Genomic DNA, 265,064 nt, shown 5'->3' on the forward strand with positions numbered 1-265,064 from the left:
AGTATTTGTACAAAGAAATGACACTCAGCTCTGTGGTCAGGAAGAAGCTTCCTGAACTGACCACCAAAATTAGGAAATCCGAAGGGCACGTTTCATTCAAGCCCTTCAGCTTCCTATTCATCCTTTTATAGTGGGAAAGGACAATTAGGAAGTCAATAGGACAGGCACTAAGAAAGTACCAAGTGTGGAGAGAGGCAAGGAGAGCCCAGGCTGGTCAGAGTCTATCGGCTGTGTCAGTTTCTCTCTCCTCTCTTATTTTCTATCCTTCCCCCTTCTCCCTCCCCCTCCCCCCCAAAAACCCCTTGTCCTAGTCTCCCCTTTCCTGCTTTCTTTCCTCATTCTGTTTTTTCACTTAATTTCCTCTTTCTCTCTCTCTCCTTCCCTGACACCACCCTCTCTCTGCCCCCTGTTTCTTCATTCATTTCCCATGTCTGTCCGTTCTCCCTCTTCTCTAGGTCCCTCTTCCATTCTTTCCTGGTAGCGTGTCTCTCCTGCTTCCCAGAACCCGTCTGCCTTCTTCACTTTCCCGCTCAATGCCCTCCCTGGTCTCTGGCCCCCATTTTGCCTCTGGACTCTTCCTGGGGTCCATCCAGACCCGCCCTGCCCGCCCAGCCCGCCCCAGCGCCTCCCAACCGGTGAAAAGATAGTCACAGCCAAGGGGGCTGCAACCCGCTTCGGTCCCTCCCCCACCGCCTGGCCAGGGGCAGCCCCGAGCATAAACAGCCCCGTTAGATGCTGAGCCCCAGTCAGAGAGCGCCCGTCTGGCCGGCCCTAGACGTGCCACCCGCTGAGCTTCTATCTCCTCGACTGGAGGGGCTGAACTGCACAGGGGACAGCACCGGGCAGGGCACAGCCCAATTCTGAGCATCGTCCACCTGAGCTGCTCCAAGACCGACACACGTACCTACACTCACAAGCAGAACAACTGGGCTGCTGTGCCCTCTGCTCTCCTCACTAGCCAACAAAATCAGAAAAAAAGCACTATGTTGACCACACGCAAAGCTGCCTTCCTCTTCCTGCACATCTTCCTCCAGTCCTGGCCAGGCTTTGGAGCCCAGGCTGCACCTCAAGGTAAGTAGGCTCAGGAACAGTCCCTGGGCTGGGGCTGGGCTGAGAGCTTGCCACTGAACTAGGAGTGGGTTGTGACTGACAGGCAGATAGATATAAGATCAAGTCACTCTATTCTAAAGCTTGCCACGCTACCATGTAATTGAGCCCTGGAAAGTAACTCTTATTCCTCTTAATTCCTGATTCTCCATCTCTTCTATCTCCCTTAAGTAAAAGTTTAAAAAGATGATACTAGCAGCAACAATCATGTAATCAAAATTATGTCTAAGAAGCAACAATCACAAAATCAAAATTATGTGTAAGATCCGTAAGGTCCTGTCCATCTCTAAAATTCTATCTCAAAATGTGACTATGAAATAATCACACATTCCTGCAATGGGAAGGTGTTCGTTTCATGGTAAGGGGTAGGGAGCAGGGGTAGGAATACTAAATTGGGGGTGGGGACAGTATGAAAACACCTGGCATTTTCCTCAAAAGTTTTATTTAAAAAGTTTGTAGATCTTCTGAGATATGGCATGCCCCTGAGAAATGCTCTCCACGATAGCCATACCCATTAATCCCTCCAAAGCGTCCTCTCCTCTCTTATTTGTCTGCTGCCAGCTTCTGTCTCCTCCCCTGGGTGAGCAAAGTGAACCCTGAAGCTTGTCTGGGATTTGAAAGCTGCTGAAGAATAGGTCCTCTTTTCCCTTTGTGGGGAGATAACAATATTCAGTGGCAACTCTGAAAAGTCAGACCTCAAACCCTTTTGTTATATAAGTATGAAGTAGGTGAAGAGCTCTTTAAGAAAATTAATATAAGGCTCAATAAGATAGAATTACTTAAGTAGGAAGAGCTAATAGGAAGTGTTATGTCCTATCCAGCCATGGCCTTCATTTGTTTGAAGTTGGTGCCAGGCTTAGATCATTACTGTACTGAGAAAATAAAACAGAAGGGGAAAAAAAGACAACATAAATTTTAAGGGAAAGCTTCTTTATTCATCAGCAGGTCTCAGAATATCCATATTTCCAAAACGAAGTCAGTAGCATCTATATTCAGAGTTCTTTAGCCCTCCAATAACCAGGACATTCCTGTAGTCATCTATTTAAATGCAAGTTTTCAGCATATTGCTCTGCTCCATTCCAGCCTAGGCAACCAGAAGTTGTGGTTTAAGGGTGCACTGGACCTCTGCCTTAGTGTTTGGAAAACCTATTTGAAATGTTCCGTAGCTTGGATTCTTCGAGACCTGAGCTTCTGAGTGAGGAAGCTTTCCTCCTTACATAACTCAAAAGAGATTTTATTACTGCAGAAGTCATTTGGCAGGTCACAAGTGATATTTTGAGACACGTTTATATTTTTCTTGTTTGAAAGTTTATGAATTCTCTATCCGAATAGGCACTGTTTAGGCGGCCCTTACTCCTTTTGACAAAACAAGGGAAAGATTATTTTATGGAGACTTAAATAAAGCCTATAAAACTTGAAATGAAAAATTGGTAATTATCTGCTTAATTTGATCAGTGTAGACTCTCAAGTGCCAAACAGATTTGTTTATCTGAAGTTTCCTATTTACAGTTGAATAAATTTATCAGGTTCCTTCCAGCTCTGAAAATGATGAAAATGTGAAACTAGAAAGTTCCTTTTCCCTCTGAGCTTTCTAGAAATACGCAACGTAATTCACAACGTTGAATTCACTTGGGAGCAGAGATTTTGCCTCTAACCCAGAAGGTAGTGCTTACCTTGAGGACTAACCTCAGCAATGGAATAAATGTACAGGGGTTCATTTCCTCTTCAAAACACTAGGGGTGCTCAGCAGTGATTAATCACCACCATGCCCCCATAAGAGAAGAAAATTCAGTGGTGCACATGAAGGGAACTGACGTTTTTGCCCAAGGTAAGTCACAGAAGGGACCTTGGCGAAAAGCAAGAACATAAATCAAATGTGTTTAGTTTTGAGGGTGATCCTTGAACTTTAAGATTACAGAGACTCTTTTTGGAAAATGGAACCTCCTGTAGTGAAGTTTTAAACAGTATTGCCTTGTTCTCCCTCGACTCTACAGGTGGAAGTTTCAAAATTCCATTCCTCCCCAGGTTTAAAGATTCCATTCCCTTTTTCTGAAACCCATTAGGTAGCAGCCTTCGTGTTCTGGCCAAAATTCCCTCACACCACACAGAGAACAAATTCGAGGCACCTGGGTCTGGATGTGAATTGCCACTCATGCACTAAACAGTATGTGTTTCCTTACTCTGTCAAAGCACTGTTGGTTTTCAGTGCATATCCTATCAACCCATTTGAAATCTGATGTTTTCTTGGTCTCCTAAAAAAATAATTGGGCTGAGATTCTCAAGAGAGTAGGTTTTTTAAAGGGACCAAGAGAAGTTGTCCAATGCTACTTCTGCAACTTATGCTGTTTCCTCCTGCTACGTGGTCCATGCACATACTTGGCTCAATAACACACCTCAGTCGTTGAAAGTAAGTGCTATCGTCTGGTTCCATTTAAGGTCAGGCACACTCGGAATTGGAGACAACTAATGGCTCACCTTTGGTGTGCAATCTATCTGTAGAGTCTCTACTGCCTCACTAGATGGATGGGCTGTTTTCTCCAGTACTTTAAGGATCATAGATTTTTGAGCTAGAAGGGACCTTAAAAGCCATTTAATCCAACTCTCTCATTTAATAAAGAAACTGAGGACTAGTGACGTGAAGGCATTTGTTCAGGATTCAAACCCAGGTCCTCTGGCTCCAAGCCTAGAACCCTTTCCACTACTCTGCCTCCCAGGTCCCTAAGGTTCCTTCCTTTTCAACTCTGAGCTCAAGCTTGGGCGAGATTTGTGGTCTCATCAGGATTGGTAGTCCCTTCACCAATACAGATCTCAACCCCCCTCCGCACCTTGGTTAAACAGTCCTCACGAGTAGCTGTCCTCTCCCCAAGTTGGCGCTGGGTAGTGGTGAGTCCCTCCAAACTTAGCCCTAGGACTGAATTCCAGGCTTTTCCCCTCCTTCCAAAGCCTTTGCCCCGAGCCACCTCCACTCCAAGGCGGCATTAAAGTGAGGCTTTAGTGAAGGGTCGGTCACTGTGGACATAAAATTAACTCCTTCATACCCAGTATATGTAAATGACCCCACAGCAGCAGTAGCATTCTTTGGGCCAGGGCAAGAATGATCGGTAAAGGTTATGTTCTACCCATAGTTGCTCTTTTCTCCCTCTTCACTTCTTTGTCTGTAGTCCCTAAGCAGGGGCCAGTGTTCTGTGTTTCTCAGGTCAGTCCTGTCTCCCCTCTTTGCTATTGCTGCTGCTACTGGTCCATACTTCCATAATGCCTCTCAGGGCGCTGTTGCTGAGACACCACTGTGGGCAGGAAGGACCTGTGAAAGTTTTCCAGGGGGGGATTACCCGACTGGTCTAATGCATTACATTACCATACCGTTATTTTATAAAACAACGCTAGCGATTCAGCCTTGTAATAGGACTCATTATTTACTCTGGGCAAGTGAGCAAAGAGCTAATTGTTACAGGGTCACCCAGTATCTGGCCCCAAAGCACAGTAGTGAAAGGTTGGGTTTCATTCTGCAGGAACGTTCCTGCTCACGGGTTAACGCACTGTTTAATTTTCCCCTGTTGCTTTTTTACAGTCTTCGATCTCCTTTCGTCTACAAACCAAAAACTGGTTACAAGTTTCCTGAAACCAATCCTAATGGATCCCACCCTGAATGAGTTCTATGTGATTGCAACCTTTAAGCTTCAGACAAAAAGTTCTGCCACCATATTTGGCCTTTACTCTTCATCAGATAATAGCAAGTATTTTGAATTTACAGTGATGGGACGATTAAACAAAGGTAAGCATGAGGGGAGGCTGAAGGGGGGGGAGGGGAATCACTCCTTAAAAAAATATTCCTTTTCCCAGGAGGAAGATTATATTGCTTACGATTTTCTTCTCACCCCAGGTTCATTTAATCTCTTCATTGAGGCCAATTTTTCCTAATGCACATTTGTAGGACATGGCTTCACAGAACTAGAACTGGAAGGGGCCTTAGAAGTCACCTACTTAAACCCCCTCATTTCCCAATGAGGCAACCAAGTCTAGGAAGGTTAGGGACTTGCTTAAGGTCAATCACAGAAGTAGCAAACAGCAAAGGCAGGGTTTGAACTCTGATCTTCTGACAGCTAGGGGGAGCAGTGGATAAAATGCCAGCTCGAGTTCAAATTCAACCTCAGACACTTATAGCTGTGTGACCCTAGGTAAGTCACTTAATTCTGTTTGCCTAAGTTTCCTTATCTGTAAAATGAGCTAAAGAAGGGAATGACATCCCAAATGGGGTCACAAAGAGTCAGGCACAACTGAAAAACAACTTCTGACTCCAAATCCTCTTTTCTATGTTGCCTCCCTCTCCTTGGCGAGAGGTGAAAAGGAGGAGGAAGGCAGAAATGTTTCCCATTATACAGAGATGCCATGTGACTATCACATTCGCTTGTTGCCCTGGGGGCTCAATCCCAAAGGACAGAGCTATAGAGACCGATAGTGGGTTATAGACAAAGCCACCCAGAAGAGAGATTTTGTGCTCCTCTAAAAGTGAGTGGTTTAACAGTCCCTCTTCTCCCAGGAGCTGAGTAGTTCCAGTAACCTGGAAACAGCATTTCTCCCTCCACCCCACCATGGACACACACAGACACACACATGCACACGCGCACACACACACACACACACACACACACACACACTTCCCACTTTCCACCTCCACACTAAGGGAACTTCTTCCTTTCTCCTCCTCCTCATCCATATAGATGAGCGACAAGCACCTTCCTGGGCTTGAAGAAGAAAGCAAATCTCAAACCAAGGATTTGTGCTGATTATCTCAAGACCCACTTGCTTGATAAAGTAAACGCACCCAATCAGGCAACATTTTTCTCAGTTTGTTTTTTGGCTGTCAAAGACAGATGCTCCAAGCACTCCTGAATGGCTCCCAAAGAAACTAGGAACCTGATTTCCTTTTTCTTCTTCCTACTTCACCCCCTAGGACTACACATGTTTCTGATTACTAGGGAATGTGACAGATATGTGTATGCTCTGCCTTACACACATAAATAAAGACAAAATTTGTCTGGTTGACCTTGATGAGATTTGACACTTTATTTTGATTTACCTTTATAGTATAGATATTGCCGGTGTTATAGACTCTTTTATAGTCATGGCTGAATGATTTATTCCTTAAGCTTGGGAAAGTAAAATAATTAAGTAACCATCAGAGGACCTTATGGTGATTACCATGTTTGAGGTGAAAAAGGAAGTGGATCTGGGTTAATTTCTTTCAGTGATTTAATTCCAAGATCCTGTCTCTCCCTTTTTCTTTCTACACACACCTCATGACTCCAGTACTTCAAGGATTTTTGGTTCCATTGGTGTGCGCACACACACACATACACACAAACACACACACACCCCCTTTCATGCATAGTACACCAGGATGATTTTTCCATCTTCTTTATTCATCCCTTCTCTCTTCTTCTAAATCCCACTTTTGGTAAAATAGTGTTAAGGACAATAGGGGAGGGAAGATAGGAAACTTGGGGACATGGTCATAATTAGTGGTCAGGAACCATCCCAATTCCTTTTTTCTCTATCTTAAGTAGCAAGTAGAAGATAATTTAGTTCATTCTGCTGCCTCAGACCAACATACAAGAGTTAGGACTCCAGTCAAGTGCGGGGAGCCCTGGTAGAGTAACTCCATTCTCAGTGCCAGACCATTTGGCCTAGAGGAGAGGAAAGAATGCTGGATTTGAAATCAGGAGACCTGAGTTCAATTTCTGGCTCTGTGGCCTTAAGCCAATCACATTACTCATCTAGGCCTCAGTTTCCTCATCTGTAAGAAGAGTGGATTAAATAAGATGAGCTCTCAGGCCATTTCCAGCTTTACAGCTATGATCCTGTGCAGGCAGGAAGGAATTTTTCTTCTCATTATATACATATAGCCTAAAGGGACAATGGGAAAAGTGGAATCTCAGGAGCAGAAATCACAGGTCCTGAGTTCAAATCTCAGCTCAGCTATTTACTCCATGTGTGACCTTGAACAGGTTGCTTCACCTTTTTGGAGAGGCCTCAGCTTTCTCATTTGTAATCAAGCAGTTGAACTGGATCGTTACTCTTGTCCTTTCCAGTCTGCCTGTGGTCGGCAGACTTTGATAGGTTTCTGTGCTAGAGGGAAGGTGAGGTTTTGCTCACTGGTCCCACATCCTGTCCCTCCTCCCGTTGCCCCATTACAGGCCACCCACAAATACAAAAGTGGCAGGTTTACCTTCTATACCATTCCAAACTGAATTGTTATACTCCATGGAACTGAATTGGAATTTTCTTAAGAAAAAAAGTCATTGTAAATCTGATTTATGTGGAACTGGGAAGGTGCATACTTCATCCCCTAAACTCATATGAAGCCTTCACATTACCCCCTTGAGATTTTCAGTCACATGGATAGAGAAAAGTCCTGAATGGCCACCACTGGCCCTCTATGCCTCAGCACAGTCCCCAGTGTTTCCCTCCCTCACTACCTCCCTCCTTCTCTTCCCTTTTTCTTCCTTCCTCTGTGGTTCTCATTCCAAAGCTCTAAAGAGAATGACTTCTGTTATGATTCTAAGTAGAAAACTAGCACGTCTTTTCTTGGTCCTTTCCGCTGAAAATCAAGTGACTATTAGTATAAACATTCTGCCCATGCCATCAGATTAATCCATGGAGTAGAGAGAGTCAGAAGCGTTGTGACAGCTATGAAATGAGTTACATCTGAGGAATGTTAGAGATTTAACTGAGTGAAATGAAACAGGATATGATTAGGAAACTCTTAAATGGGAGACCTGGACCAGGCTATCTAAACACAATCTTAGCCTGATGCTTTTTTTTGTCAAAATAAAAGCATACTACAGGCCTGTGGAAATTGTCAACCAAGTCTAAGAGCCCAGAAGTAAATAGATGTGGCATAAGAGATGCATTAAATATTTTGTAATATTTTGGGGGAGGTTCCATGAGCTATTTATGTTAACATGTTTACCGAAAGGATCTGGGCCTGACACGACAGGTGCAATAATACCAATTACTAATCCTTAACCAATTACTGAAAGTTAGCATTGAGTGTATTAGAGGGGAGGCATATGCTGTAGTCCTGCTATTCGCTCCCTTGGTCAAATTACACCAAGAATACTCTGCCCAGTTCTGAGCACATTTTAAACATGTTATCTTATTTTTATGGATGCCATTTATTTTTACATTACATTCGTTTCTGCATATGCCCCTTCCCTACCCAGTAAGCTAGCCCTTGTAACAAAGATTTTTTTAAAAAAAGATGTAAAAGTAGTTCAATAAAAGTAACTAATATAGGCACCGGGTCTGACAGTCCTGTAATGTTCCACACCTGTCATTCTCCATGTGTATGATGAAAGGAATTAGGTCAATATAAATTTCCCAACTCTTCTTTAGGGCCAAATTTGATCACTTTAATTATATAGCATTTGGTTTTATCTTTATTCTTCCATCTACATTGTTCTAGTCATGATGTATATTGTTTTCCTGGTTCTATAGATTTTACTCTGCATCAGTTCACATATCTTCCTATACTTTTCTGAATTCTTCATAATTCTTGTTTCTTATGTCCCAGTAATATTCCATTCCATTCCCATTTCCCAGTTGATGGGCACCAACTTTGCTCTCAGTTCTTTCTGAGCACTGCATTTTAAGAGAGACTGACAAAATTGAAGGCATCTAAAAGAAAGTAACTCCTATGGCAAAATGTCTGGGTAGGCATACAAACTATGATTTCAGTGGTATAGGGAATTCCCAGGTGAGGGAGCTCCCAGTGCCAATGCAAGTCAGCACTTTCTCTGCAATTTATAGTGTTAGAATTACCTAGAGAACTAAGAGACAGATTAAGTGACTTGTCCAGGTTCGCATTTTTTTTTGTTTGTTGTCCTCAATCAAAGAGGACCAAAATGACATCATGATGTTGGGGGTCAATGTACAATATGTCCAAACGTGGCTGATCACATCAACACAAGCTCAGAAGGCTCTACCACAGGTTGGGCACAAATAGTCCATATGAACATTTGAGAAGGAGATGTCTCTCAATTTGCACATTTCATGTTTCTTTTGTACTATTGCAATTCTACTTTGCTCATAGAGCACAGTGCCTTCTTTAAATGCAGGCACACCATGCTGAACAGTCTTGTGCCAGTGTCTTCCATGTCTCACAACGGATACCAAAATTCTTCAGAGAGATCTAAGGTGCATCTCAACTCTCCCAGGCTTACATAGCCAGTATGTGTTAGGAGTAGGACTTGAATCCAGATTCTCCTGCCTTCAAGGCTGTCTTTCTCTTTATTACACAATAGTTCCTCTGTCTGGAAATGATGTAATTTGAGGAACAGTTTGTGGAAGTAGGAATATTTAGCCTAGAGAAGAGACTTGGATGGAACCTAGTACAATAACTGTCAAATATTTAAAAGGCTTTCATGTGAAAGACACTTAGTCAATGTGATTTCATGGGAAAAAAAATAGGAGCAATAGGTGATAGTCAAAGGAGAGCAGATATTGGTTCAATCTAGTAAAAGACTTATTAACTATTCAAGTTTTCCCAAAATGGTATGAGATCACTAATATCTCTGTACTGAGAGTGTCTAAGCAGAAGCTATATGACCACATATGTGGCAAGGATGTGGGAGAAGGGAGTCCTAGATAGATTGGGAGGTTTCTCTAGATCAAAAGTATGTCATGAACCCTTTTGGAAGTCTGAAGAAGCTTATGGACCCCTTCTTGGAATCATGTTTTTGAATACATAAAATAAAATACTTACATATGTATATTTGTATATGTATTTGCAAAAGAAGTAGATTATATCGAAATAGAGTTTATCAAACTATTAAAAGCTCTACATTCACTGATCCCCTGAAATCTATCCACAGTGCTCTGGGGAGTTCATGGCCCCTAGGTTAAAAACCACTGATGTAGATAATCTACCTCTGAAGTCTGCAGAACCTTTAATATTCTACCCTTCTGTGATTTAGTTCACTCTGCTTTTGCTTAATGAGCTTTGTACATGCTCTAGAAAACTCCATTTCCAATTCTAACTCTGCATTCATCCCTCATTATAATCTTCACCTAGACTGTAGGCCCTAAAAAACAAAGTGATAATGATAAGCCTCATTTTCATGTTGTGTAAAATGCATTAATTAGTCATCACAAACATAAAGTATCATACTTATCTGAAATACTACTTCCCATATTTCCTTTGCATATGTTTTATTTTGATTATGCATATTTATATTACATAGCACTTACATCTGTTCAAACTACTCTAAGTGATATCTTTTTAATGCACAGGATTTTTATAATTTAACATAGCTGGAAGATTAACACAATTTTCAGGAATATAAATTTGGTCATTTTCCACTTATGTTTGTTTGCAAGGCATAAAAATTGCCAAGGCAGAGCATGGGGGATGTAGCAAATTCAAACAAGAAAATCCATTGCAAGGGGTAAGAAAAGCACCTTTTAAAAACATATTGTTGTTGAGTTATTTCAGTCATGGCTGACTCTCTATGACCCCATTTGGGATTTTCTTGGCAGAAATACTGAAATATAGGTTGCCATTTCCTTCTCCAGCTTATTTGACCGATGAGGAAACTGAGGCAAAGAGGATTAAGTGACTTGCCACTAAAGTGTCTAAGGGCACATTCAAACTCAAGTCCTCTTGATTCTAGGACTGGCACTTTATCCACTGTGCCGCCCAGGTGCCCTATTTAAAACACACATTGGTCCTCAATGAGGAAAAACACAAGTGTACAGTGATGATAAATGTGAAGATGATAATGCTCACGCCATTGCGGAGGAACATGAGTCAGATGTCAAGCAGAACACCAAATGCCTGCCTGAGGGTGCTATCTAAAGACCAGAGCTTTCTGAATTCCTTTTGTCCAGGGGCTCTCTTTTGCCTTTCTTCATACCCTCAAATACTTGGCACAGTGCCTAGAACATAGATTCAGTTGTGTCCAACTCTTCATGACCTCATGGACCATAGCACACCAGGAACATAGTAGGCACTCAAAAAATGCTGGGTTGATTGATTGACTGTCCAAACAGATAAAACATTATTCTCTTATAATGCAGCCAGTTCCCTGGAGCTGGTCTATACTGTTCTCTTACTTTGACATTCTATGTCTTTTCATTAATTTCTTAGAGGGACTCTTGGTACACCCTTCGTAATATATTCATTTATAGATTTTCTAACTCTTATCCTGATCATCTGCATACATGTCTTAACCCCACCCCCAATCGATTATAAACTCGAGGGTAGCCACTGTATAATTTTTCACTGTCATATCCCCAGTGCTTAGCACAGTGTCCTGCATATAGTAAGTGCTTCATAAATGTTTGTTCAGTTGAACTGTTGTCATAAAATTAGCCCTAGGATTCACAGCTATGTACAGATACTAAGCTTTTAGGGGCTGAAAGTTATTAAATAAGTAAACCAATAGAAACTTTTAAAATTATGTTTTATTTATATTTATATATAATAATTATAAGAGTGGAGGAGGGCATGCTCTCATCCACGTAAGTCCTTACTTTAAATTGGCACTAGGAGGTTTTCTGGAGTATCTATTCAGAGAGCTCTATCTGGGTAAACCACCAGATAACTTTCCAAGCTGTGAACTGTCAGCCCAGGTAACTGAAATGGCCCAAGCAGTACCTATCCACAACCAGGTTCTGACTGTCTTTGCACATGTGTGGATGGGATCTGATTCTGGAGCTTTCCTTTTAATGCAGCCTGGGTTTTTGCTTAGAGATACAAATGATTATAATAATATATTAATCTCTCATGGCTCAGCCCCCATCCCACTGAGATTCTAATCTCCTTTCCAAGTTTAAGTGACCTGAAAAAATTATATAAGAGGTCACTCCTATATAAATAACAGTCTATTTTTACAAAAGGAGAATTAAAACTAAGTATAGAGTTTGGAGTCCAGAGAAGCAGGGCCACTCCTTGGCAGAATCTGAAATTTCCCAGATTCCTGATAATGAAATTAACAATGTTAGCTTTAACATGATGGAATGGTGGACAACCACAACTCCCAGTGAGGTCTGAAATCTTACCTCCACCCTCACAGACTTCTGATCCTGGTGTTTCTATGCCCAAACTAATGCCTTTTTAGGGAAACAACTCTCAATACCCTAGTCTCAAAGTCTTATGGAGAAAGAGGGAAAAAAATCACCCTACAGCCATCTTGCTCCTGGCTGGTAAATCAAGGAAGAACTTTCATCTCTAGTTCATTGCTTCCCTAGGCTGATCACCAGATGTTTTCACAGTCTCAACACCGGAGATTCCAAGGTTGGGTGCAGCCTCTAGCTTCTCCCAAGGATTGCTGCAAGGTTGGGAAGCAAGATGCCCCCAAAAAGCCAAAAAAGGGACCATAACTCAAAGCCAAAAAAAGTACTCCATGCTTAAAACCCTCTCTCTTCTCCCTCCCTCCCACAAGCTCAGGACTCCCCAGGATTTTTTTACTCACAGTTCAACATCAGAATAACCTTAGGCAATTACTTTTAGGTTTAAATATCCCAGGGAATTCAGCTCCACATTTCTTTTTTTCTCTAGAACCTAGCAATGGTAGAAAAATGCAAAGAAAAAGCAAGATCTGGCCAAGTAGTGGTATTTAAAAACAGTAGTGACGATGACAGCTAATATTTATTTTGTGTTTTAAGGATTGCAAAGCACGTTTCATATATTCTCTCATTTGATAAATCAGAGCTGATACATGAATCCTCTAGTTTACAGTTTCATAGACTACAATTATGGCTATATAATCACTGGATGATAAATTTAGAGCTGGACAAGCTATTATAGGTCATCTGGTACAACTCTGTCATTTTACATGTGAGGAAACTGAGGTCCAGAGTAGTCAAGCAACTTACCCAAGGGCACATGGGTAGTAAGTGGCAGAGCCAGAATTAAAACTCAGGCTGCCTGACTCCAAATTCAGCATTCTTTCCAATGTACTATTTCCTGGCATCCAGTATTAAGAAGATATTTCTGTGGTATCCTTATGATACAGATAAAAGTATATTATAATGTGTAATTAAAATTTATTACTATAATAATAACCACAATTTATATAGCACTTAAGGTTTATAAAGTGCTTTTCCATACATTATTTTATCTGATCCTTATTCTTATGAACCTGCAAATTACATCTTCCTACTGGCTGAGTGTGAGCAGCTGTAAATTGTTGCACAAATTGGTCGGTAAGGAATCAAAACAAAGGAAGTGAGAGCTGACTAACCCACAGCTGAAGAAACACGCTTGTACCCAGTACCTGTTTTGCAAATCGTGGCGTCCCTTGAGTGAAGACCGGGGTTTGGGGTGGGGTGGAACAAGGAAAAGGGTTCCAGGTCTTCTGTGGATAGCATTCATTTGGTTCCACTACTTCCAAAGGGGTAGAAACCATTCTGGTCCACCCTCTGTTGATTTCTCCAGTTGTTTTACCCCTCTGTTCCCCCTCTCAAAGGGCTGATCCGTCTGTTATTAGGTCTAGTGTCCCAGAAGAGCAGTCAGCAATGAATAATAAGGCTTCAGATTAGGGAATCCCATTTCCTGTTCAGACTTCCTTCAGGAGCCCATGGATATCTGTTGGGATGAGGTGGGACCAAGTGGAAAATCAGAAAGGGAGAGAAGGGAAGAGGGAGAAGAATTTCTTATTCTTCCCTTCCCCCCAACCCCCCACCACTGTGGTTGATGACTCTGGAGAGCCATCTTTCATAATGAAGAATTTTTAAAAAGAGAGAGTTCAGCAAAACTAACCAACATATCAACTGAATCTAACAATAGGCGTCATGTTCCACACCAGAGTCCTGCAGCTCTGCAAAGAAGTGAAGATGTATTCTCATATCCCTTCTTTGGGGCCATGCTCGGTCATTATAATAACACAGTGTTTGGTTTTGATGTGCTGTTATTCTTTCTGCTTGGATTGTTGGAGTGGTTATGTATTTAGTTTCCTAGTTCTGCTTACTTTACTTCGCATTAATTCATAGTAAGTCTTCTGGAGTGAGGGGTTCAAAATGGTTAACTAGGTGAGTTTCTTAACTGATGAATTTGTGTTACTTGAAAGGCACTGATTGGATAGGCCTAGACATTGTTTTGTATGGACTTAAACAAAGGAACAATTTTCCTCTTAAAGTAAGTCTTGATCTATCTTGTTGTAAAGATCATTCGACTTAGTGTCAGAAGACAAGAATTTAAATCTTGGTTCTACCATTGTATGTATGTATGATCTCGGGCAAATCATGTAATCTCCTTGAGCTTCTGTTTCTTCATCTATAAAATCGAGATAATAATGTCTACCCTAATGGCCTTATAGTATTGTTGTAAGAATCAAATGAAAATGATGGTTGTGAATTGCTATTAATAGTATAGTAAAGTCAGCTATTAATATCACTCAAAGAGAGATAATATCTTAGAGTTTCATATAGCTAAAAGGGACCTCAGAGTTACACAGTATGAAATCTACCAAAGCTTGAATTCTATTTACACTAATGCTTGTCCAGTCTCTGCTTATAGATCTCTAGAGGTGGGAAACTCATTACATCCCAAGGCAGCCCATTTGTCTTAGCCATGAACAGGTTGTACCCTTTTAATAGAATGTAAGTTTCTCAAGGGCAAGTTCTATCAGAAATTTTTTTAAAGGAATGGGTGTATATCCTTGACCAAAAGGCAAGATCAAGCATGAGGGAGGAAATGAGCCATTTTACTAAGAATGTTTATCACAAAAATGGCATCTTACCCCAGGATAGGAACAGGTCATGACAACTACCCCCACTGAGAGTGTTTGAAGGTGGAATGGCTATGTGGCCTAGTCAAGGAGAGTATGTAGTTATGAATTGTCTCATCGTTGGCCAGGTTATGAACCTGGGTTCTTTGACACTGAAACTTGTAGGGGTATTGTACAAATTAACTGACGTAAACTAGTATTAATAAAGGCTGTATTGAGTCTGGAAGGAGATCTCCAGTGGCTCCTGTTGCCTCTAGGATGAAATATAAATTTTTCTGTATGGCATTTAAAGCCTTTCACAACCTGGGCCTACTCTGCCTTTCCAGACTTTTTATATGTTACTCTCCTCCTCCCAGACATACTGGCTTATTTCCCATTCCGAGCCCTCCCAGGATAGCACCAGGGCTTCTGCTGAAGGAGTGAAGGGCCAGGTGGACCCTTCCCTCTGGTTGTTTTCTCAAGAACTACCACAGGGACAAAATTTTGGCAGCTTCTAGCTGTCTTCTAGGCCTGCTTGCCTAAGGAGGGTAGAGTGACCCTTTGAAGGACTTTCTTGGTGTCAGTGCATTTGATTTAACTGTCTGATGCTGAGCTCATGTTACCCATATTATATAAAAACTCAGCACATTTCCTTTGGAATTTTTGGAATGGACTTCTGCAAAGAATGTGAATATGAGTGACCTCCTGAAGTCGGTTGCAGTGTAAGAGTATGCCAGAGACCATGCCCAGTAATTGCATAAAGAGAAATGACATTTGGAAAAAAATATCCTATTATATTGGCAACTTTTTTTAGCCCAACTATGCATATGAATTTGTAACAGAATTCGTTTCTCAACATAATATTTTAATATGAAATATCAATGTTAATAGAAATAATTTTTTGAATTTAAAAAAATTACATAGCAAAAAATAAAAAAGATTCCAGCAGGGCTGTAGCTTCTGTCCTGGTCACAGTCCATCAGGCCAGATAGGATCTGGGTTCTTATCACAGTCAAATTGCCTCTGTGAACATAGATACTATTCTTCAACTGCATTGTCTGGCTTCAGCGTAAAGCCATACTGAGCAATGTATCTGACAGTCCTGAGAATGGAAAGTGACCTTGCTTGAGTCTCCCTGGATGACTGGGTTGTACAGTACCAGCCAATGGATGCCTGTTATTCCTTGGAAGAAAGCATTGCAGCTTATACATAGTTTAAGTACTCAGCAATGTGGCCACACAGGAGCTTCCTGGTACAGACTCAAGTAGGCATGTGCTGATTATTTTTATTACCACCATATGTCATGGGATCTTGGTGGTGTTTTCTCTCTCTGGGCCACATAATGTGTCCTCAAGTCCACGTTAGCTAGGCCCCATACCTGAAGACCAGGCAGCTTGCTTGCTCTTGAGGCTCTGAGGACTGAAACTGCTTTATTTAAACTTTGTTTCTACCCCAGCACTTAACACAGTTCTTTATACACAGCAGACACTTAAAGCCTTGTTGAATGAACTTTTTGAGAAAAATAAAAAGTGAACAAATATGGCAAATGTCAAAGAATAATTCAATTCGAACTTTTATTAAGGGTCTGCTACGTGTAATCTATAGACAGCAAGGCAGCTTAATGGATAGAGTACTGTACTTAAAGTCAGGAAGGCCTAAGTTCAAATCTCTGCCTCTGAAACTTACTAACTGTGTGACCCTGGGCAAGTCACTTAACTTCTGTCTGCCTCAGTTTCCTCATCTATAAAATTGGAATGATAGCATTTACTTCCCAGCACTGTTGTGAGGACAAAACTCAATAATAAATATGTAACATTTTGCAAACTTTGAAGTGCTGAATCACTGTTAGCTATGATTATTGTGCTAGGTGCTGGGAGGTAGAAAGAAAGGGAGGGAAGAAAGCAGGCAGGCATGCTTTGTACTCAAGTTGTTCACAGCCTTTTTGATGGAAAGAATCATGTATATAAACAATTATCATACAAGTTAAGATGGGGCAAATGTACGGGTGAATTTAAAACAAGAAGAATAAGAGATTTGAGGATGGAAGCTTCACCTGCAGCCGAGAGAAAATCGGAGAAGGCTTTGCGGAGGAGACAGCGTCTAAATTGGGTTTTGACAGCTGGATATGTGGCGTTAGTCCATACCCAGTTTGGGAAAAATCATGCTGCAATTGCACTGAAGTGGGAGGAAGAAAGACATGACCAGCAAACAGGAGCTCAGTATGACTGACACATGGACTGAATGAAGAGTAAAGGGGGAAAGAAAGTTACAAAAGCAGATTGAAGCAAGATTATAGAAAGCATTGAATGCCAGAGTAAGGACTTAATAGTCCATTCTTTAAGTTATAGGATCATAGATTGAAGGGACCTTAGAAGTCAACTTGTCCTGCCCCTTAATTTTACAAAGATGGAAACTGAGGCCCAGAGAAGGCAAAATGATTTATCCAAGGTCACCTAGTGAGTGGCAAAGCTTGGGGATACAAACCCAGATTCTCAAAGATTTTTGAGTGGTAGACTGACCTGATCAGTTTTGTGCATTAGACAGATTACTTTGGGAATGGTACTAAAGGTAGGATGGACAGAGGAGAGACTGGAGGCACAGAGACAAGTCAGCAGATTACTTCTGTTGTCCAGAAGATAAAGAACATGGTCTGAGCTGGGATGGTGACAGCGTGAATAGAGAACAGGAATGGGAGGAATTGTGGAGGTAGAATCCACAAGACTTGGCAGCTGGTTCAACATGAAAGGTGAGGGGAAAGGAAGGACACCAAGATGACGCCAAAGTTTGGAGCCTGGGTGACTGAGGAGATAGTGGCACCATTGATAGAAACAAGGTAGTTTGGAACCAGGCAGGTTTGGGGAGTGGGAATAAAACTTCCAATTGTGTACCTGCTGAATTTGGGGCACCACTGGGCACCTCAGGGACAGCTGCCCAGGAGGCATTTGGAAAAACAGAACTGGAGCTTTGGCAAAAATTTTGAGATAAAATTCTGTAGTGAAAACTGTCAGTCTTGTGTGAACTGATACAAAGTGAAGTAAGCAGAACCAGGAAAACAATATGTCCAACGGCTACAACAATCTAACTGGAAAGACCAAAAAAAAAAAAAGGCCAAAACTAAAAGCTGAAGAGTTAGAATGACCAGGTTTGCTCTGAAGAACGCATGAGAAAAGGTACTTCTCTTCTTTATGGAGATGGTGGGCAATGGGTGTGGAACACAGAATGTTAGATTTCGCTGAAATGTTGGTTTTGCTGAACTACCTTTTTTCCCTCTTTCCTTTTTATCTTTTGTTATAAAGGATGACTAACCAAGTATGGGCAGGAGGAGTAGCCAGAAGAAAACAAAAAAAGTACAGAAAGGCTCACAAACAAACAGAGCAGTTTTGTTACTACTTTGTAAAATTTGATATATGTCTATTCCTTTAAAAATAAACTGTATGCAATGAAAGTTCTATTTCTTATACAATCTTCTTTTCTGTTCTTTGCATATTGAAATGTAATTTATGGTTGTTAATTTCCCAATAAAAATAAGAAAATGTAATTGTTTTTTAAAAAGGAAGTGAAAGTGATGTTAAAGACAAGATCTATCATGAAAAAAATTTAGAAAGTTCTATCAGTAGGTGGAATTTGGCTTAAACTGTATCATGAAAGAGCAAAAAAACATGAAATGGGTTATAAAATGATATTATGGAAAATCAACAGGTACTTACAAAATACTTCCTACATGCCTAGATCTGTATTCAGCGGATTGGAAGGTATAAAGAAATAGAAGACTTAGCCCCTTCCCAATTTACAGCCTCATTAGATTGGAGGTGGGGCAAGGAGTAGTGAATTTATTTTATTTTGAAATTGTTTTATTAGGAACTTAACTATATCTTAATTTTGATATGCAAAGGACAAAAAAAGGGATTGTATATGAAACCATGAATTTCTGTTACGTACAGTTTTTAAGTTCATAATAAATTTGACATGTAGTAACAAAGTTGCCCTGTTTGTGTCTTCTTTTGGACTTTGTTTTCCTCTACACTTTTTTCATGTTTCACATACAATTTTATTGATATTATTTGTTTCTATATTGTCTTAATTTCCAGATTTTTGATGTTTTATTGACAGTCTTTCCTTACTTTTTGGGGGGAATCATTTCTTTCACTACCCACACTACCTCCTGCATAGAAAACTTCCTTTGTAATAAATAAGTATAATCAAGCAAAAAACAAAACAAAACAAAATACTACAAGGTCTGAAAATGCATGCCTCATTCTCCACCTCAGTTCCATCATTTCTCTGCCAAGAGGTGGAGGCATTCTTCTGCCTTCTAAAATCATACAATTTCATTAGACTTAACAGGTTGTTGGCTTGTGGATGGGCTTTTTGGTTGAATATAGGAGGATAACCAATGTCCCTGTGATCCCTCCGTCTCTGACTGATGCAGGAGCATTACCCTGGATACTCTCTCTTACTTCTCTTCGCCATCATTAACTTCTGCTTTGTTCCAGCCATCCTCCGTTACCTAAAAGCTGATGGGAAGATACACCTGGTGGTCTTCAACAACATCCAGCTGGCTGATGGCAAGCGCCACAGGATGCTCCTTCGACTGAGCAAGTTTCAGCGAGGGTCCAGCTCTGTGGAGCTCTACTTGGATTGTAACCAGGTGGACATCATCCAAGATCTCCCCAGGGTATTCTCGGGGCTCTTTCACAGTTCTGAGCCTGTTGAACTAAGGACATTCCAGCGGAAAGCACAGGTAAGTAGAGCAGCCTTTGTTCCTTCAAAGGTGGATTCATGAGCTGACACCACACCACAGTAATTTGTCCATGGATTTCATGTATCACCAACCAAACACAAAGAGCTAAAAAAAAAAACCTTAGTAAATGTAGTGACAGTTGAGATTCTAACTTCTAACAGGGAGGAAGCTCCCAAGATCTACTTTACAGTATCTTTTCCAATTGACTACATAACCTTTGTATTATACATAGTACTGAATTTGGATCCAGGGGATCTGGATTCAAATTTGACTCTGCCATTTACTACCTGTGTGATTGTGATCAAATCACCTTTTCTCTCTGGGCCTCAGTTTCTTCACATAACCATAACCATATAAGAGGAAATTGTCTGCAAACAGTTCTATGTATAAATTCTGAGAGAGAGAAAGAAAGAGAGAGAAAGAGAGAGAAAGAGAGAGAGAGAGAGAGAAGAGAGAGAGAGAGAGAGAGAGAGAGAGGTAACAATCTCTCACTTTTTTTATCTTTCAACTTTGCTTTGGCTAATTTTTACTTTGCATTAAATATGGGTAGAAATAAAGGCTTTATATAGATCTTGCATGGTTACAGAGATACACAGAAGACCTCTGAGGTGCTGTGCAGTCCTACAGCTGTGTTCCTGTGATTCTTTGACCTGTGGGCTGTCCATTTACAAAGACAACAAAAAATTCCAATTCTGCCACTTATAGTGACATGTGTAACTGGGTGGATTTTGCACAGTGACTAACTGTCTAGCTGTCTATCTCTCTTGGACAAAAATCACTTAACCTCTTTGTGCCTCAGTTTAATTATCTGTAAAAATTAGTTGGTAAGACTAGATGATCTTCTCCTATAATCTTATGACCCAGCATAAAAATTATTACTCTTACTCTGCAGTCAAATATATTCTTGAGCAATAGAAGACAATTTTCAGGGAAAACTCCAAGAAAGTTTAAATGCAGAGACTCTGAATAGACAATGTCTACCTGTATGAAGAAGCTCAGGAACATGGGGACTGTAGGAAATTAATCTTCATTCAAAATCCTAGGATGAGTCAAACCATTTAACCTAGATGTCAATAACTATATCATTGAGGAAATCTGAGGTCAATGTCCACCTGTCTAAAGATGTCAACATTCCTTGAAGTCAGGAGTTAGGAATGGAAAGGGAGACCCTCATGAATATTCTTCCTAGAAAACTGAATTTCTACAGGATTTCTTTACTCAACTGCCTTCTGAAGGAGGTGTCCTCCAAACCACCAGAGCATCCTTGTCTCTTAGCAGAAGCACAATAATGCCTCTGTCTGTTATTCTATAAACCTCCTCCATTAAACATGTAGGCAGCATAAAAGAATAAAACTAGTATAACCCTTGAGACTCTCACAGCATGAAAGACCCACGTACAGTTTGGACGATTCTTTACATCTCTGGCTCATAAACCCACCCAGAAAACTCAGGGAAAATTCATGCATGGTACTTCCCCACATCCCCAGTCAAACTGAGCTCAGTTCTCCATTTGCAAATTGATGGTTCACAATATTAAAGAAGGAAAGCTTTATCGAAAGACCAAAGAAAACAAAATGGGAAGGAAAAAAATCTTTGAGAAATGAAAGGAAATAGCCTGTTAAATAACTCTCTCCCAAAAATCTATTTCAAATTCTTAGTCACTTTCAGTCCCCAATATGCAGGTTTCTTTAGCTCAGTGGTTCCCAGGAGTTCTTACGCAGTGCTGCCTAGGTTGTTACTTTTGCATTTCCCCGTAGTCCCCAGCAGGGCAGCTAGGTGGTGCCATAGTGCACAGAGTGAAGGGCCTGGAGGAAGAAAGAGGAGTTCAAATCTAACACTTACTAGCAGTGTGACCCTGGCCAAGTTACTTAGCCTTGTATGTCTCAGTTTCCTCATCTGTAAAATGAGCTGGAGAAGGAAATGGCAAACCACTCCAGTATCTTTGCCAAGAAAAGGCCAAAAATGGGGTCATGGAGAGTTAGAAACAACTGAATGGCAGTAACATAGTCCCCAACAGGTATATATATACCCAACATAGTATCTAAAACTGGAAGGGGCCTTGGTGGTCATCTAGGCCAATCTCCCTCATTTTGCAGGTGAAGAAACTGAGGCCAGAGAGGCTAGGTGATGATCAAGTTCACATAGGAAGTGAATATAGCCAAGTCAGGATTTGAACCCAGATCCTATGACTCCAAATGTTTGCATTGCACAATCTTCCTCTCAATCAAAGCTCCTCCTACGTAGTTATTTAGTTCTGATTGTTCTAATGATTCAAGTTTCTATAGTTCTTAATTGTTTAACAAAGTGATTTTGGCATTCTTTGCTACAAGCAAAAGCTCCCTAGGTGGGAATAGGAAGATAGAGTTGAAAATGAAGGAGATGTCATCTCAGCTGATCCTTACCAAAGCCGCATTAGGTAGCTGCTATTATCAGCTTCATTTTACAGTTGAGGAAACTGAGTCAGAGTGATTAAGCAACATGTTCAGGAGCGCATGTAACTAGTCAATGAATCCAGGTCCTCTAGACTCTGACTCCACTGCTCCTTCCACTGCACCACGTTCCCTTCCCTAGGAGGAAGCTCCTCTTATTTCCCTGCAAAGATTCTGGGCATGGGCCCTCACTCACACTGTCCAAATCCTTAAAGCCTCCTCTTTCACTGGATGGGAAACCCCAGGCATTTTCCCTGGTGTGCCCATCTTTACAGCCACGGTGGCATGTTCTCTGAAACACTTCTCCTGCCCACGAGATGAGGCTCTAATCACGGCCTGTGGTCACTGGGCTACCACATCATGACCGAGTATGGCTTCTCTTTGAATTATGCCAGAAATCAATGACATGATTGTTTCCTCTGCCAGGATACCTTGGAAGAACTGAAACTGGTTGTGAGAGGCTCACTGTTCCAGGTGGCCAGCCTCCAAGAATGCTTCCTCCATCAAAGTGACCACGTGCCCTCCACAAGCTCAGGTATGCCCCCTCCCCAGTCTGTGGAGTCACCCCAGGCATGGGTGGGAAGGTGCACTAGAGATGCTCCAGTCCAGTCACAGCCTCACAAGGCAAGCTATTCCAACTGCTCATTCTCTCTAACCACTACATAGCCAATCAGTTGACAAACCTTGCATTTCTGCCTCTAAACATCTCTTGAATCTGTCCTCTTCTCTTCACTCCCAATGCCACCAGCGAAATTCAGGCCCTTATCACCTCTCATCTATGTTATTTCTATGCCTTCAAACCCAAATCACTCTGGCTCTAACCGATTGGACAATAATAGGCCCCAGCCCAAGCCTTACTTGCTCTTTGTTTGCAAGTTTTGTTGGCTCAGAGTGAGTGTAAATAGCAACTGTTTCTGTTCTGGCCAGAAACCCTGAAGGTCTTCCCCTCCCAGATCGATTCTTTTATGAAGGCAAGCTTGGCCATCTTTTGCCTTGATTTTTACCTAGCCTTAAATCACTGAATGGGTGTTGCCTCAGATGAACCTAGACCTGGGAAAGACCTTACCTTAAAAAGACCAAGGTCTCCTACCGCTTCCAGTGCCATCTCCAGTCATCCTGATCTATATCTTGCCACTGGACCCAGGTGGATGCAAAGGAGAAAGTGAGGCTAGTGACTTTACATAGCCCTCCCTCACTTAAAACCAATTCACTTGCAATTCAAGTCATCATCCTCCTGATGTCATTGTCCTCTTCAAGGAGGAAGGATGGAGGGACAGCTAGGTGGAGCAATGGATAGAGCATGGGCCCTGGAGTCAGGAGGACCTGAGTTCAAATCTAGCTTCAGACCAAACACTTGATACTTACTAGCTGTGTGACCCTGGGCAAGTCACTTAACCTCAATTGCCTAAAAAAAAAAAAAGGAAGGATGGATGGACAACAACAAACAAATAATAAAAACAACAACCTCTTAATTGGATCCCCTGCCTCAAGGCTCTCACATCCTTCACACTTAACTTACCTCAATCCTATGTCTCTGATCATGTAACTCATCTATTCATTGAGTTCCACTGGCTTCTTACTGCCTCCAAGTACAAAATATAAACTCCTCTGTTTGGCTTCATTGCCCCAAACTAACTTTACAGGATCATTGGGTATGGCTACCCCTCCTTCCCTCTTCAATTGAGCCCAACTGGCCTTCTCTCTTTATCTCATACACAATACTCCCATCTCCCACCTCTGCGTCTTTGCCATAGGGCACTGCTCCAAACTACCTTGCAGTGAACTCCTTTATATTTATTCACTTTATGTTTACGCCATGTATGTTTGAAATTGCTGCCAGAAGTAGCTAGGTGTCACAGGGGTAGAGCGCTGGGCTTAATGACCAGAAGACCTGAATTCAAACCCTGCCTCAGACATTCACTGGCTGTGTGACTCTAGGCAAGTTACTTTGCCTCAAACAGTTTCCCCAAGTACAGCAGGAATGATAATAGCCTCTCGGGACTGTTGTGAGGATCATGTTTATATGTATGTATCATATTATATGTGAGATAATATCTATGTGGGACTTAGCACAGTCTGGAACATAGTAGGCACTTAATAAATGCTTATTTCCTTCCTTTTAAAAATACTTTAAAATTAGATTTTTAAAAATTAACAGAATTCTATTTTCTCTCCCTCACACTCTCCACCCCATTAAGAAAAAGACAAACAAATCCTTGTAGTGAAAAATGGATAGTTATGCAAAATAAATTCATTAATTGGTCTTATCTGAAAAATGGGTCTCATTCTGTACCCTCAGTCCAGGATGCATAAAGCGTGCTTCATCATTGGTTTACTGGTGCTGTGGATGGTCATTTCATTAGTCAGAATTCTTACAGCTTTCAAAGTTGTTTGTTTTTATAATGATATTATTGTATAAATAGTTCTGGTTCTGCTCATTTTGTTCTTCATCAATTCATACAAACCTTCAAAACTGTTTATTTTTATAATATTGATGCTATTTACAGTATAAATTGTTTTCATTCTGCTCACTTCACTCTGTCAGTTCACACCAATCTTTCCATGGCTATTTGTAAACCTCTTTTTTCACATTAGTTATGCCTTGATAATATTCTGTTACATTCACATACCACAATCTGTTTAGCATCCCTTTAATTTCTGTTCTTTGTAATAGTATCCCCAGCACCTAGCATTGTGCCTGGCACATAGTAGGTGCTTAAATAAATGCTTATTGATTGATTGACTACATCCCTGAAATGATATCTAGAGATTTGGTTGTGGGAGCCCAGTGGGATTAATGTAGGTGACTCCATTTTTACTGGGACCGAGGTTGAGTGGAATAGTCCAAAAGACTGAATTAGAATTATGAATATTGTTGATTTATTTCTGTAACTTGGATGAATTTTGTATAACTCATTTTTTCTCATCTGTTTACCTTATTATAATTGATATCATCATCCTCTTCATTATGATTATTTAAGCAAGTCAGAAAATTGGCATAGATTTAATCCAGAGGCCTTGTGTGTTTTAACCTTTGGCCTTTTGCCATTTCTCTGGGGAGCTCTCTGGTCTAGATCAAGCCTATGGGCATCAAAAGACCATGTACAAAGGACCGTTCGTAACCTAGCTTGCTGGTTTTTCACCTTGGTATTCCAACAGGAGACATAAATTGGCAAGTGTTGGGCCAGATGACGCAACTCAACAAAATACTGGGAGAAGTAAAAGACCTCCTGAGACAGCAGGTACAGTATAAGCCATTGAACATGACACGTTCCCAATAGTATTAGCAAATACCTTCTGTATTTGTCATAGATGGTGGAGACACATTACTGCCCACAGGCCAGAAGATGTCCCCTTAAAGCTCCATCATCATAAGGTTCTATGGCAACTAAGTGGTGTGTTGGACAAAGCACTGGCCTGGAAGTCAAGGATGCCTGTGTTCCAATTCTGCCTCAGACACTCACTGGCTGTGTGACCTTGGGGAAATCATTTAACCTCTCTGTACCTCAGTTTTCTCATCTGTGAAATGGAGTCAGACTCAGTGGCTTCTAAGGTCTCTTCCATCTCTAATTCTATAACCTTTTGAAATGGTTCTTGAACTTGAGGAACAAGGCACCTGACAGGAAGACAAATCTCACAGGCAACAGCTTAGCCAATGCCAAGAGTCTTTACCACCGCTCCCCTGAGATTCTTCAGTCGCTGGACTGCAGGTCTCATAATGCTTTTCAATCATCTTTCTATTTCTAAAGGTCAAAGAAACCTCTTTTTTGCGAAACACCATCGCTGAGTGTCAGGCATGTGGTAAGTGCTTTTCTTGTAATTGACTAATTTAATGAGATAAATAAGATGCATCCTAGGAGCCAATTAGTGAAAATGCTTTTTGAATTTGTTGTTGTTCAAGACTTGGAGGAGTCTTCATTGATCTGAAGCTCCAGGGCTTGGCACACAGTCCAGGGGAAGAGTTAATTGAGAGGAAAATTCTCTTTTGTGAGTAGAATAAAATTCTCATTATCCAAAAGAATGAGAAGTAAGGATTTTACTTGAAAAATAGTGTAGATGGGGCAGCTAGGTGGCACAGTGGATAGAGTACCAACCCTGGAGCCAGGAGGACCTGAGTTCAAACTTACTAGATGTGTGACCCTGGGCAAGTCACTTAACCCCAATTACCTCAAACCCTCTCTGCCCTCAAAAAACAGTGTGGAGTAATGGAGAAAGGGCTAGCCTTAGAGTCATGGAAGACGAGTTCAAATCCTGCCTCTGATACACGTTAGCTGTTTGACTTTGGCCAAGTCACTTACCTTCTCAGTTTCCTAGACAACAATCCAGGGAAACAGAAATTTCAGAAGAGTTTCTCTCACATGAAGAGAATTTCCCCATATTGATGAAATCACAGATCAAAACAAAAAAGGATCATGCTTACTAGAATTCTTCAACATACCTGTGATCCCATGGGAATATTCCCTTCACCAGTGCAGATGGCAACCCATATATGCCTTATCATCTTCAGTGAGTCATCCATTTTCTCCTATAGATGTGCTAGAAGCTTTCATCTAGGTCATTTTGCCTTTCTTGGGTACCAGTAATGAATCTGGTTATCCTTTCTCTTATTGTATATAACCAGCCCTCCTCCTTTTCAAGTCATGTATTTCTTGAATAATATCCCCTAAACCAGAGAGGCAGCTTGGTATAGTGGATAAAGAGATGGCCTCAGAGTCAGGAAAACTTGGGTTCAACTCTGACTTTTGACACTTACTGGCTGTGTGATCCTGGGCAAGTCACTTAACCTCTAAATGCCCCCAGACAACTCTCTAAGACTGTGTGCCTTTTAATATACTTTGGGATGGAAAGTCCTCTGGAAAAGCCAAATTTGTTTTTATATTTCACTAAATATCCACATATGGCACATTGCAGCATCTGTGACATCCCGAAGTTCTTTTGCAGATACTCTAACACCAAGAAAAGGTGTAGAGTGTTAATTTGCATTGGTAGAAACATTCTTCTCAGAGTCCTCTACAGCAGAGGTGTCACACATGTAGCCGGGAGCAGCATTGCCACCCACAACACTCCTGAGTACAGCCAACTCAGATTAAAATGTAATCGGAAAATATTTAATGAAATAAACCAAAATACAATAGAAATAGATAATGTTAACATGTGGTTTTCTGAGTCAATATATGGCGCTCAGGGATACTTATATATGGTTTAGAGGCCCCCTACCTGAGTTTGACTCCAATGCCTAGGCTACACCAATGAAATCAGAGGACCAGTCCCAAATCCCATCTCACTTCTTGTGCCAAAGTCATCACTGGAAGTATGTTGCAAATTACTTGTGCCTCTTAGGTACCTCTTCATTGCCCCTTGGGTCAGCCACAACGTGAATTCTTTGGAGGCTGCAGTTTTCCTAGATTGACAGCCATCACTGGAATGCAGGTTGGCTGGGTCAGGGAACGGCTCTGGATGTTTTTTAACTTTTTTTTTCAGGCCCCCTCAGTGCCCAGGCTCCAACTCCAAACACCCTTCCAACTCCAGCAGCCCTGGTTCGCAGGTGTGACTCGAACCCCTGTTTCCGAGGAGTCAGGTGTACCAACACCAGAGATGGATTTCAGTGTGGTCCCTGTCCAGAGGGATATACAGGAAACGGGATTACCTGCTCTGATATTGATGAGGTAAAGAATAGACTGATAAAGAATGGAAAAGCAATCCCTTTACTGTTGTCTCATTATCTCTCCCACACATCCTTATAAATTCAAGTCAACAAACATTTATTAAATGCCTACTATTTGCCCAGGTACTATGCTAAGTGCTGGAGATACAAAGAAAACCAAAAAACAGTCCCTGATAATGACAAGTTTATGGTAAAAGAAGGTATATTGACAGAGGAAGAGGTTAATAAGGCCCTTCATGAGGCTGCATGAAAGCCACTTCCATCCCCAGAGATGGAGGGAGCTCTACAAACTATTAGGGGTACTGGGTGGTAGAATAAAGGGAAGATTAAAAGCAGTGGGAAATTTTGTATTATTTTGTATGAATAAGAAAGGCGCAGCGTTGTTCGTGGATAGAGAGAGCCAGCCTTGGAGTCAATATAGAAATATAACACATGTGTATATATATTACATATGTATATATGCATATGTACATGTATACGTGTGTGTGTGTGTGTGTGTGTATATATATATATATATATATATAGATAGATATATATATATATATATATAGAGAGAGAGAGAGAGAGAGAGAGAGAGAGAGACTATGGAGGTGTTCATGCAGGCTTGGCATCCCTGCTTTCCATCACAGGTACTAATACATTCTATATTTGCTTTCTCATTTAGCAGTCATTTCTCCTTTTTTTCACAGTCCTATTCAATTCCCCTCACTCCCCACTCCCATTTATATGAAGGAGGGAGGAGGAACAGGGGATACTATTATAAGGATCCTTTCAAGAGACTCCAGGTGTTATCTTCACAGTCCCTGTTGGGAGAGGAGGCAATACCACACACCTCCACAACTCACAACGTGGAGGCAGTGAGCCCAGACCCTAGCCAGGCTATGGGTCCCGCAGGGAACAACTAGATTGTATAGCCCTCAAAAACACCCAACACAGGAGGCAGCTAGGTGGCACAGTGGATAGAGCTCTGGCCTTGGAGTCAAGAGGACCTGAGTTCAAATCTGGCCTCAGACACATGATACTTACTAGCTGTATGACCCCAGCAAGTCACTTCACCTCAATTACCTCACAAAAAGAGCAAAAAAAAAAGAAAGACAAAAACAACCAACACAAGGGTGGGATAGTTTTATGAGTGACAGCTATGGCCTAGACAAACCCTCAGAAGGAGAATATTGCAGGAGTACTTGGCACAGGTTGTCACTTTTCCTGACTTTCAGCATCTTCTACTGAAAGTGTCTGGTCCTCTACAAGTATCTGGGCATGGCACAGTTTGGGACTTGAAAGTCAGTATTAGCCTGCCAGATAGAGTTCAAATCCTGCCTCAGACACTTACTAGCTAGGTGACCCTGGCCAAGTCACTTAACCTCTGTCTACCTTAGTTTCCTCATCAACAAAATGGGGATAATTATAGTACCTACTTCCCAGAGTTGTTATAAAGATCAAATAGGAAAATATATGTAAAGCACTTTGTAAATCTTAAAGTGCTAGTTATTATTATTATTATTATTATTATTATTATTATTATTATTAGAAGGTTGCAGAGAGACCATGAGGGCAGATAAGGCTTAAGGATGGCCAATCTCACTCCAACTGAAAATATAACAAATGTTTCCCTGGGCTGAGTAATATAAAGTTTGAGATAAAAAAAAATTTCACCTCTCCCATCGCTCCCCACCTCCAAAAATTAAGATCTTAAGATAATATCTAATAATCCTTCATTTTAATAAACATCTACACATAATTTTATAGAACTATCAAAAGTGAATTTTTTTTCCTTTAATCTTTGAGCTGGAATTTTACTCTTTTGAAAAGGCAAGAAGTGCTTAGGTTTTTTACATTAATTGAACCAGTAATAAAAAGTAGCAGAAATACCCTTCTACACACTCTGTCCCATGTGCCCACTGACTTACTATGTAACTCAAGACACTTTAACCAGATGGAGGGACCAGGTCTGACTTTGGGAGTTTTTGTCTCCATTCTGTCTCCAGGATGTATTTTCATCTTTGTGCTTCTTAAGTCAGAGGAGTTGGCTAGTTTTCTCACCTTGTGGTGAGGTTGAGAACAAGCATTTGGCTTGTTCCCAGTCACCTTGACCATCCCAGACAGTACAAATTCCTCAGCTCAAGGACATTTATTTTGAAACTATTTCTTGTCCACACCCCCCCCGTAGAGTTGTCAACAAGCTTTTTTTTGTTGCTTTCTCAACCTTAAGGCATTGCATAAATGGAAGTTGTTACTGTTATCATAATTATCATAACACCACCTTCACACCTTGCGTGAAGGAATGGGATACCACAGAGCTGAGGTGTTAAGTACACCCCTAAGTCTAGGACACCTCCCCACCAACCTAATACCCTCCCATCTTTCAAGGGCCAGTGCAAAATCATCCTTTCAGGAATGCCTTTCCTGATCCCTCTCCCAACTGAGGTGATTCCTCTGTCCTACAGACTTTCATAGAACCTTGTTCACATTTCTCTTTGGCACCCGTTTCTTTTTACAGTTATTTCCTTTTCTCTCTGACTAGATTGGCAGCTCCTTGAGGGTGGGAACGATATCTTTAATCTTTGTTTCTCCCCCAGCACCTGGCAGAAGATCTTATGGTCTTCAATGATAGTCTAACGGAGTTTAATGAAGGTTTGCTGAATGAATCTTGAATTGATTAATTTCTTGCTATCCTTTCCCAGCAAACCTTCCTTCCTTCCTCCTTTCCTTCTTTCCTTCCTTCTTTCCTTCCTTCCTTCCTTCCTTCTTTCCCTTCCTTCCTTCCTTCCTTCCTTCTTTCCCTTCCTTCCTTCCTTCCTTCCTTCCTTCCTTCCTTTCTTCTTTCCCTTGCTTCCTTCCTTCCTTCCTTCCTTTGACAAGCATTTATTACTCCATGCAAGGCATGGTACCTAGGTGTTGGAGTAGAGATAAGGATAACTAGGATGTGGCTGTTCATTCAGAAAGAGTTCCAGCTTTCAATGAGAGTACCCCATTTGACTAAATGTTTTGTATCTTTTCTTTCTTACTAGTGCACCTTCCACCCATGCTTCCGAGGAGTACGCTGCGTGAATCTGACTCCAGGTTTCAGATGTGATTCCTGCCCAGTTGGCTTCACAGGACCAGTGGTGCAGGGAGTGGGGGTCACCTTTGCCAAGACACATAAGCAGGTGAGCTATGACTCCAAAGATGGCCTTCTTTTCTTTTGTATTCCTCTCCTCCTCACTTAGTAAAACTTGGAATGAATCCTGATCTTTCATGTCTCTTTCAAAAACTAGTCATTTGGCCTGCCTGGGTGATTATCACATGTTGAAGATAAATGATGCACACCAGGCCACATCTGTATTGTTTTTTCACTCCTCTCTGATTCATGGATTTCTAGGAGGAAGGGAGGGAGGGAGCAGCTGTTCAGTGACAGCAACCTGGTGGTGCTGAGTTTGAGAAATGACTTGAGGCTCACTGGGTTTACACCAGTAGAACATCTTGATATTCAGATCCATCCCTTGGGCATCAAAGGGTAAAAGAATGTAAGCAACAGAAGAACTTTAAAAGGGAAGATAAACGTGTATTTATGTTCTGTTTACTACAGCTAGGGAGGATGTAAAAAAGTAAAAGAATAGCCCCATCCTCTTCAATAGCATTTACAAGCCACAAACTGCAGTAAAATCCTAGAGCATTCTATGACATTCTCCACTTGTTTCCAAATATACTAGAATATCCAGGTCATTATTAAACTGACTGACTCTGAAACTTTGGGAGGGATGTTTTCAGCATTTTTGAGATGGTTGATCTTCTTTGGATGGGTTTTTACTACCTTGGGGAAATCATTAGGTATGAAGCGGAGCAGGAGACATCATTATTTCTGAGTTATCCCATTCCTCATTTCCAGCGGGGGCTGTTTGTTAGACCAGAGAAGAGAAGGGAGTATTGGGAGAGAGAGACAGAAGGTAATAAGGCTGAATTACAGTCATCAGATGGATGCATGAGTGCTGGGGAGAAACTTATCTTTGCCTCCATTGAAGACAAAACAAAATAAAATGGGCTTAAATTGCTGTAGGATGTATCTGAGTCTAGCCATCAGAAAAAACTTCCTGCTTATAAAGGTTGCAGAACAGGGGACTGAATTACCAAGGGACATTAGGGAGTCTTCTCTGGATATTTTAAACCATGGACAGCTGTCCACTGGAGATTTGAGGCTAGTCCTGCTGAAAGGTGGGGGTGGCCCAGATGGCCTTCCCATCCGTAATTCTGGAATGCTTCACATCACACAAAGCTATCGAGACAACTAAGAGTGGTTTGTGTGTTTTCTTTTGCAATTAAGAGCCCTCTTTTATGTTTCTGCACTAGATCTGCTCTGATATTGATGAGTGTAGAAATGGAGCCTGTGTCCCCAATTCTATTTGTATTAACACTGTGGTAAGTATTTTCTGCAACCGTTTCTAAAGCACAATAGTTTTGTTGGGGGAGGGAAGGAAAAAAAAGGAATTTATGTGATAACTTTATTATATATTTAAAAGGAATAGCAAGTTGTACATAATAGATTTGCAGTTTCATGGGCAATCTTCTTTTTTATTATACTATGTTATGGAAATGTTTGCTTTATTCCATAAATTTTTTAAAAGCACAATAATTTGCCAAGCTGATTGTGTGTGTATAGGCTGTAACCACAAAACCCAGCTATAACACATGGATGTAATCATATATGTGACCCACAAATGAAAACAGAAGTTTATACAGGGAATTGACAAGCCACCCACGTCCTCTCACGTCCCGTCGAGTTTTATCAATGTGCTTTTGAATACAAGCATGTGAAGGAATTATCTTTAAGATACTTATTCTTTAAAGATGGTCATATTTAAAAGGCATTTCCTGTTGCTATCGCAGGTCCAGAGTGCTTAGAGCGCAGTGCTTTTGAAGGGACCCAATGTGTCTTCACAGCTGCACGTCTAACTCCTCTGGGATGTGCTTCAGAATCCCTGCATGCTACGGAGAATGGCTTGGCATGCCAGGGTACTTTCTGAAATGCATTTAGCTGCTATGATTTAATCATTTCAGTCCTTACCAGCACATTTCTGAAAATTCCTATCAGCTGTTTCTAAGCGAGTGAGGTCAGCAAGCCAGACAGCCGGCTAGGGATGGAGGGGCCATTGTCTAACTGCCATGTGGTCCCCAGGCGAACTATTCAAACACTCACTTCCCCAGCTTCTTTGCATGTGAAGTCAGCCTAAGGAAACACGGTTCTTGGAAAAGCAATAAAAATAAATGGGAAACAGTTGGCAAAAATGGAGAGTTAATGGGAGCATCATGGCCCATGGGACCTACCTCCATCCTGACATGTTGTTTATAAGGAGATGAAATAAAGCGACTGTTTTCTAACAGTTTTCTTTCCCAGCCTGCCCTTATCACATGTTTACTGCACTGTCAGAAAGGCAGGAGGTAGCATGGTATAGTGGAAAGACCACTGGACTTGGAGTCCCCAGAGACCTGAGTTTGAATCCTGCCTCAGGCCTTGCATGTGACCGTGAGTAAGTCACTCTGAGCCTCATCCGTATTGTATGATGGGGATAATTCTCATCTCATGGGGCTATTGTGAAGATCATTTTAGAGGACTGTAGAAAGCCTTTGGTGAATCTTAAGGTGCATTATCACATTCAGCCCTTCTTTTATTTTAAGTAAAACCACAGCCCAACTCACAGAGAATCTCTCCTCAGAGCTGCAGATGTTTTTCTCAATGCCTGGACCGATGTCTAGTAGACAAAGGAATGCCTACATTTTTACTGTAGTGCCCCTAGAGGGAAGCCGTCTAATTCCACTGGAAAGCTCAGCCCCTTCTAACAGTTCAGTCCAGCTATTTCTCAACTGAGGAAACCGAGAGCAGGAGAGTAAGGTGACTTGTCCGAAGTGCCACAGGAGATAAATAGCAGTTGATATTTGAGCACCTAATTCTCCACCCAGTGTTCTTTCCACAGAGACCACATAATTGTTTCTTCTCCTTATGCCCTACCTACTATGGGATAGAAAGGAAAGTAGATGGAGAAAAAAAACATTCAAGCAGCTTCAGACAGTTCGCTATCGTGCCTCTCTCTCCCGTCCTCCTGGCCTATGGTACCTTACAGTTGGATGGTATCTTCACAGGCATTGTCTCAGGAAGCAGACTGCTGGTCCGAGGAGCCTGCACAAAACAGCAAGGATGGAGCTTCATCTCAATAGAAACGCAATTGACTCAGTCCTCCTATTATGAAAACCAAATGAGAATATAGTTAAAACAACTTTTCAATTTATAGAAATGATACTAGAGATGATAGTCATCATTATAATAAAACACACAAAACAATACCAGTAATGGTGATAATACACCCCTTGTCCAAGGCATTATTTCATCTTAGATAGTCAGAATCCAGGGCAGCTAGGTGGTGCGGCAGATTGATCGCCAGCTCTAGCCTCAGAAGGCTCTGAGTTTAAATCTGGCCTGGGATACTTACTGGCTGTGTCACCCTGGACAGGTCACTTACCCCCTTTTGCTTCCCTGAAAAACAAACAGTGGATCCAGGGAGATAGAAATTCCTTTGTAGCATGTAAACTACCTGAGGGCAGGGACTGTTTCATTTATTTTTTACATATCCCAGGCACCTGGCACAATACTTGGGATATAGTAGGTGCCTAATAAATGCTTACTGATTGATCATTCTGTTGGTTTCTTTACAGGGCTCTTATCAGTGTGGCCCATGTAAGTCTGGGTTCACTGGAGATCAGATCAGGGGATGCAAAACCGAACGAAACTGCAGGAACCCAGAACGGAATCCGTGCAGTGTGAATGCCCAGTGTATTGAGGAGAGGCAGGGAGGTGTGACCTGTGTGGTGAGTTATCACTTTGCTTTGCAACTTCTGAGATTGTTCCTTTACCCAGCTCCCTCTAAGTGCAAGTACTCAAGAAGAAAACATTAATCAAAGTGTGCAAAACATGAAACTACCATTGCTATGAAAAATAAATGATAGCTCTTAAAACCAAGTCTTTAAGAAACGACCCGTTTGAGAAGGCTGGGTGACAGAAATAGCAGCTGAGATAATAAATTATGGAAATGAGTGAATAAATCAGTAAAAATAAAAATGTTCCTCAGCTGTCCTCAGACTTCAGACCTTCTGCTCCTTTTAGATGGGAGGGGATCTGCCTAGGATTCTGCTATTAGACAATCAAGCATGTAACCAGCTGATCAACGTGCATGTTTAAGCCCCTTTCATGTGCTGGGCACTAGGGATACCAAGTCAGCAATGTAACAACAATGTAACAACTCCTGCCCTCAAAGAGCTTACATTCTAATGGGAGAAGCATATAAGAATATATAATGTAAATGCAAGGTAATTCTGGGAGAGAGGCATCAGCAGCTGGGGTCGGGGTCGGGGTTGGGGGTTAGGGCAGCGGCTCAGGGAAGGTCCCCCAGCAGGAAGGATTTAAGCAGAGCCTTCATTCTAAGAGACAGAGGGGAGGAGGGACGGCTTCCCAGGCACAGGAAACAGAGCATAGAGAAGGGCTAGGAAATGGGAGATAGAATCACCTAAAATGACGCGTTGGAGCTAGATTGCGAGGGGCTTCAAAGACCAAACAGCGGAGTTTGTATTTTTTCACAGAGGCAATAGAGAAACTACAGGGGTTTCTCGAGCGGGTGAGTGACATGGTCAGAACTGTGCTTCGGGAATATTCGTTAGGCATCTCTGTGGAGGATGGATGGCAGGCGTGAGCCTAGGGGTAGGGAGGGAGGCTGCCTAGCAGGTTGTTGCAAGCATCCAGGGGAGAGGTGCTGAGGGCCCGAGCTAAAGCCAAGATGAGTGGAGGTTTGGAGAAGGAAGCCAGAGATGTTCTATTTGTAGAATCAACGAAGACTTAGCAACTGATTGGTTACTGGAGCAGGGGGAGCTTGAGGAGACCTTGGGTGGTCTGGGAAGGTGGCCTGATTCACCTGAGGGGCAAGTCAATCTTTTTTTTCTTTATTGGCTCTTTCTCAGAAGAGGTATGCCAATACGTAAAGTCTGTCAGGAGTCTGATTTACCTGGAGTCTGGAAGATCTGAGTTCAAATTCTGCCTCAGATAGTAGCTGCGTGTCCCTGGGCAAGTCACTTAACCAATGTCTGCCTCAGTTTCCTCAACTGCAAAATGAGGATAACTTATCTCCTCAGGTGTTGTGAAGATCAAATGAGATAATGTTTGTAAATTGCTTAGGACGGTGCTAGGAACATAGTAGATGTTCAGCAAACACTTGTTCCCTCCCTCTTCAATTTCAGCTCCTTATCTAGGCTGACTCCGAAAGGTAAAGGCTATCCCCTCTCCCTCCCCTCCTCAACAGACACATTCACTGAGAGTCTTCTGGGATTCTCTGAGTGATTCCCAATATCAAGGGAGAAGTCTTTTTGTTCCTCTATGAATTTTTTTTGAATACCTGGTAATCATCCCAAACTGCTAAGTAGGGATACTGTGTGGGCAACATCAAAGACCTGGTGCTTGCTAGACTAGCGGGTATTTGCGGAATCGCAGCACCACCTTATGGCTGACCCTTAGAAATGCACCTATCTCCAGCATCTTGGGTAAAAACCAGACTCCTTATGCCAGAGCCAGCCAGGATCACAGATTTAGAGCCAGAAGGGATCCTTAGAGGTCATCTCGTCTAATCCTCTTACTTTACAGTTGAGAAACTGAGCTTCATGAGAGGTGAAGTGATTACTCTTCCAAAGTCACAATCAAATTGTAAGTGGTATAGTCAGGATTCGAACCCAGGTCCCCGACTACAAATTGAGTGCAATTTCCATCGTCTCATGCCTTAGAAATATTCCCTTTCCCCCATGCCGCCCCCTCCCATCCTCCTCCTACATGACTTGTAGCTGAAGTCTCCTGGAATGACAGTATTCCAAACTGACAAGCCTACCCAGCAGAAGGGAAAAGACTGAAAATAACCCAGGGAGTGACATGGAGGCAGGCTCCTTCTTGCTCTCCAAATCCCATGCTTTCAAGGACTTTCAGGTCTGTAAGAGCCAAATCAGCAGACCTCTTAAATGGCTCACCTTCAAGCATCACCTGCCTCCCCCACATATCCTTCCCAAGAGATGTGGGGATTTATTTTCACCAGGAGGCTAGCAAAGGCACTTAGTGTGGAAACCTTTAAAGTAACTAATCCAGAGGTCTTGTGAAAAGACCAGGTCACTGGGGGAGTCAGTGCATTAGGGGGGAAAAAATGTCCCTAATTCACTGTGCTGCTTTCTCTCTAAAGAAGAACCGCGGGGTAGCAGCCTGCCTCTGTAGCTAAATCATTTTCCTGTGCCCTACTTGAGGATGCACTGGGATGGTGGGTGGTGGGACTTTTAATGTGTTTTTGAATTTGTAATGAGAGGCAGCAGCAGATGGTAAAGGATTAATAAGCTTCATGTGACTACTAAAATAATTTAATCTGCCAAAAAATGGATCATTAAAAATGTATTTGTTCCTAGAGGGCTCTTTCTTCATTAAAGTAAATCAGCCACCATGAGGCACCGTTGAGAGTTCAGTGCCCTCTATGGGGAACGCTCCAGGCTGGAGCTGAGCACAGATCAGGGGAAAGGGGGAAGAGTGTCACTCTTAGAATAGAATATCTCAAAGTCCTCTAGTTTCAAACAGCCATCTCTAGGGACTGAAAAGGAACAGTCCCTGGCAAGTAGAGTCTATGGTCTCAAATTGACTTCTCTGGATTTGAATAAGAACCATAAAAATTAACACCAAACTCCAGTTGTTTCCTTTTCACTCTATTTCCATTTCATTGGGCTCTTTATTTTGCCTCTGACCTCCAACTCTCTCCTTTGACCCCTATCTTTCTACAATTCTTTTTTTTCCTCGTAGCTTCACTATTTTCTTCCCACTTTTCCTTGTCTTCTGCCTCCTCCCTTCCCCAGGATCTCAAACCTTCATTCTTCTCCATTGCTTGACTGCCCTTTCCGCCCTTCAGAGACCTCTTCCTGTAGCCTTGCTTAACCTCTTGGACTCTCCTGAGCTTGGTTGCCAAAGTTGATGGTCTTCTCTCTCTTCCCTTGCTGTCATTTTTTGGTTGTGCTTAGGTAGAATGTTAGGAGGCTAGGGGAGGAAGCCTCTGAATAGACCTATTGTGCTAACGCAGGACGTTGGCTCCTAACTCGTTATGATACTGTAGTCTATCACAAGTTTGAGGAACGAAGTGAATTCAGAGCAACTACCTTTCCAGTCTCCTTGACCTTTTTACTCCCTTGTCTGATACTCTTTGATCCAGACAAACTGGCCTTCTCTCTGTTCCTCACACAGATATTCCACCCCCTGTCTCTTGCCTTTGCATTGGCCTCCCCCAGTTCTCCCTCCTTACCTCTTAGAATCTGTCTCCTCAAGACACAGTTCAAAACATCATCTTCTGGTTGAAGCCTTTTCAGACCCTGCCTTCACCCCAAGTGCTATTGCTCTCCCTCCCAGAATATCTTGTATACTTGTACTTATTGATTTTATTTTTTCTCTGTGTGTGTGTGTGTGTGTATATATATATATATATACATATATGTGTATATATATATACACACATATATACACATACATACATATATATATATATATTTATATTTCTACATACCCATGCATGTATATGTGAATATGTATACATATTTGTGGTGGTGTTGAATTGTTTTCCTGTCATGTCCAACTCTTCATGACCCCATTTGGGCTTTTCTTGGCAAAGATACTGGAGTGGTTTACCATTTCCTTCTCCAGCTCATTTTACAGATGAAGAAACTGAGATTAAGTAACTTGCCCAGGGTCACAGAGTTGGTAAGTGCTGAAGCCAGATATGAAGTCAGGAAGATGGAGTCTTCCTGATTCCAGGCCTGGCACTCTATCCACTGTGCTATCTAGATAATCTATAAACACATATATTCTTATTGTCTTTCTCCGTAGAATGTAAGTTTCTTGTAAGAATTGTTTCATTCTTGATACTTATATCCTCAGCACCTAGCCCAGTATCGAGTATATAGTGGGTGCTTAATAAATGCTTGTGGTTTGCTTGCTTGATACTAAAAACAAGAGACTGAGTCAGTGCTCAGTCCTCAGAAGGTTTTTCCTCTGGCAAAAATCAATTTAGATGATTGTTACATTCTAAGGAGTGACTGTGATTTAAGCTCCACAGGTATGCTGTCAGAAGAGCAGTCAGGAATGGGATGAGAAGCCCCCACAGTAAAGCTGTTTGGATACCTGGGGCTTTGGGGTTGGGTTAAGCAGGAGTTCAAGTGTTTGCCAACTGACAGCAAGCATCACTGCCTGACTTCCGTAATGGAATTTCTCTTCATAGTGTGGTGTTGGTTGGGCTGGTGATGGATTCATCTGTGGAAAGGACGTTGACATTGATAGTTACCCCGACGAGGAACTGCCATGCTCTGGAAGGAATTGCAAAAAGGTAAGTAGGGTAGGAGGAAAACATACCTGTGGCTTTCATACAACCACAACCACAACCACAACCACATCCTGGTTAGGAAGGGCCTCAGAGAACCTTCCCTTCCCTTACACACTCCCAGATAATTCCATCTCGAATGCAGCAAATGTGCCTTTAACAACAAGGTAGGTCAATCTTCTCTTACAGACAGATGTCAAACAGAGCTTAACGAGGGTAGTACATCTGGTGTTTGCTTCAAGGTGCTGAAAGCATGTGAATTCCTACAGCAAGCAGAAATTGCTAAATTTAGCACATAGCAATCTTTTTTTTTTTACTGGGACCATGATTTTTATCAGCGTAGATATGTTGTATGTATGACACTTCCACAACCCAAAGCAAGCTCCTTCCCAATGATGCCCCACCCTGCTTACTCTCTTGGAGGTGGCTTCCCCAGCAGTGGTCTCTGAATATCCTCCAGTCTCTCCAGAAATGGGGTCTTGGATCCTAAGGTCCAAGTTTTCCTGCCCTCCCTCTTTTTTTTTTTTTGGCTATATTTGTCTATAAAAGGCAAATTTCAATTTGAATTCAAACTTCAATTTTCAATGCCTCAGACGTGATTTGTCCCAAGTAGCAGACCCACTGACAGCCTTGATCTTAGGTGTAATTTTAGGCCATGTTTCCTCACTTAGGATAACTGCAAATACGTGCCAAACTCTGGTCAAGAAGATGCAGATGGAGATGGCATCGGAGATGCTTGTGATGAAGATGCTGATGGGGATGGAATCAACAATGAACAGGTGAGGGTTTTCTTCCAAGGGAATGTGCATTTGCAAGTGCCCAGTACCAATGCAGGGAAATTGCAGTTTTGTGGCAGTATTTTGGAGCATTCATACATAGAACTGCAACTCTTGCATTAGAGTGAGCGCAATGTAAAAATACCATCTGTGAGATTCATAAAGCCCTGATACACATAACAAGGCCAAGAGGATTTGCATTTGGTTTGGGTTTTTTTGTTGGGTTTTTTTGTTTTGTTTTTTAGGATAACTGTGTCCTGACTTACAACGTTGACCAGAGAAACATCGACCAAGATATCTTTGGAGATGCTTGTGATAATTGTAGAAACATCATAAATAACGACCAGAAAGACACTGATGGGGATGGAAAAGGAGATGCCTGTGATGATGACATGGATGGAGATGGTTAATTATTCTTATCTATTCCTTGATTTTAACCTTATATATCTTACTGCTCTTAAAGCCCCTACTGGTAGCTAAGTGGCACAGGGGATAGAGCTCTGGCCCTGGAAACAGGAAATCCTGAGTTCATATCCCGGCTCAGATGCTTATAACCTGTGTGACCCTGGATAAATCCCTTAACCTCGCCTCAGTTTCCTCATCTGTAAAAATGAGGGTAATAATCTCTCAGGACTGTTGTGAGGATAAAATGAGGTGATAGTTGTAAAGCAATTTATCAACCTTTAAGCACTTTATAAATGTTAGCAATTATCATCATGCCTCAGTAGGGAAGGAAGAACATATGTCAATCAATAACAACAGTCATTTATTAAGAGCCTATCTTAGGGATATAAAGACAAAAAAAATCCCTACCCTCAAGGAGCTTACAATCTAAACAGGGGAAATAACACATTTGTGTGTGTGTATATATATGTGTATATATTTATGAATGTGTTGCTTTATAAATATGTATATATGTATATATGTATAGGCATATACAAAATAGAGACAAACTGGTATTGTCGATGGTGCGGGGTTGGTATTCAGTAATGTCCAACTCTTCATGACCCCATTTGTGGTTTTCTTGGCAAAAATACTGTAGTGGTTTGCCATTTCCTTCTTCAGCACATTTTACAGATGAGGAAACTAAGGCAAACAGGGTTTAAGTGACTTTCCCAAGGTCACACAGCTAATACGTATCTGAAGCCAGATTTGAACTCAAGAAGATGAGTCTTGGGGCAGCTAGGTGGCTCAGTGGATAGAGCACTGGTCCTGAAGTCAGGAGGACCTCAGTTCAAATCCGGCCTCAGATCAAACACTTGACACTTATTAGCTGTATGACCCTGGGCAAGTCACTTAACCCCAATTGCCTAAAAAAAAAAATTTTAAAAAAAGAAGATGAGTCTTCCTGACTCCAGGCCCAGCATTCCATCCACTGAGCCCCCTAGCTGCCCAGAGACAAAGTAGATACAAGATAATTTGTGGATGGGAGGGAAGGCGCTAAGATCTGGTGGGATTAGGAAACTTTTCATGTAGAAGATGGCTCTTGAGATGAGCCTTGAATAAAACCAGGGAGGTGGCCTCAATGGTCTTTAATGTCCCTTCCACATCTAATTTAATCCTATGACTCTATCCTGCTTTTAAAGAAGGAAAGTTCATATTATATCCTTCTATTTAACACCCTTCACTGTGTTTATACCCTTGAGACACTGTAAGAAATGTTCTAAGCAATGGTCCAACAGATAGTATTGACCTTACTGACTGATGTACAAAAGTAGGTAGTGTAGGTATTTATCTCAAGAAGCTAGAGAAAGAGGCTTAGCATCAAGTTCCTTGGGCAAAAATGGGATCATAAGGTTAATGTGATGTCTTTGGGTTTAAACTACCTCAGAAGACAATTAGGCATCTTTCAAGTGGCTTAGAGATAGAGAAGCAATAGAGCACATTGGGAAGAGCCCTTGGTTTGGAATCGAAGACCTGGAATTACAGTCCCCAATCCACCACCTACCATCTCTCCTCCCTTAGACAAGTCACTGCACTTTCCTTGACCCTGGCTTTCATCATTTGTAATATGAGAATCATAACACCTCTGCCACCCAACACCTAAGGTTGTTGGAGAGAAGAGTGTTTTGTAAATTGTAAGATACCAATGAAGGATAAATCATATTAATATTATGGAGAGGAAACAACAGGACCCTCTCATCTGTGGACATTCTTCCATGCAGTCCATCACCATGAGAAGTAGAGGAGGCAGTCTGCCCCTGAATAATTTTCTTGTTACAAGCCTAAAATGTGAATCATCTAAGTAAAGGTGGTTACATAAAATATAGCCTGCTCTTTCTTCCCAAAGAGTGCCGCATCACAAGCATCACTAAAAGAGGTTGTTCAAAGCCCAGGATACTTTAGATCCCTCAAGCAGCCCTAGGAGACCTCATAAGAACCCTTATACACACCTCGAGCCCTAGTTCTCACTACGTGCCCTCAGCCTCCAAGAGACAGCCTAGAGTGACCTCAAACCCTTCTCATACTTTGGATACCTTGGACCTTAGAATTGGGAGAGACCTTAGATATAACCTCGTTAAATGGTCCCACTTGATAGATGAGAAAACTGAGGTTCATCAAGGTAAAGTGACTTGTCTAAAAATCACACAACTCCTTGTTTGAACATACTTGCAGGTAAATTCTCGCAGTCACACATCTGATTAGACCAGGGCCAGGTCTCTCCTGACTCTTGGGCTAAAGTACTTTCCCATGCACTGTGATGTCTCCCATGAGTTCCTCCACTCTGGGGCTCACTCACCTGACTATCAGAGCAACCCTATCTGGTTGCATCACTCAAATCATTGATTAGATGGATAATAAAAATATCAGAGCAACCCTATCTGGTTGCATCACTCAAATCATTGATTAGATGGATAATAAAAAGAGTAATTAATATTTCTATAACCCTTAGGGGTAAGTGATGCAAAGAGACTGTCATCAACCATTTAACTGTGATTTGAGGTGGTTAAGTGAGGGTAAGGCTGCAGGCCTTGGATTTAGGAAGACCTGAGTTCAAATCCTGTCTCAGACACTCTTACTAGCTGTGCGATCCTAGGCCACTTTGCTTAACCCTCTGCATGCACTGGTTTCTTCATCTGTAAAGCAATTGCTGGCCTCCTGGCCTCTAAGGTCACCTGATGCTCTAAATCTAGGATGCTCTCAGAATTTCTTTTTCTAAATTTCTTCCAAACCCCAAACTGCTGTAGAATAGTAGTTTACTCTGAATCTCTCAATAGAATTATAGAACGTCTAAGCTAAAAAGGACCTTAGAGGTATCTAACCTAATCCCCACATTTTATAGGGAAGGAAACTGAGGCTCAGCTTACTGTAGATTGTAGAGCTGGTCAGTAGTAGAGCTGGACCTCTCACCTGGTCCTTCTGACTCCAAATCTAGCATTCCTTCCACTTCTCTTTTCTTTTTTTTTAAAAAATATATACATTTTTTTCCCCGCTAGGCAATGGGGTTAAGTGACTTGCCCAGAGTCACACAGCTACTAAGTATTATGTGTTTGAGGCTGGATTTGAACTCAGGTCCTCCTTCTACTTCTCCCTGCTGTCTCTGACTACACTTGTTTCTCTGACACCGGGATATAACTTGGGTCATATATGCAATTTTCAGTGTGATATCTAAATGTCATCATGTTATACACACTCCTGTAGCAGTTTAGAAAATACCAAAAAGCGCTATGGAACAGTGGGCAGAGAACCTGGATTTGAATCCTAACTTTGCCCCTTTCTATTGGTGACTTTTGGCAAGTCACTTCATTTCTTCTGGCCTCAGTTTCTCCAGCTGTAAAATAAGGAGGTTGGAGTAGGTCACCCCTAAGGTTTCTTCCTGCACTGGCCATGATCCTATGAAACCCTGAGGTAATTTCAGCTGATACAAAGAGACTTTCTTTTCCCTAGGAATTAAGAATATTTTGGACAACTGTCAAAAAATTCCCAACCGAGACCAAAGTGACAAAGATAACGATGGTGTCGGGGATGCCTGTGACAGCTGTCCTGATGTCAGCAACCCTAACCAGGTCGGTAGGATGCCAGTGCTTGAGTGTGAGCAGTTCTAGGGAATCTAAGGCTCTATGTGTAACTTCTCTGTACAGAGATTCATCTAAGACCAGAATCAAAGAAAACACCCAAGCACACCTTTGGCACATCTCCCTTCATCTATTTTCTGCAGGCTCTGAGCAATGAAACATACGTGTTTTCAAAGGGGGAAAAATAGGACCAGATAATCTCTGCAGCCCTCTGGGAATTGGTCCTCATTACTCTGTCCCTGACAGGTAGGCTGGCAATGGCCTGCTCATTCAGGGAAGTGACTTTCATGCTGATCAACCAGAATCCCTTTGGATAGCATGAAAATGAGATGTGGAATTTCACCCCCAGGCTCCTTTCCTCCTCCAGCAGAGCCCACACTTGAACCTTTCTGATTAAACGCCATCGCTTGCTTGTTAAATTTCTTTTTCTACTCCCCCTCTTTGACTAGATAATTTGGGACGGTGCGGCATTTTATTTTTAAAGCTTGGAGAAGAGGGAGCCATAGGCGAACACTGACTCATCACCTTGGTTCCCTTCCAAATATAAAAGCGATTCAAAATCCATTGGCCCTGTCTTCCCTTGCCACTGCTAGGTGCCGGCCCCTGTGCCAGAGCTGGTGGCTGGCTCCGAAGCACCCCCAGCCACCACCCAGCTACTTCTCAGCCCTTTTATAATTAGCTCATCTGGTGTGTGGGTAGCCCAGCCACATAGCTTGATATTTTATAAGGTTTTTTTAAAATCCAACAATGTGCCTACGCCAATATGGTGTTGTCCTTTTGCAGTTTTATGGAGTATCGATTCCGGATATATCATTCCCCAGACTTATTGTTAAGCCAGGCTTGGATTTGGGGGAACATTCTTGATGGAACTGCCCTGTGCTAACAGTGTTTTGTTTTATCTGCAGTCCGATGTGGATAATGACCTGGTCGGGGACTCCTGTGACACCAATCAGGACAGGTACAGTACCCCTCCCAGCTATAAGAACAGCTTAGAAAGGAAAGGAAAAAGAAAGCAAAAGGCAGGAAGAACATGTCAGTTTTCCAAGCTTTCTGCCACCAGCCAGCTTTGAGATCCTTCCTGATGGTAGGGAGCTGGCAATGAGTCTCTGGGCCCAGCCCAAAGTCAGGAAAAGTACGTATCTCATAAGCAGCCCTAAAAATTCTCAGGCAAGCTTGGTCCCTGTCATGATGCACCATAGACCAGGTGAATAGAAGAAATGCCAGTGCAAGAAATTTAGAGACTGTTCTCTTTGTTCAAGGGAAATCTCAGTGTACCATAAACAGTGCAGAATGTGTCTGAGTTGATGTTTCATTAACTTCAGGATTTCATTAAATGGACTTGGTTAGGAGGTACTATTTTTTGGCTGGGGGAAGAAAGAGGAGAGGGGAAAGAGAGAAACAGGGAGGGAGAAAGAAAGGGAGAAGGAGGTAGGGAGAGGGAGGCAGGGATGAAAGGAAGCAAACAGAGAGGGAGGGGGGAGGGAGAGAGAAAGAGAGGCAGGAAGGGAGGTGAAGGGAAGGGGGGCGGTGCAAAGAATGAGGCAGACAGAGAAAAATGAAGACAGAAATATCACCATCTCTTCCCTAGAGGAACCTAAAATCATTTACTAGTCCTAGCCTTCCTACCTCCTTGGGAAATCTTTAAGAAGCCAAGAAAGGAACAAGAGAGGGAGTGAATTTCCTACATTCCCTGCTAGGCCATAATACCACTCTGCATTTGTGTGTCATTCTTCATTTCCATTTGGGTCTACAGAGTAAAGAGGAGTGATGAGTGAGAGACTCATAAATAGAGCCTCCCTGTCTCCATTCATGGGCCCACACAGGAGGCTCAGGCTGATTAGGGTCAGGGTCATTGCTCAGAAAACCTTCTATCAAGATTTTCATTTTTAGAGCAGCTTGCGCTATAATTGTAGAAGGAATACACTTTGTCAAACATAAAGAAATAAAGTAAGTTATTGTTGTTACTATCTGCTGCAAGAATACCAAGTCCTGCATTTTCTGAATTCCTAAAGCATCTTTTTGCACTAGCTTCTGAGTATTGCAAATGTGACTCATACAGTTAATACTTTAATTCCAACAAACCCCCAAACCTGCAGAAAATAAAATCCCTTATTTTTGTATAAAACCATTCAAAGATATAGAAAGGTTGCTGATGGAAACTGCCCAACCTAATGGTTTTTAAAACAACTCCAGGACAGACAATTCCATCATTTAGGCTTGTTTGGAACGGTTTTCCCTTCTCCAGATCCATGTATCTCCTCCTCACTCACTAAGTGGATCTGGCAGTGAGCAGCTTCATCTTGGGTTTAGTGACGCCCTGCCGCCTTCCCCTCCCCTGCCTCCTCCCTCTGCCACTGGAGGACCAAGGTAGGAATGTGGGAACAAAATGGGCATTAGCTGTCTCAGATCAGGCCCACTTGGGAAAACTCCCTAGAAAACAAGAGCAATGTTATGATTTCTTGAATGAAAGAGGAAGCCCAGACTTACCTTGCAGTAGATCTGAACCCTGGGAATTCTTGGAAAGAAGAAATTCTTTAGACCAGGGCTAACCTCTATCTGCCTCCTCAGAATTAAAGTGGCCTTGGAGGGTATAGGGTCATCATTCACCTTGTCATTTTCTCCCCTACAGCATTAACCTCTGAATTCCTATTTGATACATAGCTAGTGTGTGTGTGTGTGTGTGTGTGTGTGTGTGTGTGTATACACACACATATACATATATGTATATGTGCATACATATATATATATATTATATATACATATATAAATCACTTTAGGGTTTGCAAAGTGCTTTAATTATGTTATCTCATTTAATCCTCAAGACAACCCTGGAAGGTAGGGACTATTATTATCAACATATTTTATAGATGAGAAAATTAAGGTAGATAGAGGTTAAGTGACTTGCCCAGGGTCCTATAGCTAGTAAGTATCTGAGGCTAGATTTGAACTTGGGTCTTCCTGACTGCAAGTCCAGCACTCTGTCCATTATGCTAAGGATCTTGTCTTCTCTCAATCCAGCATGAAATCATGGGATTTTTAGGGGGGACAGTAGAATTGAAGTACAGGCACATAGAAGCTGATCTCTAGAGCTGACAAGGGCCTTAGAGGTTGTCTAGCTGAAAGCCCTTATTTTGTAGATGGAGGAAATTTAGGTTGAAAGAATTGAATTGATATGCCCAAGGTCACAAAGGTAGTAGATGTCAGAGGCAGCATCTGAATCCAAGTTATCCGACTCCAGAGCCAGTGAGTGTTTTTTCCACTGTCTCCTAGCACATCTAGTCTGATGGACTCATTTTTCTGTGGAAACTGAGGCTCACAGATGGCCAATGACTTATCCAAAGTCACAACAGATGGTCAATAGCAGAGCTTCCTTCCCAGGGTATCTGACTCTGAATCCAGCGTTTTCTTGACCATACACACATTCAACAGATGCTACTAATCAATGTCTGGCAACAAAAACAACATAAATGACACCTAACGAAACAGCTGTGGCTTTGGAGCCAGAAGTCACAGGGTTAAATCCCACTTCTGCCACTTAACTATATGTGTGACCTTGTATAAGTCACATAATCTCTCTGAGCCTCAGTTTTTTTCATTGGTAAAATTAGATGGTTGTACTATACAGCCTTTAAGGTCCCTTCCGGCTCTAAATTTATACTCCTAGGATCCCTTTTCAAGGCAAGAAGGGGAGGTTCTAAGCAGGAAATAACAGTGATTTGTATCCTAGTTTTTGTCTTAATAGGTGAAAAAGGCAAATGCCAAAGAGAAAACTTCAATATAAGCTCTTTGGTATCACTTAACTAGTTTTCAGCCCTGACAACTGGCGCTCGACCCTCCCTGAGACAACATTCTCAAGATAACATGTTCAAAACAAGTCAGGAGATTGAGGCTCAGTGGCCAAAAAGGTCTACTCCATTGCCCCCTCCCTGTCATCTCTCTTCAGCGATGGAGACGGGCACCAGGACAGCACTGACAACTGCCCCACCGTCATTAACAGCTCCCAGCTGGACACAGATAAGGACGGGCTGGGAGACGAATGTGATGATGATGATGACAATGATGGAATCCCAGACCTCATCCCTCCAGGCCCTGACAACTGCAGACTGGTCCCCAACCCAACCCAGGAAGATGTCAATCGTAAGGCAACAGAACCCAGGGCCACTATGACATAGGGAAATACACGGACACGGTCACACATCAGCACACCAATACTTAGTTCTTCAAAATGGAGTTTCATTGATACCTTTTGTTTTTACATCAAAATAATTTCTAGACATACACCAACCCACCCCACCCAGTGAGTCTTGGATTCCAACAGAGAAAAAAATATTCAAGCCATACCAACCACATTTGACAGCATAAGCAGCATCTTTCACCTATAATCCCAGACCTATCCTAAGAGGGGGGGTAGGGCAGGACATTTCCTCCTTTCTTCTCCAGGGCCAAGATTGGTCATTACAATTACACAGCATTCATTTTAGCCTTATTTGCATTTACATTTCTGTGGTCACTGTACATATTGTCCAAGTTCCACTTACTTGTTGTATCAGGTTCTTTCTGATATTTATCAATTTTTCCCCTATTTCTATGAATTTCTCATATTCATTGTTTCTTTTGGAGCAAAGAAATTCCATTGCAGCCTCTTTGTCCGCTCCTCTGTCAATAGTCTCCTCCTTCATGTTTTTTCCTATTGTAAAAGATAGCACACTCACTCTTCCAAGGGTCCCCACGCCAAAGCGGTCATGGTTTTTTCATCTTAGATATGTGACTTTCATAACTAAGTTTATTTCTCTGTATTGCTGTGATCTGCATTTGAATCTCTGTTATTTGAGCCACAGAGGTCAGTAAAAAGGGGAGAGAAGAGTCCAGACCTGTAAGTATATATACGTGTGGACAAAAAAAAATTGGATAGAATATTGCATACAGTGTCCACAAAGGGAGAAGAGCTGCTGCTTTTGTTATCACCTAGGCCTTGATGGAGGGAGGTGAGGGTAGAAGGGAAGATGAGGCAGTGTTGACAGTAAGGTCCTTGAGGAGATCAGAGGTGACAGCCTTAGAGGGAGTCCACTGCCAGCTCTGCCACCTTCCCTACTGGGAAGTCCCCAAACCCAAGCTAAGGAAGGACTGAGGACAGGAAATATGTCCCCAGGAAACTTTGAGATGTACCAGCTAAGGTTGCAAACTATATTTGTGTTCCCTTTTTCATTCAGGGTCTCATATTATATCCAGTTTCAGTAAATCCCTGAAGCAAGGATGGGACATGAATGTTTAGCTGGATTTCCCAGCGATCCCCAGCTCTGTTGCAAGAGCTGGAACAGTGGGGTGGTGGGATAGAGACACCTGCCACCTGAAAGACTTATCCTTGGCCTGGAAGTTGAAAGCAGGTCAGCTATTGGGATGCTGTATAATGAGATTAGAACTTAGGGAAGGGCTTTCTGTCCTTATTGTCTAACTTCATCTTTATCTTTATCTAGAAGAGATGAGTGGGGACCAGTGTCACCAAACCTTTCTCCTATTTCCCTGATGCATCCAGGTGACGGTGTAGGGGATATCTGTGAAACAGACTTTGACCAAGACCAGGTCATTGATCGGATTGATGTGTGCCCTGAGAATGCTGAGGTCACCCTGACAGATTTCAGAGCCTACCAGACTGTTGTCCTAGACCCTGAAGGTGATGCCCAGATTGATCCTAATTGGGTGGTTCTGAACCAGGTGAGTTTGTGCTTTGTTTTATTGGGAGGATAGGATCACATATGCCGTGCTTGTCTTTGCCCTTTAGGAGTATTTAGTACTCGGATTTTACCTATGTTTCTTTGGTAGGAAGTGACCCACTCCCATTATTATTAATGTTACTGCATTTATGATTCTCTCCCTCCTGCCCCTCTTCCAAAAAAAGATGGGGAGTATTTAAGGGGGCAAGATCTTCCCAATGAATGAATAAATAAGATGAAACACAGAGGGGTTTAGTAGCATGCCCAGAGTCACACGACAGTTTTTCATTTTTCTACCTGCAGGGAGTTAGGTAAGACCAGGAAGTCAGGAAGTCAAATATGGCCTCAGACACTTACTTGTTGTATGAACCTAGGCAAATCACTTAACTTCTGTCTGCCTCAGATTATTGTTGTTGTTCGGTCAGTTTCAGTCATGTCCAATTCTTTGTGACCCCATGTGGGGTTTTCTTGGCAAAGATACTGGAGTAGTTTGCCATTTTCTTCTCCAGCTCATTTTATAGATGAGGAAACTGAGACAAACAGGGTGAAGTGACTTGCCCAGGATCACACAGCTAGTAAGTATCTAACGTCAGACTTGAACTCAGGAAGAGGAGTGTTTCTGACTCGAGGCCCAGAGCTGTGGACTCCACTGTACCACCTAGCTGCCTCAGTTTCCTCACTTGTAAAATGGAGATAAAAATATCACCTACCTTCTAGGGTTGTTGTGAGGATTAAATGAGTTAATATCTGTAAAGCATTTTGCAAACCTTAAAGTTCTATATAATTTATTACTATTATTATTATTCCAAAATTAGACATTTATCCTTTCAAGCTTAGGTGCCCACTTTATTAATCCCGCTCAACTTTTAGATGTCTGGGACCCTGTCCAGTGGCAAGGCCTCAGACACTGAGCCTGGCCCAGGAGTCAAATGCACATTGTACAGTATCTTCTGGGTGTGTATTATCTCCAGCCACCTTGAGATGAGGCAAAAAAAAAAAAGGTCCTGAATGTGAATTCAGCCAGGCCCAACAGGACCTGACCATTAGGTTCTTGCTGACTTTTTTAGAAAGTAGTAGAGCAAGGATTACAAACAGGGCCTCCTGATTCTCAGCCCCTTTTCTGTTTGTTTAATTTTACTAACTACGACATGGGAAATATAAAAAGTCCTAGATTTGAGACAGAGGGACTAGGTTCAAATCCCAACTCTCCCACTTAACATATGTGTGTGTGTGTGTGTGTGTGTGCATGTATACATCTATACACACACACACACACACACATATATATATATATATATACATATATATATAAATATTCATTTGTAATCTGTCCCTGTCAATATCCCGTCCCTCCCCAACCCCTGCCATTAAACAAAAAACTAAACAAACAAAAACTAAACCAAAAAAACCTAAAACCTCACCATAAACACATATTGTTCATCAAGATTGACCTTGCCAAAAAATGCATGTCTCTCTCTGCATTTTAAGTTCCTAAACTCTCTGGCAGGAGTTAAGTGGTTTATTATTGCATTGACTAGAATTCTAAAGTTTTTCAATGTTGTCTTTCTCTACGATATTGTTGTGATTACATAAATTCTTCTCCTAGTTCTCTGAATTAGTTTATAGAGATTTTCCCAGTGTCCTCTGAAACCATCCTTCCCATCATTTCTTATAGCACAGTAATAAACTTTTACATTCATATACTATGAATATGCCATTCATATACCAACATTCATATAATAATGGCATATAACATATGTAATGTAGATGAATGGTATATGAATGGTAGATGGTAGATAGTATACCTTATACCATATATATAGTATACCTGTAGCACCTACCATTCATATACCCAACTTATTTAATTATTAAATAATTTAGATAATTTATTATTATCTGATCATTTATTTATTTATGTGGGCAGATAATATAATTTAATCCAGTTTGGCTGGAACATAGAGTGTATGAATGGGAGTCATAAAAAAGCAGCTAATACATGGCAGAGCTGGACACCACAGCTTCCAAAAGCCATAAAAGAAAGAGGTTAAGCACAGTATGACTAAGAGATATGGCCACCTCAACATTTTCTAGGGAGTGAAAAGAGCCTGCCACAGAAGCACTTAGCCTTAGTCACAGAATTCAGCTAATCACTTCTGTCTCCTTTTTATTTGTCACGAAAACTACCAGCCCTCGAATGTATTTAATTGCCTAGTGACTCAATTATTCCCTTTTGCTACAAATAGTTCTACTGTAGCATTGCTCTAAGTCCCTGGAGCTATCTCACCTTCCAGACACTGGCCAGAGGACCAGAGGTTTATACCCCAAGGGCCCTGAGAAGTCATCTTCTCCAACCCTTTGATTTTACAGGTGAGGAAGCTCATGCCCAGGAAGGACAGGTGGTAATCTGGGCCCATCTCTGAATAGGAGGAGGAGAGAATGGCATGGATTTCACCAGAAAAACTATGGAGCACTCTGAACAATCCCAAACTGCTCAGAAATAAAATACAAACCCCTCCACCTAGCACTCACAAACTACCTCTCCAAGCTGCTTTTTTTGTGACTCCCATTCATACACTCTATGTTCCAGCCACACTGGCTTCTAGCTCTTCTCTCCAAACTGTCTTCCATTTCCCATCTCCCATCATGTCTTCGCATGGGCTGCCCGCCCCCCCCCCCCAATGCCTGGAAGAGGCTCCCTTCTCACCTCTGCTATAGCTTCCTTCAAGGTTTAGCTCAGGTGCCATAGCCTACGGGATGCTCCCTGCTGCGCTCTGTGTCTGTCTTTCTGTCTCTCTCTTTCTGTGTCTCTCTGTCTCTGTCTCTCTGTCTATCTCTGTGTCTCTTTCTCCCCCCCTTCTCTGTCTTTGTCTCTCTGTCTCTGTCTCTGTCTCGCTCTCTCCTTCTCTGTCTGTCTGTCTCTCTGCCCCTCCCTCTCCTTGTCTCTCTGTCTCCGTCCAATTTACCTTGTCTGTGTTGTAAACTGCCTCCTTCCATGAACACGCATACACTTAGAACACATATGAGCTGCTTGAAGGCTGACATTCTTTCGTTTTGTCTTTGCAGCACAGTGGTTAGAGAACTGACCTCAGAGTCAGAAAGACCTAGGTTCAGACCTCACCTCTGTCCCATACTGGCTGTGAGACCCTGGCAAGTCATTTAACCTCTCCTTGCGCCACACAATTGTCTAAGATTATTAGTTGCAAAGCAATTACAGATATATATTTTCTCATTCCTACCTACACTGATGGAATGATAGGTTTGGATCACCCTAAAAGGTGCATGTTTGTATTTTTTAGATAAAATTTTTATTTTTTCTAATTATCAAGCATTTTTTATCCCAATCTCCCCCCATGCTGGAAAAAATATATATAAAAACAAAACCTTTGAAACAAATATGCATAGTCAAGCAAAACAAATTCCCCATATTAACTATGGCCAAAAACATATCTCCTTCTGCATATTAATCCATCATCTACCTCTTTATCAGGGGGTGGGCAGCACTCTTTATCATCAGTCCTGTGCAATCCTTAATGTTTGCTGTATGAAATTTTTACATGTCATTATCCTTTCTCTGTGAGCTAAGGCAGAGTCCTCAATGAGATCATTAAAATAGTTTTATGGATGAACCCAGCGGCATATAGTATTTTAAATGTCAACATGCCAATACAACAACATGGCATTTGGAGTTATGGACTTCCATGAGCTTATCCCACCAATTCTAGAATTGCTTTCAACTAGCTGAATCTTCCTTTGCAGGGCATGGAAATTGTGCAGACAATGAACAGTGATCCTGGCCTGGCAGTTGGTAAGTCCAGAAGGGCAGTGGCCACCAGGGGTAGTAAAGTTCCATTAAGTAATACTCAGATTCTAGTAATGTCCTCTAATGACATTTGAGTAGACATATGTATTTTCCCTCTCCTCTCAATTCTTTTCTAATAAAACAGTTTCTTCTTTCCTCAGGGTACACAGCTTTCAATGGCGTTGACTTTGAAGGCACCTTCCATGTGAATACCCAGACAGATGATGACTATGCTGGCTTTATCTTTGGTTACCAAGATAGCTCCAGTTTCTACGTGGTCATGTGGAAGCAGACCGAACAGACCTATTGGCAAGCCACGCCATTCCGGGCTGTTGCAGAGCCTGGCATTCAGCTCAAGGTATAAGTCCCCACCTACCCTCCTTCCCAGGATGGAAATCTGGGCCTGGGCCTCCTGCCCCCTCACCAGACACACAGCTCAGACACACACACTCAGTACATTCCCCTCTTTTCATAGTTACTTGTATACATGCCTTTCCTCTCCTACTAGATTAAGAGCACCTTAAGAAAAAAAGGATTGTACAGACAGTTCTGCCTTTATGTAAATTAGCATTGCAAATTTGACTTGACATAAATAATTCTGAAAGAAATCCACATTCTGAAAAAAACACCTATGTTAACTTTACTGTACAGTATTGTGTCTCTCTCAGCTCCTGCCCTCTTGGCCTCCCATCCCCCCCACCCCCCCCAAAAAAAACCTGAAAAAAAAACCTCCAAGTAAAAGCAGGAGAACATGGATGTGGAGAGATGACTGCCTCCACAAGGAAACTGGGGGCTTGGCTTGAGACCTTCCCCATGGAGAGAGGAAACCTTTGCTCCACTACACTCATGTCTGTCCTTCATCCATCTGCAGTCCCCAAGTGTCACCTGTCCTCTCTGGGTCTGTGTCCAGCCTCCAGGTGTCTGCCCTCAGCCCATTCTTCTCCATTCTGACCAGGCCCCCACACGGCTAGCCCCAGCCCCAGCATGTCCTTGCATTGTGTGCCAGCCCCCTTCCTGCTGCTCTCTCCTTCCCTTCCCTGGGCAAATTCATATTACATAAAAATCACTTTAAGTAGAGGTCTGGGGACCTTACCTTACCACTGAGGTAAAGTGAAAACTGTCTGTATTGTATTGGTCTTTGTATGCTACCGATTGTTAGCACAGTAATTTTGTACAGAGTAGATATTTAATAATTACTGGTTAAATTGAACTGAAGTGAACCCACTCATTTAGCACCAATGCATAAAGACTGCCAGGTCACCTGTCATTCAGTTAAGTTATTCACCAGGCATTTTATTAAGTACTTCCTCCTCTGTCCCACTGTACTAAGTACTAGGGCTAGAAAGACAAAAGCAAAAAAGGCCCCTGCCCTCCATTCTACTGGGGAAACAACAGGTATGTAAATAAATATAAAACATATACAAAGTCATTGCCATTTAACCAAAAATTCTTTATTTTAATAAGGTCCTTGGTTCATATGTGTGTAATTAATAGGCAGAGAATAGAATGGGATGCTATTAGCTAACATCTATATACTACCTACTGTGTGCTAAGTGCTTTACAATTATAATCTCATTTGATCTTCACAACTACCCTGGGAAATGAGTGCTATTATTATCTCCATTTTACAGATAAGAAAACTGAGACAAACAACAGTTAAGTGACTTGCCCAGGGTCACACAGCTAGCAAGTGCCTGTGGCTGAATTTGAACTCAGGTCTTTCTGACTCCAAGCTTGGTACTCTAGCCACACTGCACCCCCTAACTTGCCCAATGGGATAGATTAGAATTGCCCTATGTTTACTACAAAAGGACTGGGCCAACATGAAACAAAACAACGTTTAAATTTCTTCCCCTTCCCCCCTTCTATGATTTCATTGATGTGATGATATAACTAGTGTGGAAACTCCCTCCACTGATACAACTCAGCAACTTCTCCTCCTCTGTCGCTTATATCGCCTTAGAGACTTGCCTGGTTCACCAAGAGACTGAATGACTTGTCCAGGCTTACCCAACTAGGTCTTGAACACAGGTCTTCCTGGCTCCAAGGTCAACCCTCTCTATCCACTATACCGCACAAGTAGTATTTATATAGCTTGAGTATTTTTCTATCTGTTTTGTTGTTTCCCAAACAACAAGGTAGTCTGATTATAAACTTGACTTCAGATCTCTTAGACCTCTTTATCAGGACTCTCAAGTGAAGGTGGGAAAGCATGCTGAGCCTTCTATTGTGTAATTTTGTTATGTCTCCAATCAGGCCGTCAAGTCAAAGACAGGACCAGGGGAACACCTCAGGAACTCCCTGTGGCATACCGGGGACACCAGTGACCAGGTGAGGCTGCTGTGGAAAGACTCAAGAAACGTCGGCTGGAAAGACAAGGTGTCCTACCGATGGTTCCTACAGCACCGGCCCCAGGTTGGCTACATCAGGTAGGAGGAAGAAGGCGAGAGAGCTCTTGAAAAAAGGGCTATAATTCCAGGACTTAGCCGTCTCTTCCTAGAGTTTAAATGCCATCTAGTAGAATGTCAGCACCTTGAGGGCAGAGACTATTGTGGGTTTTGTCTTTAAATCCCAGTGTCTAACCAAGTTCCTTGCATATAGTAGGTACTTGATAAATACCTATTAAATTTGAATGAAACTGAAATGCTCATATGCATTTCCAGTATCTTCATTTCTCAGAGCCTGTCCATATCCGAATTCCTCTGAGTTGTTAGGTTAGACGTTCTCACCCAAGCTACAGATTCTAAGAAAGGGGCAATGGGAAGGTTTCCCAGTCTCCAGCCAAACTCTTCACTCTCCTGACCACAGGCCAATGTGGGCACAGACTGAACTTCCAGGTTGCCCTAGCCTTGGTGATTTGATATGGGACTTAGCTGAGATTCTATTTCTACAAGACTATTCAGAAGGGCATGAGAAAAATAGAGGACTCTGAACAACAACTATGGGACACCAGGTAGAGACTTGCCAGGCGGATTCCATCATGACTTTATTGTCACACCGCATAGGTAAACTCTCACTACTGCAAGACTTTGAAGAGGAGATGGTAAAGGACCTTATTTTTCTTTTAAATTTATACCCTGTCTCCCTGTTCCTCCAATGTCCTGAGCCCACAGCCAAACCATTGCATTTGGTAGCACTGCTTCCAAAGCTACAACTAGGGTAAGGTTACTGGGGCCTTGTCCCAGGGTATCAAATTTAGAGGACACTGAAAGCATTTGTCTTCCCTCAGCAGCATAAAAGTAATGAGTTTAGCACCTAATTAACCAGAATAATTAAAGTAAGAAGCTACTAGATGGCAGGCTGGGGTGAGTGTGGACCGATTCCCAAGTTGACTGAAGGCCTACTTTGTGCTACTCGCCCCAATGCTTGTTGATTGACTGACTGATCAATCACCAAATGGGGCAATCGAAGCCATAGCTAAGGAATTTTGGTGGGGAAGCATTCATTAAGTACCTTTTATGTGTCAGGCATCATGACAGGTGCCAGGGATGCAAATACAAAAGTGAACCAATCCCTGTCCTCAAGAAGCTAATGTTCTACTAAAGAAATACAAAACGTGTATAAAAATAATAATAATAATAATAATAATAGCTCACATTGATATAGAGCTTTAAAATTTTTTAAATACTTTACGTGTATTATTATTTCATTTGATCCTCACAACCATCCATTGAGGTAGTTGCTACTATTATCCCCATAGATGAGAAAACTAGGAGTGAAAGAGGTTAAGTGACTTATTCAGGGTCACACAGCTAGTAAGTGAGTAAGGATTCAAATTCAGCTCTTCCTGATTCCCCAGGACCCCATCCATTATGTCTCCTAGAAAATACAGGATATACATAAAATAAATACACAGTGATGGGACAGGGGAAGGTGGGGAAAAGTCAAGAAGGGCCTCTTGAAGGAGGTGCCTCTTGACCTGAGCCTTAAAAAGAACTACAAGTCCTGAAAGCTGGATTCAAGGAGGGAGAACATTCCAGGGAGGGGGGACACCTGGTCCCAAGCCCCTTCCGCCACATTTGTGTCCATGATTCTGTGCCGTCCCTGTTTCTGGGGTCCCGTCAGCACACCATTACTGGCCAGGGGTCAGTGCCACTCTTCCCCCTTCTCAAGTTTCATGAAGGATCCCGATGACTGTGTTCTCTGCAGGGTACGTTTCTATGAAGGCTCCGAGCTGGTGGCTGACTCAGGAGTGACCATTGACACCACCATGCGTGGCGGGAGACTGGGAGTCTTCTGCTTCTCCCAAGAGAACATCATCTGGTCCAACCTCAAATACCGCTGCAATGGTAAGCTTATTACCAAATTATTATTGCTGTTATCCCAAATGACCCTTGACTTATTTTTATACTGTCCCTTCCTCCAAAAAGCTCAAAATATTTACATAATGCTAATTCGCAGTAACCTCACAACCCTGTTGTAAGGAGAGCAAATGTCGATCTCACTTTTCATGCTTTACAGATGAGGAAATTAAGGCTCATGGAAATGACTGGGTTTTGCCTAAGATCTTAAGTTAGTTATGACAATGGTTCTCAAACATTTTTTAGTCTCCAGGCCCCTTTAAATCCTTAAGATGTTTGAGAACTTTTGTATATGTATATGTATGTTGTGTGTGTGTGTGTGTGTGTGTGTGTGTATGTATGTGTATGTGTATGTTAAATCTATTGATACTTACCATATTAGAAAATAATTTTAACCTCACAGATCCCCTGAAAGGATGTCAGGAATCCTGAAGGGTCCCCAGTCAACTCTTTTAGAACCAATGGGTTAAAGCTTCAGGCTGGACTTCTTTGGTCTAAGAACCAATGAAGAATTCAGTCATATTTAGATTTGAGCATACAAGGGGGTCTCAGCCTTTAGTCTCACATGATTAATTCTCAGTCTCATCTTCTTCCTCCTTCTATGTCAACCAAAACCCACCTAGGAACTCATAGGCTAATAGCTAGAGAGCAGGAAGGGACCTTAGAGGCCACCTAATTCAACTGCACCATTTTAAAGATGAAGAGACTGAGACCCAGGTGAAGGAAACCTGCCTGGGCAATTCATGATGTGATGCAGATTGCAGAGCTGGCTTGGAGCCCTCTCCGTGTGCTCAGCGGTGACCTCTACAGACTCTCTCAGGAGCTCTAGCGAAAGAATTGTTAAGGGCCATAATAATCTTTCACTCACTTTTTTCCTGCAGATACCATCCCCGAGGACTTTCAAGAGTTTCAGACTCAGAATTTTGATCGTATAGATAATTGAGCAAGAGGAAACAAACCACAATTTCTTCTCTAAAGACTAAAGCAATATATTTTTAAATCTTATGTATCTCGGTACCTGCCATGGCTTTTTCTCACCACTGCAAATATGTCGAGACTTTTCTTACGAATGTGACAATAAAAAGGAGATTAAGTCATTTCTAAATATCTGGTGACCCAGACATGATTTAGGAGCTGCTCAGCTGTTTTGTGGTGCTATGATTAGTACTCTGGACTTTGAATTCAGGAATCCAAGTTCAAATCTCAGTGGGTTCTCCTTTCGTTGTCGTTGAGGTTTTTTTTTTTTAGACCTTACTTATCACACTGCTCAGTCTGTCCAACCTGCTTTTAATCATGCATGTCCAACTCTTCACAACCTCATTTAGGGTTTTCTTGGCAAAGATACTGGAATGGCTTGTCATTTCCTTCTCCAGTTCATTTGACAGATGAGGAAACTGAGGCAAATAGGGTAAAGTGACTTCCTAGGGTCATGCAGCTAGTGAGTGTCTAAGACTGGATTTGAATTCACGAAGATGAGTCTTCATGATTCCACACCTAGTACTCTATCCACTGGGCCACCCAGCTGCCCCTCCTTATATTTTTTTAAAAGCAGGTTGGACAGACTGAGCAGTGTGATAAGTAAGGTCTAAATCACAGGTCAGATCCTTAGCCATTCTACTCATATTTACAGAGAATAAAACTATTCCAAAGCTATGGAGTACCTCCTACCTTGGATCTACCATCTCAGAAAAGCATGCCAGCAGGCCCTAGGACAAGGGGTCTTCAGCTTTTTGTGCATCATGGACCTCCTTGGGAGTCTGGTGAAGCCTATAGACCCCTTTTGGGAATAGTCTTTTTAAGTGCATAGGATTACAACGGAAATAAATTCCGTTGAAATATAGTTATCAAAATAAGTGCATTTTTTAAAGATACAAGTTCATGGATCACAAGTTAAGGGTTCCTATCCAAGGAAACCAGAACAAAGAGTGTGGATGACTCCACATGAAACCCTCAGCACTACTAGAAAAAAAAAACTACCGTCAAGGATAGTAAATAGTAAGACAAGATGCCATGAGGATGAGGTTGTCATGTGTTCTGTGCGGGAGATTCCTCTGGAATACTCCTGAGGCTGAAGGAAACATTGCATTGAGTGTTAATGGATTAACTTGGCACTTCCACCCAGGCATTTAGGGGAGCAGGGGAAGGGGAAAAGGGCTGGCTGGGGCCTCTTGGATAGAAACAGGCCATGACACAAAGGCAAGAGAAAACCTGGGAGTAGATGGAGTGAAGAAAAGTACACTCCTTGGTCCATGGGCCTGGGCTTCCTCTTGGAGGCTTGACACCCAGCAAGGTCAGTTTTTCCTCTTTGGTTCATCAATAACCTTTCCTGGATTTCTCCAGGAAAATCTCTAAGGCAAAGTTTATGGCTACTGTTTATGTCTAAGGTTTCCCAAAAATCAAATAACAGGCTCCCCAATTCCCACATAGACCTATATGGGTAACAGGGATGGGGCATCTTTTTTATTTCCTGTACTGCAGAACTTTATGAGACTTAAAAGTTGTGCAGGTACCTACAAATATATACAGAAACACGAAACTTTCCAATAGCCCATTCTACTCATTTCACACTCTTGGAAGGGAAAGATTCATTGTGGGACTGCTGAATAGTTATTTCTTCTTCTCTGCTGACCAGTTATTTCTCATTCTCTTTGGACCCTCACTGTCACAACAATTTACAGTAATTATCCTGGAGGGTTGGCAAGGTCCAGATCTCCTGGCCCCTCATTTCATGGCTTTAGTCCTCCACTCTGTAGGGTACTTCCAGGGATGGTCTTCTCCAAGAAACACATTGTTACAGAAACCTCCCTCTGGCCAGCTGGTGTCTGATTGTTGAAATCAGGAACCCTCAAGGTCAGGGTTATTCATAACGTAGTAGCCAAGGCTATAAATATTTATTTCTCAGGATTACTCAGGATTGCTGATCTTTGTTTAGAAAAGGAAATAGAAAGGCAGAAGGCGGCAATCAGGGTCTCATAGTCCAAGAAACTTTAACCTTAGGCTACCCTGGACAAGCATATGTCTCTCACGGCCATGTGTTCCTTCTACTGTAAGTTGCTGATGAAGGTGGGTGAAGGAGAGGAGAAACTTCCTCCCCCTCACCTTGCTACATATTCCAATCTAAAAGTCCAAGGGAGAGAAAATGGGGGGGAAAAGAGTCCTAAGGGGTTGAAACCTTTTCCATGGTTCATTCTTATAGACGAAAGAGGAGGCAGGTTCCCCCTACAGAAGTCTTCATCCTGTTTCTCAGTTGTCAGTCATCCTCAAAGCAGCCTTAGGTACCAGGGATCAATTAGAAGTTCCCAAGGAGCAACTAGGTGGTACAGTGGATAGAGCACCAGCCCTGAAGTTAGGAGGACCTGAGTTCAAATCCGGCCTCAGACCAAACAGTTGACACTTACTAGCTGTGTGACCCTGAGCAAGTCACTTAACCCCAATTGCCAAAAAAAAAAAAGTTCCCAGAATCCTCCCAACAAAGAGGCAGGGTGACTGTCTCTCAGCAAAGGACCAGGGCACATACCTAGATCAATGGGAAGTACTCCCTTTTGACAAAGATATATGCTCCATCATCTCATCAAGTGGATTGAGGGGGACTTATCAAGGGTCTCCTAATCACACCTGCTACAAAAGAGAAGAATTGAGGCTAGCTGAGGCCAAGAGACACAGTGAAGCTGCACCTGTGGTGGTGTTGGGTGCTGGCAGTCACGGGTGTCCGTCATTCAAAGATGCTCCATACACAGTATATATCAGAATTTAAAGTGTTGTGGATAATGAAACTGAGGCCTATCTATAAAAACTGTACCCACAGAGTTTATACCTGATTTCATAGGATCCTACATTTTTTGCGGGCATAGACTTTAGAGATCATCTTGTCTTATTTACAAATCAAGAAACTGACATCAAAATGACTTGCCAAAGGTCATGCCGAGGGGCAGCTGGGTAGCACAGTAGATAGAGCTCCAGCCTCGGAGTCAGGAGGACCTGAGTTCGAATCTGGCCTCAGATACTTGACACTTACTAGCTGTGTGACCCTGGGTGAGTTACTTAACCCCGATTGGCTCACCTAAATAAATAAATAAACAAACAAACAAACAAACAAACAAATAAATAAATAAATAAATAAATAAATAGATGAATAAATAAATAGATAGATAGATAGATAAATAAATGAATGAATGAATGAATAAATAAATAAATAAATGAATGAATGAATGAATGAATGAATAAATTAATTAACAAGCAAATAAATAAATAATTAAATAGATAAATAGATGAATAGATAAATGAATAAATGAATGAATGAATGAATGAATGAATGAATGATTTTTTAAAATGAGTAGTGCCTGAGGCTAGGGCGTGATTGCAGCAGTTATAAATGAAGAATTAAAATTCAGCAGGAATAATCTATGTCCATAAGGCTTATGCTTCCTCTCATTTCTTCTGCATTCTTTTGGGGACTGTGGAGGAGAAATTGGCCCATGCCTAGCTCAGAGGGCTGGGTTTTAGGCTCTTCTCGTGTTTCTTAGCAAAGAGTCCATGGTTGCTGGAGGGTTGGGGGAGGGGGAGTGGCCAGGAGCTACAAGATGCCAAGATGAGTCCCAGCGGTGAGTGAGTTACAACTGTTGGTCAGCCTTCTTTCTGTGGATGGTCTAAAAGCCTTGTATATGGGAGTTGGGGGGAGGGGGGAAGAGTGGCTAAGAACTTACAATTAAAGCTTGTTGCCTCAGGTTGGAAAAATTCAAGAACAGAAAAAAGGAAAGGAATCACTATTTTTTACTTCTAGGCAAATCTCTGAAGGTACAGTAAAGGAAAAGGGATTATTAGCACTAGCCCTCAGCACAAATTTAGTCTTCAAGAGAAGAAAAATCCACAGAAAGAAGATTCAGAGAGCAATGGACAGAAAAGTACAAGCTATAAGAGCCTAGCAGCTGACAAGAAAAAAAAGTAGACAAGCAATTACTTAGTGGGCTAAGGAGGAAGGGACTCAAATTAGTCCCTTCCCTAGGGCATGAAGAAGGAGCAAGGTGCATGCTTTCCTGTCCACAAAAAGGGTGGGTGGTCCTTGGAGAGAAAATACTGTCAGTATAGTAGAAAGATTAGAGAGGAAGAGAAAGTCCCAGATGGTGCATTGTTCTGCACAGAGTAGATTCCCTTGGGATGCTCTTACAGAACTAGGACTGAAGGGAGGGGAGAAACTGAGTTGAAGAGCATCTGATTGCACTGGCATTTCCACCAAGGGGAGCCAGGTACCAGGGAGGAATCAAAGGGCCCTACAGTGACTGAGAGCAATGAGTCCAGGAGAGAGACGAGGTGACAGAGGGTGGCCAAAGTGCCCGAAGCATGGACCTTTCTCTTCTTTTGCTGTCATGGATATGAATGGAGGGATTCATGACTGTCTGGATAGTTGGTATTTTTCCAGAGGCCACCACACATCATGGACCAAAATTGGAGCAGTAAATGATAATGAAAGCTATAGTCAGAGCTGAGCTGCTGAGTCCTACATCTTATTTCTACTTTCCCACTGTTTAGAGATGGGTACCCAACAGTGGATTTAGGCCACCTTGCCAAATGGCGGTGGGTTAGGCAGAGCTATCTTCTGCTACGAAAAAGTTATGCACTGCCCTTATGTTTCAATTATATTTACTTAAACCCTGGAGGGTCAGGCACTTAACTAGACCTGCTGGGAATAATTACTGATCCAGGTGCTAGAAAAATCAATCCCTTCCCTTGAGCACACAATCTAATCTGTACAAGGCAGTTAATTATGTATTAGTGTAGACAGAATTCATCACCATATACACATATAAAGAAAATGCACTGATGAATGGGTAGGTGTCTGAGATGTATGAATAAATCTAACTCCTGACAGTCAATAAAGACAATACATTTGTTAAGTATCTGTTATGTGCCAGGCACTGTGCTAAAGATTAGGGATATGTAGGAAAAAAAATATTCCTTGCTCTTGAGGAGCTCACAGTCTGATGGGGAGGGGTGGCTCAGAGCCAGCTGTGTGACCCCTGGGCAAGTCACTAGACTTCTCAACACTCTAGGCCAGCACTTCTTAAACTGTGGGTTGCAACCCCATATGTGGTTGTGAAAAATTTGTCAGCAGTAAAAGGTTTCTGAGTGCTCAACAACCAAAATTAATTCAAAATCAAACACGTAGTGAATCCAAGGTGTTTCTGGAATCACTTGCCCGTGTTGCATTGAGCTACTTCACTGCAGCCTTGGTTCTGTAAACAAAGCATGGCACTTTGCCCTGCTCATGCCCTCATGCCATGCAACACCAGTGAACGCTGCCAAAACACAAAAAGGAGCCGTGGGTGGAAAAAGTTTAAGAAGCCCTGCTCTAAGCAGCTCTCTAAGATTCTAAGTTGCAGAGAAGGTGCCAACCTTCATTGACAGAGAATCCCCTCATCTGGGCATCCTTTCATCAGTGAAACCATGGGTACCTATCCCTATCCTATCTAATGACCCCAAACTCTAAAAGCCAAAGACCCTTCACGTGATCCTGATTCTCCCTTTCACGGTGCCTAATGGAGGAGGAAATTCTCTCCTGCAGACGACCATGAAACTGCTAGAGAAGAGAAAGTAATGGGTCCATGACATAATGGAAGTAATTTCCAACCAATCCCTAATGATGACATAGCACCGTCCTAGGTGCCATGAAGATAAAAGGGGAATGATCTCTGGGCAATTTGCTTCTTCTTGGTGGAGATGAGAGATACACTGGTGAAGCAATTTGAGAACAAAACTGCAAATACAAAAGGGCTGAAATATTTGATGCAAACAGTGGGTTGCCAGGCATAAGACTGGCCTCATCTACTCTACTAAACCAAACCATCCTCCTTTTAGACCACACAGTCCACAAAATGCCCATGCATGGGGGAATGGAGGCGCTGCTTCTCCCGACCTGGGCTTTGGAGATGATTGGCAGGGGACAGAGAAAACCTTTTCTCATCTCTGGGCCTTGGAAGCATAACAGAGGCAGTCTGCCCTTCTGTGGTGTGTAAATGTGCTGACAGGGCTCTTTTATCCTCTGGGTTTCCGAGGCTCCATGGATGGAGGAGGCTGTCATCAGACACTAGCTGGCTTGCAGATTTTGAACTGGAAATAAGTAGAAACTCAAAGGGATGCAATGGCTACTGAGGTATTATCTATCTGTAGCGAGGCTGGGACACAGCAGTATTAGTTTTGGGGTCATTTTGGTACTATTGACTTAATGGATAGCCCAAGACACAAACACACTAGTGCAGTTTGGGACCAGGAAATCCTGGTTCCTGTTTGCTCATGTACCTCCAACAAGCAGAATCACTGAAGGTTTCCAATGCACTCTAATATTGGTACAGAAACTTTGTTGCGAGTCTCTGTACAGCTCTACTTTTCCTGGGAGATAGGAGAGTCATTGTAAGATGCCAACTTCTGGATTAACTTCCTTTTGGAGTCCCATGAGCTAGACCTCAGCTGGAGAAGCTGCAGCTTGTAGAAATAGATGCCAACCCGGATGAGGTCTCTCCTAACTAAGAGGCTGCAATGAACAGAATTTACAGTGTTGTTATATCCAACTGATTTCTTCTACTTTTCTTACGTATTGGTGCAATACAATTATACTGCTAAATAAGGTCATCATTCTTTGCACAGAAGTCTGTGATTGACAAATGTTAAGGGGTCTCCTGAACTTGTCTTTTTAAGTTGCCATATTTTCCAGAAATACTGGACCCAGAGTATGCAGGAGACCCTGAATGTGTCCAGCCAGGATGGCCCCTCCCCATCTGACATAACTTTTGTACCCCAAGCTGGATTCTCTGTGTGTCCTTGAGAGGCAAGACATACGCCAGCCAGTCTGTGCCAGGCTGGGAAAATGCTTGTGCAACTGGGGTCCTTTACAGATAAGCAAATCCTCCTATCTTCACGGTCTAGAAATTTCCAAGGGAAAAGAATGTGACTTTTGCCATTACCTTGCTCTTCCCCTTCAGGAGTGGTTTTGTCCTTTTCGCCTCCATTACAGTACCTTTCCCTACCATGCTACACCCCTTCCTGTCTTCTCCTATTCCTTTTGTTGTACTGTCATAAATATGCAAACTTCTGTAAGGACTGTGAACTCTTTGGGTGCCATACGCGTGCTCATTTCTCTTGTAAGAAACCTGGTTTTCACATAAGTCTCGTGACGTTGTGATGGCTTGTTAATACACGGCATGCTGTGAAAAGAAGGAAGGTGCATGGCCCATGAAAGCTCAGAATGTAATCCAGGGACTGAACAAATCTTATTCCTAGAAACATACAAAATAAGAGCTTGGAAAAAGCAACAATGGAAGATGGAGTAGTTGAGTGACAGTCTATATGCTAAGGTCCTGACTGCAAACCGATACCAAGAGCTGGTTACAGCATCTCCTAGTCATTACAGAAAGGTACCCAGGATAGCCTCATACAACTGACTGCTTGTCCTCCCTGCGTCTTGGAAGTGTAGGGGGGAAATTGGATCCTATGGTTTTTTAAAATGAGAGTTGTTGTTTGTTTATATGTCTGGTATGAGTCTGATGGAAACAAAAGTCAAACAACTATTTCCAAAGGATACAATTGGTTCTAACATCATAATATCAAAGAGGAAAATGACTAGTTCCCTTGTGGGAAAACAGAGGACAATGAGCAAGGCTATGCTTGGCTCCAGTAGGAGAAGTAACAGAAGGGAAGGAAGACCTGAGAAAGAGGACATTAAGGAAAGCACACACACACACACACACACACACACACACACGCATATATATATATATATATATATATATACATTTTATATATATATATACATATACATTTTATATATATATATAGATAGATATAGATATAGATATAGATATATAGATATAGATATATATATACTCATTTGTGTCTAATGGTAGCCATCACTAGGGCAAGGGTGAGGGAAGAGGGGTAAGGGAAAAAAAAGAAATTTACATGATAATTTTGTTGTATATTTGAAAGGAATATCAAGTTATACATAGTAGATTTATAGTTTCATATGCAATCATCTTTTTTATTGTGCTATGTTATGGAAATGCTTGTTTTATTCCATAAATGAAATTTTTTTTTAAAAAAACACCATGAGGTGAACTCAGAGGAAAGGTGAAGCAAAGCAGTCCTCAGGAAGAAATGGCATCTCCCCAAACCCCATTTCAAAATGCATTTCAATTGAAATTATCTAGCTAAACATGCCCCTTTTCAGCAAACTTTCAGGAATAGGAGATCAGCTATTGTAAGCCAGATCTGACCCAGGCCAATCTAGTAGTTTAGGTTTAGAATTAGAAGGAAATGTGATCCTGGTTAGATACCATACAACTGAACAAAGGGAGGTTTACTTAACTATAAGAAGAAAAGGACCTTCAGTAAGGATACAGCATCACTCCACAGTTGGGCCTAGCTTCCCTTCCGGCCTCTGTGTTAGTCAGGTTGGTAGTAGCTCCTGACCCTTCAAGCACTGATTTTTGTATTTAGTCCACCAAGAAGTTATTAGTGGTTTGAGTTTCAATTTCCTGAGCCAAGGACAGATTCAATACAAAATAAGAAAAAACTAGCCTAGCCTACATGGGGTAAGGCCTTAGGATATTGTTCCTACCACTAACCAAAAATATTCAGTATTATTTTTATGACTCTTCTTTTTACCTCCCATCTGACATTCTGTTCTTTGCTGTCTAGTTTCTGATTATCAAAGTATGGATTGCCCTGTTCCTATTGGTTTAATAACTTTTATAAGTACAATGGGGTTCTAAGTATTGACTAGAAATTCCTGGCATAGACATTGTGCTGAAGAATTCATGTGGCTGTCCTTTCCAAAGTTCCTCTCAGGCTTAGGATCCTTTGAATAACTAAGTTTTCTGATAAATCAACAATGTTCCTTTTCCAGAGGGCTCAGAAACAGATTCATCTAATTTTCCATATTTCCACTAGAGGGCAGCATGCTCCCATAATTTTCTTTTCTTGTTATGCAATGAGATGCGGAAACATCCAATCCAACTCAATGAACATTTTTTTGAGCATCCACTGTGTGCAAAGTGATGTCTTCTAAGGGTAATGCAAAGGCATTGTCATGGAGCTTTTCATTTGTCATTAAAGTAGAAATAGTATTTGATTACAGGGGCAGTGAGGAGGTGCAGTGGATAGAGCCCCAGGCCTGAGGTCAGGAAGACTCATCTTCCTGAGTTCAAATCTGGCCTCCAACACTTACTAGCTGTGTGACCCTGGCAGGCAAGTCCCTTAACCTTATTTGCCTCAGTTTCCTCATCTGTACAATGAACTGGGGAAGAAAATGGCAAACCCCTCCAGTATCCTTGCCAAGAAAACTCCAAATGGGTCACAAGGAGTTGAACAAGACTGAAAAATTGATTCAATTCAACAAATATTAGGAGGCACCTACCATGTTCAAGGCACTGTGCTAGAGACACAGACAAAAAGGAACCAGTCCCTGCCCTGAAAGAGCTTCCATTCTATTGGGTGATAGGACAGATACACAGACAGGTCCAATACAGGGTTTGGAGTAAAGGGGTCAAAGGACAGATCAACAAAAAGCAACAGGAATATTTGAGGAGAGAATCCTAATTACTGGAGGAATCAGAGAAAACCTGATGAGGGAGAGGGAAGCTGAGCCTTTAAGAAGATAAAGGGGGACTACATCCAGGAACGTGCTAGAGTGTGTGCAAATGCACCAAGGGAGAAATGGCATTTCAAGTTCAGGGAACAATCAGTAGTAGCTCAATTTGGCTGGAATTTGGAGTATGTAAATTGGGAGTAATTTGAAAACAAACTGGGAAGGTAGGTTGAAGACAGATTATAAAGAATTTTGAATGGCAGGTTAAGTAACTTGTATTTTTATTCTAAAAGGAATATGGAATGACTGAAGGGTTTTGAGTGGAGGAGTGGTATGGAAAGTGTCTTAGGGAAGATTATGTTGGGAATTATATGAAGTAGAGAGTAGAAAAGAGAAAGACCAGTGTCAGGGAAACCAGAGTAGAAAGCTTTCACAGTCATCTAGGTGAGAGATAATGAGAATCTGAACTAGGATAACGATTCACCCTGTTAATGGAAAAGAGAAGGGTGGAAGAGATATGGTAGAGACTGAATCAATAGGACTTGACAACCAATTGTATATAGGACAAGGAAGGGGGAAAGGGGAGAGAATCAAGGATGACTTCATAATTAGAAAATAAGGTGATGGATAGGATAGTACCACCCTCCTTAGAGAGCAGGAAATCTGAAGGTGACACAGGTTTAGGAGGAAAGATGATTTATTATATTTTGAACAAGTTAAGTTTCATAGGCTAAGTGGACATATAGAGGAAGATGTCAAAAGGCAGATAGAGATATGAATGTGGAGTTCAGAAGACTGATCAGGGCCGTATATACTTACAGATTTGGGATTCATCTGCATAAGGATGATCATTGAACCAATGGTAGCAGATGAGATAACCAAGGAAGAAAACCTAGAAAGGAAGAAGGTTCAGGACAGAATCTTGGGGGAATTCCATGCTTACTGGTTGGGAGATGGATGATGATACAGCAAAGAAGACTGAAAAGCAATGGAAAGACAAGAGGAAGATGAATCAGGTGAGAGCAATGATAATAGAAGCCAAGGTAGGAAAGAGTATCCAAAAAAAGAGGAGTTTGTTTATAGTGTCAAAAGCTGCAAAAAGTTCAATAAGTCAACCAGTATATATTTATTAAGTGATCACTACGTGCCAGGCAGCCATCTAGGTTTTGGGGATACAAGTTCAAAAAGTGAAACAATCTCTACTTACAAGAAGTTTATATTATAATAAACAGGATGTGGATTAAGAAAAGGTCGTTCCATTTCGTGGTTGTAAAAGAGCCTTGGTTTGAACTTTGACAGGGAAGTTTCAGTAAAGTGGTGAGACCGAAAGCCATGTTGCAAGGAGCTAAGAAGTGGGTGGCTGCCGAGAAAACGGAGACATCATATGGGGATGACTCTGCCATTTAGCAGTAAAAGGGAAGAGAAGTATGTAATGATTATTTGAAGAAATGGCTGAGCTCAGTGAAGGTTTTTCTTCATGAACGAGAGAGACTTCAGCATATCTGCAAGCAGTGGAGAACGAGTCAATAAGTAAAGAAAAAATTGAAGGTGAGAGAAAGAGACAAGGAATGATTGGCAAGGTGAGTTTCCAGAGGAGATGGGAAAGGAAGAGATGGGATCAAGGAAACATATAGAAGGGTTGGCCTTGGTAAGGAGAAGGTCTACTCAACCTTAGGGGCTGAAGGAAAAAGAATAGAAAAACAAGGGAAAATGTAGAAAGGTTTTGAGGTGTAGTATGAAGGAAGCTAGGGATCTCAGACCAAACGGTCTCACTTTTATACAGTGAGGGAAGAGACAATGTCATCTACAGACACAGAGAGAGGAAGGTTGGGTTGGTGTTAGGGAGTTAAGAAAACAAGGGAAGGTTTGAAACAGTTATTGCTACATGGAACATATTACAGAGTGAATCAGGGGAAAAAATAAAAGAACTGCCATGCAGTAGTGAAGGCCCAGTTGACATGAAATAACATAAATCTTCTAGTGTTCAATAAACCAGTTATTCAGGTGTTCAGGTGTAGCTAAGATCAAAGAAGGCATACGGTGGGAGGTATTCTGAGAAAGGCTGAAAGACTTACCCAAGGTCACACAACTAGGGAGTTTCTGAGGCAAGCTTCAAATTCAGGTTTTCCTGATGACAAGTCCTATGTTCTATGTATTTTGTCACCTAGCTGCCTAATGAACAAGATGAGCGGCTGAGGTGGAGTGGAAGACAATGGGCCAGGCACTAGACTCTTTGAGAAAAGAAATAGAGTGACCTGAAGGCCATTAGACAGCAGCAATAAGCATCTATATGGGGTCATTTAAATGGATGAACTGAACCTCAAGTGAGAGGTTATTGAGTAATGATAGTAGGAAGGCTCAGGATCTGGCAGTGACAGTGAGGACAGCAAGGAGTTACCGTGCCCCTCCTGGTTCTATGTGCCAAAGGATATAAGAGAAGGAACTCCAGTTGTTGGAAAGGTAGGCCGAGGAGGTGTCTCCCAGACGAATCCAAATTTCCGTGAGCTATAGAAGAATTTAAAAGGAAGAAACATTGGGATGAACTGGAGTTAATGAACAATACAACAGGGATGTCAGAGGGCAAGATAGAAAGAAGGGCAGAGAAACGTGGGTGTGGGGCGAGAGAAGGACCGAGCTCGAGATGAATGAGAGAGCAGGGAAGAGAGATCACAAGAGAAGGGGAGTTCTACTTTGATAGACAGAGCCTCTGAATCACAAGGACTGGGTAAGCAGGAGGTGGGAGTTTACTAACCATATGGCAGGGGAAATATAGGAATATAGAATGAAGGATTCAGTAAATGAGAATTATTTTTAAAGACAATAGTTACTCACAATTATACAACACTTTACAGCTTACACAGCTCTCCCAAAAGAGTTGTCAGCTCCCTGGATGCTCACAAGCCTTTGAATGAGTTAGTTCAACCATTATTTCCTCCATTTTACAAATGGAACAACTGAGGCTCAGAAAGGTAAAATAACTTGCCCAGGGTTATGATTGGGGGGGGGCGGGGAAACTTGGACTTTTATCCTTAGCTGTTAAGCTCCCAATGGGTATTAAAGTTTTGCTCTTCTTCTAATCAATTAACTAGTCTTGGACTGTGCTAGACAATGGAGTCACAAAGACAAAAACGAAGCAGTTCTTGCCCTCAAGGAGCTTACATTCTATTACAGGAGGGGTTGTTATGCAGTCATTTAGTCCTGTCCAACTCTTTGTTACCCCATGGACCACAGCATGCTAGGCCCTTCTGTGCTCCACTGCCTCTCAAAGTCCATCCAAGTGCATGTTCATTGTTTCTATGACATTATCTATCTAGGCAGTGATCCAGAGGGACATTGAAGTAGGGGACATGTACACATATTAGTATATACAAAATAAATACCTGATCAATCTAAGTAAATACAAGGTATTGTAAAGTTCAGGGATTACAAGAGGAAGATCATCTCAGATGCTAGCAAAGGGGCTTAACCCATGGGCCATCTGGAGATTCTTTCATCCATTCAACAAATACAAAGTGCTTGCTACATACAAGACACTATGCTGGACACTGTGAGAAACACAAAGATACACAAGTCATGCTTGGTTTAGAGTAGGATGTCCTGCCTTGGTGATGAATGCAAGGAACTGAAAAAGAGTAGGAGAGTCTTTAAGGTTGCTAGTTATACTCATCTCAAAAAGTTTACAACCTGAAAATTCAACTCACAGCTTCTCCTCTACTTCAAAAGAATTCCAGTGACCCTCATCAGGATAGGCAGCAAGGGATAATGACTAGTGTATTGGACTTGAAATCTGGAGTCCTGCATCCTTATTCTGGCTCTTATGCTCAGTTTGCTATGTAAGCTTCAGCACTGTGCTTAAACTCTCTCTGAGGCTCTGTTTCCTAATCTATAGAATGGGTATAATAATATTTGCATTGACCTACCTCACAGTGTTGCTTGTTATGAGGAAAACTCTTGATACAGTAAGTGGGAGGGGGGAGGAAATAAGCATTTATTAAGCACCTTCTATGTGCCTGCGCTGTGCTGAGTGCTTTACAAATATCACCTCACATGATCCTCACAATAACTTTGTGAGGTAGGTGCTAGTGCTTAATTACTCTGGAGTCAGAAGTCCAGGGTTCAGATCCTAATTTTTTTTGTTGTTTAACTAATTAATTTTTAGTTTTCAACATTCACTTCCATAAGCTTTTGAGTTTTAAATTTTCTCCCCCTCCCTCTCCACCTCCCTCCCCAAGATGGCACACAATCTGACATAGGCTCTACATATACATTCCTATAAAAGGCTCTACATATACATTCCTATAAACACATTTCCACATTAGTTATGTTGTAAAGAAGAATTAGAACCAATAGGCAGAACCACAAGAAAGAAGAAACAAAAAAAAACTGAAGAGAAAAAAAAAGAGCAAATAGTATGCTTTGATCTGCATTCCAACTCCATAGTTCTTTCTCTGGATGTGGATAGCATTTTCTGTCATGAGACCATTGCTGAGAAGAGCTAAGTCTATCAGGGTTAATCATTGCACAATGTGGCTGTTAATTGAAGTTTGCTTGCTCATTCAGATCCTACTTTTGACACTCATTATATATGTGACCTGAAGAAAATTACTTAATCACTTAAGTAAAAGCAACGAGATGGTACAGTGGTTAGATGGAGTGCTGAACCTGGAGTCAGGAAGGCCTGAGTTCATATCGTGGCTTACATACTTATTAGCTGTGTGATCCTGGGCAAGTCACTTAACTTTTATGATCCTTGGTTTCTTTATTTGCAAAATTGTAATAATAGATAGAGCTCTGGCCTTGGAGTCAGGAGGATCTGAGTTCAAATCTGGCCTCAGACACTTGACATTTACTAGCTGTGTGACCCTGGGCAAATCACTTAACCCCAACTGCCTCACTGAAAAGTGAAAAAAAACAAAAAAGAACCTCCAGGTCTAGAGCAAAGATTTCTGAACACTGAAACTCTCTATAAAAAAAGTTCCAAACAAAATGGTAATAATAATATTATGTACACAGCAGGGTTGTTGAGAGGATCAAATTGAGATAACATATGTAAAGCACTTTGTAAAACATAAAGCCTTCTTTAAATGTAATTACTATCATTAAGTATTAATCCAGCTAGATGACACAGTGGACACAGTGGATAGAGGATCCAAACCTGGAATCAGGAAGACCTGAGTTCTAAACCAGCCTCTGACAACTACCAGCTGTGTGACCCTGGGTAAGTCACTTAACCAATGTTTGTAACCCTTGTTTTTAACCTCATCTGTAAAATGGGAAATTAATAGCACCTCCCTTCCAGGATTGTTGGGAGAATCAAGTAAGGTAATAACTGTAAAGTGTTTAGCACAGTATGTCCCACAGAGTAGGCTTCATCACACATAAATGAAGGGGTTAGACCATGGCCTCTAAGATCTAGACGTATAATCCTATGAACCATAAGGCACTTAAATAATGTTATTATTCTCTGGAAGAAAGGAGCAGCGTCTAGAGAAGTATCTTTGGAGTCAGGAATACTTGGGTCCGAGTCCCTCTGGGACACATCCTTGGTTATGGGAGCCAGGTAGTTCACAATGTCTCGCTGCCCTCTCTAGGACTCAGAGGAGGTGTCGATCGGAGTCAATAGACAGAGTTTCCTCAGTAAGAATACCAATAAAACACCGATAAAGTCACAGATCTCATCCAAGAGACAGAGGCGGCATCTGCACAGGGAGGATCATTTGGGCTCGTGAGACCTGCTGAGGATACCAAGGGAGAGACTGGAGAGAGGACAGAGCCCAGGAGCACACACCCAGAGTTAGGGGGCACCACACGGATGATGAATGACCAAAGGACATTGAGAAGAAACTGCCTCAAGTCTGTCCCCACTTCAGCCTAGCCTCCACCATCTGCCAAAGTGACTTTTCTAAAGCCACCCGGCCCCTCAACACCAGTGGCTCCCTGTTACTTCCAGGAATAATTATACGGTGCTCTTTTGGATGGTTAGAGCTCTTCTCTACATCTTCAGTCTTCTTTACCCTTCTCTCCACACATCGAGGGTCCAACACTCTAGTCTACTCACTTTTTTCCTCACAGGATGCTCCATCTCCCGTCTCTTACTTTGTACGTACCTGGGCGACTCTCCTTGCTCACTTCCAACCTCTTACATTCCCTTGGCTTCCTTCAACACTGCAGCCTGCAGCAGGAGGCCTTTCCCAGTGGCCCCAGCTGCTAAAGCCTCCTCTTCTGAGGTTACATCTACTTTGTATGGTTGCTATTTCTTTATGTATTGTATCCCCCTTTAAAATGTGAACTCCTTGAAGGTAGGGACTATTTTTTTGCCTTTCTTCATATCCCCAGCACTTAGGACAGTACGTGGCATATAATAACAGCATGCTTGCTGACTGACTGACCTAGATGCACTAACAGACCATCATTACCAGTGCCCCTCAGTTACTAATTAGACCCTGAGTCACACAGGTGACTGTGAGCATGCATATATTCATGCACATTTCATCTGAACTTTCTACCCTATGGGCCCCCAAATCATTATCCATTGGTACTACTGTAAGGAGGGAATAGAGAGTGTGGAGTGAGCTGCAATGCCCTCAGACCCTTTTCAGCCTCTCCCATCAGACACATGGCTGCCTCTGCCCTCCCTCCTGGCTTTCTGCTTCCCCCTCCCCTTTTCACCACCCCCTCTTCTGCGCAAGTGTAACATTTGCCAGGCCCCCTGTGTTTACATGGTTTTCTTCACAGACAACATGGATGCAATGGTTTTCTTGAAAAAGTCGCTGAAGAAATCTACAGTTTTTATAAAACACCTTTCTCTTGTGGAGGAAGCCCTCCATCCTCAGGAGATCTGGCCAGCCTGCTTGAGAATAAATACGCTTCACTTCTACCAAGGGCTGATGCAGAGCCTATAGGGAGGCCTGCCGTTCAAAGCAGACTGCTCAGTCTCATCTGGCTGAGGTAGCACAATACAGTGAATGCTTATAGAGGAGTCTGACAACCTGGGTTCAAATTCTGCCTCTGACACTTATTACATATATATAAAGACAGGCAAGTCCTTTTACCTCCCTGGGCCTCAGTTTCCTCCTCTGTAAAATGAGAGGATGCGGTAGAACAGATGACCTCTAAGAGTCCCTCTTGATCTATGAGATCTCAGCCTCCATGGTGGTGACAGGGCAGTGCCCAGTCAAAGGCTGCCTGGGAGGGTCTGGGCAAGGAGGGTGGACAGTACAGAACGTTCTTTTATTTTCATGGTAAAATCTCTGCCGCTCAGTGGAAAAGCCAGGTAGTCAATGGCTGACACCCAACACCAAGCCCACTCACCACCTGCCAGTAGCTGAAATATATTTCACAGAAATAGACTCTTAGACTCTTTGGGTAGAGTGAAAGCACCCAGAGGGCAGGAGATCTTTTGTTTTTCTCTTTGCACACCCACAACCTTGCTGAGTGCCTGTTGTGAAGCTTTGGATTGATTCAGCCTCTTTTGCACACAAGCCACTACCAAGCCAAGTATTCCCCAGCCTGCATGTACGCAATTGGGTGTTTTAAAAGCTTAAATATAGTACTTCACATCTGTCCTTGTTAGATGTCCTCTTGTTGGTTTCGGTCCTACATCACACCCAATCAAACTGAATGTTAAACTAGTCACTGTTGGGATGCGCCATCCCTCCCAGCTTTGCACAGCCTGCAGATTTGGTAAGCGTTTGTCAACCAAGTATTTGACAAAATCACTGAATAGACAAGCACCAAGAACAGAACCATATGGCGTTCCTCTAAAGGTCTCTCTTTCGGTCAACACAGAAACACTGGCATTTATTAGAAACCATTATTCAATCCATTGGGAATCAATGGACCTAACATCCTTCTCACACAGCCCACATTTCACTGCCTTTTCCACAAGGATTGCATGAGAAACTTAGTCAAATGCTTTGTTAGAATCATGGCTCTTAAGCTAATGACCCAATTGAAAAAGAGAATAAGATGAGCCTGGCAGAGAGCTGTAATTATCAGCCAGAGGGTTACCAGGAGCTTTGCCACACGGGTAACCGCATGGTGGGGGGAGAGGGGGGGAGGGAAGGGTGGGCTTCCTCTTTGAAAGCTGATGTTACTTGGGGCTTTACTTCCTCCCCAAGGCAGCCTCCAGGGGGTGGGGAGGTGCAGTGGAGGACCACAGTGGAGGGCCACTAGACAGGAAGGGCCATCCCAGAGAGGAAGTGGACTTGTCCCTCTAACTGCATGGCCCATCGGGCTGCCGTCCCTCTCCCATGGCCGTGTGGCTGTGGCAGCTCTCTCCTTGGGTGCTCTCCCCCAACAGCAAGCCTGCACCAGCCTTCTACCACCTAGTCTGGGGAACCAGCAGAATGATCAGGATCGGCAAGATGGCCTCAGGGAATGCCTGGGTGCCCCTTCCCCCCATAGCTGCACCCCTTCCTCACACTATACCTGCGATGGATAGCTGGTAACAACTGCTGCTGATCTCAAATGATCATATTCTTTTCTAAATGTTTTTTAACCACCTCATTTCAAACTCTAGAATTTTACCTAACCCACATATGCTTCCTATTTCCAGATTTCTTTAAAGTATGACTCAAAAAGAAAAATTCCTTACTCACTTCATTCAAGCAGTCATGAGCTTCAGGAGTTCCTTCTACTGAGGCACTTGCTGGGCCTCTGAAAGCAGATCTGAGGGAGGCCAGGGAATGGTCCAAGGAATACCAGCAGGCCTATTAGGTATGGCTGTAACACAATAAGAGACCCTTAGCATCCTCTCCACCAAATGGAAGTGTCCATATGGGCAGTGAAGAAAGGGGCTTAACACTTGAAGAAGCCAGAGCATCTCCCCTGACCTCCAATGTCTGGGCTAGTACCCCTGGTAGGTTAGGGAAGCCTGGTCTCAGAGGCAGGCACGTTCCCCTCTGGAAATAATAAAAAGAAAGCTCTGGAGGCTTCTGAGAGAACCCTGTAGAGCTAAAATCTCTACAAAATGCAGCAAACAGGGCCCCCAGTGTTTCACTCGCAGGGTAATTCCGGAAAGGAATGTGCTGACCACATGGAAGCCTTGAGTCTCTGCCTGAGCTGGAAGCAAGTTAAGACTGGAGGGGGAGGGAGGGGCGGATGTTGGCTGGAGGAGGATGGTAGAGAACCAGGACCCTGAGCAGACCTTTCAAAGATGAACGCATCTTTGACTACTCTCCTCTAGCTAAACACAGGGACTGGTTAAAGAAGAGCCAGGCCATTCAGAGCCACTAGCAGTTTCATGTCTGTTAGTTTTCTGAACCAGGCTGTCTGTGAGGTCCTCGAGGATAGGGTATGAGTGCCTGGGGAGATAGCATAGTACAAGGGATTGAGTGCTGGGGGGAAGTCACTACACTTTTTCTAGGTCTCAGTTTCCTCATCTGCAAAAGGAGGTAGTTGGATTAGATGGACTCTGGGGTCCCTTCTGATTCTAAATCTCTGATCCTGTGAATCTAGTCTTTAACATGTGCCTTGGGCCTTGGGATGCTCCCATCCGCATTGTGTGCAGCTCTATCAATGGAAAGAGAGCAATGTTCTATTACTGGAGCCTGAAAGGGACCTCTGGAGCCAGACTGCTCTTACACTCAACCTCTATGGTGCCAACATGCTCTTACAAAGGGTGGGGGCCAGGTTATGGGTCATTGCTTCCATCATGCTGTTTCTTTGGATTACAGGATTTTGAGCTGGAAAGTTCCTAGAAATCACTTAGGCCAGTCTTACCAAACTCAAATAGAAATGAGGGCCACTAAACTGTCCATAAGGATCCCTGCAGGCTGCATATTGACTTAGAAAACCACATATTAACGTTATATATGTTGTGGCTAATATGGAAATATGTTTTGCATGACTGCACATGTATAATTGATATCATATTGCTTGTCTTCTCAATGGGTGAGAAAGGGGCTGGAGGGAGGGAGAGAATTTGGAACTCGAATTTTTTTTTAAATGAATATTAAAAACAAATGAATAACGAATTTTTAAAAGATCGAAAAAATGATATACATTCTATTGTATTTTGTTTATTTTGTTAAATAGTTCCCAATTACATATTAATCTGGTTCAGGCAGCATTCTGGAGGCCCTCAGTAGGGTTGCTGACCACATGTCTGACACCTTTGACCTAATCTATGGGTTCTTAGCCAGAAGTCCTACAATTTCCATGGGTCTGTGAACTTGGATGGGAAAAAAAAATTTAATTTTCATTAATTTCTAACTGAAATTTAGCATTTCCTTAAATTACCTAAAAATGTTACCCTGAAAAGAGGTCTATAGGCTTCGCCAGACTGCCAAAGGGATCTATGACACACAAAAAAGTTAAGAACCTCTGATCAAATGGTTGAAAAAATCGAGGTCCAGAGAAGTGAAATGCCTCAACCAAAGTGTTCAGGTATGTGGTGCTGGTCCAGCCAAGCCATGAACATGGACACCCATAAACATCCCCCTCACACCACCACTATAACCACAAAAGCAACAGAGCTGAGAATCAAACCCAGGTTTTCCAAGTCCAAATAATCCAGCACTATTCCCATGGCACCATTTTATGGTCTTTCACCTGTTACTAAGCATTGCTGACATACTCCTCTGATGGCAGGACATGACCAAGACCCTTTGGTCATTTGTTCTTTCCATAAGCTGTAGAAGAAGAAGTCAAGGGAAACATTCCCATCATATAGACAAAGAAACCAAGAGAAAATAGAAGGCAGCTTCTCTAAGTCTCATGGCCCACCATGCAGGAGGAGCGCAGGGATCAGAACTCATGAAACCTCTGCTCTTTGCCATGGAGCTGTGCTGGCTCCCTAGAACAAGGATCTAGATTTAGAGCACCTGCAGTTGACATCATGTTTATAGATGTGATTTTTAGCATCCTTAAGGCTCTCTTAAAAAGATACGATCATTCGTACTCTGTAGTGGCTCTTACAAAACTCCAAAAGGATTATTACTGCTGACATACGGCACTAAGGTCAGGACAAAAAAGATGAAATGAAGATGCAGGAAAGCTTGTTCTCAATCACATACGTATAATAAAGCTAGAAATGTAGCTATGAACAGAGGAAGACAATAACCTTGCCACCCAGATTTAGGTGGCATTTGTTTCTATGCCTTTTCCTTTATCATTTATTGTATGGGAGATCAAGTTGAGGGTTGAAAAACTGGAGGACTCAACCCTGAGATCCCTTGGCAATTTGTTGGAAGAGCAGCTTCCAAACAGATGCCAACTAGATGCAGTTTAGTCAACAGTCATTAATCAGGAAACCAGAAGGAATTTCTAACTCTATGTCAAAGTGTGGTTTCTGACAGAGGCCCTGCTCTTAGTGAACAGGAAGTGGAAAGTTAAAAAAAAAAATAGACTTAAGCCTATGGACACTAAAGAGCTAGACTTTTCTGTGTTCCAAAAAGCTTGCTTTTCGAGCAAAGAAACTCCTTTTGAAGAGGAATTTTAGCCAAGACTCTATGAACAGATAGATCGTCCTTATGGAAAGAAAAACCAGTAAGTTTGGGGAAGGGGAACATCTTTATTACAATTATTGGGCATGTTGGGGCAAAGGCTTCTCTCTAAAAGAGCTGCTGTTGGGGGCTGCGAAGAGGTGCAGTGGATAAAGCACAGGCCCTGGATTCAGGAGGACCTGAGTTCAAATCCAGCTTCACACACATGACACTTACTAGCTGTGTGACCCTGGGCAAGTCACTTAACCCCCTTGCCTAGCCAAAAATAAAGAAAGAAAGAAAATAAAGAAAAGAGCTGTTGTTTAAATAGGCAGCTAAGTGATGCGTTGGACAGAGATGTCAGGAATATGTGATTCCAGGCCTGTCTCCCATACTTACTAGCTTTGTGACTGGGCAAGTCACTTAACATTTAAGTGGCACGCTGGGTAGAGTGCCAGGTCTAGAATCAGGAAGACCTGAGTTCAAATCCAGCCTCAGAGTACCCAACGGTGTGACCCTGGGCAAGTCTCTTAATTTCTATTTGCTTCAATTTCTTCATCTACAAAATAGGGATTATAATAGCACCTACCTCCCAAGGTTATTGTGAAGACCAAACGAGACAATAATTGCAAAGTTCTTAGCACAGTGCCTGGTATATATTACCATGTAAATGTTAGTTATTATTACTATTATATTATTATTATTCCAGCTGTCAGTTTCCTAATCAATAAGAGATAATAACAGCACCTACCTCACACAGTGGTTGCAAGGAACAAATGAGCTAACATAGACAGTGCTTCACACACTTTGAAGTACTATATAAATGCTGGTCATTATTAAACCCTCGATTTTAAGCTAAATGTGAAACAGAAAGGAATAGCTCCTCAGCTGAGGACTCTGGCTAAACCAGAAACCAGAAGCGGACAAAAGGTCCCCAGCTTCGAGTCCATGGGAACCATGCATGGCATTGAGCAATGATGAGCAGGGAAGCACTATTAAACATCAGCCACGTGAGATCAGAAGGGGCTTGATGTTGGGGACGATGGCACATTGTCTACATGTTCATGAGAGACTGACTCTGTGCATGCCTGGCAGAGTCTGAACTCCATATGGAAATCAGCAGAACGGAGCCTGGCACGGACAGGGCAATAGCACCCACAGAAGACATCCATGGCTCTCCCATGAGAGCTCGCATGAGAATTGCCCCTCCATGTGCATACTCCAGCACTAAGTGTTCTCTCAGCATGCACCCTTTCCTCACCGATGGTGTTTGTAGTCTTGGGAAAACCTGAATCAGGTTTATGGGGAAACGGCTTAATTGCTGCCTTTCTTACTAGGCAATTTCATGAAATGCCTTCCCTCTGAACTAATTGTGTTCTTTATCCTCCTGGAAAAACTAAGCATTTCAATGAAGGATTGTGAGCTATTGTTTTGGATAACTTTGGACCCCCAGAGTCCCTTGAAGCTAGGGTATCCTTGTCCAAAGTCCTCACTATACAAATTGAGGATGAGGAGAAGGCTGGAAATACTCCCAGCTGCTGCAAAAAAATTATAACCTACCTCCTCCTTCAAATCTAGAGTTTACATTTGCATAAGAAAGGGGAAATATGAGGATCCATCCAGCATTGGGAATGAAAATAAGCCTAAGCTAACCTTGATTTAGCTGGTCTTTAGCAAACTGAAATATGAAGATAATTAGCATCATAAAGGAGATAACCAAATTCATTCTACACTAGGCTCAGAAAACTACATCTGGGACCACATCTGGGAAATCTGATGGGGAAGGCTGAGACTGTTGCCTTGGCAAAAGAGGGAGAGAATACCTTTCCTTTCCTACAGCCCTCTGAAAACAGGCCCCTGACATTTGGCTCCTCTCACACTTGGACCTGTCTCTTCTCTTCAGAGAGCAAGACATTTGAGATCAAGTTTTTGATCTTGAAACCAGGTTTTCCTGCCAGGTTTTCGGGCCAGAGATTCTTTTTTTCTCTCCCTTCTGAGTATTTTTCCCCTGGCCTTCCTTCTGGGTATGTGGCTCTAGCTAGAGTTGGAGAGGGATAGTGGAAAAAAAGCAAATTAAACTCCATCTCAAAGGGATCCCAAACAGACAGCTTCTGCCCAGTGAGAGAGATAGGGGATCAGACAGCATCTGCAAGCAGCTCTAGAGACTGCAATCAACAAGCTGTCCCCACTTCTCCAGGGTCTCCCCTGTACTCCCTGGTTGCCTCTCACCTATGGCTCTGCTGATGATCTCAGAGGCTGGGAATGAGTCCACTCCCTTCTCCATAAGCATGCATGCTCGTGCGCGCATGCATACACAGACACACACACACACACACACACACAGAGGCAGCCATGGGTTTTATTTTCCTGTGGTTTTTGTACAGCCGAAGAAGGGGAGGTTAACGAGCAACCTTTCCCACGTGTCGCAGGTGAATGCCAGCCTCTCACTGCGCTGAAATAGCTCAGGGTCTGGTGGTGGATTACAGAGCCACAGGTGGCATTCAAGGTCTTCTCTGGCCCCAAGCTCTCTTTCTGACCTTTAACTGCTCTCTTTCTCTTGTCAGGCTGGTGTTACTGCTTTCCCAGGGGTGTATGGGGTGTTCAGGGAGGACTAGCATCTCTGATATGAGGGCTGCTGAGCCCTTTTCAGGGCTGTTCATTCACCTTTGGTGTCCACCTGTCACCCAACTCTCACTATGAATCCAAGAAACTGTAGCATGTGCAGAGGCCATACTCTGGTAAAGCTATCTCAGCAGACGGGCTAATCCAGGCTGAGGGTAACTGAGGAACTTCAAACCCATCAGTGAATTAGGGAGATGTCTACCCCAAGCATGTGAAGACTTCCCCCCGGCACAATGGCTGGATAAGAACAATTTGTTCCAGTGGCCCTGAAGGTGGCTGAAGCAAGTGCTACGGAACACTTAGAGCTTGGTGAGATATCAAAGACGTCAAGGTCATCCACTGCATCCCGGGCCATCACTAGTCATTCTGACTTTTGTCCTGCCACTGGACTTTGATGACTCTGGAAGAGAAAGTGAGGTTTGATGACTTTGTACAACTTTGCACAACTTTGCCTCAGTTAAATCAGTATGTGCAAATCAAGACATCACCCTTGTCATGTCATTGGTCTCCTTCAAAGAATGAACATTACTCAACAGATAAATCTTAGGGATTTGCCTGAGGTACAAAGAGCTTAATTAGCACCACAAGTGAAATTAGAACTCAGGTCTTCCTGAATATAAATGGAGAACTTTATCTCCTATGCCCTGCAGCCTTCACTAGCCAAGTAGCAGGTGCCAATAAATAAATACTCATTGATTGACTAAGCCCCCACTGCAGCTGGCCCCCTACTCTGGCACCAAGCAAAGGAAAGGTCTGACTTGCTACTTCCCAGGTGCCATCAATTCCTTCTTTCAGGGCATCATGTTTAACCTATGCCAAGGCAGAGCCAAAAGATGGAGAAATAGCTGTGAGTCAAAGAGCTGAACTGATAGGGGAAATGTTCTGTCCTCATTGTTTTCCATCCTGAAATCAACATCTGGCAATTTCATCCTTCTCTCCTAAGGCTTGGACTTTAAGCCTTTTCTTGCTATCTCATAGGGTAGGCTACACTTTTGTGAACTTCCTGACCACATTCCCTAAGGCTATTTCCTGTGACATCACATTCATTGCTGTTCAGTCATTTTTCAGTCGCATCTGATTCTTCATGCCTCCATTTGGGATTTTCTTGGCAAATACACTGGAGTGGTTTGCCATTTCCTTCTCTTCCTTTTACAGATGAGGAAACTGAGGCAAACAGGGTTAAGTGACTTGCCCAGGGTCACAGAGCCAGTAAGCCTGACTCCAGACCTGGCACTCTCCACTGTGCCACCTAGCTGCCCCGACATCACGCTCCGAGATATAATACTCTGAGACAGTATTCATATCTAGGACCCTCCTAATACCCTCGACCTTGTCATTCTTTAACATCCTCAGCTCCTATGTGCTCCATCCTAAACCCACCCTCTCTGCAACTCTTCCTTAGACAGCTACTGGTATGGCCAAAACTTAGACCTTACCATGACCCCAAAGTGGGCCACCTCCAAGATCTAGAGCTCTGAATAGTGCCTCTATTACAACCATTGCTCCTCTCTCTCCCTCGTTCTGAAGTTACTCTTCACCTTCATCACAAAGAATAGGAAAAGACTGCTGATTCTTCAATCCCCCTTTGTTCTCCACATCCTTCACCTCTGTTCTGGCCTGTCATTCCTTCAGGGTTAGGACTCCATGGTCAGACATTTCACCAACAGCCTCTTCTCCATTCTTTGGTTGCTGTTCTGAACTTTTTTTAAATTATGAACATAAACATGGACATTTTAATACACAAAGAACCGAAAGGGTGTTTGTACATGAAACGAACCTCTGTTAGCCACAGTTTGTCTTTTAAGTCTATTTTAAATTTAACACAAGAATAACAAAACTGTCCTACTTGTCTGAGTGACCCTTTATGAACTTCTTTCTCTCTTGTGTATTTTTTTTAAAATTTCACTGATGCTCTTTCATTCCTTTCTTCGTTTGTCACTAGCCATAATATATACCTGGCATAGAGTAAGCACTTAAATATTGATCGATTGATTATTCTATACCTTGAGTTCATCACCTCTCTCTCTTCAACTCTTTATTCCCTTAGACATTTGACCTTCTGATATTTTATTCTTATTTTGTAACTCTAGGTAATCCCAGCTATCATTTCCTCTGTAAAGAATTCAATTAAACCAAATTGTTAGCATTCACTGCAACATTTATGTTACTTGACCTCAACTGTGTAACCCTGAGGATGTCCCAGACCTATCTCCTCATACCCCCAGATTCATCCTCCTCCCCTTCTCTCTTAGGAGATGATCTTGCCTCCTACTTTGCTGAAAAGACTGGGCCCATTTATTATAAGCTGCTTCATCTCTGCTCCTCCACACCTCCACACCTGAACCCTCTCAATGCTCTTCAGCCTTCCCTTTAGTCCCAAACAATGAAGTGGCCTCCTTCTTGCAAGGCTAACCCTTCTACCTGTGCCCCTGGTCACTGTTCTTCCTTGAAATTACCTAGCTTCATTAATCATCCACGCTGTTCTCTTACTTTTAGTCAATCTGTCTATGAATCTCTCATATCCTTCCAATCTATCTATTGACATATTCAGGCCTACTTTCTCCTAAAAACAAACAAAATTGCCTTTCCTTATCCCTTCCCAAGATATCTTCTGAATGTAAAAAAAGTATATTTGAAGGAAGCAACTGGACAGTGAAGGCCCAGTGCTGGGAGTTCTGTCTGCTACTTATACTGCCTGTGTATCTCTTCTGGGAATAGTGTGTGGGGCCTAGAGTCAAGAAAGACTCCTCTTCCCAAGTTCAAATCTGGCCTCAGACATTTACTAGCTGGGTGACCTTGGGCAAGGCACTTGATTATGTTTGCCTCAATTTCCTTATCCATAAAATGAGCTGGATGGGGGCAGCTAGGTGGTGCAACAGATAGAGCTCTGGCCCCAGATTCAGAAGGACCTGAATTCAAATATGGCCTCAGACACAAAATACTAACTAGCTGTGTGACCCTGGGCAAGTCACTTAACCCCCTTGTCTAGCCAAAAAAAAAAATGAGCTGGAGAAGTAAATGGCAAACTACTCCAGTATCTTTGTGAAGAAAACCCCAAATGGAGTCACAAAGAGTAGGACATGACAGAAAAATGACTGAACAACATAAATCTCTTCTAACTGAATTCCTTTCCTTCTTTTTGTGATTCAACCCAACTCAGCTGCCATCTTACCCTGAGATTCAGGCCTTCTCTGATTGCCCACAGGAAGAGATCTTTCCCTTAATTGCTCATTCCTCTCTTCTTGGCCTCTCCCAGGAACTTGTCATTTCATGGTTCTAGCCCCAGTATCTTGCAAAAAGTAGGTACTTAATAAATGCTGAATTGAATTGAATCATCTCTTCTTTCTTTATGTATTTTTAAGACTGTCCAGAAACATCCTGTGAAATAAGTGGGCACAAACATCTTCCCCATTTTTCATATGGGTAGGGAAGGGGAGGTGAGAAGACTATATAAGTCAGCTGTATAAATGATCATTACAGATCACTTAGGTATTTTCTTCAAGCACCATCCTAACCTATTGGGGAAGATGGGTCAGGGAAAGAAATACCTGTAGGGATCAACTATTGGGAGCTACAGACTGAGCTAACATAATTTTTCTGATTATTTTTTATTATTTTCTGATTATTTTAATTGAGGCTATTCACCAACAGCTTCCTTTTTTCACCTTTTTTTCATTCCCTACCACTCAGATGACTTCCAACACTATTTCCTCCTTCATCCCTGTCTCACATGAAGAGCTAGATCTTCTTGCCATGACAAACCCCTCTTCACATACAACTGATCCCATTCCATCTTGTCTTCTCAACCCAATTACATCCTCTCTTTCACTAAGCTTCCCTCTCTCTACATCTACCGCTCCTTCCCTACTGCCTAATGCCCATGTTTCCCCCATCCTCCAAAAATCATCCCTTGATCTGTCTTTCCTTGCTAGCTGTATCTCTCCTCCCTTTTGTGAATGAATTTCTTTGGAAGGTCCTCTACAGTCAATGCTTCCACTTCCTTTTCTCTCATCCTCTTCTATACCCTTTGATGCTTGACTTCCAATATTATCATTAAACTGAAACAGCTTTCTTCAAAGCCACCAATGATTTCATAATTGTTAAATCTCTTGGCCTTTTCTCCATCCTCCTCCTCAACCTCTGCAGCCTTTGATGTTGTTGATCTGTTGTTGTTCGGTTGTGTCCAACTCTTTGTGACCCTATTTGGAGTTTTCTTGGCAAAGATACTGAAGTGGTTTGCCATTTCCTTCAACAGCTCATTTGACAGATGTGGAAACTGAGGCAGAGTTAAGTGACTTGCCCAGGGTCACACAAGTCAGAGGCTGGATTTGAACTCAGAGAGATGTCTTCCTGACTCCAGACCCAGTACTCTATCCACTTCACCATCTAGTTGCCCACATCCAATCAGTTGCCAATGTTCTGTCAATTCTACCTGAGTAACATCTCTTGTGTACACGCCCCTCCTCTCCTGACAATTCCACCACTCTGATCCAGGTCCCCGTCATTTCGTTGCAATAGCTGGCTAGTTGGTCCCCCTTCCTCAAACCTCACCCCAGTCCAGTCCATCTTCCCCTCAGCTGACAAACTGAGCTTCTTAAACTTCAAGCCTGTCCATGCCACACTCCTAAACTCCCGTGGTTCTCTATGACCGCCAGGAGAAAATCTAAAAGTTAAAAGCCCTCCGTCACCTGGCCCCTTGCTACCTTCCTCTTTCCATGTACCTTTTGATCCAATGCCACTGTCCTCTCTATTCCTCACACAAGACACTCCTCCCTACCCTCCACGGTCACCATCTCCCTAGCCTGTTACTCTCTCCCTGCCCATCCTCGGCTCCTGGCTTCCTTCAAGGCTCAGCCAAAATCCTACCTTGCACAATGAGCCTTCCCCAATCCCTCTTAACGTTAGTGCCTTCCTTGTATTGCTTAGCTCCGCTTTATTTGTACATATTTGTTTGCTTATTGTCTCCCCCATTAGACTGTGAGCTCCTTGAGGGCAGGGACTGGTTTTTTGCCTTTCTGTGTATTCTTGGTGCTTAGCACAGTGTATGGCACACAACAGGCGCTTAATAAATGCTTGTGGGCTTGACTAATACTCGACAAAGTTTGGTTCCCTAATTGTCAGTTGAAGTAGTACGTCTTCACACTAACCAGGGAGGTAGGCCTGCTCTGTAAATTTCCCTTTTCTTCAGAAAAGTCCAAATACATCTTTGTGGAGCTGCTTTTTCGGTCCTTCCCACTGATTCATGCACCTACCTGAGACAGATTCAGTATTTGGATGTGGCCCTTAAAACCCTTGGAGCAGCCAGGTGACACAGTGGGTAGAGTGCTGGGCCTGGAGTCAGGAAGATTCCTCTTCCTGAGTGCAATTTGGCCTCAGATACTTACTAGCTGGGTGACCCTGGGCAAGTCACTTAACCCCATTTGCCTCAGTTTCCTCATCTGTAAAATGAGCTGAAGAAGAAAATGGCAAACCATTCCAGTAGCTTTGCCAAGAAAACCCCAAATGGGATTACAAAGAGTCTAAAACAGCTCTACTATGGCTCCACTATGCCTTTCATAAGCATTCTAGTCAGTAGTCTGCTAACAACTGAGGCCATCTAGAACTAAGAAAGCAAGAGAAATGATGCATGAATATAGGGGCAGCTAGGTTGCCCAGTGGATAGCGTACTGGCCCTGGAGTCAGGAGGACCTGAGTTCAAATCCTGTCTCAGACACTTCCTAGCAGTGTGACCCTGGGCAAATCACTTAGCCCCTTGCCTCCAAAATAAAACAAAACAGAAGACGGTTGGGTATACTGAAAAGAGCACTCTAAAGTCAGGAGATCTGAATTTGAATTCCAGCTCTGTCACTTCCTATCTCAAAGTATCAGTTTCTTCATCTGTAGAAGAAGGTGGAGTGTCAGACTGGATGACTTCTAGGATTCCTCTGAGCTCTAAAATCCTATTACTATCTTGTGTGAGGAATATTTCCAAACAACAAGCTCCTTAAGCATTTTGTTCTGCAGAGAGACAACACGCAGAGCAATCTAAACTGTGTTGGGTCTGAAGATTCCTGCCAAGAAGAAAATCAATCTTCCCTGTTGATGAAGGTCAAGATTCCATTACATCAGCAAAATCAGCACAAAAGAATGCACTGAGAAGTACAAGGGAGGAGGCCAAAGGTTTGCTTTTGCTTTATATTTTACACAAAAACTAATCTCATTTTTTAAAGCCAACCCACACCACGACAGGCTGGTTGGTGGTTGTTCTTTGTTCTGAAGAGGACCAAAATGACATCACTATATTAGTCAAGTTGTTGCAGTGTGAGAGGCTGAGAGGTTGTGACCCCTCAAAGACTGAAGTACATGGGTCATCTGGAATGAATTCACAGACTCAAGCACTCTTTAAGCCAAGGTGGCAAAGTTTATTGTTACGCTTTTCAGCAGGCAAGGATTCTTAAAGGATCCTGCAACCTTAGAGAGGTACAGTTAAAGTTTATATAGGATAAAAACAATAAAACATGTGCCAAATATGCTAACTAGGGGATTCAGGGTGGGATTAGGGAGTGGTTAAGGAGCGGTCAGTTCTTAAAAGAACATGCACTTCTTGTACCTACTGCGCAAGCGTTTTACCCAGAGTTCACTAGGAAAAGCCCACAAGGGGGGCCACATGGAGGTGTGGTTTTAGGCCTGCTACGTCACTGAGTCAACCAGAGTTCAGGGTAACAGAGTTGTCCAGTCTGCCACCATCAATGTCTTGTTAGACAAGATAGATGTAGGGAGTATACATATGTCTTAAGTCCAGAATACAGTTAATGAGGAGCCCAGGATGTAGATAATGAGGTAGTGTGGTAGGATAGTATAGTAGTGGGTAAGAATGTCTTCATGACCCAGTGCAAAGCCAGTTTAAACTAATAAATCCTTCAGGTGCTGTTTGGAGCTGCACCAGGGAGAGAGATAAGGGTCTTGCTGGGGCCCACTCATGAGTAATTGCTAAGCACAGGGTCCTTGGGCTGGGGAGAAACTGTCAGGACAGTGTTTCTGAGGCTAGGGAGAAACTGGGGTCCAAGTACAAGCACCCAAACATAAGCACCCAAGCATAAGTACCCAAGCACCACATCAAGGTTACAGTGTGTCCAAGCATGGAAGGCTCTACCACAGGTCCAGCACAAATAGTCCACGTGAACATTTGGGGTGAATTCTCTAAATTTGCTGCTCCCAGAACAGCAAATTTCATGGTCCCAATTCATGAAACTCACTCACACACATTCATTCTCCTGCAATCAGGCCTGGTCTCTCATCTCTATACCTTTGAACAGGCCATTAAATCCCTCCTCACCTCTGCTTCTGAAGAGTCCTCATTCAGTTCAAAGCTTCTACCTGAGGCCCGTACTAATCTCCTGTGAGTGCCTCTCTCCACCCTAAATTTGCCTTGAATTTCCTTTGTATATATATTTGTATTTCTTTATATGACTACACAATGTGGGCTCCTTGGGGATAGAGACTGTCTCATTTTGGTTTTTATATCCATACCCACTAGCACAGCACCTGGAACATAGCAGGCACTTTAAAATACTCAAATGACTAAATTATGCCAAAGAAGAGTTAAAGTTAATCCTAAAGCAATTGTATAAATACATTCATATTAACCTTCTTAAAACACAATTTCATATACGTTCTGACATCTTCAACAGCTCCTCTCTGTAAAATTAAGGGGTTTATCCTTAACTAGGCATTCAAAGATCTCCCAAATCCTCATCCCATCCCACCTCTCCAGCCCTGTTTCCCGTTACTCCCCTCTATGATCACTCCCCTCCAGCCACATTTATCTACATGTCATTCCATGAAAAGGTTCTGAACATGCAGGGTTCTGCTCTGGGCCCCACCCCCCTTGTAAGAGGAGCATTGATACACCAGGCTGTGTCCACAAGAAGGTCATTAGGATACTGAACTTTTATGTCATGTCAGGAAGAATTCAGGAGGATTAACTGGAGAAAGGACCTAGCAGGAAAGGTGGGGAAGGTAGCACTGCAGTTAACAGTTACAGGGGAAAGACAGTAGATGTTTTGTTGCTCTAGAAGGAAAGCTAGGACCAATGGGCACCACTACAGAAATGCCCAACCTTGGCTCACTATAAGAATGGACTTTCACATAATGAGTGCTATCCCAAAATGGAATGTACTTCTCCACAAAGCAGTGAGCTCCCTGTCCCCAGGAGGATACAAGCATGTGTTAGGATACTATAGAAATGATTCCTGTGCTGGGGAAATAGCTTGTTTTGAGATAACTTAGAAGACTTTGATTCCTGCTTCCAAGTACCCCCTCTTTTCTACCTGTGCAAATGCTCTCCATTGTTTGAGGTCTCCTCAAGACTCACATCTACCCTCCAACTGAGGAAACTGAGGGGATTAAGACAGCAAGTGGTTAATTAATTGTAGGAATTGAGTGAACCACTGACTCCATCTTGTGACTCAATTCTGTAGCTAGCTCAGTATGCTGTCTATTCAAATATGGGTCTAGTCCAACTTCTTTCTTGTGAGAAAATTTTATTCAGTTCCAGGAACTGGGAGAAAACCTTATTGCATTATTTGAACCTAGCCTTGCATGGCTGGCAAGCTGGACCACACTGCCTGATGCTTAGAGACCCTTAACCAAACACCTAGGTTATGCTGACCAGAAACCCAGTCAGATCCAAAGACTGCTACAAGGAGTTTTCTCTCAATTTTAAATCCTAAGCAACCCATACGTCTTCTCTGAAAAGTGGCCCCATATTGATCAATCAGTAATTGTTTCCATTGGTTGTTTACGGATACTTAGGGCAAGTGGGACACCTCTTTTTCTGAATTCAGGAAATTTGTACCTATTCACTCTCCCCCTTCCTACTTGGAAAGTCCTTCATCTTTCATCCAATTAGAAATCAGATTAACTGATATTGTATTGTTTCCTCTTAATTAACTGGTCTTTTTTGACTAAAAGTTTGTAATGTATAAGAGTCTGTCTTCCTCTGTAGTGGGGTCCACCCCTATGCTGAGGAGATCTGGTCCTGGTTTGTTGGGCAATTGCCATACATTGCTGAATAAATAGATAGGCTCAGATCAAACCTTTGTTTCCTCAGTCATGTATTCCTCTTTCACATTCCACACAATGTTTCCTGGCAATCTTAGTGCTCAGTGACCACGTTAGCCTGAAGTACTAATTATTGCCCTATCATCTGCTTTCCTTTATTATTTTCTTAGGAATGTATCCTGCCTCCCCAACTAGCAGATGATCTCCCGAGTCTCTCTGAATCCTACACACCCGTTGGATGCCTGACAGATACATTCTCTACTTTAGTACAAATTACCTGATATTAGGAGTGAGACAACTGGCTGGGAGGCTATAATTAAGGGGCCTCTCATGGAGCCAGGGAGGAAGGATTAGCCTGAATAGGGCAGAGGCTCTCAGGAATCAAGTTTCTTTATGGGCTCCACCCAAAGCAAAGCTCTGCTTCACACCCCACCCCTTCCTGAGGAATACCTGTCCTTCATTATCCACCTCTGAGGTATCCATCTGCCGAATGTATGCCAGTCAACAAGCATTTATTAAATGCTCACCACATATCAGACACTGTGCTAAAGTCTGGGAATACCAAGAAAGGCAAAAACATGGCGCCTGCCTTTAAGGGGCTAATGTTATATGTTAATGTTATAATATTATGTATATAATGTTAATGTATAACAGGGCAGAAAACATTTAAATGACTAGGTACATACAAGACATATACAGTGTAAATGGAAGGAAATTTCTGAAGGAAGGGACTGGGAGTGGGTAGGAAGGGGAGAAGACCTCCAGCAGAAGATGGGATTTAAGCAGTGTCTCGAAGGACGTCAGAAGACAAAGGTGAGGAAGAAGGCATCCCAGGCATTAGGGTCAGCCAGAGAGAGTCAGGAGATGTAGTGTGGTCAGGAAGGAACAGCAAGGAGGCCAGAGTAAATGGGTCATAGGACATGGCAGGGAAGAAAGGAAAGGAGCCAGGTGATGAAAGGCTTTAAATGATGAAGACAGGATTTTATATTTGATCCTGGAGGCAATAGGGAACCACTGGAGCTTATTGAGTAGTAGGGTAACATGGTCAGGCCTGTACTTTTAGGAGGATCACTTTGGCAGCTGAGTAGAGGGTGGATAGGAGCAGGGGAAGACTTAAGGCAGGGAGACCAACTAGAAGGCTATTGCAAGAAATGTGTGGGTGTTGGGTTGAGGAAGAAAACAAAAGTGGAGAAAATGGGGGCCCTAATGATTTCTTATAAGGCTCAGTTTCCTCATATGTAGATAGGAGTGGGGAGGTAGACTTGAATGACTAAGGTTACTTCCAGTTCTAAGATCATATACATTTATGTTCAGGATTATCACATAGTAAACAAGCATTTAAGTGCCTAATATGTGCCAGACCCACCCCCTCAAACAAAAAGTAAAAAAAAAAAACCCAGTCTGCTCTCAATCTAGGAAGACAACATGTAATCAACCATGCAGAGGGTAACTTGGAAATAGTCAACAGAGAGAAGCCACTAGAATTCAGGGGGATTGGGGAAAGCGTCCCATAGGAGGAGGGATGTTTGCTAAGCCTTAAAAGAATCCAGACAAGGCAGGAGGCAGAGATGGGGAGGGAGAACATTCCAGCCAAGAGAAGTAGCCAATGAAGCTGAGGTCTGGGGTCAGGAGATGGAATATTGCTTTGGAGGAACAGAAAGTGGGCCAGCATCACTGGATCACAAAGTACATGGGAGTAAGGTCTAAGAAGACTGGAAAGGTAGGAAAGGGAAAGCCATGCAGAGAATTTTATATTTGATCCGGGAGGTGATAGGGAACACCTGGAGTTTATTGAGTGAGGGGCTATTCCCTGCCCATCTCAGGACTCTTGTTCTAGAGCCCTCCAAGGTTTTATTTTTTTTCTTTTTTTTTTTTCCCCTTGGCAATTGGGGTTAAGTGACTTGCCCAGGGTCACACAACTAGTGTCAAGCGTTTGGTCTGAGGCCGGATTTGAACTCAGGTCCTCTTGACTTGAGGGCCAGTGCTCTATCCACTATGCCACCTAGCTGTCCCAAAGATTCTAGTGTATTATCATTGCAAATGCTATTTGCATTTAGTTTTGGACAGATTTTGTTTTGTTTTGTTTTTTCAGGGTTAAGTCACTTGCCCAGGGTCACACAGCTAGTGTCAAGTGTCTGAGGCCAGATTTGAACTCAGATCCTCCTGACTCCAAGACCAGAGCTCTATTCACTGTGCCCCACTCTAGGGTTTCTGAATGACTTCTAGATCAAAAGATCATAGACCTAGATCCAAAAAGGACTTCAGAGACCACTTAATCCAAACCCATCATCATACCAAGGAGGAAACAGAAACTCCAAACAAGGAAAGTGACTAGCCTAAGGTCACATAAGGTAGAAAGCCATCAGAGATAGGACATGGGTGTAGGTCCTCTAAGTCCAGTGCTAAGAGCTCTTCCTACTATACCACAAAGACCTCTCTTCCTCTTTTGTCCTAAAGAAGGACAAACAACAATGCTGTTTGTTCAGTTATTGGCACTAAACTCCAAATTATTTGTGCTTCTCAAAATTATTCTCTGATCTTTATTGCTTTAATGTTTCTCACTTAAATTGTAAATTGCTTCTGATCTTTGTAAATGGATATGTATTCATATGAGGTTTTAGGACATGAAGAAAAGGGGTGGGGATATAGAGAGATATGGGTGACAGAATGCATCTCTGTAGTGTGGGATGACGAGGGGATGAGAGGAAGCTCTTGGTGGATGGCCTTGAAGAAGATATCTAAGTAATCTATAATGATCATTTGGGCACTAAGAAGTATGAGAAAGAAAGCAATGGTTGCAAGGCCAGGTGGAGGAGGAGATAGTGGAAGACCTCTGACTGATACGAGAAGGGAAGAAGAGGGAGCTCTCTTTTAATGACCTCAATTTTTTTTCCAGTGAAATAGGAGGCAAAGTCTTCAGCTGAGAGGATAAGGGAGGGGGGACATGGGAGGTTTGAAGAAGGGCGAAAAATTCAAAAAACCACTGAGGTGAGCAGGGTAATCTCTATGTCTCCTCTCTTCTGGGCATCTATTTCCACTGTTCTCTGGTGTTTCATTTCTACTTTGATAGTATCTCTTAGAGTGACACTCCCTTCTCCCGAAACTGCCACCATCCTGGTAAAAGCCTTTATCACCTCAACCCTGGATTCCTGTAATAGCCTCCTGCTTGAGCTCCCTGCCTCTGCTCTCTCCCCACTGCACAGTATATCTGCCACTCTGCTGTTAAATCTTCCATAGAAAGCACAGATCTGCTCATTTCATTCCCCATTCAGTAAACTCCATGGCTCCCTATTATTATAGGATCAACTGTAAAATTCCACATTTGGCTTTCAAAGCCCTTCATAGCCTGGCCCTTTTTTACCTTTCCAGCCTTCTTACACCTTTCTCCCCTCCATGTACTCTTGTGATCCAGTGACATGAGCCTCTTATTTGTTCCTTGACTGACCCTAGCTGTCCTTACCCAACCCTACCGTGCCCGGACTGCTTTCCCTCTTCATTGGTGCTTCCTAGCTGCCCTAGCTAAGACTCAGCCAAAAGCCCACTTTCTTTGAGAAGCCTTTCCCAGTCCTCAATTTTTAGCTCCTTCCCTCTGAGATTACCCCAATCTATTTTACATTTGTCTTGTGTGGGCATAGTTGTTTGCATGTTGTCTCCCAAATTAAACTGTGAGCTCTTTGAAGAAAAGAAGTACTGTTTGCCATTTTTTGTATGCTCAGCATTTAGCACAGTGCCTGGCAAATAGCAGGTGCCTAATAAATGCTAACTGACTGACTACCATCAGCCAGTTTTCAAATGCATTGTGACATCTTCCTTAACAGGCAGGGGTAGGGCGTCTACTAGCTCTTTGTCAGTTTACTGGCACAAGCGTCATCCTCAGTTCTTTGGTGAAGCAGACCCCACCATCCACACCAAGGCATTTTAAAATCTGCTTTACACACACACACACACACACACACACACACACACACACACACACACGCACTCTCCTCTCTCTCTCTCTCTTCCTCCGATGTTATTCCACGAAAATTACAGGAACAGCTAGAAAGAAGCATACCAAAAGGGTTACTGACCTTTGTACTCCCTACCCCCCCTCAACAAAATTTTGCTTTTCTACACCAGAAAACATTATTCACCAATAAGGCATTAACTTTATAAATTGTTACCTGGTAAGGAGGAAAAAAAACAAAAACAAAAACAAGCTGATTTTTACATTTTAAACTTTATTCAATTCTGTACTTAGCAATTTCTAAGTATTATACATAAGAGACTGCTTTAGACACTTTTGTAGAAAACGGAGGTTTTTTGGTTTAAAAAAAAAGAAAAGAAAAAAGAAACCAACACATACAAACCCAATTGTCAGTAAGAAGCTAAAATCCTCACCCAAGTGGAGGCCAATACAAACTTCAAAATGGTGGTACATTTAGCATACAAATTATTCCTCAAACTCTAATCTAGCAAACATGTCCACATTATTTGACTACAGCTAAGTAAAAACATTCCAAAAACTACATTTAAAAAAAAGTCTCTGTTTCAGGAAAGTAAAAACATTTTAAAAATATTTCTTGTAAAACTTATCACCAAAGTTTAAAAATTGCAAAAACTTTTTGCAGCCATTTTTGTAAATAAAGTTAAATTTCAATCTTTGTTGAAGAAAAAAAAAGCATCCTCTTAAATTTCTTATAAATATCCTCTAAAGACATATATTATAAATCTGCCACAAGCTTCACCTGAAAGATCTTCCAAGGTTCCTTCTCCAGAAAGGATCACCTTATTGATTTACTTTCATTAAACCTTGCTCATATAAATAAGATCCAACTTCCCACTTTGTTTCTTCCATTAAGTTATCAAAATGACTGATTTTTAAAAAAATTCTTAAAAGGGGGACTCTTTGGTTAAAAATAAAATGCTATTCCTCTCTTCCAAAACAACTGCCTCTATGGGTCTGATTAAATGCCTATTTGGTGAGGAGTTTGGGAGATCTGAAGGGAAAGACTTCAGACTGGACAATTAAATTTCCCATAGTTTATGTGAACAGCTCTCCTTGGGTCTCATGTCACAGAGAGCCCAGAGGAGATCCCAATTGCACCCAGAACATAGCACTAAGTTTAAAGCCACTGAGAGCTTAATGATTACATGACAATGGGGGAGAAAGCACACTCAAACAATGCTACAAGAAGGCCTACAAGCTAATGGTCAAACCTGGGTGTTGTCACTGGTCCTCCCGGACTAAGGTCCCACCACCCAGCATTCTTCTGGGCTTGATGTTACTGACACTGGCATCGCCTTCCTTTCACAAGAGAACATTCTTTCACTTAAAAAAAAGATGTGCATTCAAGTGTACATCAAAATGACAATATTTAGAGAGGAGGAAAGGGGGTGGGGGTGGGGGTGGGGATGAGGAGCCACAGCAGTTTAAATACAATCCCTGGGATTCCCTTTGCTAGGGCAACATGAAGCACCAGTGTAGTAAATGCGTGGGAGGAAAAAAAAATGTGAATATATACTGCCTTACGGTAAAGCATAGCCTTTGTTTGAGAGATTCTACCCCAATGTTCCGGACTGCTCACTGCGCAAATCCTGCTAAGGGACTAGGAAGAATAAAATATGGAAGCCACCCAGCCAGCAAACCTCCCATTCATAGGCACAGAAATTCTAACATCCTCAGAATCCCCCCTTATCCATATTTTATATGTGTATTATATATTTCATATCCTCTTCCCTAACCTCTCCAAGAAAGATGGCTCCAAATTTTTCTGCAAAGTAGTTCCCTCAAGCTCTTCCTACCAAAAAGAAGGAAACCAAAAAAAAAAAAAAAAAGGAAAAGTATTTCTGAAAACTGACACCAAGAACTTGTGTCAGGAAGTACTAGATGTGGCACAGATTAAGGATCTCTTGGGCAAGACCCCTTACTAGCTTATAATGGTAAATAGGTTGGCTTCTAGAAGGATGTATGGTCATCAGGTGTAGTATTCTCATATAATGCTATATACAATAATCCCCAGAGACCTCCATCTTAGTGTTTTCATCATTAACAAAAACAGGCAGAAAAGAATATAAGGGTTCATTCTTCCACTATGTCTAACATCACATGAATGAATGGTACAGAGAAAGTACGCAGGGCGTTTACAGCCTTCTCTAGCTTCTATGAGTGAGGGAGGGTGTCTTGTGGAGCAGACATCCAAGAGCCATTTCTTTAATTATTCACAAGAGGCTTCATCTTTTTGATAAAGGCCAGTGAGATGATCAAGTTAAAACCACTGAAAGTAGCCCAGGTAACTGAAGTTGGCACAGACTTTTTGTTCCAGTTTCTCTATCACCAGAATCACAACATCCGATAGCACAAAAAGACAGGTATGTATACATATTGACCCATCACCTGAGCACTGCTTATTACTATAATAAATAAGGCATATTTTTACAGATGTCCCCTAGACCACCAGTACTTTGGGCACATCAACCCCATTTTATATCACCAACACATACATTTAAAATTTTAAAAGGTGGGAAAATTAAACAATGGCCATAGCAGCAGTATGTGAATCTGCCCACTTGAGTACCTCAGGTTTTAAAAGACAATTATGTGCCACACAGCAAATCTTCAGATACACTCAAGAATATAATGGGACTGGTGGATAATGGAGTCTCCAAACTGAGGTCACGGTCACTTTGAAATGGTCCTTGGCCAAGGGTACCCTGAACTTTTGCCAGGGGATGCTCTAGGAGGCAAAAGGCCACTGCCTCGTGTCAGCAAGACTCAGTAATTCAAAGGTTTCGAGACACCTGTTGAATTTGGGTTATGTCTTAGTTTTACAGCAGAGGGCCTCTGCTGCCCAGGCCAGGGAAGAATGTGAGGACAAACTAAGGAATATTATACCCTCTCCTCAGAGAGGAAAACCACTACTACCACACCAACAGTGACAAAAACTTACTCATGTCTTCTCCAAAAAAGGTTCAAGTCTTTCCTCCTAATTTCTACTGAAGGCTGCTCCTAAGCCGTATCCAACCCAAGCTCCAATCTGAGGAGCTCCCTCACTCTCAGATAGTACTGTGCCTCTAAATGCAAATGATAACCATGATTATGCATACTTGGGAAAGCTTCAAAGCTGCGTGCAAGCAGAGGCTTCCAGAAGCAGCATATGTCTATTTACTTCAAGTCATGACACCAAATGGATCCATGAAGCACGGTGATCATTCAGTGTTAATCTTTTTTTCCTTTTTTCTCTGCTCCTGTGATACTTCCTAATTATAAAATTTGATGGAATCTACAAGCATATGAACAATATGTTATCATTTACAATCAGGGCGGATTCAAACAATTCTGTCTTCTAAGATTAAAAAAAAACTTTCCATGGTGACTGGTAATTGTTTCTTTCATGATTTCACAGGGGAAAAAACTCAATGTGACACCTAAAAACTGAATACTATGGCCAATATAAATACATGCATAATTGTGTTATCACATATATGTCATATGTGTTGCACATATATATACATACACACATATGTATACGTATGTGTGTGATACACATATAGTTCTAGAAGTATGAGTCCATTATCATAGACTGGCGAATGGGGTTAAGGGAGAGGAGGAAGAGGAGAATAATACGGATGGAGGAGATTGCCAAGAGAGAAGAAATGGAATGTATTTGCTCCCATTAGATTCATGATCTGGTTTCTAACTCTGGCCTGTGGCACGTTGTTGTAAAGCTACTTCAGTCTACTAGGTCTTTTACATGAAAAACTGTTCTCATCTGGAAGGTTGAGAGCATCATTAACAAATCTCTTGGTTTACAGAATGTCCTCCCAACCCACAGGAGAGGAAAGAGAGCTCTGAGGCTGAGCCCCCAACCTGTTCTGAACATCACTCTTCTCTTACTCCATACCCCCGCCCCCAACCCAGCTCTTATTCTAGGCCAAGAATGGCTTAGCAAACTCCAGAAATACCAAGTGTAGATTTCCCCCATCACATCTGCATCATGAAGCACCCAGGGTTACTGAGCAGATCATGTCTCTATATTTGGGCTGATTTTAATAAGAGTCTTCCTTGTACAATGGCCAGAAATCCAATTTCTCACAGGAAGTACTTTAAAGTACTGATCTGGTGAAAAACCTAAGGATGCTTTACGTAAACGGGACAAATACTATCCCTTCCCATAAAACACAGGCATCCCCTTCTCTTGAGTCTAAGGGGTCACATTCACAACAGACCTATTTGACTCTGGCCCCAAGGTTCTCTTGGGACAGGATATCCCAGAGAAATAACAAAGGTGCTAATAGTATAGGGAACATAACCAAAGCTAGAAAATCAAAGCCCTTTTACGCACAGAAACAACAAATTTGTCGGGGAGGACAAAGGAAAGAAGAGAGTCATATGCCCAGCAGGTTTCGGCCAAAAAAGCAATTTGGGGATCTAAGCCCTTTTAAGAATATTGTTATTAAAATTACTTACAATTAAAAACCCTATCTAAGCATCTATCCATAGTTTAGGTATGGAAAAAGACAACTTTGTAGTTATCTTGAAATCATGTATGCAACAATACAAGTAACTTGTAATTATTGCAATACCTTGATCAAGTAAAAACAATAAGGTGAGATCGTGCTGTCAATAAATTGTGCTTATTCACATTGTAACATTATAACAAACAAGTGACAGAGAAGGGGTTGGGGGGGCCCAACGAGATAGAGGACAGTACATGATACCTGTGATTTCCAGCATCACAAATTCAGAGAAAGACATTTAAGGCCCACAGGGAAACAAAATTTTAAAAAAAAATTTTTTTTAATTTAAAACAAAATCTCTGGGATTTGTTTAAAGGACTAAAATCACGAGATTTCAACTGCCTTAAAAGTAAGCACTCCCTCCTTAATCCCTAAATATTAGGAAGTTAGGAACAATGAAGAATATGGCCAGAACTCCATGCTTCATACTTCATCCCAGAAACAAAGGACACAAACCACCTTAGTGTTTCAAATGCAGAGTTGGTCAGCTCCAGAACTCCCCTTTCCAGATAAGGCCAAAGACTGACCTTCAGGCTGCTTGATATGTTTTTGTATATAGATTTCAGACTACAGAAACTTGTTCTTTCCTCTACAAAAATATGCTGAACCCTTGATTTCTAGTTGGGAAAAAAAATCTGCTGAAATAATAACAACTCCCAGATTTACCAGCCAGATTTCTAAAGAAAAAAACTGAAAACAAACGTTAAAAAAAAAAAACCAAACAACCCACTAACCCCTTTAGAATCCTGCTTTCTGAAAGCTGTATTAGAATTAGTTACCTGTGTATGTGTCAAGTGAGACCTAGACTATCAGCTTCATGAAGGCAGGGACCACGTCTTACTTATCTTTACAACAACCCCCACCCCAGCACCTAGTATAGCGCTCTGCACATTGTAGGCACTTGAAATATTTGTTGAATTTGAACTTAATGGCACCATCTTATTATAAAAGGTCATGAAAGTTGAAAGTATATGTATAATACGTATTACGTATGATCAGTGTGGACCCAAACAATTCTTTCTTGTTTAAAATAAAACTATGCTTTCCATAGTGAATGGTAGTTTCTTTCATCATTTCACAGGGGAAAAACTCAATATAACCCAAACATTCTTATCACATACTTGTTTTTTCTGACCCCTTTTGGGCCAGCCTGGTGCTGGCAACTTCACAGGTGATTTTTAGGACTGGTCCAACCATTACTCACATTAATCATTACTTAAAAAAAAAACACTAAAAAATACAGTCTTTTAGTCGGCAGACTGATCAAATTGAATGACAGTTTTGATAAAAGAAGGGCTCTCAGATGTCTCATACAGAAAATTCTCTGGTAGGGCAGCAGAGAGGAGCTATGAGGGTCCACAGATAGATCAGGACACACATCCAACATGATGCCATCTTGACCCAGAAGAAAGATGTGCTTCCGCTGAAGAATTTTTCAATGTGAGCACCTTCATAGCTGTTGGAAAGAAAGATAAACCGATTGAGCCTCCTTGAAAGCTAGTTCTTTTCCCCTTAACTCCCTTCCTTTTAAAAATCATGCTCCAAGCCATCTATGATCTCATTATTAAAATGGTTGCTTGGTATCCCAATACTTAGAATAATGACTGGGCACTTTGTAGGAGCATAATACATATTTGGTATTTGACTGAGAGATGTGGGCATACTTTCCAATAATGCTGCTCAAAGCCTATCTATGCCCACTCATCCTGATGAATCCTGATGCCTTCCTCTAAATCAACTCCACGGGGTCTAGCAACATGGTAAGGGCCTCCCTCTCATTCTCTTGACATTGTATGGATACCAACAGAGCCATATGGACCTGCTACCAGTTTATCCCTTGCTCTCAATTTGTGGCTGACTCATCTTTTAAAAAAAAAACTGGATCTGTAATTTCATTGCAGAGGAAAGACCTGGTGAGAAGGCAGATCAGCACCTTTTTAGCTGCTTGAGAAGCAGATAACTTGCTCGAGGTCAAACAGTCTTTATGTGTCAGAGATACAACCTGAATTTGGGTCTTTCACAGGCCATCTTTTTTTTTTTAAGTTCAATCAAGTATTTCTCTGGTGATACTCTTTACACTGGTTCTCCTATGTAAATTCCTCATTTATAATACCTTGTATCATAAAATCTGAATCCCAGGAACTTGGATACCTCCTACATTCACATGAAGGTGTTTTGGAGTCACTCTTGGGTTTTGTATTTTGAAGCTCCCTGTCACTTTAACGGCTCTTTATGATGGGATTCTATTTTTTTTGTTTGTTGATTCCTCCAGACTACTTTCTGACTGGATTTCACGCTCCTGGGCTCCAGGCACTTTTGGAGGGAAGGTCTGGACTAGTTTTGTTGCTGCTTTCTAGGGATACTGAGTGTTGTTTTATTCAAGGATCTCAGGAGCAGGTCAAGTTGGGTCCCTGGAAGCTTTCAGCACTTCCCAAACTGTCTGATCCAGGGCAATGTCATCTGATTGCTGCATCCCTGGTGGGAGCTCTATTTGACTGGGCATCCTCCCCTGGTCATAGCTATGAAGGTTCCACACTGGGCTGGAAGCTGGAACGGAGGCCACTCCATGGGTATGAGTTAACAGCTGCTGCTACCGTCTAAACTTGCTTCTATTTCAGAACCCAGTCTGCAACTGTTTGTCATCTCTGAACATAACATCCCTGGGCTCACGTCCTCAGTTGGCCCTGTATCTGTCACCAAGAACTGGGTAGTGAGACATAAAACTGCCAGTTGGCACCTGTTCAAGGTCACAGTCCTCTTAATTCCCTTTGCAATTTGTTCCTCCATAGCTCTCATTCTTTTTCCAATTGTTTCCTCTAGTGCTCATTTCATTTATAAAAACATGCTTAAACTCTTTTTTTTTTTAACTTTCCTTTCATCTCAACATTTTATCATCTAGGTCTAGGGCCTCTGGGTCTGGTGTAGAGACTCCTCCTATATTAGCATCCTCCCTTCAGCAAACTCTTGGCCAGGCCCTGAAGGTGTGAAGACCTCTCTGTATCCCCGTAACAACCTGGACTAGAAAAGAGACACACTGCAGCTTGTCCTTGGATTTCCTTATCAGGATTCAGTACCTTTTCTAGGTCTATGTGACTCACTGTGGCTTTCTCTTAGATTTCCTCTCTAGGTCTATCTGGAGAAGTTTTTGGAGGAGAGCTTGCTGGACTTCCTGAGATTCTACCAACCTGCCCTGCCTCTCCTCTCTCAAGCTTTCTTAAAAGTGTGGATAGTTTAGAAGCTGAGAGAAATGATTATTAATAACCAATGATTTGAGGAGATCCAGAGTTTCCCCCTTTTTTCTAAAGTCCTGATTTTTAAAAGTTCAGTCTCTTAAGACTTCGCTGATGATGACACTGCACCAACTTTCTTGTTCAGACTATACCCAGATGGAATAGATACTGTGTTCTGCTCAGGCTTGGGTAGCATTCTTTGAATAGACTGCCCAAAGGCTATGGGTGGTCTGGGTATAGAGACAGTCTCTTGGTCCAAAGGTCACATGATGTTACTCTCAGCCCCCTCATTGTAATATTCTCTCATTAACTGTTAACCAATCAGGGTTGATTCCCACCCTGAGGAACACCTACTCTTCGAAAGGTAAATAAACTGTAAACCTTCAGCCATGCTGTCTTTGTTCTAAGACAGATGGCCAAATGAACATCTTTTTATTAATAAACATGCCAAATATGAATGTATAAGTAGAGCCTATATCAGATTGTATGCTATTGTGGGGGGAGGGCAGTGGGAGGGGGAGAAAACTTAAAACTCAAAATCTTATGGAACTGAATGTTAAAAACTAAAAATAAATTATCAAGAAAAAAAGAGGAAAAACAAAAACAAAATTTAATGTGCTTGCCTTACTAATAAAATTATTAAATCACCCAGAAACTATGACTCTTGAACCTTTTAATCCCTAAAAAGCTATATTAATTTACTTATGCAATAAATGATTTACTAAGCACCTACTACATATATGCACTAAGGATACAAAGACACAGTACAGTGCGCTGTCCTCAAGAAGCTTATGTTCTACAGAGACTTTCAAGAAAACCCTTCCTTCCCTAAAATCTACCCCTAGTTATTAATTACTATGCAATATATTGTTATTAATTATCATTAATATTATTTATTATTACAGCATCATTAAAATTTGCGCCTGTGATCTCCCAACACCCACTTCCCCTAAGGAAAACAGACTACTCACTTGAACCAGTTGGTGACTGTCATCATCACATAAAGGGAGGCCAAGAAAAAGACAAAATGAAAGTAGGTATAGCTGTACACAGTGCCTTTCTTTTCATCGTAGATGACTTGCTGTCCTCCCCTCCGATCATCAGGCTCGTCAACATCTGTCGAAAATAAGAGGGAAGAAGTGAGGGGCTTTGGCTGCTTCGCAAGGCTGCTCCTGTTCCTCCACCTCCCTCTCCTCTTTTTTCCCCCCATCCCCTCATCTTGTCCAGATTCTAACTGTGTAAGAAATGCAGAAAGAAGCTCCCCGGGGCCCTCAGTGTATATTTCATCCTGGCCTCGAATGCCCTTACAAAAGGATGAATGTCTGGAAAAATAAATAGCTCCTCAGCATTTTCTGGCTGAAAGGAGATTTACTCAAGAGTCCTATTCATTTTGGCACAACTTCCAAAAGGCAAAATGACCCCAAACTTAGAAGAAAAATGCCCAGTGGGGACACTCCCCATAAGCACCTAGACCCTCCCCTTAGAGGATACAAGCTAAGGATCCACATTGTGATGATTATCACAGATCAATTTGGATTTTTAAAAAGCTAGTAATTAAATAATCACGAGTCATGACTGACATTTATACTGGGCTTGAGATTTAACAAAGCATTTTATATACATAGATAGATACAGATAGATATGTGTGGAGAGGAGGAGAGAGATGAAGTGGGGAATGGAAGGAGAAGAGAGAGGGGGGAGAATAAGAGAGAGAGAGAGAAAGAAAGGGAGGGAGAAAAGTGGGAGAGGGAAAGAGAGAATCTCTGCTGATCCTCCCAATAATCTATAAGGTGGGCAATCTAAGTATTATTATTTTCTTCATATTACAGATGGGGAAATTGGAGATTCAAAGATGAGAAGTGAGTTGCTTATGGTCACAGAGCTAGTAAATGATAGAAAAACTAGGACTTGTCCAATTCCAAAGGCCAAGGCCCTTCCTATTAAATTAGTGTACCTCTCAATAATAATGAACAACAAAAATAACAATAACAAAAATAATAACAATAGCAATAATGATGATAATATATAGCACTTACTGTGTGCCAGGCACTGTGCTAAGTACTTTATAATTATCTAATCTGATCATCACAACAATCCTGGGAGGTAGATGCTATTATAATTCCCATTTTACAGATGAGGAAACTGAAGCAGAGCTTATGTGACTTGCCCAGGGTTATATATCTACTAAGTGCCTGGGTCTGGATTTGAACTCAGATCTTCCAGTCTTCAGGCCTTGCCTAATGAGAGGTAGTATAATACAGTGAATAGAAAGCTGGCCTAAGACCCAAGAAATCACAAGTCTGGGTCTAGCCCTGGATCTACACTTGGCTTTGGGCAAGTCACTTAACCTCTCAGTGCCCCAGGGTGCTCTCCAACACTCTTAAGTTTCAGAGAAGGCACTGGCCTACACTGGTGGATGGAATTTCCTCATCTAAGAATTTTTATACCAGTGCAATCACAGATCTATCCTGCCTTTCCATTACATGCTGTTTGCAATTCCTCCTAATCCTAGAGGCTGTTGTCATGTAAACAAAAGCCCTGGCAAAGAATGAGAGAAATGAATACAATCACAACCACAACCCCACTCCCCCCAGGAAAAATTGTCTTTGTATGTAAATACGTGCATATATGTACGTATAAAGTGTCCCTTCTGCATACCAAGCCTTGTGAGTGAAACAGATTAGGATCAAAGTTAATTCCCCACATACCTTCTCCATCAGGAGCTAAGCAGAAACAGCATCGAGCTACCTATGAAACAAAAATGAGCAAATAGAAGGAAGAGCTGTCATAAAATCATCCTAGGATCATACTTAGATTTCAAGCTTGAACAGCAATAGCTAGCATTTATATAAAATGCTTTAAGATTTGCAAATTGCTATATATTTTAACTAATTTGATTCTCACAACAAACGACCCTATGAGGAAGGTACCATTATTATCCCCATTTTAGTTTAGTTTAGTTTTTGATGAGGCAACCAGGGTTAAGTGACTTGCCCAGGGTCACACAGCTAGGAAGTCTTATGTGTCTGAGGCCGATTTGAACTCAGGTCCTCCTGACTCTGGTGCTCTATTCTTTTGGGCCATCTAGCTGCCCCAATTATCCCTATTTTAAAGATGAAGACACAGAGGCCCAGAGAAGTTAACAGGATTTTAAGTCAGGGGCCACAAGGCTAGTAAAGTGTCTGATTCAGGTTTTTAAGCCAGGTCTTCCTAAGGACTCCAGGCCCAGCACTCTATCCATTGTGCCACCTAGAGGTCTCCTAATTCCAATCCATTTATTTTACAAGTGAGAAAATGAGGCCCCAGGATGTGATGTAATTTGATCTAGGCTATATAGGTAGTAAGTAACAGTGGGAATTAAAACTCAGGTCCCTTAGAGCACCAGCCAGCAGTCAGGAAGACATGAGTTCAAATCCACCCTCAGACACTTACTAGATGTGTGACCCTGGGCAAGTCATTTAACCTCAATTGCCTCCCCCCCGCCACCCACACACACAAAAAACTTCAGGTCCCTCTGCTTCTAAATTCAGTGTTTTTCCCAATATAATGCCACCTCCAAGATGCCTATGAATGATTCTGTGAGTCCCAGCAGTTCAATGAAAATTTTTTTCAATGAAAGATGCCCAGAAGGTACTAAGCTATATAGTCATCCTAACAGCTTTCAAGATGGATCCAGACAAGGCTATTATCTGAACCACAATGGCCCAGATTGTCATTGTGGACTAATGAATAAAGAATGTCAAACTAAAACACAGCAGTTGGGTTCATAGCTCCAGTCAGACAATAGCTAGCCACAGAAAATCCTTCCATTTTTTTCTGCCTTTTTCCCCTCATTAGTGAAATGGAGACCTCTCCTGAAGATTTCAGTTATCATCCCTAATGAAAACAAGACCCACTACCCCAACACAAAGTAACATTCATTTCTCTTAGAGGTCCAATGACGTCAGTGCATTGTAAATCCTATTCCTAATTATGACAGCAACAGACCACATTTATGAAGTCCATTAACTGTTTCCAAAGACACATCTCATCAGAGCCTCACTTGATTTTGTGAGGTTGATGCTTTTATTATCATCACTTTACAGATGAGGAAACTGATGTGCAGAGAGTATAAGTGTAAGTAAGCCATGAACATATAGCAAATAAGTAAGTATGTCTGAGGCAGGATTCAAACCTGCCTCGAGTCTCTTCCAGAGCTATAACAAAGACTATTATTGTCTCCAAAAACCCTGCATTCATAAAACAAGTGCTCCAGGGAAGAAAACTACAAACCATATATTCACTGGTTTGGAAAGAAGAAAATAATGGATTTATTCCCATGCTGAGTACAGAAAAAAATCCCCCTATGTTAAACCTATCAGGAGGTTGACTGTTGCTTTTTGTTTAAAACCCAAACACAATTGAGATACTGAAAATGTGACAGGATGGTGTCAGCATTCAATGTCACTTGCCACTCAATGGCAAGAAACAATCTGGGCTTCTGGGGGGAGGCTTCTCTTCTCCTAAAGGATGTGCCACAACCAATTCAAACTCTGCTGGGTCATCTCTGCTCTTCCGTGATAGAGAGATCCAATTAGATGCGCTGGCTGGGAGACAACCCCAACTGTCTCAGCTTAGGTGCAGGAAAGACCATCTGCAAAATGCCAGCTAGACAGAGACCATTTCTGGGTAGACAACAAAGCCTGACTATCCAGGGATAGTCACAGAGATAGAGCCGACGGCCAGATGTCAAAATGGGCCTTGTGCTTCTGACCTAGGGCCAGAGCCCAGGCCAGTCCCATTGTACGAAAAGTGTGCATTTTTACAGGTCTGGCAGCTGGGCTTTTCAGGAAATAGTGTATCATTCTTTCTTCCTTTCAGAATTCTTTCCAAATATGGCCTTGTGGTCCTAGCTCAAGTTTTTTGCAGGACTTGTTTCTGGATGGATTGGAAAATTATTTTTTGCATAGAAGAGGAAATGATGGACTTATACTCGCAAAACACCAGAGTTAGAAAGCCTAGGATCAGAGGGCTGCAGGGCCCAGACTTAAAATGAAGACATCTCAGCTGCAACATTATTTCCCCTCTGCCTGCCTAGGCATTCTCCCTGTGGCCCAAGGTGTTCCATTGTTCCGTTTAACTTTCCAAGCTCTCCCCTCCTCACCGCAGAGGATGGAGATGTAAGAATCAAGCATTCCACTATAACTCGAGGAGCTTACAAGCCTCCAGAAGCAGGATGCTCAAGGAGAGAAGCGGCAGAGAGCTTCAAGAGCACAGTATGGAGTAATTAATCAAACATCTGCGAGGAGGCCTAAGCAGCAGGAGCCATGCTCAAAGAGCCAACTCTGGTGGTAGCAGCCTCGGAAACTGCTGAAACCACCTCTCCCCCACAGCACACATGCGAAGGTGCCAACCAGTGTTCTCTTTAATCTTCCCATTCTTTCCCAGGGAGAGAAGTGGATGACAAATACAAATCAACGAGGATACAACATACAAAATGCACAGCTAAATAAACAAATGAGTAGATAAATAGGATTTAAAATGACTAAATGCATTCCTAGAAAAAGTCTTCTGAGAAGTAGCAAAAACAGAGGAAGGAAATAAACTTACCTCTTGTTCAGGAGCTGCGTATCTTCCCCTAAGAGCTTCTGAACTCGACCGGGTTGTTGATGTCAGACTAGGGAGACGGAAAAAGGAGAGTCACCAATACACTTCATTCTGCGCATGGCAAAAGCCATTAGAAACAAATCTTTTCTAGTGGGAATTGTTTGGTGAAGGCTTTCCTGATGTCAGTTTGTCATCTGGAGGGCTAACACCTAGCATGGATCACCCCAAATTTTTATTTTATCCACAAAAGAGGATGAGGATAATAATATTAATAGTGCATTAAGTTCTAATGCATTTAATAGGGTATCAAGGTCTGCAAAGTGCTTTGTCTATGTTCATTCATTTGAACCTCACAACCACCCCTGTGAGGTAGGTGCTATTTCATTTTATAGATGAAGAAAGTGAGGCGAAGAAAGTGAGGCATAGAAAGGGTTACTGATGGGGGTTTTGGGGGGAGGGAGGTTGGTTTGTTAGTGAGATTTCATTTGTTCTCATGCATCAAGTGCTTGAGGTATACAGGCATTTTTAAAGAACAACTACTCTTGGCTAACCCCCAAGCCTCCCCATCATCATCAGCCTGTTTTTTTGGTTTTTTTCTCCCATAGCCTTATACTAGAACCAACAGCAGAATCATCTAAGTTCTGTCTGGGTTGTTGTATTTTCATTTTCCCTTCCCTAGAGAGAGATGCTCACAAGAAGGGGTAAAGTCAGATTTGCAGAGGGCCACAGAAATGAATACCTCCATAATGTACAAGGTAGATGGGTAATTAACAGCCAGATTAGCTTTCCTTTCAGAATACAGTAATTAGTAGCAAGTGAAGTGAAAAATTTGTCATTTTCTTCATACCTAGAGATAAAAAAAATATTCCTAGAAAAATTTAAACCGAGGAAAAACAACTTTTAAACTCCACCCCAGCAAAGGGGGTAAAAAAAATTTAGAGAAAATTTAAACATGGTAACAAAGGGGATGAGAAGGGGAAGAAGCTATATGGTTGGGGGAAGGGGAAATCAGTTTAAACAAGATCTAGCATTCAAGAAAGGAAATGCATGTCTGAAGTACAGATCTAATTATAAGCAATTTGAGCTCTGAAAGACCTAAGAAAGTAATAATGAGGGAATGCAAATAATAGGGATTAGTTGGCAGAAGACTGCAAAGGTTTCTCGTTATTATCAAAAGCAAACAGATAAGGTTCCTGTTTAAGAGGTGGTGTCAAGAATGATAAACTAAGAGCCCTGAGTTAGCATCCTGGCTCACCAATCACTAAGTGTAGGATCTGACCCTGGAAAAATCATTTCATCCTCCTGAAGCCTCAGATCCCTCAATCATAAAATGGAGCTAATTAATAACAACATCATCTCAAAGGGCTGTTGTAAGGAAATCAGTTCAAAACTTATAAACTGTTAGAGAATTGCAAGCTAATTTTTTAACAAGAAATATGTGCTGCATAACTGATATCATATTGCTTGCCTTTTCAATGGATAAGGGAGACCAGGATGAAGGGAGAGAATTTGGAACTCGAAAATTTTTTAAAAAGAAATATGGGAAGAAAAGAGCATCTGAACAGATCAGGCAACAAAACTTTGTAGCTCCAAAAAACCTGTTGGCTTAAGAACACAAAGATATACTACCTACAACTGGAAGAGCTTTCAGAGATCATGCAGTCCAAGCCTCTCATTTTGAGGGGGTCCCGACTTGTGATTTCATTGCTGAAGGGGATTCCTGGTATAGAAATTCCCTCCATCAATGAGGATCAGCAGATGGTCTGATATAGAATTGTCTTTGAGAGTTGCTTGGGACAAAAAAAAAATTAAGTGATTTGCCCATGGTCATGTATGGCTAATATGTGTGATAGGCAAGGACTTATTCAGTTGTTTCAGAGAGGAGACGAGAGGAAGCCTATTTCAACCCCCTAACTTTACATAGAGGTTAAGTGAAAGTGCTGGTGGGATTTGAACTCATGTCTTCCTGACTCCAAACTCTACCTTATCTGCAACACCCTCTCTATATCTAACTTGGCAAACCAAATTATGATGATAATTAATTTAAAAGTAGTGTTTATTTACAAGATTGCAGGCTTTTAAATGTTTCTAATTCTGTTACCAAGGCATCCACATGCTATTAAAATATAGACAAAAATCTGAGATATCAGATTCTTGAGTTTATAAGAAGCAGGTAAGAACTTGGGCTTCAGCAATTAGAAAGTTGTGTTTCCCGAACTTTTTATGTCCTCTACAAGTCTCAAGAATACATGGATATTCTAGGAATATAAAAATGTTTATATTTCTCAAAATTTCAAGGCATTGGGGGGGAAATAACTTAAAATCCATCCCCAAAGGGGGGGAAAAGACATTTGGAGAAAAATTTAAATATAGAGTTATAGACTATATCAGTCATTTTCAGGAAAAGAACTAAGAAAATACTGTTTTTAATCATATTAGTATCTTTTGAGTTCTCATTACCAATGGGTCCTGCATACCACGGGGTCAGAGTTATCCTCAAAGGTTTCTGAAAAATAAAGCTTTCCTGGATTGGACTAAAGTTTCTACCCTTCCACATGCAACTTTATTTTTAATCTGGTGCAAACATTTCCCAACCTAGCCTAATTTCTTTCATGGTATGTAAAAGACGGCAGAATGTGAACCAGGCCAAAGGAGCTAAGAACGGGACGGGTCACACAACGGCTTTGCCTCACTGCAGGGGTGAACCACTCTAGGAAGAATCCCAGCCTACCCTCTGGACCCTAGCACAGAAGATGTTCTGTACATTGCAACACTGAGAAGGAACGTCCCAGCATCAAAGCCTCAGAGTGTTGCTTGTTTGAGAGTGTCATCAACTGTTATCATCCTTTGTATTTCTGCCTTAGGCAGTTGGGGGGAGAAGGGAGAGAGGAAGGGTGTGATTGCTAGTATCCCTCTGCCCACTCCTGTGTAGATCATGGGTTCCTAACATGTTTTTAGTGTGTAAATGTATTTCAATATAATTGGCTTCCTTTGTAAACTTAAGTCCTTAATTTTATGCATTTAAAAACATCATTCTGAGAAGGGTCTATAGGGCTCATAAGACTATACCAAAAGGTCCATGACACACACACAAAAAAAACCCTTATGAACAAGTCATGAAAAGGAAGTCCACAAGCAAAGAAAGCACTGTCTCCTTTCCTTTCCTTGTGAAAAGAGTAATGCCTAAGGGCAGAAAGAAATGCACTCCCTTACCCTTATGCTGATGTTTGCACATGGTGAACAAAAAAGGAAAAGGCTGTAACAAGGACAACTGTTTTACGTCAAAACTCCTTATTACACAGTTTTTAGAAATCATGTGGTGGGGAGGGACAGATTCAAGACTGGGTAACAATATATGAACATAGAATTGTCTGCCATGTTGGAGCTGAAAGGGCCTTACAAAGCAAAAAGGTTGACCCTCCTTGTTTTACAGAGAAAGAAACTGAGGCTCAAAGAAATATGATGACTGATGCAGGTCAAATTAGTGATGGAACCAGGACTAGAATCAAAGTCAATAACATGTTATCTATTTCCTTCACCAATTTAAATTTTCTAAAAACAAAATTTTTCTCCCACACTTCCTGTCTCCCTGCTGCCTCCCCTCCACCAGCAGAAATTGTTCAAAATAAAAAAAGTCTTTGGGAAAAATTAGTAAAAGACTCTCACCTGCCCTACCCTCCTTCCAAATTTTCCATCTGTTTTTCTGGGCCTACACTCTCAAGCCCAAGATAATATTAAAGAAGTGCCTTTTTTTCTTTATTCTTAGAAAATACTTTTAGTGTTAGTGAAATATGGCTTGGGGCAATTAATTGGTCTTAGGTTAAGAGTTTTTGTTAAATTTAAATAAAGTCAGTTACAGCATTCTAACTTTGACTAATGCAGAATTTTTCTTTAAGGGTAGATGTAATTATTTGTAATTACTCTAGTCCAGGAAATTCTTATCTTCAGCATTCCAGCTTCTGCTAAGACTTGTCTGCTTCATTATAGCAAGGTAGGTGGTAACCCAACATTTCTGGCTCCCTCTACATCCCTCTTTCTGGTGCTACATAGTAGGCAGACTTTCAAGCATCCCAAAGACCTCTTCACTGGAGGCAGAATGACTTGTGGGTGCATGTATGTACCTGCTAAACACTGCTCACTCCATCCAAAAATAACTCCCTTGCTTCAATCTTCCTAAAGATCTTCAAAAGACCATAGAAAGATGGTGGACAATTACGCCTAAAACCTAACCTTCCTCTAATAGAGGCTCTGGCATACTTGGCAACCTTCCAAATGAGATCTCCCTAAGAACTCAATGGTGATCCTATCATAGCAGTGCTGAACATATATGTAATTTAACACCTGTACTTCTGTTTGTTACAAAGTTAGAGGACCACAAAGCATCAGATATGGATGGGACCTTGGAGATGAAGGAGGAAGCTTCAAAGAAGCAAATTTCAGTTTGATGTGAGGAAAAACTTCCTGGCATTAGACAAGTGGAACTGATTGCTTCGGGAGGTAATGGGTTTCACTTTATCGGCAGAGATGTTGTGGAGGGAAGTCCTATTCAGGTCTGGGTTGGACTGGAAATTTCCAAGAGCCCTTTCAAGTCTATGAAGCTTAATCCCCTTGATGAACAGATGAAGAAAGAAAGGCTGGTCCAGAAGCATATGCACGTGTTGACTGAGGTCTATATGGCTCTATAGTGCTGCTGTGTCTCTAACCTGGCATCAGTGGTTCCTTACGAAGGCCCATTTGTGATGAAAAGTGGCCAGAATCCCACGACCAACAAGAGAGAGGGTCTATGTGTCTGAAGAGGGGAGGAGGAAGGGAGGGAGGGAGCAAAGAGAGGTGAGAAAGGAAAGGAAAGAAGAAGGGAGAGAAAAAGGGAGAAAAGAGGAAGGGAGGTAAGTGAGGAAAGAAAGAAAAGGGAGGAAGGAGAGATTGCAATTAGCCAACAATATTAGTACAGAGATTTGTGGCCAGAAGATCAAGTGAGCCAGTAGGTAATACTCACAAAAAAGAGAAATATTAACAAAGAAATATTACAAACATACAACAATAATGTGTTGTTGCTGAGTCATTTCAATTGCGTCTGGCTCTTTGTGACCCTATTTGGGGTTTTCTTTGCAAAGATATTGCAATGGTTTATTGTTGTTTTCAGTTGTTTCGTTTAGTTGTTTTTAGTTGTTTTTGATTAGTCGTGTCTGACTCTTTCTGAGGTTTTCTTGGCAAGGATTGTCATTTCCTTCAGCAGTTTGTCATTTCCTTCTCCAGCTCATTTTACTGATGAGGAAACTGAGGCAAACAGGGTTAAGTGACTTGCCCGGAGTCATACAGCTAGTAAGTGTCTGAGGCAGTATTTGAACTCAGGAAGAAGAAGAGTCTTCCTGATTCCAGGCCCAGAGCTCTGTGCACTCTGGCGCCACCTCGTGGCCCCATAAAAAACAACTACTCTCATTTAGATATCACTTTTGAGGTTTGCAAAGGACTTTCCTTTAAACAATCCTGTGCGTGGCCTGCATAAGTACTATCTCTCTCTTGCAGTTGAGGAAAAGGAGGTAAAAGGGATGAGTAATTTGTCCATGGTCACACTGGTAAGTATCTGAAGCATTATTAGAATCCATGTCTTCTGACTTCACAACTTCAAGGTCAAAGATCAGGAGCTGGAAAGGACCTTAGGGAATCATCGAATCCAAACTGTTCATTTTACAAACAAGAAACTGAGGCTCAGACTGGCTTGCTTAAGGTCACACAGGTAGTCAGTTATTGAAGTCTTTCTAACTCCAAATCCAGCCCCTTCCCACCATACCGCACTGCCACCTCTAATCTCTGCTTCCTCCAAACCCATCACACTCCCCCCTCCTTTTTCTAACAGCTGATTTTCCACCTCAAGCACCAGGAAATCCCATCTGGAACGCTGATATAAAACCAAACACAGACTCGTGCACAGACACCAATTTGTCATCTTTAATGACACTGCCCCCAAGGTAACAGAACGGCAAATGAGTATTTCCCTTAAACCTAGTTAAAGCTCAAGAAGTATTTCATGTCGCTCATTGTTTTCTGATTATAGGACTGTGTGCACTTAATCACAGAAGGCACCTAGGTCGGTCTACCTGCCTGTCTCTAAAAAGGCCTGTACTTCAAACCATCACAGAAAAATAGCTGTCAATGTTTCCCTATGAGACCTCTAAAAAGACAAGCTGCAGATGCTGCATGAAGCTGGAGGCAGAGGGCCAGAAGCAGGCAGGCGGCCGGCCGGCCCACTGTAGGGGGACATCAGCATTCATGGCAAAATATCCAAAGAAGTTATCATAAAGCAGTGTTTTCTTACTAACTCCAGATGGACACTTAAATTAGGGGCAAAGAAGGTCTACAACAGAGGTTCTTATCCTCTGCTTTGCCATGGATCCCTTTGGCAGTCTAGTGAAGCCTATGCCCCGTTCTCACAGTAACACACAAAATAAAATGCACAGGATTACCAAAAAAGCCAATTAAAATACAGTTATCAAAGTAGCAAAAAACACAGGCTCATGAAGCTCCAGGTCAAAAACATCTGCTCTAGAAGAATCCTCTAGAAAAGGTTAAAGAGGAAGTTGAGAAACTCTGGCCAGTGTGTTTTCTGCATCACATTTGGATCAAATGATGGTAGGGAAGAGAGCCCAAGACCATAATGCATGAAGTGGCAGCTGACAATGTGAGAAGCCCCCAAGCTTCTCAGTCAGTCAACAAATATTTATTAAGTGCCTACTGTGTGCTGGGCACTGTGGTAAACACCAGCGATATAAATACAAATAAAACCAGCTAGTTTCTGTCCTCAAGGAACCTACAATCTAAAGGGGGAGGAGGGAGGTAACAATATATAACGTCATCATCATCATTCTTATTGTTATTATTATTATGCTGTCCACACAAAATGGGCCCTTATGGACCTCTTATTTTCAAGTGATATGAATGTGAACGAGCAAGAGGAATGAAGCACACTTCTAGAGTCTGGACTAAGATTGTGATCAAGGAAGAAGGTTCCAGGATAATGCTGCTACACGTCGGAGATTTCTCAATTCCTGCTTGAAATCCACTGTGTGTAATGAGATTACAGCAGACCGGGGCAGGAGAAATAGGTGCCCCAAAGAAAAAGAGGCAGTGTGGGCAGGCTGGAACCGAGCAGCTAGAAATTTCCTTGATATCATTTAAGAAATAAAAAAAACAGAAAGATTTTTCTCATCCAAGCGCAAACCATACATTTATCTACCAGTAGACACAGTATGAAAGACTAGGTGACTTTTTTACTAGAAAGTTCAATGTCAGAGCCCAAAATATAACTTTCCACAAGCACTCTAAGGAAGGAGGGATAGCCTTCTCTCCCTCCAGCCTTCCAAAAAGTTGCTGAGCTTCCTGAATGTTCTATTAAGGATTTTCTATTAAGATTTTCTAAATCTGGTTGAATGAAGTAAGTAGAAATCAGGAGAACATTGTACACAGCAACAGCAACACTGTGCGATGATTAACTATGCTAGACTTAGCTCTTCTTAGCAACACAATGATCCAAGACAATTCCAAAAGACTCGTGATGGAAAATTCTAACCACATCCAGAGAAAAAACTAAGTCTGAATGCTGATAGAAGCATATTATTTTCACTTTTTTTCTGTTTTTTTTCTTTCTCGTGGCTTTCCCTTTTGTTCTGATTCTTGTTTTACAACATGACTAATATGGAAATATGTTTAACATAATTGTACATATATAGCCTATATCAGATTGCTCGCTGTCTTGAGGAGGGGGAGGGGAAGGAGGGAAGCAGAAAAATTTGGAACTCAAAATTTTACAAAAATGAATGTGGGAGAAACTATTAAAAGGGAAAGAAGACTTTCTAAATCTTGCAGAAATAATTTTCAAACATCAGAGTTTTAAAAAGGCCCTCCCTCCTCCATGCTCCTCTACCCTCTACCTATTATTAAAAACTTCTTTATAACCTGAAAAAAAAAGGAAAGTAAAAATGAACTCTAAGACATTCATAACTGGAGGCCTCCCCAATTTGACTGATTTCCACCCTCTCCCCTCTGAACGTACCTTACTGGGCCCCATCTACCATGTCCCACTCCAAATCTAAATTCCATTCCATCCTTTCCTTCCACAAACTTGAAGAACTATTTGCTTAGTAAAGTTTCTGGAAGTAAGTCTATGCAGATCTGCAGGAGGTTGCTATTACCCTAAATATCAATCACTCACCACCCTGACAAGCTGTTTCTCTCTCTTGCCAGGATAACTCAACAACTTCCAACAAGTGATATGCTCATGGGAAATGTTAGCATTGCAGAGAGAAAAATCTTCCTTCTCAGAGAAGCAGTTTACCATAGTGGATTGAATACTCTATATTCAAACCTTATCCTCAGATACTTGTTAGCTGAGTGACCCAGAGCAAACCACTTACCCTCTGCTCATCTAGAAAATATTCCTCAGTTCATCGATAAAATGAGGAAGATGGGCTTGAAGGTCTATAAGATTCTTTCTAGTTCTAAACCCATGATCTTTATAATTTCCACATTAGTTAGCAACTGCTACATGCGGTTCCTTCTCCTTCCTCTCTCCCTCTATTAGTATAGTTTTTACAGATTTACTATTAGCGCTTCAGCCTCTGCTGTTGGCAGCTAAAGAGATCTCCAGGTACCAGGTGGCAGCATTAAAAATTGACCTCCTCAGAGAAGACCACACTAGGTCTTCCCATGCCCCACTGTGGCAGCTCCAAGTTTTGGAAGGGACAAAAATTATCACTAAGTAAATGTCAAGGTCAGCCACTGAACAATTTTTTTAAAAACTTTCTACAGAAGGAAAATCTGTAGATTCTTAAAAGGGAGAAAAATCCAAACTGCTTCACATTACAACAGCATGAGGCAAATTCTCTATTCAATTCAATTCAATAAACATTTATTAAGTACCTATGATGTGCCTGGCACTGTGCTGAGTGCTGGGGATACAAAAGAGGCAAGATAGTTACTGACCTCAAGGAGCTTACAGTCTAATGGGGGAGATAACAGGCAAACAAATATTTACAAAGCAGGCTATATACAGGATAAATAGGAAATAATGAACAGACAGAAGGCTTTGGAATAAAGAGTGATTGGGGAAGGCTTCCTGTAGGAGGCTGAGTTTTAGTTGAGACTTAAAGAAAGCCAGGGAGGTCAGTAGTTGGAGAAGAAGACAGAGAACATTCCAGAAATGGGGGACAGCCAGAGAGAATGCCCAGAGCAGAGAGATGGAGTGTCTTTTGCATGGAATAACCAGGAAGCCAGTGTCACTGAACTGAAGAGTATATTTTGGGGAATAAGGTGTAAGAAGACCAGAAAGGTAGAAGGGGGCTAGGTTATGAAGGATTTTGAATGCCAAACAGAACATTTGGTATTTGCATATGATTAACAAGCATAGTTAATTCCGCACAGAACAGACTCTCAGTCTTTTTTCATTCATATTCAAGTCAGCTGACTTTGCCCTGTAGAGCTTCAGTCCACAGGGATCCCACCTTTCTTTCCTCCAAACCCTTTGAAATCTGGTTCCTAAAATCTAAATTATTACAGTCAGATTATACTTGGCTTTCCTCTTGTTTTCTATCACTAATTACAGGGGGAAAGGGTCACTTCTCCCTAAGGATCCCATTATTTCCAACCCAGCAACCAGTTCCTATTAGCAGTAATCAGATTTGGTATAGATTTCCCCTGTTGCTTCCTCCTCCTTTTGTAGAATAAAATTACAGGTTCATAGGAGCATAGATCCAAAGCCAGGAGGGACCTCTGAGGTCATTTTGTACAACCCCATTTTAAAGATGAGGAAAGGTCCATAGAAGTTGAGGGACTGGCCCAACATCACACAAGGTAGTGAGCAGAAGAAAAAGGGAAGAGATCGAAACCCAAGTCCTAATGCCAAATCACTGCTGCCTCTTTACTGTTTAAAGTTTAGAGACAGGTGTTCAGTAGATGTCTGGACAACTAGAGTCCCCCACTACTAGTAGTAAAACCTCTCAGTCAGTTCTGTAGTAGACTGAGGGGAAAAAAATTGCTCCTGCTCCCACTACTTTTCACCCAAACATCTTCTATTCTGTTCCCTTACTCAGAGTCTTGGACCCCCTTACATGACTGAACAACACAACTAAACCCTCCTTCTCCCACTACTCACCCTTTTGCTATCCTACTTCTTTTGGGTAAGGTTTTCATTCATTCAGAAACACATTCCAGCAATCACCACCATCACCATAATAATTCACTTTTCCACAGTGCTTTGAGGTTTGCAAAGCATTTTACATGATCCTCACAACAAACCTGAGGTAGGTGCTATTATCCCCATTTTATAGATGAGAAACTGTGACCACAGCGAGAAGAGACTTGTCCTGAGTCACACAGTTAGTAAGTGGTCTGAGGCAAGATTTGAACTTGGGTCTCCCTGACACCAAGGCCAGGGCCCTATCCCCTGCACCACCTAGCTATTTATGAATCCTGGGTCACATCGCTCAGCAGTTCCTGTGAGGCTTTGCCTCCTTGTGTTAATAAGGAATGTAGTTCTTGCTTGCTAGCTAAACTCTGGCCATCTGTGTACAGATATTTGAGATCAAGAGCTTTATTTAGTACTGGCTCCTTTCTTAGGAGTCATCACTAGTGAATCACCAGTGATTCTTCCCACATCTGACTTCCTAAACATGCTCTCTTGTACTGTGTCAGCATAGGCCCTGACCCTATCTCTGGATAAAAATCGGCTTCACACCGGCCCATGGGTTCACAGTTAGGTCCTGCAATCCTTTATCTTTGGAAGCAGCCATAATTCTTGCTCATTAGCCTTTTTCCCCTCCTCTCTTTTCTGAATTAGGTGGTGCAGTGAATGCAGTGCTGGACATGGAGACAGAAGACCCCAGCACGAATCCCGCTTGAGACACTGGCTTCCTCATCTGTAAAATGGGGATAATAATAGCACCTAGTTCTCAGGGTTGTTGTGAGAATCAAATGAGATAACACGTGAAAAGCACTTGGCAAAACCTGAAGTGTAAATAAATGTTAGCTATTATTATGATGATTATAGTTCAACCTGGATAACCAGTCATCAACACTTTAGATGTAGTATCTGTGTCATATACAGACTCAAAGGCAGAACTGCAAACAAAGACTGCCTTAATGGTAACTTATATGACTGCCCTAATGATATCTTACATATTAATTATATGTGTGCATCCTACAGTGGAAAGTGGCCTGGATTTAGAACTGGACAGCCCATGTTAAAATCTATTGTAGCCCCAGATAATTGCCTTCTGGGCCATCTCAGAGATGCAAGACACCCCAATATATGAACTAATAATCAAAGGTCTTGAGTAAGTGTCAAACTTGTTCACTATCCCTATAGCAGGTTTTGGAACTTGAGGAAATGGCTCATGAGAGTTTAATCAAAAATCCAGGCCACCAAATGACCTCAAGACAACCCGAGTAGGGAAGAGTCTCTCAGACTTCAAACCCATGGCCATCATCCTGACAATGGCCAAGTAATTTAGAGACAGAACTCCCTAGGTAGGCTCCTATTTGTATTTACTATTGCTGTTCAGTCATTTTAGTTGTACCCAACTCTGCATGACTCTGTTTGGGGTTTTCTTTGCAAAGATGCTAGAGTGGTTTGCAATTCTTTCTCCAGATCATTTTACAGATGAGGAAACTGAGGCAAACAGGGTTAAGTGACTTGCCCAGGGTCACACAGCTAATAAGTGTCTGAGGCCATATTTGAATTCATGAAAATGAATCTTCCTGACTCCAGGCCCAGCACTTTATCCACTGGGCCACCTAGCTGCCTTCCCCCACTGTCCATATTAAGGTTACTATCTGAAACCCTTCCATATAGTTTTAATTGCTTTTTACTCTCCTTTGCTTTCATCCCTAAAACTTTTCTTTCTGTCTCCCCAATTATAACTTTAGAGAAAACTGTTCACTTGGACCCAAACAGCCTCATAGCACCTGAAATCCCAAATTAAATCTCTTCCATTCTCTCCTTACCTTCCCTTAGCAGACCTTAAGCAGATGGTCAAGGGTGGGCATTTCAATACTATGCCTCTCATCCCTTTCAACCAGTTACAATGCCCCCAAATCTAGCTCTGGAAGTACTCATAATAGACAGCATCTCATTCCCCACCAATCACCATCCCAGAACCCTAGAACACTGAGAGATCATTTCTAATATGCATTAGAAGGGACTCTTCCTAAGACAAAGGGAAAGCTGCGGAGCCACCTTTGGAACTGTCACATCACGACGTCAATTACTATGCAGATTTGGAATACCACAGACCTTCCTCCTAATTCTAGCCTTCCTGAAGCCTCAACTGGTTGTGGAGAATATCCTCTAATAAGACCTGTTGAGGTATGTAAGTCTTGTACACAGGTTTTCTCCTTTCCCCTTCCTTAGTGGGGATGTTAACTTACCACTTTTTCATCTGGAGAGGTCTTTGCTGCCAAATATAAGTTGAAATGTGTAGAAGAAATAACCAAGTCTCCTTATTTAAAAAAAAAAACACCTAGAATTCACACAGGAGCCCTCATTCAAATGGCTCGAGTCAATGGTCCTAATTCACCAGCTCTGCCACTTACTAGCTGTGTGAACATGTCTATTGATCTCTCTTAAGCCTGTATTCTGCCTTACCCCTAAAATGAGGGGGTACAGACTGCATGACTTTTAAGGTCTCTTCTACCTCTAAATCTTTGAGGCCCCATTTCCTCTCATTACTACAGTAGGGGGAAAGATCACAAGGAACAGAGCAGCAGAGTAGACTAGAGAGGCAGCTGGATGTGACAACGGTGTTTGAATTCTGCTTCAGACAAGCGCTGTGTAACTCTGGACAAATCACTTCACATTCTTGGAGCCTCAGTTTCCTTATTTATAAAATGGGGTTAAAGAATACTAGCCTAACTCATAGGGCTGATATGAAAATTAAATGAAGTTCATTTATATAAAGCATTTTGCAAACCTTAATGGACTATGTAAATGTGAGTTATCTATCTTTAGTATTCTCTGACAGAAAGTCAACGAAATGATCAGACTTGGATACTCTGATCAACACAATGACCCAAGACAATTCCAAAGGACTCATGATGAAAAAATGCTATCCACCTCCAGAGAAAGAGAAATGAACTGTGAGTGCAAATTGAAATATAATTTTCTTACTTTCTTTGTTTTTACTGTTCCTTTTTGCAATATGACTAATGATTTCATGGGGATAATTGATATCACATTGCTTATGTTCTCAGTGGGTGGAGGAGGGGTGGGAGATAATTTGGAACTCAAAATTTAAAAAAATGTTGAAAATAGTAATTTTTTTAAAAAGCAAAAAGGTTAAAGATCAGAGTGGAATTCCATTATCATCATGATTATTTCCTTCCTGTAATGGGAGGATTAAGATGGGCCCGTCTGAAAAAGTGAATTTCATGCATAAACCAAATTCATGGCCCAAAACACAATGGTGGACAGGCTAATGCTATGCTAAAGGCAGTCCATACCTTGAACTCAACTCACCTCCAGAATAAGTAATTTATCTTTTTACTCCCCTTTCCTGATCCTGATCTCTTCACTCAGGTTATCATTTTTTTTTAATGGTGGAGCAAATCACACCAACGACAAAAGACTGACTCACAATACACAGCAGAGAAGCACCATGCTTATACCTGTGGAGCTGCAAAGACTATTGGAGTGCTGCATCACAGATTTTTGCATTAAGGAAAAGCAACTTCCCATGTTTTCTGGACAGCTTACAAAATGGTAGCATGTGCAGCTTATATATTGTCTCTATCAACAGCAAAAGGATTATACAGTTGCTAAAACTTCCCTTCTCCTACTCCCCAGCTCAATGTTACATGATACTTCAAATAAAGCCAACTGGGAGTCCTTGACCAAAGGTGTTAGTCAACGGAAGCGTAAATACCAAGTTTCCTCTCTTTGACTCATCTCGTGGGTGAATAAGAAGCCCAAAGAAGAAACTGTCTACCCTTAGCATTCTCTTTTAATTTCTAGCATCACCAACCAAATTGGCACTTGCTTCCTTCATGACCCTGATTTACCTGATCCAAACACCCCCTCTAGCACCTCTGCCTTAAGTTCTCAAGGCTGCCCACACGACCAAGTGCAGGTACTTACCAAGAATATAAGATGCAAGCAAACAGGAGCGTGGTACCCAGGCCCGTGACCAGATTTTCATCTCTATAGAGTTCCTGGCCAAAGTTCGGTGAGCAAATTGTTATGTTCTTCTGGTTTTTATCCAAAACTTGAAAGGAAAAACAGAGTAACCACAGTCAGTGAGAAGCAGCATGCCATCAACTCACAGAAGAAGATGATAACGTTCAGGGAAAAGCTAACCCAGCTTTTGAGAGTCTCTTGGACAGCAAGGAGATCAAATCAGTCAATCCTTAAATTAATTCAGACTCTCCACTGGAAGGACAAATACTAAAGCTGAAGCCACATAACGAGAAGACAGGACTCCCTGGAAAAGACCCTGATTTTGGGAAAGACGGAAGATAAAAGGAAAAGGAGGACAGCAGAGGATAAGATGGATAGATAGTGTCATGGAAGCAACAAACTTGAGTTTGGACAGACTTTGGGAGATAGTGCAGGATAAAAGGATCTGGCATGCTATGGTCCATGGGGTCACAAAGAGTCAGAGGACATGACTGAACAACAACAGCGTGTGCTGTCCCTCAGGATCCCAAAGCAGGAGACGCTTTGCTCTACATAGCCAAACATTGTATAGGACAGACTTCGGGGTATTTCTCTAGAGAAATAAAGGTGAACTCTACCCCTTTCCTTACTCGGGGCACACCGAGAGGAGATGGCATGCAAGAGATCTGCATCCCCATCTGGGAGCTGCCCTAAAGACAAGCTAAAGTGACCAGAAGTTCCACGTTTCCAAAGATCAACAGGCTCCTGTCCTCATGTCTTCTAAAAGAGATAAGGAAACACACACACTCTGTATTAGATAATTATACTAATAGCTTGGTGTCACTTTATAGGCTATTTCTCTGTAAATACCCTGTAAAGCAGAAGCCTTTATTTCATTTTGTTACTTCTGTGCCTCCTAAGAAAAAGGCAGGATAGTGAAAGAAAATATTTAAGATAGGGCCTTTTTTTTTTTTTTGGCTAGGCAAGGGGTTAAGTGACTTGCCCAAGATCATACAGCTAGTAAGTGTTATGTGTCTGAGGCCTCATTTGAACTCAGGTCCTCCTGAATCCAGGGCCAGTGCTCTATCCACTAGGCCACCTAGCTGCCCCTCAACATCCCCTGTTCTCTTCTTTTTTTTTTTCTAGGCAATTGGAGTTGAGTGACTTGGCCAGGTCACACAGCTAGTGTTAAGTGTTTGGTCTGAGGGCAGATTTGAACTCAGATCCTCCTGACTTCAGGGCCAGTGCTCTATCCACTGCGCCACCTAACTGCCCCTAAGGTACGGCCTTTTAAAATAAAAACTTAAAAAAAAAAGTTACATCATCTACTTTATCATAACAAATAACTTCCTTAATATTACCCAATGTCCTGGCCCACATAGACCCCAATTCTAAATATAGAAGTTGGGTTTAATTACTAACCCTGACCACACATAATTAGCACAGATCGGAAATAACCCTAGAAATCATTTCACAAACAGGCAAATCCTAGGTATCTGAAGTTGCAATGAAATTATTATTAGCGATTAAGGCTTTAAAAATAGCTATGCACACAATGGTTTGGAGTGTGTTGGTTTTCATCCCAATGGAAAAAATCTTTTCTTGAAGAGTACTGATCTCAGCCACAAATAGGCATTTTCTGTCTAAGTAGAGCCGTTTGAAATTAAAAATAAATGTGCTCTCAGAGCTGGTGCAGCACTTCCAATATTTTACCATAACCAAGTAGCACAAAAGTCAAAACCTGGAGTCTGTGAAAAGCCATGAAAGAAATCAGGCTTAAAGCAAAAACATGCAGGATATTCTCTTTGTCTTTTTTTTTTAAAGTGAGAGCTAGTGCTTTAATAACATGATCTGAGTCTTCCACCTGCAACTCTTCTTCTTTTGAAGAGCTACACAGAAAAAAAATAGGCATAGTACAAACTGAGTCTTCCAGTAGCAGACACTGTGATGGGTAGACTATTGTGATGGGTACTGAGTCTTCCAGTAGTAGACTATTGTGATGTGTACTGAATTTAAAGTTCCAGACAATGGGAAATTTGTTTATTTTATGCATGACCCAGCAGCTATGCTTAAGCTTTTCTATTATGAAAACAGTTTTGATAAAGATCAATCTCCACTTTGTCTAAAATGAAAAGTAAATGGCTTAAAGTTCAGAGAAGCTGAAAAGACTTAGAACTTTATTTGCAAGGTTCAATCTTTGTTCACAGCAAGATTTCTGTTGTTGTTTTAGTCTACTAGTCGTGTCTGACTTTGTGATCCCATTTGGGATTTTCCTGGCAAAGATAAGAGTTGCCATTTCAGTTTCCTGCTCATTTGACAGATGAGGAAACTGAGGCAAACAGTGTTAAATGATTTGCCCAGGGTCACACAGCTAGTAAATGCCTGAGGCCAGATCTGAACTCAGGTCCATCTAGCTGTTCTTTCTAATGTTCTTACTAAAGCAACTTTTGGCAAAGTCAATCACTTAGAAGGGAGGAGGCTTCCAAATGGATATCAGACCAGCCAACAAACAAAGACCTGGCAGCCTTTCAGCTACCTTTCCTTCAGCAGCTGTCGTTTATGTATTCACAATTAAGGATTCCATTAGGTTAAAAGACCTCCAAGTAACAACTCATTTGAATTTTTATGTTTTCAAACAACAACTTATAAAATATGAAAGAAAAGTTCTTCCCCCACAAATCACACACGCCCAACACAGGTAATTAGTCTGACACTTACTTGTCTCCACAGGTTTGCTGGAGAGAGCTGAGAAGGTGAGATATGTGACATAACAGCTAATGAGGCCGGACTGCAGTAACCCGGAGTGAGGCTGCCCTGAAAATGGAGAAGAGGTCCGTGATTAGAGAATCCCTAGAGGCCAGAAGAGGTCTTAGATGCCATCTGGTCCAACCTCTTTATTTTATAGAAACTCAGGTCCAAGATCCTAAACTCAGTCAAGAGCAGGGCCAAGATTCCAATCTAGGGTCTCTGACTCCAAATTCAAATGCTTTATGCTGTACCATGCTATTATGAAGATGGAACAAACCTCAGGAAAGAGGAAACATTTTTTTCCCAGTGGACATCCTCTGAATTTGGGTTTACAGGCTCCTAACAAAACTTCCTGATTCTAAAATGAGAGGCCTGCCATAGTTTGAGAGGAATTAGAGAGAAGGAAATTACATATACTTTCACAAAAGATACTTTCTGCTACTATCTAGAATTTCTAAATATAATTAATCTTGATAATGTTTTTTAACTTAATAAAATTTAAATATGTTTATATTTTTATTATTTATATATTATATTATTTATTTGACTTATTATATTCCTCATTTATTGTGTGTTCTAATATATTATTATATGTTAATATATTTTAAGGGGAATTTGTATTAATGAAAAGCAGAAACATACCCTGGCCCATGCTGCCAATTTTTTGCCAACACCTCATGATAATGATGTTGAAATGGAACCAGCCCCAGGGGCATCCTGAAACCTAATCTGATTCCTAAGCGCATTATAAGAAGAGTGTCACTTCAATTATTGCTAGAGATCTCCAGTGGCACAATGGGGTAATGTAAGAGACATCTTGGGAGCAAAGCACCACAAATTCTATTTCCCAACTAGATGCACATCAGCCCCCTGGGGAGGGAGGGCAAGATATCTGTTTCTTCATCTGTAAAAGGGCAAAGGCACTAATACTTGATGGAGTCCTGAGTGAAGAACAAAACTGGTATCAATTAAGGAAGAAATCTATTGGGAGGCAGGCTCCAAGAAAGAGAGGTGTCCCTGGCTCCTAAGACGCTGGATTTTAAATGAACTGGCTGATTGAGCTACAATTTACAGTCATTAGCTCCCACATGGAACATTAAACTTGTTTCATGACTAATCATTTTTGTTGTGATTTTTTTGGATTTATGATGATACTACAATTATGACAAGGGCTCGCAAATTACTCATTGTGTTATTGAATCTTTAAAACCAAAATGAAAAGCGCAGTGCCCGCCACAGATGTCTATCATGGATACCTCTCATGTGGGCCCTTCTCAGATGAAGTCATCATGGCTTAGAGCTTCCACTGAATAACCTTTTTTTTATGTCATGGACTGCACTGGAAGCCTGGTAAAGCCTACGGACCTCTTCTCAGAATGACGTTGGGCATTTTAAAAAATTCATGGTAGAAGAAAATGCTAAATTTAGTTAAAGGTTAGTAGTTAGTTAGTTAGAAGTTAGAGGCTAGAGGTTAGAAAATAAAAATGTATTTTCCCATCCAAGTTCACGGATTCCCTGAAATCTACCCATGGACCAAGGGGTCCACGGACCCTGAATTAAGAACTCCCAAATGTTCAAATAGATTGTTCATAAGGTCCTTCTGTGATACAGGCATTGAGATATAGTACTAACATATGCCTTAAATGGTGGCCAAAGTTACCATATCAAGTAGTGATGGGGAGAAGAATGGGAAGGGGATAAATAGCTAGGCATATATTTAAATTTGTTCAACAAAAGCTGCAGTCACAATAGGCTTTGCTCACACTCTCACTTACAATAATGGACTTCGAATTCAAACTTCCCTAAGTTCCCCAAACCGTGTAGATTAGTTAATAAATCAATCCTAATAATGTATTAGCCTCTAAAGCACTCAAAAGCACAAGCTTATTAATGTGACAACACTCTCCTCTGCCCTCTTGAAACTCTATCTTCTGCTGTTAAGCAAGACAGCTATGGGGAAGCATGACAACAACGTCACATCATCACAGGAATCTATCATATCTTTCTTTACCCCAAAGAAAAGTGCTGGCTTAGATCATCAAAAATGTGAGGACAGCTCTAGGGCTAATGTGAATTCAAACATCTCCTTCTAATACATTATTTCTGAAATAGGAATAAAAATGCTGTCATTTCCTGCTGCAGAACTACCAGAACCACACGGCTATAGGGGACTAGGTGTGTTCTTGTGTGGTTAGTAACTCACACATGCCTTTCCAGATCTCTACACCCTCCAAATTCCTTGAAGACAAGGACTATTTGTGTCTTTGAATATCCAACACATAGCAGAGTGTCTAGTTACAGAAAGGTGCTTAATATAATCTGGTTGAATTGCAACTTTTCAAAGCATTTTGACACCTATAATCTTAAAACTCAAAAGTGTGTAAGAACAGATATCATTAGTCCTTTTTGACACACTGATGGGTTAAGTGATTTGCCTAATGGCACACATTTTGTTAACTGACAAAAGTCTTACTTTGACAAAGTCTTATTTTGCTGTGTTTGTATCCCTGAAACCCAGTAGGTCTTTCATAAATACTTAGTGATTGACTGAGCAATCCTAATCCTGACTCCTAGTCACTGTGCTCCACAACTATTAATACTATATATAGAATATACCATGCTATATACTGTATATAATGTGTGTATACATTTATACACACATATCATATACCACATATAAATGCTACATAGCATATGAATATATACATACTATATGTATATATACATACATATTATAGGTAGTGTATATAGAGAGTATATACGTGTCTATAGAGAGACAGTGTATATGTATGTATGTATGTATGTATGTATGTATGTATGTATGTATACACTATAAATTCCCTCCCAATTTATGGCCTGTATGGGACAAGGGCCAGTGGACTCTAAGAACAGTTAGGTTATTATCTAGATCATAATATATTTACATGTGGCCCATTCCCCATCATACAAGTACTTCTGAAAAGCTGTGTTTTTGGCACAAAGTCGGCTGGAGGTCCTGAAGAAAATAATTATCCCTTCCACATCTCAATTTTCCTCATATCATGGGTCCACATAAGAAATTAAATGGGAATTTGGGGGGAGTTTTGTGGAAGCCATAGATGACACAGAGCCTATGACCAAATACTTAACTCAAATTTTACAAGAAGGTACTGTAAATATCTCATAAAAGAAAAGAAAAAATTCAGACTTCTTTTCTGGTACAAAGGGAGGGCCAAACATTTTACACAGATTTTCCAGATTGTGGGCTGCCCGACATGTGGAAGGGATAACTGCAAGTATTTATTGTTCCTGAGCTATTCACTCGTGTCTCCAAGAACCCAGAGAGCAACAGCCTCAAATAGCTAAATCTGCAGCTGGCCCTGCAAAAGGAGTAGGACAAGCTAGAGGCAACAAGACCTTCTGAGACCTCCTCTGTCCACATTACCCTCCAGCCCAGACCTAGTCTTCCCACTGCCCCAGTCATTCCCTTCTAGGACCTGACACCCAAGCAAGCCCAGGCTGGAATACAGTCCACTCAGATTCCCCTAAGTTTATCGGGGATTTGGATTTGGGTTTGACTAAATATGCTGATCCTTCCTAGAGCCTCCTAAATGTACCTGGGTCAGTGATGATGGGGGGCAGGAAATCCCACTGAGGCTTTAAAAATACTGTCTCATTTGGACCCCACAACAACCCCAAGAGGTAGGTGCTGTTATTATCCCCATTCTACAGATGAGAAATAATAATAATAGCTAACATTTATATCACACTTACGATGTGCTAGTCCCTGTGAGTCACAGCTACAATCCTACAAAGTACTGTGCAAACTGAACTTTGGATGTATTTTAAAGGCTGCAGGTCTACTATCTATGGGGAAGTCTCTTATGAGGCAAAGAACTATTTGTAGTTATTTTGAATAACCCACTAATTTGCTGATTTTTACAAATTTAGTTAATAATCTTGTGTTCATCAAATCCTTTCTGAACTGGCACATATGTGCACGTCATACTCAATCTAGATGTGTGGGATGTAAACTGGGAACAGGATCCCTTGTGGAATCTCAGGTGGGTTTTCCAGTTCTGTTATTACCATCAACCTAACCACATTAGTGAATAAACAAGAATACCTCAAATAGAAACCCACAGGGTTCTAGAGCAGAGGTATCAAACTCAGCTATTTCCTGATGCTGGAACCAGATTAAAACGTATTTGGGAAACATTTAACAAAATAAATGAAAATACAACATAGGTAATGTTAATTGGTGATTGTCTTAAGTCAACATTTGAATTTGACACCACTGTTCTAGACCTTTCTAGACAATGAGGCAGAGAGAGGGGAAAGAAGAAAAAGTCTTAGTCACCATGCTTACGATTTTGTACACAGGGTGAGATGGCTACCAGTGAAATAAGCAGGCAGAGGCCTCCATTGACACCAACGAAGATCTTGTTCTGCAAGCAGCCTTCCTCACGCGTGTAAAACCAAGCCATCAATATCAGAGCCCCCACGGCAATCGTGTACATGAGAAGGGTCACCAGGGCGAGGAAGGCGTACCACATTTTATTATGAACTGTGCCCGCAGTCCTATTTCCAAGAAGGAGAGAGAAGAAAGAAGATTAGTCAGAGGATCGTTTGTCTTAGAAAATACACTGTTGGAGTAAATAAATCCCTTGTAGTCAGCCCCCAGGATGATGTAAGGAGTAGTACAAAAGGCACACGCTGGCTTTCTGAAATGAATGCACCCCGTGACGATGCTTGATGGGCTGGGAAATGTTTGACCTACTTTGTCTAAGAAACTTATAAATGCCCATTGGAAACTGCTTTAGCCTTCTACTTCTGGCTAGGTCTAGGTCTGGCACCCCACCACCACCATTGCCTTAAATGGATGCTTGTTTCCAGAACTTCTGAGTTCTGGAAACACATATGTTTTTACTCTGGGACATCTTCGTGAACTCCTGAAAAGAAAACCATTAGTCACAATGGCATGATTACATGATGCAGTAGGATGAGTTTTGGCATGTACTTAAGTCAGCTCTCCCCCAAGGCTCCTGTTCAAAGAAGCTTTCCTTACTATTCAAATAGCCTAGTAGTTTTTATTAGGTCTTACACCATGACATTCCCCTGCTCAAGAAGCTTCAATGGCTGGCTCCCTATTGCCTCTACGATAAACAACAGCCAACATGTATGTAGTGATTACTGTGTACCAGACACTGTGCTAAGCACTTCACAATTGTTTTCTGATCTGAGCCTCACAACAACCCTGAGAAATGGGTGCTGTTATTATTCTTGTTTTACAGATGTGGAAACTGAGGCAAACAGAAGTGAGGTGACTTGCCCAGGGTCATACGGCTAGTTAGAGCCAACGTAAGATTTGAACTCAGGTCTTCCTGACTCCAGGTCCAGCTCTCTATCCACTGTGCCACCAACTGCCTAAACAAAGTCTTCTTGGCTTTTAAAGCCCTTCACAATCTAGCTTCCAGGTAGATGACATGTTCCTCCCCTTTGCATACTCTACTCAGGCCAAACTGGCATAGTCTTGTTCTTTTCACATCTCCTTTCTCCAAGCTTTTCCACACCTCATCCCCTATACCTTCAATATCCTCCTCATTTCTGCCTCTAGGAGCTCACAGATCTCATCAATTCAAGTCTCAACTTCCTTCCTGAGGCCTTTTCCTGAATCCCCTAGTTCAGGAGTGGGGAACCTACAGCCTCAGTTTCCTCATTTTATAAATAAGGATTCAGTCCAAGGGCCACACTTGAGGACCTAGAAGATCACATGTGGCCTCAAGACCACAGGTTCACTACCCCTGCCCTAGTTATTAGTACCGGCCCCCTCCAATTACTCTGTATACATTTTCTGTACAGATGTCACTTCCCCTAGTGGACCATCTGCTCCCTAAGAACAAAGGCTGTTGTATTTTTGTTTATTTGGATTTCTAACACCTTACACAGTACCTGGCATGCAGTAGGCACTTTTAATAAATGCGCACTCTGATCTAAACTAATTCCAGAATTGCCTTGGCAGCATCTCTCTCTTCAGGGTTGTGACCAAATTACCATCATTCAAAGTCATGTTTTCTGTACCTCACTACTTACCATACATAAGGGAGGGCAGCAAGAGAATTATAATGATGAAGATAAAGGAAGGCCTGGAAAAATCAGGAGAGGAGGCAAGTAGGAGGATTTTTACATAAGAAAACTGAAGAGAGGACAATACCATGCAAAAGAAAACACAGAGAGACTTTAAGTATGGTTTCCCAATAACAACGTTGATAGCAAAAAAAAAAATTTGTGTATCAAAAAAAAAATCTTATTATTGGTGGGAGAAAGAAGGGAGACATGATTCCAAACCTTCAGAAACTGTTCACAAAAAAAGAAAAGAGAGAGAGAGAGACAGAAACGAAGAAAAATACTGCATGAATCATTGTCATCTGACTTTCAGAATCAGGTTGCTTTCTGCAACCTCATTCTCAAGAAACACAGCAAAGAAAAAAGGGAACAAGAATTTTCTTACTGTTCACAAAATTGGAAGACATTCAAGGAACCCATTATAAAAAGTAACTGTAAGCAAAGATGAATTAAAACAGGAAAGGATAGGACTACAACCATTCTGTGGTGATAACAGTACAGGAATGCCTCAAACTACTGACCACAAAATTATCCCCAATTAAAAGATGAAAAAAGTAGGAAAAATTTTGAGAAGGAAGAAAGCATTTATTAAGTACTTACTATATGCCAGGCACTAGGGTAAACACTTTACAAACATTACCTCATTTGATCCTCATAACAACCCTGAGAGGTAATTACTAGTGTTTTCCCTATTTAGCAGTTGAGGAAACTGAGGCTGAAAGAGGTTAAGCGATTTGCCCAGGATCACACAGCTAGTTAAGTGCTTGAGGCCATATCTGAACTCTCTGAGTCCAGGCCCAGAGTTCTATCCGCTGTGCCACCAGATGCCTCTGGATTAAAGAACATTTTAAAAAAACAACCCTAAAAAACAATGTGTGAGAGAAAAAATGACTTGTATAAAGATAATACTCCATTCAGCTGGACCCTTCATTCGTCCACTGCTCCACCATGTTATGTTTTCCAGTCTTTTATATTCACTACTTTGGTGGACCTATGATTTAGAAAATGGGTAATCTACTTATGTGATAGAATTATTACTTACTGGGGTTTCCCATGGGTTCTCTCTCCCTCCTTAACATACCAGCCCATACCAGTCCCCCACTCACATGGAGTTCAGTATTCTCAGACTTGGTTTATGTCCTGAGACCTACAGAGTCATCATACACTGTTCGGCTGACCAGACAGGTTTCCAGAAAGAGGAGAAGGAAGCCATATGCCTACTAAAACTGAAACTAAGTGCTACTATATCCTTACCAATATCCTTTCTTGGCCATGTCTAGGTAAAACCTCTTTTGTAAACTGTTCAATGATGATGAGAATCTCACTTTAAGATGTTAAAAGTGAACTAACAGGGTGCTGATAGAAGGCTCATTCCTACCATTGCAGATACCCCTTACAACCCTTCTGGTACCTTCTTATTCTGTATAATTCTTCCCATGCCTTTCCATATATCCTCCAGAGAAGACAGTCAACGTTTTCATACTAGCTCCTTCCATATTTGAGGGACACTATTTATCACCCTGAACCACCCATCTTTTGGTTACAATTTTTGCTTCAAGACCAGCTCATAGCCACTGCATAGGAAAAAGTTAATTTGATGATGCCTTTTATACTACAATTCATATGAAAGTAACGGTCTGTTAGTCAAGCATTTATTAAGCACCTACTAAGTGCCAGGCACTCTACTAAGTGCCAGGGATACAAAGAAAGGCAAAAGACAGTTTTTAACACAGGAACATGCTACAACCTACTTATGTTCATCACAAGTTTTTCCACTGCCCTTTTGGTTTTTTATCATTTTGATTTTTCTCTAGCAGTAGTCTTCTCTGATCCAAGGTAACATCTCATTCCTGAAAAAACACTGGAGTTAAAGAAATGTGCTGTTGTATAGGGATCTTTGAAAGCACAGGACAACTTACCAAAGGGAATCCAGCCCAATCTCTTCTTCCTACTCAATTTATATACCAACAGAATCTGTTTAAGACATATGAACTAATTCAATCAGCTAACAATTCAACTAAATGTCACCCCCTGGAGAATTTGTATTTTTCATCCACTTTGTTTTTCCAGCACAGATGGCTTAATCAACTTCTTTCACATTAATGTGGATTTCACTGAGGCTTGAGAGGCTATTCTGGGGCTTGTCAGTATTGTATACAAACAGGAGAACTTAGATAGCTTTACTATCAATAGGAAATCTACACTTTGTTTCAACTCTACACAGATCACCTTCTGTGACAATGAAAAACAACTTAGGAGAGCAGTTACTTATGCATTTTGCATCGTTTGATTCCACATATTGCTGAAGATAAGGTTATCTTCGCGGTCACATACGTCCCACAGTGTCACATGTATGTATGGAAAGCACCTTACTGGACATCTCCAAGCTTGCTTTCTGTTCTGATCAGTCATATATATAGAGCTGAGGGCCTAGAGGTCATCTAGTCTGACTTCATTTTACAGAGGGGGGTACTGAGGCCCACAGAGGCCCGGTGGCTTGCCTAAGGTTACAAATCATAAGTAAAGACAAAATTTGAAGCCTCCAGTATTCAATATCCTCCAGGCAATCTTCTCTCCATTGCACCAAGTTACCAGATTTTTTTAAAAAGAAATCAATAAAAGAATGACATTGAGATTTTTATATTTTTTAAACCTCTCAGTTAGTGTTAGTGAGTTCCTTGAGAGGGCATTTGAAATAGTTAACCTTCTCATGCATTCACGAAGAGTCAAAATTTGAGAAATAATAAAGTAGGCATGTGGGTCAGTAATTGCTGTTGTCTCATTGGTTGCCTTTAAGGGGTGGGAAGAACTTAGGGCAGAGGGAGAAAACTAGCTATGCCTTTTTCCATTTTTTTAGAATATTCTCTGAGATATCTCAAAGACAAAAAAAAAATCCCTGGTGATCTTAGAATTGTGGTGCCCATACTGCCTTTCCTTTGTATATAATTGGTCAGGTCCACATGCTCTTCCCAATTTCATTTTTTTTTTTTTTTTGCTTTTTAGGCAATTGGGGTTAAGTGACTTGCCCAAGGTCACACGAGTAGTAAGTGCCAAGTGTTTGGTCTGAGTCCGGATTTGAACTCAGGTCCTCCTGACTTCAGGGCCGGTGCTCTATCCACTGCGCCACCTACCTGCCCCCCAATTTCATCTTTTTAAAAGTCGTTTCCATTTCCACACATAACACTTTAAGCAGAGAAGTAAGAGAGAGCAAATATTATCGCTTTACTTTCTTTGTAATGAAAACAGATCACTATAAAATTGTGATTAAAATGCTAATATGTCTGAGGCCCTTCCTAGTTTCATCTATGAATGTCTTTGTGATAATATGATTCAATCGAATCTCATGCCAAGTTATCATCTCATGCTGTTTTATGAGGCAACACACTCAATCTTCCGTCATCCTCTAATATGTTTTTGCAAATGAGGCTGTAAACTACATCAACCTCGCACTTAGTAAAGAGATTAAATGTTAGCTGACTGAGGCTTCTGGGTTCTTTCGGACTCCTTGTGGTTATGACAGAAACGGTGACAGTCAACGGTTGTTGCTTCTATTCATTATTCAGAGTTGAAAACATTTACTAATTTGATCTTTACTTTGACTTCTGTTATAACCAGGGGATAAACTGACCATACAAAGAGAGCTGATTATGAAAAAATTATTTTTAATTTTAATTAAATTAATTAATTTTAATGATTTAAAGGCACAGAAGGCACACATTCAAATCTGCAGATGACATGAAACTGTAAAGGATAGCCAATGTACTGCATGACAAGCAAGTAACTGAATTTCAATACAATATAAAGTGGATGTCAACAGGGATGTGGTTTGGTTCCACCAGTAGCATATAAAATCATTCACTGGTCACTAGACGATGATCATACATTAAGAGTACCAAGTAACATTAGTGTGATGTCTTAGGACTGCCTAATCTTCACCCCATCTCCCACCATCACTGGAGAAGGGAAGGAGTCACAGACTGAATGGCGTTCTGTATTTGTCCTTTTTTTTTATGAGTTAACACATACACACAAAAAATCAGCTGGCAGTTAACTCTGTGGTGATAGGCTTCTTCAAAGCTTAGCTCATTAGGTCTTTAAATAACTGCCAACTTCTGTGTCACTAGTATTATATTCATAAGATGAAGGATTTCTATTTAGAGCTGGGAGGGATCTTAGAGGCCTTCATTTTATGGATGAGGAAACAGAAGGACCCAGAGTATGTTTGAAAGGATTTGAAGTCAGGTCCTCTTGACTCTAAGCCCAATGTCCTTGAAGTCTTTGTGAGTCAGTATGACTTAAGACCACAGGAAGAGATCTCAGAGACCAATTAGTCCAGGGGTCGGGAACCTGCAGCCTCGAGGCCACCTGTGGCCCTCTAGGTCCTTGGGTGCAGTCTTTTGACTGAATCCAAACTTCACAGAACAAATCCCCTTCATAAAAGGATTTGTCCTGTAAAACTTGGGCTCACCTAAAAGGCTGAGCCCAAGGACCTAGAAGGCCACATGTGGCCTTGAGGCTATAGATTCCCTCCCTGATCTAATCTAATCCTCTTGTTTTACAGATGAAGAAACTGAGGCCCAGGGTGGGTGAAGTGACTTGTCCAAAAAGTAGTTAGAAGTGGGATATGAAGAAAGGAGATTTGAACCCAGGTTCTCCAAGTCCAGAAGCAGTGGTCTTTCCTCTGTTCATTGCCTGCACTCTACTGACATACCTTTCAAGAACTTGAGGTCACCTCCATGCATTAAAGTAGGACCCAGGGGGGTTGGTAGTGGGGTTTTCCAGTCTTTAAAATGACAAAGAGCCAAAAGGGCTTCTGATGAATATTTTCAAGGAGCTTTTCTACCACCCTACCACTCCCCATCCTCAGATTGAGATGACATTTCCTGCAAGAGTAAGGTGCTTTGAACTTTTCCCTATCCTACTAAAATGATGATGATGATGATGATGATGATGATGATGATGATGGGAAAGGGAAGGGAATAGGCATTTATAGAACTATGTGCCAGGCACTGTGCTAAACCATTTTTAAAAACATTATCTCACTTGATTTTCACAACAACCCTGAGAAGTGCTATTATTATCCCCATTTTACAGTTGGGGAAACTGAGGCAAACAAAGGTCAATTACTTGCCCAGGGTAATACAGCTAGTAAGTGTCTGAAGCCAGTTGGATAAGAACTAAGGTCTCGCTGATTCTATGCCCAGTCCAGGGCTCTCAGCTCACAAGCAGATGGAAAAAAAAATTTGAACACCCCACATTTCAAGAAACCTGTCAAAACAGTGTCTTTTTAAGATCTCTGAGATGCATTTGCTTCCCTGCTCTGCTATGAACAGGCATGCCCTGTGGGAGAGGGGCCAGGAAAGGGGCAGAAACAGACAGCACCAGACTGCTGGCAAGCTGAAACTGGACATAGAAACTGCTGGCCGGCCTCTGGTCCTTGAGGAGGACAGGGAAAATCAGTTAGGGAGTACTTGAATCTTAACTGAAAATCCAGAAGACTTCTCATTAGGGAGAAAAAAATCCTCACACAGCACTGGGTTATGTGGGATCCTCTTTCTCAAAATCACTTTTAAAAGTGTGGAAGAAAGAAATATATCCATTTTCTGCATTAGAGCTCTTGATTGAAGGAAAAAAACCCTACTAAATTGGATCATTATGGGTGACATTATTAATTCTTTATTTTAAAAAGAGAAGTATATACTTTATTAATAAATGTTAATAAAGGATTTTTATTGAGATGTCAGTTGCAAGGTCAGGAAGGACACAAGTGACATTCACTATGCAGGTCTAAACTGTGATTTCTAAAAAGTTTTAAAGCAACTCAACCATTTCCAGAAGTGCCAGCCAACAAAACAGCATGGATATTACAGACCCAGAAAAAAAAAAAGGCTTCAGAAGTAAGCAAAACATTACAGACCCAAAAACCCAAGAGGCAGTCCCAAGAGAACACTATTTGTTTTATAGGCAAATAAATGATATTTTGCCAAGGACACTAGGTTTTTACCATGAAGTTCCCTCTTTCAAATATGTACCTAGGTTCTAGGGAGGGAAAAAAAAAAAGCTTGGGGAAAAAAATTAATGAAGTCTTATGAACAATTTATAATAAGTGTACATAAGTGACTTAGGATTGCAGAGCTGGAAAAGATTCCAACTGGACTCCATCTCTCTCATTCTATACAGACGAAGGCACGAAGGCCCAGAAATGCTAACTATCTTGATCAAGATCATACATGTAAGTTCAGAGGCATAACTTGGATTTGAACTTGGGTTCTTTCACTCTAAATCCATAGCACTTTCCAGTTACTATACTGCCTCTAGTTTATGGAAACCACCAAATATGATACAGGATGTCCAAAACAAGTAGAAAGACTGAACACCAAAACAGAGTCACATGAAATAATTTTGACCAAAGGGTCAGATTCAGCAATAGGGACCATCAAGGAGGAAGGAGGTGGTCAGCAGTATGGCTGAAAGACCCAACTTCATAAATATATACATATATACATACATACATACACACACACACATATATACACATACATACACATATATAAACCACACACATACATATATTTATCACTCAGCACATATAATTAGCTTTCTGCCATGAGGATCTTAAATGCTTCCATGACCACTCAGTAGGGCCTAGGCATACTCTAATATTTAGTAGATCATAAACTAATTTTGAACTTTTTGTTAAAGCACACGAGAAAAATATTTTCTTAAGTTTGAAAAACAGAATAACTAGACTAAGAAACCTCCTGAAAGAAAAAGAGGAGTATTCATGCATTGGGTATAAATTGACTTTGACAAACACTACCACTATGTTTTACTATACTGGTACATACCAGTTTTTATTCCATTTATGTGCAAACTCCACAAGTAGAATGAGCTGGATTCCTATAAATACAAATGCTCCAATGGCCCCCACATAGCGCCATGCTGCAAAGCAGAAACCGACACAAAGAAAAAAAAATCAATAAATTCAATTTAAACTAACTCATCTATATAGTGTTATTGCATTTTAGGGCTTATAAATTTATATATTATTACATTTTATAGCCTATAAAGCTACATTTCTGAATGAGATGTACATTTTAATTTATGACCAATGAGAGAATTTCTTTTTCTTGACCATCATATTTGTTACAAGGATTTTGTCTTTTTTTTTTTTCCCGTAGGAAGTTGAGAAGTCAGGGAAGAGAAGGGAAAGAAAATAAATGCTTGTTAAACTACTTTCTGGGGTTTTTAAGTTATAGTTTCATAATATTCATTAATTAGCCCAGAATTAAAGGGATACAGTCAAGGAGCAAGAACATAAATAATATGAAAAGAAAACAAGAGCAAAACCTATAGATTGGGTGGAAACAAAGAGACACAAGTAATTTTCTGAAGAAAGTCCAAGAAAACTACTATTTTGATCAATAAATGCCCTTTTGCTTACACCAATGGTTAATTTCACAAGGCAAGTAAAAAAGCAAAATGTTGCCCCCAAACTCCCTATTGTTACCTTTCAGAAACGTGTCTTGGTCTGGGATGAAGAATGCTCCTGAGCACATGGCCACCAACAATAAAAGCTTAATGAACCAGAATCTGGCAGGGAGGAAAACAAGGAGGAAATGAATTTAAATGTTAAGTACAAAATAAAAATACAATTTAAATACATGAAAGAAAGGAGGATAACTTGCATACAAAAGAGACATCCTAAAAGAAACAGAGCAATCAACTCAAGCTAGGTCTGCTTTCAACCCGTTCTTTGAAAAAATGGTCTCTCAAATTAACTACAAAACACGTATGAAGGAAGATACTATCTGCATCCAGAGAAAGAACTGATAAAAGTATGCATAGAATGATTTTACATATATATACGTATATATGTACACACACACATTTGTATCTGGTGGCAGCCATCTCTAGGGTAGAGGGGGAGAGAGAAGAAAAAAAAAAGAAATTTACATGATAACTTTATTATATATTTAAAGAGAATAGCAAATTGTACATAACAGAATTGCAGTTTCATGCGCGATTATCTTTTTTTAATTATACTATGTTATAGAAATGCTTGTTTTATTCCATAATAAAAATAAAGGAAAGTTAAAAAAAAGAAAAAAGAAAAAGATGGCCTCTTGAAACTAAATGCAAACGATTATCACAGTGACTACAGAGAGCTGGGCTCTGGAGACTTATTTAAAATAAAAACTCCACAACTGAAGAGAGAGAGAAAGATAAGCTGGGTGAAGGTCTTGACACAAGGAATAAACTTGGTGTTTCTCATTTCTACTGCCGCATTTCACAAAGAGGATTCCGCCATCTCCAGACTTAAATTTCTCCAGACCTCTGGACACCCCTGCAGCCCCACAACACACCTCCTTCTAGCTACATTTCAGCTAACGGGCAGGGGGAGAGCGTGAGGAACATCACCCTTCAAAGGGAATCAGAGATTCCTCAGCCTTGTAAGGAAACTGGCAGGATAGGGAAACAGAGGCAGCTAGGCGGCACAGTGGATAGAGCGCCAGACCTAGAGTAAGGAGGATCTGCGTTCAAATCCAGCCACAGACAATCAGTAATTGTATGATCCCGGGCACAACACTTAACACTGTTTGCCTTGGTTTCCTCATCTGTAAAATGATCATGACTAAAACGACTGAACTTCAACAACAAAGGAAAACAGGAACACACATGACAGCCACTTACCCATTGTGAATGTAGGCTCGGCAACTCTTACTGTTGTTTATCTTGATTGTAAATAAGCAGAAGATGAAGAAGAAACAGGCCATTCCGAAACACACTCTGTAAACCGCAGAATAGCCCACTAGCTTCTCACAAGTGTCCCCTGCTTTAATGCCTTTACAGATGTCTTCATAAAAAGGAATCTGAATGGAGAGGAAAGAAGAAATAAATTTTAAAACTGGCTGACACACATGCCTCCATATTGTCAGGGCTTTAGGATAGGGCTGAGGGAAAACAAGGTATGGATAAACAAGGTTTAAGACGGACAAAATTATTTTCCAAGAACAGTTTTTCCCCTGAAAGGTTTTAAATTATTGAGGGGGATGGAGTGGGAGAAGAGAATAAGAATTAATTAAGAGCCTACCATGTGCCAGGCACTGTGCAAAGCGCTTCATTAATATTGTTTATTTTATCCTCACAAAAATTTTTATCCCCATTTTATAGTGGAAGAAACTGAAGCCGACAGAGGTTAAGTGACTTGCCCAAGGTCTCATAGCTATAAGGGATCTAAAGCCACATTTGAACTCAGAAAGGGGTGTCTAACACTAGCCCACTGTACCACCTAGTTGCCTAGTTAGAATAACAGGTGGAGGGACCCGAGTTCAAATCCGGCCTCAGACCAAACACTTGACACTTACTAGCTGTGTGACCCTGGGCAAGTCACTTAACCCAATTGCCTAAAAAAAAAAAAAAGAATAACGGGTGGAGGGAGAGAATCAATATGATACCTACTTATTACCATTCAGCCTTAACTACACCCCAATAATTCATAAGAGTCCAATACAAAAACACATGTATATGGAATCAGATTATTGCAAATTTCATTAGTGAGGTTAGCAATACCATACAACTCTCACAAGAGAAGGAAAGAAAGCCTGTCAGTTTCTCCTTGACAAGACTGAAATTCCTATCACTGACCATAATCTCCTGTCCTTCCAGTTTTCCCTGCGACTCACTCCTCCGAAAGTTCTCCCCTCTGCAGAGGAAAACCTGCAGTCATTCCACTCCTTGCTTCCCCAGGCCAGCCAGACATTCCTATTTTCTAGCCTGGCTTTATTCACTTCAACATCTTGGCCCTCTAGTTCATAAGTTCAATTCTATAGTTCCTGACGTTGAATCCCTCAAACATCAATGAACAAATCAATAAGTTCATTCACTAATTGAACTACGCCCTGTTCCAGGCTTTGAAATAAAGACAAAAAGTAAACTGTTTCCCACAGCACACAGGTAAATATCTAAGTTCATCCACAGCATGGGTGCCATGACCTAAGTTGGGTGGGGGTGCTCTATCCCTCCTCCTCCAGTTTACCCTCTGGGTTTGGTTTCTGCTTAGTCTTTTTTTCTTTTTTTGGTCCTTTTTTCAGTTCTAGGTACAGGTGAATACCCACTGACTCCAGAACGAGCCATAGTGACCTTAGAAGTTGATTTGGAGCCAGATTTGCAGGCAGGCAGCCCAGTAGAGAGAAATGGAAACCCTGAGAATCCAAGATGTCTGGGACTCAAGCCCAAAGGGAACTTTGGACTTGGAACCTAAGACTGTTCTATATAGGAACTGCTCCCAACTATGAACCACTTAATCCTCCAGAGAAAAGGTGAGGGGAGCAAGGTAGGGATTATGCCTTGGTGTTGGGGGGAAAATTGGGGAGGAATGTATGTTCATTCTTTCTATCTCTGAAGTCAATATTCCTTTGTAAAAGCAAGTCTTTTAATTGGTTAAATGGAATAGGTGTGCAGGGGGATCACCCCGCCCAATCCATGGAATTGTGCCAGGGACAAAAGGCTTAGACACCACTCCCCAAATTCCCTTAAAGAGAACCCTGAGGGAAAGGTGAAATGTAACACACCTGACCTTTGTACAGTGGGGGTGGGGAAGAGAAGAGTGGTCACTGTTACATATGGGACCTGGGGTAAAACTGAGCCCTTCGAATTTGCAGGGACCCCTAAATCACATCCCTAAAGTTATGTCACAGCTTCCTCACAACAACCCTGTGAGATTAGGGGTGTAAGTATTATTACTTTCACTTTCTAGATAAGAAAGCTTCCAGGTCAAATATTAACTGGTAAAAGCGAGCCTGAGGTTTTCTGAGCAGTCAGCATCCTTTGCACCATACCATGCTTCTCTTAGGCAACTAGGGGGTGTAATGGATAGAGTGCTGGGCTTGGAGTCAGGAAAACTCATCTTCCTAAGTTCAAATCAGGACTCAACACTTCTAGTGTGACCCTGGGCAAATTACTTAACTCTGTTTGCCTCAGTTTCCTCATCTGTCAAACAAGCTGGAGAAGGAAATGGCAAACCGCTCCCAGTACCTTTGCCAACAAAACTCCAAAAGGGGGTCATGAAAAGTAGGACATGACTGAAAACAAAAACAGCAACAAAAAGACTGTGTCTTTTCACAGCATGGCTATTATAGCTAACTACATCATCACACAAGAAGGATCTTTAACCCTGGATGTTGGAACAGGGGTGCCTTCATTCAGGAATACCTGAATAAGCTGTGATGTAGGAATGACATCATCAACTATGAATGTAAATAAAAGGAAACCAGAAGGCTGGCCTCTGATGCAGAACTGATATCAAAGGGAGTGAAGGGAGAGTGACCTGGAGGTCAGTCGATGTTAGCACCAAGAATCTGATCAGGGTGATGCATTACAACAGAGTGAACCTTAAGGAAGGCAAGGGTGCTGAGTGATAGTAGCAGCGAGGAGTAAGGAGCAAGAGGAAGGTGACTCTACTTCCTGATCCTATATATCTAAGAGCATAAGGGAAGGAGTAGAATGCACAGGAGAGTGCCAGGAAATTAAGATCCCTTCCACATAACAGTAAGCTTCCAGGAATGCAAAAAGATGGAAACGGCATGAGAGTAGATGTAATATGCAGAGAGAACTTGAGAACAAGGGTTGTCACAATGGAGAGGAAAGCGAAGAGGAGGTCAGGGACTGTGAGGGTGTAGGTCTAAGACGGATATGGATGAAGGCTCCAGGAGAATTAGGAAGGAAGGAGGTTTCTGCCTTCACAACACTGAATCAATGGGTCATTCACACACCTCAGCCCAAATAGAGACAACTCCACCCCACAAATACTTACCAAAACCTTCTATACATTCTAGACATGACTTAATACAGTGTCAGCATTTAACAAAATGCTAAATATATACAGGGAAAAGAAGGCTAAATTTTAACAAGGATAATTTGCTCTGGTCAAATATTTGTTGTTCCAAGTCCTTTCCCAGTTTTTAATAAAGAAAACACACACTACACACATATTCCGTACTAAAAAGATAAATATATCTCAGGCCAAAGGGTGTCACCTTAGACTGACCAAACAGCAGAAGAAACCTCCCCTGAACATTAAACTCACTAATTTGTCTGTGATGGTCTTGTAGCAACTTCTCTGCAAGCAAATGACCACACAGAAGGTTAGGTGAAACAAATTCAAGGCCAAAAATTACTTAAAATACTCAGTTCACAAATAACATACCTGGTCCCTGTCCATCCACAAGCCAGTAACCGCTCCTAGACCCGTGGGCCCTCTACAAGCACCCCATTTTAGACAAATGTAAAACAATTTCAGACTTACACAACAAATTAAGAGGTAATTATTCACTTCACATTATTAATTTAGTATAAGACACCTTTATTAGTACACTGAAACTATCCATTTGATTTTTCAAAAAAAAAAAATCAGATATATATGAAGAAAGTTTTAAGGTGAAGTATGCCTATAGACAAACATTTTATTTAATAGAAAAATTAGTACACTGTGAACCAAAACACTACATATTGTGAGAAGAAAATGATACCTGGAAAAAAGCATATCTGTGCATACATGAGACCACTTGCCCAAGATAATCCAAAGCTCATCAAACTTGGAGTCAGAGGACCTAGATTTGAATCCTGAGCTCTACTATCTGTGACTTTGAACCAATCACTTAATATCTCTGGGTCCTACTTTTTTCATTTGCAAGTAAAAGGGTTGGACTAAATCTCTAAAGTCTCCCTGTACTCTTAACTTCTAGGATCTCTGGCATTCCAATAAAAAAAAAAAAGGTGGAAAGACTGGCCAGCAGACGGAGAAAAAGCAGATTGGCCAATTTTGTTTGCTTCCCAGACATGTGAAATGTAGTTTTTTGGTTTTTATTTTTAAAGAGACAGAGAGAGAGAGAGAGAGAGAGAGAGAGAGAGAGAGAGAGAGAGAGAGAGAGAGAGAGAGAGAAAGACAGCTACTTGGGCAGTCTTCGAAAGAGAGACTTTAAGAACACAAAAATTATATGAAGATTAAAAGAAACAGAAAGGGATAAAAGATAAAAATTAGAATTATAGAAATATTGCAGGCAAAATATATTTCATCTACATTAGGTTATTCTATTTGTGTGTAAATGTTAGTTACAATTCACTCAACTGTAAATTCTTTGAGGATAATGCCTTAGTTTGTACGAAGAGGACCTAGCAGTTTTAACAGGCTACAAAATCAGCAGAAATCATCAATTCGACAAGGAAGCCAAAAAAGATTGTGGAAAAGACTGTGAAAAGAAGTCAACAAGCATTTATTAAGCACCTACTATGTGCTATGCATGGTGCTAAATGCTAGAGATACAAAGAAAGTACCACCCTTCCCCTCTCCCAAAAGCAGGATCTTCCAAGGTAATAAATAATCCCAGCCTCCTCAGAACACATCTGGGAAGTTGTGTTCAGATCTGGGTGCAACATTAATGGACAACCGAAACAGGGAGCAGATTGGAAACCAAGTCATACAGGGACTGGCTAAAGGAACTGGGGATTCTTACCCTACAGAAGAAAAGACTGGAGGTCTTGAAGTACAAACAAGATGCTCACTTACATAGAAGGGATTCCTAATCAGGTATGGGTTGGAATAAATAACCCCTGAGGTCCTTTTCAATGCTGAGACTCTAAGAATTTATATTTCTATTTCTCCTAGTGACATAAATGTTTGTTGAGCAGATGAGTAGATGCCACTGAACTCCTAGCACTTTGTGGCAGTCCCAACATAAATTTGGCCTTAAAATCACTGAGATTAAGGCATTGGGCATACAAAAATGAAAAATGAAAGTCTCTGTCCTCAAGAACCTATACTCCATTTCTGGAGTCAATGGTTTCTGTATAACATCCTTCCCCACACTAATAAGCAAAAGGACTCTACTGGGATATTGGGGCTGAACAAAGAAAAGATATTTTCCCAAGATCATTATATGATAGGACTGCCTACATTGCTAAACTCAGCTGACAGCCAAAAGAGGAACTGAAATTCTGCAAAAATCTCTGGTACAGTTTGACCTGCAATGTCTTGAATCAGGAAGTATTTCTTAACAACAATTCTCTGCAATCTCAAAGTTAATACTATAAGAACAGGAGTACAAACAAGCTCTTTAAAGACAGATGCACTAATACACTGTTGGTGGGACTATGAATTAGTCCAATCATTTTGGAAAGGAAATTTGGAATTATGCTGATATGATATGTTATATGATGATATATGATATGATATATGATATAATATTATTTCATACCCTTTAACCTAAAGATATCCTGTGCATATATAGCAAAGAAATCAAAGACAGAAAGAAATGGTTCACATTCACAGAAACACTTTTTATACTAGCAAGAAACTGGAAACAAAGCAGATGTTAATGGACTGGCGAAGGCAGAAACAAATAGTGTACATGAAGATAATACAATATTATTGTACCACAAGAATATTACAGATGAAAAACCCGGAAAACAATGACTACAACAATGTAAATGGAAGAACAAAAAAAATTAAGCTGAATACTATGTGATTATAATGATCAAGATTGGCCCTGAGAAAAGAGAAGAAAATGCACCTCCCTCTCCCTTCATTACAGATGGAGGGCTAGGGGAGTAGAACATTCCTAAACTATCAGATTTGGTTGATGTATTGGCTATACTTGCTAAACTGCTTTTCATTTTATCATTTTCTTTTTAAAAATTTTGGTTACTAAGGATCAATATATTATTTAGAAATGCATACACATATACACGTTGGTTGATTTTTTTGAAAAGAACGAAATGTTAGGGCTCTCAACAGGTGAAGATGAAGAGATTACAAATTAAAGGTTCCACCAAAAATAAGATTAAAAATGGGTTAAAACTAAGAGGTCTAGGGGGCAGCTAGGTGGCGCAGTGGATAGAGCACTTGACCTGAAGTCAGGAGGACATGAGTTCAAATCTGACCTCGGACACTTAACACTTACTAGCTGTGTGACCCTGGGCAGGTCACTTAACCCCTACTGCCTCACTCAAAAGCAAAAACAAAACAAAACAAAACTAAGAGGCCTTAAATTTCAGTCTGTTCAATTATTCAACATGAACAAGAGAGGACTTACTGAATAATGTGACTGAATAATAACATTGAAGTATATGAAGCATATGAAAAGCTCTCTCACCCGAGATGGTACTCATCTGAATTCAGTCTCCCCTAAAGACAGAATAAGAGAAAACAGGCTCAAAAGGGACCAGCAAGAGAGAATCAGATAAAGCATAGAGACGTATTCCCTAGCAATCAGAGTTGTCCCACATGGACGAGGATGACTGATCCAGACTGTAGAAGCTCTTTTTCTGGCAGCATTCAAAGTCAGGATTCTCACCTGACTGGGATGGTTTTTGTTAAGTTACATTACTTTCTTCTTGGCTAAATTCTAGCCTAAACATTTAGAGGAAAGGTCAGAGGCAACACATGAGTGAAAATGATGGCAACCCTTAGACACACCAGAGAGATAAGCCATTCTAGGCTTTGGTGACTGAAACCCATGGCACCACTTCAGGGGTCCTCATTGCTGCCCTCAAATCTGCATTACTCTCCCTGCCTCCAACCAGAGGCATCACTGTGAACTAATGGCTATGCTGCTGAGAATCTTTTTGAATCTGAGCCAAGGACAAAGAGGTTTGATTCCTGTCTAGTAAGTAATAAGCTTGCCAGGAAGTAGAAGAAAAGAAACAATAGTTATTGTCCTAAGCTGGGGAATAATTTGTCCCTTTTTTTGGGGGGGGGCACGCAACTGTTAACTAGATCTCTGACAATCTCCAACAATTCTGAAGGCAGCTTCTGATCATCTTTTCTCCTCCTTCTTCCCCAAACAAAGCTGCAGTACAAGCCAATCATCCACCTCCACCTCTTCTCAGGGAATAGTGATTAAGAAAAGATTCCTGAAAATTGAGTCCTAGAAATGACACCTTCTCCAAATCTGCCTTTAAAATACTGCTTGACTGTCTGAGCTAGATCAACTCTTAGAGCCCCTTCTGCTTTTAAGTCGCCATCGAATTGAACGGTACATCTTATTTTGTGTCACCATAGCAGCAACACAGAACTGAGCTCTACTCCTGACTGTGGTGTTGTTGTCTTGTCTTGTCATGTCTGACTCTTTGTGACCCCATTTGGTGTTTTCTTGCCAAAGATACTGGAGTGGTTTGCCATTTCCTTCTCCAGCTCTTTTGACAAATGAGGAAACTGGGACAAACAGGGTTAAGTGACTTGCCAACTGAATTTAGCAAATATAAATGAAATCATTACGTACTAGAGAATTTTAGAACTGAAAGGGGCTGCTAACATTACCTGGTCCTAACACAGACCTTAATTAATATCAACAGCATCAGCTTAAGGGAACAAAGAGGGTAAATTTAAGCTGAGAAAGGTGAAAAGTGTCAGGAGCAGGATTTGAACTCCAATATTTGAGATTCCCAAGCCCAGCACAGTACATGAGTGATCAAATGTATGACAAATTCAAATATTTATATATTAAAATTCACAGGTCTTCATTTTTACTCTTTAATGACTCCTTCTCTTCTTGTCACATAACACATCTATAAAGAATGATACTACCTGTTATAGACTGTTAGGGGTCACAAGGTCCTGAGACCTATGCCTGTTTTAATTATTTATAGCCCTAGGCAAAAAGAAGCTTTCATTTGATGGGGAGGAAAAAAGAGGTCTTAGGAAGACAGTTTCTGACCATCCTTCCTCCCCCCTCTCCCCAAACAAAGCCACAGTACAAGCCAATTCAAAGCAGAGACCTCCTTAACATGTGACACACACAAAAAAAATAAAAAATAAATAAAAAAGACAAATTAGCTTCCCCAGCTCAGGACAATAACTATTGTTTCTTTTCCTCTATTTCCTGGCAAGCTTACTACTTACTGGACAGGAATCAAACCTCTCTGTCCTTGGTTCAGATTCAAAAAGGTTCTCAGCAGGATAGCATTTAGTTCACATTGGTGCATCTAGTACATAACTCATTCCCCACTGCTACTCTCCCAAGCACTCATTTCTGTAGGTCCAGAGTGCAGAGTAGGGAAGAGAGGGAAAAGAAGGGCATCCCTTGAGGGCAAAGGGGGGGGGATGAAGAGGTTAAAAGAAAGCCTTTCAAGTAGTCATTTCTTTATGGCAAACTATTGTTTTCCTACACACAGCATTATGTCTGAATGATATCTGGTAGACAGAGAAAGTTGTTTAGAAATCAGCTTTCTCACAATCAACCAGACTGGGAGGGAAGGAAGAGAGAAGGGATATTTCCCTTAGATGCCTGCCAACACACACACACACACACACACACACACACACACACACACACACTCTCTCTCTCTCTCTCTCTCTTCTAATGAGACTTTCCCCTTCATGTTCCGCCCCAGCTTTGATGCTCCCCAGCAAAGCACAAAATCCCCTTCTGCCCTTGGCAACTTGAACTTCAACATGTTTGTCACCTCTGAAGATACTCACTCTCTGAGTTCATTAAGAAAACTTTTGAAAAGCATCTAATATAGGAGAATAAAAGGAATCTTCAAAAATTGTTAGACAAAAGAACCCAATGAATTAGCAACTTTTTGCTAAAGCTGGTCCGGCTCTCACACTCACATAGAATGGCCTAAGAATGCCCATTTCCACTCAGGGGTTTCAACGTTCCCATTAACATCTACAGTTGCTGTATCTCAAGTACAAAATTCACTTAGCTCAGCAAGTATCTTCCATTCAAAATCAGAGTCAGACTTTCCATGTTTAGCAGGCAAATCTGATTTGCTTTGCACTGGGGCAGCTCCACAGCACACTGGATCAAAGGTGAATATTATTTGCCAATGACGAGTATAGTATGTTTGTTTCCAGGGCAAGCCCCATTTCCCATGGAAAGCCACCAAATATATAACTGAAGGTGACAATTTCATCCTTCCTTCTTCCTAACAATCAACCATAGCCTCTCCACAAAAAATCAAATCAACACAGGGGGATGGAGAAAGGGGTATTAGCTGGCTACAGAGGGCTGCTTTAGGACCAAGAGATGTTTAGAAAGAATGATGGTCTCACAAAATTCTGAAACTTTTTCTAGGAACCTGGACCACACTGATGAAAAGGAGCAGCAAGAAAGAAAATAGCTGTAAATCCGAGATATGTGCTTTCTAAAGTGCTATTTCTTGGACTCAGGTTTAGCTGTATCAATAATTAAACAAAATATATACTGCAAAATATGTGAAAAAAGCAATTTTCAAATATTAAAGTGCTATGCAAATATAAGTTATAATCATCTATCTTAATGATCATTTGACTCTTAATCACATGCTTTGTTAAGATATAATAAATGACATTTATTATAGGACATTTATTATTTATTATAGGATATTTATTATAGGACACTTTAAGGCTTATAAAGTACCTGGTATATGTGATATCCTTATGACATGTCTATGTCTCATCTCTTTGCTCTCACTAATCCTCCTAAGGGCAGGGAGCATGTTTTGTGCTTCTCTTTATCTCCCACAGCCAGATAACTGTTATGTGCTGTGGATAGTACTCAGCCATGTACCCTTTCACCTTTCACTATCAAAATAACTTCATTCCTAAAAGGAGATACCATGTGACAAAGAGAACCCGAAAGACAAAGGATGGCAAAGCCAGCAGGGATGACATGGGCTGTTCTCCCAAGAAGTTCACAAACTAAAGGGGACCAAAGGGGAGAAGAGAGGAAAAGGCACACAAATAACCACAACCCCAGAGGAAAGAGGCCACGTGCCAGCAATGATTTCAGGCAAAGTCAGGACTGGATGGAATAAAAAGAAAAAAAGGGATACAGATTAACAGATGGAAGAAAAGCACAAAGGAAATGATCAACTAAGCAACCAAAGTGCCTTATAAGCAAATTTACCATTTCTGAATTTTTTAAGATAATAAACACATGTTACTCATTAATGGCAGCTGGTGATGCAGTGAATAGAGCACCGAATGTGGAGTCAGGAGGTCTGAGTTCAAATCAGGCCTCAAACACTATACTTAGTTTTGTGACCCTGGACAAGCTGCTTAACCGCTGTTTGCCTCAGTTTCCTCATCTATAAAATGAGGATAATAACAGTACTTACCACCCAGGGTGGTTATTAGGCTATTATTTAGCACAGTGCCTAGTACATAGCAAACATTACATACATGTTTATTATTATTATTATTATTAGAATGAAAGGGGAAGGTATGGGTAGATACTGCAGTTCTCTGCAGTGCATGACTGTAAATTCAATTCAATTGAACAAACATTTATGAGGCACTGTGTTAAATTTTGCAATCTAATATGGGGGGTAGATGGACAGAGACCTGTGCACAAATAACTAATCAGAGAGCATGGGCAAAAAAGTGAAAAAATACAAATTGTTACTAAAAAATAGTAGCAGTTACCTGTAAAGCCATTTACCTATATCATGTTATTTGATAGAACACCTTTCTCTAAGAATCACACACCTATTTTTCATTCCCATTTTACAATGGAAGTCGTATGATTTGACTAGGATCAAACAGCTGGTATATGGAAGTATGAGGATTTGAACTCAGGACTTCTGATTCCAAATACAGAGCTCTTTCCAACACTGACTGTACTTGGAGTCAAAGAGATCCAGGTATACCAAGTTTTTACAAAAAATCCTAGAAGTGGAATTTCAGAATTCTGTGATTTTGGGTTCACCACATGTCCCCAGACCTTAATTTTCTTGTTTATAAAATTGGACTAGATTGAAGTCTGTGAACTTTTAATATTTTAATAACTGTACTTCGGTAGAGTTAGTTTCTCTTATAATCCTGTATATTCTATTTTATGCACTTAAAAACATTATTCTGAGGAGTCTACAGCTTTTACTAAACTGTCCAAGGGGCCCAGTGACTCCCAAAAGATGAAAAATCCCTGGATTAGAAGATCTCTCCTGTCCCTTCCACCTCTATGACTTCTTCACCAGGACATGCTCTAAACAAACCAAGCTCAAGACGGGGACAGGACTTATGTTGCTTACTCCTACACTCCAGAGGTCCACATGACTATAGACAGAGCTTGCATACAGTTAGCAGAACGGAAAGAATGCGGGTGTGGGTGTGAAAGAAGTTTTTCTTCCTAGCAATTACAAATCTCTAATTCTCATTCTTCCTTTCTCAGTCATAGTCCTAAATTTCCATAGGCCCTAGAAGGGGGTCAGGAGAAGCAGGGGGCTCACAGCCTAAGTCTCCACAAGGAGTTCTTTCACTGAACCACTGAGAGCCTTCCCATTCAGAAGGAACAGTGAGGACTGGCTGATGATGCTGATATGATGATGAGGAGGAGGAGGAGGAGGATGATGTCAGCTCCTGTTCTGCACTTGGAGAAAATGTCAATGAGAAAAAAGTGACTGTGAGACAAGTGGCAGGCTGGAAAATCTCCACAATACCCTAGAGTTGTTCCTCCAGGGAAAAGCTCAGGAAGGGGATGAAGGACCCTTAAGAATTTTAATAGTCACATTTACAATCAGTAAAAAAATATAAGAAAGTTCAGAAGTCTTCATTACTATCTCCTTTTCTTTTTAATGAGGTCTTCTTACTTTTAATTCTCTCAATCATACAAGCCTAGCCTCCAATCTATCCTGCAAATGGCTTCCAAAATTTGCTCCCTCCCTTTCCCTCTTAAGAATTTTAAATGGTTCCCAGAATTTTAAATGCCTACCAGAAAAAAGTCTGGCTCTATTTTCCATAGTCAATATGATTTCCTACTGGACAGTACAGTGGCCTTTGAATATTTCTGGAATGCTCTCATCTCCTTCAAAAATCTTACTTCTGATAAACTATCCCACCCACCCCAAACCCCCAACTAGTATTTTCTACTCTGAGATCACCTTTCATCTACTCTGTATATATCTCATACGTATTTAGCTGCTTACATGCCATCTCCCCCATTAGAAGGGGCTTCTTTAAAGGCCTTTTCCCTCCCTTTGCATCCCTAGAGCTCAGCACATAGAAAGCACTTAATAAATGGCTTGTGCATGAACTATCTCTGCCACCAACCCACACTAGGCAGAGCCTACTAGTTGCTGACTAATTACCATTCATATCTCAAAGCCTGGATGCAGAGATAATTAGAAAAAGTTCTGGTTTCTCAAGGTTAGGTCCGTGGCTTGGCCAAAGAGGAGAAGACATCAATGTTTCTAGGCATAAGTCTCAGGGCAAGTCAGAGCCCAGCTTGGTGGAAGTCAGCACTCCAAAGAAGGGGACAGAAGGTTCTCCTTTATATTTCCAGTATCTTTTTAATATATTTTTACTTTGTTAAATATTTTCCAATTCCATATTAAAAAATTTTTACAATCTTTTCTTTTCTCAACATTTTGAGTCCTAAATTCTCTCTTCCTCCTCCCTCCTTGAGAAGACAAGAAATTTAATATTGATTATTATTTTTACCTCCATAACAAAATCTCTGACATTTAAGTGTGTTGTTGAAATACATCTGTCATTAACAGCTATATTACTGAATCTAAAGGTGTGGCATATTTTTATCTTCTTCTGATTGCTTCTTTCTCCCAGACTGAAAGCTTTCCGAGGGGCCATGCCATAGATCTCTGGGGTGCCCAGGACAGTGCTGGAATACATTGAAGGCATTAAATCAACACTCCACTGAACTAAGTCAGCGCTCTAGGAGTTTCATATGAAGGTAGGAACACAGAAATCGGACCCCCTTAAGTAAACCAGCTGTCTGAGAAGTATCGTAGCAGAAGAGGACTCCGCCTTGTTAGTGTCATGGGAAAACACCCCATGGAGTCCACTGATAGGCACTGTTGCCAGAAGGCAAAACCAAGCTTTTTTAGACAAGTTAAGCACAGACCCAGAATTAATAAACTCTTGACCCTCATCAAAGAGTTCACAAGGCTTATATAGTTTTTAATTACATTAGAAAGGCAAATAATTTTTAATAATTTTAGTAATTATTAATTTTTTATCTTATACCTGTGCTAAAGGGAAAATAGATTCTTACCCATAACTCAACAAAAAGGAAAAACAAAGACAAACAGTTTGGCCTATAGAGATAAACAAAAAGGAATTACCTTTCAAAGCGAAGCCTCTAAGACTTACACTTCAAGGCTATATTTGGAGAGTTTACAAAGGGCTAATTGAGAGGAAAGAGTTGCATGCCAAAAGATAACTTCACAGCTAGAAGCTAGTAGCAGATTTATCAATAAACAAAGAAAAGATTTGTTGGGCATTTCGACTGTAAGAAGGTGACCATAAATAAGGCTTGTTGTTTTTAAGCCATTTTCCAGTCCTGTCCAACTCTTCTTGACCCCATTTGAGGTTTTCCTGACAAAGATACAGGAATCATCTGCCACTTCCTTCTCCAGCTCATTTACAGATGAGGAAACTAAGGCAAACAGTGTTAAAATGACTTGCCCAGGGGGGCAGCTAGGTGGCATAGTGGATAGAACACCGGCCCTGAAGTCAGGGGTACCTGAGTTCAAATCCGGCCTCAGACACCTAACACTTACTAGCTGTGTGACCCTGGGCAAGTCACTTAACCCCATTGCCTACCAAAAAAATAAATGAATAAGAAAAAAGAAAAAAGAAATTAAAAAAAAGAAAAAACAAACAAACAAATAAAGTGACTTGTCCAGGGTCACACAGCTAGTAAGTGGCCAAGGCTGGATTGAACTAAAGAAGATGAATCTTCCTGACTCCAGGTCTAGCACCACCTAGCCCCATAAGGTAGATGTCATAAATTCCCTTTTCCCTGTATGGTTCCTTATCTTTGATAAGAAAAGCCAGAGAATCTTACGTTAATTTTAACACACCATAAGAAGGGCTTCAATTGACTACGTGAACTTCCCAGCAAACCACCCTGGCTTCCTTTTAAGTCCTAACTAAAAATCCCACCTCCTACAGGAAGCCTTCCCCAACCTCTTAATCCCAGTGCCTTTCTTCAGTCACTTATTTCCTATTGATCCGGTCTTGCTTTGTATATAATTGTTTGCAAGTTGTTCTTCCTGTTAGACTGTAAGCTCTTTGAGGGCAGGGGCTGTGTGTGTGTTCTGACTCTTTTTGTAACCCCAGTGCTTAGCACAGTACCTGGCACACAGTAGGTACTTAATAAATGTTTACTGAAAAGTGGCAGCTCTGGACTCCAAACAGCAAAGACAGAACAAGAGGACTCAAAGACGTTTACAACATCAGGATCTTGTTTACTCTGTAAGTTCCTAACCCAAGTATTCAACATTAAATCATGGCAAGGGCACATACACATTAGAAGAGTACTAAGTCAAGCCAAAGGAGTGGGAAGAATGTGTATTACTTTATAGTACTTACATTACATACAACCACAATTAGAAAGTATTTGGTAATAAAGGCCCTTAAATCCTAGAAGTGAATTTAAGTTCACCTGAATGACTATGCAAGATTTTGATATTAGCAAAGTTTCCTAAGTGCTTGAAATGTGTCTGTTGTTTTCATAGTTTTAAGTACTCTCCCTGAAATCTTATCTATGCCATGCTTACTGTAGCCTTTTTTTCTAGGTAAAATGCAGTTATAAACTTGAGTCCAGTCCCCATTCCTATTCCTGAATTTCAAATTAACATGTTCACTACTGAAATACAGCCATACTGCAATGTGGAGAGAATCTGCTATTTGAGGCAAGGAGAATGACACCCAGAAATAGGTTCTCTAAGAGTCTGCAGCAGCATGCCTAGCTCTGCATTTACTGTTCTAGGGAACTGGAGCGGACCCCCCCTCCCCACCACCAGCAGCCTGGCCTCACCCAGATGGGTCAGAAAGACTACCAGGAACACCTTTCCACTAGTCCCAATAATTCTGCTATTCAACCATTTGTATTTTCACACCTCTCCTGAACACTGAATGCATCATATAAATAGATATTTACATGTGGCTGTGTGTGTGTGTGTGTGTACGTGTGCGTGTGTGTGTGTGTGTACGCAAGCACGCATGCGCAGAACTTTCTTTGAAGTGGATAATAAAAGGTTTTTTTCTTTCTTTTTTTTGGCCAAAACTGTGATCTCACCCACATAGGGAAGTTCCATCATAGAAACAGCCACCACAGGGGCAGCTAGGTGGTGCAGCAGATAGAGCTCCAGCCCTGGAGTCAGGAGGACCTGAGTTCAAATCAGGCCTTAGACACTTACTAATTGTGTCCCTGGGAAAATCACTTAACCCTGGTTGCCTCCAAAACAAAAACAAAACAAAATACCAAAACAAAACAACCAAAAAATAGTTTAAATGACTTGCCTAGGGTCAAAAAGTCAGTACTTGAACCATGGCCTTCCTGACTCCAGGGCCAACTCTCTATCCACTACAGAAGTATCATCTGCTTATAATGCTCCAATGAGCCAGAACCAGATTAAAATGTAATTGGGAGATATATAACAAAATAAATAAAAATACAATAGAAATAGATGATGTTAATATATAGGTTTCTAAGTCAACATTCGACCTGTAGGGAATCCTTATGTATTGTTTAGTGGCCCTATTGCCATCATCACCCTAATAACTGCTGACTGACTCTAATTCTAACCCTAAATTCATTTCTAACCTTAAATTTGTTTCTATCATGTCCATTCTACAGGTGAGGAAACTTGCCCTAGACTGAACAACTCAGGTAAGGAGGAAGAACCAGATATCCCAGGTCCCTGGACCAGAGATGCTTCCACCACATCATCTCAATGGACTTCTACAAAAGAATCTGTATATAGATAAGTCCAGGTTTGGTCTGAGCAAAGTTGCCATGATGCCAACTTACATGTTTCTTCATCTCTATGGCTACCGTTCTGGACATCATGATGCAGCAGATGAGAGAGATGAGGATGAAGTAGAGCGCGTACATAAAGCGGGTGCTCCTGGACTGCCGGATCCGGGGACAGCATTTGCAGCATAAGGCACACCCAGCATAGCCACAGCAGCATGCCAGCTGGAAAAGAAATGCACACACAAATGTTCTAATTATATCACCATGCACAGGAGCCCACAGCTACTGGGGACCCACAGCTTCTGATAGTGAATCTACTGATTCAACTTTTCATTCACATTACTGTAGTCATTGTGTAGTCAGAATACATCTCCAGTATTACGTTCAGATCTGGGTGCCACAGTTTAGGAAGGACATGAATAATCAAAGCATTTGCTAAACGTCTACTATGTACCAGGCACTGTGCTAAGTACTTTACAAATATTATTTTAAAAAAAGAAACAAATATTATTTTGTTTGATCCTCACAACAAACCGGGGGGGGGGGGTAGATGCTATTATTATCCCCATTTTGAAACTGAGGCTGACAGAGGTTAAGTGACTTATCTAGAGTCACAAAGCTAGTCTGAGGCCACATTTGAACTCAGTTCTTTACTCCAGGCCCAGAGTTCTATTCACTGTTCTAAGTCACTGCTTTTAATCAAGTCAAATAGTCAGTCAAGTCTGGCACTGAGCCTCATGCTGGGAATACATGTAAAGGCAAAAAGAAAGACAGCACCTACCCTCAAGGAGCTTACATTCTAATGAGGAAGACACAAAAAGAAGCTGAAGTTAGACCTGGGGGGTGGGGACTGCAGCCTATTGGGAAACAAAAAAATGGCTGGCCTCGACAGCTTTCTTAAATGGAGGCTCTTGAAGGAGTCACTCAATCTGAGGGAGGAGGTCTCAGGGGCCTTCAGAAGTGAGCTCCAGGGCTGAAAAGTTGAATGAGCTGCTTCAAGGGCTATTGTGTTCCTCCTCCCTGGAGGTCTTCAAGCAGAGGACAGAAGAGTACTTGTCAGGCATGTTATGTTATGTGGGGATGTTGTAGTGTGTTATAGCATATTACTATATATAGGTATAGATATAGATATAGATACAGATACAGACACAGATACAGATACAGATACAGATATAGATATAGATATAGATATAGATATAGTAGAGTGTGTTACAGTATGTTATAATGGGGATGCCTTTCATAGATGCTTTGGAATAGATGGATACTTAGGTTCTGGCTAACTCTCAAATCCTGTGATTTGGGGCACATGCATGGAATCAAACAGGGAAAACGACAAGAGCTGGGCGCCAGCAGAAAGTAAACGTTTACAATGAAGATGAGCTGCATAACGTCACTGGGCTGTAAGGTAATTAGGTAAAACTACCAGGAGGGACATAGGAGCAACAATTAGTTTACTAAGATTCCAGGAGGGAAGGTTGGATGCAGGTAATTTAGGAACATAATTTGGGGCACTTCCTGCACCACCGGGTTGGATATAATAGGAGAATTTAGGAAATCAGAGAATAAATAAGGATACTGTGTACCCAGGAACATGGTAGGAAAGAGGCCTAGGGACAGGAGAAGGAAACAAAAGGAACTAGGGAGAGAGAATGAAAAATAAGAATGAAAGGGCTGAGAATGGTGCAAAGAAGAATGGAGCTGAACCACATACAAAGATTACATGCTGGAAAGAGAAGGCATTTCATGATGTGGAGTCCAGCTTAATGGCCATTAAGCTGGAAGCAGATTTCTTTAAGAGGTAAGGATGACATCATCTTTCACCCACTGGGCCCAAGGCACTCCCCAGATTAGGTTAGCTGTTAATAAGTCAGGTAACATTTCACAAAGAACTGGAAACAAAGCCCAGACACCTCACTCTTCACAATGAGCTTGGTTCTTCTTCTTGGTGAAATAGCCTCTGGTAGATCTTAGGTGCTTTATTAACTCCTGAGAGGAAAAGTACAAAATAAAATCTCCATAGTCTTGGATGATGAGTATTCTGGTTAATCTTTTAGCAGCAAAATCTAGTGGCCCTACAGCCTGGGTTGTGGAAGGGCCTAGGGTTAGCAAGAGAGACCACTCCAGACAAAACTGTGAAGCAGGTCAACTTCATCTGTCAGCCTCCCACACGCCCCCCCCCCCCCCGCTCCTCTTTTCTTAGTGCCCTGCCCCTAAATCACTCCATAGATCTCTCCCAAGTGGCCATGCTGTATTCCATTTTTGATAATCCTTAAAATGTTCACTTAATAAACCTTAATTTACAGTATGAAAAAAATCCATTCCCTTTCCCCAAAGTAAATGTGAAAGAGAGGGATGTTAAAATGCTAAAATGTAAGCTGAGCTCTTAAGTCCAATGGAATTCAGAAGAGGAAACATCCCCGATGAAAAAATCGAAATTACTTTTGGTATATTTTCCCCTACTAGCTGGTGACAGTGAAAGTCATAACCTCTTTGAATCCCAATTTATTCATCTGTAAAATGGGAATATTACATGTACAAACCACCTCAAGAGTTACTGTAAGGATCAGACAAGACAACATATGTAAAAGGGACATGGTCTCTTTGGGAACTAGATTCCCTAAAAATTCATTGCCAAAACAAACCCAGGAACTATATGAAAAAAAAAATTATAAAAAAAAATTTTATACAAATAAAATCAGATTTAAATAAATGGAGAAATATTAATTGTTCATGGGTAGGCAGGGTCAATATAATAAAAATGACAATTTTACCTAAACTAATTTATATATTCAATGTCATCCAAATTAAATTACCAAAAAATTATTTTCCTGAATTAGAAAAAAGTAATAAAAAATTCATTTGGAAGCATGGTGGAGAAATGTACCAGTTGTTGAGTGACAAGTACTCCCAGTATGAGAAGTTTTTTTAAAAAAATCCCTAGACGGCTCTTGGGAGCCTTCAAGGCTCCAAACCAAAGTACAGATTCTAAGGACAAAGGCCTTAGATAAATAAGATACTCTGAAATCCATGAGGTCAGATTAAGTTTTACATGTCCCCCAGGTGTCTAGGCAGAGTGCTCTACACAAAATAGGTGCTTAATCACTGTTTGGGCTGAATATCAGCTAAAGGTAAAGCAGATGGCGTGTTCATAGAGTAATATCAGGCAGGAAGACCTTGAACTTCCACAGATTAAGCAGATCAAAGGTAAAAACGTAACCTGTGACTAGTTACATTTCCTTTTTATACAGAGTTTAAAGTTTAAAAGAACTGTCTCCACAAAAATTTTGGGATGAAGACAGTGCCAGTGTAATAATAATAATGATAACAATAATAATAGCAGCTAGTATTTTTACAGCTCTTAGAACTCAGCATTTTAAAAGTTGTTTGTCTTTACAATGTTAATGTTATTGTATAAATTGTTCTCCTAGTTCAGCTCACTTCATTTTGCATTGGTTTATGTAAGACTTCCCAAGTTTCTGAAACCAACCCTTTGGTTACAACAATAATAACAGCTAGCATTTACATAATACTTTAAGGTTTACAAAGTGCTTGATGAATATTATCTCATTCGATTCTCACAACAATCCCAGGGAGTAGGAAATAAGTAACATGGGAGTTATTATCCCCATGTTACAAATAAGGAAACTGAGGCATACAAAGGTTAAGTGACTTGAACCACATCAACAACTAAGTGTCTGAGGCCAAATTAAAGTCAGGTTTTCCTGACTCCAAGCCACCAAAGATAATGGAATTGAGGTTCACAAGAGGTAAAATGACTTACAGAGAGTCACAAAAACAGGAAGTTCAAACCCAGATCTGATAACTCCAAATTTAATGTTCTTTCAATATTCTACAAGCTTTCGCTGGAAAATGAAGTAAGTCAAAGCCACCAAAGCCCCAAAAGGTCAAGACCTTTGGACTGAAAAAGGACAACCCTAGATAATAGAAAGGTTTGTACAGGGCTTTAAACCTGTGTGATTATAACTACTGTGAACTTATAGTTGCAAAAACCTCAACTATATATAGCTCTTATTTCCAAATTGCTTCACCCAATAATAAAAAAAAGAAAAGAAAAGAAAGAAAGAAAAGTAGCATGGGATAGTGCACAGACAATCAGTCTCAGAACTGGGAAGACCAAGGTTCAGATCTTGCACTGCAAATACTGGCTCTGTGAACCAGGGCAGACAAAAGCCAACTGAGTGACAGAATGGCTGCCAATTTGCAGTGGTCAAGGAAGTTCCTTACACCAAAGAAATTGCAACTCCAGAAAAAAAAAACAGAAAAGTAAAATGTAATCCAAACTATGTTTGATAAATTACAAAGTGAACAAGGTGGAAGTAAGGACTATGGAAGGAAAAGGAAAGAGTAGGAAGAAAAGGTAGCACCCAGAAAAATCACCTTCCTTTTTTATGCCTCAAGATGGCAAAAAGTTATGTTGAACTTCATCCAGTAGCCAAGTCAAACCCCCTTTTGGCATAGTAGATTATTTGGAGTTTAGTAAAGGCCTTTCTGATTACTGAAGAGCCTTTCAAACAAGTAAAGCCATAGCTGCCTCCCTCATCCCTCATCCCCCTTTCTGCTTCTCCCCACACCAGGGAGTAAATTAAAATTCATCCTACCACTTCAGAAAGGCTACTGGAGTTTTTCCAGACTGGTCTTTCTCTTTCCAACAGGCTGCCTTATTCTCTAGCTGTGTTGTCCTCCTCTTCTCCCTTCTGACATGTCCTTACTCTCACCCCATCTCCTTTTCTGAAAACCCTATAAGCTAGATATTCTATAACCACAAAATCCAGCTTCCTAGGCTCAGAGGATCTCAGGGCTGGAAACCCCAACCTCATAAAATACCTGAACTGAGCTGAGCTAATCAGCTCCCTAGAAGAACCAGTATGGTCCCAAGGTATGGACACCAAGGCTGAGCAGCAGCTCAGATCCCGGGAACTGCAAGGGCTGCCCTGAAACACAGCCTTGGGCGAGTCTCTGGGCCTAACTTTACTTACCTGTAAAATGAGGATTGGGTTAGAAGGCTTCTGGGCACCTTTCTAGTTCTAAATCTATGGTCCTATAAACAACTTAATATTTCTTTGACGATTCAATAAGTCTAGTATTTTGTCCTGCTTGGGGTTCTTCCTTCAAGGTAACTGGCCTAGTAAGCATCAAAAGTAGAGGAAAATAGGCTGAAACCTTATATCACAAGGCAAATAGATTTCTTAAATAAATACCTGAAAAAAGGCTCTTCGGTCTTTGTTGCACAAAAGTAAAGTGTGCCCTAACAGATGCAATGTTAACTGTAACATAGCATACAATGACTGCCTTTCTGTAAATATACTTATGTTTACTTTATGTTTACATCACATAGTTATGTAAACGTAACTACCAAGCTGCCTTTTCTCAAGTTACTTCATCTTCTTCCCTGGAATCTCTTCAGTTCATTTCAAATGATGAAAAGCAAAAGCATTCTTCAATATATGCATCATTTCTATCCCTTTAATCTCCCTACTGATTTCCATTCCCTCTTCCATCTTATGAAGTTTGCTGAAGGGAAAAAGCATCTGTCATTGCAAGACATTGTGCTAATGTAGTTTCTTTCTCCAAATTCAGCCTCATCAGAAGACTTCCTCACATGTACCATTAGGCCACACTTCATTTAAAAAACAAATTTATTAGATGCCTCCTATGTACTTGTTCAAACAACATGCTTAGTTTGTACAAAAGATTTCAAAGATGAGCAAAAAAACAGGCCCAGCTATAGAAGAGCTATATATACAAGTATATATGCAAGAAGACAGGTATACAAGTAAACTGTTAATTCAAACTAGAATATGGTAGGTGCCAAAAGCATCACACTGCCTCTGGCCTACCCTCTTCCTTCAAACAAGATCCATGTACTCTGCCCCTGGACCACTCTAAAGGGTGAGTTTTGCCTTATGTCAAATTAATTTATTTATCAATTCAACTAGCTAATGCCAATAGGCCAGAATGAATCAGAAACAGGCTTTATCACACTCAGAGTATGTCATTCTCTTTCCAATAAACTAATGGGGAATGCACCATTTGCAATTTAGCAAACAATAATTATACGTTATATGAAACCAAAAAAAGAAAAATTACTTCATTAAAATGCAGGTGGTCATACAAAGAAAAATAGCATATTTGTAAAAAGAAAATTTTAAATCATTTGCTCTAGGAAATGGATGAGGGAGTCAACTTCTTGCATAAACAGTTTCAACAAGTCAAAGGCAAGTGCCAGACAGGGAGGAGGACATTCCTAGGATTCCAGAATCCTCCACCTTCGGCAGCTAAGTCTTTTTGTATCACTAAAAAGGGACACTGAAGGATACCACCAGCTGCTGTGTCTGGTCTGGCAGTTCATGAGGGGCGATACACAGCAAAATGGTTAATACAGTACAAGATGGAGTCAGTTCCATTCTTCCGCATATTCACTTTTTCAAAAGCCAGGTGTCCAAGTCACTTCTTGCCATCTATAGACCCTCTCTGTGTCGGCTCCCCCTGCAGCCCACCTTCCCAGCTTCCCTTTACATGCTGTCTTCTCCCATTAAAACATAAGCTCAAGGGAAGGGACAGTCTTGTTTGCTCATATTTGTATCTCTACTACCTGGTTCACAGTAAGAAGCTAATGTTTTATCTAGCCACCTAAAGTGTATGGAAGCTCAGGAGGCTTAGGATCAGGAAAGAAGGAGCTTGCATTAAGGAGATTTTTAAAACGGAGAGTTTTGATAAGTGAAAACAGAGGGAGAACATCCACAGGTGTAAGCAAAGAAACACAGGCAGGAAACATGGAACATGGCCACTGCTCCAGAATGGCCAGAGTATAGCACACAAAGAGAGACCCACTGATGACTTCTGATCACCTCACCCAGCTGCTGCTCAAAAAAACAGTGTGCAGGACGGCTTAGAAGGGGAAAGCCTGTGGAAAGCTATTTCAATACTCCAGGTAAGATGTAATGAACTTGAGAAGTAGCAGTTGCTTCAGAAAGGAGAAAGAAGAAAGATACTGGATCTAAAAGATCTCCAAAAGTCTCATGATTGAGAATGTTATATCCACATCCAGAGAAAGAACTATGGCGTTTGACTGCAGATCGAATCAGACTACTTGCTCTTTTTTCCTTTTGTTTTGTTTTGTTTCCCCTTTCTGAGGGTTCCTCCTATTGGTTCTAATTCTTCTTTACAACATGACTAATGTGAAAATATGCTTAATAGGAATGCATATGTGTAGCCTATATCAGATTGCATGCCACCCTGGGGAGGAAGGAGTGGGGGACGGGTAGAAAATTTAAAACTAAAAAGCTTATGGAGGGGCAGTGAGGTGGTACAGTGGATACCGCTCTGGCCTTGGAGCTAGGAGGACCTGAGCTCAAATCTGGCCTCAGACACTTGACACTTACTAGCTGTGTAACCCTGGGCAAGTCACTTAACCCCAACTGCCTCATCCAAAAAAAAAAAAGGCAAAAAAAGGGGCAGCTAGGTGGAATAGTGGATAGAGTGCTGGCCCTGAAGTCAGGAGGACCTGAGTTCAAATCCAGATTCAGACCAAACACTTGACACTTACTAGCTGTGTGACCCTAGGCAAGTCACTTAACCCCAACTGCCCCCCCAAAAAAGCTTATGGAAATGAATGTTAAAAACTAAAAATAAATTCATAAAAAAAAATTTTAAAGAAACAAATAAGAGAAGGAGGAAGAGAAGGACATTACAGAAGCCTTTAAAAGCCAATCTAGGGGCAGCGAGGTAGCTCAGTAGATAAAGCACAGTCCTGGAGTAAGGAGAACCAGAGTTCAAACCAAGCCTGACACTTATTAACTGTGTGACTTTGGGAAAGTCACTTAACTTCAATTGCCTCAACAACAAAAAAGTCAATCCACCTTGTTACCACTGTGGTAAGCTGTCGGATGACAAAGGAATGCTTTCCCATCATCCATCACAACAATGTACTACTTGAGGACAGCCTTTTTACTGGCTGGCTGTCTTTCCTTTCCTCCTCCTCCTCCCCTCTTCACAATACATTCACAATATTCTATTTCAGAAACAGCAAGAACACCACTATCTTTATATTGTGGAAGCTCTAAGTAGTATATATCTAAATCTAGTAGCAAGGTTAAGTATGTTACAAGTACATTAATGCCTTTTAAAAAATGAGAAATCGTACCTTAATTATCAGCCCTACATTAAATATTGGAACATCTTCTTTGCAATTATTAGATTTCCCCCTCCCCAGACTCCCTTCACCCCCATGCCCCAGGCTATCTTCCACAGTCTCAGCTCATCCCCTCTTCCTTCCTCCAGTTTTGGCTTTTCTCTTTTCTCTCCCCACTTTTAACAATTACTTCTTTTCTGAAATAAGTGTTGGGTTTGTAATCAAGCTTTTAGTCCAGCAATCCAGGTAACATTAACAAATAATCTTATCCAGCATTATGAAGGAAAAATGGTTTTCAAGGAAGCTAATACACGCTTTTACCAGCCCCACAGTAGCTTCAACATTTAAATCAATTCTCTGTGCATCTGGGCCCAATTATTAACAGATACACAAATGAATGCATAGAACATATACCTAATTGGTTATTGGCAGTCGGACAAATCATGGCAAACGAAATGTGATTGTGGGAAATGTGAAAGGAAAGCTAGACTAATTTAATCAGATTCAAACTTTGCTACCAAAACCTTAGAAGAATATGGTGGCTTTTGATTATTCTTTGATTATCTTTGTGGTGTTTTCCATTTAGTGTAGCAAATACGCTTTTTAAAATTGGGGCAGTACTTTAAAATCTTAGAACTCATTATCCTCTTTGCTAGCCTGCAGAAAAGTTATAAATAAACCCCTACCAGTCTGCCCAATTTAAGGCAACTGTACCTAAATCTAAACATAACTACGTGAGGAAATTAAAGTAACATTTCCTTTGTTATTGTTACTGTTAACACCTGAGCTACTCTTGAAATGCGCAAGGGGCCAACAATAGAGCGTACAGCTTTCTTACCATCTTGTGTCAATCCCCATTGTAGCTACAAAGCAGATAGCAAGAGTAAGATGAAAGCCAGATGTGTCAGCAGCTGGGAGATACTCAGGATTAGCACAAGAAAAGAACCTAGAGCAGCATGCAAAACCTGGCAGAAAATCTATCAGGAATTCTGCTCTGGAGAAGGCAATTACCACCCCCAGGAGAAGGCTGCTAATGATTTGAAACTACCTCACCTCCAGTACTGGAAAATACAGGAAGGATCCCTATCCTTACATGTGAGTTTTTCCATAACTGTGGATTTGGGCGGCTCTTTGGATTAAAGATTTCAAAGCTGGAAAACTTTAAGGGGACATAGAGTCCAACTTCCTCACTTATAGGTGAGGAAAAATTAAATATTTTATGTATATATTAAATTATTTATTTAAAATAAAAATATTTTATTAAAAAAATAAAATGTCATATAAATTGTAAGTGGTAGGAGCCAGGATATGAACCCAGGTCTTCTGTCTCCAATCTTGCAAACTTTCCATTTTACTAGGCTATGTCTTGATCACACAAGGTTTTTAAATTCGTGTTCCTTTGGGAGAGTGGATTCCAGAGGTGTCTCTAGCTACATTTGTCCAGGGCTAAGGAACCATTCAAACAATAGTGATAAAATATGCTACCTATACTAAGGCCATGCAGATACCTATCCAGCAATAAAATCATAAATAAATTCTTCACTCTTCACCCAGCTCACCAAGTAGTTTCAAGGGCAGTAGCAGCACAGGGCCTTTTGGACCTCAAAAATGCATAGCAACAGGCTATGGAGCTGAACCACTACTGTCAGGGTCCCTTGACATCTTACCCAGACACACCCTAGGGAAAAAGGAATGGTTTAGAGATGCAGCCGTCACCAACTCTTCGCCTCAATTTCCCAATCTATAAAATGGAACGATAATACTAACCCACCCCCCCAGGGTTAATGTGAAGATTAAATGAGATAAAGTGCTTAGCACTGTGCCTAGCACACAGTAAGTGCTATATAAATGTTTATTATCATTATTGTTTTTATTATAACTTTATCAAACTTTGATATTCTCAGTGCCCCAAGATTTAGGCAGCTAAGAAACAAGGTCCCAAAACCCAGACTTTCCCAGGGAACTCATGTAGAACAGAAGGTAAACACTCCATAGACAAAGAGGAAAAGATAACCTGAACCCTCTAAATCCCACACTCACAATACTACTCTGATGAATGAGTGAATGAATGAATGAAGAATTTATCAGGATTATCATACTAAGCACTGGGGATACAAATAGCCAGGCTCTGCTCGCTGGGGGACTCGTGTTCTAATGAGGGAGACAACATATCTGAAATGTTTCAGCTGCCAAGTCAGATGCAAAGTCCCCATGGTTCCTAATGATGCCTCTTATTTAATGTCATTTCCATTCATAAAATGATCAGTTTCTGATGCTGAACCATAGATAGTGCCAAGGACTTTGGTGGCAAGATCATCTCTCCTGTAGCAGTGACCAGGCTGCATCTCCAGAGGTTGCCTCCCAGGATGATGGCTGAGGGCACTGGGATGGAAATATTGTTATTCTTGGATTCAGGGTCCTGGGCTATCTCATCAGGGTCTGGGAGGAGGTGGTGGTCAAAGTGGTGATGGTTTGACTTGTTCCCCTCTCCCCACCTTGCTGCTTTAGCTACAAGTCTGCTTGCCCTGTGTGTGGCAGATGATGGGATCAGTTTCTTCTCCACTGGAGTTGCTTCCAAGAATGATGCCTGTGAGGGCTGGGCTGGAAGAAGGACCAGGGGTGTACAAGGGAAGCGCTGCCCCTCCCGGCATATCTCCTGAGCCAGACTGTTGGTAGCAGCAGCTCAGCAGCTGTCACAGGTGGCAAGGAAGGAGGGCTAGCCTCCAGTGCTAGCGGTCAATCAGATAATGTTATAGGGTCATGGCACGCAGTTCAACAGTGTAAGAGAGGGTTGAGCACACTGCTCAACTGCCCTGCCTTCTCCACTCTGCAGTCAGAAAGACCAGAATTCAAGTCCTACATCATTCACTTACTAGCTGAGTGACCCTTCCGCAAGCTTACCAAGCAGTTTCCCCCCTTAAGGGCAAGTCATTGAACCTCGGAGGTAAAAAGGAAGAGCTAGGCTCAATAGCCTTCAAAGTCCCTTTCAGCTCTGAAGCTATGATCCTATGAACTAAGGGCTCGCTACAAATAAGATATGCATCCTTGCACAGTGAAAAAATGTGATTGGAACCATGTCCACATGATGTCATTAACCAAAGGCTAGATTTCGTGTTGACCCTTATAATTAAGATCCACCCATAATTACAAGGCTATTACCTTTTCTAGAGCAGGGGGTCCTTTTCAGCAGCTTGGTAAAAGTCTAGAAACCCTTTTTCAAAATCATATTTTTAAATGCATAAAAGATCCACAAGGAAATCGATTACACTGAAATATAGTTATCAATTTTTTTTTTAGTTCAAAGGCCCTCTGGGTTAAAGATCTCTGTTCTACAGACTGTAACAAAAGTTTTAGTTAACAGAGAAACAACCTTTATCCTGTCAAAAAGAAGCCAGTATTAAACACAAACAGAATCTTGTCTGATCATATTTTCCCTCTGAAATGTTTCTTATACTTTCCTCCCACTCTCACAAAGTAATTTTGGAAAGAAAAAATGTTTCGACCTAATAATCCCCTCCTCCTGCTTACTCGTTTCTGTCTGGCTTTGAAACCACAATTTCTCTAAGAAAACTGTGTTTCATCCTGGCCAGGCAAAGCACTTCAAGGGATATGAACAACCTAGATGGGGTACTCCCTCCAATGAGACAAATGGAAAGCCCTTCGCACCCTCTCACCTTCTCATCCCAAGCTCTCTGGCCCAACCAAAGTCCTGTGGGTGTTCTTTTCATTCTCCCCACTATGTAGGTACCAACTGCTCACAAAAGCCATTATGCCTCAAAATCTTACTAAATGACAGGCCCACCTCCTTTCTCAGTCATATGTCTTTTGGATAATTGCTTATTGGGCAGATAACGGCTGTGGTGGAAGGAAATAAGAGTGAATCTCTACTGACCCTCTTCTTATTTCTGTCTCTCTCCTATTCTCCTCTTCCTAAGGATACAAGGGTTGTTTTGAAGTTACTTCTTGTGCCTATTTCTTGTAGTTTTTCTGTCTACATATCTAAGCTCCTTGTAGAACATGGGTACATAAACCAGTGAATTTCAGGGGCCCTCAGGGACAACAACCCACCCCTCTCAGCACTACTGCCTCTTCTCTTAATTGTCTCTCTCCCCAAGTTCAAAGGTATTCTAATAGAGATGCTCTGGAATATTCTCATTGATTACCCTATTTAACTGCTAAATCCAAAACTAGAAAAACAGAAGTCATAGAACCTAGAAACTGCACAGTTAGAAAGTGACCTTAGAGATAATCCTGTCCATCTTTCATAATACTATACCCAAAAGAAATTGTGACTTTCTAATGGTCACAAAGTTATTGACAGAACAAAGCCCCCAAACTTCCATCCTAAACATAATTACTCTCCTTCAGTCACTGTCTGCCTCAGGAAAACCTGAAGAAATTGCTAAAGGAAATGTGAAATTTTAATTATTTCAAATAGCTTTGAAAATACCTTCAAAACTGTTCCTTAGTCAATGAGGGCAAAGATGGTGTAAAACGGTTGCATCAAACATAAAAAAGGGGGCCACTACTCTGTACATAAGAATTACTATGAGCTGTATGATGACTTAAAAAAAATGTAATATGGTTTATTGTATTTTTATTTATTTGGTTAAACATTTCCTAATTTTTCTGGTTCTAGCACTAGGGAGTTTTCGGGCAGGTTTGACACCTCTGGTATGATGAATCTCCAGCTTATTTTATAGGAAGATTTTTTTATAGGAAGTTTTTTTGAACTGATATAGAGATAAGTAAGGAGGAGGAGACAAGGCCCTTCTGATAAGGGTAAGAACCCCAAGGATTCTGTATCTTTGTCTGTATGCCCAGCAGAGTGCTTGGCACACAGCAGGACAGACACTGACAAAATGCTTACTAACTGACTGAACCAGGAGAATGGTATACAAAAGAACTACAACAATGCTGTGTTGGGGTTTTTTTAAAAACATTTTTGAAGCATTTAAAGGCACCTGAAGTCATGCGGATTCCTAGTACCAATTTTGGTTTCACAGAACAACTTAGAAAACTTGTTTCCTTCCCCTTTGTAGATAGATAAGCAGTGTTGGGATGGCGTCTGTCTGTTATATTTTGTCTGGATATCAGCTGTTTTGCTTACTGTTTGGGTGTTCTTGGTTATATGGAAGGATATATGTGGAAATAACTGGTATAAAAAGGAACCACTAAAATGTCCACAAAATGTTTTAAAGAAGCAATCTCCAAAAATTAAAATGGTTGCCACAGCCAGAGAATTTCCTCCTGAAGCATAAAGATCAACAAGGGATAAAACAGAAATGTGGAGAAGAGAGTAAAATATGGAAGTCAAAATAGCAAAAAAATAACAACAATAATAACACAACAAAAAAAGGTCTTCTTGTTTTCCTCTTTTAATCTATGGACTGAGTTACTTTGTTTCTAAGGTAACATGCCAGGCAAAAGTTAGTCAACAGAGATCTGGAACTCTGAATTGCAGGACAGGAACTCAGGGTGACCACAATGAAATGCCTATTAAACGATAAAATGCCTCTGAGCAGGGGTTTGTCCTACCGGGTTATTTGTTTCTAATGAAATAGACTAAACAAATTCAACTCAAGTTAGACAAGATAGCCCCTATTCAAATTTCCATCAGTTCAAAAGAATCATTGCTCTCAGCACAACACTCCTAAAGTAGTTCTTTCCAGGCAATGCCCTACACTATGGAAACAGTGTGAAACAAGGTCAGACAGCATTTCTCTTGGCCTAGGTTTTCTGTTGTATCTCCCAGACCCAAGAGAAAAATAAAACAAAGAAGAGACACAAACACCATTTTGTGAAGTTTCATGTTCAACACATAATGGCTAACATAGGAAATAATATTATTACATATTTATTCACCATTAACAACAGACCATGCCCTTAAGCAGACCTACTCTGCCATTTCAAAATCTATGTGTATGTATGATATACAATAAAAAGGATCACCACCTACACAGTTTTTCAGATAATGGAGTGTTTTTGACAGGTCATCTCCTACCTAAGTTTCAACTATATATTCCAGTACATTGCTTTCCATTTTCAAAAGAAATTTCCATCCAAAGTGCTGTTCAAATTGTTAACATCCTGCCTGAAACTGCACTTAGTGATAAAGCCTGTCTCAGTTAAATCTTAAGGAAGACTAAAGAATTTCAGGATATACAAGATTTATAATTCACATTCCACCGTGAGGACCTATCCCCAGGACCAAGCTATTCTCTGTGGACTCTTCAGAAGCTCTCGGGAGATACATGTATATGTACATGTACAAGTATATATGTATTTGTATACATTGGTTTTTTACTATAGTATATATCCTTAATTGGTAGATGGATTCTCCCAAAAACTCTACTGTATCCCTAAAGCCCCTTTAAAAATGAAAAAGGAAAAAAAATCAGGTATATATACTCCTAAGGCAGAAAATTTAACTTTGGGAGTTTTACAGGGTTTGGGGGAAGTACGGAAGATCACTTAAAGTTTAGCCCTAGGTAACTCTTCATCCTGAGAGGCATCATGGGAAAGCAGACCTCAGAGGCAAGAAGAATGCCAGCCAAGTTCCACTCTGGCTATATAACCTTGGGCAGGTTCACTTTTCAGTGCCCTAAGCAAGAAGCGGAACAGATGCCAAGCTGAAGAGTTACTTCCCTGATACAACAGGCAAGAGTTGTAGATAGCCTATTAAATGAGGTATCTGATTGGACTAATCTCCAATTTATAGAATTTTATATAGAAAGAACTTTATAGAGCCAAAAGGAACCTAGAAATTGTAGAGTTAGAAGTGACTTAGAAAGTCACTTCGGGGGCAGCTAGAAGCGCTAAGAGCACCGACCATGGATTCAGAAAAGACCTGAGTTCAAATGTGACCTCAGAACTTGACACTTACTAGCTGTGTGACCCTGGGCAAGTCACTTCACTCCATTGCCTTGCCAAAAAAAAAAAAGAAAAGAAAGAAAGAAAGGAAAAGAAAGTCTCACTTAAAAACTTAACTTTCTAACTTACAAAGTTAGAAAATAATCCAGTCTATAGTTCCTAATTTTATAGCCAAAAGAGATAGTGACTTTCCAAAGGTTACAAAGTTAAATGTCAGAATTAAGACCCAAACATCCACTTTATTTTTATCGTATCTGCACACTGATTACTGAAATGAACTGGAATTATGAAATGAAGTCACAGGTCCAGGTAAAAAAAACAAAACAAAAAAATTCTCCATTCTATTTCTGGTTATTTGAAGAAAGCACAGAAAATTTCAATCTGTGGTATCCATATACATGTGTGTATAGTTATATATCTATATCTATAGATATATATTCACATATATACATACATATACACATGTAAAATCAATAGAGAAAAAAAGTTCTGCCATTCCTCAATCCCCAAGCTTATCACCAGAAATGTCATTATCATGGAGATGAACTCAGCTTTTATACTCAACACACCTCAATACACTTCTTCCCTCAGACTAGAGGGCTGGAGGGCATAGCCTTCTGTTTGAGGGCTCAGAACTTCAGCCTATCCTCATTTTTCTTTCTCTTTTTTTGGAAGCAATTGGGGTTTATAATTCCTCATTTTTCATCAGCTGCTCTTCTTGGCCCACAAACATTATGTTCCCTTCCCCACCCCCAAGCTTTTTTTTTTAAGCTTCCTTGTATACTGTCTTCCCCCTAGAATTATAAATTCCTTAAAGCCAAGAGCTGTCTTTTTCTTCTTTATATACCCAGCACTTAGCACAGTAGGGTGCTTGGCACATAGTAGGCCCTTAATAAATATCTATTGACTGCTGCCTAAAGCTGACTTAATCACATCTTCTTTTTATGCTTTTTCCTGCAAAGAAAAATTGTAAAAAACTAATTTTAAATAACTAAAATTTATCTATCCCTTTAAGGATTATAAAGCAATTTAGTTCTCAAATGATCCTTAGATTAACAGAAGACTTCAGGGATTCAGAGCTTTCTCCTTCTCCTTGCCCCTCCCCTGCCCAAAGTGTGGCACTTTAGGGAGAGCTGGTCTATTGAAATTAAAACACTTCCTGCATACCAGAAAACTAAAGAACACTCAAGAACTTGTTTCCTCTAGGAGAAAAAAAGCAAAAACAAGAAACACAATAACATTAATGAAAAGTTCTTGTTATTTAGTTCCTCTGGCAACTAAAGTCTTCTTTCTAAAGTCAAAATATTTTTTTGTACGAAAAGCCTGAAAATCTAAAACAGCATGAGATATAAGTAACTCTCAAAAAGCAAGCAAGCAAAAGAAGTCATAAAGGCTAACTAAGCATTCAATTATTTGAATAAAAATGAAAATTTAGAAAATGGAAGAATTTTTTTTAAAAAAAAAGCACACAAAGCAATTCATCTTAAGTACGGCAAACGGAAAAAAAAGGTGATATGGACTTTTAAACTGGAGCAGATATCACTAATATCTGATAAAATTCAAAAGACTAAATTCACTAGTCATTCATGAAGTACATCTAAATATCCTGCAAAGTAGATAGTGACTTTCCTGGGGGGGAGGGTGTCTCTAACGTCAAATGGGGGATGGGTGTTTGTGAGTTGGGGGGGGTCCTAGGTCTAATCCAGGAGTAGGGAACCTGTGACCTTGAGGCCATAGGTGGCCCTCTAAGAACAAATCCCTTAATAAAATGATTTTTAACCTTGGATTCAGTCAAAAAGCCACATCCAAGGACCAAGAAGGCCACATGTGGCCTTGAGGAGGCAGGGTCCCACCCCTGGAATCTTATGATCCTATAAGGCACTCCTGAGAACAAGGCCTTTAGCTGTGCACACCCTTGGATCCAGCAATACCACTACTAGGTCAGTATCCTAATGAGATTATAAAAAGGGGGAAAGGACCTATGTGGTCAAAAACATTTATAGCAGCTCTTTTTGTGGTGGCAAAGAATTGGAAATTGAGGAGACGCCCATCATTTGAGAAAAGCTGAACAAGTTGTGGTATATGAATATAATGAATGGAATGGAATACTATGGGACTCTAAGAAATGACAAGGGGGATAGATACCTTTAGAAAAACCTGGAAACACTTACATGAACTGATGCTGAATGAAGTGAGCAGAACCAGAACACTGCATACAATAACAGCAATACCTCGCAATGATCAACTAACTATGATTGACTTAGTTCTCGTCAGCAACACAATGATCCAAGACAATTCCAAAAGTCTCATGATGGAAAATGCTATCCACATCCACAGAAAGAGCTATGGGGTCTGAATGCAGATTGAAGCATACTATTTTAACTTGTTTTTTGTTTTTTCCTTTCTTGTGGTTTTCTTCCTATTGCTCTGATTCTTTGCACAACATGACTAATGTGGAAATATGTTTAACATGACTGTACATGTATAACCTATATCAGACTGCTTGCTGATTTGGGGAGAAGGGAGGGAGGAGAGGAAGAGAGAAAAATTTTGAACTCAAAATCTTGGAAAAATGAATGTTAAAAACTATCTTTACATGTAATTGGAAAAAAATAATACTATTAAGTGCAAAGAAAAAAAAAGGAAAAAGAATAAGAGGCCTTAAGCAAGGCAGAGATACCTGAACCAGTATCCTTTAAGGTAGGCAATGAGGGACAAGGCTCTTTTTTTCTTAGTTGATCAAAGTATAATAATAACTAAATGGATGTAAAACAATGACTGAAAGGGGTAGGGGACCAAACAAATTGCTATTTTTACTGTTCTTGGCTTGCAAGAGAGTAGGAATAAGAAGCGCTAAGAGTTAATGAATAATGGTGGTTAGTGAGAAGCCCACACTACAACAGTGAGATTTGGCAGGTCCCTCCATCAGGTATCCATTTCAACCAAACTCTCTGATCCCTGGCAGGCCACAAAGGACTTTATACTCCAATAAACTGAGCCAGCCCTGTGCAGTCAAGCAAGGTGTAAAGAAGACCTGAGATAAAAAAACACAGCAAGCAGACTGAGGTTGTGGGTATCCTAATATAAATGAGGCAAAAGTGTCTCATTAGACTAAGGTCCATGTCACAGAATCAGAGAGAACTGCAGAGCTGGAAGGGATGGCAGAGCTAATCTCACCCCAACATTTTATAGATGAGGAAAGTAAAGCTCTTTAAGTTAAAAGTGATTTGACCAAGGTCACACAGCTGATCAGCATTAAGTTTATCTGGCTGCCCATCCAGTTTTCTTATCTAATAGTATGGCTTTTTTTTATTGTGACCTTTTTTTTTTGTCTCAACAGCCTGGCACTGTGCCTTATACAGAATCAGTACCAAAAAAAAAAAAAACCCTTTGCTGAATTGATCAACCGAAGCTGTCTTCAGCTTCTATCTACCACATAAAAAAAACTAGCCACGGAGTTTAGAGCCTCCTAGGGCCACCACATCACTGCTGTGATCTCTACCAAAACACAGGGACAAGCTCTGGAAAGAGGAAAAAGGGTGGAAATGCTTCTACTTTCTCATGGGCTGTTCTTACAGCATACCTTGCCAGTGACTCTTAGTTTACTGGTTAAACTGAATTTCTGGCCCATACTTTCAGCCAGGATACTTTGAGATATTACATATGCTCCCACTGAATAATCTCCCTGGGTTCTGCTCATCTGCCCTCTAAAGTCAACTCCGGCCCCTGGCACCTGTAGAGCCTTGTTTTAACTGGGTTTCACTTTCCTGCTGGCTCTGCTTCCATGGCTACTGATCTTTTCAGTGTGAGCAGTGATAATTCCCATCCACCTGCAAGCTTAGTCCAATAAATAGATTTTTATCAGCAGTCCCTTAAAGGTGTGTGTGGGGCCCATTCTGGTTTAACAGTTCACTGAAGTTACCAGCTGAAGAACATTAACTAGAGTCTCTTTGAAGGTGCGTTATTTTCCCTCAGATAAGGGCAGCCCTAGGTGGCAGCTACCCGTCCAGGCCTATCAAGTATATGAACCAAATCCCTTTTTGTTAATGCTGTTAAAAACCAACCGGCATTTCTATTAAGCCTATACCTCAAAGAAAGAAAGAGGGGAAAGACCTCTTTGTACAAAACATTATAGCAATTCTTTTTGAAGTAGCCACAAAGTTGAAAATAAAGAGGTGCCCCACCTATTGGGAAATGGCTAAATAAATTACAGTAAACGAATGTAATGGATTTTATCATGCAATAAGAAATGAACAGTTCCAGAGGAAGCCAAGATCTCTATGAAGTGACGCAGTGACGAGCAAAAGAAAAATTCACAAAATGACAACATTATACAGAAAAACCATCTTTGAAAGACTTCAGAACTCTGATCAATATAAACCAGAAGTCCAGGACTAAAGGTGAAGCACACTACTCATTATACTACCAAAGAGGAAACAGTCAGAAAATATAGAATGAGATGAGCATTTTTGGACATGACAAATGATATTCGTCACATATGCACGTTCATCAGTGGTACAGGGGAGGGAGAAAAGGGGGGTGTTAATCATCTTACAGGGTAGATAACTTGTCCATAGTTTGACAACTTGTAAATATCAGAATCAAGATTTGGACCAAGGGCTTTCCTGATACCAAATTTAGGACTCTTATTAAAAAAAATTCATAACTATAGTAGTTTTTTTTAGATTTTTATGAGCATTTATTATCTCCTTCCTATTCCCTTCCTCTCACAGAACCATTTTTAAAAACCTTCACAATAACTACAAATTCCAGCAAAACAAATTTCAACATTGGCCAATCGGTTGTGCATATCTGCTGTAACAGCTTATTAGGGGGTGGGATTATTATTAAATCAGGAGGTGAGAGCAGTGAGAGAAAGAGATAATAGCCAGAAATAAATAAAATCTTAGCAAAGCCCCGAAAAGAGGATGCGCTGTACTAAAACTAAACTAATCACAGCGCGTACCCAGATGCCAATATCTATAAAAATTCAGGTGATATTTCTATTCTCTCCCTTTTCTCCTTTAACCCTCAAGTTCATTCACTCATTCAACATGCTTATTCACTCATGCCTTAGTTCCCAATCATATATAATATCACAGTTTTAAAGTGAAAAGGAACCTGAGGCCATCTAATCCAATGCTATCATTTTCCAAATCAGAATTCTGAGGCCCAGAGATGTTGAATGATTTGCCTAAAGTCACCCAGCTATCCTGGGTCATTTTCTATTTATTTAGTCTAATTTTTAAAGCTTTGGAGCAACAAAACTACAAGATAAAGACTGGGCTTATATAAATAGTTTAGTATTATAATCAAAACTTAAAACAAAGTAGGCTGACATTTAATGATATGTCTAATGGTTACTGTTCTGAATAGTAACTAGATATAAATAGTGTGCAGTTCACATTGTTGTTGGGCAATCTCTGGGCCTCAGTTTCCTCATCAGTAAAATGCAGAGACCAGACTAGATGTCAGTACTAAAGTCCCTCTGATATTCTTATGTATTCTAGTTATTCTAGTATTGTATCCCTCTACCATATACTACACGATAAGCCAAATGGGAGGAAGGGATACAGTTGATATTAATGTTTGTTGAGCATCCTCTTATTTTTTCCTATGGGTCCAACAGGGAGGAAAAAGAAGGGATCATTTTCCATGCATGATCATTTTCACTACATCTGTTTCCCATTACTGTTAGCCCTGCTGAGCATTTCTAAGGGGTTTTTACTGCTGTGAGCTCACTTTACAACAGGGGCAAAGAGTGGAAAAAGCAGTGGTCTGTTCTCTTCCAGTTTGCCAGAGGGTGAGGTCCAAAACAACAGGTGATGGCAATGGAAAGGGAAGCAAGGGGACAAAAGTCTAGAGTTAAAAAAAAAAATAGAGAGTGACTGGGAATCCTGTCAAATTAACAAACGTCCACAGGAATCACAACCAGTTAAGTTGAGAGCTCTGGGAACAAGATGGTGGTTTAGATATTTTTTTGCACAAACATTGTCACACAGTGGTGTGGTGGTTAGCTAGCATGTATGACATTATTAGCAAAGTATCATACTTCTGGGATATTAAGGTTTTGAGGAAAAAAAAAGAATTTTGTGGGTTGGCCCAGGAACCAGACAGAACATTGTTTCAGTATGCATCTACACTCAGCATCTGAGGTTCAAAAAAACCCAAGATCTAACAGGAACGTTTTTTTTAAACAACCCATTTGTAAGTTGGGGACAATTTGTAATAAAGTAAAGAGGTGATCTCCTGAAATGTAGGAAGTGAAGAGAGAAAGTGAGGAAACACTGATCTTTCTTGAAAAAAACCAATATGAAGAATAAAATCGGTTTGCCAACCCCCTCCCACAATCCTATCAGGCATAACACAATTTACAGCTTAATTTTATTTTAAAATATACCTCCCATTAGTGCATGCCAAAGAAGAACAAGATGAACCTACGCAGAAGGCAAGTCTTCTTTGGCTGGAAGGAAATTAAAGAAATATTATTTAATCATAAAACGATTGTTCAGTATTTTCAATGAAGCAAGGCTTAAGCCTATGTTTTTCAACTGATAGCTCCCCAGATTTTACTGCTGATGTTGGAGAGAATCACATTCCACTCTCCCATATCTCTTTTCTACAGAAGAGGAGCATGACCAACCTGTTATGAGGAACTGTACAGCAGTTCCTCATAGTGCAGCAGCCAAGCTCAAACTAGGGGTTCCACACAACCTATAACACAGGACTGCAACTTTGAGGGAAGTAATGAAGTATAAAAGATTCCCATTTTTAAAAAGCCAACAAAAAGTTACGATAAAGCATGCGGGTCCCAAACAACTCAGGCTTTCCCAGAATGTTATTCTAATGAGAAGTGAACATATTTGCCTCCTCCCACCCCCACCTTTCCAGTCTTCTTCTATCTTATACTCCTAACCCACCCACCCACATACTCTTTGGTCCAATGGCACTGGCTTCCTTACGTTCCTCCAATGAGACACTTTACCTCCAGACTTCAGGCATCTGCACTGACTGTTCCTCATGCATGGAGTGCTACCCCTCTTCTCCACACCTCTCGGCTTCCTTAAGTCCCAGATAAAATCCCACCTTCTACAGGAAGTCTTTCCCTGTCTCCTTCTCTATTGATTATTTCCTATTTATCATGTAAATTTATCATGTATATAGCTTGTTACTGCATGCTGTCTCCCCATTAGATTATGAAGGCAGGGCCTGTCTTTTGCTTTTCTTTGTACCCCCAGCATTTAGCACAATGCCTGGCACATACTAGGCACTTAAATGTTTACCAAGTGATGGAAACATGTGCTCAGTTTGAAGTACTTTGGGATAATACATAAACTTCTTCATCTCCATGATGGCAAAGGCCAAGAAGAGTAACCCATTCAATAGACCTTAAAAGGAATTACTCTGCTTTCTGGCACTCCCTTTCCATCTCTCAGATCTCTCAAGATTGGGCATCTTTTCCTCCTCTAGCCTTCTCTTCAGCAATGGGGGATTGCTTGCAATTACAGACTGCCGAAGCCTGACCTCGGGCCCCTGACTGCCTCTTGCTCTGTGCTACTTTCCCTGAGGACCGTAACAAACAGATTAGCAATCCCAGTGGCCCTCTCTGGAGTGTGAGATCTTGGGTTCCTTGGTTAGTGCTGAATGGCAGCAGATAAAGTTTCCACAGCGACCAAGGGATGAGCCCATCCTGTGCTCTGGCTTGCCAGAAGATAGAGACCTTTAAGAAATGATGATGAAAAGGCTCTCTAACAGATCCACTAAGGGTTTGGGATTTTAATAATTTAAGAACCAACCTCCCAGAAGAGTATAACAGGAGTCACAAGTTACTGTTCCATGTTTTAAATCTTTGTTCCATGCATGCTTCTGAGTCTCAGCCAATCTATACTTGACCCACCTTGAACACTGAGTACCTTTCTAATCACTTTTTAAAGACAGTCTAGACACAAGCCAATGGTATCAAAAGGAAATTACCAATGGGAAAGGGGAGCCAGTATACCAGGGGGAGGTTCCAGGGTAAGATGGTGGCTGGGGCATGAGGGAGAAATCCACAAGAGAGTCAGAAGTGGGCTAGCAGAAGAATGAAGGTTGGCAAGCCTGAGCTCCTTCCCAAAAGGAAAGTAGTACATTAGACCCGAAACAAAATTTTTGGCAAATTTGGAAAATTCTTTCCTCTGTCTCAAAAAAGCAATCTACTTGGAATGTCAGAAATACAACTTTCTTCCTCATAGTTATTTTATGGCTAACAATTCCAATACCCTGTTGCCCACAAATACAACCAGCTTTTCAAAATGCACATGATACCTTAAGGTTAAATGTCCCAAAAACCTGGAAAGTTACAAAACAAATAAAAACAGGAAATCAGCCTCCTCCTACATTAAACAAAGCTTAAGTAAACATTAGGGGAAAGATATCTAGACAAACACCAAAAATGCGATGCCTAAGTGCAGAAAAAAATCTTAGTTTGTGAAGTCATATGAAGACACAAAGATATTATTTATTTGTCCCAAGCTGCCCTGACCAGAAAATGAAATATGTGAGGCTTGTTATCACTGGCACCCCACCCCCTACCTCAGTGCTCAAAGGAATTCCTAGAGGGAAAGGGGAGCTTAGCAGCAGCAGGGATCTCTGTACCCCTAAACTTTCTTGAACTCTCAGCACTCCTCATTCTCCTCAGCAATGATAAAGTTTAGAGAAAATCACAACTTCTCTGGGCTTCAGCTGCATCATCTTGGATACAAAAGGGTTGGACAATATTGGTAGCTTTCAAACTTTTTCATCTCAAGACCCTTTTTTTACACTCTTAAAAATTTCTGAGTCCCTCAAAGAACTTTTGTTTGTGCGGGTTTATATCTATCAATTCATTTACATTAATATTATTATAAAAAGTTTTGACTTCATGGATCCCCTGAAAGGCTCTTGAGGAGCCCCAAGGGTCCTGCAGACCATACTGAGAAAGGCTGGACTATACAGTTCTTACCAGCTCTAAGCTCCTAAGATCCTATGATTTGGGGAAAAGGCTACAAAGAGAATAAAGTTAACTGACCAGGAAAAATGCTGTTGTTATTCAGTAGTGTCTAACCTAGACTCTTGTAAGAGCCTCCCAGTTGTTCCTACACCCATTCATCCTGTAATCAAGGCATCAGAGACCCAGAGCTGAAAGGGGCCTACAAGGTCTTCTAATCCACCCCTTCTATTATTATATCACTCATCTACTCCCAAACCTGCATTTGCTTCTCACTGAAATCACAGTCCTGATATTAAAGGCCCTCCATAATCTGGCTCAAACCTACCATTGCAGCCTTGTTTCACATTATTTACTCTCCTTTCATGTGGTCTACATTTCAGTCAAGTTGTATTAAAGAACCAGTGTTCTTTTAAATGGTAGGTGCTCCATAAAGGTCTGTTGACTTGAATTCAGTTTGGGTTTTCAAAGTGTATTTTGAGAGAAGGGTGGGCCCACGAGGGCTGGCTCAGGTTCTAGCCAGTCACACCTACACCTACACCCACACCTGTGCCCCCACACCCCCACACCCTTCTTTCATATCAGAAGTTCTTTACCTGAGGTCCGTGAACTTGTTTTCTGGTTTTTAAAAAGATGTTTTGAGACCTGTATTTCAATATTATTCATTACTTTTGTAGTTCTATATATTTTAAGCACTTAAACCACCACTCTGAGAAGAGCAGGCTTAACAAACTTCCAAAGGGTGCCATGACACAAAAATTATTACAAACCCCCTGACCCAGATGCCTTTTCAAGTAAGGCACACAGAAGAGTCTCTCTCTCTCTCTCTCACACACACTCACACACACACACACACATACACACACACACACAAATGGATACTCCTGTCCTCTGTACATTCTGAACATATCTAAAAGGGCATTTCAGTGTTGTTCAGTCATTTGGTCATGCTCAACTCTTCCTGACTCCATTTGGGGTTTTCTTGGCAAAGACATCACAGAGGCAGCTGGGTGGCACTGTGGATAGAGCACTGGCCTTGAAGTCAGGAGGACCTGAGTTCAAATATGACTTCAGACATTCAACACTTGCTAGCTGTGTGACCCAAGGCAAGTCACTTAACCCTGATTGCCTCACCAAAAAACAAAACAAAAAAAACCCCAGACATTAGAATGGTTTTGCCATTTCCTTCTCCAGCTCATTTTTTTTTTAAGATGAGGGAACTGAAGCAAACAGGGTTAAGGCACTTGCCCAGGATCACACAGCTAGGAAGTATCTGAGGCTAGATTTTAATTTTAACTCAGGAAGATTAGCCTTCCTGACTGCAGGCCCAGCACTCTATCCACTTCACCACCTAGCAAAAAAAAAAAAAAAGCTTCCATAATAAACGTGAATAGAGAAATTGCACAGGATCCAAAGAAAACTATATAGGGAATTGTGACAGTTACTCTCTATTTACTCATTCATGAAGGAATATTTTTATATGATGTTATTTTACAATTAGCAAAGAATAAAGGATTCTTTTCTATATAAAAAAAATTAGGGGAGAGAACACAAGTTTTATTTGTGTCTCCAAAGAGAATGTGCGATGACAACTAGAATTTCTATGGCTATTTCTCCAGTACATCATAAGTAATATGTACATCTTCAGTACATTCAGAACATCCTCTGTTTCAATAAGAAGCTCAAGGAGGACTTCAGGAGTCTGATTTTCTGAATTATGAGAATTTCCTTTCAAAACAGCAACAACAAAAAGAACTGCCCAAATTAAAAATTCTTCCTGCTTTCTGTTTAGCGAAGTAGAAAAGCAGTCAAAGCCAGGCTTGCAGGTTTTAAGTGATAACCAAGTAGCTATTTATGGATTATACCATACATAGGAATTTTTCATTTGCAAAAGAATGATGCTTAAAAGAAAAAAGAGCTCAAGAAAACATATTAAAAAGTTATAGCTTAGAAGAGGAGGCTCTTGAAAGCAAACAGAAGAGAACAGAACTGATTATAAAAATAATTGATTTGGAGGGTCAAAGCAAGCCTCATTTTCCTCTCAAATTACTGCTTAGCTAAACGGAAATGTTACCTAAGTAACTATGTTATTTGGCTAAGAAGCTTGTGGATTCATGAAAACTCTTATTTGGCCACACAACTATAGAAGGCGAATCTTACCTCGGGTTACTGAAAGGCAGCTAAGCCCAGAGGCCAGAAAAGTAGGTTTCAAAGTCGAGATACTGTTTCAAGTCCCATTTGTTAGCTACCTGACCCTGCAGTTATGGAAGTTCTCAGTGCCACAAAATCACTCTCCAAGAGTTTAAAAGGCAGAGCAGGTACCAATGGGAATTTCCTCACTGATACTCAAGTAAAATCACAGATTTGGATCAAGAAGAAAAAAAAGTTACTGCTATTTCTACTGTATGATCTGCAGCACTCCCATCTACCCAAAACAATCATCTTTTGAATTTCTATTGACCATCTAGTGCTTGAAGATGGTTTCCCCATAGAAATGTAAAGTCATGCTCAAAGAAAGTAATGAGCCTAGTGGAAGAAATCATCATACAAACTTCTATCTAACAGCATTCCAGAGTGTATCTAACTATCTTAAGGGGTTATCCCCTAAAAACCTCAAAATAAAGTTATTTAATTTACTTTTAATTTTTTCAAATGAATGTCATGCCAGAATGTTGCAAAAACCCAAGCAAATTAAGACAGAACATCAACCTGAAAAAGTCTCAGAATTTGTTTTCATAGAAGAACAAAGGTATCAAGGTAGAAAGACAAAGCTAGAAAAGGTTCCTAACATTGTTTAAGAAAGGGTTAGAAGAGATAAAGAGGTAGAAATTGGCTAATATCAGCATCAGGAATCTATTTGCATTGTGGCTTTGACAGGAAGTTGCTAATTGCTAAGAAAAGGCAGGTGAACCAGCTAGAATCATCTGAAAGACCACTATGAACAAAAAGCCTGGCTGAGGAGCACCCAGAGAGGCAAACTCGTAACTTTCCGCAGATGTAAGCCACATGAGCCAGCCAACAACGTAGCCAAGAAGAACAACAAAGGGCTGAGATGTTCCTTCCAGAAAGCCCAGAGGGCAGGGCCAATTTTGCAGTGAACTGATGCTCATTTCTTTCAGGTCCAAGTTACAGTTATGAATGTACAAAGTGTAAGCTGGTCTACTTCTTAGGGGAGAAAGTGAAAATTCAAAAGACTGTTTCTCCACTCGCCAGGTAATTATGGTCAGTGAAATACTCCTGAAAAGGATGAGAAGTGCTTCAAGGTAAAAATAAAGAAAAAGATCTAAGGAGGAAGAGAGAAATCTAGCCTATACTGGGCAATGCGGGTGGGAGGGGAGATGTTCAAAAATGAAAGAAGAGAAAAGGAAGGACCACAACATCTGCAACTAGGTGAGAGGTACAAGGTTTTTCTCACAGAAGGAGAGTTGAACACTATTAAAAGAAAACAGCTTATTTCTGTACAGGTGGTCAATGGTCTCTCTCACTGATCTAACTGACATGAGTACAGTCTTCTCACAGCATATTCCTGATTCCAGGGCTGGGAACTCTATCCCCTGCACCACCTAGCTGCCCAAGGTAATATTTATATATGGTCTAAAAAGATGTGGTTCTTAGGTCTCTTCCTCCCCTTTTCTGTTTCTCTGCCACTACCACTGCAGAAATGGAAGAAGGAAAGATAGAAGCAATGACCATTCTCCATTTTTCATTGTTTCAGGGCTTGTCACATCCAAATAATTCATCCCTACGCAGCTAGTACTTACACTATGCTGCTCCACTTAGCTAAGCAGACCACCTACTGCTAGGATCTTGTTCTAAGCCTTTCCAGCATTGGAGAAAGGGCCAGGGTCTGCATTCTGCTGGCAATGCCTCCAAGAACCCGGGTCGCCACAGCACAGTGGCAATAGGATGAGGCACAGAAGTAGTAGGTAGCGGGTTTTTAATTCACTTAATGGATTAATGGTTAATATTAAGTGAGACAAAACTGGGAGACAAATGCTTGCCAAAGATGTCTTCTATCATCATGGGGCAGATCCATTACAGAGCCCAAATGGGAAAGGGATTCCTTGCAGATGGAGAGGTCCTTCATAGGCTGTGATATATGAATGATATCATGCTGACTATATCAAGCTTGGAACATTTCTGAGCCTCTTAAATGATATTTGTAATAATCACTCAAGAATTCAGCCTCTTTATCCACAAAGGGAAAAACAGATAAAAAAAAAAGCCTGTTTTCCAAACTATGGCATGCATTTTGATGGACATCAAAGCTCAGTATGCTCAGAATGGGGCAAAAGGAGGAGAATGGGATGGATTGCTTTTAGGTAATTAATTATAGTTCTTTTAATGATTCCATGAGTCTCCCTGAAATAAAGACCCATCTTTTCTAACATTATTCTGGTGGTGATGAACAGCATGTAATCACAGTTTCTGAAGAACTGACACTCAGGTCACTCAAGGGGGACTGGGGCTGAGTATAGTGGTCCACACCCATGGAGTTCTGAGATACAGTGGGCTATTCAGACCAGGCGCCCACACTATGTTCAGCATTTCTACAGTGAGTCCTCATGGCTACATAAAAGAAATGATGATAACAGATCAATGAACAGACATTTACTAAGGGTTTCTCTATGTGCCTGGCATTGCACTTCTGATGGTAGGGAGAATGTCTTTGGACTGGAAAGAATAGAACAGAAATGATCCCTATTACTAAAGAGTTGAGATACAATATTAGTAAGGAGAAAAGTCACCCATCTCCTCTGGGAACCAAGTCACTAAGCCAAGATGCTGAAATACTTAAAGGACCAGATACTTCGGTGCGCCTCATGATCTTTTTAAAGGATGATCATGGTTCAAAACACAGAAGTCCAGATTTAGATAAAGAGTATCTACTTGCATGACTGAGTCACTAGGCCTCATTTTTCTCATCTGTAAAATGAGGGGCCTGGCCCATGAGGCCTCTGATGGGGTCCTTCCAGGCCTAAATCCAGGATACCAGGATTGTGAAGCATAACAGAATTACACATGCCTCTGGAGAAGGCCTGCCCTGCCTATACAACTATAGGCCAATAACTTGACTCATAGAATTTCTCTGGAAATCAGATATTATTATTCAAGGGAAAGTTAGTGAACATCCAGAAAAGGAAGTGGCAATCCTAAAAAGTACATACAGCTTCCTCAAGAACAGGTCATGCCAGATTAAACTCGTTTCCTTTTCTGACAGGGTTACTAGACTGGCAGTCATAGGAATGCTATACATGTAACTGAGCCAGATTTTAACAAAGCACTTTCACATTATTCTAATTGAAAGAAGGAGAGGTACAGGTTAGACAACAGTTCCATTGGGTAAACTGACCAGTTGAATGGTCAGACCCAAAAGGCAGTGATTAATCATTGTACGTTCACTTAGAGGGATCTGCCCTTTGCCCTGCGCTATTTAGCATTTTAATCAATGGTTTGGATAAAAGCATGCCCATCAAATTGGCAGATGACCTGAAAATTGGAGAAAGAGCTAACACAAGGGATGGCAGGGTGAGGATCCAAAAAAAGATCCTTACAGGCAGAAATGTCAGACCAAATCTACTAAGACAAAATTTAATCTGTAAAGCTAAAAGCTATTTTCCAATTGATTAGTACTCAAGGGATATGAATAAAAGAATTGTAGGTTATTAAACAACCATCTAGAAGAATGCTCCGAACCACTGACAATAAGAGAAATAGATGCAAAATAAGTCAAATCTCAGGCTTCATCTCACACAGCCAGCATAATGGGAAAGAAAACAGATGAAAATGAATGTTGGAGTAGTTGCAGAAAGACAGGCACACTCATGCATTGCTGGTCTGACTGGTATTATTCTGAAAAGCAATTTAGAATTATGTGATAATATCTATTTCCCCCCAAGGAAATCATTGACAAAAAGAAAAGCATCCATGTGAACCAAAATAGAGCAGTACTTTTTTGCGGTAGCAAAGAACTGAGAACAAAGCAGATGCCCATCAGGTGAGGAATGATCAGCAACTGGTAGTGTGTATGCATGCAATGCCATAGCAGTGTGCTGTAAGAAATGATGTGATGAATACAGAGAAACATGGAAAGATCTATATGAACTGATGATGCAGAGGAAAGAAAGCAGAGACAAAATATATACATATATATATATACAATGCCTACAACAGTGTAAGTGGAAAGAGGAATCACACACCAAAAAAAAAAAAGCAGGGCAGCTACATGGCGCAGTGAATAGAGCTCTGGCCTTGGAGTCAGGAGGACCTGGGTTCAAATCCAGCCTTAGACACTTAACATTTATTAGCTGTGTGACCTGGGCAAGTCACTTAACCCCAATCGCCTCACCAAAAAGCAAGGGAAAAAAAATCAAAAGCGAATGGTGGCACATGAAGGTTGGTGGTACATGAAGGTAATGGAATATTATAAGAAATGATAAACATGGTGAATTCAAAAGTATGGAAAGACTACCATGAAATAATGAAAAGTGAAGCACAGACATGGAAACAATATATACAATGCCCAAGATAACATAAATGGAAGGAATAGCCACCACAAAACAACTGGAACAACGTACAAAGTTGGTCCCAAAGAAGAGATACCTCTCCCCACTCCTTTGCAGAAGTCAGGGGTCTAAAGGTATGGAATACCACCTACACATATACAGGGTTTTTTTCCAGAAGTATTGATCATTTTCATTGCTTTTTTCTCTTTTTCTTTTTAAAACTCTTGTTATAAGGTATGATTCTTTAGGAGTGTCATAAAGAGGAATACAAAGCAAAATCTAGGTGGTATCAAAACAAACAATATCAATAAAAACAGTTGAAATGTAATACGAGTAAGTGTAAAGTCTCATACTTGAGTTTAAAAAAAAAGGCAACTTTACATGATGAGGAAGATATGGGTAAGAAAACAATCTATCTGGAAAAGAGCTGGGATTTTAGTGGTCTAAAAACTCACATAAGCCAACATTATGATATGGTGGCCAAGAAACCTAATAAGGTATCTGGCTGCATTGAAAGGAACAGTGTCCAGGAATAAAGAGGCAATGATACAATTGTGCTCTGTCCTGCTCTGCTTTGCTTTGATCAGTCCAGATCTATACATACTACCTTATTTAGTTCTTTGTGGAATAGTTTAGGCAAGATCTTGATAACCTAGATAGTATTCAGAGAAGAGATATCAAGATATATCAAGATCATACGATATGAGCATCAGTCAGGGAATGTGAAGGATTAGACCTGGTCTCTGTTAGCCCTAGAGACCAGAACTGGAGAGAACAGATAAAAATGGCAGAGAAGCCGATTTCAGTGTGGTGGATGGGAAAAATCATAACATGTCTATCCTGAAGGGAAATGGGCTGCCTCTGGGAAGAGTGGGCCCCTGCTCATTTGAGTTTTTCAGGCAGAGACTAGAAAACCACTTGTTGGGAATGTTGTTAGAGGCTGGGAGGGAGAGATCTGTTCAGCTACAGGATGTCCTAGAAGACATCTGAGGTCCCTTACAACGATGAGATTTAGGGAGTAAAAAAATCAACATTTTCTCCAATCACAGTTTAAGAGTAAATGAAAAGTGGTTGGGATTTTTTTGTTGGTTTCTTTTTTGTACACCTGCTTGTTTATAAAGGAATAAAATACCCTCCAAGGGCAAATTCCTCATATTTTATAACTTAAGATAATTTTTCATGTCTCTGAAGTTACTGCTCTGCTGTAAAATGCTTCATAAAGTTTCCATAAAGTATTTTATGACTTGGACATTTTGTTTTCCTAGGAGCTTATCCATTTCACATAAATGAGTTTTAGTTCAAGGTCCCACTTCACACAAATACGAATTTTCCTTGTTTTGGGTCCATGGAGACCCTTTTTAATAGAACTTCCCAAGACATCTGCAGCTAATCTAGCCACTTGCTTGCTCAATTTAATCTTCCACCCTATTTTTTTATGAGCAAGGACAGTTTTTCCTCAGTTCCCTCTTCCTAGTAAAACTTGGCAAGAAAGCCTCCTCTATAAATCATCTAATATGTAAATTAAACATAAGAGATAAAAATCCCCTGAACTGTCTTGAAGAACTGGGGGGGGGGCACGATGCGGGCAAGCCAATTGCCTCAACTTTCCACAATCAGCAACCTCTCTGATGTGATGCCTTTTGTTATCACAGGAACATCCCTCCTTCTCACCAAAGAGGACTGGGGGTGGGATATCAAAGGAAAAAAATAACAGGAGATGCTTTTAGGATATAGATACTACTTCAAAACTCCAGGTTTTCCAGTTCCACATTCACTTCTGAAAAAGATAACCTGTGAATTTGGTGGGAGCTCAATTACCAAACTCACTTGACCATTCAACACTTTAGGCCGTGAATAAATATATATTTTTTAAAAACCATAAATGGTGGTGCAAGGGGTCCACCCCAATGTTTTAAGGTTTTCAGACCGCTTAAAAAGGAAGGTGGAGAAATTTTAGGAGCAAGGTAAGATGAAAGTAAGCCTACCGCTATGCTGAGAAATTGCTATTATAGTGTGTATGGGGTGGGGTATACTCTAAAATGCTTTATTTTATAAATACTATTTTAGAAGGGAAAATAACACTAGCATCAGACTACAACACAGTAGGAGAAACTGGGGAAACACCAGTTTAAGCTATAAATTAGGGGTATATTTGACAGAGGGATGAAGATATTTTCCTTCCTTTTCAAATAAAAAATACAATAGCTAAATGTAAACCAAAGCCAGTTCTAAAGATGGAGCTCCAGAGCAATGATTAAAACCCAAACCAACGGTATGTCAACCCAACTCAGTGCTAACCTCCCCCTGATCCAGGTATTTTAACCCTAACTTTACACAGATATTGAGAGAACCAGGAAGGGCACGTAGGCTTTCTTCTTGCTCCTCACACTGGACACTCACTATCCTATCTCGGTCATTTCATGTGCTTGGAACACACACCCCTTCTTTCCTCCACCTCAGAGAGTCCCTTCTCCTCTTTTAACACCTAGTTGCTCCAGCTCCATTTTGGGCATGAAGTTTCTGTAAGTAATTTTAGTGTGTGCAAAGTGTATTTTTTGTTACTCTTTCTTAAGAGTTTTCTTCCCAGGATCCATAGCCATAACAATCTCTACTTCCCAGGTGTTAGACATGAGTTCTCACGATCACGGTTCAAAACAGTTTCTACCACACTTGTGCAGTAGATACAGGGATGAAGTGATGTAAAATTGTGAGGCAACTGCTGGCAATGTGCCTTCTTTGTCTGTTGCTCTATAAAGCAAGTGGGTCAGTGACTAGAGACCCCCATGGGACTGAATGTGCAGGCTGAATGCTGCTCATGCCTTGACCAGCCCCCATCAAGGCTTGGGAGGGGAAATCCGTGTATTTGCCTCAACCAGCTCCTACTGAGGCATGAGGGGATTTAGGGGAGTGCAAAGGTGTGCAGGTCTTGACTGACACCATGGAGACAGAGGGGTTATTGCCCCCCCCTTCATGCTGGCCCCTGCGAGAAGGGTTGTGAGGGAACGGAATGCTGTAGGAGGTGGTGCTCCCATTATCAGCAAACTCCCTTTAAGAAGACTAGACTAGAATAAGTAAGCTTATTTAACCCCTTATTATGACTCCATTCCTGTCTTCCCATCTGACCGGATCAAAATCAAGCCTGCTAGTGAGAGAGATGCTAGAAGCTCTCCCGTGTCTCTTTCTAAAAAATGGCGTAGTCAGTGTGTTTACTTGTCCAACAGTTTCTCATGCCAACTTCTAGTGCCCTCCCTCCCAAACTACCTAATACTTAACTACTTGATATACCTTACTATTCTCTTTGTATTTATGCTCTACATATTTATATATATATATACTTGCTCCCCCCCCCAGATGTGGCTAGGTAGCTAGGTAGATTGATTGCTGGACCTGGAGTCAGGAAAACCTGAGTTCAAACCCAGCCTCAGATACTTAACTAACTGTGTGATCCTGAGCAAAATGCGTAAACTCCATCTTGGTTTCCTCAAATATTTGAAAAAGAAATTGTAAGTAAAAAATAGTACCTGCCTCCCACGAGTGTTGTGAGGATAAAGTGAGACAGTATTTGTAAAGCACTTATGCCATGCCTGGCACATAGTAGGCACAAGTAAATGCTTGCTTCTCCACCATACACACATCTGAATAAAACGGCTTTATTCTTTGCTCTTGTGTCCCAAGCAGGGAGCACTGTACTTCTTAGCACACAGCAGAGGCTCAATAGATACTTGCGGATTGCATGACAGCTGATTGGTAATCATCCCTCACTATAGTGGGAGAATATCTAGGAATACAGTGTAACATTTCACTCAATAGTGAAATAGGAGAGAAAAGGGAGAGGGGGATTAAGAAAGGGATTAGTCCTAAGGAAAATACATCCTAAGGGCATACAGAAAAAAAATTAGCTCTTTCTGAGGGGTCAAAGAATAGGAATCTGAGAGAACACACATCAACTGTGGAATGGATGAACAACAAGCTATGATTTATAAATGTCATGGAATATTATTGTGCTGAACTCTTAATCAGAGTAATGACCAATCAGGATTCCAGAGCACTAATGGGGAAATGTGCTACTTGCTCACCACATATTGGAAAGATGAAGGACTCAGAATGCAGAATGAGATAAATATTTTTTAGGACACGGCCAATGTGGAAAGTTGTTTTGATTTGATTTGATATACATCTTTGTAATGGGCTTTGTTTTTCCTGGGTTCTCAATAGTGATGGGAATGTTAGAATGGGAGGATGAGAAGGTGGATCTTGACTGATTAAAACAAAATATTAAAAAAGAAAGAAAGAAAATTTTGGAACTCCAATCAACAGAATGACCTACTACAATTCCTGAGGACACCTTCTGATGGGCTCAGAATGCAGATAGAGAGACAGATAGGTGTGTATGTAAGTGTGCATGTATGTAGAGAGGGAGAGCCTATGAAGAAATTTTGTTTTGTTTGATTATAGATGCTTGTAGCAGGTTTTGTTTTTCTTGCTTTCCCAAGGGGGGTGGGACAGGAAGGGGAAAGATGACCGATACTGGTTTGAAAATAAAATTTAATTTAAAATTTTTTTAAAATCTAACAAGAGATCTTAATCTACTAGTTGGGGCAGTGAAGATTAAAACATTCCTTCCTAACTGCCTTTGCTAGTCTAAATACAAAGTTCAAACACTACTAGGCTGGGTTTCACAATCTCTTCACATAAAAATGCCTATAAGATCCAGGCTCTCTGCTCACCTGGTTAAAGTGGACTGACAAAGACAAAAGGGACTGCCTGTTTGCTTTTCTATCACTTATACCCTTAGCTTCCTTCTCCACGCCTAGAGAAGAGAAAGAACAAGTTGGACAGGGTTGCTTTACTACAAAGAACATTAAAAAAAATCCCAGAGTTTTTTGTCTTTTTTTTTGTTAAGTTTCTACCTGTTCTTGGGCACCTCTTCCCCACCCCATCCCATGAACTATTTGTAGCTGGACTTTTGGTTGAACAGAATTTGTTTAAACTAATTTGCAACCAAGTCTCAATTCATTAACCACACTTCCCCAAAGTGGCCCAGCAAAAAACTAGCAACCACCTGAAACTTCTCTAAACCACCTCACATCATCTCAGAAAGGATGTTCCCTTTCCTAGTCTAGAAGCTCTGAACAAAATGTAAACAAAGATTTGGGTCTGTCATCTTTGAGATTTAAATTAGTTTAATTAAATTACTCAAAAGGGCACGTGCCTCATTTTAAGTTTAATAAAGCAGGTGTCAGATCTAAATAGAAACCTAGGTCACAAAGTGTGGAAAGAGTTGCTGAGGCTACCAAGGAATATGGAGAGGGAGAGAGGGCAGAGAGGCAAATAACCATCAAAGTAGCTGGGCCGGCTCACTCACAGACTAAGAGGCAGTGCTCCAGATCAGAGCCCAAATTACAACAAAGCAACGTGGTGGAAGACTTCCCCAGGCAGAAAGAACAGAAGGAAGACTGCAGGGCAGCCAGACAAATGGAGAGGCAGACCCTAAGAAAGGGCAGAAGGGGCAGGGGTGGTGAGCTCAGCCACAGAAAACAAAGACTGAGGGTCTGGGGGAGGGGGAGCCTACCTACTATTCCATTTTCCTCCATAGGAAAATAATGGAAAGTTCTGTCTCTTCCCACATCCCAACCCCTACTCCAGGTGATTTGAGTAGACAAGTTCCCAACCATAGGAGAAGCAGACTTCAAGGGCCCTCACCTGGAAGAAGCTGTTTCTAATTATTTCCTAGTGTTACTCATATAAGAACAGGGCTATTTTTAAATTGCTTCAAAACTCCCTAAGCCTGACACTGGTGATCTAATTAAGCTAGGTGGCTAGCCACCTTAATTCCAAAGAAGGCAGACCCATTGTATTATGCCACAACTGGAGGCAGGATTTAGGAGCCCAGCTACTGGGGATGGTGTTGGAGTTCCTTTCTCCTCCATCCCATCCCAGAGTGAATATCAATGGTCTTGATGTCCTAGGATACTTCCCTTTCATAGAATTTTTAGCCCAGATTCTAGTTCAGCAGGCTGCTTAGCTTTGGGCTCAAAAATGTGTGGCTGTTTTCCCGGCTATCACCATAAGAAAGTAATTGAGCCCAGAAAGCAAACAAGACAATTCCGAGGCCTGGGCTGAAGTCCAGAGACCCAGCTGTGTGAAGACAAGTCATTTACCTCACAATCCCCAACCACTGACTCCAAGGGCCTTTGTGAGGGAATCATAGGACCTCAGATCTAGGGCTGAAAAGGCCCCTATGAGTCACCTACTTCAACCCCCTCATTTTGCTGATAAGGAAATTAGGGCCTAGAAAGATGAAACGATTCAAAGTTAAGTGTCCTGGTGGATAGAGCTCTGTACCTGAAGTCAGGAAGAGCGGACTTCAATACTCAGCTGTAGGATCGTGGACAAGTCATTAAACTTGTCTGCCTGAGTTTCCTCGTCTGTAAAATCAGTCAACAAATTTTTCTTAAGGGCCTACTATGTGTCAGGCACCATGCTAAGCACTGGAGATACAAAGAGACAAAATACTGTCCCTGCTCACAATGGGGAAGACAAGCAAATATGTACAAATAAGCTATATATAGAGGGGAAAAAACAGGAAATAATTAAAAGAGAAAAGGTGCTAGAGGAAGGATTGTGAAAGGAATTTTAACAGGGACTTGAAGGAAGCCAGTGAATCCCTCAGAGACAATGAAGGACAGTATTCCAGGCATGGACAACAGCCAGAGAAAATGCCCCCTGCTATGAGATAGAGTGAGCCACTGTTACCGGATCAAAGGTATGAAGGGCTCTGATCAACAAGCAGAGAATTCTGTATTTGCTTGGGGGGCAACAGGGAACCACTGGGCTTTACTGGGAGGAAGGCGGGGAAAAGTCACATAATCAGACCTGCACTTTAGGAAAATAACTTTAGTGGCTTAATAAAGAATGGACTAGATTGAGGGGAAACTTGAGACAGGCAAACCCACCAGCAGCTATTGCAATAAACCAGGCATAAGGTGATTTTCATTGTTTGCTTGTCTCAATTGTGTCTAAACCCTTCGGGACCTCATTCGGGATTTTCCTGGCAAAGATACTGGACCTGTTTGCTATTTCCTTCATTTTATAGCTGAGAAACTGAGGTACACAGGGTTAAGTGACTTGCCCAGGATCACACAGCTAGTAAACGTCTGAGCTAGGATTTGAACTCCAGGTCTGGCAATCTATCCACCGCACCACCCAGCTGCCCTTTGAGGAGTATCTATCTCCCAGGGTTGCTGTATCAAATGATAGTATTTATATTTATAAATGCTTTGCAAAACTTAAATCACTAAACCATACAAATGCTATTGTCAGAAGAAGCAGAGTAAGTATTGGATGTGTGTAACCTTTCTGTTGTACCCTGCTGCCTTTCATGAATGTTTATTCAGTGTTTTAAGGTTTCCTTTACAAACATCTCATTTGATATTTACAACCACCGTAGGAGGTAGGTGCTACTATTATTTCCATTTTATAGCTGAGGACAATGAAGTTCAGAGAGGTTAAGTGACTTGCTCAGAGTCACACAGCTACTGAGTATCTCAAGTGGGATTCAGACCCAAGTCTTCCTGGTTCAGCAACAGAAACTGATAAGATTTTAATCAGTAGAAATGACATTAAGAAGAAGCATTCACATCTGCTTTGCCATTATACCCTAAGGACCATGAGTCCTTTCCATCTGGGCCAAGACTCTCTTTTCTATTTTTACTTCCAGAGCTTAGCATATTGTAAGCACTTAAATTCTTTTTTCATCCAGCATTCCAGCACTGAATCCAAATGATCTCTTACATATCCCTCCCACCTCTAAAAATTTATGATCCTGTATCTTCTCAGAGTTCTAACTATCCCTTCATGTACTTAACAACTGATTGTACCACCTACCTAGGAGTAATTGCTTACCAAGAGTGGTTGGGAACCTCACAACCAAGCCTTGAGGTTTTTGGCAGGGGACAGGAAAAGTCAAACCCCAGATAGCAAAGAGCTGGGCACAAACTCCATGGTTGCTAAGAACCAGATTGGGTCCCTGAGGTACAAACACTACCTCTGAGGCACAAGTCACTTCATCTTCTGGATCTCAGCGTCCTCATCACTACAATGAGGAAAGTGGACTACATGGCCTCTGAGTCCCTTAAGGCTCTGGGTTTCTGTGATTCTGTGACTGTAATTATCTGTGTACCTATCTTTTTTCCTGAACTATGCCATAACGCAGACTTATTTGGCCCACTGCCCCCTTTTCAACAACAACAAAAAAAATTACTCAGCACCCCCCTGGAAAGCTACTTTCTTTAACGGTTTTGTTTTGTTTTTTCAAACTTGCGTCATTTCCAATAATATAACATTTTTTTAAAATGATGCATCTTAAATTTAGTAATTTATTGTAAATTTGTGGGTTTTTTCCTGCATTGAAATTGTGATGACTTAACCATATAGTATATTGTAAACAAGTCATTACATGCACATACTGTGGTCGATGCATGCTGGACTTCTTGTTAATGCCCCACACGCTGGCCTGCCGATACTTGCTCGTTAAGACCATTGGTGGACTTGACCACTGATCTGTTATAACTTGAATTTTGTGTGTGTATTTTGATAAATAATGTAATCATTATTATTTTAACTCTGTTACACAACAGATAAAACATGTACAAATGGTTTTTCAAAATTCTCTTCTCTTCTTTCCTTATGCTTCCACACATCCCTTATTTTTATTCAATGCCCCACCCCATTGCATACTACCACCACCTGGATTGTTGGGAGGGGGTGACCCCCACTTTGGGAACTTATGTATTAGGTTTAACACAAGTGACTATTGGGGCAGCCAGGCGATTCAGTGGCTACAGCACTGGCCCTGAAGTCAGGAGGACCGAGTTCAAATCTGGACTAGACACTTAACTAGCTGTGTGACCTTGGGCAAGACACTTAACCTTGACTGTCTCAAAAAATAAAAAACAGAAGTGACTCTTATTCATTTATCCTTTCCACTGGAACTGGAGTGCCTTTACACACAGAAAGCTAATGTATTTGTTGAATAACTGAATGACAAAAAATAGTGCCATAGCTCCTACTTATTTCAATTATACCACATCTACTATGTGATCCAAAGACCAGTCCTCTGTATGACAGACGCCACTACTTCCTTCTATTATTGTGGGTAAATCAAGGGTTACCTAAGTTTGTCAGGTAAAAGTAAGTCAGTTTCCATCTAATCATGTTGCGCCTGATTTTTGTCAACAATTCCACTGGTTACCACCATAAGTGATTCTCAGGATTCCCAACCATAACTACTGAGTTCCAAGGGAAGTGATTCCCTTCTTTCTTTTGTGCCCAACAGACCCACTTCAGGATTTTTACATGCCATCAATAACTGCCAGCGAAGAGTTTGTCTGTAAGCTATAATGGCCTCTTTGTAAGATAGGAAATTTTACTTCTATCTCCCCTGTTTCCACTTCTACCTCTGAAGGGTTTCACTTTGGTCCTGGTGATTAAAAAACAGTCAAGTACCTCCACAATTCATCTGGTTCTCCTTATTGGTCCCAGGCAAGAAAGAGTCTCTTTCTTGCAGTTACATAAAGGGATGACAGACAGTCTTGTGGCTCCACATTCAAGACCATGAGTCAGAAGCCCTGGTGAATCATTTCCAGTATTACCACTGACTCAATTGTCTATCAAGAAAAAAATAAGGGTCGCTAGGTGGCGCAGTGGACAGAGCACCGGCCCTGGATTTAGGAGGACCTGAGTTCAAATCCAGCCTCAGACCAAAACACTTACTGGCTGTGTGACCCTGGGCAAGTCACTTAACCTCAATTGCCTAACCAAAAAAAAAGAAAAAAAGCTTTATTTTTCTGTTTCTTTCTATGCACAATGAAAAGGCTTTTCAACTATACTGGTATGATACGTCATTTTGTTTGTAACACTTCTGCAGAAGGAAAAAAATATCACTCACGACTGTAATCTAGACTGGTAAACTGGGTATAGGTACCCAAATTGCTCCCCATACTCCCAGCCTAATTTCTGAAGGCCATCATTCTTCACCTAGAAGAGTTTTCTTGATTCGAGTTCCTGACAGTCATTCCTTAAAAGTGGGGACTTGAGGGGCAGTTAGGTGGTGCAGTGGATAGAGAACTGGCCCTGAAGTCAGGAGGACCTGAGTTCAAATCCAGACCTCCCACCAAACACTTGACACTAGCTGTGTGACCTTGGGCAAGTCACTTAACCCCAATTGCCTTAAAAAAAAAAGTGGGGACTTGATCCAGCAAAGCACATAATTTAGACAAAGTGAGGACAACAATGCAGACAGAAAAAACTACTGCAACAAAAGAATGATATTTATAATGACCTGTTTTGTACAAAATACACCTTTCTTTGCATGGAACATGACATATGGCCTCTAATAGACTCAGTTTGCTAACACTGCTTCCAGTCTTTTTTTCCCCATTGTATTATAAAGAATAGGAAATAAATAAAAGACATAAAACATAAAAAAAAGCTTAGAAGGGAACAATATACTCAGAATGAAGTGTAGAAAAATAAGACATCCAAAATTTACATTAGTGTCAAGTTTTTTGTGTTTTTAAGGTTTTTTTTTTAAAGAAGAGGTCACTGAAATCTATCTGAAATCACAATGAGAAACACCCAACATTTGGTGGTGAAGAGAGGTAGAGCACAGCTCACATACCACCACCTCCATGACACTTGTGCCCATCCCATTATCTGCTATTGCCTCCATTATCTTTATGGGCACTAACACTAGAGTATAAGCTCCTTGAGAGCTAAAATTCTTTCCTTATGTCCCAGAGCAGAGCATACAGTAGTTGCTTAATAAGATGCTTGTTGACGGACTAAAAAGAGTCAGCCTTACCTAAAGGCATGGTTGTTATGTACTATAGTCGAGTAGGCACATGCCTATTTGTTTCCTGGCCTCAAAAATCTGAATTTTATTTCTCTCCAAACACAGTTTCTATAATAACATTAGTTTCATTTCTGCCCAGTTATTTTACATGTTCATTTCTCTCCCTCCATGTTCTCCACTTTCTTTTTTCACATATTTATTCAGCAACAAACATTTATTGATCACAAATTGTATACAGCACCATATTAGAAGCTAGGGAGACATTCACGCATGAGATCCTTATCCCTGCCCTCACTAGGTTTACACTTTAGAGAAAGAGAACATTTTGTATACATTTCGGGATTACGGATCTTATTTCCAATACTACCAATAAATCACTAACAATGCAAGGTAGTTCATGCTGCGAGCCAAAGGAGCCTGGGATGGACACAAAGTACTCCACAGGACTTATAAGGAAGGAGAGACCACTGTGGTATGGATGATCACTAAGGAGGCTGATATGAAGCTGAGCCTTAATAGATGGGTAGGCATTTGGGTAGAGAAGAAGGAACTGAGAGAGAAAAAATAGAATGGCCAAAATGCATGTACCAGGGAAAAAAATGATAGCTGTGTGACCCTGGGCAAGTCACTTCACCCTGTTTGCCTTATCTATAAAATGAGTTAGAGAAGGAAATGGCAAACCACCAAAATGGGGTCATGAAGTCAGACTGAAAAACAACAAATAAAGCCCTACAGAAACCTGTATTATTTATCAATCAACATCCATCATGTGACAGCAGATAAAACAAGCTAATGGTGCTGTAACATCACATCTGCCCCCTTGCCCCTGCTGAAGATTAACCAAATGATTCAGTGGATGCCAAGAGAAAACAGACATCTTTCCACTGGCTGCCAATATATCACCTGATGCTCCTAATAAGACTCAAACTCTAGGCAAGAATGAAGCCAACGTGGGCGATTAGACCAGTTATCCAAACTCTTGCCTTCACCAGACTCCTTCCATCCATGAGGAGACATTCCACAAGAACACACCGAACCATGTAAATTCAATAAAGACCCTATAGATTAGAATTCAAAATGGACCTGGTTTGTTTATGAAGCTATATAAGAGTGAAACAAAGTCAACGTCGACCAATTGGAGAATAACTAAACAAACCATGGTATGTGGATGCAACAGAATATTGTTGTTTCATGAAGGGCCATCTCCACCTGTCCAGATCTCTATCTGGCCACTGGACCCGATGGCTCTCGAGGAGAAGGTGAAGCTGGTGACTCTGCACAGCCCTCCCTCACTTAAATCCAACTCACTTGCAAGCCATGGCATCACCTTCCTGATGTCATGGTCTTCTTCAGGAACGAAGGACAAACAACAACGACTAACTTTCCATGACTCCATGCAGTGGTTTGCCATTTCCTTTTCCAGCTCATTTTACAGATGAGGAAACTGAGGCAAACAGGATCTTGCCCTGGGACTTGCCCAAAGTCACAGAGCTAGTAAGTGTCTAAAGCCAGATTTGAACTCGGAGAGATGAGTCGTCCTGACTCCAGGTCTGGCACTCTATCCACTACACCACCTAACTGCCCTAATGGAATAATACTGTGCTGTAAGAAACTATGAATGTGATACAGCAAAACATGGAAGATACACAAGAACTGATGCCGAATGAAGAAGAATCAATAAAAAAAAACCACACACAATGACTACAATGATGTAAATGGAAAGATCAGCCACACACTCAAAAATAAAAAGTGAGGGTTGCAAAATTATAAAGATCAAGCAGGACTCAAAAGAAGAGATGTGGGGCAGCTAGGTGGCGCAGTAGATACAGCTCCAGGCTTGGAGTCAGGAGGACCTGAGTTCAAATGTGACCTCAGACACTTGATACTCACTAGCTTGTATAACTCTGGTCAAGTTACTTAACCCTGGATTGGCTCACCAGAAAAAAAAAAAAAGAGAGAGAGAGAGATGTGAGAAGACCTCCCAGCCCACCCCATCACAGAGGCAGAAGAAGGTCTATACTGTGCATAGTTCACATGTTTTTCAGACTGTTTTCAATGTATTGATTGCTTATGCTAATTTTTCTTTTTTTGTCTTAAAAAAATACTGTTACATGGGATGTCTCTCTATGAGGGGGAGGGATCATGGGAAAAATTACAATGATGTTAAAAAATAATTTAAAAATATATATATAAACAGAAGTCTGATATGCTAATCTCTCCCAATCATCTCTGTATATGCATAACCATTTTTTAAAAAATTGTTTTGACTAGACATTCCTGATGGGGGGGGGACTGCTGTCTAATCACATTGTACTGTAAAGTGATTTTTTTTTCCATGTAAATCTTATTCTACACTAAGAAGCTCAATGTAACTAAGTTTTTCCACAACAGCTGTTTTCCTTCAATACAAGCTCAATTTTCATCTCATGAGGCACAATGCTGAGGAAAAGCCAAATGTAAAATCCTGTTTCCTGTAAAATTCAAACAGATGTTTTATGTAATCAAGCCAACCACTGTTGTGAAGCTCCACCCCATCTACTGTGTCCCGGATTATTTTATAAGGTAGGGGCAGAAATGGAGGGAGAAACAAACCACATGCTAACAAAAGGACATGAGGATATCCCTGCCGATAAAAATGGTCTTTAAAATATCGTAACTTAAATATTTGGAGAGCACCAGCTAAGGCACAGGGTCTATAACTTGATATACATCACTCAGCAACAAATCTCCGTTCTGCGTTCAGTTGGCCAAGTCACACGAGCAACAGCAAATTCAAGAGAGACGCTGACTTAGTCAATAATGTAGAAATACAGATTGAACAACCCAGGGTAACTCAACAGGATATTACTAAGCTGAGATAAGCATCAGGCTAGGCTCTTTAGACATCATATCTTGTTTGGGGATTTTCTTCTTGAAGCCAAATTGTCTTAGATGGATGGGTCTAGTAATTCCTCTGACGCACAAGTAAGTGTAGTCACTATCCTCTGCCTGGTTTTGAGGCTTCTTAATTGGGCTATGGATCAAGGCATCTTGGAGGCAACTTGAGGCAGAAGAAAGAGATCCACTGGATTTGGAGTTTCTGAGTTCAAACCCTAGTCTTGTTAACTTAATACCTTTATGACATTAGGCAACATACACTCCCCTCCCCCACCCTAGTTTCCTTTTTTATAAAATAAGGGCCTTCAATTAGAAGGCCCCAAGCAGCAACTCCAGCCCCAAATCTACAATCCTGTGAGCCTGTATGCTGAAGAATAACTAAGCTTCTAATGATAACTCCTTTTACTTTTTGTATCTCAAAATGGAAAGACTATAAAAGAAATGTATGGAGTACGTAATAATAGTAAACAAGCAGTTCCCATTTTTACCCTTTAGCAAGAAAGACCATTACCAAAAATGAGTCAGAACTCATGGGGATAAGGTAGGAGTTAGTTAGGTCTGTGACCTCACTGGTTCAGGGAACTACTAGGTAAGGAAATTGCCTCTCTACCAATGCAGGGAGGTGTACATATGTACAAAAACTAAGAAGAGGAGGGAGTCCATCAGCTGGGGAATGGCTAACTAAATTAAGGTATATATAGATAATGGAATATTATTGGGCTGTAGATGAATTCAGAGAAACTTGAGAAGCCTTACATGGAACTGATGCAGTATGAAATAAGCAGAACCAGGAGAACAATGTCTACAATAACCCCAACATTGTAAAAAAAAAAAAAAACCACAGCTCTGATATATCAGAATTCCGACCAATACAATGATCAACCATAATAACCTGAGAAATAATGATGAAGTACACCAGACACTACCATCTGCCTGACAGGTTTAGACTCAGGGGTAAATAGATAGAAATTTTTTGGACATGGCTTTGTTTTGCTTAACTATGCTTACACTTGTGATAATGTTGTTTGTTTGCTTTTAATGGAGGGAGGAGTGGAGTTTGGGAGAAAAGAGGGATTAGAAATAGTGATACAAAAAGAAAAGAGGGTTATTTCAACATTTGTTTGAAAAAGGCACAGAAAGGCGCAGCTAGGTAGCACAGTGGATACAGTGTCAAGCCAATAGTCAGGAGGATCCAAGTTCAAATCTGACCTCAGACACTTACTAGCTGTGTGACCCTGGGCAAGTCCCTTAACCCCAGCTGCCTCAAAATAGATACAGAAAGATAGACAGATGATAGATAGATAAATAGGTAAAAATGTACATAAGAGAATAGGAGGTTCAGAAGGAGACAAAGAATCAGAACAAGTTTTAAACTAATATACTGAATTTTTTATGCAATAAACATAACGGATTTGTGTAGACATCCATTCCTTTTTTCTGTTCTCTATGGGTAAAGATCCTATTTGTCAATGTATATTTTTTGTTCAGAACAAAAACAAAATAATATTCAAAATGATTCAGAAGTTGCCTTTCCTACAGGTCTGCCATTCCCCAAATGCCACCTCCAGAAGTGAAGGACTCCACTAGACATTTTCCCAGTCTCCGGTGATGTGCCAGTTTCACCTGGGGCAACTAAGGCCAGTTAAGAAAAACAGCCTGCTTGAACAAACAAACTTTATACAAAAAATGACAGCCAACCTACACCACATATTTTACCATTCTTAGAATCTAAGGCAAGGAAAAGAAATTTAAAGCATCTCAATATAAGCATATAAAAAAACACTAGTATACACAATCTGCCACTGAAAGAATGAATCTTTGTACATAAAGTGAACGTATCAAATAAAATACTGCTATTGCTCTGGCATCTTAACAACGTTCAACAAACACGTTTTAAGTGATAACTAGCAGAGGGCATTCTCAGAAGTGCTGGGGTTGTTGTTCAGTCATGTCCTACCCATCTGGGGCTTTCTGGGCAGAGATAATGGAATGGTTTGCCATTTCCTTCTCCAGCTCATTTTACAGATGAAGAAACTGAGGCCAGTAGTGTGAAGTGACTTGCCCAGCATCATACAGCTAAGTAAGCATCTGAGGCTGAACTCAAAGAGATGAGTCTTTCTGACTCCAGGCCTTCGTTCTAGAGTATAAAAATGGGGGGGGGTGCAGAGAAATAGTCCTTGTCCCTCCAAGAGTTTATAATCTAAATGGGAGAAGAGAGGGGAAGAAGACAGAGGAAATGTTCAATAGAAAATAAGGGGGGAAAAAAAGGAGAGATCAGGGTTTCAGACAAAAGGGCTTCAAGAAGAAAGAAAATGTGAGAACACAGATCATGTTTCAGATAATACAGATATAAAGTAAGGGAAGCAGCTTTGATATAGTGGAAAGAAAAAACAGTAGGCCAGAAAGGAAAGGAATTCAAATGCACATCTAAAGCACCTAGCTCTTTGGCCTTGGGTGAGCCACTTCAATCTTGCTGGGACTAAGCAAATTTCCTCATCTTTAAAAGAAGGAAGGTTGCACAAGATGGGTCTCTTTCAAAAAAAAATTACATTAAAAAAAATGGGTCTCTTAATTCCCCACCTACTCCAGATTAACAATCCTAAAGTCTCAGGCAGGAGCAGACTGGAGAGCCGGGCCTTGAGGAAAGGGAATGATTTTCTTCCAGGCAGAGATGACGGCGTACAGCCCAGCCACAGAGGTGCGGAGCTGAGAAGAAACAGCTTGTGCTAGTAATAACTCAATTAAGTCCAGAGGCTTCTCCTGTCTCCTGCAGGATCCGGCATTCAAAGCCCTTCCTAAACTAGGCCCCTCCTACCTTTCCAGTCTTCTTAAACTTTACAGGCACTCTTAGATCTGGTGACTCCTGCTGTTCTTCTGTCACTCAGTTCTGGTCCAGCCTCATTTCTGCCTACCGGTTTCCTTTAAGGCCCAACTAACATCCCATCTTCTACAGGAAGTCTATCTCAGTCCATCTTAATTCTACTGGTTTCTCTCTAGTAATTATTTCTTAGTTATCCAGTCTATAGCTTGTTTGCATATGTTTGTAGTTTCCCCTATTAGACCGTAAGCTCCTTGAGGGCAAAGGCAGTCTTTGGCCTCTTTTTGTATCCCCAGTGCTTAGCACAGTGCCTGGCACAAATAGCAACTTTAAAAATGTTTATTGACTGATTAATTAATAACATCCAAAGAAGTAGGAAATTGTAGGAGGAAATTTGGGAACAGTAAATGGTCCAATTGAGCTGGAATGAAAAAAGTTAAAGGAAGCATAAAATAAAGTTGGAAAAGTAGGTTGGAAGGTTGGGGGGGGGGGATCTTAACTGCCAGTAGAAGATATTTCTATTTCTTTCTACAGTGACCTAGCCACTCTAGGTGTTGAATCAGGGAATGACATGGTCAGTCCTAGGTCCCAGGAAAATTACTTTGGCAGTTAATCGAAGAATGGATTGGAGAGGGGGAGATACTGAAAGCAAAAGAATTAATTATTAAAAATAGTCCCGGCGAGAAGTAAGCAAGGCCTGAAACTAAACTACAAAAAAGGTTTTGTAACTCACTTGATGTACAATGCTAACCCATCCCCACCCATCTCCAGGTCAACAGGCAACTCAGTATAAACCAAAAAAACCCCCAATGGATCTGAATTCTAGTCCCAGCTCTGCCACCACCTGCCTGACCTTGAGCTAGTCAATTTCCCTCTCTGGGCCTCAGTTTCCCCTATCTGAAAAAATCAGAGATTGGACTAAAATGGACTTTTTCTAGGTGTAAAATTACTCTCCATTTTCCTCTAGCAGCTCCGCTCGGTTGACTGCCCCCCAATACATCCTGGTGCCCCCTTTTTCAGCTTCCTTTTGTATTCTGTCTTCCCCCTTTAGACTGTAAGCTCCTTGAGGGCAAAGACTTATTTGTATCCCCAGGCCTAGCACTATGCCTGGCACTTAATAAATGTTTATTGAATTAAAATTAAATTAACATTCTGTGAATCCTTCCTTGCCCAAAGACTCCACTATAAAATGTCCTTCTCCTTCCAATCTAACAAATGTATTTCAAGTGCCCACTACAGGGGAGGGCCAAGAAGCAGCTCTGCAGCAGTAAAGAGAGTTGGCTTTGGTGGTGGGGAAACTGAGGGAAGTACTGCCTCTGATACATACTGGCTCTGTGACCTTGGGCAAGTCACTTTACATCTCTGGGACTCAGTTTTCTCATCTGCAAAAAAAAAAAAAAAAAAAAAAAAAGAGATAGGTCTAGATGACTGCTAAAGTTCTTTTGGAGCTCTAAATCTTCAATCTAGTGAAGGCACCACGCTAGGCGCCTGGGGATACAAAGAGTGAATGCAAACACTGGCTCCCCTCAAGGATTTCATGCATAATGAAGTGGACTGTATTCGCTTAAATGTTATCTGGAAATGTTTCTTAGTTACTTCCTGGAGGGGGTGGGAGAAGATCATAGTTAATGAGCAAGATGTCTGCATATACTGCCACACCAATGAAATGAGGAATAAAAAGAATAAGATAACATCAGTTGGAAGGTTAAAAAAAAAAGCAGAGGGAACCCACACATTGACTCGGTTATGTGCTTTTTAAGAATCAATTTGCCTTCCTTCACTCAATTTCAAATACCTTGAAACTACTAACTTTATAAAATAATGCTAGGTAATCAGTGCAAAACCAAAAAGTTAATTCAGTCTTAGTTGGAATTAATCAACTCTATGTAAGCTACTATTGTCTACCTTAAAGAGAGAACTGAACATATCTTCTCTAAGCAGCAGAAGTAGTTTTCTCTTCTTCGTGATATGGGGGGGGGGATGACAGAGTATGCGCCGCTCTGCTTAGGGGCTGATCCTTTTGGCCAGATATTGGCTCTTGGGAGATGGCTGCCTTTGATCTAAAAAAAAAAAACAAAACAAAACACACACACACATACCACCTTTCTATGCCTAAAGAAAACAAAGAGAGCCTTGTGCAGAATAGATCAACTCTAAAAACAGGCACTTCTTTAAAAAAAAAGTGGCAAGGTCTTTAAAAAGAAAGTCTAGTCATATTAAAATAATTCAAAATCTACAAAGCACAAGGGAAAGAAATTTTTCAAAAATTGCTCTGAATACTAACTAAGCCCAGGCCTGGGGGCAGCTCCCTCATAGCTTGGGAGAATAAGACAAAAGTGTGCAGTAACAGTGAAAAGACACACATCATCATCATCATCATCATCATCATCATCTCCCCAGCCAAAAAGCACTCACAGGAAGTACAGTAACCATACCTCCTTTACCATCAGAAAACAGAATGAGCAATGAGTGTGCCTCTAAGGCCTAGAGAGGATTAAAAATTTCATTGGGAAGACACTGTCGGGGAGGCAGGAGCCCAGCTGGGTCGTTATTCTTCCTGTCCTTCTTCTCACCTCTGTCCTCACCGGCTGGTATCCCTTTCAGGAATAAGGTGGCAGGCAACATGGGGGAGATCATTAAAGGAAATAAATCTCCCTGAGATTGGGAAGGGGGTGACCACGGACTACTGTAGGATCCCCCTCTGGTTTTCTATTTCTTTATTGGGTTTTTTTGTTTGTTTTTGTTTTTTTGTTTTTTGGCTAGGCAATGGGGTTAAGTGACTTGCCCAGGGTCACACAGCTAGCATTATGTGTCTGAGGCCGCATTTGAACTCAGGTCCTTCTGAATTCAGGGCCAGTGCTCTATCCACTGCGCCACCTAGCTGCCCCCTATTTCTTTATTGTTGTTGAGTCATTTCAGTCATGTCTGATTCTTCATGACCCCATTTGGGGTTTTCTTGGCAAAAAGATAATGGAGTGGTTTGCCATTTCCTTCTCCAGCTCATTTTACAGCTGAGAAAACTGAGGCAAACAGAGTTAAGTGACTTGTCCTGGGTCACAGTCTGAGGCCAGATTTGAACTTAGGAAGATGAGTATTCCTGACTCCAGGCCCAGTACTCTAACCATTATACCACCTACACCTAGCAGTCCAGTTTTCTATTCACAGTTGCTTAAATAAATCCCTTTTCTTTTTTATTTTGGAACAGGGGAAGAGAGACAAATCTCAAGTGGGAGACAGAAGAAAGAAATGAGGATATACATTTTATCATACACCGTGTACTCAGCAGTTGTTTGAGAAATGCCTTTTGAATGAATGGCAAAGTAGTTCAGTTTTTAAAAATTTCAAACTTGCACCTGATTTATATTAAAAGACAAAGAGCATCACAATTCTTATTACATTATTCTACATAATTACAAATTATTCTCCAATGATCTCTTGACTAACTCATGCTGGGAAAAATGTGTCCTTAATTTTAGATCTAGTACATGTTTTTAAACCAAATGGGGTTGGTGTGCATTTGAACAACTGACACAAAACTTTAGCCTAACAAGAGAGAAATCTCTGATTATTTTTTTTAAGGCAGAAGAAAAACCAAGCAAAAAAAGGGGGCAACTATTCCAATTCTGGATGTGTGTACACAGGAAATCAAAACAGTTATACGATCAAAGCAATAAAATGGGGCCTCAGGTATGTCTGACAGGCTCCAGATAATTTAAAGGAACTATTTGCTGCCTTGGACTCAGAAAGCACCGGGCCGGAGTTCTGGCTGTGCCACTTAGTCAACTGAGCATTTGTTAAGGCATACAGCAGGTGCTTAATGTTAGTTGATTGATTACTATGTGCCCGGCACTGTGCTAAACTCTGGGGAAGTTGCTTAACCTCCCATACCCACTTAAGTGGCTGTGTCCTAGTTGCTGATGTTTATGACCCCATTTGGGATTTTCTTGGTAGAGATCTTGGAGTAGTTTGCCATTTCCTTCTCCAGCTAATTTTACAAATGATGAAACTGAGGCAAACAGGGTAAAATGGCTTGCCCAGGGTCATGCAGCTAGTAATGTCTGAGGCCAGATATGAATTCATGAAGATGAGGTCTTCCCGGTTCCAGGCTAGAACTCTATCCACCTTGCCATGTGCCTATGGGCAAATAAATCACTTAACTTCTCTGAACCTCAGTTTTCTCATCCATAAAATGGAGATAATAATCAGGGGGCTGCTGTTGGGAAAAGTGAAAATCACTATATAAAGTGGCCTTTTAGTATCATCATCATGAACACAGGCTTCCTTTGCCACCATGGAAAAAAAAAGACTGGTTGGTACAGTCAAGCTAGTGTTAGAGAACTCTCAAATGAGGTTTCCTTTGTGCTGTTTACAGTATCATACTGTTCTCAGCCATGAGTCCCACTGCTCTTTACAAACATCTTTATACACATACACCCCCACATGACCCCCATTGCTGCGGAGACCCAGAAAGACACAGTGGTGATTCACTCACAGACTACAAAAAGACTACAAAGATCGATGAACACACTGGGAGAAAACACAGGTTCACAGACTGTGAGGAACATCTATCTTGGCAGTTAGTTCTTTCCAAGGTAGAGCTATCAAAAGCAGAATTTTTTAAATTTGAAAATACAATTCAACCAAAATACTGATAACTTAGCTATTCCTCTTTGGTACCAATAATTCCCACAATGCCTCCACCCCAAAAAAGAAAAAAAAGATTTATTTATTTTTACAAGCCTTGAGAATCTTTAACTCTCCAGCAGTAAAGCTTTACAACATTACTTAGGTCTCAAGATACATTAGTCAGCCTGGTTCTGACACGGGGCAAAGTCATTTAACCTCGATTTAAAATCCTCCTGTGTAAAAAGGCCTGGCTGAATGCTTAAGCACAGCATTAAAACTAAGATACCAGGTGATGACTTCAGAGCCATCTTGAAGTTAGCAGATTATCTAAAATATGGCCAGTCTGAACAAATCACTTACTATTCCAAACTCAAATTCATTTGCGGGCTTCTGTAGCTACACTTATCAGCAGGAACAAGTACAACTATATTCTCCAAGTGGGTTACTTTTAACCCAATACAATAAGTATTTATTAAGCACCTACGATTTGGTAGGTTCTGAGGATAAGGAGGAGAGGAAGTCTCCACTAAGAGCTAATGAACATCACTTTATCACCCAAAGTCCAAGCATTATAGATATTAGGGCTGGAAGGGATCTCAGAGGTCATGCGTCCAATCTCCTCCTTTTACAGACGAGGAAACCGAGTGTACGCACCTTAGTGTCTAGCCACTGAATTTGAACGCAGGTCTTCCTACCCCCCACCCCACCCCTCAATATCCACCAAGTAGCCTCTCCAAATCAATCAAAATTCCCTTAACAAGGTTAACTCCTCGTTAACAGGATTAACTTAGGCGGGACACATTTTCTACAGAAGAAACTTGAAAAAGAAGGAACTCACCTAACCTAGGCTTTAACACCAAAGGCCAGCAAAGCATGAGATTAAATGAACTAAAGAAGCCCACGTTCAATCCACCGTCCCGGTAGTATATTACTAAGGAGTTGGAAATGCACCACCCCAAGTGAACAGGCTGGGAAGCGCACACCTTAACAAGTTAAGGCAAGTCCGACTAAGGAAAAATAAATTTACAAATCAATTTGCACACTCCAGAGTGCTTGTCTTTTTTTATAGTCTGTTTAAAGTCTAAACACCCAAAGGGTACAACTGTGTCTTCACAAGTTCCTACTTCCGAGAACAGTAGTTGGTGGGGATGAACCTAAGCTATTTTACGGCCAAAGAGGGCTGGAAAGTGCAACTTGGTTGGGCTTTCCCCCCCGATTCCGATGGAGGAGATTCCCGTACCGGAGGGTTTCCAGTCGAAGCCTGGTGACCACCTGTCGGAGATGCAGCAGCGGGGATTCCCTTACAGGTGGGGGATGCACTAGCCGACCCGGGAGGCCCCTCCCCACACAGAGTCTGGGATTACATGATTCACTAGTGACTAGAAACCCGGGCTGCAATGAGATCAGCGACAGAGATACCAAAGGGAAATCCTCATAAAAGCAGGATAGGAGACCCGCCCCTGAATCAGGTCAGCAGACCAGCCCTTCCTGAGGCCCATAGATCCCGCACCCCCAGCCCAGCGGCTGCACCCGAACCTCGGGGAGCGCGGACCATCTGAGCTGGGCAGTTCCCCCGACGGCCAGCGTGCGCGCAGCTCCGGCCCGGAAGGAAAGGGGCAACGCGGAGCCGTAGCTCTGACCATGCTCCCAGGGGTCGAGACAGCATTGGGGGCTTGGAAGGAGTCTCCCTGCACGCCCCACCCATGCAAATAAATCGAGGACCCCTCCTTCTACCAGCACGGAGCCCTCCCAGCTTCCCGGCGGAGCTTCGGTCCCCGCGAGGCGCAGGAGCTGTGACAGCCACCCCCGAGCCCCAACTGGCCCGGCTCACCTGGCCTGCGCAGCAGCGGGCTGACATCACGGCGGCTGCACAGGAGCAGCGCTCTGCCCCGACGGCTCCCGGGCTCCAGCGGCCGGACCACGCAGCACCAGCAGCCTCACGCACCTCCCACTTCCAGCGATCACTGCAGCTCCGAGCTCCGAGGGCAGTCCAGCAAAAACAAACGACCTTCAGCCCCGCCCCCTCTATCAACCCCAGGCCCCGCCCCCACCTCCCAGGACAGACAATGAGCAGCGATGCGCCCCCTTCCACTCCTGCCTCTCAGGAGCCGGGGAGTGATAGGTTCTAGCTTTGCACTGACTTCCGCTGTCGTCAGGACAGCCCAGGCTGTAAATTACTTCCCGGTGGGAAGAAGTAGTTGCTCCCCAAACTTACCTCCTTTCCCACACTACTGTAGAGGAGGAGAGGAGCTATCTATGAGCTCTCCACTCCCCTGGTTCTTGCATAAAGAACTGGGTAAGGGGCTGATTGCACTGATTAAAGGAAAAGAGGCTTTCGCCCCCAAGTTTTTCTCTTTACCCGGATCTGCTGGGAAAATCAGCTTGTCTGGGAATGACAAAAATTCTGCTCCCAGAGAAAATGCAGCCTCGTAGAGTGGCTAAAGGCTAGATATAGAACTGGAAACCTGCTTTAAAATCTTGCCTCACGTTATTAACTAGCTTTGTGGTCGATTGGCAGCTCATTTTACCTCTCTGTGGCTCAATTTCCTTATCTGTAAAATGGGGATAATTATACTTGTACTAACTATGCTGCAGAGTTGTTGTAAGGAATGCGCTTTGTCCACGTAAAAGCACTTCATAAAACGTAAGATGTAATGTGCTGTTAATTTCAGAATGTTCCATTAACTACTGGATGATGAGCATTAGCTAGGTCAAGGCAAAGATAAAGGAATAAAGGCAGAGACTAGCCTGAGCTCTTCCAAATAACCCTGCAAAATGAGTTGAAAAAGGACAGGGTGAAACTATTTTCCAGCCCAGGACAACTTAGAAAATCTGGAGGTTGTGCCACCGAAGGCCGTGCCTGGCAAACCAGCATAGCAGCAGCTTCTGGGACTCTCAGTCCACAGATAGTCAATGGGGTGGGGCAGGGTCAGAAAACTGGTCAGAAGGAGATTATAGGGGGACGCTGTGTTGTCACTGGATGCAGGACTCTATTGTATTGCCCAGACAAGGTTCCAGTTCCCAGTCCCAGTTCAAGGACACTAGTGTGCTGGCAGTAGGGACCCTGGTCACAGTTCCAGGGTAGAAAAGAGTGCTTGTGGTCCCTCACAGACTAGAGCAGAGACCAGAAGATCACTGACCACATGGCCTTGGAAAAACTGAAAACTTACAGATGGCCCCCAGAACTAGCTCTGAAAATAACAGCACAAAAAACCTGAAGCTTGGAACAGGTATTCTCCTCCTGGACAACAGAGCCCAGCTTTAACATAAGATCAAGAAATAGGTTGGGCAAATGAGCAAACAATGAAAACAAGAACCTGACCTCAGAAAGCTACTATGGTGAAAGGGAAGATAAAAACAAAAACTCAGAAGAAAACAACATAATGAGAACAGCTACATCCAAAGCCTCAAAGAAAACCATGAGTTGTCTCAGGACATGGAAGGGCTCAATAAGGATTTTTAAATCAAATAAGAAAGGTAGAGGAAAAATTGGGAAAAGAAATGAGAGTGATACAAGAAAATCATGAAAAAAGAGTCAGTGGCTTATTAAAGGAGGCACAAAAATACTGAAGAAAATAACACCTTACAAAACAAAATAGGCCAAATGTGAAAGAGGCACGAAAATCCGCTGAAGAAAAGAACTACTTAAAAAACAATTGGCCAAATTGAAAAAGATGTACACAAACTCACCAAAGAGAAGACTCCTTAGGAAAACTGAATTGGCCAGATGTTGCTGTTGTTTGTCCTTCATTCTGGAAGAGGACTGATAACATCAAGAGGATGATGTCTTGACTTGCAAGTGAATTGGATTTAAGTGAGTCAGAGCTGTGCAAAGCTAGATGGAAAAGGAGATGCAAAAGCTCTCTGAAGAAAATAATTCCTTAAAAATTAGAATTGCACAAGTGGAAGCTAATGACTCTGTGAGACATTAAGAAACAATAAACCAAAATCAGAAGAGTGGTAAAGGTAGAGCTTTATAGGAGCCATTCCTCCTCATATAAGGCAGGGTCTGCTGGCCTCTCAGTGCCCCCTTCATTTTTTAGGGGAACTAGGAAAAGATCCAGATGCTGTCCTCAAGCACAAGTCCCTGCTAGGGTCCTTCACAATAATCAAAATAGTTGGCTCTGACTGCAAATAACCCATATAAACAATCCCTGCCTAAAAAGAACTGCTTGTATCACTTTTCTATAATTCAATGCCACCCACAGGTGCTTAAACAAAACTATTTATTTTTATTCTGAACTAAAAAAAATAAAATGGACATTTTAATCTATGTAAAACAGGAAAAAAAAGATTTTGCATGAAAATTGTAGATCTATGGAATAAGTTCATATTGGTTTTCTTTTTAAGTTAGTAAATTCAACCTGTAGCTTTAAAAGCTATCCTGTCTGCCTGTGTTTTCTGGTGTTTTATCTGTGCATTTTTAAAAGATGCCTCATGGCATCTTTTTTTTTAAATTTGTGCTACCCTATTGATATGGCCCCCTAACCTAGCCATCCCTATCCCCCATCACCCATTTTTACCTATCCCCCACTTCTGACAAAAGAGGAAAAAAAATCCTTGTAACAGATATGTTGTTTATCCTTCCTTTTTAGATGACCAATAATATCACAGGATGATGTCTTGATTTGCTCAATTGAGGTAGAGTTATACAAAGTCTTTGGTCTCACTCTCTCTTCCTGAGTCATCAGAGTCCAGTGGCAAGACAAAAGTCAGTGTGACTGGCCATATCCTAGGATGCAGTGGATTACTTTATTATTGATTTTTTTTTTTGCTAGGCAATGGGGTTAAATGACTTGCCCAGGGTCACACAGCTAATTATTATGTGTCTGAGGCCACATTTGAACTCAGGTCCTCCTGAATCCAGGGTTGGTTCTCTATCCACTGCACCACCTAGCTGCCCCTATGCAGTGGATTACTTTGGCATCTTCGATGTCTGACCAAGCTCTAAGCACTCCACATCACCTGCTTCAACCACCTTCATAGCTATGGGAAATATTGTTCTCATCTGTCCATTCCACCAGGGGATGTCTTCATATGCTTGGGATAGACATCCCCCTAAGTCACCAAGGCCTGTTGGTACCCTTCAACCTTGTTTAGTCTGTTTGCTGAGATGGTTTTACCAGGGGATGACTAGCATGCTACAGTTTTTGAATCTACGGAAGAGAGATGAGTGAGTCAGGTGGTTGTTGTTTGTCCTTCATTCTAGAGGATCAGGAAGGTGATGTCATGACTTGCAAATGAATTGGATTTAAGTGAGGGAAGGCTGTGCAAAGTCGCCAGCCTCACTCTCTCCTCCAGAGTCATCTGGGTCCAGTGGCAAGATACAGATCAGGACTACTGGAGATGGCTTGGATGCAGTAGGAGACCTTGGTCTTTTTAAGCTCAGATCTTTCCCAGGTCTCTGGTTGACTGAGGCAACACCCATTCGGTGATTAAGGCTAGGTAACAAATGAGACAAAGAATGGCCTCTTTTACCTAGTTTAAAAAAAAAAGTCTGGGAGGGGAAGACCCTCAGGGTTTCAGGCCAAAAGAGAAACAATTGCTATTTATATGTACCCTGAGCAAATCAGGGCCCAAACAATGACCACTAAGTGTGGCTTGCCTATTGTTGGCCAATCAATGAGAGCCAGAGTTAGGTGGACATCAAAGATGGATAAGTACCCCTGAAAAGGGCTCAGCAAGCCCTCACATCAAAAATACTAGTCCTCCTTGAACACCCCATGTAACAAATGTACAGTCAAGCAAACCAAATTTCTACACTGGCTGTGTCTGAAAATGTAAATTCTATTCTTTACATCTAGTGTCTACCAAGAGGTAGGTGTTTCATCATTAATTCTCTGGGAGTCATGTTGATCATTGCACTCATATAGTTCTTAAGGCTTTCTAAGTTATTTTTCTTAATTATACTATCGTATATTATATAAATTGTTTTTATTCTTCTCACTTTGCCCTACAATCAGTTCTTATAGATCTTCCCAAGTTTCCTTGAAACCATCCATTCTATCATTTCTTGTAGTGCAATAATATTCCATTACATTCACATTCCATAATTTGTTGAGCTTTTCTCCAATAGATGAGTGTCCTCTCATTTCCAATTCTTTGCTATTAAAAAAAAGTTACTACAAATACTCTATACCTAGGAGTCCTTTTCCTCTTTATATGCTCTCTGTGAGGTAAAGGTGTCATAATTGGCACAGATGGATTAAAGAATATATATAATTTTATGGTTTTGGGGACATAGTTCCAAATTGCTTTCCATAATGTCTGAACCAATTCAATTTATAGGTTGGTTAATGTGCCTGTTTTGCCAAAACCCATCACCAAATGTTAAGTCGTGTCAGACTCTCTGTGACCCCATTTGGGGTTTTCTTGGCAAAGATACTAGAGTGATCTGCCATTTCCTTCTTCAGCTCATTTTACTGATGAGGAAACTGAGTCAAGCAGAGTTAAGTGACTTACCCAGGGTCACCCAGCTAGTAAGTATCTGAGGCTAGATTTGAATTCTGGTGTTCCTGACTCCAGGCTGGGTGCTCTATCCACTGTACCACCTAGCTGCCCCTCACCAAATCTTGTTTCCTTTTTTATCATCTTTGCCATTCTGATAGGTATGAGGTAGGACCTTAGAGTTGTTTTAATATGCCTTTTGCTAATTAACAACTTGGAGCATTTTTTTCACATGGTTAAATCTAGCTTGGATTTCTTCCTTTCAACGCTACCAGTTAGTCTATCTACCATTTATCTGTTAGGAAAATGATCTCCATAGGTGTTTGCAACTGCATTTCACTGTTTTGCTTATTATGCTAGTAACAACATTTGTATCACTGATAGACTTCTTTTGATTTAGTTTTGAACCCCATTGGGTTTTATTCTTTTGATTTCCCTTCAAAGATCGATCCTTTATTCTTAGTTTTTGGATGAATGACAGTAATGTACCAAATTTAAAAGTATTAAGAAAAAAAATTTTAAGGAAAAAGACAAAAAACAAAGATATTCAGGCCAAGCTGCCCATCGGCCCAGCCTCTGAATGTGAGGAGTAACTCATATAAGTTGTCAAAATAGTACAATTCTTTGCAGGGGAAAAAAGATTGATAGATAGACGGTACAATTCTAGCCAGGTTGCTGCAGTCAGCTTTGGGTCATCTCTACAATGCTATGTATAACTGAGAAACAGTCTATGACATGCTTCCTGTCTCTCAGCGGAGAGGAGATGGACTATAGGTAAAGAATGAGGCATACATTATGTGGAAAAACTCAACACTCAGCCCATTTGGCACAGGTCTGTCAAAGACAAATTTATTCATCATCTATTCAGGCACGGTTTGTTAGAGACAGTCACATGAGCATATTGAAAATGTCTGACTCAAGTCATTCCTATTTAAAATTTATAGCATTTAGAAACAAAGACAAAATTCTACAGAAAGATAAAAACAGAGATACTATGTAGGGATTTAGGAATTTTGACTTTATTAAAAGAGAACTACAATAACTTAAACTATCAGCAAACCCTGGAAAATCATCTTTTTAAAACCATTAAATCTGGTCAAGAGTAGAGGAAGAGGTATTGTCCTTAATTGCATCAATCAAAAGAGTTCCCTTAACCTAGTCACCACCCTAATTTAATTTCAGGGAATTTAAGGTTCTTTTGATTAACTTCAAGAAAATTGTGCTTGAGTTTCCCACTATAAAACTGATTAGATTTTTGAAAGGGATGAAACAAAAGGATTTCAGAATAGGGCCTTGCTTCTTTGGAAGTTAAGTATTAATAATTATAAGATTAATATGAAGTATTAATATGATTTTTTTCCCATTCAGGGAGTCCAAAAGGACTTAGACTGAAAACATATTTTTCTTAACATTTTCCTTAAGGAAGAGAGAGGCCTTACTGTATTTCTACAATTCTCAGGTATGACCAATATGTTGATTATGTTTTACTTAACAGTACTTCTTTGTTTCAAGTGAGGGTTCAGGGTTGGGTGAGGAAGTCATTAGAAAGTGACAGAAATTTTTTAAGACATTAATAAAACATTAAAAAGAAAAAGAAACTGTTTATGGGAATATTTTAAGCATCTACCCTCCTTGCTTATAGATAGAGCAGGAATGCTTTCAAGTACTAGAGTTTACCACACCATGGAACTCTACCCGCAGCTTCTGGAACATAAAGTACTGTTTAACAACATGAAACAGTGGCTGTTTCTTTTTTAATTTAAAAAGCCTTATTTGCCCCCAGACATACGCACTCTTTTTTTTTTTTTGAGAAAGTTGTACATCCCGTTCCTAAGGTATAGGCAGGATTTGGGTGGATATCTTTTGATGTGTGTTTGTCAGATCCAAGAGACAGTCTATTTGCAGGTAGGCCAAGATTTTCCTCACCCTCAAAATTTTCCCGAAATAAACTGAGTTGGCTTCTTTTACACGTCATAACTCTGGTGTATGCATGTGCACATTCATAATATTATAAATAACCAGTTTTCACTTCTAGGTTTGGAGTATTTTAGAAGAGAGGGGAATAATCTTGAGCTTAAAAAAACAAAAACAAAAATTAACCTGTTCAAGTCAATAAACTTTGATTTGTTTATTACTAGAAAATAATTACCCACCACCCACTTTTCTCCCTTTGACAAATTTTGCTTCTTTAATTAATTAATTTCAGATCTTGTTAGCTTGGTAGACTGGAAGGAATCAAAGCTAATATTTTTAAATTCCCTATCAAAATTGAGACAACTTTGGGTTTAAGAGAATTTAGTCACATGTTGAGGGATCACATAATATAAAACTAATTTTCACTATCAAAAGGTTAATAGTGAAAATACACAGGCTTAACAACAGTTAAAGAAATGGAGTGGTTTAAAGCTAGGTGGTGCAATGGATAGAGTGCCAGGCCTGAAGTCAGGAAGAGTCATCTTCCTGAGTTCAAATCTGGCCTCAGACACTTACTAGCTAGACAAGTCATTTATCCTTGTTTGCCTCAGTTTCCTCATCTGTCAAATGAGCCAGAGAAGGAAATGGCAAACCACTCCAGTATCTGCCAAGAAAAACCCAAATGGGATCACAAAGAGTCAAAGGTGACTGAAACAACTGAACATTAAAAAAAAAACAGTTAAAGAAACCCAGGTTAAATCATATTTATGGTAACATAAATTAGCAAAACAAACAAACAATAAATATTTTGAAACCCAGGGTTGTAGGCCAAGCTGTGAAGATCAGGTACACTCTCCTATCAATAGTGTCTAAAAATTGGGCCCACTTTTCCCGAACCCAATCTGCCAATATGTAACAAGAGCTATACAACTGTTTTCTGTCCTCTGATTCGTTAGTTCTAATTTGGGATCTATACCTCAATAAAATAACCCTGAAGGAAAAAAGTAACCAATGCAAAGAGGTTCATGGTAGTCACATTTCTACTTTGACGGATTGGAGGCCAACTAGTCCAACCCCCTCCTGTTACTAATGAGGATACTGAGGCACAGGCAGGTTAAGTGATGTGCCCAGGGCCACACAAGCAATGTGTGGCATAGCAGAATATGAACCCACCTCCCCATGAAATCCAGCACTCTTTCCTCTGTACCACCCAAGGTAATTGCTCTTTCCAGTGAGGCAGATCATAACCTCTCTATGCCCTCTCACACAGCAACTCATCCATGCCTCTCCCCCAAATCCTCCCCAAGGGATCCACCCAATGTACTGGAGAATTGTTAGTTCTTTTGAATATGGATACCAGTGGAGCATGGGGTAGTAAGCACTGGGGCTGGAGTCAGAAAGATCCAGTGGTGTGCTGGTAAACATTTAACAACCAGCTTTCCAGGGGGAAAAACAGTACAATTGACAAACTTTTAAGTTTAATCTACATTGTTAACATTTTCTCCATCACTTACTTAAGTCTAGAAAGTTAATAGAACAATAAATCAAGCCCTGAATTGTAGCATTTTCTGATTTCCAAAGCGTAAATGCTCAAATTGAAATTTTAACACGTGACTCTTAGGTGCTGGCTCCAGCACACCCATGTCAGAGTTCAAATCCAACCTCAGACATTTTCTAGCTTAGCTGTGTGGTCCTGGACAAGTCACTTAACCCCTGGCTTCCCATTTCTTCAGCTGTAAGATGGGGATAAAAATAGCACCCACTTCACAGGGGTGTTTGTGAGGATCAAATGAGGTTATAATTGTAAAGCACTTTGCAAATTATAAAGCACTACATTAATGTTAGTTATTATTATTATTATTATTAATCCCTTTATTCCAACAGGTGGCTGGCTCACTTTGATACATTTCTCTAATCTTTTCCTTTTACCACTTCTCTTCGGTAATACTTTGTAATGTATCTTTTAATTTCCAGTGCTGACACTCATGATTCACCTCTCCATTGCCCATTGAGTGACTTCCAACTTTTGATATTCTTTGAAAAATTAGAAACAACCCAAATACCTAACTACAGGGTAACGGGTAAATGAGCCCTGGTATGTAAATGGGATGTTTCATAGTTGTTGAAAATGTTAATTATATAGACTGTCTTCTCACGTGGAAAATGAAGTCGTGTGTGGATATACATGAAATAATGTCAGGTAAAAAAAGTGAAGGATCAGGAGGGATTATTTCATTTTTGTTAGATACTTTTCCCCCCATTAAGTTACTTAAGTTCATAAAAGTTCTTTTTAAAAGATAGCTTTGAAACACTAATACATTGTTGGAGGAGTTGTGAAATGATCCAACCATTTTGGAGAACAATTTGGAACTATGCCCAAAGGGCTACAAAAATGGGCATACCCTTTGATCTAGCAATAGCACTTGTAGGGCTATATCCCAAAGAGATCACACAAATGGGAAAAGGACCCACATGAACAAAAACATTCATAGCAGCTCTTTTTGTGGTGGCAAAGAATTGGAAATTGAGAGGATACCATCAACTGGGGAATGGCTGAGCAAGTTGTGGTATATGAATGTAATGGAATACTATTATGCTAAAAGAAATGGTGAACAGGCTGACTTCAGAAAAACCTGGAAAGACTTATATGGTCTGATGCTGAGTGAAGTGAGCAGAACCAAGAGGACTTTGTACACAATAACAGCCATGTTACGCGATGACTAATATTGTTAAACTGTACCCTTCTCAGCATTACAAGGATCTAAGACATCTTCAGAGGCCTCGTGATGGAAAATGCTGTCCACATCCAAAGAAAGAACTATGGAAGTCGAATCACTATCACTTATTTTTACCTTCTGTTTTGTTTTATCTTTCTGATGGTTCCTCCTATTGGTTTTAATTTTTACTTACAACTTCACCAACATGAAAATATATGTTTAATACGAATGTAAATGTAAAGCCTATATCAGATTGTGTGCTGTCTTGGGGAGGGTTGTGGGGAGGAAGGGGGAGAAAAAATTTTAACTCAAAAGCATATGGAAGTGATTGTTGATAAATCAAAATAAATTAACAAAATTTAAAAAAAAAAGAGTGAGACTCACTGAGTCCTAGCAAAATTCACCTCACATACTTCCAGTTATTAAATCTTTACTGAATTGATGTACTAAAAAACAAACAAATAAATAAAAATAAAAGCTTTGAAAAAGAAAGCCATGTACCTCTGAAAGACAAATAGGCACCTATTTTTTGATGTTCAATTAATATTATCAAAGTGTAATTCAGTGGCATGATTAGGGATTTTTTAATTCAATTTTATTTTATTTTCAGGTCCACATTTTCACACTCCTACCTCTCTTGCCCCCCACCCTCCGTTACAAACATGTATAGTCAAGCAAGACAAATTCCCAGATTGGCCATGTCCCCCCACCCCCCTCCCCCCAAAAAAGTTTCAATCTGCATTGTGAATCCATCACCTTTTTATCTGAAGGTGGGTAACATGTTTCATCATGAGTTCTTGTTGGCTATTGTGTTAAGAAGAGTTCCTCAGTCTTTCAAACATACCACAAAATAGAAAGAGTACCTAACCCTGTGTTAAGTGCAAAATAAACAGATCCAGAGCCTTGATACCTACTGAAGCCTACTTGGGCCACATTTATACTTAGGGAACACCTGGAAGAACCTGTTTCCCTAGCTGGGAATCTAATATTTTCTTTTGTGTCTTGTACCTTCTTCATGAAACATGGCCAGAGTCATATGAGCAAGTCAGTAAGTAGTCAAAGATCTGATATTCATTGAGTAGATTCTGCTCCATATTTAGAGGGCTTAGCTGAAGTAAAGATTGTAAAAGTAATTGGGTATTTTTGTCAAGGCTTCAAGGTTTTTGATAACATTCTGTAATTATGCCTTTTCAAATCAGTAGACCATTCAGCCTAAAATAGGAGTAGGACTTCCTATTTCAACACCAGAATTGTTCCAACCAAGTGGACTAGGGCAGAGGTGTTAAAATCACTGCCTGGGGTTCACTTCTGTTTGAGTTTGGGGCCACTTGAATAGGGAACCTACTTAATCAATCTCAGATTCTGCTGTTAGCCCAAAAGGTGAGAAACAAAAGCCTATCATCACAGTCACCTTCAAGCTGAACTTTGAAGAAAAGGAGGTGAAGGAGGGAAGGGAGGAGATGATGGGCATGGAGGACAATCTGGTCAAAGACAGAGGATAGAGATGGAATGTTGTATCTGAGAAGCAGCAAGAAGACCATCTTGACTGGACTGCAGAGAGCATGACAAGGAGTAATGCATTGTGAACCATTTTTGAGCTCTCAATCACTTGAGTAAGGCCTAAAACCTGGATTGGCCAATCAGGAGAAAGACATTTATGGTCCACTCTGAGCGTAACCTACCATAATGCTTTGCATGCTTTGGCATAACAGACATGCTTTGCTTTGCTTTCTGAGTGAACCCAAAATGCCCCTTCCTGTGTCAGCTACTACAAGGCCAGATGAAGCTGACCAAGAGCATTCTTCTGTTTACCACTACCAAGGACAAGGAGTCTTGAACAGGACGCTATCTTGAATGATAGGATTTTTCTTATCTTGGTATTTTGTGGACACATGCTATGCTATGTTATGATATCTACATAGTCATGTTAATGATAAGAGAAACACAGACATCCTGGATCTATAATTTCAATTGACACTTTGACATTCTCTTATCTTATTGTATTTACAACTTATCCTATTAAGAAATTCCTTTCTCATACTATGGTTAAACACACATGGAGACTATAATTTTAGGTTGACACAGGCATCCTGAGTTGGAATTGCTCTAAGTGTATAAAGGCTCTCCTTCAGCTTGTTTACCTTTGAGTTCAGAATTATTTTCTGCCTCCATCATGCATGATTCGCTGGCTTAATAAGAAGCACGTTATGGCACGAGTACAGCCTGATTCTGTTTGTTGCTTGTTCAAACCTTTGGGAAGGTGGACCCCATTCTATTTGTTCTTAGGACAAACCTTCAGTTAGGGGGGAAACTGATTCTGTTTGTTTCTTTGGACCAAACCTTTGGTAAATGGCTGACAGTATGATAAACCTGAAACAGAGCTAGGTCTTCTGGCCTTTAACACCAGCTCTCCATTCATCACAAATCACAGTGCGTCTTAGAGAGAAATATAATCTTACCAAGTAAAAGGACCCTCTGCCAGAATCCCGCGCTCTTATAGACTTGCAAATGTAAGGTATGTTTTAGGAAACGTTCCTTCTATTGTAAATTATATGTGAGCCTGCATTTTATTTTGTAAAAACTCAGTAACAGTAATAGAGTTGTTCATGATAGGCTCAGGAACATCCAGGTAGTCCAGATAAGTTGTTTCATCCCCTGACCTTCACCCCTTTTACTTAGCAACTTTGTAGCTGATGTTTTCTCTGGACTGGTTCTTGCTCTCTGTGTGGGGCCGATTACATTGGAGGTTCTTTTTGGACTTCTTTGTTTTAAACAACTAAAGGGAATAAAAAATTTTAAACTATGCTAAAATTTATCTAAGGACATTTGTCAGAATGACTTTCTGAAATATAAGTGCTCTTCAGCTGATTTTAAGGGAAGAAAATAAAGCAGTCCAATTCAATTCAACAAATATTTAGGAGGTTGGTGAAGACTCACAATATTTTTTTTTCAAATTTACTTGCTGTACAGTATTTTGATGCAAAAAAAAGTTTTGTTTTTCCAAATCATGACAAAATGCACTTAAAAGGATTGGAATATTTTGGGCTGAAGAAATTCTAACTGTACAGTGTAACACTATATTTTTTTTTCTCTAAGTTCTAATTCTTGTTCTAGAACTGAATCCCTGTGTGGCCTTCACCAAGTCAATAAACTTCACCATTTTGTACCTTTATTTATAAAGTGGGGTGTAAATTTCTGGAGTGTAAGCCTAATATGAGGAGTAAAAAAAGAATATGTTGCTCTTCTCCCTGCTGGTATCCATAGGCAATAGCGTAAAATGAGAATAATTCCTGCTAATGAAGAAGAATAAAAGTCTGAATTATCAAACATTTTCAAGACTTTTAGGGAACACACTTTAGTGAAATAGTTTAAAATGATTTGTAATTAGTATTATCAACTCTCTTGTGAGTACTATAAACATATTGTATTCATTGGTATCCTGGAAATGTTAAGTGAACTCAAAGAAGACCTCTAACTTTTGGGGTGGATACCCAGTCTCATAAGATAGTAATAATAACAACATTTTTATAATGCTTTAAAGTTTACAAAGAACTTTACCTATGTTTACCATTATCATACCCATTTTAAACCTAAATTCAATAAACATTTATTAAGTGCCCACTATGCACTACGTAGCAGGTAGTGTGCTAAGAAGAAACTGAGGCAAACTAAGGTTAAATAACCTCCCTGAGGTCACTCAGCTAGTAAGAATCTGAGGCAGGAATTGTTCCTGACTCCAGGCCCAGTGCTCAGTCCACTGCAACATTTAACTGCCAATATGTACCCTGCAAAGATATAGGGGCTACCACATCAGTGACATCACAGATATATTGGAGTATTAGAATATCAATGAGTGGACCCAGAAAGCTTAAAATAAGGCCTCAACATTTTTAATATTCTCTGTCCAATTCTCTTTACATTATTAATTTAAGAAACCTATGAGAGAAAGAGAGAAAAAGAGAGGAGAAAATCTATGTATTATAGGTTGTAGATATTATATTTTATATACATACATACACACACATAACTGAGTTAACTCTTCTTATACCCTAAGACACTTATTCTCCCCTACCGGTTGAGAACAAAACCCAAAATTGGAAAAAATTAGGAAGAAATTTATTAAGTTGTCTAGCAGAGAGGAGAGTTGAAATAGGTGGGTCACTCCCCCAAACCTCTGTAAGTTACACATTATATAGGATTCAAACAAAGGGGCAAGGAAATAGTCATCTGATTGGTTGGCACTTAATGTGTTTCCAAATAAGGCACGTAGATTAATGAAGTTTCAACATAAACACATAGGTTAATTAAAATTTATTTCTCAGGAAATTGGAAATTCTGAATATTAATCTTTGGATTCCCTGAAGTTTTCTGGGGTCAGCATGTCCTGAGTTAAGCATTAAACTAGTCTGATCGCTAAACAATACAAGTCCAGTTTCTTGCCATACAAGGCCAGATTCAAATAATACAGTAATTTTCCCCACAATTGAGTAATTAATAATTTTCCCCATACCCCCAAGAATCACAAATTCAAATTAGTAGACACTGAACAAAATGTTTTATTTTGAATTTCAATTTAAAACATTTGTTGGTTTATTTTTTTTTAATTTTTATTAATATCTTTTGTTTTCACCTCACCTTCATTTTGAAATTATTCCTTCTCCTCCCCTACTCAACGAGACATTGTTTATAACAATTAATTTTTTTTAAAAGAGAAAAAGCAATTCAGGCAAACCAACAGATAGATCAACTAAACTGTTTATTCTTTCTCTCTTAAAAAAAAATTATTTGTTACAATGTCTTGTTAGGCAGACGCGGAGAAAGAAATGAAAGTGAAGTAAAAACAAAGGATATAAAAATTTTTTCAAAAAATAAAACACTACAAACGATGTCTGCACAATCCTGTAGTCATAGCCCCCAATTCTACAAAGGGATCTAGATTTTGTTTTCAACTTCTGCAGGACCATGCTTCTTGGTCATTATAAATTCACAGCATTCAGTTTTGATTGTTTTGTTTTCATTCTTCCTGGGACATATGTATAGTAACTATCTCGGCTCCCATTCTCACTGACAAGATAGGTCACCAGAGTGCATCTACTACATGCCCTCAGGTTTCCAAGATTAGCCCTGGGAGTTTGGGATGGGGCACGGCTTTCTAGTACTGTAGCTCATGGGCCCCCATTAGTGTGCTTTCCACCGTGATTATCAGTTAATATTAATCCTACTGGTTTGCTTTGATTATAAGTTAATATTAATTAGGCTGATGGTCTAAATTAGGTCTAAGAAGTTGATATTGAGTCAGAAAGGCAAGTGGAGCAGTGGATACAGCACTGGAACCAGGAAGACTCATCTTTATGAGTTTGAATCTGGACTCAGACACTGTGTGATCCTGGGCAACTCAGCCCTGTTTGCCTCAATTCTCCATCTGGAAAACGAATTGGAGAAGAAAACGGCAAGCCACCCCATTATCTTTGCCAAGAAAACCCCAAATGGGGTCACAATGAGTTGGATGTAACTGAAATGACTGAACACCAACATCCTGCCTGAAAAGCTATGACACTCTCTCCCAAGGCTCAAACTGGGGCTCAAGCTTAGAAAGTACATGTGTCAAAAGCAAAATGCACAGGTCCTAGAAATCCTTTTGCTGGAGTCCTTAAATGTTCCCCTTCAATATGGTACCGCTTTTCTGCTGAATACTTTGTAAAACCTTGAATCTGTTTTCTTCATCTCATTCAATAGATTTCTAGCTTCTGATGCAGACACTGCCATCAGCTGAGCTGAGAAGTGCTGCTGGGACTCTGAGGGAAAGATGGAAGTTCCTCTAGACCTCTGAAGTTTACAACACCCTTCCCTGATGAAAGGGGGATGGGAAACCAAGACTGAGAGCAAGCACTAGGGTTCTGTACCTCCCTTCCCACCCCCTAACTGATACCTTCTCAGAAGTTTAGCTGGAAAGCTCACTGTTTTCCACTTGCTCAAATTCCTTGGGTTCTGAACTAGTTCTCTGGTTTTCTAGGTGTTATAGGTTTTACATGATGTTATCAAGACCCTCACCCAATCAGAACAGACCTCTTAGTTAACCTAGCTGATGGAAGAATCCAGGTCTTCTTCACACTAGTGAACTATCTAGATGTGCTCTTACCTGGTAAATGTAACAGGTAAAATGTAAGCATCTTTTCACTATGTTTAAGTAAAGTGGGGTTATTTCACTGGTTTATTCAACCAACTCCTACCCGTACATTTCAATTTCCATTTTGTAGTCATTGCATATGTTATTTTCCTGGATTTTCTTGATCACTTTACTGTCTATTAATTCATGTCTTCCCGTGCTTCTCTGACTTCTTCGTATTCATAGTTTTTTATAACATAGTAATATTTCATTACACTCACCTAAACACAATTTATTTAGCCATTTCCCAATCAATGGAGAACCACTTTGTTTCTAGTTCTTTGTATGCTACTATGAATAGTTTGTTATATATGTGACTTTTCCTTTTGCCTTTTACCTCTTTTGGGGTCTATGCATAGAGGAGCAATCTCTGGGTCAAAAGGTATGAATAAAGTTTTAGTGCTGAATAACACTTGTTAATGAACTTTGTTCCAACACTGCTGGATAATTACAATAACAGCGTCACGGAACAACAGTAAAACAAAAACAAGCAGTCCACATAGACTAATGCCCAGACACATTGAAGAGGGAAAAATCCAGTGGCTAGCTCACCTCAACCACCATACTTTAAAGTCCCATCATTAGAGATCGTGCCCTCTCAGCCAAGTCATACTGAACAGAGGGTTTTGATCGCTTCTTTAGTCTGAACTTAATGAAAGTCTGTGAAGTATTTGAAGGAATGGAAAATAATGACTCCACCCCTCTTTTCAATGAAAGAAATCTTTGGGCAAATCAGGCAACCAGTAATTGAAATAACTGCTATATTCAATTTCTCAGGAAAAGAAACAGTCATGTATAAAAACAGCTAATCTGGCTCTTCTGCAAAGGCATACCATTGAAAATTGCCCCCGTTGCTTTGGCTTGAAAAGTCATCTCTATGAGTTCAAGTAAACAAATTAAGATATATTTGACTTTGTGGGGAGAGGAAGACAAGAAGAGACTACAGAACTTTTGCCATGCTTATTCCCTGAAGCAGTCTAGTCCAATGAACTCCAAGAAACTGTCCTTTCCCTGAAAGTTACTTGGCAGAGAGAGAAAAAAAAGGATAGATATTTGGTCAAATAAGAGAGCACTCAGTATATATCTACACACATGGAGGAGGGGAAGGAATATTTTCAAAATGAGAGCAATGTAAAAACAATGGATATCAATAAAAATTCTCCAAAAATATACCTTCTAATATATGTGTAATATATATATATATATGTACACATGCACATATGTGTATATATATAAAATATTGCATTGTTATATAATATATATACACAAGTGTATACATAGAGATTTAACTTCCAATTTAAAGATGTCCCTATTTATTGCTCATAATTCCCATTATTTGGTAGCATTTAAAATAAGCCCAATTTAGTGGTGATAGGCTATAAGCAGACTACCAGGTGGCTGCCTGTGCTGCCTTATATTTTAATTAAAAAAAAATCAATAAAGGCCACCATAAGTGTATTCCATTGAAAAGAAGTTTATGTTATTTTGTGAAAGCCAGGAAGAATATAAAGAGAGAGCTCTCCTAGAGTGGGCAGGCTAACAATCTGGTCTACTTTATAATGGGGTTTTAGTAAGGAGAGATGACTTCAATGGGGTTTTAGTAAGGAGAGATGACTTCAATCACTAGTGGATTGAAGAGGGAGAAAGTTGAAAACAGCAGGAAAAAGAAAAATATACAAAGACTAGTTTCCCAGAGAAAAGAAATAAAACCTTGATTTTATTTTCCAATACAAAAGGAAGGGGGAAATGTAAAAATTGTTGATTATATTATATTGTATGTTATTACATATTATTAATTGATCCCCTGGGAATTGCTTGAATATTGTACTTGAGTTTCATCTTAAAGGAAAAGAGGAATTCTAAGAGGTAGAGGTAAAGAGAAAATGTATTCTCTGAATGGGGAATGGCAGTAGGATATGAAATACAATGTATGAGGAGAAGAGAAAAGGTCAGTTTGAAGGTATGAATGCATGAAGGGGTATAATGTATAATGAGTCTGAAAAGATAGTAGCACATTGTTCAATACATATACAAGAACCTAAATACTGAGGTAAAGTTCATTACTTGATACACACTTCTGGAAAAGTAATCCAACAGAAATTAAGGCTAGACCAACGTCTCATACCATATGCCACAATAAATTCCAAATGGATACATGATATAGATATAAAAGATCATATCATAAACAAATTAGAAAATTAGGGAAGAAGATATCACATCAGTACCCTATGTCTGTTCTTGATTAAACAAGAGAGAGAGAGAGCATCACAAGAGATAAAACGGACAATTTTGATCACATAAAATTAAAAAGTTTTGCATAAAATCAATGCTGCTAAAATAGAAGGGGAATAGTTAACTGGAAAAAAAAATCTTTGGAGCAAACTTCACTGCTATACATCTGTTAGCCAAGATATATAGGAACTGATTCAAATATATAAGAACAAGATCCAGTCCACAAGAGATAGGATATAAGCGGTCAGTTTTCAAAAGAAGATATACCAACTATCAACAATCGCATGAAAATGCAACAAATCACTAACATTATTTGGTAGCATTTAAAATAAGCCCAATTTAGTGGTGATAGGCTATAAGCAGACTACCAGGTGGCTGCCTGTGCTGCCTTATATTTTAATTAAAAAAAAATCAATAAAGGCCACCATAAGTGTATTCCATTGAAAAGAAGTTTATGTTATTTTGTGAAAGCCAGGAAGAATATAAAGAGAGAGCTCTCCTAGAGTGGGCAGGCTAACAATCTGGTCTACTTTATAATGGGGTTTTAGTAAGGAGAGATGACTTCAATGGGGTTTTAGTAAGGAGAGATGACTTCAATCACTAGTGGATTGAAGAGGGAGAAAGTTGAAAACAACTCTGTAGTTCCAGCTCACACTGATCATTTTGTTAAAGATGACAAAAACAGAAAATGACCATTGTTGGAGGAGCTATGGAAGAACGTTGGAAAGCCATTTGGAAATATGGACCAACTATACCATCTCAAGACTTATACACTAAAGAGAAAGGAAGAGGGAAAGGACTTATAAGTACATAATGCTCATAGCAAAGACCTGCAAACAAGGGATGACTGTCAGTTGGGGGGTGGCCAAGCAAACATACAAATTTAATGGAATACTATTTTGATATAAGAAATTACAAAAGGGATAGATTCGGCAAAACTTGGGAAAACTGGTGCGAGCTGCTACAGAACGAAGCATACAGAACCAAAAGGACTATTTATATAACGACAAGAACATTGTAAAGAAAAACAATTTTGAAAGGCTTAAGAACTCTGTTCAACACAAACAACCTCAGCCCCAGGAGAACAATGCTGTACCATGCTTCCCATCTTTTACAGAGGTGTGATAGATGACTCCTGAGGTTCCTTCCAGCTCCGAATCTATGATGCTCTGAACTAGAAGTACAGAATGAAATGTACATTTTCATAAGCTACTAATGTGTGGGTTTGTTTTATTTGACTATACCTGTTTATTACAGGAGAGGACTTTTTTTGAGGGGTGAAGGGAAAGAGTCATATTGATGGAAAATAGAAGGGAAATAGCATTAATGAAACATTTTTAAAAGAGCACTGATTCTGGAGTCAGAGGACCTGGGTTCCAATCCTACATCTAATGTTTATTACCTTGGGCAAATCACTTAACCTTCTTGGGTCTCAGTTCTCTCACAATCATAAAATGAGAAGGTTGGACCAGAAGGCCTCTGAGATCCTTTTCAGCTCTAGAGCTATGATTCTGTGAAGTTCAAAAAGAGATGCAGCTAAGCAAAACAGTTTTAGAAATATCATGTTAAATGCATTGTGTACTACAAAAAAAAAAAAAGAAAAAGAGATTTAACGTTTTATATGCTATCTCTTTTTCTGTGTTTTTTTTCTTTCTGTAGTGGTGATCACGATAATGATAAAAAGGAAAATTAAAGGGAACAAAAAGGTCCTACACCTTGTCCCAGGGTTACCGCTGATTTTCCCTCATTGTGAAAACAAGAGCCATTTATCAAAACAAAACAAAAAACTTCCCACTATTTTAAGAACATATGTGTAAGATTTACTCCAAAGTCCTGCATTTCTGCTTTTTTTTTTTAATCTATATATGGCAGAATGACAAATCTTTCCATCCTTGCTGTGGCAATTCTCAGGGGGAAGGCAAGTCTCCTCTTCCATCCTTCTCTTAGATGCTTGAAGAAGCAACCCTGAGTAATTTGAATAACCCCATCCAGATACCTAGTAGGAACTGTGAATTGAGAGAGAAATGAGGGTAGAATGTTCCCTCAAGCCCTGAGACGCATGAGGGACTGCTGAGCAAGCAAGAGTAGTACCCCAAAGATCCCTGAGGGAGTGAGGACACAAATTGTGTATGTCACTGTGGATCAACACGAATTAAAGAAGGAGAAAGCAGCAATCATCAAAACTGCTTGGTATTGGCTAAGAAATAGAGTGGTGGATCAGTGGAATAAGTTAAGTATGCAAGACACAGTAGTCAATGACTATAGTAATCTGTTATTCGATAAACCCAAAGACCCCAGCTTCTGGGATTAGAACCCACTGACAAAAAACTGCTGGGAAAACTGGAAAAGAGTATGGCAGAAACTAGGCATAGATCAAAATCTCACACCATATACCAAAATAAAGTCAAAATGGGTTCATGATTTAGATATAAAGGCTGATACTGTAAGCAAACTGGGAGAGCAAGGAATAGTTTACCTATCAGATTTATGGAAAACAGAATTCATGACCAAACAGGAGATAGAGAACATTATGAAAAGCAAAATGGATATCTTTGATTACATTAAACTGAAAAGTTTTTGCACAAACAAAGCCAATGCAACTAAGATTAGAAGGAAAGTAGAAAATTGGGAAGGAATTTTTATAACCAGTCTCTCTGATAAGAGTCTCATTTCTAAAATACATAGAGAATTAAGTCAAATTTATAAGAATAGAAGTCATTCCCCAATTGATAAATGGTCAAAAGATACGAACAGGCAGTTCTTAGATAAAGAAATTAAAGCCATCTATGGTCATGTGGAAAAATGCTCTAAATCACTATTGATTGAAAAAATGCAAATCAATACAACTCTGAGGTACCACGTCACACCTATCAGATTGGCCACCGTGACAAAACAGAAAAATGATAAATGTTGGAGAAGATATGGGAAAATTGGAGCACTACTGCATTGTTGGTGGAGTTGTGAAATGATCCAACCATTTTGGAGAGCAATTTGGAACTATGCCCAAAGGGCTATAAAAATGTACATACCCTTTGACCCAGGAATAGCACTTCTAGGGCTATATCCCAAAGAGATCATACAAATGGGAAAAGGACCCACATGTACAAAAATATTTATAGCAGCTCTTTTTGTGGTGACAAAGAATTAGAAATCGAGAGGATTCCCATCAATTGGGGAATGGCTGAGCAAGCTGTGGCATATGAATGTAATGGAATATTGTTGTGCTATAAGAAATGATGAACGGGCTGACTTCAGAAAAACCTAGAAAGACTTGTATGGTCTGATGCTGAGTGAAGTGAGCAGAACCAGGAGAATGTTGTACACAGTAACAGCCACGTTGTGTGATGACTAATATTGATAGACTTAACCCTTCTCAGCAATACAAGGATCTAAGACATCTCCAAAGCCTCATGATGGGAAATGCTATCCACAAAGAAAGAACTATAGAGCTTGAATGCAGACTGAAGCATAGCATTTGCTATTTTTTTTTATTCTGCTGTGTTTTGTTTCCTCTTTCTGGTGGTTCCTCCTATTGGTTCTAATTCTTTCCTACAATATCACTAATGTGAAAATATGTTTAATAGGAATGTATATGTTTAGCCTATATCAGATTGTGTGCCGTCTTAGGGAGGAGGGTAGGGAGGGAGGGGGAGAAAAATTTAAAACTCAAAAGCTTATGGAAGTGATTGTTGATAATTCAAGATAAATTAATTAAAAAAAAAAGAAGGCAAGAGACCCTTTTATAAGGTCAAAGAGGAAGTGGTTCCTGGAGACCAGTGGTTCCCAATGGTTTTTTTGTTCCATGAACCCCTTTCAATCCCAAAAAAAATGTGTTGTGAACTCCTATGGTAATATAATATATTACTCATAACATTCTTTACACTTATTTACAGTTTAAGGTGTGCCATTAAGGAATTTTTAGCACAAACCCCTTGGTCCTTCAACTTAAACCCTCAGCAGTTCATGAACCAGTCAGCTAGACCTTAGAAGATCTTTTGTATGTGAAATCTGAGGCCAGCTCTAGTCTGAGGGTGAACTTTGAGCTATAAACACACTGAGACTGAGAAGTCCTTGTCCTAAGAGGCTATATTTGAGAGCTGATCCCCCTGGGAAAGTGAATGATAACTGACTACTGAAGGCTGAGAAGTTCAGAGAAATAGCAGGCAGGAGACCTTTGAGGCTGGGAATGGAGAGCTGCAGAAACTAGGAGAATGAGATAGCCTGCAGGGGGGAGTTCAACTTCCATGAGAACAGTCAGGGGAGACATGGAGAAACAATCCCAGCAGGCTCCACCTTGTATAGCCCTAGACAGTACAGACTATTTAGGCCTCTGGGGAGAGCTTCATTTACTGATGCGTATTGCTGTCTTCTTTGGACTCCTCAGCAATTTGGAGTTCTATTGATTACTAACTTATAGATGAATTATTCATGTTTTGAGCTTTGTGAGTCTGTGTGCTTCTGAGAGGACTTGGGAATCACATTCTGGGATAGGGAGTGGGAGGAGGTGTCAGGTACTGAAATTCCCAGATCAATTGAGTAGAGGTAAGTGAGAAGTCCTCCAAAGTTTACCTGGCCTCTTTATGTCCAAAGAGATCTTCTGACTCAAGGGTTACAAATGGAGGACTCCAATGTGACTTCCGTACCTCAAACCCCAGTTCTTACCTCCAAAGTAAGATAGATAACAGTAAGACCATCCCTGGGAATAAGGAGAAGAATTCAGAGCTTGGATAAATCATACTGTGTTCTTTCTTTTACACCCATACCTTAAGTTTTCCCCCTTTTTATTCCCTTTATATTTTTCTATAAGAGAAATTAGGTTAAAATGAACATTAAGGGCAGCCCTGAAGAGAAAGGAGAAATAAGCAACAGAGCAATAGAGTTGATTGGTAATGGTGGGAGTGATGCTGGAGCAGAAGGGAAGAAGGATTCATGGCTGGTCACGAAGGAGAAGGATTAGAGTTGTTTTTTGTTTTACCTTACGGGTAATGAAACGGGCCTCTCTCCTGAATTCTTGTTTTCTCTTGTTGAAATGTTACTGTTGGCCCATACTTCCAAATAGCTTTCCCGTGTCCTTCCAGAGCCCCTTCAACAAGTGTCATTTTCTGTTTTTGTCATCTTTAACAATATGATCAGTGTGAGCTGTTTAATTTCCTGTTCTCTAGTATTAGTGATTTGTTGTATTTCCATGTGATTGTTGATAGCTGGTATATCTTCTTTTGAGAACTGCCAGCTTATATCTTGTGAACTGGATCTTGTTCTTACACACACACACACACACACACACATGCTAACAGATATGTAGCAGAGAAGTTTTCTAGATTTTTTCCAGTTATTTCCCTTCTGTTTTAGCTGTATTGATTTTGTTTGTGCAAAACCTTTTGATTTTATGTAATCAAAATTGTCTCGTTTAAGTACTGAGAGGCTCTCTATCTTGTTTAATCAAGATCAGACATAGGGTACTAATGTGAGATCTCTTTCTGTAATCCTCTAATTTGTTTATGGTATGACCTTTTGTATCTAGATCACATATCCATTTAGAATTTATTGTGGTATGTGGTGTGAGATGCTAGTCTAGTCTTAATTTCTGTCAGATTGCTTTTCCAGAAGTTTATATTAAGTAGTTAGTCTTTTACCCCAGTAATTAAGGTCCTTGGGCATTTTGAATGCTGTGCATGCATTACATCTCTTAACGTACTTATATACTCAAACTGTCCTTTTCTTTGTCCCTCACACATAACATTTTATATTCCATCTCCATGCCTTGCACTGGCCATTCCCCATTCCTGGACTTGGAACATTATTTGTACTTTAGATTCTGGTGATGTGTTGTCAGTTTTATGAAACTATTTTCTTTTCTTCTCTTTCTTTTAGAAGGGATAGCTCACTTGTTAGAGGCAAGGGAGGGATGTATTCAGAAATGAAAATTATATAAAAACAAAAGCTATCACTTTTTTACTTTAATATTTTATCTTTTCCAGTTACATGTAAAAACAAATTGTAACTTTCATTTTTTAAAAATCTGAGTTTCAAATTCCCTCTCTCCCTACCTCCCCTCCCCTTTCAGGGAAAGGGCAAAGGAATTTGACATAAGTTATGCATGTGCACTCATGCAAAGCATATTTCCATGTTAGTCATGTTGTGAAAGAAAACACAGAGAAAACAAAAACAACCCATGAAAAAAGTAAAGAGAGTAAAAACTGGTATGTTTCAATGTGCAGTCAGACTCCATCAGTTCTTTCTCTGAAGATGATAGCATTTTTCATCATAAGTCCTTTGGAATTGTCTTAGATCTTTGTATTACTGAGAATAACTAAGTCATTCACAGTTGACCATCTTACAACGTTGCTACTACTGTGTGCCATGTTCCTGTTCTGCTCACATCACTTTGCATCAGTTCATGAAAGTCTTTCCAGGTTTTTTTCTGAAACCATCCTGCTCATCATTTCTTAAAGCACAACAGTGTTCCATCACAATCATATACCACAAGTCATTCAGCCATTCCCCAATTGATGGGCATCCCCTCAATTTCCAAATTTTTCTCACCACAAAAAGAATATCATTTTTAAAAATTAAAAAAAATACATTTGAAAAGGTGACCACTCCTACCAAAAAGAGAAGCAGAGAGACAGAGAGACAGAGACAGAGAGATTTGGACTAATTCACCTCTAAGGTCCCTTCCAACCCTAAATCCTATGAGCCCATGATGTCATTTTCTTGGTCTCTACACCTCTTCCAAAGGGGTGAAAAATAGTCCTTCCTTCCCAGGGTTCCTATGGCTCCAATGAACTTGAGCATGGAGGTCCATGGTCAAATTGCTCCCCACTCTTACTCTCTTCTAAAGAACACTGGCTAGGGAATCAAGAGACCTGGACCCGCTTGCCACTAAAAAAAATATAGCTTTGGGCAAATCGTTTTACTCTTCTGGGCCTCAGTTTCCTCATCCATAAATGAGAGGTTGACTTTAGATGACCTCTGAGGTCATTTCCAGATATAAATGCCTACTATTTGGTTCATAATGCTATTGCCAGCATCTCTGTCCTCTCAGTGTGACTTCACCACACTGACAAATTCCCCACCCCCTGCATCTTCTTTCTCATTCTGGTCACTGGAAAACCCCATTCCCAGATATGAAAGCAAAGGGACAGGGCTAATGTCTTTTTTTTCTTTTAAAAATATTATCTTTAATTACATAGTTATGATAAATATGTGTGTATATTTTTTCCTCTGATCTTTTCATTCCACATAATCCAGTCAGGCAGTTAGTAAATAAGCATTTATTAATAATGCTTACTTTTCAAAGTCACATATAGTAACTGGCTAATGTGTATCCTTGGGCTTGAAGGGAAGAGAAAGGTAAGAGTTAAAATGTGTTAATTCTAGGCCTCTCCAAATAGCCCGAGGGATTTATGAGTAATTAAATAACTCAGCACCTCAGAGTGAAGTGAGAAAAACCAGGAGAACATTTATATAATAACAACCACATTATAGAGAAAAACCAACTTTGAAAGACTTGAGAATTCTAATCAATGAAATGACCAGCCACAGTCCCAGGGAACTGAAGATGAAGCATGCTACCTACCTCCTGCCATACAGATGAGCGACTCCAGTTGAAAAATAAAATAAATATTTTTAGATATACACAATACGAGAATTTGCTTTCAGTGACTATGAATATTTGTTAAAAGACTTCTTTTTCTTTTCTTTTTCCCCCCAATATGAAAAAGAGGAGGTGAGAGGAAGAGAGAATAAATGCTTGTTAATTAAACAATAAAATTAAATTTAAAATAAAAAAAAAAGGAAAATACGGCACCTAAACCTGCTTAGGGTCATTTCTTGTTTGCGGAGCTGTAACTGGCATGGTTTAACAGGGGTTTTGCTAAGAGGGCATCAACATCTGGGAGATGGGCTCCTTTCTTCCAGGGGCCCCCACATATGCTCCCTTGCTTGGCCTTATGCAGCAGCTCCCCTCCCAAAGGTCCTCCCTCTGTCACATCCTTCTGTTGGGGGCCCCCCTGTCCTCACTCTGGGCCAGTTGACCTGCACCTGACTGGGTGGGACTACCTGCCTTTCACTGTGGGATCTGGGGACCTGTGTCACACAGCGTTCCAGGGATTACCAGCAGGATCACTGACAAAAATAGCTAGGTGACTTCCAAGCAATGGCTTCTGGTTTCTGTCTCTCTTCTCAGCCCTCCCCCACTGAATTTTTCCCCAAATGCCAGAATTCCTAGTGATAGCTCTGCTGATTTCAAACTCTAGTTTAAATTCCAGGAGAATCAAGGAAAGAAGACCAGTCTCTTGACCCAGTAATTCATGGCAATGTGTCCAGCAATCTGTTTCCTGGCCAGCTCTCACTGGGCAATCCTGAAAGCATCTTATTTGGTATCTGGTCATGTGAGAGGTACTGGACACCAAAGCTGTCCTGTCTTCCCCAGCAAGGACTAAAGCCTGCAGCTTCCTCTGGGACCAACCTCAAGGACCTGAACCTACAATTGCAAGTTAATTTAGGTGTATCCTGAGGAGTTGGGAATTGCAGATGCAGAGCAGCCTCTCTATCCAAGTCTCAGCTTTTCATAAATTCAACAGCTATTGAAGGTTACAGTTCCTAGTTGTTTTTGGTTTATGCTATCTAGGCTTAGTTACTTCTAACAGGACCTTTGAAAGAAAAGAATGTAAAACACTGATATCTTGGTGTTAAAAGAATTCATTATAGAATTGGCCCAAGGATAGAAAACAGCAGTGTTTTGTCCTGAACTGCAGCTGTAAGGAAGAGGGCTTCAAAAGCTTTTTAAAACCTTTTATCTTTTTATCTTTTTTTTTCTGGGAAAGGGGAGGAGGCATTTACTCCGCCAGCCACTTTGGACCAAATTGGGAAATACCTTAACTTACCCAGCTCTGTGATTGTGGAAAAATTTCTTCACTGGGCCTCAGTTTCCTCATATGTAAAATGTATAATAGTGCGGGCTTATATAGAGAAAATAAGAGGATGCATATCAAGTTCTTTGAAAATCCTCGGGTGCCAACACTCCATCCTCCACCAACTGGCCTGGCCTCTGTGATCTAAGAGATACCCCACAGAGGCTCCTAAGGCTTCTGGGACCTCCAGCTGAGACTGGAGGAGTTCAGAGGTATGGAAAGGCATATCACAGATTAGAAGGGCAATGAAAGAATGCCTTGCACATAGTCCATGTTTAATAACTATTGAATTAATGAATGCATGAAGACTTCTTTGATTGACCTCTGGGGAGGCATTCTAAGACAGATGGGAAATCTGAGTAATATAGAGAGCTACATTTGCCTTATCTTCAAGTTTGAATTACGTAAACTTTCCCACAATCATTATTCATGGAATAATGAACATATATGATACTAAAAGAAACATTTGAATTTTTCATGGAGGCAGCATGGCACAGTGGGCCCACTACAGGATATGGAGATGGGAATATCCGGCCTCTAACAATAGTTATGTGACTATGGACAAGTCACTAAGCCTCTGAAACTTATCTGTTTCCTCATCTGTAAAATAGGAGTAATGATACCAGTGGTACCTACCTCACAGAGTTATCACAAATATCAAAGGAGAAGGTACATTTTGAGTGGTTTACAAATTTAAAGCATGTCATTTATTTAGTTCCCAATTGTTAGCCATGATTTTGAAAATGCTTAGAGTTTTTTCTCAGTTGTTAGACCAAACTTTCACCCAGAAAATTCCAAAATAGTTTAGATCTGTCCTCAGAAAACAAACAAACAAACAAACAAACAAGCAAGCAAGCAGAAAGGTACAAGATGGCAGCCAGGAATTCAAAATCCTTGAAATCTCTTCTTAGGCCACCTGAGCAAGTGTAGGCCCCTTACCCACCACATGCTTAGCTTAGCTGCCATTTTCTCTTATTGGGAGAGGGGAAGGAATGAGAGAGACAAAGAGCCCCCCGCTAATTCTCATCACCAGTCAGCTTGGATTCAGACCCCTTCCCTGGTACCTCCTATAGATCCCTCCCCAAACCATTTTGAACCCCAAGACCTGAGAAAGGCCTAAAACCTGGAGTGGCCAATCAGGAAAGACATTTCAGCCCACTCTGGGCTTAATCTAACACAATGCTTTGCGTGCTCCGGACATGCTTTGCTTTTCTCTCTGAGTGAAGTAAAAATGCCCCTTCCTGTGTCAGCAACCATAGGACTAGCTCCTTGCTAGGCAGGCTTCTTCTCTTAAACTCCATCATCTCAGAGGAGAAGTAAATTCATCTCCATTCTCACCCAGTGCTGTCCCTTATTCTCCATAATATTCTGTTTTCTACCTAATCTGTCCCTGGTAACTCTGGGTTTCCCAAACTTCCTCTTTTTAAAGGACCTTCTCTATCATTTCCAAAACACCCTCTGTCCCTCCCACCCCTCCAGTGTTTCAGTGCCTCACAGACTATATCTACTGAGGGGAAAAAAAACCAACAGACTCTAAGACACCTTTATAAATAGATATCTTTTGTTTTTCATCAACTTCATTTCTGAATATATTTCCCCACCCCCCCCACACACACCCCCAGAGGACCATTAAAAAGAAAGAAAAAAAAATCAGCTCAGTGAAACTAGTCAACTCATTGCTAAAAGTCAGCCTAAAGGGCATCATGCTTAAACTTTGCTTAAAATGTTTGTGTACCTTCAGCCTGCAGGGGAGTGTGGCCCTGAAATTGTCAGCTAGGTGGAAAAGTGGATAGAATACCAGGCCTGGAGTCAGGAGGACACAAATTCAAATTCAGCTTCAGACATTTACTAGTTCTGTGACTCTAGGCAAGTCACTTAACCCTGTTTGCCTCAGTTTCCTCATCTATAAAATAAGCTGGAGAAGGAAATGGCAAACCATTCCAGCATTTGCCCCAAAAGGGGTTTTTTAATTTAATGTAGTAGTAAACTTTGAAAAAACAACAAGATTAAAATTTTAGAAATCTAAGAACTGGGATTATATAAATGATTGACTTCCAAATGTTTCTAATGGAAAATGCAGGCTTTGTGTATGTTTTTAGTATTAAGTTCTAAAAATTGGATTGAGGATTTTACATATAAAATTGCATGAATAATTGGAAAGAAAATTTTAATCATTTTTTTTTCTCATTTTGAAGTCTCTGTCTGATAATATTAAGGGAAGGGCTCAATTTCCAATTCAGTCATTCATGGATCCTTTTAAGATTCTTTCTTCAACCTGTTGATGGCATTGTCTATATCAGATACAGGGCTTGGGTAAAGACAAAAAGAGCAAGTGCTATGTAAAAACTGAAATTCTCTGACGTTTCAGGTGAATGATAGGTTCCTAATTCAGTGTTCTTTTTAAAAAAAATTTTATTTTTTAATAATTAATTAATTTTTAGTTTTCAATATTCACTTCCATAAGATTTTGAGTTTTAAATTCTCTTCCCCTACCTCTCCTCCCCCCTCCTCAAGATGGTGTGCAATTTGATATGGGCTCTACTTTCACATTCATATTAAGCATATTTTCACATTAGTTATGATATAAAGAAGAATTAGAACTAATGGGAGGAATCAGGAGAAAGAAGAAACAAAACAAAACCATGAACAGAAGGAGAGCAAATAGTACACTTCCATCCACATTCAGACTCCATAGTTCTTTCTCTGGATGTGGACAGCATTTTCCATCGTGAGGCTTTTGGAGTTGTCTTAGATCCTTGCATTGCCTAGAAGTCAGTGTTCTTATAGCTCTGTTGTTAATAGGATTAGATCTATAAGTTCTGAACTGGTTTTTACCACATGAGCTAATTGCTAGAAGGGCAATCAGATTAGATTTTGTCACGTTTTATATTGCCTTATCACCAGCAGGACTTAACAGAATTACCTAAAGAATCTTCACAAGCAACCTGGAACCTAAGAAAATACCTCCACCAGCCTTCCCTGATCAATGCACACATGTTTGAGAGATGCACAGGAGGTGTTTGCCAGACTCTGTTTTGACGTGTATTTTATTTTATTTTATTTTATTTTATTTTATTTTATTTTATTTTATTTTGGTGAGACAGTCAGGGTGACATGCATTTTTTTAAATAAAATTATGAGTTCCAAATATTCTCCCTCCCTTCCTCCCCTCCCCTCTCCCTAAGATGGTAAACAATTTGATACAGGTTATATATGTGCAATCATGTAAAACATTTCCATATTAGTCATGCTGTGAAAGAAGAAACAGACCAAAAGGGAAAAAAACACTGAAAAATAAAGTGAAAATAGTATGCTTTGATCTGCATAGACTCCTGAAGAGCGTGGTCACTGCCAGAGGCCTTGACACCCCTAAAGCTACAGCTGTATTGTATTTCATTATTTACCCTATTGTAATTTTGCTTGTTTTATTAGTTCTGTGTGTATGTGATGGACCCATTATCTCTTCTATAAGCTGCTTATCATTTCTGCTTGGATTGACACAAGTTTGCGGGTCATGGTTTGCCCACAGTGTTTATGTAAAGGTCCATCACATGGTCTCTAGCTGCCTATCTTGTCAATAGTTTAACTACTTATGGAAGAAAACTGTGACAAAATGGGAAGAAAGTGGGTGACCCTGCCGTTTGAACAGCTACAGACTGACTTTATTGAACAACCAGAGTCTCTGAGCTACAGACCAATTGAGCCACTGGGTAGAAGCTTTTCCAGATTCTACTGATCAGTCACTGCCACAACAGTGGCCAGGCAAATCACCTGGATACATCACTCCCACGTGAAGCCTGCCATGATTGACCTCAGCCCAGCAGAGGAAGCAAGCCCTGATCAGCCCCTGCACCCATTAAGCTAAAAGGAGACCCCCAACACCAATCAGTGATCCTTGGCCACCTGTTTATTTGACCCTGATAATTAGGACCTTATCCCTCACTTGTAACCTATTGTACATTTGTTTTCTGTACTTTCTACTCTGTTTTGGGTGCTTGGGATTGGAAGAACAGAGGCCAAAGTGCCAGCCACACCTTTAATTTTTTTTATTAATTTATTTTGATTTATCAACAATCACTTCCATAAGCTTTTGAATTTTACATTTTTCTCCCCCTCCTTTACTACCTCCCTCCCCAAGACTGCGAGCAATCTGATATAGGCTCTACATATACATTCCTATTAAACATATTTTCACATTAGTAATGTTGTAAGGAAGAATTAGAACCAATAGGAGGAACCACAAGAAAGAGAAAACAAAACAGAAGAAAAATAGCAAATGGTATGCTTTGATCTGCATTCAAACTCCATAGTTTTTTCTTTGGACATGGATAGCATTTTCCATCATGAGATCTTTGGAGACATCTTAGATCTTTGCATTGCTGAGAAGAGCTATCTATCAATATTAGTTATTGCACAACGCAGCCACACCTTTAATTGGACTAATTGTTGGATACTCACCCATATCCCCTTAACCTTAGAGAACTATAAGGCTGCCCCTACTGTGTTATGGTCAGAATGGGACAAGTAGCCAGGTTGGCTACAGGATGGCAGACACGATGTAACAATGTCGTTGTTCAGAAGTTTCAGTCCTAACTCTTCATGACCCCTTTTGAGGTTTACTTGGCAAAGATACTGGAGTGGTTTGCCATTTCCTTCTCCAGCTCATTTTACATATGAGGAAACTGAAGCAAACAGGGTTAGGTGACTTGCCCAGGGTCATGCAGTTATTAAGTGCCTGAGGCTGGGTTTGAACTCAGGCCTAGAATACCAGGCCTGGTATTCTATCCACTGCACCACCAAGCTGCCCTGTAATAGTTGGCAGGATGTAACTATACCATGTTCCTATACAAGAATGTGGGACCAGGGATATGTAGAGAATATTTTCTTTCTGGGGGCCAGGCATATACTGACAAGCTTTTAGGATGGCCCCTCTGGGATTTTATTTTTGTGCAGTATTAAAGCATATTTTTGGCTTCCCAAAAATTGGTAGGGATGCTATGGAATGTATAGAGTTGTTTTGGGTTTTGGGGTTTTTTTTGGCCTCCAGGCCACACCTGCCCTACCTACAAGCACACCTTCGCACAGCAAGCACACAGCCTCCTAGGTATCTGTTACTCATGCCCTTTGGTAGGAGGATCTGAGCATATCTCCTCCAGCACCTTCCTGCCCATGTATGGGGCCTCCTGCAGTCTAGCCCTCCTGAGAAGAATGAACGTAAGTGCTAGGGCGAACTCTGTACCATGGTTCATGTACTGAGGACTGGGGCCTTACAAAATAGACTGGCTCTAGACTTCCTCTTGGCAGAGGCAGGAGGGTGTGGGCTCTCATAGGTCAGGAGTGCTACCCCTCCATACCCACCTGGAGGCCAAGGACCTGGAATAGGTTCCAGGCAGATAAGAAGGAACCTCGACCTCCACGAGATTGACTAGCATTGTGGCTACCCAGTTTTTCATGGCTGAAGTATTCGTTTGTATGTTTTCTATTGGTTTTCTTTATAGAGATTGTTTGGTATGTTTACAATGTCTCCCCTGGTGTAAGGAACCACTCCTAAGGCCTACCTCCAAATTACAAGCAGACAAGACTAAGAAGAGGTAGTTGAGGATAGAGGAGCCACATAGGTCAGTGCTGTTCCATGAGTATGATTGGCACCAAACGGGGATAGTTGGGACATCAACAGAATTTCATGGCACATGCAAGGGTCTATACCCAGTGTTCTCCACTTGGGCAAAGAAGGGAGGCTGGCAATATTGTCTCATCTTTTCTCCCAGGCCATGCTTAATAATCAACTACACAGCATTCAGTTTTGTGGGATTTTTTTTTTAGAACACGCTTATTAGGCCTGCTTCCAAAAAGCATATCTTGCACATATTTGTCAGCTCCTATACTTGGCAAAGTCCTGCCAGGGTCTCATATCAGCTTTTTTCTTGTTTCTGCCTGACAGCTCTGGGGGAGTCTGGTACAGAGATAGCCTCACCCTATGAATCCTGCTGCAGCTGCCCCTCGCCTGATACCTAATCCTCAAGGCCCTACTTCAGTCAATGGCTCTGTCAGTGGAAAGAGAGGGAGGGCAATCTTACATGTAGGTGGAGGATGTTAACATTAAGTTCCAGACATGCTATTAGAGGCCTTGCTTCTGGAACCAAGAGTAGGCTGGAAGGTTTGCTATCCTTAGAGAAATTAGGCTACCCCTTAGCAGAGAGGTAGTGAACTGCGGCAATCTGGTATCTTTGCCAAGAAAACCTCATGGACAGTATTGGTGTGCCATGGTCCACAGGGTCATGAAGAGTTGGACACGACTGAACAACAACATAGGGGCAGAATGAGGCCTATATTATCTCACACGGCCAATGAACCAACTTATTTTGTTTTACTATGTGTCTTTGTTACAAGGAGGGTTTTAGTAGGATCAGAGATGGAAGTCTTTGGAAAGTGACAAATGTAATTTTTTTTTTCAAAAATGTATGTGTTTTACTGAGAAGTAGGGTTTCCCATGTAGCATCTCCACAATGGTTTCAATGCACTAGAGGACCAACTTGACTGTCCTCGAAGGCATTCTATAAAATTTGTAGTGCAGGGAGAGGCAGAAGGGACCATATTGACTCCCAGCTTGGTGTTCTGGTGAACTCTGACTCCATCCATCAGACTGTAGCTTATTCTGCCTGAACACTACTTAGACCATACCCCGTTTCCCCGGGAGATTTTGGATTTTCTTTGTTGCCCATAATGACTGGCCCCTTTCAACCACTTCTGCGTAAGGCCAGGACTCCAAAAAATCAAAGATAACAGTCAATCAATCAACAAACATTTATTAAGCACCTACGATGTTCCAGGCACATACTGTTCTAGGTGCTGGAGATATAAATACAATGAATGAAACAATTCCTCCTCTTAAGGAGCTCACATTGTAATGGGGGAGATAATTATAGTAGAGTTTTAGAAGGCAAGAGAGTATCCGTTATCCAACCCCCTCATTTTAGTAGTCTAAACTGAGGCCTGAGAGGTATAGTTCCCAGAGGTAGTTACAGGAATAATTACTACATTTAAAAAGAAAACCCCTGCTGATGATAGCAAACCATTAGCAAAGTGTAATATTAATAAAAAACAAATATCCCACAAGGGTGGAAGAATCAGTTCCTCCTTTCATGAAGTGATAGGTAGCACCTTAACTTCCAGATCTCTAGAATATCTCTGAAGCAACTGCTGAGTTCTATGCCACTGTCTTTCATCTGCAATCAATAATTGGTCCTGATTTTATAAAAGGAACTAGCTAATATAGCCATCTGCCCCCCTCTTGGTATATGTGATGCTATCTATAGCAGATCAAAAAGGCCTCTGCCCTACTTAGCTAAATGCTTCCTGTTATGTCCTTCCAAATAAAATGCCCTCACAATTCTTGATTCATTCTTTCTTTCTTTTCATTCATCCATTCATTCATTCATTTATAGAGCTTGCAAGGCAATGTAATGAAGTTTGTTTTATTTCATAAATTAAAATTAAAATTAAATTAAAAAAAAAGGAATTCAAAGACAAAATGATTCAGCCTCTGCCCCTCAAGCAACTGACATTTTATTTTTCACATTCAGTTTTGTGTGGAGCTAATGTTAGAAATTTTGAAATATTCTAATTCACATTTCACAGAAACATGAAAAAAAAGCTAAGTGACCACCTGCTCCAACACCTTCCACCTAAAATACAGAAAGCTTGAATTCATGGCTGAGGTCATGCAGAGGCTAGAGACAGGCCCAAGACTAGAATTGAAGTCTCTTCATGCTCTCTTGTCCCAAGTCGGTGGTCTTTCTACTAAAATATTTGCAGTCAGAAAATTTTAGAAATGCTAAAAGTCAAGGAATCAGCAGCTCAGTGGTGCAGTGGATGGAGCTTCAAGCCTGAAGTCAGGAAGACTCTTCTTCCTGAGTTCAAATCTGGCCTCAGACACTTACTAGCTGTGTGACCCTGGGAAAGTCACTTAACTTTATTTGCCTCAGTTTCCTCATCTCTAAAATGAAATGGAGAAGGAAATACTTCAGTATTTTTGCCAAAAAATCCCAAAATGAGGTCACGAAGAGCTGGACACCACCAATTAAGAAGTCAAAGAACGCCAGAATAGTTCTCCCAGATCTGGGAAAGACTTTGTCTATGAATTTCCATCTGTTATCAAGAGCAGCCCCTGAATAAACACAGTTGGGTCATTAAGAAGATAAATGAATAATAAATCAGAACAGGAAAAATATTTCCTTTGGTTTATGGAAGAATGAAGACATAAGATCAGGTTGATGATCAAATTCTCAAATCTTGTGTATCAACAATGGTCTATTCATACACATTTTCAGATAAGCATGCTCATACTGGAAGCTGACCCCATGGGGTGCCAATAGCAGGGGCCAAGCCAGGGTCACTGAGGATAAAGGGAAAAAGATCACATTTCATCAGCAAGCTATAAAGAAAGCAAAAATCCAGTTTCAAAAGCAGGAGAAAACAAAGCTCCCAAAGGGCTAAAGTTAAGGATCAAAGAACCATAAACCTTTGATTTTTATTTTTATTTATTTTTTATTTTTAAATTAATCATTTGTATTGCTATAAACCCCAAACACATCTCACCAAGTAAAAAAAGGAATAAAATTCCAAATACAGACATAACGTCAACTATTAATAAAAATACTGAGTATTAATGTGAACAAAGTATATGGCTTCTAATGTATTCTCTGTATACTTACAATCTTGTATTGCTTTTTAAATAACTAAAGTCCACGTATGTGATGTTCTAATTCTGTTTTCTTCTGCATATATCCCACCACATTGACATACCATCGTTTATTTAGCCATTCCCTAATCATTAAATATATAGATTATTTTCAAATAAACTAATCATGATCATTTTTGTGCAGATATGTACTTTATCTCTTAAAATATTGTACAAAGAAAATTATTATCATTTTGATTTATTTCAATACTTCAAAAGAATTTTAATTTCATGTTTGTGCCTGTTGGTAGGCAACTTCACAGCTTGATAAGAGATTTTCACGTGTTGCTGTGACTGAAACAGCTCCATCTGGCGGCCAAACTGGTGATAACTCTCTGCAAACAGACTGGTTTTAGAAAGACAGATTCTACCACCCAGCCTGTAGAGACCCAAGACACAATGTGCCTTCTAGATGTTTTCAGCCTGATTGAAAAGCATTCCACGCCCCTCCCCCTGCCCCCTGCCCCTGCCTCATGGTGCCCTTCCCTCCCCCTGATTAGAGAGGGCAAAGGGTAGACATTGGAGAACCCCCAAATCCTCCATTTAAGAAGGACACACAGGGCAGCCATCTCATCATTTCCCATCTGGCTGCAGGATTTCACCGAGTCCCTTTGCTGGGTGTCTTCTCCCCCTACCCGTTTTCAATCTTTTTAGACTGTAAGCTCCTTGAAGGCAGAGACTGTGTCTCACCATTTTTTTTTAATCTCCAGCACTTAGCGTGGTGCCTGGCACATAGTAGGTTCTTAATAAATGTTTATTGACTATTGAATGAAAGAAAAAGGCACATTAACATGTTAGAGAGGTATAGGTGGAGAGGAGGAACAGATGACAATAGCAAAGGGAATTGACCCTACCAAAAGAAATCAGACCATTTCAGACTGCCCTACTGAGAATTTGGTGCCTCCTTGGGAGATACACTGAGAAAAATCAATGATGAATATCCTACTGTGTTGAGATGGAAAAGAAATGACTAAACAGAATAATTCCAGACTTTAATCTTTAGCATCTTGCCATGAGGAATCTATGTCCCTTGCCTGCTGTATTAGGGAGACATCAGAATTATTAACTGGGAAAGAGCTAACCGTTCTAAGTGCTAGAGTTGATAGCCATTTGTCATAGGCAGAACAAACTTTCACTTCTTGATTCAGTTCCATGATATTGCGTTTCATTAAGGGTTGTTTGCTCTGAATTCGTGTGTCATCCAGCATGATATAAAATAGATACGTATTGGTGGGGACTCGTTTGAATTCCACAAATATTAACATGCATCTGAGGATAGCTGAAAGGGGAGCTAAATGGAGGGAGGGAAGAGGATCATGCCTTGTTTATAATTTTAATGTTTATCTCATTGATCCAGTTGAATTTTATTGTAATACAATCTTTTAAGAAGTGACTAAACATATTTCATCAGCCTGTCATAATTTTTGAATTATTTTTCAAATTGAATATAGTTCTTTTCATTGAATAACTTTTCCCAAGGTTTTCTCACATTGGGTTTATCAAGTACTACTTACCTTGCATCTGTTTGATTCTATTTCTGAGTTCTTTAGCTTATTGACTTGATCATATGATTATATAATTTAGAGCTGGAGAGAAGCAAAAAGGTTACCCTCTACAATCCCTTTGTGATCTATTTTTCCGCTTTTTAATGTAATACTCTATCTCCCATCTCCATGTTGTTGAATTGGCTGTTTTCCCCATGCCTGGAATGCTCTTCTTCCCAATTTCCAAATCTGAGAATCCCTGGCTTCCTTCCTTCCTTTCTTTCTTTCTTTCTTTTTTTAAAGGCAATTGGGGTTAAGTAACTTGCCCAAGGTTACACAGCTAGCAAGTGTTAAGTGTTTGGTCTGAGGCCGGATTTGAACTCAGGTTCTAATGACTCCAGGGCCGGTACTCTATCTACTGTGCCACCTAGCTGCCCCTCTGGCTTCCTTTAAGATGCAGTCGAGATTCCACCTCCTCCAGGAGGCCTTGCCTAATACCCTCTAAAGCTACTGTTTTCTAAATATTCTACATTTATCTTTTATGTTCTGATTTATATGTTGTCTTCCCCATTAGAATGTAAACTCCTTGAGGGAAGGGGCTGTTTTTGCTTTTTGTTTGTGTCTCCAATGCTCGGTATAGTGTGTAGGTACTAAGCAATGGGGTATACGGTTGTTCGGGGAGGACTAGCTCCTCTGGTGAGAGGGCTTGTTGAGCCCTTTTCGGGGATGCTCACCCACCTTTGGTGTCCACCTGATTCACCCAATTCTCATCTGTGGCTCCAAGAAGCTGTAGTGTATACAGCAGTCACACCGAAGTAAACTGTCTCACAGAAGGGCTAAACCAGGCTGAGGGTAACCGATGGGCCTCAAACCCATTGGTGAGTTTAGGGGGATATCTACCCCAAACATGTGAAGACTTCCCCTCAGTGGAATGGAGGGATTAGAACAATTTGTTCTAAAGGCCATGAAGGCAGCTGAAGTGGGTGCTATGGAGTACTTAGAGCTTAGTCAGACATCAAATATGCCAAGGTCACCTACTTCATCTTGGGCCATCACCAGTCATCTTGACTTTTGTCCTGCCACTGGACTTCAATGATTCTGGAAGAGAGAGTGAGGTTGATGACTTTGTATGACTCTACTTCACTTAAATCCAATTCACACATAAGTCAAGATATTACTCGTGATGTCAATGGACCTCTTTGAAAACGAAGGACAAACAACAACAGTACTAATTAATTAAATGCTTGTTGACTGGTTAATTCATAATTAACACTTTATAGTATATTTTGAAATTTGGCTGGGCAAATCTCAAGTCAAAGTTTTATTTCCATAATTCATACCTTTTTTATTTACATTTTATTTAATTAAAAGAGTAGCACACTAATTTTTAATTGGCATTGCATTGAATCTATAAATTAATTTGAGAAATGTTGCCATTTTATTGGCTTGACCTAATCCTAGACAAAAACTGTTCTTTTAAAGTGTTTAGTTCTCCTTTCATTTCTGTCAAACTCCTATTAAAGTCATCTTGGGTCTTGTGTGTCTTAGAAGGTTAACATCTACAAATCTGACTCTTCTTTGGGCTTTGGGGGCAGAAGGTTGTGGGAGAAAGTGTGGGAGATGAGAGGACTTGAGCCACACAAATGTAATGTAGGTTTGGCAAATGCCACCCATGTAGAAGATGTGGACCTACTTCTGGAAGACAAGAGAGCTGGCATATTGATAGACAAGCTTCATTGGCTCACCAATAGTAGAGGAAATGTCTTCTTCCCTTGGTCAGAACCATCTACTTGGGTTTATCAAACACCATTATATTGTACATGTTTGGTTTCATTTCTGGGTTCTCTACTTTGTTCAACCTATCATAGCATTATGTATTTTAGAGCTAGAAGGAACCTTAAAGATCATCTTACTTCAACCCCTTCATGATCTATTTTTTTTTCTTTTTGGTGAAGCAATTGGGGTGAAGTGACTTGCCTAGGGTCACATAGCTAGTAAGTGTCAAGTGTCTGAGGTCACATTTGAACTCAGGTCTTCCTGAATCCAGGGCAGGTGCTCTATCCACCTTGCCACCTTGCTGCCCTATCTATCTATTTTTTAATCTAATACTCCATTTCCTGTCTCTGTGTCTTTGCCTTGGCTGTTCCTAGAATGTTGTCCCTCCCAGTCTCCAAGTCACAAATACAATTGCCTCACTGGACGTGGCTGGGGCTTCTTTCCTGCATCCACATCTGAGAGTGGAGGACTCCTTCACTCACAGCAGGTGACACCACGCAGTAAGAGTGTGGGCCTGAAGGCCACTTTCTTCCCCTCCTTATCCTCTCAAGTTAGGTGGTCCCAAGAAAGAGGCGCAGGGTTTTGGCCTTGTTTCACATGTAGCTTTTCAATTCTAGGTGCAGGAAGTGAAGTTTCCAGCCTAGGAGCTTAAGCCACAGAGATGCAGAGTCCCAGGAATCTCGACTGGCTGTTGCAGCCAGTCCAACAATGAAACCCTAAGGAACAAGGATCCAGGATGCCGGGGAGGGGAGGAAGGGAAGGACTGAATTTGAATGTGGTGTGACTAATGCTGTGTAGGTTAGGTTAAACTGTGAACACAATCCCCTCCTCTCCTAGAGGGGTGGTATAAGGGGGATTATTATTACTGAAGTATTGGAAGAAGTGATTTTATGTGTGTTCATGTTTTATCTCTGAGGTAACTATTCCTATGTAAAAGTTTATTTGATGTTAAATGGTTAAATGGAATCGGGGTATTAGTCACTGAGCCCCTAACATGGGGAGAAAACAATCAGTGGGGGGCTCAAGCCAATGGCAGGAGAAGAGAGACCCCCTAGCCCTCTCAGGGTATAACAGAAACGATCCTCAGAAAGTAGGGCCTGAGTCAAACATGTTACACAAGAAAAAGAAGGAAATTGTGTAGGAGACTGAGGGGTTCCACCTAGTGAAGTAGGTCAGAGGTTGATTTGGGGGAGGAGAAATTTGTTAGCATTTAGGAGAAACTGAGGGATATTTGAAGGGAAACTCTAGGCCCAGGTACCTGTCTATATTCTCCTTCCAGGATGAAAGAGAAGCAAGATCAAGAACAATTAAGGAGGATATAAAAAAATTAAGAATCATCAAGAAGGTTTAGGAAGTAGAACTTGAAGGAGACTATAGAAAGAAATGAAAAAGTTAGTTGCCAAGACAAGAAAGACTCAATAAGTAAGAAGGAAGAAAATATGCCGGGCATTGTACTAAGTGCTTTATAAATATTATCTCATTTGATTCTTACAATAACCCTGGGAAGTAAGTATTATTATTATTATTCCCATTTTAACATTGAGGAAACTGAGGCAGATAGAGGGTGACTTGCCTAGTTAGGAAGTGTCTGAGACCTGATTTGAACACAGGTCTTCCTGCATCCAGGTCCAGCAACTGGGCCACCCAGGTAAGTGGGACAATTAAGGGGTGAAGCAATTTGATTGAATGGATGAAAAAACCCTCAAGTAATTTAAAAAAAAAGCTAAAAAATCTTAGCCATCATATAAAGTAAAGGAAATCATGCAGTGACTTGCATCCACAATGTGATGTTTATATTTCTGCCATAGCAGAGGAGAGGATGGAGCACTGGACCTAGAGCCAGGAAGATAAGTTTAAATCCAACCTCAGACACTTCGTAGCTGTGTGACCCTGGGTAAGTCACTTAACCTCCATCTGCCACAGTTTCCTCAATTGTAAAATGGGGATAATAAAAGAACCTACCTTACAGAGTTGTTGTGAGGATCAAATGACCTAATATTGTAAAAACTCTTAGCATGGAGCCAGGTGCATAGTAGGTGCTTAATAGATGCTGCTCCATTCCCCTTCATCTTCTTCCCAAGTATAGACTGTTCTCCCTCCTGGAGAAGAAAGTGGAAGGATTAAAAAAATGACTCTTCAGGCTCCAGGTTTTTAGGCAGAATGAAATGTTCCTAAAAGAGACAAGTGAGATTTCCATGCTTAAATGCGAATCTGAGGTGGAGTAGAAGAGAGGTGACCCTTGTCAACATGTAGGAGAATGGAGAATGTTATCTAGAGGAGAGGGAAATGAACAGGTATATAAATAGAGCCTAAAAACTGACCTGGGGCTTTTCCTGAAGATGAAAGACCTAGATGCTCTGAGGACGAAGAAGCTGCTTGTCCTCCCAAGAATGATAAAATGGTGGCACATGCTTGTAATCCCTGCTATTAGGGGAAGTTGAGGCGGGTGGATCCCTTGAGTTCAGGAGTCCTAGGCTGATGTAAGGTATCTGGATTGTCTGGCATAAATATGGTGAGCTCCTAGGACAAAAGCAGGAAACCATCAGGCTACCTAGGCAGGGTTGAGCTGGCCCAGATAGGAAATGGAGTGGGTCAAAGCTTCCACGCTATTCAGCAATAGAGTTGGGTCCTTGACTGGCTACTATTTTTCTACCCTGAGTGAGATCAAGAGAGCTAACAACCCCCCCAAAAAAGAACGATATAATAGAGTCACAGAAGCTATCAAGTGAGAAATCTCCCAGTGAGAGTCAGAGAAAGAAGAGAAAAGTGAGGGTCACTGGTGATTTCCTGCTCAGGAAGACTGAGGGAGTTACTTTTTAACCTGCCTGATAGCAATAATAGAAAGGTATATTATTTTCCTGGAGTATATATCCAAGACATAACAGAGAATTCAAGATTTATTAAAATAGATGACAATATCCACTTTTGGTGACTCACATGGGTACAAAGAACCTATAAAATATTGCCAAAGGTTATGAAAGCTTGGGAAAGAAACTAAGGGTACAGGGTGTACTTATCTCAATACTGCCTACAGAAAGCAAGGGATGCAGAAAAGAAATTAATTTGGGAAGTGAAGAGCTAAGAAGATAGTGTCTGACAAGAGATAGAGGGCATATGAAAAAATTAGGACACTAATGTACTGCTGATGAAGTTGTGAACTGGTCCAACCATTCTAGAGAACAGTTCGGAACTATGCCCAAAGGGTTATAGAACTGTGACACAGCAATAGCACTGGTAGGTCTGTATCCCAAAGAGATCAAAGAAGAAGGAAAAGGATCTATATGTACAAAAGCATTTACAGCAGCTCTTTCTGTGGTGGCAAAGAATTGGAAATTGAGGAGATGCCCATCAATTGGGGAATGGCTGAACAAGTTGTGGTATATGATTGTGATGAAATACTATTGTGCTTATTCAAGGGGGATACTTTCAGAAAAATCTGGACTTACATGAAGTGATACAAAGTAACATGAGCAGAACCAGGAGATCACGATATACAGTAACAGTAATATTGTAAAGATGATCAACCATGAAAGACTTGGCTGCTCTAATCAAGACAATGATCCAAGACAATTCCAAAGGACCCATGATGAAAAATGCCATCTCCAAAGACAGAACTGATGAACTCTGAGTATAGATTGAAACATTTTTTTTTAATTTCATTTTTCTCTCTGTGTATGTGTGTGTGTGTGTTTGTGTGTTTTCTTTTGAAACATGGTCAATATGGAAATGTTTTTCATGACTTCACATGTGTAATCAATATCATGTTGCTTGCATTCTGGGGGTGGGGTTGGAAGGGACAGAAAGAATTTAAAACTCAAAAAATTTTTTCAAACAAATGGCAAACATTTTTTTCATAAATTTTTTAAATGAGATGGTATCTGAGAATGCAATTTGGACTTCAAGACTACATTAAATATAGGAAGGAATAACAGATTCTTAGCCAGGGATGGAGTATACCTAACAACGGCCAACAAAAAGGTATTTTCCAGGTGTCTTACAAATCTTATTAAAAGGTGTCTTACAAATCTTTAAATTAAAAAAAAAAAGATGAGGAAGGGAGAAGCCTGGCTATGCATATCTCAATTTAGAAACAACGGAGAGTAGTTGCAAAGAAGGAAGAAGAAAATGAGTTGAGACACCCAGAAGCTCCCAGGAGAAAAAACCTAAGAAAGGAGCCAGTAGTAAAACTCATGGCCTCAAAGTTTATTTTATGCACAAATGTCCAAGGTTTAGATAAAAAAAAACAAGAAGAACTAGAATTTCTAAAGCAAAAAGGCAAATTTGACTTCAAATGTATCACTAAGATTTGGTGGGAAGGAATCCATGAGTAGACCTTGATTCTGGATAGGACACCTTATCCAAAGGAAACAGGAAAGATAAAAGGGACAGATAGCATTCTTTCATTCTCTCTAAAAATCTGTAGTACAGACAAGTCCTCTTTGAATCCCTTCATTTTCTCCTCCAGGAGACAGATCCTTACATATCTTAGAGATGAGACCTTTATCAGAGACACTTGATGCAAAGATTCTTCCCCCTGCCCTTATTTGTTTCCCTTCTAATTTTAACTATATTAGATTTGTTTTTGCAAAAACTTTAAAATTTAAATTATTTAAATTATCTATTTTATTTTGTGTGATCCTATCACTTATTTAGTCATGAGCTGTCCTCCTATCCATAGATCTGAAAAGTAACTTCTTCCTTACCCCTCTAATTTATAATGTTTATTAATGTTTAGTATTAATATTTATTAATGTTTATAATGTGATCTTTTATTTATAGGACATATATCCATATATCTTGGTGTGTGGTATGAGATCTTGGTCTAGACCTAAAGACTGCTGTCTAGATTTCCCAGAACTTTTCTGTCAAATAGTGAGCCCTTCCCTTGGTAACCGGAGCATTTGAGTTTATCAAGCACTGTACTACTGTATTTGTTTGCTTCTGTATGTTGAGTTGTGTTCTACTAGTTGACTACTCTTTTTTTTTTTAATACGAGGCAATTGGGGTTAAGTGACTTTCCCAGAGTTACATAGTGAGTATTATGTGTCTGAGGTCAGATTTGAGCTCAGGGCCTCCTGACTCTAGGCCTGGTGCTCTATCCACTATGCCACCAAGCTGCCCTATTGAATACTCCTTTTTAAAAATAATTTTATTGATTACTGCTTTGTAGAACAATTGAGATCTTGAATTGATAGATCCCCATTCCTTTCCACTTTTTTTTCATTATTATCCTTGAGGTTCTTTTTTTGGGAGGGGGAGGGGGAGAGGAGGCAATTTGGGTTAAATGACTTGCCCAGGGTCACACAGCAAATAAGTGTCTGAAGCCAAATTTGAACTCAAGTTCTCTGGACTCCAGGGCCAGTATGTCACCTAGCTGCCCCTATCCTAGAGATTCTTGAACTTTTGTTCATCCATATGAACTTCTTTGTTATTTTTTTCTAGATCTACAAAATGTTCTTTTGGTAGTTTGATTGGCATAGCACTCAATAAGTAAATTAATTTTGTTGCTCTTGTCATTTTTATTATATTGGCTTGATCTATCTAGAGCAATTAATGTTTCTCCAATTATCAGGTTTGTCTTTATTTTTGCAAAGAGTGTTTTGTAGTTGAATTCATATGTTTCTTTGGTGAATCTTGTTCAATCAGTCCCTAAACTGTGATAGTTCCTGTAGTTATTTTGAATGGAATTTCTCTTTCTAACTCTTTCTTGTGGGTTTTATTGGTAATATGTAGGAAAGCTGATGGTTAATGTGGTTTTTTTTTAATCATTTAACTCTGCTGAAAGTTATTGTTTCAATTAATTTTTAATTGACTCTCTAGAGTTTTCTGAGTGCACCATCATGTCTTACGAAAAAACTGATAATTTTGTTTCCTCTTTGGCAATGGTTATTTCAGCTAATAACTTCTTGGCTTACCTTGGTGATAATTTTGTCTTTCTAAAGGAAGAGGAACTAATAAAAAGAAATTCCATTCTGAATGTAATTCTCACTAACAAGAAGGAACTGGTTTCTGAGGTTGAAATGATGGGAACTAATGAGGAAGTGACTACTCCCTCCTAGAGTTTGTGATAGAGAAGAAGAAATTCAGCTATTGGGTAGTCTTGATTTTGGAAAGCAAATTTCAGAGGGTTCAATAAGAAATATTAGTAGGATCCCAGAGACTAAAGTACTCTAGGGGAAGTTAGCTCCAGAGAGATTAGAGTTGGGGCAGCTAGGTGGCACAGTGGATAGGGCACCAGTCCTGGATTCAGGAGGACCTGAGTTCAAATCCAGCCTCAGACACATAACACTTACTAGCAGTATGACCCTGGGCAAGTCACTTAACCCCATTGCCTAACCAAACAAACAAAAAAAAAAAGAGAGAGGGATTAGAGTTGAAAACTCGAGGATGAAATTCTGAGGACACAAAAGAAAACAATGCCAATGGAATTTGAGACTGGTTTGCCAACTTAGATTTTTTTTAAAAAATGTAAAGATGGAAATAAGGCCAGGTAACAGAGGATGGATATGAGCATGGCATGGCTCTATAAAAATAATATGGAGAATGCTAAAGTTAAGAATGAGCCAAGGTTGGGGTGTGAAGCTAAGGATATCAAAAAGGATTCTTTCTTTTAGGCATATTGTGTGAAAAAGAAGAATCAAAGAAAGGAGAGAATTTTCACTGGGAGTGGTTGGGATGATGATAACTGGCAACAGCGGGCAAAACTATTTTGTTCTTCTTTAGTTTATTGTTTTCCTGCCAAGAGTAACCCTTGCATTCGAAATGACAAAAATGATATAAAGAGACTTGCTACCCAACTGGAATAAGTAGGATGACGATAAAAAAGTGTCTGGTTATTTATGAATTCAGATCATCTTTTCCAGATGAACCACATCCTTACGAAGTAAAAAAACTGGCCCATGTTATTGCTGAGCCTACTATCTATGATATTTGAAAGATCATGGAAAATTGGAGAGGTGCCACGTGACTGAATGAGAGCAAATGCATCAATTTTCAGAAAAGGGGGAGAGAACAACCTGAAAATTTGAGTGAATTCCATGGACTTGACTTCAGTTCCTGTGATGATTCCAGAAAAGACCACCAAAGAGATAGTTGGTGAACACGTAGAAAAGGGAGTGGTGCTTCAAAGGAAACAGCATGACTTCATTCACAAAAGTCATAATAGACTAATCTTGTTTTCCTCTTTTTTCTAACGGGATTACTCAACTAGTAAATGAGTGAAATGCTTGAATATAGTTGACCTAGAATTTAGCAAAGCTTTTGATATTCTTGTGAAGAAGATGGAGAGATATGGACTATGCTCGTGTAATTAGATGCATTCGGAACCGACTGGAAGGCTGGACTGAGAGAATAATCGTTAATAGTTCAATGTCTTCAAGGCAGGAGGTAGGTGTCTGATGGAGGACCCTAGAGATCTCTGCTTGACCCTGTGCTCTAATTTAACATTTTTATCAATGACTTAAAGACATAGAGAGCATGCTCATCAGATTTGCAGATGAGACAAAGCTGGGAGGGATGGCTAACACAGTCAATCAATCAATAAACATTTTTATTAAGTGCTTACTTCATGCCAGACACTGTGCTAAGTTCTGTAGATGACAAGATCTAAAATGATCCTAGGCTATTGCATTGGAATGAATCTAAGAAGATGAAAGTTCAATAAAGCTAAATTTCTTGTCTTAGTCTTGGACACAAAAAAAAATCAACTGCAAAAGTACAAGAGCGGGGAGGCATGGTTAAAAACAGCTCTGGAAAAAACCGGAGATCTCAGTGGACTGCAAACTCAGTAAGTCAGTAGCGTGATGGGGCAACAGCAATAACAACAACAACAACAACAGGTCAAGGATGCATTAAGAGAAGCCAAGCTTCCAGCAATGAAGAGGTAATAGCTCCACTCTACTCTCCCCTTTTCAGAGCCCATCCGGAGTATCGTGTTGAGGTCAAAGAAGACATTAATAAGCTGAAGAGTGTTCAGGAAGAAGGGAAGTAGGGTGATACAGGTCCTTGAGAGTATGTCATGTGACAACTCACTGAAAGAAAGGGGCGTATTTAGCCTGGAGAAAAGAAAACTTGGGGGAACATGATGCTTATCTTCAAGAACGTTCTTGAAGGAATGTCTTGAACAGATTCCACTTGTTTTGCTTGACCCCAGAGGATGATGGGTGGAAGTAGCAAAGAGACAAATTTAGGCTTGATGTCAGGAAGAACTTCCAAACAATTAGGATGAAAAAATGAGGTGCCATGAGGGGTTGTGGGTTCCCCCTCTTTGGGTGTATTCATAGATACTTTTTTTTCTCTTTTTCCTTTTTTTCCCTTTTAAATAAAAATTCTTCGTTATATGGGATGGCTCTCTGTGAGGGGCAAAAGGGAGGAATAGAGGGAAAAATTTAGGCAAAATAAAAACATATGATATCAATAAAAACATTAAATTATTGTCCTGTCTAGATCTACAGTTTTAGTTAATATGATCATTGTTGATATTATATTGCATTATGGGCCATACAGCATATAAAGTTCTAAATTTACCTAACATTCTCTACATCAGAGAGCAAGATCTTTTTGGACAAACATTCCTTGTATACTGCAGGGACTTGCTTATCGCAGATTGTCTGTATCATGACTTAGAATTCTCTTGTGCCTTGATGTACCCTACTCCACCTTGTATTCCCAGTATTGTTTATTTCTATGCCTACACCCAACATCTGGTCCATATAAAGACTGCTGCCCCAAAAGAGTTGATGCTTGTTTTCCTGAGCAAATATGTAATATGACTCAGGTATGCCTTCACACAATCCTAATCAGATGCCGCCTAATTCCCCTGTTGGAAAAGCTTCAGTGCAATGCTTGGCCACGATTGGTCATATTGTAATGAATAATTTCCATTGGATCATTCCTTAACGCTTGAGAGTGATTTGCCTGTGATTTGTAATTTTTGCTGATTGTGTTTGAAGCTAAACGAGCCAGCAGCCACTTCCTCAGGCCACCTTAACCTGGAGTTGATCCTGAGCTATACCAGGTAATCTCTTGATTGGTGAATGCTCTGACATCTGTGCCACTAAATGTCCCAGAGTTGGGGAATCCTGAGACTCAGAGACAGCATAGCTGAGGATGTACTTGTTCCTGCTTTGTATCATTCACATAATAATTTTCTGGGTGAATATGGCAGTAACCTCCTTAGCTTGGACTCTTTTATCCAAGGAATACTGGCTGGACTAATATATGCACTATTTTTTTTAAAGTGCATTCCTGCTTTTTCAGTAGATTATCTGATAGTATGTGATCTGTGGTTTGGGGAAAAAGTACTCCTGATTACCATTAAAATCAAGCTTCCACTGAAAGAGCTACTGAGTGCTTTGAGGTATGATATCAACTTAGATATCAACACAAATTCCCTAGCTGTGGAACAATAGTTTAGTTAACCTTTCCATTTAAGTGAATCCATCTTTTTGCATTATTTATATTTCTCAAAGACAACCTATTGCTAGATTCTGTGTGATTAAAAAAAATACATTTCATGGGCAGCTAGATGATGCAGTGGATAGAGCTCCGGCCTTGGAGTCAGGAGGACCTGAGTTCAAATCCAGCCTCAGACACTTGATACTCACTAGCTGTGTGACCTTGGGCAAGTCACTTAACCCTGATTGCCTCACCAAAATAAAAAAAAATTTATAACATTCTTTTCTTTTTATAGGTGAGTCTAATTCATTTGTATTTGTTTAATTTTAGTTATCTTCTACTATATTTGTTAAATGATTGCTGTTTGCCAGAAAGTTAAAGGTCAAGAAGACCTGAGTTCAAATTTAGCCTCAGATACTGGCTAGCTGTATGATTTTGGGTGAATCACTAAACCTGTTTGCCTCAGTTTCCTCATCTGTATAGAGGGGGAAAATAATAGCACCCACCTCCAGGGTTGTTGTGAGAATCAAATAATATTTGTAAAGCATTTAGCACATAGTAAGCCTATATAAATGTTAGCTATTGGTAATAGAAAAGAAACATTATATTATTTTACATTTTCTCTCATAGAATCAAACAAGTTAACAACACTGAATAAAATTCTGGTGTTTTATAATATTATAACTCTGGAAACATGTTTAAAATTTGACCCTCTCTTTATCAACATTAGGAACTTCACCTTAGGATCCCTAACTGCTTTCCTCATTTTATGCTTTTTAAAATAAAATTTTATTAGTTTTTTTATATTTTAAAATAAAATTTTATTGGCATCTTTTATTTTTTACATCCCTAAAATTTCTCCCAGCGTTCTTCCCTCTCTCCCTCCCAGAGCTCCATGGTAAATGACAAATTATGCTTATTAGAGAAAAAGAAGAGGAAAAAAATCAGCAAAACTGATGAAAATACAGAAAAAGCCTGAAAACATGTGCAATGTGCCACCCCTATGGACTTCTCACCTCTGCAAAGGGGCAGGGATGGGGTGTTCTCTTGTACCTCTTCTCTGAAGCTAAACTTATTCTTCATAATTTCAAAAGATTCATTTTTTATTATCTTGTGATTGTTTTCTTCTAATTACATTGTAGTAATTGTGTATAATGTTTTCTTAGCTATGCTTACTTTACTCTGTATCAGATCATATAAATCTTTCAGTGCTTTTCTTCATTCCTCATATTTGTTGTTTCTTAAAGAATAGTAATATTCTATTACATTCATGTACTACAATTTGTTTAGCCACTCTCCAATTGATGAGCACCTACTTTGTTGCCTTTAATTTTAACCTGGTTTCTCAAGCCTTTTCTTTTTTCTTTGTTTATCTGAAATGCTTTGTTAACTTTATACTCATTGCATCCCCACACCCCCTTTCACCTTCTGTTTGTCTTTTTTCCCCAAGCCCAATCACATTACTCAAAAATTTAACTCCTGCAGTACTTTGCAATTCTGTTATTTTTTTTTGTCACTATTGAGTTATAAAATAGCACTTAAACAACTTTGAACCAGGGCACCTCAATCTTTATTTTAAGCAATTACAGAACTGTTATAGTTTGCTGACAAAGAAAAAAAAAAGAAATATAACAATACTTGTTTCTGAAAATCTCCTATGCCTTATCTCTTGTTGGAATAGCTGTTTCTGAACTATAGTTAATTGCCTGTATTATATGTCATTTATATCCTACTTTGACTATAATGTATATCACTTGTAGCCTGCTTTAAAAATCTAGACCACATATTACCTATATTTTGTTAAAGCCAAAGTTGCTTAATGATAAGAATATATTCCTGTATCATTACTAAAATGCTTTGTTATCATAAAATACCTAGTTAGTGCGCCAATCAGAATCAACCATTTAAGCATGTATAAAGCTTTTAATTTATTACTTATGATGTTTTTTTATTTTGCTATATTTTATGTGCAAATCTCTACAGAAAAAAAACCAAGTTGAGTTTATACTTAGATACCAATTTTCTTATTGCTGCTCCATTAGTAATTGTCTTGACATTTTATTTCAGGGACTCAGTTAATAATAATAATTAATAATAATAATAAATAATGTACTTAGATTAACAAAACACTCCTCAGTCACTAATGTTTTTGTGAAGAACCTAACTCCATCTTGTTCTGTCTCTGACATTTTGCCATATGTGACTCTCCATTAGCTGTAGCAGCTGGTATCCTTGAGCATCTTCTTGCTATCTATTATCAGTGTAAAAAGACTTAGTTGCTGAAGGTGGAGGATTCCAGAGTCCTTGGAACTGAAACCAGCTGTACTAAGAAAAAACTGCTTTATCTATCTCCTGTGGCAAATGGTACAGTTTTCTTTAATGAGTATACTATTTTTCTTTGTAACATCTGCATTTTGACAATTAGCTTTTTTTCTTTGTTTCATATAATGCATAAATATTTTTTATTTCATGTAGTGTATTTTTGTTTCATATAATGTGTATTTTCTTTCATACAATGCATAATTTTTTGTTTTATATAATGTATAAATATTGCTTGCTGAATTGTGAATGACAGTCTCCATCTATTGCTGGTGGAGAACTTGTTTTCTGATTTGTTCTGGTGTATAGGCTTTGGCTAGTTGCACTGATAAGAAAATTCACAGGACAGCACTTTAAAAGAAAGTAGTATTCTAAGCACTTAATTCTTTGAGATATTTCCCCACCTCAGTGTAATGATCCATCCTATCATCCTAGTGTAGTGGGGATACTAACTAGGTCTTTGGGGATAACAAAGGATCCCACCAAGCCCATGAAGTCTAAGTTCATGAGGCTGATTGAACCTTCCCGTGGGAGGAAGGGGGAGGACAGGAGAGAAATTCTAGTGCAGATGGAGTACCAGCACAAGACATTTTATAATTTTTATGATAAGTTTATAATAAGAACGGGGTGGACAGGTCAACAAGGCAAAAAGAAGCAGCAGGAAACAAGGACAGAGGTAGAAGTAAGGTCAAGGACCTGGTGGGAGGAAAGGCCTAGGTTTTAGGCTGTAAGAACTTCATCTGTAAGATGATAGATTAAAGAGGGGTACCAGACAAAAATGGTGGGCTCATTCTGTCACATTCAAGGGCCAGGTGTGCGTATTCAAGTCTGAAAGCCATTGCCCCATAAAACTGGAGAGCTCACTATGCTGTCACTTACATCATTAAGCTTTATGTGGAATATTTGGAATGGGAGGCATTCAGTTCCAAAGATTATTTTGAAGTATGAACTCTAAGTTACTTTAGCTTTTTAATGTTCACCTTTTACCTTCAAACAAAGTGGTTGTTTAGAAACAGATACTGAGATCAAGGATCTTTATTATTATTATTTTATGTTATGTTCACACTTAGGTTTTTTTCCTTTCATAAAAAAATGTGATGAGTTAATTGCCATTTAAAAAATTATTACATGGGATTTCTTTTTTCCCTTCTGGCAGCCTGCAGGATTTTTGTCACTGTAGTTTTCAAGGGATCCAATGGTCCTAAATGTGATGATTCGTTAATTCAATAAATATTAAGTAGGTACTATGTGAAAAGCACTGTGTTAGATGCTGGAGGTAGTACGAAGTTTAGATGTGACATAATCCTAGTCCTCATGGAGGGGAATAAAATACAAATACTAGGCAACTATAATATAGCATGTTAGCACAATTCCATTCAACATATTTCTTATGAAATATGAAATCATTGTAAGTATAGAGAGGTTCAAAACAAAGTACTATGTGGTGGTTGAAGACGAAGGTCATTATTAACTTGGACATTGGGGTTAATTAGCTCTTGTAGCCTCAAAAAGGGAGGCAGAAAGAAGGGAAAGAGACAACCCATAGTAATGTTATTAGAATACATAGAAAGTCAAGGCTCAAAAGTCAGAAAACTTTGCTGTTATTGACCACTGTATTCAACGTGTAGATAGATTGAATTTCATCCAGGACTAAGATAAAGAAATTTGAGAGGAATTAACCCTGTTTCTTTAAATGCAGTGTGGTTACCCACAAGACTGTATCGTCCAGCCACAAGTCTGTTATCTGCAAAAGGAGAACATACTGGGTGCTAACCTTGTGAACACTCAATCCTTATGCTCAGTTTTAAATAACTGACATTCAAAATGTCAGGGATGCTTGATTGGATGTGGAAGCTAGACTATTCTCTGAAAGAGAATCTAGACATTCTTTCACCAAAGGTTTAGACACATTTTCAGAAATTCTGCAATAAAGCAGATGGCCAAGAAAGATCAATAGTAAAGGGAGATTAATTATTTATGTCATTCAAAGTCTTCTGAAATTCTGTTAATGTAGACAGGTTAGTTTTAAAAAAATTAATTATTGTGATGTCAATGTTGGCTTTGTAGCTCTTTATCTTTATATCGAGTCTGTTCTCTAACCATCCCATGATATTTTGAGAGTAAGGGACCATCCAATGTAAGACTTCAATTTGGGGGCTTGGTGGAATGAATTTTGTCAAATCTAACCTTAAAATAGCTAGCTCAACCCAGTAGGTCATCCCCTTGCTCATGCGGTTTCTGCCTGCAGGTCCGAGGTGGGTGGCCACTAAGTTCTATTCACAGTTTCTCCACAGTCTAAAAAATGTCATATAGTTGACTGAAAGGGGTTTATTATTCTTAGTTACAAAAAAGCATCTGATTTGTTAGAACAAAATGGCAGCCTCAAATGGCATCTCAACAAAATATTGCCACTGCATATATTAAGATCATTACAAGGTTTCTTCACAAATGTAATCATAGAGAAAACCTAACCCAACAATTCATATCATCAATGTCAAGGGAGACGTAAAGCAGATTGCAGAGTCCATATGAAAGAGGAATTCCCTATTTATGGTAAAGAGTTCCATATGTTCCTATTTGTAGAAAATGCTATGCTGATTGCCTCAAACTCCAGAATACTATGGGGTCTAATAGAGATCCTAGCCAATCAAAAGAGATCAGTCTTATTAACTATCTACACGTTAAAACCAAATGGATGAAAATTGCCAATTGCCCAGATCATGACACCAAGATGGACAGACGGCTGAGTTAGTCTGTCAGTACATTTATCTGCAGATGCCCGAGTCCAGATGTGGATATGAGGAAGAAAGTAGGCTGGACCATGTTTTGGAAATTACATGGTGCTTTCAACAATCCTAAACTGCTCTAAGGAAAAAAAAATCTTTTAAATACTAATGTTCTGAGTGATGCTATATGGCAGCTACCATGGAATCACCACAATCTTACAAGAATTGTTCAGAGTTGAGTGGCTGAATGGGTATTCATAACACCTTTTTGTCCTATTTTCTATCACAAACAGTAGGCTTACTCTAATAGAGGAAGGGTGGTTCAGTGGAATGAGGGCTGGATTGAGTCAGCAATCCAAATCCTAACTCTGCTCCTTCCTTTCTATGTCACCACAGATAAAAAAGTCACTGCCTCTTTGGGCCTAGTTTTCTTTTTCTCTAAAATGAACATGTTGGCTTCTCTGTTCTCTAAGGTCCATTCTGGTTCTAAATTTGGTATCTAAAGCTCAAGATCGATCAATTTTCCTTATGCCTATACACATGAGACTTTCATTTCTCCATAAAGCAGCATCTACAAAGTACTAGATTAAGTGCACACTGGAACCAAACTTTCAGAGGCTACTTGTAGTTACTTTTATAAAAATCAGTACCTCTTTGGACAGATTAAAAACAAATTAGAAAGATCACACGTGAATGTAGACACGCCCTTAAGAATCAACATCAAATCTCTCTTGCGAAAGCACATGTAAACACCACAGCTAAACAGACAATAAATGCTGGCTTTGGGGAATCAGGACTAGCATTTAGAAGGACAAATTGGTTTATGAATGTCCGATATCCCTTCTTCTGGTGGATGGGCATTAAAATACCCAGACCAGTGATTCCATCATTTTAGGGAGTTCCTTCCTGGGTGAGAAAACTCCTCAGCCAACAGATTAGCAATTGTTGTGCAACTGATAATCTTGGAGAATTGCCTAGGGCACTGAGACATTTCAGTGACTTGCCTAGGGTCATACAGTATGTGTTGGAGATAGGGCTTGAACCCAGGTCATTCTCTCCCCTGAGCTGACTCTGTAGTCACTCTTCCACATGAGAGCAAATTGTTTTATGTGGATATGGATTGTCGGATGGTAGAGAAATAAGCGGAACCAAATCCACTAGGCAGATACATAAGATCAAGCCACACACATACAAGAAGTCTACATTCACAGTGTCAAACTCAAGTAGAAACAGATCCCTGTAAGCCAGCTGGCTCACAAAACCACAAACTGACATTATCTTTGTTACATTGTATTTTTATTTATTTTGTAAAGCATTCCCCAACCACATTTTAATCTAGTTGGGCTACACTCAAGAGTTGTGTGGGCAAGTCTGACACCTCTGGTCTATCTTACCTATCGACCACCAAAGGCAGCATCTGTGAAGTTTGTTAGAGTTGGAAGAGACCTTAGAGATTTTCAAAGCCAATACCATGTCACGGAAACTAAAGTTCAGAGATATAGGATGAGTGCATTAATTTTTCAAAGTGAGAGCTGAAATGTTTTCAGACAGATCCAAGTTTACAACACCAGGGGGTACTATTGTTCAATTATTCCAGTTGACTTTTGTTGTAACTCTCAATTTGACAAGCATTTATAAAGCCCCAACTATGTGCCAGGCACTGGGGAGACAGAGATAAAAATAGTTCTTATCCTCAGGAAGCTTCCATTCTCCTAAAGACAAAACAATATAGGCACACAGAGAAGTGAATACAAAATAGATACAAGAGTGATTTGGAGGGCAGGGTTCAGAAGAACACTAACTCAACCGGGCAAATCAAGAAAGGTCTTGTTTCAGAGGAGGACATTGAGCTAAAACTCAAAACCAGTCAGGACTTCCAGGAGGCGGGATGGAGGAAAGACTCGGGGTGCTGCAGGAGAGGAGGGAACACCTTCTGCCGAGGCATGACAAGGATTAATATTTAATTAGTTTGGAAAGATAGGGTGCAGAGGTCATGAGGGGCTTTATTTTAAGATAAAGTCCAGAAATCCAAAACCAAGACATTCTCCGATACCACCTTCTTAACCAGTTCACTTTCTTTAGGAAGAATTGTAAGTAGCATTGATCATCACCCCCTCCCCCAACACATACACAAACACACATGCTCACTCTCTCTCTTTCTCTCTCTCTCTCTCTCATATCTATTTGTTGGTGATCTATAGGATCCATTTCCAGCTCTTCAGA

At 40.6% G+C, this 265,064-nt stretch overlaps 2 protein-coding genes and 1 long non-coding RNA gene across 4 annotated transcripts; 2 read left to right on the forward strand and 1 right to left on the reverse strand.

The window, feature by feature from the left end:
• Positions 1-703: 703 nt before the first annotated feature.
• Positions 704-58,754, forward strand: THBS4 (thrombospondin 4). Its single transcript, XM_020998458.1, has 22 exons — positions 704-1,071; positions 4,676-4,879; positions 19,310-19,557; positions 22,413-22,521; positions 25,146-25,228; positions 25,736-25,787; positions 27,468-27,652; positions 30,663-30,800; positions 31,978-32,046; positions 34,336-34,488; positions 38,952-39,056; positions 39,722-39,829; positions 40,072-40,231; positions 43,715-43,833; positions 44,748-44,800; positions 47,786-47,979; positions 49,376-49,554; positions 53,310-53,358; positions 53,514-53,710; positions 55,609-55,781; positions 57,502-57,641; positions 58,535-58,754. The coding sequence occupies exons 1-22, from the start codon at positions 984-986 to the stop codon at positions 58,594-58,596; spliced, it is 2,868 nt and encodes a 955-aa protein (XP_020854117.1). The 5' UTR covers positions 704-983; the 3' UTR covers positions 58,597-58,754.
• Positions 58,755-69,533: 10,779 nt separating this feature from the next.
• LOC110216604 (uncharacterized) lies at positions 69,534-75,794 on the forward strand. Its single transcript, XR_002326820.2, has 3 exons — positions 69,534-69,809; positions 73,345-73,447; positions 73,821-75,794. It is a non-coding gene; the product is annotated as an uncharacterized LOC110216604 (long non-coding RNA).
• A 19,725-nt stretch (positions 75,795-95,519) lies between these two features.
• On the reverse strand, positions 95,520-210,004 carry SERINC5 (serine incorporator 5). 2 transcript variants are annotated; one of them, XM_020998427.2, is made up of 13 exons: positions 209,841-210,004; positions 205,289-205,443; positions 156,392-156,559; positions 140,325-140,503; positions 139,141-139,223; positions 138,479-138,572; positions 129,865-130,085; positions 125,496-125,591; positions 122,760-122,886; positions 108,638-108,704; positions 105,757-105,796; positions 104,020-104,164; positions 95,520-101,274 (listed from the first exon to the last, which is right to left on the reverse strand). In XM_020998427.2, exons 2-13 carry the CDS (start codon positions 205,307-205,309, stop codon positions 101,127-101,129), a joined length of 1,389 nt encoding a protein of 462 aa, XP_020854086.1. In that variant the 5' UTR covers positions 205,310-205,443; positions 209,841-210,004; the 3' UTR covers positions 95,520-101,126. The 2 variants fall into 2 exon arrangements, with proteins under 2 accessions (XP_020854086.1, XP_020854087.1); XM_020998428.2 differs by lacking the exon at positions 205,289-205,443 and having other exon boundaries at positions 129,874-130,085.
• Between the last annotated feature and the right edge of the window lie 55,060 nt (positions 210,005-265,064).

The sequence above is a fragment of the Phascolarctos cinereus genome, unplaced genomic scaffold, assembly GCF_003287225.1.
Source record: "Phascolarctos cinereus isolate Bilbo 61053 unplaced genomic scaffold, phaCin_HiC Scaffold_4;HRSCAF=312, whole genome shotgun sequence".
In the NCBI taxonomy this organism is placed as follows: domain Eukaryota; kingdom Metazoa; phylum Chordata; class Mammalia; order Diprotodontia; family Phascolarctidae; genus Phascolarctos; species Phascolarctos cinereus.

Coding starts and splice junctions, on each gene's coding strand:
- THBS4 (XM_020998458.1), top strand. CDS start 984: ATGTTGACCACACGCAAAGCTGCCTTCCTCTTCCTGCACATCTTCCTC. Junction 25,229..25,735: donor AAGACCTCCTGAGACAGCAG/GTACAGTATAAG, acceptor CTATTTCTAAAG/GTCAAAGAAACCTCTTTTTT. Junction 34,489..38,951: donor AGGGAGGTGTGACCTGTGTG/GTGAGTTATCAC, acceptor TTCTCTTCATAG/TGTGGTGTTGGTTGGGCTGG.
- SERINC5 (XM_020998427.2), bottom strand. CDS start 205,309: ATGTTCAGTTCTCTCTTTAAG. Junction 122,887..125,495: donor CAGCAAACCTGTGGAGACAA/GTAAGTGTCAGA, acceptor TTTCCTTTCAAG/TTTTGGATAAAAACCAGAAG. Junction 108,705..122,759: donor GCTTGCATCTTATATTCTTG/GTAAGTACCTGC, acceptor CCGTCTCCCTAG/TCTGACATCAACAACCCGGT.